Consider the following 240,696-nt stretch of genomic DNA (forward strand, 5'->3'; position numbering starts at 1 on the left):
TGTCCAACGAAAGGAGCGGGAGGAGTAATCCCTCATGCGTCTTGGCTACTGGTGAGAGAAGGGAGAACGGTCTATACGACTCCCCCTTGCTCGTGTCCCTTTCAGGTTTCACTAGCGGGATCACACTGCCCATTTTCCAAACATCGGGTACTACAATAGTTTTCAGATAGGCTGAGGACAGTTGTAAGCTAATCGACTCCAGGCAGATCCAGATTCTTCAGCAACAGTGTAGAGATTCTGTCTGGAACCAGCGCTTTGCTCGACTTGGCGCCACGGATGACATTCGTAGCTTCGTGCACGGTTGTTGCTGTTGTTGATGTAGAAGTGTTTTGTACACTGAAAGGCTCCATCGGGTCAATAAAAGACTTCATCGGCTAATGCGGTACGTACAACCGGCTGCCATGGGATTGCACGGTAATTTGTGATGGCTGTCCAGCAGCACTGATATCATGGATATAAAAATGGCTCCCCTTCTAGCCTTTTCACTCTCGGGTCAATAAATTGACGTTTATCAAAAAATTGTTTTCCAAGCAAGCAAATAAAAAACCAACCAAAACAAAAATCAGCTGTTTTTCTGCAAATTTTCACTGGAAGTCGTTCGTGTACTTTTGCCGGCCACTTTTAACGGTATTAAGATGTCACTGAAGGGCATCTCAGTGCACCCCTGAGCAAATCAAAGACTGAGCCACAGCCGGTGCTCCAAACGCGAACAGCCAGCACACGTCAGCACATTGTGCCCACCTACTGCGACGAGACAGAGACGCAAGTTGCTGCGGATAGAAAAGCACATAATACCATAACATAATTACCAGGTAGTGTACCGTAAACAGCAGAGTATAATTTTTTCTGTGAAATCTGTCAAGAGCTTTGGCGCGAACTAGTAACATACACAAAATCAGAAAATCAGGGCAACTGCCACTACCTGTAAATTACGATATCTTGCATAATACCAATGCATTTTGATTTACATAAAGTGGACGAATGAAACTATTGGGTTGCCCAAAAAGTAATTGCGGATTTTTTAAAAGAAAGTAAATGCATTTTTAATAAAACTTAGAATAAACTTTAATCAAATATACTTTTTTACACTTTTTTCTAAAGCAAGCTAAAAGTAACAGCTGATAACTGACAGAAGAAAGAATGCAATTACAGAGTCACAAGCTGTGAAAAAATTTGTCAACGCCGACTATATGAAAAATCCGCAATTACTTTTTGGGCAACACAATAATTGTAAATATTTCACCGATTATTTATATGGGAGCTATATCTCCATCTGATACACAAGGATTTCTTTAGTAATCAAAATGCGCCAATTATGATCTCTTATTTTTTATTTGGAGATCGATATATCATCTAATTATAGTTCTCGCCAAGATTTAAACCCAGTTTTCATCGTCAACTATTCGATTTTTTTTAGCTACTAAAAGTCGACTCCGATTTTTTTCACATAAAAATTCGATTAATCGATTAGTCGACTTTGGGATCCCAAAATTGTTTTGTCATTCTGCCATCGGAAAATAACAACTGCTGCTGCAAATAAAACTAGCAATTCATTGCAAAATTTAATTCCCAACTAATTAAGAAAATAAATTTTACTATGGCTTTCCTTGGAGTTGAACAATTCCCCGATTATAAAGTGCCTGGTGCCCAACATCAGGACTTTTCTCCTTATGAATCTAATGGAGGGTAAGGTTACAATGAGCTTTCTGCGGCATTTTAATTTACGGTATTAGTCTTCTCCAGATCCATTGTGGCCATTGCTGGAGATGATTATGTGGTAATTGCTGCCGATACGCGTCTGAGCAGTGGTTATTCCATACACACTCGCAAACAAAATAAACTTTTCCAGCTGAGTCAAAAAACTGTATTGGGCTCCACCGGTTGTTGGTGTGACACCTTGGCGTTGACAGCTTTGGTCAGGGCTCGTATGCAAATGTACGAACACACTCATTTGAAGACTATGTCCACGGATGCAATCGCTCAAATGCTGTCAATCATCATGTACAACAAACGTTTCTTCCCCTATTATGTGTCCAACGTCTTGGCCGGCTTGGACAATGAAGGCAAGGGTGTTGTCTACTCGTACGATCCCATTGGCCACTGTGAACGCACCACATATAGAGCAGGAGGTTCCGCTGGTGCTCTGTTGCAGCCTGTATTGGATAATCAAATTGGTTTTAAGAACATGGTTTTAGAGGGTGGTGAAATTCCCAAAGTATCTAAAGAGCGTGCTATTGCCATTGCTACAGACACATTCATTTCTGCGGCCGAACGTGATATTTACACCGGTGATGCAGTTATGATTAACATCATTACCAAAGATGGTACTGAAGTTAAGGAAGTTCCATTGAGAAAGGATTAGGCAAATGTAGCGATTTGTTTTAAGGAAAAATTTTCTGTAAACTTTAGCTTTTGGAAGGTTTATAAAATAAACGAAAATAAGTTTTGTAAATTACATTGGATCTAATGGCAGGCAATGCAATTGCTCTGGGTGCATATGCAATGAAAGGGATGGAAACTTACGTAAAAAAACAACGACGCGCATAAATGAAACAGATTTATTGCTTTTTTAAAATACTTTTCATAAATATTACATTTCCACCATAGGTCTGTCGTTACGATATAAAATAAAACGTATGGGGTTTAGTACTTTCGCAGGGAGTCTTAATACGAAGTTGAGGGAGGCCAGCGAAGCGAAGAGGTTAGCATGTTCGCTATATCACCAAATGCGTGGGTTTGAATCCTGGTGAGAACATTAGGAAAAATATTCATCGGTGATTATCCCTCCTGGACAATGGTGAGGAGATTTGTGAGGTACTATGTAAAAACTTCCTATAGGGGTGTCGCACCGCGGTACGCCGTTCGGACACGCCTATAAAAATGAAGTCTCGTATCTAAAACTTGAATCGGACAACACTCAGTGATATGTGAGAAGTTTGCCTATTGAAAATGCAAAGTTGGGACTTTGTCAGCTCACTCTCAGAAAATTAAAAATCGATATCCCTAGACCCCCTCAAACGTTTTAAGGAAGCAGAGGTGCAATGGAAGAACTACACGAAAAAAATCCAATATCGGATTGAAATTAACGCTGTTGGAGTAATAGCCACATTTGTTGTTGTTGTTGTAGCAGTATATTGTATTGTACACTGAGACGGAAGCCCTTGCCGATGAAGGACTTCATCGGGTCAATCCGGTACGTACAACCGGCTGTCATGGGATTGCAAGCCACATTTGTAAATGGAGATAGCGATGCTTGAAAGGCTTCGCTTTGTATGGTTGTCATTATCATCACGATAAGCTCAGCTGAGAGCTACCGGGCTCGTCCAATGTTTTCTGATAGTAGCATGCCTTGTATAGATGGTAATGCAACTGCAGTCGCGGACAATCAGCGGTATCGAGTGGAAACTCTTAGTGGGAGACCATACACCAACGGCTCTCGATTAAAGACTGAATCCTATGGTACTCCAAAGCGAATTATTGGCATCGACGACCTATGGATCAAAACCACCTTGCTCACCTATTGGAACTTGACGAGAATTTCTATCTTCATAAGAAACCCTCGAACACGTTTTTGGATCTCCACTATGGATAACATGGCTCACGAGCACATCCCTAACTTCAACCATTAGACACCATCCTATTTGAAACACACTATAACCATACCCGTGGTACTGCTGGACCACTGTGTATTTTATATGGAGTACAAAATGTAGTGGATTTTCATTGAAATTTTGTCTTTAGAGAAAATTTCATTGAAATTTTGTCTTTAAAAAAAAATCCATCGAAATTTTGACTTTAGAGAAAATTTCATTGAAATTTTGGCTTTAGAGAAAATTTCATTGAAATTTTGTCCTTAGAGAAAATTTCATTGAAATTTTGTCTTTAGAGAAAATTTCATTGAAATTTTGTCATTAGAGAAAATTTCATTGAAATTTTGTCTTTAGAGAAAATTTCATTGAAATTTTGTCTTTAGAGAAAATTTCATTGAAATTTTGTCTTTAGAGAAAATTTCATTGAAATTTTGTCTTTAGAGAAAATTTCATTGAAATTTTGTCTTTAGAGAAAATTTCATTGAAATTTTGTCTTTAGAGAAAATTTCATTGAAATTTTGTCTTTAGAGAAAATTTCATTGAAATTTTGTCTTTAGAGAAAATTTCATTGAAATTTTGTCTTTAGAGAAAATTTCATTGAAATTTTGTCTTTAGAGAAAATTTCATTGAAATTTTGTCTTTAGAGAAAATTTCATTGAAATTTTGTCTTTAGAGAAAATTTCATTGAAATTTTGTCTTTAGAGAAAATTTCATTGAAATTTTGTCTTTAGAGAAAATTTCATTGAAATTTTGTCTTTAGAGAAAATTTCATTGAAATTTTGTCTTTAGAGGAAATTTCTGGAAATATTTGGGAAAAATTCCACCCACACCTATGTCGCTGAAAAACCAATTAAAATGTACCTTTACAATTCGCAATCAGAAAATTTGGCAAAAACAAAAGCAAGTAAAAAGGCATAAAGTTCGGCCGGGCCGAACTTTGGATACCGACCACCTCGGTTATATATGGAAACCCCCTTTCGTCACAATCCTATGAAAATTGGATAACTTTTACACCCAAATTGGACACGGATATTGAGTGGTCTAATAAATATAAGTCACTGTTGAATTTTGTATTTCAAATTTCAACAAAATCGGGTAATAAATGAAGCTACAGACCCTTAATCGGCACATTGGTCTATATCACAGCTATATATAAATATAGTCCGATCCGAACCATATTTGGACCGGATGGTGAGTGCTCTAAAAATCCTTACTGTTTCAAATTTCAGCGAAATCAAAAAGCTTGTATTCGCTTCAGGCCCTTTATCGGGATATCGGTCTGTATGGCAGCTATATCTAAATATAGTCCAATCCGAACCATATTTAGGACGGATGTCGGGAGAACTAAGACTACCCACTGTTTCAAATTTCAGCGAAATCGGTCAAAAAATAAAGCTTTTATGGGCTTCAGACCCTCAATCGGGAGATCGGTCTATATGGCAGCTATATCTAAATATAGTCCGGTCTGAACCATATTTGGGTCCTATGTTAGGAGTCGTAAAAATACTCAATGTTTCGAATTTCAGCGAAATCGGTTAAAAAATATAGCTTTTATGGGCTTTAGACATGGCAGCTATGCCTAAATATAGTCCGATTTGATCCATATTTAAGTCAGGTATCAGGAGGCTTAAGATAACCCTCTGTTTCAAATTTCAGCGAAATCGGTTAAAAAATTAAACCTTTATTCGCTTCAGATCCTTTATCGGCAGATCGGCCTATATGGCAGCTATATCTAAATATATTTCGGTCTGTACCGTATTTGGGCCCTATGATAGGAGGCCTAATACTACTCATTGTTTTAAATTTCAACGAAATCGAATGAAAAATAAAGCATTTGTGGGCATTAGACCCTTTATTAGAAAATCGGTCTATATAGCAGCTTTATCCAAATATGGTCCGATTTGGCCCGTTCATGAACTTAACCTGTGTGCATCAAAAAAAAGTATCTGTGCCAAATTTCAGCTCAATATCTCAATTGTTGAAGGCTCTAGAGTGATTACAACAGACGGAAGGACAGACACACGGACATCGTTAAATCGTCTTAGAATTTTACGACGATCCGAAATATATATACTTTGTAGGCTCGGAAATTGACATTTCGATGTGTTGCAAACGGAATGACTAAATGAATATAGCCCCTGTCCTATGGTGGTGGGTATAATAATAGGTTATATTGCAATAGCGATCTCAATATTCTTTGCAATCTCAATCCAATTTTTCAATTGGCAATTTCTATGGACAATGATGTAGCTGTTGCGGAAAAACGGCTTTTGTTCGACGAAATGTATTGTCAGTCAGTGCAAATTAGGCGGGCGGTCGGTCGGTCGGTTAATGTCTAACTGAAAGTAGTAGAAATTTTGTGTTTTTCTTTTTAATGAATGAATGAGGTTTGTTGTTAAAAATAGACGCCCTATATCTAAGTTCATTGACAAATATATTTACGACGATGTGCGTGGGTAGTTGCTTGCTGCATTTTTTTGATAAGGAAACAAATACATAGACTTATATGTATAAGAATACCATTCAGTACTGGACAGCAGCAAGTTTTTCCAATGACTAATAGATATCTAATCGAAATTCCAGAAATAACCGATTTCGTGAAAATTGTGATGTTTTTTTTTGATGAATAAAGAGACAACTTCTGCTAGTCGTCTAAATAAACACCTGCCCGCACCGTACATCTACCTCCCCTACCAATTTGAAGATTACAGACAATGATAGTCGGCTGAGAGCGAGAGAATGGGAGATAGAGAGAGAGAGAGAGGGTACAGAGAGTACAACGATATATCAGCAGCAGTGGCAGAGCAAAAAAGAAAGCCTTCTTATTGTTGTTGGCCTGTTGGTTGTTGTTTGATTTGCTTGGTGAACAATATTTGATTGATGATTCTGAAATTGCATTTATAACTTTCTTTCTTGGTTCGCCTTAGCGACATGTGTCTTTTTTAGTGTGTTTTCTTTATTGTTGTTGGTTTTCGTTTTTCTTTCCTTTATTATATAATAATATAATTTATAATAATATATGCAGTAATGTTGTGGAGGTTGTTGATTTGTTGTTGGTTTTTCTTTTAAATATGCTGTGTGTGTGTGTGAGAGAGAGAGATTTTAGTTTAAAAAAGTTTTGCTTAATAAAAAGAATCGTTACATTTTCAGTTGAATATGAAAGAAAACAATGGTAACATTGTAATTGAGATACAAATAGCGCGGTTGGGAAACAAACAACATGGTTAGAGGCGTAGGAGGAGAATGTTAGGTGTCCAACAAAGATAAAGGAGAGGGCAATTTTGTTTTTTTTTTTTGCACTTAGCATATGAAACAGAAAACAATAACAAATAGAATAAGAGGACAGACAGAATGGATTTGGATTGGAGTGTTGTTTGAGATTGTGGTAAGGTCGGGTCTGGAATTGAAATGTTCAACAATGTTCTATGGTAGTGGGCATGTGAGCCTTTTTCTGTGTGTGTGTGTTTGTCTTTCGTGTAATTTTCGCCAGATATTTGTGTGTGACATGTTAATGTTGTGTAGATGTCGTTCTTGGCGGCAGCGGCGTCGGCGGCGGCGGCTTCCCTTTTGCTTTGTTTACTTTTACTGTTCTTGTTTGTTATAAAATATATTATTAATATTTGTTGTTGTTGTTGTAGTTGTTGGTTTTCATTTAGTGTATTAGTTTTAAATTCAGTTGCATGGTTGTTGTTGTTTTTAATTGGTTTTTCTTCTTAAAAATTTTTAATTTTTAATTATTATTTTTAAATTATTGTATTTTTAAGTGTTCATATGTTTTTCTTTATAAATTTTGTATTATAAGCTAAAAGTAGTGTCTCTTCATATCATATCATATATCTTTTTCTGTTTGTCGTTCGTTAAACGGTTTCGGTTGGCGCGTTATATTAACACGTTTGTTTTTGCTTGTTGTTTGTTAAACTACTAAATATAAACTATTACTATGTTCTTCTCTTCTTCCCTTCTTCTTCTTCTTCTTCTTCTTCATTTCATCATACATACTAAGTCCCATTAGAAACAGAAAAAAGAAACCATGCTGCCAAGCAGTCCCAATTGATTCCACACGCATCCATCCATCCATCAGCATCCAATTTCCAAACTTACACCCAAACTTTGCCTCAGTCGCAGAGTGGTCCTTGGTGGTGGTGGTGGTGGTGGCAATGGTGATTCATTCATTGGTTGGTTCGTTCGTTCGTTCAATATGTGTTGCGTGTTGTTTGTGTTAGTTTCAAAATAATCTTCTGTATCTTCTTCTGCTTCGTTAAGGTCTAATGGTTGTTGTTTTACATGCAGTTCTAACGTCTGGTTTTATTTATCTTTTTGTTTTTCTTATTCGTTTGTATGCATTTTGGCATTTTTTATAGGATTTCTTGTTGTTTCTGGTTTTGTGGTTGCATATTTGAGGGCTGGAGGCGGCGTTTGTCTTGCAACACCCACTAAGCTTCTTGCACAGGCTTCAACTCCCGGATTTGCTTGATCAAATACGCCTTCTCGTCATTGAATTGCTCATCTTCGGAACGATCTGTGTGAAAGTTTGTCAAGAAATCCACCAGTTTTGATTGATTGCGCAGCAGGATATCGAGAATTGGCTTGGGTTTGTTGGGATTGGCCACGAAAACTTTAAAAACATGGAAGGCCTCGAATTGTATGTTGCGTGATTTCTCTTTGAGCATGTTCATCATTAACTTTAGATTTTCCGGTTCAGAGATATACCGGGTCATCACGGTGAAGTTATGGCGGTCCAACAGCAGTTCGCCCAACAGCTTTAGCGACTGGCGTCGTGTTACATAGTTCTCCGAATTTAGAAGGTGCTGATAGTGCTGGGTGAAGAATTTGTCATAGTTGGCCTCCAAGAATTCGGCACAAAGCAATTTGTGGCGGGTTAATAGCTCTTTGAAGGTGGAGAATGCATCGCTTGCTATGTCAAACGTCGACACCTCGACATAACGGAAAAACTTGAAAAACTCCTCAGAGTGTATCATTATCTTGGCCAAGGCCTCGTAGCGTGCGCACTCTCTCAGCATAGTTCCAGAGTTGAGGGCTATTTCGGGATGCGCATCTTCATAACCGGCCATGAGGGTGAATAGTATTTCTGGTTTGGTGCAGATGTATTCTACCGTGGGGGATCTCGTGCCGATTTGCCTCCTCAGAACGTTGTTGAAAATTAACGCCACATGTTTCTTGCCCTCAAAATCAATGCGTTGGAGGTTTTGTATTAATAACAGCAAAAGATTACTATTGTACAATTCCTGAGACAGTTGGGCTACCACGTAGTCGGCCGGTGGTTCAGAGTCTGTGCTTCCGTACAACATATTCTTTATACTGACAAGGTTTTTACTAACATCTTCTTGGGCCTTTTCCGCTTTGCGATCGCCGCCGGTTTCCAGCGCATTGATGGCCTCCTTCAGTGACTTGACCAGCTCAGCTGGTGTCTTTTGTGATTTACCAAAGAGCGGCATATTCTCGTTCTCCCCACAAACGCACGCACGCACACACACAAAAACAAACTAAAAATTTATAAAGAAAAGAATACTTTTAAAAAAATCGCTTGTCTTTGGAATTTCTTCGAATATTTCTGTGTTTTATTATTTTGTGGTGGTATTTAAGGGTGTCTGCTTGCTTCCTCTTCGTCTACAGAGTGTCTGTCTGCCTTGCCTTTTTGTTGCTTCGTGTGTGACTGTTCAACCGGACTGTGTGTGACGGCTGTCTCGTTGGTGCAAATATAAATTTTCTCCTCTCTTTTTCTGTGTGTTTGTCGTCTTTCAGCAGAGTTTCGTTCGTTTCACTTTTTTGTTTTGCGATCTGACGTATTGTATAATGCACTTTGTTGCTTGCTGATTTAGTTATTTCACTTGTCGTTGCTAATTTTTCAGTTTATAAAGGTTTTCCCAATAAATATCTTAGTTTTCAGTTGTTGCGTGAATCGACGACGTTTGTTTGTGTGTGTGTATGAGTGACGGTCGATATTCTCAAAGACGAACAAATTTGGCAGTTGCCGGCGTTCAAATAAAGAATAGGCCGTTCCCGTTCCTTCATACGTTTGACTACTTCGTTGTGAATGTGCTTCATTTGTTCTAAAAAGTGTAGTAACTCAAAATTTGCAGTTTTGTTCTTTTTTTTTAAGACGAAGTCATTTAAATGATGTTTTATTTTTGTAGTAGATAGATTGGTCGTGAAATACAAAAATTAAACGCAAAAAACATTTCGATTGCAAGTCTATTTGTTTGCCATGTGGCGGTAAAGCCATTTGCCAGCCTATTGAAACTATTCGGGGAAAAAAGTGAGAATGAGTGTAAATTTTATTAATAAAATTTGCAAAATATGTGTGGACAAATGAAAAGAATTAAGATTTGTGGACGCAATTTTTTGGTTTTATACCATGTTCAGACCAAAGTTGTTTTGAGCAAACGACTCGTTTTCCCTTTACAATGCTCTGAAATATATTCGTTTTTCGTTTACAATCAAGGCGGATTTAAAAAGGCGGTCTCACGCGAACAGCCGTTAACAGCTGACCAGGTTTGACGGTATTAAGATGACAATTTGTTTGCTTTCACTTTGTTGTTATCTTCTTTCTCGCATATTCTCTGCTCATGTACGCACACGTATACACACAGGCATACTAATTACTTTGTGTGTGTTTTCAAAACGCTGATCAGCTTGATGACAGAATGGCAGATTGGATCCCAATGATTTTTGGTTGTTGTACAAAAGAGGCCACCTTTAATTGTTTCGCCATGCTTTACAATTTATAAAGGCATAACGACTCGTTTGCCACAAAAAACAGTCATTCAAAGCATGTGAACCCAAATAAATGCCTAAATTGTGCTAACTAAACACAGCCCTGAATGATGTCAAATGATAAAAATCAAATTTCTACCCAAAAATTTGTAAAATAAACCAAAATTTTACAGACATAGCAAGAAAAATAAATCTTTACAATAAGCCACCAAAAAGTTTAAATTGGAATGTGAAAGAATGAAATTTGCAAAACATCTGAACTGGTATGAGCGGTTAAGATGTTTCCCAAACCAGTGAAGCAAAACAAGTCAGTGGAGACATAACATTAATTTTATTTTGCCATTCACAATAGAGGATTACTGTTGGTGGCCACACTTGTTAAAACCATATCATGGCAATCCTGACGATGGATGTTCCAAAGAGAACTTAAATAACAGAAAATCCATGGTACAATTAAGAGGTATTGTCATTAGCACAATAACAAAAAACTACCCCCAACGCAACTACCTTGCGTGGCAAATATCGTAAACTGAAATGTCAAAGTAGATATAAAGGGTGATTTTTTTGAGGTTAGGATTTTCATGCATTAGTATTTGACAGATCACGTGGGATTTCAGACATGGTGTCAAAGAGAAAGATGCTCAGTATGCTTTGACATTTCATCATGAATAGACTTACTAACGAGCAACGCTTGCAAATCATTGAATTTTATTACCAAAATCAGTGTTCGGTTCGAAATGTGTTCATTCACCGTAACGTTGCGTCCAACAGCATCTTTGAAAAAATACGGTCCAATGATTCCACCAGCGTACAAACCACACCAAACAGTGCATTTTTCGGGATGCATGGGCAGTTCTTGAACGGCTTCTGGTTGCTCTTCACTCCAAATGCGGCAATTTTGCTTATTTACGTAGCCATTCAACCAGAAATGAGCCTCATCGCTGAACAAAATTTGTCAAAATTTGAACACATTTCGAACCGAACACTGATTTTGGTAATAAAATTCAATGATTTGCAAGCGTTGCTCGTTAGTAAGTCTATTCATGATGAAATGTCAAAGCATACTGAGCATCTTTCTCTTTGACACCATGTCTGAAATCCCACGTGATCTGTCAAATACTAATGCATGAAAATCCTAACCTCAAAAAAATCACCCTTTAGAAATAAACTTTGTTTTACAACTTGTATTCTTCAAATGCGTTTTTATTTGTATAATACTGCTTTGTTGCTTCAATGTAGAACATCAAATAGAACATCTTTTCAAGATTTTAGAAAAATAGCACAGCTGTGTTATCAAGCCTGACTTTTAGAGTTACTGCAAAATCAAAACAAATATACAAAAATTGTAATCAGCTGTTCGCATGACCTCACCTTATAAGCACATCTTGAGAGAAATTTATGTGCTCTCAAAATTTTACATGTGCTCTCAAATTTATCTATAAGTGTTGGGAATTTTTTTTATTTTTCTTTAAAGCTCCAGAGATAAATTATAAAGGGTGATTTTTTTGAGGTTAGGATTTTCATGCATTAGTATTTGACAGATCACGTGGGATTTCAGACATGGTTTCAAAGAGAAAGATGCTCAGTATGCTTTGACATTTCATCATGAATAGACTTACTAACGAGCAACGCTTGCAAATCATTGAATTTTATTACCAAAATCAGTGTTCGGTTCGAAATGTGTTAAAATTTTGACAAATTTTGTTCAGCGATGAGGCTCATTTCTGGTTGAATGGCTACGTAAATAAGCAAAATTGCCGCATTTGGAGTGAAGAGCAACCAGAAGCCGTTCAAGAACTGCCCATGCATCCCGAAAAATGCACTGTTTGGTGTGGTTTGTACGCTGGTGGAATCATTGGACCGTATTTTTTCAAAGATGCTGTTGGACGCAACGTTACGGTGAATGAACACATTTCGAACCGAACACTGATTTTGGTAATAAAATTCAATGATTTGCAAGCGTTGCTCGTTAGTAAGTCTATTCATGATGAAATGTCAAAGCATACTGAGCATCTTTCTCTTTGACACCATGTCTGAAATCCCACGTGATCTGTCAAATACTAATGCATGAAAATCCTAACCTCAAAAAAATCACCCTTTATATAGATAAAGAATTTTAATTTCGCCCATCGACTGGTTGGTGGCACTTGTGAATATAGATATCGGATCGCACCAAATCTTATGCTGAAATTAGCCATCTTGTCACCACCTTTAATGGTTTTGCCATGGGTCGGGACATGGCCAAACAATTAAAGGTGTTCTCATTTGTACAACAACCACAAATCGTATGGTGTAATCCGCCATCTTGTCATCAAGCTGATCGCCGTTTTGCCAACACACTCAATGAAATTTGTGTGCGTGTGTATATACGTACATGAGCAGAGAATATGTGACAAAGAAGATAACAACAACGAGAGTGCAAACAATAATCCGTAATCTTAATAGCGTTAAACCTGGGCGGCTGTTAACAGCTGTTTGCGTGAGACCACCTTTTTAAATCCGCCTTGGAGAACGTGCAAAAAACTGTGTTGGTTTGCTATGAATGTCAACGCAGAGCTGTTTCAGCTGTTTGCATGAGACCACCTTTATTAGTCCACCTTGCTAAAAACGTGTGAAATAAATAATTGCCCTTTTTACATTAAGAATTGGTATTCTATTCTGCATTCGAAATTGTGGCTGAAATGTTGGAAAGTTGGTTCGCGAGCGAAATTTGTCAGTAATCATGCAATGAGGATTGGTATTCTATTCTGCTTTCGGAATTGTCGCGGAAATTTTTAATTGTTCCGCAAGCGGAATGTGACAGCAATTAAATGTTTTTGTTTCCATACTTAGACACGTATTTTTATCTGCACTAATTGTTTTCTCTATTTAATTTTGTTTTTCGGAAATAACTAAGGAAAGACGAACCATTGAAAACAATAAAACATAAAAAATGATGCCGGCAATTGTTTTAGTGTAGCCACTTTGCTTCTTTTGTCATTTTCCTCACTATAAACAGAGTACTACTATTCCGCCTATTTGAGTCAACGTTTTGCCGACGTTTTTTATATGGAGTTTGACAGCATTCCGCTTCAAAAGCTGAGCAGAATACTAAAATACTCTAAACAAATTATGATATTTTGTTAAAGTTTTTCGTAAACATTCCGAAAGTTGAAAGAATACTCTGCTGAGGGCTTTGGACATTTAGAGACAAATCGTCAAATAAGTCGCTCAGGTAAAAGCTGCGTTGGGTAAACGCAGGGTTCATTCAAGAAGGTTTTCTCATTTGTATTGTAACAACATCCAAATCACTTGACAGATATCTATAGAATTCGCCACAACACACCACGTCATCACACATGACGAAACATTTAAAGGTGGTCCATGTACCTGGGGGCCGCCCCAGCCTCAAAACCCCTTAAAATAGGCTTATTTGACGGTCATGACAATATGGGACTCAAATGAAAAGTATTCGGGAGTAGATTACGAATATGATCAGGAAACAGGAAAAAGGCTTTATTGATAAGGGAAGGGGACGGACCCTCCACCGTCACCCCAAAAACACCACCCAAAATCAAATGTCGACCGATAAGGACAATATGGGTATCAAATGAAAAGTAAGTGGGAGTAGATAACGAATCTGACATACAAATTCATGTCGAAGTATAGGGGTCACCCCACCCCACAAAAACTCTTAAAATGGGCACATTAGTCAATCACGGATATATGGGACTCGGTTTGTTTGTTCCGTATAGACAGAAAAACGGCAGAACCGATTTTCTCGAAATTTTCGCATATTGCGTAGGATGGTCTGGCAGGAAACATAGGCCATATAATTTTTCGGTATCGGAAGGGGGGCGGGGGGCGGGCCCTCCCCCTTATGCCAAAAACACAACCGATCGGCACAAAATAGGTATCAAATGAAAGGTATTGGAGAGTAGAATACGAATACCCATCGGGCCGCCCCAACCCCAAAACTGCACCAAACAGACATATTGGATGTTCATTTCAATATGGGGCTCAAATAAAAGGTATTCGGGAGTAGATTTCGAATCTGGCATACAAAATCAGGTTGAACTATAAGGTGTCACGCCACCCCTCAAAAACGCCATTAGATCCATTATGACTATCAGCCCTATTCTGAATAACAATTCCCTAAGAGTTTATTCCCTACTCCCTTTTACCCTATTCTGAATAACAATTTACTGGGAGTTTTTCCCTAATCCCCTTATTCCAAACACACTTCTTAAAAGGGAAATCTCTCCCAGGGAAAAAAGTAGCTATTCTGAATCGATATAAAAGGGAGAATGAGGCGATAAAACTTGGGAAAAATTCCCCCAAACAAATAAAATAGAGTTAGGATAAAAAATTGTGAATTTTATGTTTTTATAAAAAAATGGTACCACTTCTTATTACTTACGAACAATTTGAAATGTATGAACATTATTTTTCACTTTTTCATCAAAATCAAGTACACATTTTGTTAGGTTCTCCCGGTTTAAATGTCATGTACCCATCATAGAAGATTTGCTTAAGTTTTTCAATTTTATTGGCACTCCGTTCAGAGTTGTATACTTAAAGGAGGTCCCTTATCATTGAGCTTAAAGTAGAATCGGGCGTCTCTCTATGATGTGCAAGAATTCTTCTGCCTGTTCCTTAATGGAATGTTCGTGGGAAATTATTCAAAGATACCTGGCGCCACATTTGGCAGCATTTACTCCACAGGAGAAAGAATAAATCCATAAGTCGCTTTTCGGCAGCACCATGTCCAGCAGCCGACCCAACCACCAAGAAAAGTGGCAGCCCGGAAATGTCGATTAGATCTTCAAGTTCTAGTTCCATAAAAGTACGCCTTTAGATAAAGCGGCGCATCAGGCAGACCACCACAGCATTCATACGATTCAGCCACCTTAACTCCTTTTGGCAAGGAAAAACGCCAACATGCAGGATGTGTGCCACGAATTCAACCAGGGACAACACGCCAGAATTAATCTGTCTACCAGACCACTCTGGAAGCATCTAATTTAGCCAACGATTGTTGGATGAAAACGGAAAGTTGTTATCACAACACAGAAATATGGTGCCAAGCTGTAGGCCATAATCGTGCACTATTAAAATGAAAAACTTAAAACAAACTTTACAAAAGCAACAGTAAACATGTTTGTAAGGTTTTTTTATCAACCTTTATAACTTCCTTTTGCTTATTTTTCCATTTTATGTTCTGTTTCCAAAAAAAAAAAAAAAATAGTAAAATGTTTAGCCAAAATAAAACAGCTGAAGCAAAACAGCTGTTTTCGAGAATTCGAAATTCCCTCTCCCAAAATTCCTCTTCCCATTCAATCAGAATAGCAGGATTTCATTCGAGGGGGAAGTTAAGTAAGTAAGTTAAGTATTAGGCAGTAGATTACAAATATGGCATAAAATATTAGGTCCAAGTAATGGCAGGTCGCCCACCCCCCATTACCCCAAATGGGCATATTAGCCGACCATGGCTATAAGGAACTAAAATGAAAGCTATTTGGCAGTAGATTACGACATTAAAATTTGTGTTCAAATCTAGGTGGCGCTTTTCCTCCCATAGATACGTCAAATGGGTTATTTGACCGAATATGACAATATGGGACTCAAATGAAAGGTATTTGAGAGTAGAAAACGAATTTGATATTCAATTTTGGAGCCAAGTCTTTTGGGGTAAGCTCTAAAGCACTCTCTAAACTGAACATCATTTCCGTTGGGAATAAAGAACGAATTTGCTGTATATTTTCAGTGCAAAGTGTCGATGGCCGCCCCAGCCCCAAATGACCCTCCACAGGGTTCATATTTAGCGGCCATGGCAATATGGGGCTTAAATTCAAGGGATTTGGAAGTGCAGCACGAATTTGATATCCATATTTGTGTCGGAATGGCCCTCCCCTAATGAGAACATTACCCTAAGGAAGAACATAACCTCCAGGAACCGAGAAGGGGCAAAATCTCACACATCAATGAGTGCTTTCCGATTCAAGTTCAAACTCAATGATAAGGGACCTTTTTTATAGCCGAGTCCGAACGGCACTGCCGACACCTCTTTGTGATACTTTTTTAAATGACCATGCATGGCATTGTATTGGGTTGCCCAAAAAGTAATTATCGCTAATATAGTAGTAATATAGTCGGCGTTGACAAATTTTTTCAACGGCTTGTGACTCTGTAATTGCATTCTTTCTTCTGTCAGTTATCAGCTGTTACTTTTAGCTTGCTTTAGAGAAAAAGTGCGCGAAATTTTGTTTACATTTGTTTGTTTGGCGTCAATTTTAATATGGGTACCACATGTATTGAAAGAAATTCATTTAACAAACCGAATCAACGCTTGTGATATGCACCTTAAACGCAATGAATTCGATCCGTTTTTAAAACGAATCATAACTGGAGATGAAAAATGGATTGTTTACAACAACGTTAGTCGCAAATCACTTCAGAGGCTGATATCCACCAAAAGAACGTTATGCTGTCTGTTATGCTGCTGACAGCAAAAACATCCGATTAATTCGGATGTTTTTGCTGTCAACAATTGGACAAATTGAATACAGCCATCAAGGAGAAGCGACCAGAATTGGTCAATCGTAAAGGTGTCATATTCCACCAGGTCAACGCCAGACCGCACACATCTTTGGTCACTCGCCAAAAACTGAGTGAGCTTGGCTGGGAACTTTTGATGCATCCATCATATAGCCCTGACCTTGCACCATCAGACTACCATTTATTTCGATCTTTGCAGAACTCCTTAAATGGTAAAACTTTCGGCAATGATGAGGCTATAAAATCGCACTTGGTTCAGTTTTTTGCAGATAAAGGCCAGAAGTTCTATGAGCGTGGAATACTAAATTTGCCAGGAAGATGGCAAAAGGTTATCGAACAAAATGGCAATTATATATTTGATTAAAGTTCATTTTAAGTTTTATTAAAAATGCATTTACTTTCTTTTAAAAAATCCGCTATTACTTTTTAGGCAACCCTATACCTTGCAAATGTCGCCAACATTAAGAGCGGTTAAACACCGCTTTGTTCGATGTTCTCGCCAGTGTTCGAACGCGTTCAGCGTCATAAGCTACAATGAAACGTAAAGGTACCTAAAAAGGTATTAGAGAGTTAAAGAAGGCGCAGCGGAACGGGCCCTATCCAGCTAGTGTATAAATAAAAGTCACCAATTTTACTTACAGTTTCTTTATTGTTACTTTTCTTTTGTGTGTGTGTGTGTGTTTGTTTTTTTAATAAAATACTTTTTTGTGGTATGACAAAACTAGTATTATTTATGCATATTTGTTTCGTTTGTTTTTGTTTTACTTTTAATATCGGTCTCTATTTATTTATCATATCGATTTCCCTTTGTTTTCGAACGGCATCTCCTTATCAGTTATGAGAAACAAAACTAATTTATAATTAATTGTCGACAAAAAAAAAGTTATTTAAAAATGTTTATTTAAAAACTAATGTTGATGATGATTTTTTGGTTTTTTTTTTATTTTTAAATAAGAAAGTCGTCTTTTTCTATTTCGAATAGAAAAAAATACAATTATTTTATGTAAAAGTAGTAAATGTATGGTAGTGTGATATTCCTATGAGTTGTTTGTGGTTGCTTTACTTGTAGTAAATATTAAAAATTAATCCAATGATTAAGTAAATAATTAATAATAAAAGTGACTAACATGACATCATAATAAAATGGCTAAAAACACTGGTCATCAACTTCCTTGCGCTTACACATCTATAGAGTTGAAAGGAAATGGTGTAGCAGATCAAATAGGTATGAGTAGAAAGTTATTACATTACAGAATCTTAGGACGATGGTGATGATGCTGGTGATGATGATTTTGTTTTCAACATTTCTATAAGTGATAGGTCATGTATACGTTAAAGTTTGTAATAAAGCCTAAATAATGGTTTGGTTTGGTTTTTTTTTGGTTTTAATTTGATTTAATATGTATGCATTATGTTTATATTTATAATGATTGAGTTTGGTTATAATATTTTTTTAATAATTCACACCGACACATACAAATATATTTTCTTTATATATTTTTTTTTTAGAAAAAATGCGTTGTTTTAGATTTCCTTATGATTTGTAGTTTGCAGGGATCTTGGATTTAACATAAATTATAAATCATTTTGTCATTTGACTGGTTCTTTATAAACTACGATTACTTAAAAGTTATACCGTATTTCCTATAAAAAAAAATATCGACTTTCTAATGGTTATTTCATAAATTACGGCGGAAACGGACATTGATATTTAAATATCAGATCTACATTGCTACTGCTGTATGTACGGTATTCTTTAAATGTCGTGTTTTACTTTAAGTTTTACGCTAATAAAAAAAAATAACAATAAACAAGTAAGATCATGCTAGGTTCGAACGGGCCTCCACCATGGCTCGCATTAGTTGAGCTCTATGCGCGGTGTCTCTTTTTAGGCAAACCAAGAATATGGAATAAGAACTGTTATGCTATTGGAGCTATATCAAGTTATACACATTGTAGAAGTCATTGTGTAATATTTCAAATCATTCGGATAAGAATTGCGCCTTGTAGGGGCTCAGAAAGCAAAATCGGGAGATCGGTTTATAAGGGAGCTGTATCAAGCTGTTGATCGATTCAAACCATATTAGACACGTATGTTGCAGGTCATGAGAGAAGCTGTTGTACAAAATTTCTGCCAAATCGGTTGAGAATTGCGCCCTCGAGAGGCTCAAGAAGTCAAAATCCCAGATCGGTTTATATGACAGCTATACCAGATTATGAACCGATTTAAATCATATTTAACGCAGTAGTTGGAAGTAATACCAAAACACTACGTGCAGAATTTCAGTCAAATCGGATGAGCATTGCGCCCTCTACAGGCTCAAGAAGTCAAGATCCCAGATAGGTTTATATGACAGCTATACCAGATTATGAACCGATTTGAATCATATTTAACGCAGTAGTTGGAAGTGATACCAAAACACTACGTGCAAAATTTTAGTCAAATCGGACGAAAATTGCGACCTCTAGAGGCTCAAGAAATCAAGACTCAAGATCGGTTTATATGGCAGCTATATCAAAACATCGACCGATTTGAGCCTTACTTAGCACGATTATTGGAAGACATAACAAAACACCTCCTGCAAAATTTCAGCCAAATCGGGTGAGAATTGCGCGCTCCTTGGGCTCATGAAATCAAGACCCAAGATCGGTTTATATGACAGCTATACCAGATTATGAACCGATTTGAATCATACTTAACGCAGTTGTTGGAAGTGATACCAAAACACCAAGTTCAAAATTTCAGTCAAATCGGACGAGAATTGCGCCCTCTACAGGCTCAAGAAGTCAAGACCCAAGATCGGTTTATATGGCAGTTATATCAAAACATAGACCGATTTGAGCCTTACTTAGCACGATTATTGGAAGACATAACAAAACACCTCTTGCAAAATTTCAGCCAAATCGGGTGAGAATTGCGCGCTCCTTGGGCTCATGAAATCAAGACCCAAGATCGGTTTATATGACAGCTATACCAGATTATGAACCGATTTGAATCATACTTAACGCAGTTGTTGGAAGTGATACCAAAACACCAAGTGCAAAATTTCAGTCAAATCGGACGAGAATTGCGCCCTCTACAGGCTCAAGAAGTCAAGACCCAAGATCGGTTTATATGGCAGTTATATCAAAATATGGACCGATTTGAGCCTTACTTAGCACGATTATTGGAAGACATAACAAAACACCTCTTGCAAAATTCAGCCAAATCGGGTGAGAATTGCGCGCTCCTTGGGCTCAAGAAGTCAAGATCCCAGATCGGTTTATATGACAGGTGATACAAACAGAATCACGAAATTAGTATACCCCCATCCTATGGTGGAGGATATAAAAATTGCGTTAAATTAATATATTTAATAATTTATTGGGGAAACAAATTGATCACATTGCGATAGATGAAAGGCATTCATCCTGCGTGTTAGATGTACAATCGATCCGCGGAGCGAATATAGATTCGGATCATTACCTTGTTGCAGCAAAGGTTCGCAGCCGTTTGAACATGGCGACGAAAGTTCGATCTGACATTGCATGGACGCTGGACATTGAAAAGCTGCAAACACCACAAATGACAACGGCATACTACACTCGACTGACCCAACTGCTTGATCCGCTTGAAATCCGATAAAAAATAAAGCTTTTATGGGCTTCAGACCCTTTAACGGTAGATCGCTCTGTATGACAGCTATATCTAAATATGAACCGATCTAATCCATATTTAGGCCAAATGGTTTATTTTTCATCCGATTTCGCTGAAATTTGAAACAGTGAGTAGTTTTAAGCCTTCCGACATCTGTCCCAAATATGGATCATATCGGACTATTTGCAACAGTGGGTTATTTTAAGCTTCCCGACATCTCCTATACTGACCTCCTTCTTGCTTCCTTTCAGTAATAGCCTCGTCTTCTCAGGATGTGAATCCCCCCCATAGGATTTTCGCCGTCCTACCGACCGTTTCGCTGTTCCACAATGTTGCATGCGCATTCGTCCGCCCACTCCATTAACTCGAAGTGCGTCGACCCGAAAGGCTTCGGGTTAACCAAGTTTATTGACAGCAGTCCTCTGGCCTTCACCGCCAATTTCCCCTTTCATTTCCCCTTACTCCGTTATGGCCCGGCACCCAAACGACGCGGATTTTGCCATTCTCAGAAAAGGCGTCAATCTCCTTCTTACACTGCAGGACTGTTTGTTATTGTCCTTATGGCAATTTTAATGTCGGTAAAGATGTTCACACTCGACGTCCTCACCACACCACTACACGCATTGCGTGATCGCCCGGATCTCGACCTGTAGGACCGTATTATGGTCAGGCAGTCTAAAACGGATCTCAGTCCCTGGGTTCTCAATGTAGACCCCCAGGCCCCACTCTGTCCTCTAGCTTTGATCCATACGTGTAACATGATCTTCCAGATGGCAATACTAGGGTTCCGTCAATCCAAGACTGTGCCGATGGCAGCAATGCTTCGCACTCGACTTCAAGGTTCATCTCAGGTATCCGATCGGAAACCTCTTCCCTTCCTTCCAGGTTTCCTATCGTCGCCTCGATTATACCGCGATGGTATGAGCAGCTCCCATCCTCAATCCATTCTCCCATCGCCTTAAATCTCATAGCCGCAGTGGGTGCCTCACACTTAATCTGTATGTCAATGGGTCGGATCTCTAGAATAGTCTCCAGTGTCCTCATCGCTCCGCCTATGCCAAGACAACATGTTCTCTGAACCTTTTGTATGGTCCTTATGTTGCACTTTTTCTCCATAGCAGTCCACCAAACTACTGAGGCGTAAGTAAGAATTGGTCTAATCACGCTCCTGTGGAGCCAGTGGACTGTCCATTTTTAGATATATTCAGGCCCCATTTTGCGCCTACGGCCCGTCTACATAGTGCCCAATATCTGCAAAACTCACCCAAACAGACATATTGGACGTTCATTTCAATATGGGGCTCAAATGAAAGGTATTTGGGAGTAGATTTCGAATGTGGCATACAAAATCAGATCGAAGTATAAGGGGTCACGCCACCCCATTAGGCATACGTAATGACTATATGATACTTGGCTGAACCGATTTTCTTAAAATGTTCATAGATTGTGTACGTTTGCCTGGAAGGAAACATACGCTATATAATTTTTAGATATATTTGGAGGCGGACCCTCCCCCTTACCGAAAAAATGCCACCCATATCCGAAAGTGGTCCGATGGGCACCATCCAGCGGTCATAAAAAATCCCGCGGATTTGCTTGTATTGGTCAACTTGGCTACCCCTTCATCTATTCCATATGCAAAAGGGCCAAAAGCTTTCACTCAAATGGATAAAGAGCCGCCATGTTGACCAAATTTCCAATTTGCCTTTTCCTAAATCCAGGATTCACTGAATAAGGTTAAGCCAAGCGATCAGCCGATATACTTTTTTTTTAATATTTGGCAGTACTTGGCATTGAGGATGTCAACTTGTTCTCTTTTTACATTCATTCTTTGTTTACGTTTTCTCCTATATGATGACATTTTCAATCGTCAGATTTGACATCCTTAATGATGTTTATGGGGCCTATCCACTTTGTGTTTTGCATGTGACCTAACCTTCTATTAGTGAATCCTGTCCTAAATCTAAGCACTTGTAACTTTCTTGCACCGCCATTAAATCACTTGTGCAGCATCATCTCAAGAAGGCGCCAAGGGTTTGCTGAAACTGAATAAACTGTAACTGTGAAATCTGATCTGTTGCCTTTTATTTCAACTGTTCTCTTTTTATACCCACCACCGAAGGATGGGGGTATTTTCATTTTGTCATTCCGTTTGCAACACATCGAAATATCCATTTCCGACCCTTTAAAGTATATATATTCTTGATCAGCGTAAAAATCTAAGACGATCTAGACATGTCCGCATGTCTGTCCGTTTGTCTGTTGAAATCACGCCACAATCATAAAAATAGAGATATTGAGCTTAAACTTTGTACAGATTCTTTTTTTTCTCCATAAGCAGGTTAAGTTCGAAGATGGGCTATATCGGACTATATCTTGATATAGCCCCCATATAGACCGATCCTCCGATTTAGGGTCTTAGGCCCACAAAAGCCACATTTATTATCCGATTTTGCTGACATTTGAGGCAGTGAGTTGTGTTAGGCTCTTCGACATCCTTTGTCAATTTGGCCCAGATCGGTCCAGATTTGGATATAGCTGCCATATAGAGCAATCCTCCGATTGAGGGTCTTAGGCCATTAAAGGCCAAATTTATCATCCGATTTTGCTGAAATTTGGGACAGTGAGTTGTGTTAGGCTCTTCCAAATCCGTTGTAAATTTGGTCCAGATCGGTCCAGATTTGGATATAGCTGCCATATAGACTGATCCTCCGATTTAGGGTCTTAGGCCCATAAAAGCCACATTTATTATCCGATTTTTCTGAAATTTCGAGAAGTGTGCTGTTTTAGGCCCTTCGACATCTTTTTTCAATTTGGTCTTGATCGGTTCAGATTTGGATATAACTGCCATATAGACCCATTTCTTTACTTAAGGTTTTGGGCCCATAAAAGGCACATTTATTGTCCCATGTCGCCGAAATTTGGGACAGTGAGTAAGGTTAAGCCCCTTGACATACTTCTGCAATATGGCACAGATAGACCGATCTCCCGGTTTTAGGTTTTGGGGCCATAAAAGGCGCATTTGTTGTTCGCTGTTTTTGAAATTTGAGACAATGAATTGAGTTAGGCTCATCGATGTCTTTCTTCAATTTGGCCCAGATCGGTCCAGATTTGAATATAGCTGTCATATAGACCAATCGTCCGATTTAAGGTTTTGGGCCCATAAAAGGCGCATTTATTGCCCGATTTCGCCGAAATTTGGGAAAGTGACTTGTGCTCTTCGACATTTTTCTGCAATTTGGCACAAATCGGTCCATGTAGACCGATATCTCGATTTAAAGTCTTTGCCCCATAAAAGGGGCATTTATAATCCGACTTCACTGAAATTTGACACAGTGACTTATGTTAGACTTTTCGACTTCCGTGTCGTATATGGTTCAGATCGGTTTATTTTTAGATACAGCTACGGTACTTATTTGTATTTGATCCAAATCGGTCCCATATTTCGATATGGGACATAAGGTATGTAAAATTCATCGGATTTTGATGAAAGGTGGTTTACATATATACCCGAAGGTGTGGGTATCCAAAGTTCGGCCCGGCCGAACTTAACGCCTTTTTACTTGTTCATATCTGACAATTTGGCAGCTTCAATAAAATCTACAGTCCACTTACAGTTATCCAAATTGTACAAAAAAAACTTCTCGATGACAACAGAGCAATCGAATAGGATTTCGAACAAACGATACTCGATATCGACTCTTGTGAATCGAAAAATTTACAATTCGATTGAAAAATTTCGACATCGAATGCCGGGATTAGGATCCATGGCACAATAAAGGTTGTTGTTGTTGTAGCAGTGTGTTACATACTGAGGCGGCAGCCTTTGCCGATGAAGAACTCTTTCGGGTCAATTCGGTACGTACATCCGGCTGCTATGGGATTGGCACAATATAGGTCCAGAATGAATGTTTTTTTTTTTTTTTGGGTAAAGTAAGAATCTGTTATCAAGATTTGGAAATGATCATGATTCACAAACGAAAGGGGTATTTGAGAGGGGATTATAGACAAGTCATATTTAACTATGAAGTCGGTGAGGACTTGGGATATTTCTCTCACTCATACATAGACCTTTACCTTGATGCAATATGGTACTTCAATGTGAACTGTTGGAATGTAAGAGAGCTTACCAACAATGCATTCTTCTCAAACAAATCTTTGGCTGTGGCGTCTGGCGTCTAAAACAAATAAAACATTGCAGAACATTTTTTTGTTTGTATTATTTGGAAGATAATGACTTAAATTTCTTTTTATTAAAGTCTTAGATAATTATCATTAATTTGTTGGGTGTGTTTATATAATTTTAGTAATAATAAAAACATAATTTCTATTTAAAAATTAATTTGGCTTGATAGGAAAAAAATAAAACAATCACTTTTAAAAATAATACAATATGCTAATGATTAACATTACAAATAAATAGTGGAGAAAATTCGCAACACAATATGAAAAATTAAGGGTTGCCCAAAAAGAGGATTCTTAAGAGAATGAAGGGAGAGAAAAACAAGTCTTGCATAGATTTATTGATATTGTGGTTTTTTGTTTTTGTAATTGAAAAACAATATGGAGAAGAAAAAACAAAATCCTGAAATTGTTTTTTGTTTTTGAAATAGTTAAATTAGTTTTTTTTTCAATGTATGAGTTATATGTATATGAATGATAAATATTATAAGTGAATCTTTATATGTATATATGTATGTATGTATATGATGAAATGCTACATTCTACAGCTTTTGTTATCTTTTTTTTTAAATTTTAATGAATTTTATTTCAATTGTTTTTTTTTTTGTTTTTGCGTTATTCATTTTCATAGTTGTTTGTTTGTTTTTTTCTTGTTTTTGTTTTTATTTTGCTTGTTTATTTTAGAATATGTTTACTTTCTGGTATTCTTCTTTTGTAGTTTTCCATTTATTTGTATAACTTTATGTAATTTCTTGTTATATGTTATATATGCATATGTGTATTAATTATCTTTAATTATTTGTTGTTGTTTGTTTTGTTTGTTATATGACTAGATTTTATAAATATATCATTTTTGTTGCTGTGTTTATATAGATGATCAAGAAAAATATATATTATATACGACGATATTTTAAGAGTATAAATTTATGTATAAAGTAGTTCTAAAGCTTAAAAATTATAATAATTTTAATATACCTTTATTAGTTAATTAAAAAAGAAAACTCAAAATCAAAAACAAACTAAAAAGAAAAAATTTTGAATTGTGGTTTTCGAGACATTAAAATTACGAAACAAAATTTTGTTAAATAAATGTAGCATTTCCTGTGTCTCAGATATAATAAATGGCCCACGTTCTTTTTATATGTATGCATGTATGTTTGTATATCATCCATTTCCAATTCATATAAGTACTTTGTTTTAAAAAATTAATTGAAAAATCAACTTTGTTAAGTGTTTATTGCTTTTGGGCATTTCACCTTAAACGACCAATACCAAATTTGAAAGCTCTTCTATATGGAAGCTATATCCAAATCTGAACCGATCAGGGTCAAATTGAAGAAGGATGTCGAAGGGCCTTAGACAACTTACTGTCCCAAATGTCGGCGAAATCGGACAATCAATTCGCCTTTTATGGCCCCAAAACCTTAAACCGAGAGATCGGTCTATAGGCAGCTATATCCAAATCTGGACCGATCTGAGCCAAATTGAAGAAACATGTCAAAGGGCCTAACACAACTCACTGTCCCAAATTTTGGCAAAATCGGACCATGAATGCGCCTTTTATGGGCCCAAAAAACGTCGGCGAAACGTTTGCTGAAAATAGGCGGAAAAGTAGTACTCTGTTTATAGTGAGGAAAATGAAAAAAAAAACTATTATATTGACAACACTTGAAACTATTGCTGTCATTTTAGCTTGTTTTCAATGGCTCATTTTTTCTTTATTTATTTGAGAAAAAATATGAGATGAGATTTGCGCTCTCTAGAGGCTCAAGAAGTTAAGATCCAAGATCGGTTTATATAACAGCTATATGAGGTTATGTACCGATTTGCGCCATACTTAGCACAGTTGTTGGAAGTGATACCAAAACGCCATGTGCAAAATTTCAGTCAAATCGGATGAGAATTGCGCCCTCTAGCAACTCAAGAAGTCAAGATCCAAGAGCGGTTTATATGACAGCTATGTAAGGTTTTGAACCTATTTGGACCATACTTAGCGCAGTTGTTGGAAGTGATACCAAAACACCTCATGCTAATTTTAAGCCAAATCGGATGAGAATTGCACCCTCTAGAGGCTCAAGAAGTCAAGACGGAAGATCGATTTATATGGCGGCTATATCAAAACATGGACCGATTTGGCCCATTTACAATACCAACCAACCTACACTAATAAAAAGTATTTGTGCAAAATTTTAAGCGACTTGCTTTACACCTTCGAAAGTTAGCGTGCGTTCGATCGACTTAAAATGTTATGACGATCAAGAATATATATACTTTATGGGGTCTTAGAGGCATATTTCGAGGTGTTACAAACAGAATGAAGAAATTAGTATACCCCCATCCTATGGTGGAGGGTATAAAAAACATCTACAATTTGGTCTCCACAAGATAGACAACAAGCAAGCCGCAGGCATTTCGAAATTTCCAAAAAATTTAAAAAAAAAATTACAAGTCCAAGGTTTTCTTCTTTGAGCGTGTGTCGAATGAAAGCAATCTCTTATGGCGAGATGTAAAAATGACGTAGGGGGTTGTTTTTTTCACTGGCGAGAAAAAAATTTCAATTTGCAATTTTGACGTTTGTCAAAAATCAAAAGTAAACAAGATGCACATCCGCTATGCGCCACATAATAATACAGGAAAAAGGGACAGGGACCACCTCCACCAGGAGACAAAGATCCTACCAGTGCGAAGACATAACTACATGCTGTCTAAGCAATACCTTTTGGGCTGTTATCGCAGAAATCATCCAAATCATCATCTTGTGGATAGATACCCACCGCCCAGAAGCCTTAAGGTAGATCTACATGATCTAGAGCGTGAGGTCCAGCGCTACAAGAGAGAACCTCTAGATCAAGCGACATATCAAGCGGGTCTGAACAACATTCATGCAGACACGGTAGCAGACGCGTTAACTGGCTACCGGGTGAATGTAGTCCTTGGAGTACGACCGCCACCCATTGCACCCGAAGAAATCGACCTCCCCCGGCAAACCAGAGTGATTCTGGCTCAATTACGTTCCGGCAGATGCAGCCGCCTCAATTCCCACAGAGCTAGGATTGATGCCGACGTGCAAGATGTATGTCCCGACTGTAACCAGGGACCGCACGATACACGTCACCTGTTTAACTGCCCGGCCAGACCCACTCGACTCAGACCCAGATCCCTGTGGACGCACCCCATCTTAGTCGCGGAGTTCCTGGGTCTTGACACTCAACAGAATCAAGCAGACGAAAGATAGTACACAATAAACTGCTACAACAACAACAACAACAACAGGAAAAAGTCAGCAAATAATAATTTTTTGCGTAATGGACTTTTTTCCAAGATATTTTCCATTACTGCCAAGACAAATTTATTCAGGTAGTGTACAGCAAACAGCTGAGTACAATTTTTTCGCGCGAAGTACACTATCTGTCAACGAGATTTCATAACGTTCGGTTGTGTGGGTGCTTTATAGTTAAGAACCACAGCACACACAAGCAAAGAAAAATGGCGCCAACTAGTAACATACTCAAAATCAGAGTCGCACTAATCACTGATTTTAACAGATAGTGCACTCAATTTTTTGTTGTTGGCCAACTGCTCCTACCTGTTAAATTTGTCTTGATTACTGCTAGCTAGCTAGTTATATTGCATATGCGAACGTTGCCCCATATTGAGATATTTTTGGTCTTGTTTTGGAAAAGAGGAAAACACGGCGAGTAAGATAAGTAATGTTATTTAAAAGACATCTGTATTAATTCTTTACCAATTTTAGGAAGTTTTGTGCATGGAACCTTCCTCAGGAACCATTACTTCACGAAAAATGAGTGCAAATAAAAATTTGCTTCTATTTTTTTTATTAATTTTTTGCATGAAACTCATGCCAGGTAAACAAACTATTGACGCCGTTATAGAAAAATCACTAATCGGCGGCGCCATCATTTCAATAAACTACAAGCACATTACTGTTAATATGTGTCCATTATTATTATTAAACAACCTTTTCGAATCCCGTTGCCAATGATAATAAACAATAAGTTTACTTATTTAATGTCAAATAAGTCGTTTGTGACGTCTGCCCACAATGTAGACGGCTAAGTTATACCGCACGCACGCAATTACTGACATGGGACTTTGCTCAATGAAACCATGACATAACTACCAGTTAGTGTACCGTAAACAGCGCAGTACAATCTTTTCTCGCGAAGTACACTATCTGCCAATGAGTTTTGGTTGTGTGTGTGTATTATAGTTAAGAACCATAGCACACAAAAACAACAAAAAATGGCGCGAACTAGTAACATACACAAAATCAGAGTCGCACCAAGCACTGATTTTGACAGATAGTGTACTCAATATTTTGTTGTTGGGCAACTGCCTTTACCTGTAAATGAATATATCTTGAATGAAACGTCAAAATTTGCTGTGCTGAGTCAAAAATCTTACTAGCCCCTGGGCTACTCAATGATTATTCACCACACGTAACGTCATATGTTTACTATCCCTTCAACTTTGCTACCATTCGACACACAGCCTTTCTAACTTTTGTTTACCTTTGTTTCTGCAAATTGTATGAATTTGCAGGCAAAACATGTGTTTTAATATTTCGAACTGTGAGTTCGAAAAAATTATTTCGTGTGAATTGGCGGTCACCTAAATATTTATTTGGTGAAACGAATGTGAAAAGGAAAAACTATTTTTGACGAAACCAAGGTCACACCGGAATATTTTGTTGACTTTTATAAAGAATTTGAATATTTTTTTAATTTTCAATATTTGTTTTTCTAATATAGACAAACTAAAAAAATATATGCAAATTCAAAAATTTCAATAATTTTTTGAAATTTTTTCAATTGCCGTTTTTAGAAACGGTGAACAATATTTTGTATAATATTTTTTTTTTTGATCAATTTGTTTGGTGATTGAAATCGATTTTTATTTTTTTCTGTGTACTCAGCTGTAGTAGCCTGCAATTGAAAGTCTAAATCGAATGACAGACTTGTATCGGAACCAGGGATGACTCTTGACTCATACTGAAGCCTGAATCTAACACTTCTTCCTTGTTAGCGTTGCAAACGAAAGCACAGGGGGTTGGAATCGCAATGATATGCAAACAATTTTTTTCAATTTAAGGGAAAAAGAGGGTACTGATACTACTGCTAAAGTCAGAATAAATGTCTGTGTTCTCACTCACTCAGACTCACTCTTTCTTCGAGCGGTTACTTCAAACATTGAGCTTTTCATACTTCTGGTCAACTTGGTGTAATCACATACATACATATTTTATGGGCCTTTTCATTATATCCTTGACAATGTGTTTTTCTTTTTTGTTATCTTCTTCTGATTTTCTTAAGATTTAGAAGGGAATTTCTATGGAACGCCTAAAGCAGCCTTAACATTAAAAATACATTTGTGTCTGTTTTTTTTGGGGATCTTTGGATATTGTTGCCACCCTTAAAAGCCAGTTGGACAGAGAATGAGCGCGAGGCCCGCATGGGTACTCCTTACTCATTTCTGTCGTTTTATGAAATTCCCTTCTGAATCTAACCACAATTCCCCGCCCACCCCATTTCTTAATATTTACCTATGCAATGCATTCGTTATCTGTTTTAGTGATTGGCCAACCTCACCCACCAAACGCTCATTGTCCTGGACATTTTTTGTGCCCGCTATTCGCAGACTCTGTGATTGTGTCTCGACGCGCGTAACCAATTCGCGAAAATGAAATTTCGAATGTGGCGGCATGCACTCGTTGTCGGCGAAAACGACACAGGAATTCTGTAAGATGTTCAGTTTATCACTTAACTGCAGCCATTGTGAGGCCGATATGGTATTCACAGGATGCTTGAGGGACCCCTCCAGCAGGCCGACCAACTCCAAAATGCTTTCGCGGGATATTTGGGTGGAGTTGGGTGTCGTCGTGTGGGCCGAGGTGGTCGAAATGTCGGTGTTGCCTCCGGCCGAAGCGATTTTCTGGCCCATGGGTGTGGCATAGATGGTGAGTTTGGTGGGTTTCAGTGGTACGGCCGGTTTGTTTATGGTCGATGTGGTGAGGAGCTTATTGTTGCCCGTCGTCGCACTGGTGTTCTCTACGAACATTGATTGTGTCATGAGATCATTATTGGGGTGAGTGGTGGCATTTTCTTGCTGCTGCTGCTGCTGCTGATCACTTGATGTGGTGTTGTTGCTGGCAATGCCGTTGTTGCTGTGAGTGGTGAGTTCTGTAAATTGTGTTGAAATGGAATTGGTTAAATGTGTAATTGCTGAGTTGGTGGAGGTGGAGGTGATGTTGGTGGCATGGGAACTATTGGACTGTTGGTAATTGTGATGATGCTGTATTTGATGTTGTTGTTGCTGTTGGGGAGGAGGTGGTGGTGGGGGTTGCATGGGTGGTGGTGGTAATTTATTATTGCTAGATCGTGGTGAAATTTGAGTGCGTTGATGCATATTGTTGCTAGTGGAGTTGGTGTTGTTGGTGGTGGTGGTGGTGGTGGAGATGGTGTTGGAGTTGGATAACGAATTATTGGCGCTGGCGGCAGCAGTGGGCGTCGTCAGTCCACCAGCAGAGGGTTTAAATGCAAATTTTGGTGACAATTGATTTGATGCGCTACTCGTGCTGGCATTTCCTTGCATATTCTGTGTGGATGCATAATCAGGCTGGCTTTGTCCCGGTTGCTCCCATAATTTTTTCAAACTATTTATACTACCTGTACTACGTCTCTTACCACCCTCCGCCGTTTCGCCTTGTGTCTGGAGGGGGGTTTCTGCAGCCCCTCCGCTGTTGTCTGCTGTCACATTGGCATTTGAGTTGTTGGCATTTTGGGATTGCAGTGTGGTTTGAGTTTGCAAATCAATTTTGATTTCAGTCTTTTGTGTTTGATGTCCCGCATTAGGGGCTCCCGCCGTTACCGTTGCTGTAGCTGTGGCTGTAGAATATTTCGCGTCTTCTTTGCGATTCAGGGTCGATTTGGAATTGGTTGTCGTTGGAATTGCTGTCGTCTTTGTTGCTTGATTGCTAACGTCTTTTTCAAAGTCTTTTTTGGGTTCTTTGTCTTTTGCATCGTTGGTTGACTTAGTCTCCACCTTGCGCAGATGCGCTTTGAAGTCGATAATATTTGACTGAGTCTCAGGCTTTTGGGTGGGCGTCGGTAGTTTCTTAGGTTCTACCTTTTTCAGTTGGGCCTTAAAGGTGTTTGAATTACTGGTGGCCGTGTTGTCCACTGCAGCCGGCGATTTGGGGGCTGGCATGTTTGGGGCATTTTTGGTTTGTTTATTGGGCAAATTCATGCTTTCAGCCAATTCGCTAACTAGAAGTGAAACGGGATCAACGCCGCTGGCATTGCCATTCTGTATGTTGGCAGAGGCTGTATTATTTTCCTTGACTTGCCTATCTTTGATTTCGGCCATGAGCTTCTCTTTCATGTTAGTTTCTTGAGTTTGATTGCCATTGTTATTGTCGGCAGCTAGAGGGGCGGCCGGATTGCCCAGCGAGCTGCAGGAGTCCGTGGAAGGTTCTCGCTTCCTTAAGGACACACCAAATCTGGAGCTGGCCTCCTCCACACTGGGTGCCGTGTTGGACACATCGTTACAGCTAGTCTTGGCCGACACATTTCCCAATGAATATTGTGGCTGCTGCTGTGTTGTGTGCATAGCGAAAGGAGGAACAATATCACATTCTGGCTGCGGTGGTGGCGGTGGAGGTAATGTTTCAAATTCCTCCGGAGGCGGTGGCAAGTCCAACGGCGGTGGAGGAAATTCCAAATTGGCCAATGCCGGTTGCTGACTTCTTTTGGGGGAACTATTCGAGCTGCTGCCCCGGAACGAGGAGAAGGTCATCATGCTGCTGCCATCGGCGGTAGTGCGATGTCTTTGCAATTTATTCAGGCTGGCCGAAGCACTATTTTGCATGGTAACGCCGCCCGACGAGTTGCTGCGAATCATTTGCTGTGGCAAGGGCGCAGCCAAAGGAGGCACAGCAGCATGGTTCTTGGATCCAACATTTAATACGCGGCCACTGTGTCCATTGGTTACACAATTATTATTCTGTTGTGGCGTGGGAATGCCCGATGTGACGTCATTGGAATCCTCCAGGCTATCTAAGAATTGTCCGATTCTCTGCACTTTGGGCAGTGTGCCGTAGCGATTGACCACCCGTTTAACATTCATAACCTCCAGAGCGCCCACCTGTATGGGTTGAGCAGCTCCGCTCATATTTTGATTCGTTGCTTCTGGCCTGGAGTGTTGAGATCGTTTACTCTGCCTTGTTTCCAGACCCCGATTGCCCATCACAGGTGTGGGTCTTTTGAACGAGGAATGTGTTTGGGCTCCCCGCGCCGCTATGTTATTCCCAGAATGCATGGAATGTTGCTGCTGCTGCTGTTGTTGTTGGTGATGAGTTGGCACATTGGGTTCCAAACTATCCGCAGTATTGTCCGTATCCGGATGGCCGGTGTTATCATTCTCGGAGTCATAGCGTTGATTGAGATTGTTAATATCACGAGTCAGACCTAATTTCGAAAACAAAGAGTCGAAAGCAAAAAGAAGAACACAACGATTAATGGCTTGTCAACACAAGGTGGCTGAAAAGGAAAGATAGTTAGGGATTTAGAAGATTGTGTCATGAGTTCTAAATCGTTGCGAGGTTAAGGCGGGCAATAAATGGTAAACCATTTTACACATTCCAAAGCGTAGCAAGTAAATGAATGTAAAAAAAAAACAAATTAACAAAATACAAATGATTAAAAATACAAGGGATATACATATGTAGATGATGTTGGTACATGTGGGCATTGGTTGACCAGGAACCATAGGCCTCATAGATATTGCCAAGATACTAAGGAAAAGAATTTAACAATGGCCAGGAGAACACAAATGAAACCAGCACATTATATGAGATACAAAATTTGATGAATTTTCTAGTCCACTAATGCGTGGAAGGGCGAGAGTTCCCATACCTTTAAATGAAATATCCTAATTGTTACACAATAACCACAAGGCGATAGTTAAGCATGGAAAATTTTATTAAAAACTAAATCCAATCGCTTGGTCTATTTTTTTCTTTACCATTTTCAAAAATTATTATATCCACCACCGAAGGATAGGGGTATATTCATATATATTCTTCATCGTCGTAAAAATCTAAGACGATCTAGCCATGTCCGTCCGTCCGTCTGTTTGTAGAAATACCGCTACAGTCTTTAAAAATAAATATAATAAGCAGAAACTTTGCACAGATTCTATTTCTGGCCATGGGCAGGTTAAGTTCGAAGATGTGCTGTATCGGACTATATCTTGATATAGCCCCCATATAGACCGATCAGCCGATTTAAGGTCTTAGTCCTAACACAACTCACTGTCCCAAATGTCGGCGAAATCGAATAATATATGTGGCTTTAATGGGCCTAAGACCCTAAAACGGCGGATCGGTCTATATGGAAGCTATATCCAAATCTGAACCGATCAGGGTCAAATTGAAGAAGGATGTCGAAGGGCCTTAGACAACTAACTGTCCCAAATGTCGGCGAAATCGGACAATAAATTCGCCTTTTATGGCCCCAAAACCTTAAACCGAGAGATCGGTCTATATGGCAGCTATATCCAAATCTGGACCGATCTGGGCAAAATTAAAGAAGAAGATGTAGAAGGTCCTAACACAACTCACTGTCCCAAATGTCGGCGAAATCGGGTAAAAAATGAGCCTTCTATGGGCTCAAAACATTAAATCGAGAGGTCGGTCTATATGGCAGCTACATCCAAATCTGAACCGATCTGGCCCAAATTGAAGAAATATGTCTAAGGACTAACACAACTTACTGTCCCAAATTTCAGTAAAATCGAATAAAATATGTGGCTTTTATGGGCCTAAGACCCTAAATCGGCGGATCGGTCTATATGGAAGCTATATCTAAATCTGGACCGATCTAGCCCAAATTGAAGAAATATGTCTAAGGGCCTAATACAACTTACTGTCCCAAATTTCAGCAAAATCGGGTGATAAATGTGGCTTTTATGGGAATAAGACCCTAAATCGGTGGAACGTTCTATATGGGGGCTATATTAAGATATAGCCCGATATAGCCCAAAAAACGAATCTGTGCAAAGTTTCATCTATTTTTAAAGACTGTAGCGTGATTTCAACAGACAGACGGAAGGACATGGTAAGATGGTCTTAGATTTTTACGCTGATCAAGAATATATATACTTTATAGGGTCGGAAATGGATATTTTGATGTGTTGCAAACGGAATGACAAATGAATATACTCCCATCCTTCGGTGGTGGGTATAAAAATTAAATAAGTCCCCGGAATTATAAAACTATTTCCAAAAATGTTGGATTTATTTCACTGAAGAATAAGTCCCAAAATGAATGGAATTTTTTGGGGGTTTACTTCGCTTTTCTTTGCGGGTTATTTCATTGGGGTTTATTTCATTGGGGTTCATTTCATTGGGGTTTATTTCATTGGAGTTTATTTCATTGGGGTTTATTTAATTGGGGTTTATTTCATTGGGGTTTATTTAATTGGGGTTTATTTCATTGGGGTTTATTTCATTGGGGTTTATTTAATTGGGGTTTATCTCATTGGGGTTTATTTTGTATAGCCAGCCATATATGTACTGGCTACTTTTTATACCCGCCACCATAGGATGGGGGTATACTAATCTAGACATTCTGTTTGTAACACCTCGAAATATTGATCTAGGACGCCATTAAGTATATATACATTCTTGATTGTCTCGAAATTCTGATTCGAACTAGCCTTGTCTGTCCGTCTGTCGAAATCATGATAGAGGTCGAACGCGTAAAGCTAGCCGCTTGAAATTTTGCACAGATACTTTATATTGATGTAGGTCGTTGGGGATTGCAAATGGACCATATCTGTTCAGATTTGGATATAGCTGCCATATAAACCGATCTCCCGATTTGACTTCTTGAGCCCCTGAAAGCCTCAAATTTCATCCGATTTGGCTGACATTTTGCATAAAGTGTCTTGTTATGACTCCCAACAACGGAGCCAAGTATGGCCAAAATTGGTCTATGGGTGGGAAAAAGTGGGTTTCATGCCCAAGGGAGCACAGCACTCTACTACAGTTCATAAGTGTTGTTGTTGTTTTTGTAGCAGTTTATAGCGTTCTATCTTTCGTCTGCTTGATTCTGTTGAGTGTCAAGACCAAGGAACTCTGCGACTAAGATGGGGTGTGTCCACAGGGATCTGGGTCTAAGTCGAGTGGGTCTGGCTGGGCAGTTAAACAGGTGACGTGTATCGTGCGGTCCCTGGTTACAATCGGGATATACATCTTGCACGTCGGCATCAATCCTTGCTCTGTAGGAGTTGAGGCGACTGCATCTGCCGGAACGCCACATAGTCCGATGACGAGGACGCAGAAGGCGACGACGATGACGCTTGTGAGTCACTGCTGGCTATGTTCGCACAGCACCTTGCGACATATCCATTATGACTATACTTCCGTAGTGAAATGAGGCAAGAACAGGATCGGAAATGTACCCACTCCATGCACCGGTTACATTTCACCGACACCGGCTAACCGAACAGAACCAGGGACCGGGGTTCTCTTCAGTCCCGGCACGGACCAGAAGCGTGCGGAGAAGGCACTCCGGGATGTGCCTCTCCCATGACGAAAAAAGACGAAAGAACACTGAGGCGGCAGCCCTTGCCGATGTGGTTCAACCGGCTGCCATTGTTGTTGTTTCCCTTGCCGATGAAGGACTCCATCGGGACAATCCGGTACGTACAACCGGCTGCCATTCGATTGAAAGCTCATAAGTTTACTTCATTACCATTTTTTCGATAGATGACAATCCACAGCTGTCAATAATGAGAGCCCATAATTGAGAGGCGTAGTAAATGCTCTCTCTAAAATGTTCTCTCTTTTACTCTCACTGCAGAATTTGTTAAGCATTGCTTGGAGGGAATTTTTGATTACTTGGATTTTGTCCCCCCAAAATCGTTGTTAGTACTCGAACTACGAAGGTAATAGCAATACAAAAAACCAAATCCAAATTTTAAGTAGTCGTTAGTAGGTATTATGGAGACTATGGCACCAAATGGAAAACAAGTATTGTACCTTAAACAAGAGAAAACCATACCAAATAGAGAAAAAAAAACAAGCGTTAGACAAAAATACTGTAAAGATTAGAATAGGAAACAGAACGAACGAACAAAACGAAACGAAATGGAACGAAACAAGAGTTGGTACATATAGACATAAAGGAAATTAAAATACATTTCATCTTACTGCGCTTCGGACAAATACCTCGAAATAATATATCAACTAGAAAACTACTGCATGAGGAGGACTTTTTAATAGCAAACCCCGTTCGTGGAGGATTGGAGGGAAGCGAATTTTGAATTTCGTTTTTCAGTAACTTTTGTGTACACAAAGAATTGGGGGGATTGACAACAAATGATTTGTTGTTGTTGTCGTTGTGATTGTTATTATGATTATTGCAATAGTTTTTGCTGATATTGTTGTTGTAGTTGTTGTTTGAAGCAGAATAATAGGTCGAATGTAGGGGTCTACAAGTAGTTCTACTTAGGGTAAACGATCTGTAAACAGTTTTACCATTTGTGTGCATTTCATCGATCAGTTGACGTGTGGATGCACTAGTGGGGTCTTCATCACGATAGGTGCTATCACGACTCGATGACAGGAGGCTGCATATGGGCGCAAAAAAGACATAGACAAAGAGATGATGAAATAAAGTCAACCACAAAGAGAGGAAAAAATTCACTTACCTTGTTCTTTTGGGTGGAGCTGGCGCCGGCTTGCCCTGCTTATTGGTGGTTCTGCGCATTTGAACATTTCCCTTGCCTTGACTAGAAAATGTGGACAATTTTGTTGATGTTGAACCAGTTTCTGAAAGATAAACAGCAAAGACTTTAGTAAAATTTTCATAGAATTTGTTTTTTTTTTTTTCAATATTTGTGATAACCGTTTATAGGCGCACTTGAAAGTATGTGACTATGAAAAAAAACAAATGCTCAGTTTGTATGTACCAAAGGAATTTTATAACAAGTTAAAAATCTCGTAAAATGCCTTTTAAGCAAAGGCAACGGCCTTTCCATACGGATGGATAGACTACGGATGGTTCCAAATTAAGCGACCAGGTGGGCTTTGGGGTGTACTCTAAAGATCTAGAGCTGGTCATATTGAAGAGGCTACTCGACCACTGCAGTGTGTATCAAGCAGAGATCCTTGCAATTAAGGAAGTGATGGAATGGCTAAGATATAATGTCATTACGACGATTGGCATAAATATCTTGTCAGACAGCCAGGCAGCCAGGCAGCCATTTAAAACCTAGAGAACGTATTTCTGAACCCAAAAACCGCCCTCGACTGTCGCAGATCTCTCAACGAGATGGCTGCACAGTTCAAAATTCACCTGCTCTGGGTGCCGGGCCACAGAGATATCCCAGGGCAGTATAAAGCGGATGAGCTAAGTTTTCAGGACCAGGCCCGAAGGGGAAACAAGTGATAGATGGTCACAAAGAGGGGGCTGTGAGCATTCCAAAACTATATGGCCTCATCTAGACTTGAAGAGGTCTACTGCTTTGCTGTCATTGGCTAGAACAGACGTCTCAGTCATTGTGTTTGTCATGACAGTTCATTGTCTAATCGGAAAACATGCTGACAGACTGAAGGTTGCCAGCAACGACTTTTGCAGAAGCTGTAGGGACATCGAGAAAGAAGAGACTATAGAACACCTTTTGTGTGTGTGTCCCGCACTAGCAGTTAGAAAGAGATCCACTTTAACCTTTGAGGTTAGAACATTCGCAAGGTACTGTGCTTTTTAAAGCGATCTGGATGGTTCAACGGTAGGAACTAGAAGGCATATTCCTTCTTCTGTTCTTGTGGTATCACAATAGACGAAAACGTCTTAATGAGTCTGATGGCAGACTGCCACTTAAACCCAACATAACCTAGCCATGTCCGTCTGTGAGTCCGTGTATTCTTGTAATCAAAGTGCAGGTCCTATTTGTTGTCCAATCATCACGCAATTTTGCACATATCACTTGTTTGGACCAAGGATGAACGCTATTTATTTTGGTAAAAATCGGATCAGATTTAGATATAGCTCCCATATATATGCATCGCTCGATTTGCACATAAATGGCTTTAGTAACTACAATTTTCAACCGATCTCCAGAAAATTTGGCACGGATTGCTTTCTTGCTGACCTTAACATACTACGGCCATTTAAGTGGAAATCGGGTGATACATATACATGAAGGCTATAACTAAATCTGAACCGATTTTTATGAAAACTTGTAGATATACTAAGAACAGCGACGAAAATCTCTGTGCCAAATTTCGTGCAGATCGGTTGAAATTTAAAGCTACTACGGTCATTTAAGTGCAAATCGGAGGAGCTATATCTAAATCTGAACCGATTTTTACCAAAATCTATAGCGTTTGTCCTTGGGCCAAAGAAGTATTATGTGCAAAATTTCGTGATGATTGGCTAACAAATACGACCTGCACTTTGATTACAAGAATACATGGACTCACAGACGGACGGGCGGACAGACTGACATGGCTAAATCAAATCGGAAAGTGATTCTGAGTCGATCGGTATACTTATCAATGGGTATAGCTCATCTCCTTCTTAGCGTTGCAAACAAATTCACAAACTTATAATACCCTGTACCACAGAGGTGGTGTAGGGTATAAAAATAGCTAAAGTTCGACCAGGCTCACCATCTCTTATGGAGAGGTTAAATTACAGCAAAATTTGGCAATCCCATGGCAGCTGGTTGTACGTACCGGATTGAACCGATGGATTTCTTCATCGGCAAGGGCTGCCCACTTCGTGTACAATACACTGTTACAACAACAACAACAGCAAAATTTGGCAATAAATGAGGCTTTAATAGGCCTAATACCTTAAGTCAGGAGATTGTTTTTTTTGGGGCTATATGGAGGCTATGACACGTTTACATTGAAATTTTAATGGCCTAGATTTAACTAAACCCAAAGACAAACCTAGTCTGTTTACACAGCGTTTGAGGTAATTTAAGTGACATACACAAGCGTACATGCGTACACATGTAAATGCATATCCCACACATCCATACACATTTCTTGACAACAGTTGCATTTTTTGGTACTTGTATCGATTATTCAGCCATGAAATAGGGTTTATTTAGGATTTAGAAATATTTCCAGCGAAAATTGAATTTATTTTTTATGATACAACATGCCAAAAAATACAGGATTTAACACTTACATGGCGGAAAGGCCATAAATTCGCATTAAGTGGAAAATGTTAACGCGCTTTAAGTTCGAAAACGAGATATTTTCAAACTTAACCTGCCTATGGACAAAAACAGAATCTGTGAAAATTTTCAGCTTACTATCATCATTTTAAAAGTTTGTAGCGTGATTTAAACAGAAAGACAGACGGACTTCGCTAGATCATCTTAGATTTTTACGACGACAAAGAATATATATAAGAGGCTACCGTTACGCAGAGGATAGCATGTGCGTCTATGACGCTGAACGCTTGGGTTCGAATCCTGGCGAGAACATCGGTGGTTATCCCCACCTGGCAGCATTTTTGGGGTACTTGTACTACGCTATGTAAAACAAATAAGAGCGTGTCAAGTTCGGCCGTGCCGAATCTTAAATACCCTCCACCATGGATCGCTTTTGTCGAGTTCTATGCGCGGTATCTCTTTTTAGGCAAACAAAGAATATTGAATATGAACTGTTATGCTATTGGAGTTATATCAAGTTATACTCGGATTCGGACCATAAATGAATGCTGAACATTGTAGAAGTCATTGTGTAATATTTCAGTTCATTCGGATAAGAATTGCGCCTTGTAGGGGCTCAAGAAGTCAAGACCCAAGATCGGTTTATATGGCAGCTATATCAGGTTATGTACTGATTTGCGTCATACTTAGCACAGTTTGTGGATGTCATAACAAAACACCTCATGCGAAATTTCAGCCAAATTGCATGAGAAGTGCGCCCTCTAGAGGCTCCAGAAGTCAAGACCCAAGATCGGTTTATATGACAGCTATATCAAAATATGGACCGATTTGAACCATACTTAGCGCAGTTGTTGGAAATGATGCCAAAACACTATGTGCAAAATTTCAGTCAAATCGGACTCGCCCTCTATTGGCTCAAGAAGTCAACACCCAAGATCGCTTTATATGACAGCTATACCAGATTATAAACCAATTTCAACCATACTTAGCGCAGTGGTTGGAAGTGAACCAAAACACCATGTGCAAAATTTCAGTCAAATCAGACGAGAAGTGCGCCTTCTAGAAGCTCACTCCTTCGAAAGTTGGCGTGCTTTCGACAGGCAGAAGGACGGACATGGCTACATCGACTTAAAATAACCTGACGATCAAGAATATATATACTTTATGGGGTTTCAGACGTATATTTCGAGGTGTTACAAAGAGAATGACGAAATTAGTATACCTCCATCCTATGGTAAGAACGACTCATTTGGGTAACTATTTTGTAACGAATGACATCCTTTTTTTGTTGTAGATATGTTTTTTAAACAGTACTTTAGACTGGAAATTATTTTTTTTTTCCTTCAAAAACTAGAGAAGACTCGTTGTTGTTGTTCTAGCCACATTTTCATTCCATAGAGGTGGCGATCCTTGTCAAACTCCTGTAGGTGAGTAAGCTCGGTCGGGTCCAAAGAACCTATCGCCTGGGGAACAGGGTGTCCATTGGTTATTTAAAAGAGCCAAATAAACTCTCCTTGTCATATTTAGCATCATAGGCACTCAGTATTTAAGCAGGAGCCGCAACTGCAGTTGCAGCTACTCCGTATGGAGCACTCCACTATCCGCAATCTGTGGACGCGCCCGGTAGCTCGCTGCTAGGCTTCTCGTGAAAGCATGAAGATAAGACTCGTTTAACAGACTGTGTAAAACCGCTTTGTAAAATCACAGTATTTTAGGTTTATCTTTGCGGGCATGAAAGAAATTACTCTTGGCTTCCCAAAAGGACGTGCATGTAAAATATAAGTTGACTTGCCGCATCTCTACATGTTAGTTTAGGTTAGGTTGGAAAGAGGGCGCTGACGTTAAAAAAAAACCTCGAACACAATAAAGAAAATCTAAGTCAGGGAGACCGTCCTACTTACAAAATCTCTAATTGTTTTCCATACTACACCCCTAAGTTGTTCATGTCTGGTATTGTGTCACTTCACAAGTGCCGGTGTCAGTTAGCCGAGATAGATTATGATTTATTATACCAATATAAAAGGTCTTATACGATTTTGTTCTTAATTGTACCCACCACCGCAGGATAGGGGGTATATTCATTTTGTCATTCCGTTTGCAACACATCGAAATATCCATTTCCGACCCTATAAAGTATACATATTCTTGATCAGCGTAAAAATCTAAGACCATCTAACCGTCTGTCTGTTGAAATCACGCCACAGTTTTTAAAAATAGAGATATTGAGCTGAAATTTTACACAGATTCTCTTTTAAGGTTAAGTTCAAAGATGGGCTATATCGGACAATAACTTGATTTAGCCCCAATATAGACCGATCCGCCGATTTAGGGTCTTAGAGCCCATAAAAGACACATTTATTATCCCATTTTGCTGAAATTTGGGACAATTATGTTAGGCCCTTTGACATCCTTCTTCAATTTGGTCCAGATCGATCTAGATTTGGATATAGCTGCTATATAGACCGATCCGCCGATTGAGGGTCTTAAACCCATAAAATGCGCATTCATTGTCCGATTAGGTTGAAATTTGGCACAGTGAGTTGTGTAAGGTCCTTCGACATCTTTCTTCAATTTTGCACAGATCGGTCCAGATTTGGATATAGCTGCCATATAGACCGATCTCTAGATTTGTGGTTTTGGGCCCATGAAAGGCGCAATTATTGTCCGAATTTGCCAAAATTTGAGACAGTGAGTTAGGTTAAGCCCCTCGACATACTTCTGCAATATGGCACAGATTAGTCCAAATTTGGATTTAGTTGCCATATTAACCGATCTCTCGATTTAAAGTTTTGGGGCCATAAAAAGCGCATTTATTGTCCGATGTCGCAGAAATTTGGGACAGTGAGTTAGGTTAAGCCCCTTGACATACTTCTGCAATATGGCACAGATCGGTCCAGATTTGGATATAGCTGCCATATTGACCGATCTCTCGATTTGAGGTTTTGGGCCCATAAAAGGCGCATTTATTGTCCGATTTTGTCAAAATTTGGGACAGTGAGCTGTGTTGGGCCCTTCAACATTCTTCTTCAATTAGGCCTAGATCAGCCCAGATTTGGATATAGCTGCCATATAGACCGATCTCTCGACTTGAGGTTTTGGGCCCATAAAAGCCGCATTTATTATCCGATTTTGCTGAAATTTGGAACAGTGAATTATGTAAGGCCCTTCGACATCCTCCTTCAATTTGGTCCAGGTCGGTCCAGATTTGGATATAGCTGCCATATAGATCGATCTCTCGATTTGAGGTCTTGGGCCCATTAAGGCGCATTTATTGTCTGATTTTGCCAAAATTTGGCACAGTGAGTTGTGTAAGGCAATTCAAGATCCTGCTTCAATTTTGCCCAGATCGGTCCAGATTTGGATATAGCTGCCATATAGACCGATCTCTCGATTTAGGGTCTTAAGCCTATTAAATGCCACATTTATTATCCGATTTGGTTGAAATTTGGCACAGTGAGTTGTGTAAGGCCCTTCGACACCCTTCTTCAATTTGGCCCATATCGGTCCAGATTTGGATATAGCTGCCATATGGATCGATCTCTCGATTTGAGGTTTTAGGCCCATAAAAGGCGCATTTATTGTCCGATTTTGCTAAAATTTGGGACAGTGAGTAAAGTTAAGCCCCTCGACATACTTCTGCAATATGGCACAGATCAGTCTAAATCTGGATATAGCTGCCATATAGACCGATCTCTCGATTTGAGGTTTTGGGCCCATAAAAGACGCATTTATTATCCGATGTCGCCGAAATGTGGGACAGTGAGTAAAGTTAAGTCCCTCGACATACTTCTGCAATATGGCTCAGATCGGTCCAAATTTGGATATAGCTGCCATATAGACCGATCTCTCGATTTAAAGTTTTGGGACCATAAAAGGCGCATTTATTGTCCGATGTCGCCGAAATGTGGGATAGTAAATTGTGGTGGGCCCTTCGATGTTCTTTTTCAATTTGGCCCAGATCGGTTCAGATTTGAATATAGCGGCCATATAGACCGATCTCTCGATTTAAAGTTTTGGGACCATAAAAGGCGAATTTATTGTCCGATGTCGCCGAAATGTGGGACAGTAAATTGTGGTGGGCCCTTCGATGTTCTTTTTCAACTTTGCTCAAATCGGTCCATATTTGGATATAGCTGCCATATAGACCGATATCTCGATTTTAAGTCTTGGCCCCATAAAAGGCGCATTTATAATCCGATTTCACTGAAATTTGAAACAATGACTAATGTTAGGCTTTTCGACATCCGTGTCGTATATGGATCAGATCGGTTTATTTTTAGATATAGCTGCTATGGGGCATAAGGTATGCATTTTTCACCGGATTTTCACGAAAGGTGCTTTACATATATACTCTAGGTGGTGGGTATCCAAAGTTCGGCCCGGCCGAACTTGACGTCTTTTTACTTGTTTTTATTTCCTATGCTGTTTTTCTCTTCATTAGACAATAATGCAGAACAACAACAGCACACACAGTTATCATATTTTCCTTAAAAATAGAGTAACAAAGAGTAAAAATTATATTTTTCTTACCCGACATTGGTGTACTGGCTTGCTGATCGTGATGACCACCTGGTGTAAGACCACCTCCACCACTGTTACCGCTGCCATTGCCGCCTCCTATCACGGTCGTTTGTGTATTGCCTTGTATACCCTTTTTGGCCATTTGTGGCGTTAAACTTTGAGCGATGTTTGTCGTTGTCGTCGTGGAATTCAATTGCTTTTCGACCGCTTCTGTTATAGATGATTCCTGCAGATCGAAGAAATTAAGATGTGCTTGTCCATTATTATTGTTATTTGCCTTATCTAAACAATTGATTTCTAGTCTTTTTTTATTAGTAATTTCTCTACAATGTTTTGGGGCATTGTTGTTATAGCCATGATTTGGTTGTTGTGCGCCCTCACGATCTTCCGTGAGTTGAAATCAAAGCTCAATGCCATCGTCTTCATATTCATCATCACCATCAACATCATGATCGTCATCATTGACAAGGTAACCAACACCAAGACCAACTCCTCCACCAACACCACCACCAAGACCAACACCAACACCAATAACACCACAACCACTTTCCCATATTTCACCCACCTGAAACATATGTTCCAGAGCATGATGTATGCTCTTAAATGTCGGTCTATCCGCCGCATTCCATTGCCAACACTGACGCATTAGATCATACACTTCGGGTGGACATCCTGGCGGTCTTTCCATGCGATAGCCTTTCTCCAGCTTATGGAAGACATCGGTTAGATCAATGCCCGGATATGGTGACATACCGTATGTGGCTATCTCCCACAGTAGAACACCGAATGCCCATACATCCGATTTCGTACTGAACTTATTGTAGGCCAATCCCTCGGGGGCGGTCCATTTGATGGGAAACTTGGCGCCCGCATGTGCTGTATAGGTGTCATCACGCATCAGACGAGCCAAACCAAAATCGGCCACCTTTACCAGTTTATTATCACCCACCAAACAATTACGGGCTGCCAAGTCACGATGTATGTAATTTCGAGATTCTAAATAGCTCATGCCCGACGCTATCTGTGTAGCCATATATAGTAGAGCAACAGCATCCAAAGTCTCACGACCGGCTGAGCGTAGGAAATCCAACAGATTTCCGTGAGACATAAATTCGGTGATTATATAGAATGGAGGTTCCCGGGTGCAGACGCCTAAAATGTGAACAAGGAAACAATACAAAAGAAAATTAATAAAAATAACCAAACTGCTGTAAGGATGGGGGGGAAATTGTGTTAATATAGCAATCGATTTATATAGTGACTCTAATAATAGGGGCTGCCTTTGGTAAGTTATGGTCCACAGCCCTGGAATTCCAGTGGATTGGTTTCTAAGAACTCAGTCACTTTTAAAGACGTAGCAGCGATCGATAGGAAGAGATGCCCCAGGTGGTCAATGACCAATTCATTGAGCAACCAGAGAGTGGCCGAGCGAGGAGAGCCATTAGTTTCAATATATGTTCCTCAAGCTCATCATTAACCATAACAATTTACCCTTAAAGAAGTTACTGATGTCATCCGTTGCGCCAAATTGTCCAAGGCGATGGGCTGTAACGAAATCTCTCCTTTAATGCTGAAGGTTTTTGATACACCGGGAGACGAGTTCCTGGCGAGGAATTTGACCTCTTTTTGTCCGAGGACAAATCGATTAAAGGAAAATCGTCGTGCAGTTCGATCTCGTTATACATTATGGAAGGTTCATTTATTCCGAAATCTAGACTTTGTCATCAATCCCATTTCTCTTACGATTCTCATCTACTTACCTATAAGCTGCACTAGATTTGGATGTTTCATTTCTTTCATAATGGCTGCCTCCTCAAGGAAATCCTTCAAGGCCATTGTGTCTTCTTTAAGAGTTTTGACTGCAACAGTATTGCCATAGCGCTTCCATATGGCTTCATACACTTCGCCATATTGGCCACCACCCAATTTGTGTTTCATAACAATATCAGTGCGACAAATTTCCCACTCATCCGGTTCAGGACTAAGAGGGAATACTGTTGGTTTATTTTGCTTTGGTGCTGGATACAAGAGGGGTGTAATCAGTCCATGGCCCTCATGGGGTACACTGTGATGGTGTACCAGTTCGGCTAGAGTATTGAATTTGGCTTCAGCTGTAACAAAGACTTTACCATCTGGATCCTCGGAGATGCGGTAATGATAAACACGTCCTTCATACCTATGGCCAGACACAAAACATATTTTTACAGCTTTCTAGGGGCAATTGGAAAAAGTAACCTACCTTAAACTAATACTTCTTTGGCCGGGCGAACTTTCACTTTCCCTTACCAAAAAGCTGCCATTAATACCGGAACTAAGCAGATATTCAGCAGCATTTCTTGATATGGGTCCATGGTACCAGGAATGTTTCTCCAAGGAATTCAAGGGTGTCACATAGTTTGATGGCACCCAGCCAACATTACCCGAATCGGAATGTGCTTCGCACCATTCACCCGATTTGTTGTATGACAAAATGCGAACTTGTTCTCCTTTCTTTAGACTGAGTTGATTTTCGCCGCCCGCCTGGAAATCGTAGAGAGCCACAAACAACTGAGGATCATCCTCCTCGGGACCGGGTGCTAGGAGATTTTCTTTGGAAGTCCATCTGTGGGCAGATTCAAAACCTGATGTTGTAGAACTATGTCCTTGACTATGTGATTGTGTTGTGTGTAGTGAGATGCCATCCTGACTTTGGCCCAACAAATCGGAAGAATCACTGACGCCACCCAATAATGTCGAACCGGGTGGTATGTGTGGCAGGGGACGTGATTGCAGGAGAGCTTCTGTAATGATGGAAATGAAAAAATAAAAGAGATTATTAGAAAAGTAATTGGGTTGGACGAAAGTTGGATTGTGAATAACTATTGGAAAGAAAACAAGTAAGAGCGTGCTAAGTACGGCCGAGTCGAATCTTACATACCCTCCACCATGAATGTCATTTGTCGTGCTCTATGCGCGGTATCTCTTTTAAGGCAAACAAAGAATATTGAATAAGAATCGCTATGCTATATCAAGTTATAGTCCGACTCGGACCATAAATGAATGCTGATCTTTGTACAAGTCATTGTGTAATATTTCAGTTCATTCGGATAAGAATTGCGCCTTGTAGGGGCTCAAGAAGCAATATCGGGAGATCGGTTTATAAGGGAGCTGTATTAAGCTATTGATCGATTCAGACCATATTAGATACGTATGTTGAAGGTCTTGAGGGAAGCCGTTGCATAAAATTTCTGCCAAATCGGATGAGAATTGCGCCCTCTAGAGGCTCAAGAAATCAAGATCCCAGATCGGTTTATATGGCAGCTATATCAGGTTCTATAACGATTTACGCCATATTTAGCACAGTTGTTGCAAGTCATAACAAAGCATCTCATGCAAAGTTTCAGCCAAATCGGATGAGAAGTGCGCCCTCTAGAGGCTCAAAAAGTCAAGACCCAAGATCGGTTTATATGGCAGCAATATCAAAACATGGACCGATTTAAATAATACTTAACGCAGTTGTTGGAAGTGGTACCAAAACATTACGTGCAAAATTTCAGTGAAATCGGATGAGAAGTGCGCCCTCTAGAGGCTCAAGAAATCAAGACCCAAGATCGGTTTATATGGCAGCTATATCAAAACATGGACCGATTTAAATAATACTTAGCGCAGTTGTTGGAAGTGGTACCAAAACATTACGTGCAAAATTTCAGTCAAATCGGACGAGAAGTGCGCCCTCTAGAGTCTCAAGAAGTCAAGACCCAAGATCGGTTTATATGGCAGCTATATCAAAACATTGACCGATTTAAATAATACTTAGCGCAGTTGTTGGAAGTGATAACAAAACATCTCATGCAAAATTTCTGCCAAATCGGATGAGAATTGCGCCCTCTAGAGGCTCAAGAAGTCAAGTCTCAAGATCGGTTTATATGGCAGCTACATCAAAACATGGACCGATTTAAATAATACTTAGCGCAGTTGTTGGAAGTGATACCAAAACACCTCATGCAAAATTTCTGCCAAATCGGATGAGAATTGCGCCCTCTAGAGGCTCAAGAAGTCAAGTCTCAAGATCGGTTTATATGGCAGCTACATCAAAACATGGACCGTTTTAAATAATACTTAGCGCAGTTGTTGGAAGTGGTACCAAAATACCACGTGCAAAATTTCGGTCAAATTGGATAAGAATTGCGCCCTCTAGAGGCTCAAGAAGTCAGTTGTTGCAAGTCATAACAAAACACCTCATGCAAAATTTCAGTCAAATCGGATGAGAATTGCGCCCTCTAGAGGCTAAAGAAATATGGCAGCTATATCAAAACATGGACCGTTTTAAATAATACTTAGCGCAGTTGTTGGAAGTATTATCAAAAAACCACGTGCAAAATTTCAGTCAAATCGGACGAGAAGTGCGCCCTCTACAGGTTCAAGAAGTCAAGATCCCAGATCGGTTTATATGGGAGCGCCATGAGTATTTCATATGGGATTTGCGCCATACTAAGTTATTGGAAGTCATAACAAACAACCTCATGCAAAATTTCAGCCAAATCGGATTAGAATTGCGCCCTCTAGAGGCTCAAGAAGTCAAGACCCAAGATCGGTTTATATGGCAGCTATATCAAAACATAGACCGATTTAAATAATACTTAGCTCATTTGTTGGAAGTGGCACCAAAACACCACGTGCAAAATTTCAGTCAAATCGGACGAGAAGTGCGCCCTCTAGAGGCTCAAGAAGTTATGATCCCAGATCGGTTTATATGGGAGCGCCATGGGCATTTCATATGGGATTTGCGCCATACTAAGCACAGTTATTGGTCAGTCATAACAAAACACCTCATGCAAAATTTCAGTCAAATCGGATGAGAATTGCGCCGTCCAGCGGCTCAAGAAGTCAAGATCCCAGATCGGTTTATATGGCAGCTATATCAAAACATGGACCGATTTCAACCATACTTAGCGCAGTTGTTGAAAGTGGTACCAAAACACCATGTGCAAAATTTCAATCAAATCGGACGAGAATTGAGGTAGCGCCATGGGGATTTCATATGGGATTTGCGCCATACTAAGCACAGTTATTGGTCAGTCATAACAAAACACCTCATGCAAAATTTCAGCCAATTCGGATGAGAATTGCGCCCTCTAGAGGCTCAAGAAGTCAAGATCCAAAATCGGTTTATATGACAGCTATACCAGATTATGAACCGATTTGAATCATACTTAACACAGTTGTTGGGAGTTATACCAAAACCCCACGTGCAAAATTTCAGTCAAATTGGACGAGAAGTGCGCCCTCTAGAGGCTCAAGAAGTCAAGTCCCAAGATTGGTTTATATGGCAGCTATATCAAAACATGGACCGATTTAGCCCATTTACAATCCCAATCGACCTACACTACTAAAAAGTATTCAATCCCAAGGCAGCCGGTTGCATGTACCGGATTGACCCGATGAAGTCCTTCATCGGCAAGGGCTGCCGTCTCAGTGTACAATACACTGCTGCAACAACAACTAAAAAGTATTTGTACAAAATTTCAAGCGCCTAGCTTTACTCCTTCGAAAGTAAGCGTGCTTTCGAGAGACAGACGGACGGATATGGCTAGATCGACTTAAAATGACATGACGATCAAGAATACATATACTTTATGGGGTCTCAGACGCATATTTCGAGGTGTTACAAACAGAATGACGAAATTAATGGTTGCCCAAAAAGTAATTGCGGATTTTTTAAAAGAAAGTAAATGCATTTTTAATAAGACTTAGAATGAACTTTAATCAAATATACTTTTTTTACACTTTTTTTCAAAAGCAAGCTAAAAGTAACAGCTGACAACTGACAGAAGAAAGAATGCAATTACAGAGTCAAAAGCTGTGAAAAAATTTGTCAACGCCGACTATATGAAAAATCCGCAATTACTTTTTGGGCAACCCAATAGTATACCCCCATCCTATGGTGGAGGGTATAATAAAAGCCATCGAGAATATACACGGCTAGTGTAAAAAGGTTTGACTCAGCATTAGTTCTTGGCAAATTTATATGAGCGCTAAGAACAAATTGCCAGATCCTCGATCACAAACGACCACTTTCGTTTGCTTTGCTGGGAAACACCCTTGCCAAATGTTTTTGGTTTTGTGGAAATTATGGTGTTTGCATACTTTTGCATTTTACCTTTCTATATGCTGTCAGCCCCTTTCTCTCTTTGGTTCAACAATTGCTCATGCTTACATGAATTCAGCGAAATGACCTTGATGATATATCCTTTTCCTAGCAACAACAACATTTGTCATATCCTCAAGGGATGTCTCTTCAAATGAATGTGAACATGCTGAACATCTTAGCAGACATATTTTAAGCAAACTAATGAATATTTCAGTAAGACCCTTCTAAGCTACTACAACAAAGATTCAAAGAATAAAAGCCGAGATAAATGAAGTGAAAAAACTAAACTAAACCAAGACAATCGCTGGAATTTACTGCCAATGCTGTAACACAGTAGAAAGAAACCAGTTTAGAATACATATTAAATCACATGGGGTGAGTGGTCGGTCACTTAGTGAGTGCCGGCTTTGGAAAAAGCCCAGGGGGGGCATGAGAAAAAGGAAAAGTAATAACAAAAGCAATCGACTTCTATGCTACAAAGCTTTCAGTATTCAAAGAACGGAAATTTCATGGACTCACTCGCACAAGTGTTTGTGCCTGTCAGTGTAATACGAGTAAAACATTTATCATTCAGAAAAATAGAAAAATAAATTAAACATTAAAACAAAACAAAGACAAAGATGATGTTTCTAAAAAAATCCAATTTCCTTTCCAAGAGTTATTTAAAACCCGTAAGGAAAGGCAAAAGTCGGGCGGTGCCGACTTTATAATACCCTACCCCTACCCTATCAATACAAAAGTGGGGCTATATCTAATTCTGAATCAATTTTAATGGACCTCGACGGATGTATTCAGATAGGTTATTAAAATTACTGTATCAAATTTCGAGCAAAAAATTACAAAAAACTATCCAAAATGTGACGAACATATAGATGGGAGCTATATCTAAATCAGAACTGATTTCGATCAAACTTTATGGCTATTGTGGAAGTCGTTGAGGAAAGCTTTATACAAAATTTTGGGAAGATTGGTCAATAAATGCGCTTGGAGTGGGTCTAGGAGTTAAAATCGGGCGGTATATATATAAAAGAGCTATATCTTAATCTGAACCGATTTCTATGAAATTCACCACTAATATCGAGAGTCCTGCCAAATTTCGAGAGAATCGGTTAACAAATAAGCATTTTATTGTTGTATTACTACAAATCGGGCGAACATATATATGGGAGCTTTATTCAAATCTGAACCGATTTCTATGAAATTCACCACTAATATCGAGAGTCATAAGAAAATCCTCCCTGCAAAATTTCGAGGGAATCGGTTAACAAATGACCATTTTATTACTGTATTACTGCAAATCGGACGAACATATATATGGGAGCTATATCCAAATCTGAATCGATTACTATGAAATTCACCTGCACTTTCGAGAGTTATAAGAAAATCCTCCCTGCCAAATTTCGAGAGAATCGGTTAACAAATGACCATTTTATTGCTGTATTACAGCAAATCGGACGAACATATATATAGGAGGTATATCCAAATCTGAACCGATTTCTATGAAATTCACCTGCACTTTCGAGAGTTATAAGAAAATCCTCCCTGCCAAATTTCGAGAGAATCGGTTAACAAATGACCATTTTATTACTGTATTACTGCAAATCGGACGAACATATATATGGGAGCTATATCCAAATATGAACCGATTTTTCCCAATTTCAATAGGCTTCATCTCTAGGCCGAAAAACATTCCCGTAACAAATTTGAAGACAATCGGATGAAAATTGCGACCTGTAGTTTGTACACAAATTAACATGGACAGACGGACAGACAGACACACATCACTAAATCGAATCAGAAAATGATTCTGAGTCGATCGGTATACTTATCAATGGGTCTATATCTCTTCCTAAGTTATAATACCCTGTACCACAGTAGTGGTGTAGGGTATAATAAAATTATGAACAAGTAAAGTTGGGGAGGGCGAATCTATTACTAGTTGATATGTAGACAATTTTTCGATGATATGGGTCTATATAAAGGGTGTTTTTATACCCTCTACCATAGGATGGGGGTATACTAATTTCGTCATTCTGTTTGTAACACCTCGAAATATGCATCTGAGACCCCACAATGTATATATATTCTTGATCGTCATGTCATTTTATGTCCATCTAGTGATGTCCGTCCGTCTTTCCATCCGTCCTTCCGTCTTTCCATCCGTCCGTCCGTCTGTCTGTCGAAAGCACGCTAACCTTCGAAGGAGTAAAGCTAGGCGCTTGAAATTTTGCCCAAATACTTTTTATTAGTATAGGTCGGTTGGGATTGTAAATGGGCCAAATCGGTCCACGTTTTGATATAGCTGCCATATAAACCGATCTGGGGTCTTGACTTCTTGAGCCTCTAGAGGGCGCAATTCTCTTCCGATTTGACTGAAATTGTGCACGTGGTGTTTTGGTATCACTTCCAACAACTGTGGTAAATATGGTTCAAATCGGTCCATGTTTTGATATAGCTGCCATATAAACCGATCTTGGATGTTGACTTCTTGAGCCGCTGGAGGGCGCAATTCTTATCCGATTTGGCTGAAATTTTGCATGAGGTGTTTTGTTAATATTCCCAACAACTGCTCTTAGTACGGTGCAATTCGGTAAATAACTTGGTATAGCTGCCATATAAACCGATCTGGGATATTGTTTTCTTGAGCCGCTAGAGGGCGCAATTCTCATCCGATTTGGCAGAAATTTTGTACAACGGCTTCTCTCATGACCTTCAACATACGTGTCTTGAATGGTCTGAACCGATCAATACCTTGATACAGCTCCCATATTAACCGAACTCCCGATTTTGCTTCTTAAGCCCCTACAAGGCGCAATTCGTATCCGAATGGATTGAAATATTACAATGGTTAGGATTCAATTCATTTATGGTCCGAATCAGATTATAACTTGACATAGCTCCACTAACATTACAGTTCTTATTCATTATTCTTAGTTTGCCTTCTTAGTGAACTCTCGACAAATGCGATCCATGGTGGAGGGTATATAAGATTCGACCCGGTTGAATTTAGCACGCTTTTACTTGTTAACATTAAAATTATTAACGCAGTTTAACACAACCTAAATGCACTCTCTTCCTCTTTTTCTCCCATTCACCCACTCTAAATTGCATTTCCAACCAATATTTTAGCAGAATTTTGGCGCTCGTGCCAAGAACACTTTGTTTGTTTGACAACACCAAATTGTGGTAATGCCAATATGCGACATTGTTTCAAGGTTTTTAAGAAGAGGAAAAATCGCTTTTCCATCGAACAGCATACATTCACACACACACACATGCACACACACATGTTTAAACTGATTTGATACTGGATGACATTCATTCTCGTTTCGAATAGTGTGGAAAATAATAGTTTCAAGGTAATTGCTGAACAAAAAAGCCAAGGTGAAATGAGGCATAGCCTATCTGTGGCATATCTCTGCTCCACACTACATGGATGGACTGGATTGGGTTGCGATGCCAAGCTGAGCTGAGCTGAGCTGTGCTGTGTGGTGATGTTTGAATAGCAACGACGACAACAAGTTATTGTGGCTTGTGGAGTAGTAATTCTACAGGAAGAATATGACAATAACAATGACAGTAGTAGCAGCAGCAGCAGCAGCAGCAGTCGTAGTAGCAACAACAACAACAAAATTAGCAACCAACAGTAACAACAAATTACCAAAGACAAAGAAAGTACACAAAAAACCATAAAATTATAAAAACTACTACGAAGAGTTAACATACCCACCACCGAAGAATGGGGGTATATACATTTTGTCATTCCGTTTGCAACACATCGAAATATTCATTTCCGAACCTAAAATTTATATATATTCTTGATCAGCGTAGAAATCTAAGACGATCCTAAACATGTCCGTCCGTCTGTCTGTTGAAATCACGTTACAGTCTTTAAAAATAGAGATATTGAGCTGAAACTTTGTACAGATTCTTTTTTTGTTCATAGGAAGGTTAAATTCGAAGATGGACTATATCTTGATATAGCCCCCATATAGACCAATCCGCCGATTTAGGGTCTTAGGCCCATAAAAGCCACATTTATTATCCGATTTTGCTGAAATTTTGGACAGTGAGTTGTGTTAGGCCCTTCGACATTCTTCTTCAATTTAGCTTAGATTGGTCCAAATTTGGATATAGCTGCCATATAGACCGATCCTCCGATTTAGGGTCTTAGGCCTATTAAAGGCGTTGTGTTAGGCTCTTCGACATCCTTCGTCAATTTGGCCCAGATCGGTCCAGATTTGGTTATAGCTGCCATATAGGCCGATCCGCCGATTTAGGGCCTTAGGCCTATAAAAGCCACATTTATTATCCGATTTTGCTGAAATTGGGGACAGTGACCCTGATCGGTCCAGATTTTGATATAGCTGCTATATAGACCGATTTCTCGATTTAAGGTTTTGGGCCCATAAAATGCGCATTTATTGTCCGATGTCGCCGAAATAGCTGCCATATAGACCGCTATCTCGGTTTAAGGTTTTGGGGCCATAAAAGGCTCATTTACTGTTCAATGTCGCTGAAATGTGAAACAGTGAGTTTAAATAGGCTCTTCGACATCCTTCGTCAATTTGGCCCAGATCGGTCCAGATTTTGATATAGCTGCCATATAGACCGATCCTCCGATTTAGGGTCTTAGGCCTATAAAAGCCACATTTATTATCCGATTTTGATGAAATTTGGGGCAGTGAGTTATGTTAGGTCCTTCGACATCCTTTCTAAATTTGACCAAGATCGGTCCAGATTTGGATATGGCTGCCATATAGACCGATCCGCCGATTTAGGGCCTTAGGCCTATAAAAGCCACATTTATTATACGATTTTGTTGAAATTGGGGACATTGAGTTGTCTTAGGACCTTCGACATCTTTTGTCAATTTGGCCCTGATCGGATTAGATTTGGATATAGCTGCCATATAGACCGATATCTCGGTTTAGGGTTTTGGGGCCATAAAAGGCCCATTTACTGTACGATTTTGATGAAATTTGGTGCAGTGAGTTTAATTAGGCCCTTCGACATCCTTCTTTAATTTGGCCCAGGTCGGTCCAAATCTGAATATTGCTGCCATATAGACCGATATCTCGGTTTAAGGTTTTGGGGCCATAAAAGGCGCAATTATTTTCCGATTTTGCTGACATTTGGGACAGTGAGTTGTGTTCGGCCCTTCGACATCTTTCTTCAATTTGGTCCTGATCGGTTCAGATTTGAATATAGCGGCCATATAGACCGATTTCTCGATTTAAGGTTTTGGGCCCGTAAAAGGCGCATTTATTGTCCGATTTTGCCGAAATCTGGGACTGTGCTTTGTGTTAGGCTCTTGGACATTTTTCATAATCCGATTTCGCTGAAATTTGACACAGTGACTTATGTTAGACTTTTTGACATCCGTGTCGTATATGGTTCAGATCGGTTTATTTTTTGATATAGCTACTGCACTTATTAATATTTGGTCCAAATCGGAACATATTTCGATACATTTGCTATGGTATGAACAACATAAGGTATGAAATTTTCACCGAATTTTGATGAAAGGTGGTTTACATATATACCCCAGGTGGTGGGTATCCAAAGTTCGACCCGGCCGAACTTAAAGCCTTTTTACTTGTTTTCCCCTTATTTTGTTGTTCTTTGGTAAATTATTCGAGAGAAAATCTCAACTAAACTTGTTTCTGTCAGTCCGTCCGTCTGCCTGTGTTGTTCTAAATTCATTAAAGAATTCTTTTCTTCTTTTGTGCTGTTCTGTTTTCTATTTCAGTTTTTGTTACATCTCCAGAATGAGAATGGCTTGAGTCTTGAATGTTTTCCTCCATGCTATGCTTGGCATTGAAGGTTCATATGGGAGAAGGAGGAGGAGAGTTCCTTCTATGTATAAATCTTCTTTTCTATGTAGGAAGGTTGTTTTGTGGAATGTTGTTGTCTATTTATGTGGGTTTAGTAGAAATGATGCAATGTACTTTTCCTAGTTGAAAGATGTTGGAGGTATGGATGGATGGCTGTGTGTGTCTTCTCAAGATGTGGCAAGAATTTTCTCTATAATAATGAAAATGTTGTGCTTTTTCCATTCAAATGAATGTCTGGGATTTAAAGTGCATATTTTTCATTTATTTATGAAGAAATATATTTTCATCATAAACAACTTTTAAATAGGAAGGCAAAATGCACTCGACTAGCTTAAGGCAAATCTACTTAGTTTGGAAAAAAAACGAATAACCCGAACAAATTTTGAATTTTCTTTTTTATATAACACAAAAAAGCAAGAGAAAATGCATGTTTTTACAAATGTCATTAATTTGAACTCTATGACCTATTACGGATGCTAGTTAGGTTAGGTTAGGTAAGAGTGGCAGTCCTTTACAGACTCACTTAGAAAATTTTAGGTCCATTGTGATAACACAGTAGCGACAGACTAAGACTTCTGGCGGGAATCGAACCCACGACCCCTGCACTGGTATTCCAAGCACGCTACCAACTCGGCTACCGGGGCGCCCATTACGGATACTGACTGAGGAGGGATTTGAATCCGTCTGCTACGCAGACAATGTTATAATACTTCTGAGGGGTAAGGATCCGAACGAGCTATGCAGAAGGGCCGAAAGGGTCGTGCACATGGCATATGACTGGGCTAGCCCCAGAGGTCTTAATGTTAACCCAGAGAAGACTGAAATATGCCTGTTCACGAGGAAGACGATGGCGGGCCAATTTAACGCACCACGTTTCCTCAATAAGACGATTTTGATATGTGAAAAGGTCAAATACTTAGGTGTGATCTTGGATAGGTTGCTGATTTGGAAGTGTCACATTCAGGAGCGTACTGAGAAGGCTCACAGATGTTGGGTACTATGTAGACGGGCCGTTGGCTCGAAATGGGGCCTGAATCAGAGGATAGTCCACTAGCTCTACAAGAGCGTGATTGGACCAATACTTAGTTACACCTCAGAAGTTTTGTGGACTGCTATGGAGAAAAATTGGCAACATACGGACCATACAACAGGTTCAGAGAACATGTTGTCTTGGCATAGGCGGAGCGATGAGGACAACGCCCACTAGGGCACTGGAGATTATACTAGATATCCTACCCATTGACATACAGACTAAGTGCGAGGCAGCCACTGCGGCTTTGAGACTTAAGGTGATGGGAGCAGCTCATACCATCGCGGTATAATCGAGGCGACGATAGGAAACCTGGAAGAAAGGGAAGAGGTTTCCGATCAGATACTTGAAATGAACCTTGAAGTCGAGTGCGAGGCACTGCTGCCAGCGGCACAGTCTTGGATCGATGGAACCCTAGTATTGCCATCTGGAAGATCATGTTACATGGATGGCGTCTAGGGGTCTACATTGAGAACTCAGGAACTGAAATCTGTTTTAGATTGCCTGACCATAATACGGACGGCGGAGATCCGGGTGATCACGGAATGCGTAAAGTGGTGTGGTTCTAACGCGAGGACGTCGAATGTGAACAACATTACCAACAGTAAAATTTCCATTAGCGCTGTAACAACCAGGTCGGTAAGGTCACGAACAGTCTTGCAGTGTAAGAAGGAGATGATCGCCTTCTCTGAGGATGGCAAAATCCACATCGTTTGGGTGCCGGGCCATAACGGAGTAAGGGGAAATGAAAGGGCAGACGAATTGGCGCTGAAGACCAGAGGACTGCCGTCAATAAACTTGGTTAACCCGAAGCTTTTCGGGTCGACGCAGTCCGAGTTAAGGGAGTGGGCGACGAATGCGCATGCAACAAATCCTATGGGGGGGATCCAGATCGTGATAAGATGAGATTATTACTGAAAGGAAGTAGGAAGGAGGTCAGTATAGCTATTGGTATCATAACGGGACACATAGGACTACGAGCTGACTTATGTAAAATCGGTGCAACAGGTGATAGCAAGATACATATATATGGGAGCTATATCTAAATCCGAAATCTTGGATATATGTTAGGATTAGCAAGAAAACAATCCATGGCAAATTTTTTGGAGATTGGTTGATAATTTTAGTTACTACGGCCATTTAAGTGTAAATCGGGCGATACATATATATGGGAGCCATATCTAAATCTGAACCGATTTTGATGAAATCTCGCAGATATGTTAAGATCAGTAACAGAATAACTCATGACAAATTATGTGAGAATCGGTTGAAAATTGTAGCTATTACGGCCATTTAAGTGCATTTCGGGCGATACATATATATGTGAGCTATATCTAAATATGAACCGATTTTGATAAAATTTTATAGTTATGTTAAGATCAGTAACAAAACATTCCGTTCCAAATTTTGTGCAGATCGATTGAAAATTGTAGCTACTACGGCCATTTAAGTGCAAATCGGTCGATACATATATATGAGAGCTATATCTAAATATGAAGCGATTTGGATGAAATTTGGCAGATATGTTAACATCAGTAACAGAATAACTCATGCCAAATTATGTGAGAATCGGTTGAAAATTGTAGCTACTACGGTCATTTAAGTGAAAATCGGGCGATACATATATATGGGAGCTATATCTAAATATGAACCGATTTTTATGAAATTTTGCAGTTATGTTAAGATCAGTAACAAAACAATCCGTGCCAAATTTTATGCAGATCGATTGAAAATTGTAGCTACTACAGCTATTTAAGTGCAAATCGGGCGATACATATATATGGGAGCTATATCTAAATCTCAACCGATTTCGATGAAATTTGGGAGTTATGTTAAGATCAGTAACAAAACAGTTCGTGCCAAATTTTGTGCAGATCGATTGAAAATTGTAGCCACTAGGGTCATTTAAGTGCAAATCCGGCGATACATATATATGGGAGCTATATCTAAATATGAAGCGATTTTGATGAAATTTGGCAGATATGTTAAGATCAGTAATAGAATAACTCATGCCAAATTATGTGAGAATCGGTTGAAAATTGTAGCTACTACGGTCATTTAAGTGAAAATCGGGCGATACATATATATGGGAGCTATATCTAAATATGAACCGATTTTTATGAAATTTTGCAGTTATGTTAAGATCAGTAACAAAACAATCCGTGCCAAATTTTATGCAGATCGATTGAAAATTGTAGCTACTACAGCTATTTAAGTGCAAATCGGGCGATACATATATATGGGAGCTATATCTAAATCTCAACCGATTTCGATGAAATTTGGGAGTTATGTTAAGATCAGTAACAGAAAAACTCAATCCAAATATTGTGAGAATCGATTGAAAATTGTAGCTACTACGGCCATTTAAGTGCAAATCGATCGATACATATATATGGGAGCTACATCTAAATCTGAACCGATTTCGATGAAATTTGGGAGTTATGTTAAGATCAGTAACAAAACAGTTCGTGCCAAATATTGTGAGAATCGGTTGACAATTGTAGCTACTAGGTCTATTTAAGTGCAAATCGGGCGATACATATATATGGGGGCTATATCTAAATCTGAACCGATTTCGATGAAATTTAGCAGTTATGTTAAGATCAGTAACAAAACAATCCGTGCCAAATTTTATGCAGATCGATTGAAAATTGTAGCTACTACAGCTATTTAAGTGCAAATCGGGCGATACATATATATGGGAGCTATATCTAAATCTCAACCGATTTCGATGAAATTTGGGAGTTATGTTAAGATCAGTAACAAAACAATCTGTGTCAAATTCTGTGCAGATCGGTTAAAAATTGTAGCTACTACGGCTATTTAAGTGCAAATCGGGCGATACATATATATGGGAGCTATATCTAAATCTGAACCGATTTGTATCAAAATCAATAGCGTTCGACCTTGAGCCAAAAAAGTGACATGTGCAAGATTTCGTGATGATTGGACAACAAATACGACCTGTACCTTGATTACAAGAATACCTGGACTCACAGACGGACAGATGGACGGACGGACAGACGAACATGACTACATCGAATCAGAAAGTGATTCTAAGTCGATCGGTATACTTATCAATGGGTCTAGCTCGTCTCCTTCTTAGCGTTGCAAACAAATGCACAAACTTATAATACCCTGTACCACACAGTGGTGGTGTAGGGTATAATAAACTGGTTCTCTGATTTCAATCTGTAGCACCTAAAAATCCCTCATTTTGCCCTATTTGGCTGCATTGCTTTTTGTTCAATCTCTTGTTCTGATAACTATTTTTCTTAAACAAAAGTCTCTTTCACATTAAGTTATTGGCTATGTGTAGAGATTTCTTCAAGTTGAAAAATAGAAAACTTCTGTTTTATGTTAGCCGGTAATAGTGGGAGGTAGGTCAGCACACAGTGTAAAAGAAACAAAAAATCACTGCATGTGGGTGAGTGGGTTTGCCCGGTCGTCATGTCAACAATGGTTACCATTTTTCTTTTACAGAAAGAATTGAGTAACAATGAAAAAGACACTTCAAATGGAGGAACTCGGTCTCACGTTCCATGGTTATGGAGTTGACAGAAGATAAAACGACATTTGTACACTTTCAAAATGCATTTATCACAGATTTGTGGGCCATCAAAGGAATTAAGAAGCATGGAAAAAAAATCTACAACAAAAGAATTGTGGCCCATTCACCAAAGTGATAGACAATCTTTGGGTAATCCTTTCCTATGGAGCTCGAGGGAGGAGTGGAGGAGCATTGTGAAAAGATATAAAACGCGGTGGGTGACACGGTAAAAAATGATTTGAAATTATGTGTGTAGCTGATATTGATATCGAAAGAGGGGCATGTTGGCCAAGGGAGCAATTCAATATGCATTTGTCTGATGCGGTTGGTTGTCAGCCACAGCTGTGGAGGAAAACACCACAAATGCAATACAGACCAAATGATACACCCAAATGAATTTGACTCCCTCAAGTTGTCATGGAGAGTGAATCCCCCAAGCTAGACCATTGAACTGTGAGCGCGCCGTAGTATCTGATGAAACCAATATTCGACTTTGTTTTTCTCTGTTTGCTATACTTCGAAGTAGTTTTGATTTCATCTTTGGCTTTCATATGGTTGAATGAACGCCTTTGGAGGGGGTGGTGGCGGCATGATTGCACCAGTTAGTACCATGGTATACAATCGTCTGGGGGTAAATTTTCATTCAATGACAAATGGAGCTCAAAATCTGTTGAAGTGGAAAAATTACAAATTGACAAGATTGGAGCAGAAGCCAAAAAATAATTAAAAATGCTTCGTGAAATAATCAATAAGACTTTACAAATGCTTTCTAGTTCGGCTTTAGCCTTATAATTAAATTGTGTGCCATTTCCCAACCTGCGAAAGATTGGGAACTGCAATCATAAGAAAAAGATTATGGCCGGCAATGACTGCAAATTGTTATGGGGGCAAAACAAGTTATCCTCTACTATCTGGCAAACATCTTCAGTTTGGTCTATAGTTTAACCATGAATCGTCTTACAAACGAACAACGCTTGCAAATTTTAGAATTTTATTATCAAAGGGCGTGCTCTGTTAAGAAAGTTCATAGCGCGCTTCTTCCATTCAGCGACGAAGCTCATTTTTGGCTCAAGGGGTACGTAAATAAACAGAATTGTCGATTTCGGAGTGAAGATCAGGCGGAAGCATCCAATGCATCCAGAAAATGTCACAGTTTGGTGCGGTTTATGGGCTGGTGGCATCATTGGACCGTACTTCTTCAAAGATGATGCGAATTGTAACGTAACTGTGAATGGTGCGCGCTATCGTGAGATGATATCCAACTTTTCTTCTTGCCCAAAATGCAGAAACTTGACTTGCATGACATGTGATTTCAACAAAACGGTGACACATGCCACACAGCACGGACTTATTGAAAGGCGAGTTCGATGAACATATTGGGTTGCCCAAAAAGTAATTGCGGATTTTTCATATAGTCGGCGTTGACAAATTTTTTCACAGCTTGTGACTCTGTAATTGCATTCTTTCTTCTGTCAGTTATCAGCTGTTACTTTTAGCTTGCTTTAGAAAAAAAGTGTAAAAAAAGTATATTTGATTAAAGTTCATTCTAAGTTTTATTAAAAATGCATTTACTTTCTTTTAAAAAATCCGCAATTACTTTTTGGGCAACCCAATATTTTTTCACATTCGGGACCGGTCAATTGGCCGCCTAGATAGTGCGATTTAACGCCTATAGACAACTATTGAGGAGCTTTGTTATTGCTTACATCTATACAGACAAGTCCGCCTTAATTGACGCATTGGCAGACAACATTGAAACATTTATTCGTGAGATACCGGCAAAATGTTGGAAAGAGTATGCCAAAATTGGACTAAAATACCTTCTATTTGAGCCCCATATTGCGATGGTCAGTAAATGTGTCCCGTTTGAGGGTGTTTTTAGGGAGGGGTCGCACATTATGATATCAGATTCGTATTCTACTCGTAAATACATTTCAGTTCAGTCCCCTAATGCCATGGTCGGTAAATATATCCGATTTAGAGGTGTTTTGGAGGTTGGGGTGGTCCCCCAAACACTTGGTCCCACATTTGGGTATCAGATTCGTATTCTACTCTTCAATACCTTTCATTTGAGTCCCATATTGTCGTGATTGGTCTAAATATATATTTGGTAGGTTTTGGGGTGGGGCGTGCCCCCTAGGCACCCATCCGAAATTTGAAAACCAAATTTTTATACCCACCACCGAAGGATGGGGGTATATTCATTTTGTCATTCCGTTTGCAACACATCGAAATATCCATTTCCGAGCTTATAAAGTATATATATACTTGATCAGCGTAAAAATCTAAGACGATCTAGCCATGTCCGTCCGTCTTTCTGTGGAAATCACGCAACAGTCTTCAAAAATAGAGATATTGAGCTGAAACTTTGCACAGATTCTTCTTTTGTCCATAAGCAGGTTAAGTTCGATGATGGGCTATATCGGACTGTATCTTGATATAGCCCCCGTATATACCGATCTGCCGATTTAGGGTCTTAGGCCCATAAAATCCACATTTACTATCCGATTTTGCTAAAATGTGTTAGTGAGTGAGTTGTGTTAGGCCACTCGACATCCTTTTTCAATTTGGCCCGATATAAGGTTTTGGGCCCATAAAAGGCGTATTTATTGTCCGATGTCGCCGAAATTCGGGACAGTGAGTTGTATTGGTACCTTTGACAATATGGCCCAGATCGGTCCAGATTTGGATATAGCTGCCATATAGTCCGATCCCGCGATTTAAGGTCTTGGGCGCATAAAAGGCGCATTTATTGTCCGATTTCGCCGAAATTTGGGACGGTGAGTTGTGTTAGGCCCTTTGACATTTTTCTTCAATTTAGCTCAGATCGGTTCAGATTTGGATATAGCTGTCATATAAACCGATCTCTCGATTTAAAGTCTTGGGCCCATAAAAGGCACATTTATAATCCGATTTCGCTGAAATTTGACACAGTGACTTATGTTAGGCTTTTCGACATCCGTGTCGTTTATGGTTCAGTGTCATTTATGGTTCAGATCGGTCTACATTTGGATATGGCTACCAAAAAGACCAATATATGGTTCTGCAAAATTGAACAATGACTTGTACGTAATAGACCACTCAATATCCGTGTCGAATTTAGTCAAAATAGGATCATATTTAAATAAAGGTGCCATGGGGGCATAAATTATGCATTTTTTTTTAAATCAAATTATGACGAAAAGTGTTTTACCCGAGGTGGTGGGTATCCAAAGTTCGGCCGGGCCGAATTTAATGCCATTTTACTTGTTGTTTTTAGGTTACTATACGAGAGCACACAAAATTTCGCTTTAATCGCAACACCCATCTCTGAGATCTGGAGTTTCGGAAAATAAGGTAAGGGGGAAGGTCCGCCCCCTTTCAGATATCAAAAAATGTAGTACCCTATTTTTACCACGGGATCATTATGCACCATCTGTGAACATTTCAAGAAAATCGGTTCAGCCCTTTTTGAGTCTATACGGAACAGACACAAATTGATTTTTATATGTAAGATTTCAGGGTCGTTCTGCCAAAATCTCTGGCAGGAATTGCAGCCACGACTCCTGTACCCCAATGTCAAGTTAGCTATCTAGCTGAGTTGTTAGCTAACTGGACATAGCAGTACAGGGGTCGTGGCTGCGATTCCTGCCAGATATTTTGGTCTGTTGTCTAATATGGTATCCCTATGAACTTAAAAAAGTGTCAGTTCGGATCCAAAAAAAAAAACAAAAAAATAAATAAATAAAATCCAAAAAAAACACATAGTCTGATGAAATGGATTGTTTTTCCATCATATGCTGACTTATCACAAAGTTAACTCCTAAACTTTGTTGTCTGAATATGACTTTAAAATTTATTGCAATACCATTCAACTTTGGTGGAAGAAACAAATGCCATTTAATAATAATGAAATTTTTAAATAGTTTCGCTAAGCTGTGCTTTGCTTGTGGTCTGTCTTGGTTATGTTCAGTCCCCTAAATTAGCCAACTATGGTCATTGCGTCTTTGTAAAAATCACTCAATAGTCATTAATAATTAATATTCCTTACAGAACATTTTCATAAATGTGTTGCTCAAGCAAAGCGTTAGCAATGGTTGAAATATCATTAACATATGAATGAATTTCCACTCACAATTCAGGAAATAGAACACTGCGATAAAAATATCAATTAAAAAATGTTGCAACATATGGGAATTTCTATAGCATGTAACAATTAAACAATTTTATCGTTTTAAATCTCAACATTTTACATGTTAATTTTTAATTCACTCTTTGATTTATTACCATAAACAAATAAACTTCGGAAACTGTTATATTGTATAAATCAATGATCTAAGATCCAATAAAATTTACAGACATAATAAGGGCACCAGGGTTAAGGCCTGGCCTCTCGTAAATGTATCGTAGCATTTGTCATTTCAAACAAAATGTTAATATTAACAATGAAGACATGGATGTGAAAGAGGGACTGGTGCCGTTGAACATCATTCATACCCTAAGGGCATAACATGCATCTCTCGAGCGCAGGACGGAGGAGTCGGCCCTCCACGAAGTAGTAGTACGAGAAGTCGAAGCGTCTCTCCAACTGAAGGAATAAGCGATAGCGGCCTTCCTAGATATTGAAGGGATATTTAACAACGTGGAAATAGAGTTGATAGTCATCGTCACGCCATCGCCATCAACGCGGATTTGGTTTTACCGGGAATGCATAAATGCTGTCAGATCAAAAGAGGATGCATTTAGAACTTTGCGTCTGAACAAAAATGCCAATACCGAAATGCTGCACAAAAAGGCAAGAACTTCGTATGCCAGAGTACTTGGATAAGAAAAATTTCTTTACGAACAGCGTCTTCGTGCCAAAGTTATTGCTTCTCCGATAGGAAGCAAGAGCATTTGGTCATTCGTAAAAAGAGCAAAAAGGGCAACCCATCGGCAATCCCAACTCTTGTTAAGGAGGATCAGATATTCACTGACCCGGTTGATTTGCAGGAAATTCTTCCATGCCGTTTAGCAATCAACCACTCCCCGTGATTGATAGTGTACCTACTTCGATGCCTCAGATATTCTTTCGAACACGTGGAATTAAAAGGGTCCTTGCGGATCTCGACGTTAATAAATCTTCGGGCCCGGACGGTATATCAACACTTGTCCTTCGAAAGTGTTCTTCGACGCTTGCTCGTCCACTACGCAATCTTTTAAACCTTGCTTACCGTGCGGGTATTTTCCCAGCGCGTTGGAAGGTTGCGAACGTTCACAGCCCATCCCCAAGAAAGGTGGGACGAACAACCCTGCGAATTACCGGCCAATTACGATATGCTCCGCGTTCTTAAAGGTTAAGGAGAGTATGGTTAACCATCATCTTGTCAGATACTTAGAGTCCAATGGTCTTCTTAGTGATAGACAGTATGGGTTCCGCAGAAATCGCTCTACGGAAGACCTAATGGCATTTTTGTCGGAACAATGGAGTAGCTCTATCCACCAGTTTGGTGAGAGTAAGGCCGTGGCTCTGGATATCTCCAAGGCATTTGATAGGGTCTGGCACGGCGAACTTTTATCAAAGCTTGTCGCTTTTGGTGTCGGTAATAACTTGGTTCGATTTATATCGAGCTTTCTCAGAGATCGCACTATACGAGTTGTTGTAGATGGATGGGTTCTCATCAGACGAGTATACATTGACCGCAGGTGTGCCACAAGGCTATGTTCTTTCCTCTTTACTTTTTCTTATTTTTTTTCACGATCTATTGGGTCAGACTTCGAATTCAGTCTAATCATTTGCCGATGACAGTAGTCTGTGTCATTCATATTTATTCGACCATAGGCCCAGTCCTTAAGAAATTGTGGACAGGAGGCGCATTATGGATGAGAAGCTTTCCCAGGATTTGTTGGCCATTTCCGAGTGGGGTAGAATGAGCAGAGTAGACTTTAACGCACAGAAGAGGCAGTGCTGTTTCTTGTATTGTCACAAGCGATTCACTGACAAACTACAATCGTCGATATCTATCGACGGTATAGATATTGAGCAGTTAGATGCTCTTGATGTTCTTGGCATGAAGATACAATGTGATGTCCGTTGGTCAAAACACGTATGCGAAGTGTCGAAAGAAGCATTCAAGTGTTTGGGCGGTGTCTTAAGCAGTGCAGGGGACATACCCTGCGTGTTGGTTACGTGAAAAAAAAAAATAATTTTTGAGTAATAAGCAAAAAAACAAAACAAATTTAAAAATGTTCAAAATTCCTAACGTTTCTTGGCTACGACGATGACGTTTTCATCTTGGTGTGTGGCCGTTCAGAGAGCATGCTTCTAAGATTGGCCAATCCCCGAAAGATAAAGTTGGTGCTATTCACCAATATGAAGTAATTTGGTGTGTTCAGGGGACCTCTCCTAGATGGTGGATGGAGCTATCGCTCTCACTACTGTTGAGCTTCTAACAAGCAATTGAAATGTCAAGACTTTGAAATGGAGCTGGTTGACGGTTGTGTACTTACTGTGGTACTGTCTAAAATGGTTCAGGATTGTGGCTAAATGAAATCCTTTTTATACCCTATACACCACTACTGTGGCACAGGGTATTATAACTTAGTGAATTAGTTTGTAACACCCAAAAGGAAGAGAGTAAGACCCATTGATAAGCATACCGATCGATCCAGAATCACTTTCTGATTCGAGTTAGCTATGTCAGTCGGTCTGTCTATCCGTCCGTCTGTCCGTCTATCCATGTTGATTTGTGTACAAACTACAGGTCGCAATTTTCATCCGATCGTCTTCAAATTTGGTACAGACATGTTTTTCGGCCTAGAGACGAAGCGTATTGAAATTGGAAAAAATCGGTTCAGATTTGGATATAGCTTCCATATATATGTTCGTCCGAATTGCAATAATTCAGCAATAAAATGGTCATTTGATAACCGATTCTCTCGAAATTTGGAAATTTGGCAGGAGGGATTTTCCTATGACTCTCGACATTACTGGTGAATTTCATAGAAAACGGTTCAGATTTAGATATAGCTCTCATATATATATATATATAGTCCGATTTTCACGCCTAGAGCCATTGCAAGCGCATTTATTGACCAATATTTCTAAAATTTTGTACAACGCCTTCCTCAACGACTACCACATTATCTGAGAAGTTTGCTCGAAATCGGTCCAGATTTAGATATAGCTTCCATATATATGTTCGTCCGATTTGCAGAAATAATACAATAAAATGGTCATTTGTTAACCCATTCCCTCGAAATTTGGTAGGAAGGATTTTCTTATGACTCTCGACATTACTGGTGAATTTCATAGAAATCGGATCAGATTTAGATATAGCTCTCATATATATATATAGCCCGTTTTTAACTCCTAGAGCCATTGCAAGCGCATTTATTGACCAATTTTCCCAAACTTTGTACAACGCCTTCCTCCACGACTACCACAATATCTGAGAAGTTTGCTTGAAATCGGTTCAGATTTAGATATAGCTCCCATATATATGTTTGCCAGATTTTGGGCAATTTCCAATAATTTTGTCATTTGTCAACCGTAGTTATTACAGTTAGAACATATTTGCTCGCCGAGGTCGATCAAAATTGGATATAGCTCCCACATTGTACTTAAAGGGTAGGTGTAGGGTATTATACACTCGGCACCGCCTGACTTTTGCCCTTCCTTACTGGTTTCCTGTCTAAATTATTTCCACGCACATAACCCTTTCGTCATTTTTGACTGCAATAAGGGCTTGCAATGGCAGATTGGAGGGTACTTCTTCAGCCCGCCTGGCCCCCGTTATTGTCATTCATGATGGCTCCTTATCTTCTTCATTCTAATATCGGGCATTGTACCGCCGTAAATTTTGTATTTTTTCTTTATTTACGTGATATGGATAAACATGTCAAGGCCAGGGAAAGCCCCATACTGCCACCAGAATTTAGTTAACAACAAATGGAACAGTGCAGAAGTATGTGCCTCTCAATGTACAGACGGCAAATAAACAAAGCCACAACGAAACCATAGTCCAATGTGTATGAGAAGCAAGGGGTGGGTAGTGCAATGGAGTGCCCGTTAAATAGATCCACAAAAAAGGCCAAAAACAAATTTTCAATAAACAATGAAATGAAAATAAACGTCTGGGGAAATGGAAACGGAAATTATAATAGTTCCGGTGTTTGAAACGGAGGTAGATACCTATGGTTGGTGTTGATGTGTGTGTGTGTGTGTTTATGACTTTTCACCACGATTTCACGCAGTTTGGATGCACTCAAAGAAACAAACCCCCCTATTGTATGAATGTTGACAGATAGTTATTAATGAAATGTCCAAATAATTGTGGCAAACAAAAGAGCTCCATAGTGTATAATTGGCGATAAAAAACAAGACAAGTAAGAGCGTGCTAAGTTCGGCCAGGCTGAATTTTATATACCCTCCACCAAGGATGGCATTAGTCGAGTTCGGTATCATTTTTTAGGCAAACAAAGCATAAAACATAAGAAATAGTATGCTATTGAAGCTATATTAAGTCATAGTCCGATACGGACCATTAATGAATTGAATGCATTGTGTAATATTTCAGTTCATTGGGATAAGAATTGCGCCTTGTAGGGGCTCAAGAAGCAAAATCGGGAGATCGGTTTATATGGGAGCTGTATCAAGCTATAGATCGATTCAGACCATATTGAACACGCATGTTGAAGGTCATGAGAGAAGCCGTTGTACAAAATTTTTGCCAAGTCGGATGAGAATAACGCCCTCTAGAGGCTAAGGGAGTCAATATCCCAGATCGGTTTATATGGCAGCTATATCAGCATATGTACCAATTTGCGCCATACTAAGCATAGTTATTGGAAGTCACAACAAAACACCTCATGCGAAATTTCAGCCACATCGGATGAGAATTGCGCCCTCTAGCGGTTTAAGAAGTCAAGATCCAAGATCGGTTTATATGGCAGCTATACCAGATTATAAACCGATTTGAATCATACTTAGCACAATTGTTGGAAGTGCTACCACACCACCACGTGGAAAATTACAGCCAAATTGGATGAGAATTACGCCCTCTAGAGGCTCAAGAAGTCAAGATCCAAGAACGGTTTATATGGCAGCTATATCAGGTTATGTACCGATTTGCGCCATACTAAGCACAGTTATTGCAAGTCATAACAAAACACCTCATGCAAAATTTCATCCAAATCGGATGAGAATTGCGCCCTCTAGCGGCTCAAGAAGTCAAGATCCCAGATCGGTTTATATGGCAGCTATATCAGGTTCTATAACGATTTACGCCATACTAAGCACAGTTATTGCAAGTCATAACAAAACACCACGTGCAAAATTTCAGTCAAATCAAATGATAATTGCGCCCTCTAGAGGCTCAAGAAGTCAAGATCCAAGATCGGTTTATATGGCAGCTATATCAAAACATGGACCGATTTAAATAATACTTAGCGCAGTTGTTGGAAGTGATACCAAAACACTACGTGCACAATTTCAGTAAAATCGGATAAGAATTGCGCCCTCTAGAGGCTCAAGAAGTCAAGATCCAAGATGGGTTTATATGGCAGCTATACCAGATTATGAACCGATTTGAATCATACTTAGCACATTTGTTGGAAGTGATACCACACCACCACGTGCAAAATTACAGCCAAATCGGATGAGAATTGCGCCCTCTAGAGGCTCAAGAAGTCAAGACCCAAGATCGGTTTATATGGCAGCTATATCAGGTTATGGACCGATTGAAACCATACTTGGCAAAGTTTTTGGATGTCCTAACGAAACACGTCGTGCAAAATTTCATTCCAATCGGATAAGAATTGCGCCCTCTAGAAGCTCAAGAAGTCAAGACCCAAGATCGGTTTATATGATAGCTATATCAAAACATGGACCGATTTGGCCCATTTACAATCCCAACCGACCTACACCAATAAGAAGTATTTGTGCAAAATTTCAAGCGGCTAGCTTTACTCCTTCGAAAGTTAGCGTGCGTTCGACAGACAGACGGACGGACGGACAAGGCTAGATCGACTTAAAATGTCATGACTTTATGGGGTCTTAGGTGAATATTTCGTGGAGTTACAAACAGAATGACGAATTTAGTATACCCCCATCCTATGGTGTAGGGTATAAAAACTTAATTGACACTTTTGTTACGGCAAATTTGGTAACTAAGATTCAGCTTTTTCGAGCTTTGAGATATTGCATGACTTTTTCTGGGTGTATTCAAATGTGGCATACAAACAAAAGTGGGTTTACAAAAGCCACGGTCATGAGTATTTTTAAGGTTTAAGCGTATTATTATTATTTTCCACAATAACAATTATCATACATTTGTTGGTATTAAACAAAAATAGTTAACAATTTTATATTGACCCACAAAACAAAAAAAAAGCAAAATGGGGCGCAACCATTTTTTTCATTTTCCCAATTAGGCCAGAAACGCATTCACTCCCCACTCTTTCAACATTTCATTCATGAAAATGTAAACAAATTTAGTACATTGAAGTAAACCATTGATGAAGAATCAGAAAATGAATGTGGATATGAAAAAGTTGTTGATAAGCGACTTGCTTATAGTTTATACACTAGGAAAAATAAAAGTATTACCCTTATAATCCTAGGCGCCCCGGTGCAGGGGTCGTGGGTTCGATTCCTGCCAGAAGCCTTGGTCTGTCGCTACTGTGGTATCACAATGGACTTAGAAAATTGTCAAAGTGAGTCTGTAAGGAACTGCCACTCTTACCTTACCTAACCTAAACCCATAACATCTGGCACAAAAACTCATCAATTTTGTTACTGTCTGCAGTTCTCTTTTCTCTGAGTGCATTTTGCATGGAAATGTAGATGAATCAAATTGCATTTCCCTATTTGCAATTGGAATACAATGCATCTCCTTTATATGCGAGCAGCAGTTCTAAGACTTTGGCTGTGGGAACTTTAAGGTCGTTTTTATTTTGTTTGCAAAAAATCATGGTGGTCAACTAAAGCCCATATCTCGTCTCGCGCATACATCATTCGAGTGTGTAAGCCAGCCATGGTGTCTTGTGACTGACTGACCTTATGTGGGAAAACTCTGATGGTGTGGTGACGTTTATATTTTTCTGTTTTTGTTGCTTTTTCCCCCCATTTCATGGTAAAAATAAGACATAAAAGAAAATACCCAGCCGAGAAGATTTATAGAATTCAGCAATGATTTATTGCGAGCCAAGGAAACCATATCTCATGAATATTGGCAAAAAAAAAAAAAAAAAAAAAAACAAAAAACACTGTGGTGGAGCCTATGCCAACATTAAAGGGAAATGAGAAATGATAATGGTAATTAAGAAACTATAGAAAAAAGAAACTCTACTAATGATGCCCAACACACCAACTAACTAACTAAGTTAGCATTGGGAACATTTTGATTCTACTCTCTGGTGTGAGAATTTCCGCAAACATTCTTGTGGGGGCTGTTAAAATGTAAGTCTCTGTTCTTTTTTTTAAACCCCCGGGGTTCATTAGAAACTCTTTTGGCAATTAAAATGTTAATACACAACCGCTGTTATAAGAACTATGAATTTAGGTAAGCACTACTTCCAAACCCTTCTGGGAGTTGAAAAAGGAAGTTATTTTTCTTGAAAAAATTAAAAAGGAGAAAAATAAACCAAAATATCTGGAGATTTGAAGTGTATGAGGCTGACTTAAAGAAATTTAAAGAAAAATAAGAACATAAGAATGTGCAAGGGTTAGGGCAACATTCAAACTAGGACAAAATCAGGAGTCCTAAACAAGTTAAAAGGCATAAAGTTCGGCCGGACCGAACTTAGGATACCCACCACCTCGGGTATCCCCCTTTCGTTACAATCCGGTGAAAATTAGACAACTAATGCTCCCAAATTCGGCACGGGTATTGAGTGGTCTAATAAATATGGAGGCCACCGTAGCGCAGAGGTTAGCAAGTCCGCCTATGACGCTGAAAGCCTGGGCTCGAATCCTGTCGAGACCATCAGAAAAAGTTTTCAGCGTTGGCTTTCCCCTCCTAATGCTGGCAACATTTGTGAGGTACTATGCCTTATAAAACTTCTCTCCAAAGAGGAGTCGCACTGCGGCACGCCGTTCGGACTCGGCTAGAAAAAGGATAAATAAAGCTTTTACGAGCTTCTGACTCGGCAGATGGGTCTATATGACAGCTAAAACTACTAACTGTTTCAAATTTCAGCGAAATCGGATAAAAACTAAAGCTTTTATGGACTTCAGACCCTTTATCTGGAGATCGGTCTATATGGCAGCTATATTTAAATATAGTCCGATCCAAACCATATTTGTGACGGATGTTGGAGGGTCTAAAACTACACACTGTTTTAAATTTTAGGGAAATTTAATAAAAAATAAAGCTTTTATGGGCTTCAGACCCTTTATCGGCAGATCAACCTATATGGCAGCTATATCCAAATATAGTCCGATCTGAACCATATATGGGTCCTATCTTGGGAGGCCTAAAACTATTCACCGTTTCAAATTTCAGTGAAATCGGATAAAAAATTAAACTTTTATGGGCTTCAGACCCTGTATCGGCAGATTGGTCTATATGACATCTATATCTAAATATAGTCCGATCTGAACCATATTCGGATCCTATGTTGGGAGATGTAAAACTACTCACCGTTTCAAAATTTTAGCGAAATCGGTTAAAAAATAAAACTTTTAAGGGCTTTAGACCCTTTATCGGCAGATCGGTCCATATGGGAGCTATATCCAAATATAAACCGATTTGAACCATATTTGGGTCCTATCTTGGGAGGCCTAAAACTACTCACCGTGTCAAATTTCAGTGAAATCGGATAAAAAATAAAACTTTTATGGGCTTCAGATACTTTATCGGCAGATCGGTCTGCATGGCAGCTATATGTATATAAAGTCCGACCTCAACCATATTAAGCTCGAATATCGGGAGGCTCAAAACTACTCACCGTTAAAAATTTCAGTGAAATCGGATAAAAAATAAAGCGTTTATGGGCTTCAGAACCTTTATTTGGAGATCGGTCTATATGGCAGCTATATCTAACTATGGTCCGATCTGAACCATATTTGGATCCTATGTTGGAAGGCCTAAAACCACTCACAGTTTCAAATTTCAGCGAAATCGGATAAAAAATAAAGCTTTTATGGGTTTCAGACCCTTTATCGGCAGATCGGTCTATATAGCAGCTATATCCAAATATGGTCCGATTTGGCCCGTTCAAGAACTTAAACAGCGTGCATCAAAAATACATATATGTGCCAAATTTCAGCTCAATATCTCAATTTTTGAAGGCTGTAGAGTGATTACAACAGACGGACGGACAGATACACGGACATCGTTAAATCGTAATAAATAACACCATGTTCTGTAAATGTTTTGGGGCCGCCTTTTCAGTAATTATACTTTGGAACTGGTGACATGGTGAGAATAAATTTTTTATATGGAAGTAGTGTGACTATCTGAAAGACGCCAATATTACTTCCGCAATGTGGTAATGAATCCAAATTCATTGGTCCAAAGTTTTGAAAAAAATGGGTGCAGTCCTAATGAAATTCTAGCTGAATGAATGCGAATGTCGTTCAATGGAGTGACAACTCTTGGTAGACGAGTTTTATAAAGAAGATGTGAACGTTTGAAAGTTGTTGGGATTTTTAAAGCGATCTGGATGGTTCAACGATGGTAGGAACTAGAAGGCATCTTCCTTCTTCTGTTCCTGTGGTATTACAATGGACGAAAACGTCTTTGAGAGTCTACCTAACCTAACCTAGTGAGGAGATGATAACTACTTAAAATTTTTTTCATATTTCGTTAGGATCCAAATCCAAACGTTTAGTATCGTGGTGGCATTCATGGTCATGCCCCCACACTGTGCTTGTTCGAATTTTGAGCTGAGTGCGAAAAGCGGCTTGGGGCGGCCCGATGGATGGGTACTTAGGCTCAAATTTTAATACCATATTCGTATTCTACTTTCCAATACCTTTCATTTGATACCTATATTGTCCCGATGGGTCCACTTTTGATTTTGGGTTGTGTCTTTGGCATAAGGGGGAGGGTCCGTCCCCCTTCCGATACCGAAAAATTATATAGCCTATGTTTGCTTCCAAACCAACCTACATAATATACGAAAATTTCGAGAAGATAGGTTCAGCCGTTTTTCAGTCTACACGGAGCAAATAAACCGTGTCCCATATGTACGTGATTGGCTAATGTGCCCATTTTGGGCGTTTTTGTGGGGGTGGGGTGACCCGCTATACTTAGACATGAATTTGTATTCCAGATTCGTTATCTACTCCCGCATACTTCTCATTTAATACCCATATTGTGCTTATCGGTCCACTTTTGATTTTGGGCGGTGTTTTGGGGGTAACGGTGGAGGGTCCGCGCTCCTTTTTGTTATCAATATATTATAAATTCTATTCCTACTTACTGACCATATTCGTAATCTGCTCCCGAATACCTTTCATTTGAGTCTGATATTGTCATGATCGTCAAATAAACCTATTTTAAGAGGGTTTTGAGGCTGGGGCGGCCCCCCAGGTACTTGGACCCAACTTTTATTATGAAATTGGTATTCTACTTTTGAATACCTTTCATTTGAATCCCATATTGTTCCGATCGGTCCACTTTTATTTTTGGGTAGTACTTTTGGGGTAAGGGGGAGGGTCCGCCCCCCTCCCGATATCAACAAATTATATAGCATATGTTTCCTTCCAGACCAACCTACACAATCTGTGAAAATTTCAAGGTAGTCGGTTCAGCCGCTTTTGAGTCTATACGGAACAAGCAAACAAACCGACAAACATACAAACTCCAATTAAATTTTCTATATAAGATTATATAAATAAATTTATCAAAATCCACCCACAATTCAAATTTTGTCTTAAAGATTTCTTTGTTTCAAACATGTACGATGGTTTGCGTAGCTCACTATCTTATCATTGCCAACTAAAAGAGATTTTTTTTCTTGCGAAATAAACTCTAATTAGCCAGTGAAATGTATATAAAAATAAAGTAAGTAAACCATTGCAGTTGCTTCAAAGCACTCCTCAGGGAAGGAGATTTGTATTTAATTAATAAACAAATGACGTTTGCTTGAGGACTGTCGTTTGTCCATTTGCCTATGGGGCTATTATTCTATTCTTCTTTGTTTTTTTGTTTCGTTCACAATCAATGAACTTAATTAGTTATGGGGTATAGAAAACCATCATGAGCGTTAGAGTGAGCGAGAGAGTGAGAGCAAGAGAGGGAACATTGTATGAGAGAGAGAGAGAGAGAGCATTACAAGAATGAAGAAAGAGTTTGTCTTGTTCATGACAATATGAATGACATTAAATTCTAGTTGTAATTTATCTTAATAAAAAATTTTAATAATATTTTACCTAAATTAATTTGATATTTTCCTGTATCACGGTGTGGAATTCTGTGTAGTGTACCTAAAATAGAAGTGGAATAGAGGATAAAAACAAAATTACTTTTTCATTGAAATAGTGAACAGCAAAATTTTAAACAACACTAAATGATAAGTCATAGATTAATGCAAATGGGCTTTTTCAAAACACTTTTTTGTTTTTGAAAAACCTTAAAGGAAAGACTTTGACATCGAGCGAGATTTATCATCTGAAAGGGCGATATGCTTTTAATCGTGAAAGTCTATAGTGACTATATTTTAAGGATTTAATGAATATTCACAGAGATGGGAGTGCATGTAGTATGACAATGTTTCCATAACAAAATATCCTCTACCAAATTAAACCAGTAAGGAAAGGCAAAAGTCGGGCGGAGATGACTATACTTTACTCAACACCAGATCGGTTGAAAATTTTAGCTTCTACGGCCATTTAAGTAAAAATCGGGAGACACATATATATATGAGCTATATCTAAATCTGAAGCGATTTTACTAAACTCAATAGCGTCCGTCCTTGGGCCAAAAAAGTGATATGTGCAAAATTTTGTGATGATTCGACAACAAATACGACCTGCACTTTGATTACAAGAATACATGGACCCACAGACGGACATGGCTAAATCGATTCAGAAAGTGATTCTGAGTCGATAGGTATATATATATCAATGGGTCTAGCTCTTCTCCTTCTTAGCGTTGCAAACAAATGCACAAACTTATAATACCTTGCACCACAGTGGTGGTGTAGGGTATAACAACTCCGCATCCATTAGGTTATTGTGTCACACCTGATCTTCATTAATAATAACAAGTAAGAGTGCTAAGTTCGGGCGGGCCGAATCTTATATACCCTCCACCATGGATCGCATTTGTCGAGTTATATGCGCGGTATCTATTTCTAGGCAAACAAAGAATATTGAATAAGAACTGTTATGCTATTGGAGCTATATCAAGTTATACTCCGATTCGGACCATATATGAATGCTGAACATTGTAGAAGTCATTGTGTAATATTTCAGTTCATTCGGATAAGAATTGCGCCTTGTAGGGGCTCAAGAAGCAAAATCGGGAGATCGGTTTATATGGGAGCTGTATCAAGCTATTGATTGATTCAGACCATATTACCCACGTAAATTGAAGGTCATTAGAGAAGTCGCTGTAGAAAATTTCTGCCAAATCGGATGAGAATTGCGCCCTCTAGAGGCTAAAGAAGTCAAGACCCCAGATCGGTTTATATGGCAGCTATATCAGGTTATGTACCGATTAGCTCAGTTATCGGAAGTGATAAAAAAACACCTCATGTGAAATTTCAGCCAAATCGCATGAGAATTGCGCCCTCTAGAGGCTCAAGAAGTCAAGACCCAAGATCGGTTTATATGTCAGCTATATCAGGTTATGTACCGATTTGCGCCATACTTAGAAAAGTTATTGTAAGTGATAAAAAAACACCTCATACGAAATTTCAGCCAAATCGCATGAGAATTGCGCTCTCTAGAGGCTCAAGAAGTCAAGACCTAAGATCGGTTTATATGGCAGCTATATCAGGTTATGTACCGATTTGCGCCATGCATAGCACAGTTGTTGGAAGTGATACCAAAACACCTGGTGCGAAGTTTCATCCAAATCGGATAGGAATTGCGCCCTCTAGAGGCTGAAGAAGTCAAAACCCAAGATCGATTTATATGATAGCTATACCAAATTATGAACCGATTTGAATCATATTAAACACAGTTGTTGGAAGTGATACCAAAACACCTGGTGCGAAATTTCAGCCAAATTGCATGAGAATCGCGACCTCTAGAGGCTCAAGAAGTCAAGGCCCAAGATCGGTTTATATGGCAGCTATATCAAAACATGGACCGATTTGGCCCATTTACAATCCCAACCGACCTACACTAATAAAAAGTAAATGCAAATGCAAATTTTGCGTATGATTCCACTAAGGAACAGGGGCAAACTTCTCACATATCAATGAGTGCAGTCCGGTTCAAGTTTAAGCTCAATGATAAGGGGCCTCCCCTTTATAGCCGAGTCCGAACGGCGTGCCACAGTGCGACATCTCTTTGGAGAGAAGTTTTATATGGCATAGTACCTCACAAATGTTGCCAGCATTAGGAGGGGAAAACCACCGCTGAAAATTTTCTCTGATGGTCTCGCCAGGATTCGAACCCAGGCGTTCAGCGTCATAGGCGCACATGCTAACCTCTGCGCTACGGTGACCTCCGCACCAATAAAAAGTATTTGTGCAAAATTTCAAACGACTAGTTCAACTCCTTCGAAAGTTTGCGTGCTTTCGACAGAAAGACGGACGGACATGGCTAGTTCGACTTAAAATGTCTTGACGATCAAGAATATGTACACTTCAGGGGTCTCACGCATATTTTGAGGTTTTACAAACAGAATGACGAAATTAGTATAACCCCATCCTATGGTGGAGGGTATAAAAAACATAGTGAAGTATTTCCTTTACTATTATTTACATAAAAGATTCCTTAATAACTAGTAAAAAATATTTTACCAAAGGAAAATTTTCCTTTGTCTCCAGAGAAAGCTTTATTTTCATAAAATAGCTAAAGTATGACAAACCATAATGCAGTGCTGTTAACGATGAAATCTCTGTTTTACAATTCCATTTAAAGAGGACACCTCTTTAAGGCAAAATTTCAAATGAAATGGAAAATGTCAGCCAGGAAATACTTTTTCCCTCTGAGTGCATTTGAAATGACTTCATTTTCATTGGTGGCTCTATAACAATGTGGCCCCTCAAACGACTGATCCGACCTTAAAGAGCCATTGTTCCAGTTTCTCGAGTCATTGTGGCAGTAGTAGTGCAGTGTGCGATTAAAGCACATCCCCCGCACAGACACTGGCACTTACCATCCTACGAGTGTAAACATCCGGATCTAGCGGATGAAAAACAATTGCCCGAGCAGACATGCCTGAATAAGACACAGAGGCACCATGGGAGGAGGTGGAGCAGGAGCAGCAGACTACACCTACCAACTATGCTCATCAAAATCAAACACTAGTGAATGAAATCTCAAACGATTAGAGATGGATGCACAAGTGTATAAATGATGCAGGAGTTCATTATTCCACAAAACCGAAAAGCGAGCAGGCAAGCGAGAAGGCAAACAATCGCCAGCCAAAACATATGTCATGGTGTATAATATCAAAATGTTTATGCCGCAAATGCTTTCGGATGAATGGAGGATGGTGTGAGAACTGAGGAGAGTAGATTTGTGTAACATGAACAACATGGCAGATGAGTGAATTAGTTTTGTGAATAAATGAATGATGATGTTACGTTTGAGAATACTTTATACAGCAATCCCAAAAGATATACAAAAGTGCACAACTCTTCTTCATACATGGTCTTATAATCATCATAAACAGACACGACATTTTGGCAGGTCATTGCTCTACAATTAAAAAATAAATAAAGTACTCTTCATTTATTACATTACTAAGGATTTTTGTTTGTAAAGGGTTTTCCAATAATCTTAATAATAATTTTTTGATATCGGAAGGGGGGGGGGGCGGACCCTCCCCCTTACCCAAACAGTACTACCCAAAAATAAAAGTGGACCGATCGGGACAATATGGGACTCAAATGAAAGGTATTTAGGTATAGAGTACGAATTTAATATTAAAAATTGGGTTCAAGTAACTTGAGGGCCCGCCCCAACCCCAAAACCAACTAAAATAGGGTTTTTTTGGACGATCATGGCAATATGGGAATCAAATGAAAGGTATTTGGGAGTAAATTGCGAATATGGTCAGGATTTCGGAAGGGGGCGGACCCTTCCCCTTACCCGAAAAGTACTCCCCACAAATAAAAGTGGACCGATCGGGACAATATGGAACTCAAAGGAAAGGTATTCAGGAGTAGAGTACGAATTTCATATTAAAAATTAGGTCCAAGTTACTGGGGGACCGCCCAAAACCACCTAAAATAGGTTTTTTTGGACGATCATGGCAACATGGGACTCAAATGAAAGGTATTCGGGAGTAGATTGCGAATATGGTCGGAAAGTAGAAATAGGCTTTATAATTTGTTGATTTCGGAGGGGGCGGACCCTCCCCCGTTACCCAAAAACGTCACCCAAAATCAAAAGTGGACCGATCGAGACAATATGTAACTGGGGGGCCGCCCAAAACCACCTAAAATAGGTTTTTTTGGACGATCATGGCAACATGGGACTCAAATGAAAGGTATTTGGGAGTAGATTGCGAATATGGTCAGAAAGTAGAAATAGGCTTTATAATTTGTTGATTTCGGAAGGGGAAGGACCCTCCCCCGTTACCCAAAAACACCACCCAAAATCAAAAGTGGACCGATCGGGACAATATGTAATTGGGGGGCCGCCCAAAACCACCTAAAATAGGTTTTTTTGGACGATCATGGCAACATGGGACTCAAATGAAAGATATTCGGGAGTAGATTGCGAATATGGTCAGAAAGGAGAAATAGGCTTTATAATTTGTTGATTTCGGAAGGGGGAGGACCCTCCCCCGTTACCCAAAAACACCACTCAAAATCAAAAGTTGACCGATCGGGACTATATGGGTATCAAATGAAAGGTATTGAAAAATAGAATACGAATAAGGTATTAAAATCAGGGTCTAAGCACCATATCGGGCCGCCCCAACCCCGAAATTCCCCCAAACAGACATATTGGACGTTCATGTCAATATGGGCCTCAAATGAAAGGTATTCGGGAGTAGATTACGAGTCTGGCATACAAAATCAGTTCGAAGTATAGGGGGCCACCCCACCTCCCAAAAATTCCTTAATTGGGCATATGACCCATCATGACTATATGGGACTCGGTTTTTTTGTTTGTTCCGTAGAATCAAACACGGCTGAACTGATTTTCTTAAAATTTTCACCGATTGTGTTAGTTTGTCTGGAAGGAAACTTAGGCTATATAATTTTTAGATATCGTATGAGGGCGGACCCTCTCCCTTACCCTAAAAACGCCACCTAAAACCAAAAGTGGACCGATGGGCACAATATGGTTATCAAATTAAAGGTATTGGAGACTAGAAAACGAATATGATATTAAAATGTTGATCCAAGTAGCATATGCGGCCCGACCCAACCCCAAAAATCCACTAAACCGATATATTCAGCATTCCTATCAATATGGGACTCAAATGTAAAGTATTTGGAGTTAGATTACAAATATGGCACAAAAAAATTAGATCCAAGTAAGGGAAGTTGCCCCATCCCAAATACCCCCAAATGAACATATTAGCCGACCATGGCTATATTAGACTCAAGTGAAAGGTATTTGGAAGTAGATTACGAATATGACATTAAAAATTTCGTTCAAGTTCAGGCGGAGCTTTTCCTCCTAAAAATACGTTAAATAGGTTAATTGACTCATTAAGACAATATGGGACTCAAATAAAAGGTATTTGAGAGTAGAAAACGAAAAAAAAAATTTTTTTTGGAGCCAAGTGTTTGGGGGGATCTCGGAGATCGTTGATGCGATTCGTTCAAAATTTTTATACCCTCCACTATAGGATGGGGTATACTAATTTCGTCACTCTGTAACTACTCGAAATATTCATCTGAGACCCCATAAAATATATATTCTTTATCGTCGTGACATTTTATTTTGATCTAGCAATGTCCGTCCGTCTATCTGTCCTTCGAAAGCACGTTTACTTTCGAAGAAGTAAAGATAGCTGCTTGACATTTTGCAGAAATACTTCTTATTAGTGTAGGTCGATTGGGATTGTAAATGGACCAAATCGGTCCATGTTTTGATATAGCTGCCATACAAACCCATCTTGGGTCTTGACTTCTTGAGCCTCTAGAGGGCGCAATTATTATCCGATTTGGCTAAAATTTTGCACGTGGTGTTTTGTTATGATGATTAACAACAAGTGTCTTAAGTATGGTTTAAATCGGTTCATAACCTGGTATAGCTGCCATATAAACCGATCTTGGGTCTTGACTTATTGAGCCTCTAGAGGGCGTTATTCTCGTCCGATTTGATTGAAATGTTGCACGTAGTGTTTTGGTATCACTTCCAACAACTGCGTTAAGTATTGTTCAAATCGGTCCATGTTTTGATATAGCTGCCATATAAACCGATCTTGGGTCTTGACTTCTTGAGCCTTTAGAGGGAGCAATTCTTTTCCGATTTGACTGAAATTTTGCATGAGGAGTTTTGTTATGACTTCCAACAACTGTGCTGAGTATGGTTGAAATCGGTATATAACCTGATATAGCTGCCATATAAACCGATCTGGGATCTTGACTTCTTAAGCCTCTAGAGGTCGCAATTATTATCTGATTTGGTTGAAATTTTGTACAACGACTTCTCTCATGACCTTCAATATACGTGTCAATTATGGTCTGAATCGGTCTATAGCCTGATATAGCCCCATATAAATCGATCTCCCGATTATGCTTCGTGAGTCCCTACAAGGCGCAATTCTTATTCGAATGGGCTGAAATATTACCCCATGACTTCTACTACAGTCTTTAACATTCAATTCATTAATGGTTCGAATCGGACTATGACTTGATATTATAGCTCCAATATCATAGCAATTCTTTTCTTTTATCATATGTTTGCCTAAAAAGAGATACCGGAAAAATAACTCGACAAATGCGATCCATGGTGGAGGGTATATAAGATTCGGCCCGGCCGAACTTAGCACGCTTTCATAATCGCGTAGTTTCTACTGGCCAAATGTCATAGAATAAGAGCTTTAAAAGTGAAAGCTAATGAAATACCAGTTGATTCATTTGGTTTATTGGGCAACCACTTTGAAGGTTCAACTACCTTGGGTTCACACATTAGATGAGGTTGAGGTAACTAAACATAAATCACAGTATATTCCCTTGAAGGGAATTTCCTATTCATTTGGCTTGTTAAAAAAGTTCTATTCGGCTAATAGTACCTAAACTCGAATTGAAAGAGTGGCTACAGATTTGGAAAACTGTATTTCCTCCCTTACTTCAAAGAAAGTTGCATGGCGAACATCCAGCGAAAATGCCCCCTTTCTAAAGAGATTTTTCCTAAGTTCTTAGATAACAGTTTTTAATCATTTTTATGACATCATTTCTGGTCCTCTTACTCAGAAGGTTGCTTCATTCTACGACAATGCACATGGTGATGTGGCACATTTGCTGATGATTGCTTGCACAAATTTCTCTTAGTAACGTCATACTATTATGTCCTTCTTCCTGATGGATAGACTTGGATAGAGCACTCGAAACTTTGACATTCTCCCCACACAGTGCACTGCAAATTGAAGTGCATTCACCAGTGGCTCCTTAGAAGCACATTAAGCGAGGAAGACTTACACAAACAAAACTCATATATTCTGCTGACAACAACAAAATGTTATCAGCGACATGACAATTTATCAGTCACGTCTTTAAGAAACACTTTAGACTTGGAAACACAGACTAATAGCGTGGGGGAAAGTTTTACCAATTTTCTTTTCATATCCTTGCATGCATGTTGTGGGTTACATTGGGGTGTGCGGACAAAGGAGAAAAAACCCATATTATGGAAAAAAAAAAAATTAAAAAAAAAAATCCCACTTTATAAGAATTTTCTAGAACATTAATCAAACTACGACTTTATCATTTAAAGGTACTTGTTGTAGCCTCAGAATTGAGAAGTGGGAGTATGTATGATCCTGCATAGATCCCGGTACATCAACTCGACTGGTATTTATAACTTGTTAACGAAATTTTCTACAAAAGACAATTTGTTCAAAATTTTTATGGAAATACATTTCAAACAAAGTGTTTTATAGGCAAAATAGTTAGTGGCGCCCGAGCAGGAACCAAGAAAAATAAGGCAAGTTATTGCAAAAGCAGATCTTAATCTGTTCATTGGAACACACATAAACATGCACAATGCGCATCGTGGGCCTACAGTTTGCACAAGTGACGTTGAGGAGTAAATAAATTATTCGGCCTATTAATGTCTATTGGAAGGAAAAAGAAGCCGTTAGAATTCATCGTGCGGATTAAAGACGAACATTCAGGAACAGGAGGTTACACTTCCCACATATCAATGAGTGCTGTCCGATTTAAGTTTAAATCTCCATGATAAGGGGCCACCTTTTTGATATATTCTCGATCGTCATGACATTTTATGTCGATCTAGCCATGTCCGTCCGTCCGTCTGTCTGTCGAAAGCACGCGAAGGAGTAAAGCTAGACGCTTGAAATTTTGCACAAATAATTTTTGTTAGTGTAAGTCGGTTGGGATTGTAAATGGGCCATATCGGTCCATGTTTTGATATAGCTGCCATATAAACCGATCTTGGGATTTGAATGTTTGAGCCTCTAGAGGGCGCAATTCTTATCCGATTAGAATGACATTTTGCACGACGTGTTTTTGTATCACTTCCAACAAGTGTGACAAGTATGGTTCAAATCGGCCCATGTTTTGATATAGCTGTCATATAAACCGATCTTGGGTCTTGACTTCTTGATCTTCTAGAGGGCGCAATTCTTATCCAATTTGACTAAAATTTTGCACGACGTGTTTTGGTATCACTTTCAACAACTGTACTTAGTATGATTCAAATCGGTTCATAATCTGGTATAGCTGTCATATAAACCGATCGTGGATCTTGGCTTCTTGAGCCAATAAAGCGCGCAATTCTCATACGATTAGGCTGAAATTTTGCATAAGGTGTTTTGTTATGACTTCCAATAACTGTGCTAAGTATGGTTCAAATCGGAATATAACCTGATATAGCTGCCACATAAACCGATGTGGGATCTTGACTTCTTGAGCCTCTAGAGGGCGCAATTCTCATCCGAAATTTCGTACAACGGCCTTTCTCATGGCCTTGAACATACATGTCTAATATGGTCTGAATCGATCAATAGCTTGATACAGTTCTCATATAAACCTATCTCCCGATTTTGCTTCTTTAATCCGCACACAAGTCACTGTCCCAAATTTCAGCAAAATCGGCTAATAAATGTGACTGTTATGGGCCTAAGACCCTAAATCGGCGCATCGGTCTATGTGACAGCTATATGCAAATCTAAACCGATCTAGGCCAAATTGAAGAAGAATGTCGAAGGGCCTCACTCAGTTCACTTTCCCAAATTTCGGCGACATCGAACAATAAATACGCCTTTTATGGGCCCAAAACCTTAAATCGAGAAATCGGTCTATATGACAGCTATATCCAAATCTGGACCGATCTGGGCCAAATTGAAGAAGGATGTCGAAGGGCCGAACACAACTCACTGTCCCAAATTTCGGCGACATCGGACAGTAAATGCGCCTTTTATGGGCCCAAAACCTTAAATCGAGAGATCGGTCTATATGACAGCTATATCCAAATCTGGACCGATCTGGGCCAAATTGACGAAGAATGTGGAAGGGCCTAACACAACTCACTTTCCCAAATTTCAGCAAAATCGGATAATAAATTTGGCTTTTATGGGCCTTAGACCCTAAATCGGCGGATCGGTCTATATGGGGGCTATATCAAGATATAGTTCGAAATATCCCATCTTCAAACTTTACCTGCTTATGAAAAAAAAAGAATCTGGGTAAAGTTTTAGCTCAATATCTCTATTTTTAAAGACTGTAGCGTGATTTCAACAGACAGACGGACATGTCTAGGTGGTCCTAGATTTTTACGCTGATCAATCATATATATATATGTACTTTATAGGGTCGGAAATGGATATTTCGATGTTGAACCATATTTGGTCCTAAGGTTCTATAAGGCCTAACACTACCCAATGTTTAAAATTTCAGTGAAATCGGATAAAAAATAAAGCATTTATGGGCATTAGACCCTTTATGGGTCTATATTCAAATATGGTCCAATTTGGCCCGATCAGGAACTTAACCAGCGTGCATCAAAAATACGTATCTGTGCCAAATGTAAGCTCAATATCTCAATTTTCATCGTTAAATCGTCTTAGAATTTTACGACTATCTGAAATGTATATACTTTGTAGGGTCGGAAATTGATATTTCAATGTGTTGCAAACGGAATGACTAAATGAATATACCCCCTATCGTACGGTGGTGGGTTTAAATATATAGAGACAGAGTCTCCAATGAAAAATCCTAAGACACCAGCTCAGAAGAAAAAAGCAAAACCCGTATAAATACTTTCCTTCTTATGTGATCGTTACTCACCTTTCGCAAAGGTCTACACTCATAAAAAAGTATGCTGAAAACAGCAAACACTGTCTGCTATATGTTATTAGTTAATTTTGCTGTTATTGTAGCAGTAGTTCTGCTATTTCAGCAGTAGTACAGCAATTTCAGAGTAGCAGGCTAACTGCTGCTACGTTTTTTGTTTGCTGAAAATGACTGCTGCTTAATTGTGAAGGGGATGTTAGAAGAAACAAGTAAGAGCGTGCTAAGTTCGGCCGGGCCGAAACTTCTCTAGCCTCCACCATGGATTGCATTTGTCTAGTTCTATGCGCGGTATCTCTTTTTAGGCAAACAAAGAATATTGAATGAGAACTGTTATGCTATTGGTGCTATAACAAGGGGCTTCGACATTCTTCTTCAATTCAGCCCAGATCGGTCCAGATTTGGATATAGCTGTCATATAGACCGATCTCTCGATTTAAGTTTGCATCCATAAAAGGCGTATTTATTTTCCGATTTTGGTAAAATTTGGTACAGCGAGTTGTTCTCGGCCCCTCGACATTCTACTTTAATTTGACTTAGATCGGTCCAGATTTGGATATAGCTGTCATATAGACCGATCTCTCGATTTAAGGTTTTGGGCCCATAAAAGGCGCATTTATTTTCCGATGTCACGGAACGGCCAAACTTAACGCCTTTTTGTTTGTTTTTATAAAACTTTCGGCACACTCCAGTGTTCTCGTACTTAAGTGCCTTATCTGGGAAAGTATACTCGTATGGAGCACATCATAACATTCAAAGTTGGCATGATATAACATATTAGAAACCTGACAACGACCAGGAAATCAAAGGAAGGAAGGGGAAATACCCTTTACCACAAATGAAAAGGTTATTTCGAATGTGTTTCACAGGAACATAACATTTGATTGATTTCTTGGTCGACGTTAGTTTGAACTACAATACAATTGTGTTGCGTAACAACATGGTACAACGACTGCTATTGGACAAATATGCACTGAGTTATGAGTTCTATAATATTTTGGTACCTAGATTTTATGTAAGTTGACCTTTTTATAGAGAGAAATTTCAATGGATGTTTCTTATGCGATACGACTTGGTATATCTACTTTATAAAGTAACACTCTTTAGTCGAAAATACTGTTTCATAAAACGGTGGGCATTTAATTCAAATTGGCTTTGAAAGTAAATGTTTAGGCGTTGCATGGGTATCCACTCATATTCACTAAAAATTGCAATCAGCATTCATTGTTCAGCTATTCATCATCGTTACTGCACATTGTTTTTGTTATTTATGAAGGTGGAGAGAAAAGAGGCCAAAGACTGTAAACCTTACAAGATCTATTATATAGCCTTGTATTTTCTTTATTTCCTCAAAAGCATAGCCTCCACCTTTCCTCTCCTATTCCAAAAGAAAAACGCCCACACTTGTGAAACTGTTCCAATTTGTCTTCGCTTTGGTGACACTGACTTTCATCCATAGGACAAGTAAGGCAACATCTTGGCTATGGCCATCACATCTGCATCTCAATGCTCTTGGTGCAGCAGCAGTCAGCCATTCAGTCAGTCAGTCAGCCACTCTTTTAAATGATGACGTTGATAAACAGCAAAATGTTGGCCCTTTGTCTGATGGTTGTCATCCAACCCCAACCATTGGATATGGGCACACAGCATAAGGCATTGTTGGTTGTGTTCTCAGTGTTTTGTTGGGGATTTACTCACGCATGCTTGTGCATGTCTTCTTGTTTATCCGTAAATACGACAGAGATAAAATATTTTCAAGGACTCGCATTCTTATTATGAAACTCTGTGTGTCTTGCTAAGTATCATGGGCTTAAGAAGGCTTTACAGCAGCAGGCAGCCAGCCAGCCAGCACACCACCACCACTAGCTGTCCCCTTAAAACACAAAAAGTAGCGGAAACCCCCCAAAGGCCCACAAAGATCTCTTTTTAGGGAATAAGTTCTTGATAAGTTATGTGCTGCACAACATGCCGTTTAGATGGACGTTTTTATTTTTGGGCAGATGTTATAGCAGTGGCCTTAAAGACATTTCTCATTAGGGGTTGCTGGGGCGAAGGGCGTATCGAAAAACCCAGTGGGCCGAGAAGACGAAAACAACAACAAAAACAATATTAAAAATTAAAGTTCTTAAATTAAAAATAAAATACTATAAGAATAACTTTTTGCTCTTAAAGCTCAGCGAGTAAGGTATGATAATTCAGGGAAAAGTTGTAGAACAAGGAAGGGGGAAAAAAAAACAAATTTGAAAAATGTAAACATTTTACTTTGATGCTGATTATAAGTAAAAAAAAAAATCATAAAAGGTAAAACTCTGAAAATTAACGGTTCTCATTAGATTTTACCCACGCCTATTATACACTCAACCAAATTTGTTAGTCAAAATAGCAAAAATGTTTGCTAAAACAGCAGTTTTTGCCTGTTGAAAATGAGAAAGCAGACATTACAGCTGTTTTAGCAAACAGAGAGCTGCTGTATTAGCAAACATTTCTTACTGCAATTGCAACTAAAAAAATTTGCTGTCTTGAGTACACAAGTCAGCTGAAAAAAAACTTTTTTTAGAAAATTTGTTGGAAGAGATTGTATTTAAATTTAAAGAAAAAAGGTTATGGCAAGTAGACCATCAGTGGTGATTATAAACATCCACTGAGACACACATTTACACATGTGTTCCATATTTTTCTGCTGTCATGAGTACACAAGTCAGATGAAAAAATTTTTTTTTAGAAATTTTGTTGGAAGAGATTGTATCTAAATTTAAAGAAAAAAGGTTATGGAAAGTATACCATCAGTGGTGATTATAAACATCCATTGAGACACAAATTTACACATGTGTTCCATTTTTTTCTTCTAACATCCCCTTCATAATTAAGCAGCAGTCATTTTCAGCAAACAAGAAACTTTGTAGCAGTAAGCCTGCTACTCTGAAATTGCAGTACTACTGCTGTTATAGCAGAACTACTGCTACAATAGCAACAAAATTTACTACTAATATTCAGCAGACAGTGTTTGCTATTTTCAACAAACTTTTTTCTATGAGTGTAGACCTTTGCGGAAAGTGAGTGACGGTCATCTAAGAGAGAAAGTTTTCATGCGGGTTTTGATTTTTATACCCTCCACCATAGGATGGGGGTATACTAATTTCGTCATTCTGTTTGAAACACCTTGAAATATGCTTCTCAGACCCCATAAAGTAAATATATTCTTGATCCTCATGTCAATTCTTATCCGAATGCGACTGAAATATTACACAATGACTTCTACAATGTTCACCATTCATTTAAGGTCCGAATCGGACTATAACTTGACATAGCTCCAATAGCATAACAGTTCTTATTCAATATTCTTTGTTTGTCTAAATACGAGATACTGCGCATAGAACTCGACAAATGCGATCCATGGTGGAGGTTGTATAAGATTCGACCCGGCCGAACTTAGCACGCTCTTGCTTGTCTAAGTTTAAAATTTCACCTGCCATTTTAACATTTATCTGTGGTTTACTCAACTTCAACTTCAACCCTCGTAAATCAACCTTTAAATGAATGAAATTTAATGACTACCACTGCTAAACGTGAAAAACAAAAGCGGCAACATCAGTATCAACAACAACAGAAGAAGAAGACGATGACAAAGAGGCAGAAGACGAAAAAGAAACTTGAGTATTTGCCTCGATGTCTAAAAGTGACACAGACAGTTGGTTGGTGAACTCATGCCAAAGCGAAGAATTCAGTTCAGACTTGGAAGACAGAAAAAAAAAACAAAGTAAGACTCTTTCTGCAATGTGACACAAAGACAAAAGACGATGTCGACGACATTACAACCATCAGCCATCAGTCAGTGACATTCAGACAGATTTTGCATGTATGCCCTCTCTCTTAATTTCCTCTCTCTCTCTCTCTCTCGCCCTGTCACTTGATTTCTTGTCGTTCACTTTTCTGTCAAGAACTTTAACATTTCTCTTTTATTTGGTTTTTGGCACATGAAAATACCAAAAAGTCAGAGCAGCAGAAGAGGGAAGTTACGCCTTGCAGCATTTAAAGTGGGGGGAAACACAGAAAACAATTTGGACTGTTTTCCTTGCATTTCAACTTGAATTATTTACAGTTTAATATTATGTCTTAAATCTCAAATACGTACATGCTGGTGAGCTTCTAGTTTTTGGTTTCCATTCTTCACTCTTTCCCAGTTTGGGGCAAAGAAAATATTTTCATTTTACAACTTGACGACGATGTTCATGACGATGGCGATTATGGGATGAGATGGGATGGCAAACGGAAGTGCAAACAATTGCAAAAGTACATTTGACTGAGTATTTACTATGAATTAAAAACAAACACAACCGCACTGAGCTGAGTTGGGTTGAGTTGAACGGAACGCAACAGAACTGAGCAGAACAGAAAGTAGTTGTCCAATTTAATTATTTGCATTTGTCTTCAATTGAGATGTCCGTGACATTTTTATTAACGAGGGTTTCCATGAAAGTGTTCTTGGCTTCAAAATGGGGTTTATCAGAAGGCATACAGGGTGGCATGGATGGATTTTCAAGTTCATTTCAAAGAGACAGTGGACAAGACCATCGGATTAATGGATGTCAACACTCACACAAAAATGTCTATTTCCCTTGCAAGATTGATAGGGGTTATCTTTGATTTGTAAGAAATGACAGATAAAGAGTTCAGGGAAAGGGTTTCATTTCAATGTTCTGCTTTAAACCAAGAAGTGGCAAAGAGTCATTTAGTTGAACCACTTTTAACCTTTAACTGGTGAGGTGCAATTATTTTGTATACTTTGTGATGTGGTAGTAAAATTTTACACCATTTTTTATGAATGAAAATCTTAAAAAAAATACTATTTTTGATACATCATTGTATTAGTTGATTAGATTACATTATATGGAACTAAAATAAAACAAAATTTGGAAGACTATGTTTTTCAAAAAATACCAGGGACTGTATTTAACAAGCCTTATTTTTAATGACATAAAAAAATAAAATTTTAAAGAAACAAGAGAACAACCAAATTCAATACATATTGTAGTTGCGACCTCTAGAGGCTCAAGAAGTCAAGATCCCAGATCGGTTTATATGGCAGCTATAGCAGGTTATGAGCCGATTTGAACTTTATTCGACACAGTGGTGTAAAGTCATAATAAAAAACTTCATTCAAAATTTCAGCCAAATCGAATAAGAATTGCGCCCTCTAGAAGCTCAAAAAGTCAAATCCCCAGATCGGTTTATATGACAGCTATAGCAGGTTATGGACCGATTTGAACCATACTTGTCACAGTTGTTGGATATCATAACGAAACACGTCGTTCAAAATTTCATTCTAATCGGATAAGAATTGCGCCCTCTAGAAGCTCAAGAAGTCAAGACCCAAGATCGGTTTATATGGCAGCTATATCAGGTTATGAACCGATTTGAATCATACTTAACACAGTTGTTGGAAGTGATAACAAAACACTACGTGCAAAATTTCAGTCAAATCGGATGAGAATTGCGCCCTCTAAGGGCTCAAGAAGCCAAGACCCAAGATCGGTTTATATGGCAGCTATATCAAAACATGGACTGATGGGGTCTCAGACGTATATTTCGGGGTGTTACAAACAGAATGACGAAATTAGTATACCCCCATCCTATGGTTGAGGGTATAAAAAAAAGACTACATTATGGCTATTTAATAGGTAGTCATATAGTCAGTTATAGACAACCATCACATGATGATCCACTCCAAGCGAGCAGCACTAACATTCAAATTAGCCCATCAATTTGATTAAGTTGATCCAATGGAAAACAGATGGAGCTAATTTGGAGAAACCAACATGAATAGAGAGAGGGCAGAGTAGTCAAAATTATCTCTGTTATGACAACCTATCGGTCCTTTGAATGAGGAAAAATAAAATATAGGAATTTCGTTGCGGTTGTTTGCGGTATTATTTTTTAACTTTCCCACCCAAGACGGTGTTTAAGGTAGTTTAAGTGTCAATCTTTGCAATAGAAAAAAATAGCTCGATAGAAAAAGGAATTTTTTGAGAGTATTAACCAATTTGATATCCAATTGTGGGACTAAGTGTTTCGTGGGTCAGCCCACAACACCTAAGAAGCCCCTCAAATCGGACATATTTACTGACCATGCCAATATGGATCTTAACTGAAAGGTCTTTGGGAGTAGAGCACGAAATTGGCTTTTATTTTTGGGATCAAGTCTCTGGGGGTCCAAAATTTACTGGCCATTGCAGGAAAATCCACAGCAAAATTGGAATACTTTACAACTGAAATTAGGCAGAAATGTCCAAATTTAGAGTACTCCTTTCCAACATAGCATTATCGGGCGCAGCGGAGCGGGCCGGACTCAGCTAGTCTTATATAAAATGTAAAATTTGTGTTTGTTTGTTTGATCCTTATAGACTCAAAAACGGCTTGACCGGCTGGTCTGAAAGAAAACATAGGCTATACAATTTTGTTGATATCGGCAGGGGGGAGGCGGACCCTCCCCCTTACCCCAAAAGTACTACCCAAAAATGAAAGTGGACCGATCGGGACAATATGGGATTCAAATGAAAGGTTTTCAAGAGTAGAGTACGAATATCATAATAAAGGTTGGGTCCAAGTACCTGGGGGCCGCCCCAGCCCCAAAACCCCTTAAAATAGGTTTAATTGACGATCATGACAATATGGGACTCAAATGAAAGGTATGCGGGAGTAGATTACGAATATGGTCAGGAAGTAGGAATAGGCTTTATAATTTATTGATAACGGAAGGGGGCGGACCCTCCACCGTTGTCCCACCCAAAATCAAAAGTGTATCGATAAAGACAATATGGGTATCAAATGAAAATTATGCGGGAGTAGATAACGAATCTGGCATACAAATCGAAGTATAGGGGGTCACCCCATCCACACAAAAAAGCCCAAAATGGGCGTATTACCCAATCACGGATATATGGGAATCGGTTTTTTTGTTTCGTATAGACTGAAAAACGGCAGAACCGATTTTCTCGCATACTGTGTAGGTTGGTCTGGAAGGAAACATAGGCTACATAATTTTTCGATGTCGGAAGGGGGACGGACCCTCCCCCTTATGCCAATAACACAACCCAAAATATTAAGTGGACCGATCGGAACAATATAGTTATCAAATGAAAGGTATTGGAGAGTAGTATACGAATAGGGTATTAAAATTTGGGTCCAAGTACCAAGCGCCCGCCCACTCCCCCTATATTATCGATTCAAATTCAAAGAAATAGGATGAAAAATACATTCACTTCGTCAAAACATCAGAAAGTTGAGGCGGTACTTGAACCCACACAAGCCAATCATGTATATATGGGTACTTGGACCCACACAAGCCAATTATGGATATATGGTACTCGGTTTTTTTTCCGTATAGACTGAAAAACGGCAGAATCGAATTTCTCGAAATTTTTGCATATTGTGTAGGTTGGTCTGGAAGGAAACATAGGCTATATAATTTTTTGATATCGGAAGGGGGACGGACCCTCTCCCTTATGCCAATAACACAACCAAAAATCAAAAGTGGACCGATCGGGACAATATAGGTATCAATGGAAAGGTATTGGAGAGTTGTAAACGAATATGGTATTAAAATTTGGGTCCAAGTAAGTACCCAGAATTAGATAAGAAAATTCTTCCTGAGATGCATGTACCTAACAGTTTTGGCGACGAATCGTCAATACAATTTCATTGACTTGATTCCATTCAAAATGAAAATCTTGATTGTTTTCACCAAATAACAATCGGGCCATGGCATAGAGCAGTTGTTGAAGGGTGGTTGAGGATCGCCCGTCTAAAACAAGCCAGCATGTAATATTTTTTGCACTTTGGTTCTTTATGAATTTATCATTCATTTTATGACCCACATTTCACCATCATCATCATCATCGCCACCATCATCATCATCATCGCCACCATCATCGCCATCATCATGAATGTAATAATTCTGCTGATGGAGCTGTAGCTGTAGCAGTAGATGAAGCTGTATATGCCCGGGCATGGCATATTATTGCGATAGCGTGAGATTTTCCATTGGAAATTGTTGGCCAAAGATAAACGAGTCAACTGTCGCTGCTACTGCCGTTGAATGAGTAGCGTTAATAGAGAACTACAAGTACAAAACTGATTTCTGATTTCAGATTTTGCCATGCGATACAAAGTGTAACGCAAATGAGAGCCATTGTTTGTTGCCTCATTCACTACTCTGCTGACAGTTTAAGTTTTATGTAAAGCAATGAACCAACTGAAAAAAAAAAATTCAGCCAACCAACCCAGAAAGCCCAAAAAGAAGAGGAAGAAGAAGTAGCAGTAAATTATTATTATGTGCCCTATGGCTTCTCTTTTGTACTTTGTGCTAAAATGGGCTTCATAAAAAAGGCTGCCAGATATGATATTTTATGGGTTTATTAAGAATTCTTTGAAAATGCAAAAAAAAAATGAAGCAGAAAAAAACTTTAAGGCAAGTTTAGGTTAATCTTAATTCCGTGTGGCTAAGGCACGGAAATGTATACACCGGATGCCAGTTTTTGGGACATACTATAAAAATCAATGAAAATCGTATTACACTTGAACACAAAAAAATACCTCAAATTCCTTAATCCAATGATTTTTACAACATTAAACATTTGCTTAATAAAGTTTAAATGATCAATAGACTCAATTCGTTTCGGCTAGTTGAGAAGCTTATTTGATCATGCTTAGTCCAAAGTATATCAAAACCAGTAAGAAAGGGCAAAAGTCGGGCGGTGCCGACTGTATAATACCCTACACCTACCCTATAAGTACAATGTGGGAGCTATATCCAATTCTGAACCAATTTTGATGGACCTCGGCGAGCAAATATGTTCAAACTGTAAAAACTACAGTTGACAAATGACAACATTATGGCAAATTACCCAAAATCTGACGAACACATATATGGGAGCTATATCTAATTCTGAACCGATTTTGAGCAAACTTCTTAGATAATGTGGTAGTCGTCGAGGAAAGCGTTGTACGAAGTTTTGGAACGTTTGGTCAATAAATGCGCTTGCAGTGTCTCTAGGAGTTAAAATCGGGCGATATATATATATGAGAGCTATATCTAAATCTGAACCGATTTGCATGAAATTCCTTGTAATGTCGAGAGTCAAGAGAAAATCCTTCCTGCCAAATTTCGAGAGAATCGGTTAACAAATGACCATTTTATGGCATTATTTTAGCAAATCGGACGAACGCATATATGGGAGATATATCCAAATTTGGACCGATTTCAAGCAAACTTGTCAGATATTGTGGTAGTCATCGAAGAAGGTGTTGTACAAAATTTTGGGAAGAGTGGTCAATACATGAGCTTGCAGTGATCGTAGAAGTGAAAATCGGGCTATATATATGTGAAAGCTATATCTAAATCTGAACCGATTTCAATGAAATTCACCAGTAACGCCGAGAGTCATAAGAAAATCCATCTTACCAAACTTCGAGAGAATCGTTTAACAAATGACCATTTTATTGCACTATTTTTGCAAATCGGACGAACGTATATATGGGAGCTATATCCAAATCTGAACCAATTTCTGTGAAATTAACCATTAATGTCGAGGTTCATATGAAAACCCTTCTTGCCAAATTTCGAGAGAATCGGTTATCAAATAAACAATTTATTGCATTATTACTGCAAATCGGACGAACATATATATGGGAGCTATATTTAAATTCGAACCGATTTCGAGGAAACTTTACAGACATTGGGGAAGTCGTTAAGAAAAGCGTTGTACGAAGTTTTAAGACGTTTAGTCAATAAATGCGCTTGCAGTGGCTCTAGGAGTGAAAGTCGGGCGATACATATAGATGAGAGCTATATTAAAATCTGAACCGATTTCTATGAAGTTAACCAGTAATATCGAGAGTCACGAGGAAATCCTCCCTGCCAAATTTCGAGAGAATCGGTTAACAAATGAACAATTCATTGCATTATTACTGCAAATCGGACGAACATATATATGGGAGCTATATTTAAATTCGAACCGATTTCGAGCAAACTTTACAGACATTGGGGAAGTCGTTAAGGAAAGAGTTGTACGAAGTTTTGAGACGTTTGGTCAATAAATGCGCTTGCAGTGGCTCTAGGAGTGAAAGTCGGGCGATATATATAGATGAGAGCTATATTAAAATCTGAATCGATTTCTATGAAGTTAACCAGTAATATCGAGAGTCAAGAGGAAATCCTCCCTGCCAAATTTCGAGAGAATCAGTTAACAAATGAACAATTCATTGCATTATTACTGCAAATCGGACGAACATATATATGGGAGCTATATTTGAATTCGAACCGATTTCGAGCAAACTCTACAGACATTGGGGAAGTCGTTAAGGAAAGCGTTGTACGAAGTTTTAAGACGTTTAGTCAATAAATGCGCTTGCAGTGGCTCTAGGAGTGAAAGTCGGGCGATACATATAGATGAGAGCTATATTAAAATCTGAACAGATTTTAATGAAGTTAACCAGTAATATCGAGAGTCAAGAGGAGATCCTCCCTGCCAAATTTCGAGAGAATCGGTTAACAAATGAACAATTCATTGCATTATTACTGCAAATCGGACAAACATATATATGGGAGCTATATTTAAATTCGAACCGATTTCGAGGAAACTTTACAGACATTGGGGAAGTCGTTAAGAAAAGCGTTGTACGAAGTTTTGAGACGTTTGGTCAATAAATGCGCTTGCAGTGGCTCTAGGAGTGAAAATCGGGCGATATATATAAGAGAGCTATATTTAAATCTGAACCGATTTGTATGAAATTCACCAGTAATATCGAGAGTCAAGAGGAAATCCTCCCTGCCAAATTTCGAGAGAATCAGTTAACAAATGAACAATTCATTGCATTATTACTGCAAATCGGACGAACATATATATGGGAGCTATATCCAAATCCGAACCGATTTCGAGCAAACTTTACAGACATTGGGGAAGTCGTTAAGGAAAGCGTTGTACGAAGTTTTGAGACGTTTGGTCAATAAATACGCTTGCAGTGGCTCTAGGAGTGAAAATCGGGCGATATATACATATGAGAGCTATATCGAAATCTGAATCGATTTCCCTGAAATTCACAAGTAATGTCGAGAGTCATAGGAAAATCCTCCCTGCCACATTTCGAGAGAATCGGTTAACAAATGACCATTTTATTGCATTATTACTGCAAATCGGACCAACATATATATGGGAGCTATATCCAAATCTGAAGCGATTTTTTCCAATTTCAACAGGCTTCGTCTCTAGACGGAAAAACATGCCTGTTCCAAATTTGAAGACGATCGCATGAAAACTGAGACCTGTACTTTGTACACAAATTAACATGGACAGACAGACGGACGGACAGATCAGAAAGTGATTCTGAATCGATCGGTATACTTATCAATGGGTCTATCTCTCTTCATTTCACTAAGTTATAATACCCTGTAGCACAGTAGTGGTGTAGGGTATTATAAGCCAAGCCAGGAACTTTTTCGCGGTATATTCCCATGTTCTTTATCATCGACCTGATGTCCTCGCTTAATGTGAAACACAGGTAAGTGAGGATTCTGATCTCCAGGATTTCCACATACCAGGGTATCACACTCTGTCTCTTTTCATCCCCCACAGGGGCCTTGTGATATATGTACATAATGATATAGGTGTTCCATAGGCAGCAACACTTGGGCTCACAAGATCCGGAATTTAATTCCATTTGGGTTAAATTTAGTATTGGAACACACGTACTTTATTTCGGATTTATATATAGAAGTCCAAAATCGGAAAGGGTGGTTTCCTTAAGCCGCTTTGACTCCCTTTCTGATTCAATTACTACAATCATAGAGGATGTTCCGGACAGAGAAATCGTTGTTGTTGGCGATTTCAATCTCCACAATTCCTGTTCGCTTTCCCATTCAGGACATACGACTCCGGAGGGGTCAATACGCCGCGCGGAATGGCCTGATGCAACTAGTGAATGAACCGACACACATTTCATGTGTCAAAGTGCACCAACATAACACTCTTGACCTATTCTTAACTTCGCACCCTGAGAAGTATGAAGTTAATGTCCTTGCGCCTCTTGTTAATTCCGATCACTGTACCATTTCAGGGTCCTTTTCGTTTTCTGCTCTTAGCGCCGCCTCAGCCCCGAAGTGGTAAATTTTTGTATACGAAGGATCACATTGGGCTGAGCTCAACGAATTTTTCCAGAATTTTTTATTGGAAACTTTATTTCAATGTCCTATGGCCTTCTTAGTATGGGTTCCGCAGAAATCGCTCCATGGGAGACCTAATGGCATCCTTGTGGAAACGATGGAGCCGCTCTATCCACCAGTTTGGTGAGAGTAAGGTCGTGGCTCTGGATATCTTCAAGGCATTTGATAGGGCCTGGCACGGTGCACTTTTATCAAAGCTTGTTGCTTTTGGAGTCGGTAATAAATTCGTTCGATTTATATCGAGATTACTCAGAAAGCGCAACATACGAGTTGTTGTAGATGGGTTCTCATCCGATGAGTCTGAGTTGAGTTTCAGAAATACCCAACATATAATGACAACGAATTTCCCATAAAAAATCGTTTAAGTCCAATAACTCATAAACCGTTAGAGCCTTCACTCGCCATGACAACGTGTGGCAAGGCTACCAGCATCATTACTGCGTTTTGTTCACTTTCAGGTGTTTGAATTGGCCAACAATAGCCGTTTGTGACTTTCCAACTCAATATAACACTTAAACTACATCAGGAATAAATTTCTTAAAAAAATAAAATGCTTTTGGTGGCTTGTAGACAGTACAATGAGCGGTCAACAAAACAAATATCATGTAGCTGTCATTTCTAGTTCGACAGATGAGAACGGGATAACACTTTGTGTCAGCTATCCTGTGTATGAAATTTGCATACATGCTATATCTTGAAAGAAGGATAAGGTGCTTCTTATACCGATAGTCGGGAAGCTAGCAAGAAGAGATAATGAGACTAAAAATTTCAGACAGATATTGAACACTATTCATCATGAGTTAGCTGGCGGTTTGCCATTTCATTAAAGTTTTAACTAGCGATCTTTAGATATTGGACGAATGCCTACACGTATATCAATTTTTAGACCCTCCACCATAGGATGGGGGTATACTAATTTCGTCATTCTATTCGTAACACCTCGAAATATGCGTCTGAGACACCATTAAGTATATATATTTTGATCGTCATGTCATTTTAAGTCGATCTAGCCATGTCCATCCGTCGGTCCGTCTGTCTGTTGAAAGCACGCTAACTCTCGAAGGAATAAAGCTAGGCGCTTAAAACTTTGCACACATACTTTCTATTAATGTAGGTCGGTTGGGATTGTAAATGGACTAAATCGGTCCATGTTTTGATATAGCTGCCATATATACCGATCTTGGGTCTTGACTTCTGGAGCCTCTAGAGGACGCACTTCTCGTCCGATTTGACTGAAATTTTGCATGAGGTGTTTCATCATGACTTTCAATAACTGCGCTAAGTATGGCGCCAATCAATCCATGTTTTGATATAGCTGCCATATAAATCGATCTTGGGTCTTGACTTCTTGAGCCTCTAGATGGCGCAATTCTCGTCCAATTTGACTGAAATTTTGCTTGAAATGTTTTGTTATGACCTCCAATAACTGCGCTAAGTATTATTTAAATCGGTCCATGTTTTGATATAGCTGCCATATAAACCGATCTTGGGTCTTAACTCCTTGAGCCTCTAGAGGGCGCAATTCTCGTCCAATTTGACTGAAATTTTGCATGAGGAGTTTTGTTATGACTTCCACTAACTGCGCTTAGTATGGTTCAAATTGGTCCATGTTTTGATATATGTAGCTGCCATATAAATCGATCTTGGTTCATGACTATTAGAGCCTCTAGAGAGCGCAATTCTCATCTGATTCGACTAAAATTTTGCACGTTGTGTTTTGGTATCACTTCCAATAACTGCGCTAAGTATGGTTCAAATCGGTCCATGTTTTGATATAGCTGCCATATAAACCGATCTTGAATCTGGACTTCTTTACCCACTAGAGGGCGCAATTCTTGTCCAATTTGACTGAAATTTTGCATGAGGTGTTTTGTTATGACTTCCAACAACTGCGCTAAGTATGTTTGAAATTTGTCAATGTTTTGATATAGCTGTCATATAAACCGATCTTGGGTCTTGACTTCTTTACCCACTAGAGGGCGCAATTCCTATCCGATTTGGCTGAAATTGTGCATGAGTTGTTTTGTTATGACTTCCAATAACTGTCCTAAGTATGGTTCAAATTTGTCAATGTTTTGATATGGCTGTCATATAAACCGATCTTGGGTCTTGACTTCTTGAGCTAATAGAGGGCGCAATTCCTAGCCGATTTGGCTGAAATTTAGCATGAGTTGTTTTGTTATGACTCCCAATAACTGCGCTAAGTATGGTTCAAATCGGCCCATGTTTTGATATAGCTGCCATATAAACCGATCTTGGGTCTAGACTTCTTGAGCCTCTAGAGGGCGCAATTCTCGTCCGATTTGACTGAAATTTCGCATGAAATGTTTTGTTATGACTTCCAATAACTGCGCTAAGTATGACGCAAATCGGTACATAATCTGATATAACTGCCATAAAAACCGATCTAGGGTCTTGATTTCTTTAGCCTCTAGAGGGCGCAATTCTCATCCGATTTGACTGAAATTTTGCATGAAGTGTTTTGTTAGAACTTCCAATAACTGTGCTAAGTATGTTTGAAATTTGTCAATGTTTTGATATAGCTGTCATATAAACCGATCTTGGGTCTTGATTTCTTTACCCTCTAGAGGGCGCAATTCTCATCCGACTTGGCAGAAATTTTGTACAACGGCTTCTCTCATGACCTTCAACATACGTGTCTAATATGGTCTGTATCGATCAATAGCTTGATACAGCTCCCATATAAACCTATCTCCCGATTTTGGTTCTTGAGCCCCTACAAGGCGCAATTCTTATCCGAATGAACTGAAATTTTACACAATGACTTCTGCAATGTTCAGCATTCATTTACCACCCGAATCGGACTATAACTTGATATAGCTCCAATAGCATAACAATATTAAATATTCTTTGTTTGCCTAAAAAGGGATACCGCGCATAGAACTCGACAAATGCGATCCTTGGTTCGGCCCGGCCGAACTTAGCACGCTCTTACTTGTTTTTTATTCAAATTCATACCAATTGTAGAACCCGGAAACGTGATACATTCCTTTTTTTCTTTAGACCATATGTACAAACAATGTCAATTGCTAGAAAACCTCACACCTTGAAATAAAAACCCATGCTCTTTCCTAACTTTTATCAAATTTTCTTCGCTTGTAAAAGATTTACCCCCCCTCCCCCGCACATGTACAATTTATTAAATGTACCCACATCAATGTGTCATATTTTTCACTTAGTTGTGTTGTTTTGCATATAAAAAATTCAAAAGGTCATATATGCACGTTTATTTGTCACAATATATGAGACAATGTCTCCTGTATTTGATATGCATTGTTGTATTGTAACCGAAAAACATATTTTATTTGCCATAAATCACTCGCTGAATATCAGAAAAAAAAAGAGAGCATCCGTATGTTAAAAGGGGAAAAAATCCCCAAATGAATTCATTTCACTTTAATACGCCTACACCCCATACACACAGGCACGCACACACACACACACACACACACACACCCGTTATGGGTAATTTGCACATGTAACATTTCACATAAAGGCCCAACACAGCTGAGGATGTGTCGCTAGTATCTGCGTTTGTGTTTTAAAGAAACGAAAGGACGGGGAGATTTGTATGTCTATGAGTGTTTGTGAGTGTATTTTTGTGTATTTCAATGGCAATCATTTTATTGATTTTTCCTTTCCATATGCCATTTTCCATAATTATCCTTTTTTTTTTCTTTATTTGCTTTATGCTCATTCATTAGTGGTCGTTTCCACCACTTCAGTTTGTAGCTACTCTTTTCAACTGCTTCCAACAGCCTTTGCTGGCAGAGGGCACTGAAAGCGAGACATATTCATTCATGTATTTTTGCCATGCAGACATCCGGATGTAATGCCACCAACTCCTGGCCAGTTTTCATAGCCATCGCCATCGCCATCAACATTAGAGTGGAATAATAGTAGTAGTCGTAGTAGTACTACTCAACACGTTATTAATCCAACCCATCACATTGTAATTATTATGGAACGAGGATACATACACTCAGAGGAATTAAAACAGTTGAGAAGGAGGTATTCAAGAGTAGGGGTCCCTAAGATAATCGCAAGCATAGCTTTGAAGTCAGGTGGTGGACATTTTGCCAGACTCACAAAGAATTAAAAAATTTAAGGGAATGTGGTGGATTTCAAGATTTTTAATAAACATTTCCTAAACACCTTTAGAAAAAAATGCTTAGAATTCAAAAAAAAGTTATCAAAGTTTTAGTTCCTTAGCAAATATCATGAAAAAAAAGATTTTCAAACAAATTTTTTTTACAAATTTTTAACAATTTCTCTGAAATTTGTTTTCAAGTTCGAATTTTACTATCCACAGGGTAGCTAACACCAAGTGTTACCAAAATTAACACTGGCATATCTGTCAAACCAGCAATAATGAAAATTATATAATACTAGCCGAATCGGGCCCGCTCCGCTGCGCCTTCTCTAACTCTCTAATATCTTTCAGGGTGGGGACACTTCGCCCTGAATACGGATATCGAATTCGTGCCATTGTAGCCTAAGACGCTGAACGAGTTGGAATACTGGCGAGAACATCGAATAAAGCGGCGGGGTATCCCCTCTTAATGACATTTGCGAGGCACAATGCCATGCATGGTCATTTAAAAAATTTTCCCCAAAGAGATGTCACACTGCGGGACGCCGTTCGAACTCGGCCATAAAAAAAGGTGCCTTTTCAATGAGTTTAAACTTGAATCGGAAAGCACTCATTAATGTGTGAGAAGATTATACCTGCTCGGTTCCTGGTGTTTTTAAAAATTAGGGTAATAAGAAGTGCTCTTTAGGGGAGAGATGGTACCTCAGACATTTCGACTCCAATATAGATATCAAATTCGTGCTGCACTTCCAAATCCCTTTAATTTGCGCCCCATATTACCATGCCCGGTAAACATGAACCGTTTGGAGGGTGTTTTGGGGCTGGGGCGGCCACCCACACTTTGGACTAAAAATAGATATGAAATTTCTTCTTTATTTCCAACGGAAATGAAGTTCAGTTTAGGGGGTGCTTTAGGGCGCATCCCAAAACCACTTGGCTTGGATATTAAATTCGTTTTCTACTCTCAAATATCTTTAATTTGAGTCCCATGGTGTCATAATGGGTCAAATAACCCATTTGAAGTATCTTTAGGAGAAAAAGCGCCACCTAGACTTGAACGCAAATTTTAATGTCATATTCGTAAACTACTCCCAAATACCTTTCATTTGAGTCCCATATCACCATGGTCGGCTAATATGGCCATTTGAGGGTATTTTGGGGGGTGGGCGACCTTCAATTACTTGGACCTAATGTTTTATGCCATACTTGTAATCTACTGTCTAATACTTTTCATTTGAGTGCCATATTGACATGAACTTCGAGTATATCTGATTAGAGGAGTTTTGGGGTTGGGGGGCCCGCCGGATACTTGAACCCAAATTTTAATACCATATTCGCTTTCTCTCTCCAATACCTTTCATTTGATACCCTTGTTGTGCCCATCGGACCACTTTTGGATATGGGTGGCGTTTTTGGGGTAAGGGGGAGGGTCCGCTTCCCCCATTTATTTAAAAATAATATAGGCTATGTTTCCTTCCAGAAAAACGTACACAATCTATGAAAATTTTAAGAAAATCGGTTAAGCCAAGAATCATAAAGTCATAATGGGTCTAATGGCGTTTTTGAGGGTTGGCGTGACTCCCTATACTTCGATCTGATTTTGTATGCCAGATTCGAAATCTACTCCCGAATACCTTTCATTTGAGCCCCATATTGAAATTAACGTCCAATATGTCTTTTTGGGGGAGTTTTGGGGTTGAGGCGGCCCGATGGGTACTTTGACCCAAATTTTAATACCATATTCGCATTCTACTCTCCAATACCTTTCATTTGATATCTATATTGTCTCGACCGGTTCACTTTTGATTTTGGGTTGTGTTTTTTGCATAGGGGGGAAGGTCCGTTCCCCCTAAGATATCCAGAAATTATATATTCTATGTTTCCTTCGAGACCACCCTACACAATATGCAAAAATTTCAAGAAAATCGGTTCTGCCGTTTTTCAATCTATACGGAACAAACCAACCGAGTCCCATATACCCGTGATTGGCTAATGTGCCCATTTTGGGCGTTTTTGTGGAGGTCCGCCTATGACGCTGTACGCATGGATTCGAAACCTGGCGAAAGCATCAGAAAAATTTTCAGCGGTGGTTTTCCCCTTCTAATTCTGGCAACATTTGTGAGGTACTATGCCATGTAAAACTTCTCTCCAAAGTGGTATCGCACTGTGGCACGCCGTTCGGACTCGGCTATAAAAAGGAGGTCCCTTATCACTGAGCTTAAAACTTGAAACGGACTGCATTCATTGATATGTGAGAAGTTTGCCCCTGTTCCTTAGTGCAATGTTCATGGGCAAAATTTGCAATTTGCATACACAATTTTTGGGGGATTTGTTGAGGACGAGGATTTTTTTTTCGAAATTTTATTTTTTACTACTTTCTGTCAAAATTATGGCAAAATTTTTTGTTGAGTGTAAAATAGAAAGCAAAACCAGCCTTCGTTTGTACAAGCCAAAGAGTTGTACTATGCCAGATTATTCAACTGAATAACATTTTGGTAAAATGTTAGCCAGTCCGTCACTCACTCATTCATACATTCACTCACTGTGTTTATCCTTTACAATGAAGCAAACAAAAAAAAAAAAACATGTGAAACGAAAATCCTTTTTATACCCACCACCGGATAGGGGGTATATTCATTTAGTCATTCTGTTTGCATCGTCGTTTCGGATCGTCGTAAAATTCTAAAACGATTTAACCATGTCCGTGTGTCTGTCCGTCCGTCTGTTGTAATCACTCTACAGCCTTCAAAAATTGAGATATTGAGCTTAAATTCTGCACAGATATCATTTTGATGCACGTCAGTTATGTTCTCGAACGGTCCAAATCGGACCATATTTGGATATAGCTGCTATATAGACCGATCTTTTGGGTAAAGGGTCTAATGCCCATAAAATATCTATTTTACATCCGATTTTGATGAAATTTCAAACAGTGAGTAGTAGTAAGGCTTCCCGATAACTGACCGAAATATGGTTCAGATCGGGCTATAAACGGGCAGATAAACTGTCTGAAGACCATGAAAGTTTTATTACCCGATTTCGCTGAAATTTTAAATAGTGAGTTATTTTAAGCCTTGCGACTTTTGACCCATATATGGTTCAGATTGGACTATATTTAGATAGAGCTGCCATATAGACCGATCTCCCGATAAAGGGTCTGAAGCCCATAAAAACTTTACATATTACCCGATTTCGCTGAAATTTTAAACAGTGGGTGATTTTAAGTCCCCCAACATCTGACCTAAATATGGATTAGATCGGTCCATATTTAGATATAGCTGCCATATAGACCCATCTCCCGATAAATGGTCTGAAGACCATTAAAGCTTTATTTATTACCCGATTTCGCTGAAATTTGCAACCGTGAGTTACTTTAAGCGTCCCGACATCTGACCTAAATATGGATTAGATCGGTTCATATTTAGATATAGCTGCCATATCGACCGGTCTCCCGATAAGGGGTCTGAAGTGCATAAAAGCTTTATTTATTAGACGATTTCGCTGAGATTTGGAATAGTGCGCAGTTTTAAGCTTCCTGACATCTGACCCAAATATGGTTCAGATCGGACTATATTTAGATATAGCTGCCATATAGACCGATCTGCCGATTAAGGGTCTGAAGCCCAAAAAAGCTTTATTTATTACCCGATTTCGCTGAAATTTGCAACCGTGAGTTATTTTAACCCTCCCGACATCTGACTTAAATATGAATTAGATCGGTCCATATTTAGATATAGCTACCATATAGACCGATATCCCGATAAGGGGTCTGAAGCCCATAAAAGCTTTATTTCTTAACAGACTTCGCTGAAATTTGAAACAGTGGGTGGTTTTAAGCCTCCCAACATCTGACCTAAATATGGATTAGATCGGTCCATATTTAGATATAGGTGCCATATAAACCGATCTCCCGATAAAGGGTCTGAAGCCCATAAAAGCTTTATTTTTTAACCGATTTTGCTGAAATTTGAAACAGTGGGTAGTTTTATGCCTCCCAGCATAGGACCCAAATATGGTTCAGATCGGACTATATTCAGATATAGCTGCCATATAGACCGATCTCCCGATAAAGGGTCTGAAGCCCATAAAAGCTTTATTTTTTATCCGATATAACAGTGACTTATATTTAATAGACCACTCAATGTCCGTGCCGAATTCGGGTGCATAAGTTATCCAATTTTCACCGGCGATTGTGGCGAAAGGGGGTTTACATATACACCCGTGGTGGTGGGTATCCAAAGTTCGCCCCGGCCGAACTTAATGCCTTTTTTACTTGTTTTGTACTTGAACATTGCAATATATTTTGTTTTAAATAAGTAACAACAAAAAAATACATTCTTGCATGGCGTAGAGAGTTCCTGATGAGTAAACCAATATACTGAAAGTTTCTGAGTATTTGTGCAGGTCTGTGTGCATTATGATATGGCAATGGGTAGTAGGAGTACTGGGAACAGGGTTGCCAAATTTATTTAATAGAAAATCAACGATTTTGAAGAAAAAAATTGGCATTTTCGGCACAGCCATTATAAAAATCGTCAACAAATCGGAACTATGACAATATTTAGCGCAGATGTTATGGGGTCCCATACAGCCCATATAGTCCAATATTCCATTTTTTTTGCGAAATCAGAAAAAAAATCCCTCTTTCATAACATCAAGCAGGAGATAGTTCTTTATGAGAGATATTTTGAGATATATGGTCTGAGTTAGCCCAGATTTGGCGTGGTTATTAGGAGTCTAACATCACTCTATATACCAAATTTTTCGCAAATTAAGGCACAATACCTGTCAGATGAACTCATCAAGTGTAAACGATCTACCTACTCTACCAGCTATGTCCAAATTATTTCCCTTTTGGCATGTAGCCAACACGATTATCAAACGGTATAATAAACTCATTGAAAAATCAGCACTTTGCTTATTTTGGAGCTAACAATGGGTAAAATGCTGAAAATCGGCAAATATGGCAACTCTGACTGTGACTGTGTGTGATACACAGCAGCGTAGTACGATGATGAGCATACCAAGCAGCAGAGCCCAACATGGATGGAATCCTTATAACAAAGGATTTGGATTTGCTCGTGTGCATATACTTTTTTTTCTCTATCCGTAATTGGGGGTGGTTTCATTGTTTCTCGTTTCTCTATGTGGATTGTTTTTCGTTGTTATGTCGTTCATTTTCTATTCTGTATCCGGTATTTTTACATCTTTGTTTTGTTTTTTCTAGTCCTCCTTTTTTCTCCGGCGACAACGTTGAGGACGACTAGGTCTTAGCATAGCATTATTTGAACATTGAGTGTTAATGCTTTTATGTCCTTATTAGGTTTGTGCCATTAGCAATCGTTTCGTCGGCAAAGACCGCAGCCGAAACCCGAGCCGAGTAGAGTTTTATAGAAAATAGTTTTTAGGGGTAGGACAAAGCCAACTACAACTCAATGTGGGGTAGGTAGTAGCAGTGGTGATGGTGGGTGGAGTGAACATGCCAATAGAATGTAATCGCAAAGTCATGTTACAAGTTATTGGCAGGATTTCGGGGCATGCCGCATGCACAACCACCGACATAAGGAAAATACATCTTTTTTGCCATTTGTATTTTAATTGTTATTGGATAGGACGTGTGTCGACATTTGTTTTTGCCTTTCTTTTCCTGGGTATAGCTCCTTTTGTTTTGTTGTTATAGCCAAAGGGAATTGATGGTCATCTGTTGTTTTCAGTTTCAATTTTGTTACATTTATCTAATCTACGAGACCATGACGAAGATTTTTGTCAAACGAATTGGTTATAGTGGCTGAAATAAGAAGAAAGGAATTGTGTGGAATGGCCAAATAGAATCAAGAATGTCAAGGCGACATTCTGTATGGGGTCTGTTTTCTCGGCTGGTTACCGGGTAGAGGTTTTTGTTGAATTTCCTAGGCAGTCATAGTGCGAGGCACTGTTGCCAGGCGGCACAGTCTTGGATTGACGGAACCCTAGTATAGTCATCTGGAAGATTATGTTACACGGAAGGATTAAAGCTAGTGGACAGAGTGGGCCTGGGGGTCTACATTAAGAACCCAGGGACTGAGATCTGTTTTAGACTGCCTGATCATATTTCGGTCCTGCAGTCGGAGATCTGGGCGACCACAGAATGCGTGAGGTGGTGTGGTGTTAACGCAAGGACGTCGAGTATGAACATCTTAACGGACAGTAAACAGGTCATAACAACCAGGACGGTAAGATCACAAATTTGTAAAAAAGTAAGAAAGGAAATTAACCCCAGCGAAACGGTCGGTAAGACGGCGAGTATCCTTTGGGGAGATCCAGATCGTGGGAAGACGAAGCTATTACTGAAAGGAAGTAAGAAGGTCAATATAACTTTCGGTATCATAATAGGACACATAGGGCAACGAGCTCACTTATGTAAAATCGGTGCTGCATATGATAGCATGTGCAGGGCATGCGGGGACGATGATGAGACGTTGCGGCATTTCCTATGTCATTACCCGGCTTTCGCGGCTAACGGATACCGGCACTTAGGTGGAAACACAATACCGGACCTGAACCAACATAGGGGCGAGGCATGGAAAACAATTAAGGATGTTGCAAGTAGCACGGAATTCCTTACTTAAAGTTTCTGTTTCGAGGAAACCTTTTCAGTATTTAAAGCGCACACTAAGCCGATTACTGGCTTAGGTGTATGTCCATAGTGGTATTGGGTGGATTAATATCCGCACCCTCTTTTCAACCTGATCTGACCTAGAATTCTATGAAAGGATATAGTGCTCATTGACATTTGTCTTAAATCTTTGAATGTCAAAGTGGTGGGGAAAAAACATTAGCCGGAAGTCGATTCCACATACGAGCGGTTCGGGCGAAATAAGAATTATCTCTATAATGCATTGTGCGGTCCTCTGGCCAATCAATTACAGACGGGGGTGAGTTCCTGGAATGTCTAGTATCCCTGACTGAAGCGGCAAACGGGCTGGTTTGAGTCACCGATGGCCTCTGGAAGTGCGACGTCGATGGTGGACACCCCCTGTGTTGGCTGTTTGTCATGGCGGATTCGTACTATGGCGAATGCTCGGACTCGGCGTAGGCTGCCGTTGTGGGCAGTAGGGTTTCCAAGTCCCTTTGGCCAACTTACTCCGTTGTTGGGAGTACTGACCGGCCACTGCAATGCCAGGTCGCTGACATGGCGATGGGCTCGGTATGATGAGGATTTCTGCAGGGATGGTGGGGATCAGGAGGAATTGTAGATGGTTGAGCATGCCCCGCGTTAGCGGGAGAAGGCGTAGAATTATGGGTGAACATCTCTTCACTGAGCCCCCTAAAGTCTTTCGGCCTGAGTCATTTTGGAATCTGTAAGGGCCGGGATTGGCTGATGGGGCGACCCTCTTGTCGGTGAGACTTCTTTCGGTCTTTTTGCCGGCTTCTCGGCTATTTTCGTATTTTCCTAATGGCTCTTCTCTCTCTCTCTCACTGTCTATCTCTCCCTCTTTCTCTCTCTCTCACTCTCACTCTCTCTCTCACTCTCTCTCTCTCTCACCCTTTCTCCCTCTTCTCTCTTATAATACCCTCCACCATAGAATGGGGGTATAATTATTTCGTTATTCTGTTTGTAACACCTCGAAATATGGGTCTAAGACCCCATCAAGTATATATATTCCTGATCGGCATGATATAAGTCGATCTAACCATGTCCGTCCGTCTGCCCGTCCGTCTGTCTGTCGAAAGCACGCTAACTGCGAAGGAGTAAAGCTTTGCACAAATACTTTTTATTAGTGAAGGTCGGTAAGGATTTTAAATGGACCAAATCGGTCCATGTTTTGATATAGCTGCCATAAAACCGACCTTGGGTCTTGACTTCTTGAGCCGCTAGAGGGCGCAATTCTCGTCCAATTTGGCTGTAATTTGTGGTGTTTTGTTATGACTTCCAATAACTGCGCTAAGTGTGGTTTAAATTGGTCAATGTTTTGATATAGCTGCCATATAAACCGATCTGGGATCTTGACTTCTTGAGCCTGTAGAGGGCGTAATTCTCGTCCGATTTGAATGAAATTTTGCAGGTGGTGTTTTGGTGTCACTTCCAATAACTGCGCTAAGTATGGTTCAAATCGGTACATAAACTGATATAGCTGCCATATAAACCGATCTTGGGTCTTGACTTCTAGAGGGCGCAATTCTCGTCCGATTTGACTGAAATTTTGCATGAGGCGTTTTGGTATCACTTTCAACAACTGTACTAAGTATGGTTAAAATCGGTGCATAAACTGATATAGCTGTCATATAAACCGATCTTGGGTCTTGTCTTCTTGAGCCTCTAGAGGGCGCAATTTTCATCCGTTTTGGCTGAAATTTTGCATGAGGTGTTTTGTTATGACTTCCAATAACTGTGCTAAGTATTATTTAAATCGGTCCATGGTTTGATATAGCTGCCATATAAACCGATCTTGGGTCTTGACTTCTTGAGCCTCTAGAGGGCGCAATTCTCATCCGATTTAACTGAAAATTTGCACGTGGTGTTTTTGTATCACTTTCAGCAACTGCATTAAGTATGGTTGAAATCGGTTCATAACCTCGTATAGCTGCCATATAAACCGATCTTGGATCTTGACTTGTTAAGCCGCTAGAGGGCGCAATTTTCATTCGATTTGTCTGAAATTTTGTTTTAGGTGTTTTGTTATGACTTCCAACAACTGTGCTACGTGTGGCGCAAATCGGTACAAATGCTGACTTTGCTGCCATATAAACCGATCTTAGATCTTGACTTCTTGAGCCATTAGAAGGCGCAATTTTTATCCGATTTGGGTGAACTTAGCAAGCTCTTATTTGTTTTATTTCCTTCTAGGACGAACACAATGGACCAGAGGTCTCCGACTGAAGCGGTTGGCAACTGCGTTTGACAGGGGCGTGTTATTTAACCTATGGTCTACTAGACCAGATTAGTATACCGATGTACTATGGTTCTGGGTACGAAAATATTTCTTGAACGCTAACAGATAATTTCTTTTTCTTTAGTTTTTTGCTTGTAAGACGAAGATTATTTTTCTCATAATTCTCATTTATTTCTCTTTCGAGATGAGCTAAATGATCGAAGTTTCTTTTCACACCTAAAAGTATCCAATGAGATATCCTTTACCGAGACTCCAAATGCACCCACCATAGTATGAGGTGTTGTAGTATCTTCTGGTTTAACTTTTCCATTGCAAAAAATTCTTCTTTTTTTCAATTCTTGGTCTTTTATTGAAAAATATGAAGTTTCATTAAAATGTTTTTCTTGATTTCCGTCTTAAAAGCACTCCCCATCTACTTTTCCAAGTTCTTACGCCTTTTTGCATTAGATTTTCAAAGGAAGTTTCATTGGATAATTGAATTCAAATCCAACCTCCTGTTAAGACCACACACATAATTTCATTGGATAACGATAGGGAGAAGTGATAAACACAAACAAGACGAATTGCTTTGGCTTTAGACATGCCCAGTGAAAAAGAATGCAAAATCAGAGGATAGTAAAGAAAAACACTCATCCTTCCCATGAAAACTCTGTAGACAAGTCGAAGCTATGTTGGCCATATATGTATGTGGCTATGTCTTATGTGATGGTTTTCCTGCCATCGAAACATTTCGATGGAATTGGAAGAGGTTCAAATGTTGAATGAATGAGTAAAAGGTAACCTTGGCCTCATACATCGCACATGCCAAACAATAGAGAACCCACAAAGACACAGAGAGAGCGAGAGGCGTTTATAGCCCAACCATGCTAACAAGCCAAATCCAGTCAAGCCAACAAATAGACAACGAAGCCATTGAGCTTCTTCTAGTTGGAGACACCATACGACGACCCATAGAGCAACCTTTCACTGCATTATAACTTTTCTCTTATTTTTTTGGAATTGCTCATGCTGTTTCTATTCTATTTAACCATTACAGCGGAAGTTATTGGTATTCTTGGTATCATCACAACATACGGTCATTACACTGCTGAGGTGGTACATGCAAATAGTCACTCAATTCAAATGCATAAACATCTGTATTGCTGGTGGTGGTTGGCATAGGGATCAATATCCGATACACCGCAAAAACAAAATGCATCAAAGAGTTTTAGTAAATTTGAGTTAAATTTGTTCAAACCGAGATTAAGCTTTACATGTTTACAAGTTAAGAAGATGTATGTGCAGTGTTTAAAAGTAAAAAGTCGTAAAGTTCGGTCGGGCCGAACTTTGGATACCCACCACCTCGGGTATATATATGTAAACCACCTTTTCGTTAAAATCCGGTAAGAAATGCATACCTTATGCCCCATAGCAGCTATATCGAAATATGTTCCGATTTGGACCAAATGATAATAAGTACAAGTCCTTATTCAATTGTGTATAGCAAAATATTGGTCTTTTTAGTAGCCATATCTAAAAATAAACCGATCTGAACCATATACGACACGGAGGTCGAAAAGCCTAACATAAGTCACTGTGTCAAATTTCAGTGAAATCGGATTATAAATGCGCCTCTTATAAACCTTAAATCGAGAGATCAGTCTATATGGCAGCTATATCCTAATCTGAACCGATTAGGGCCACATTGAAGAAGAATGTGAAAGAGCTTATAACAACTCACTGTCCCAAATTTCGGCGAAATCGGACAATAAATGCGCCTTTTATGGACCCAAAACCTTAAATTGAGGGATCGGCCTATATGGCAGCTATATCCAAATCTGATCCGATCAGAGCCAAATTGCGGCAACATTGGACAATAAATGCGCCTTTTATAGGCCGAAACCCTTAAATCGAGAGATCGGTCTATATGGCAGCTATATCCAAATCTGAACCGATCTGGGCCAACTTGAAGAATGATGTCGAAGGTCCCAACACAGCTCACTGTCCCAAATATCGGCAACATCTGACAATAAATGCGTCTCCTATGGGCCCAAAACCTTAAATCGAGAGATCGGTCTATATGGCAGCTATATACAAATCTGGACCGATCTGTGTCATATTGCAGAAAGATGTCGAGGGGCTTAACTTAACTCACTGTCCCAAATTTCGGCGACATCGGGCACTAAATGCGCCTTTTATGGGTCGAAAACCTTAAATCGATAGATCGGTCTATATGGCAGCTATATCCAAATCTGGACCGATCTGACGAAGAATGTCGATGGGCCTAACGCAGCTCACTGTCCCAAATTTCAGCAAAATCGGATAATAAATGTGGCTATGCTATGGTAGTAAATTTGTCTTCTTTAGGTGTTCTTGGGGCGGCCCCTCAAACACTTGGTCCCTCATCTGGATATCAGATTCGTATTCTACACTCATATACCTCTTATTTAAGCCCCATATTGCCATGGTCTGAAAATAAGTCCTGTTTGGGGAAGGGGTGGACCCCTAGAAACTTTGTCCCAAATTATAATATCAGATTCGTATTCAACTCGCAAATACCTTTCATTTGAGTCCCATATTAACATGGTCGGTAAATGTGTCCGATTTAGGGTTGTTTTGGGGGTTGGGGTGGTCCCCCAAACACTTGGTCCGACAATTTGATGTCAGATACGTTTTCTAATCTTAAATACCTTTCATTTGAGTCCCATATGGTCGTGATTGGTGTAAATATATATTTGGTAGGTTTTGGGGATGGGGCGCTCCCCCTAGGTACCCCATCCGAAATTTGGATACCAAATTTTTATTTTTAGGGTACTATATGGGAGCACACAAAATTTCGCTTAAATCGCACCACCCATCTCCGAAATCTGGCGTTTCTGAAAATTAGGGTAAGGGGGAGGGTCCGTTCCCCCTTCAAATATCAAAAAATGTAGTACCCCACTTTCACCACGGGAAAATTATCCACCATCAGTGAAAATGTCAAGAAAATCGGTTCAGCCGTTTCTGAGTCTATATGGAACACACAAATTGATTTTTATATATAAGATAGGGTCATAAAGGGATATTTCGATGTGTTGCAAATGGAATGACAAAATGAATATACCCCCATCCTTCGGTGGTGGGTATAAAAATATTTTCCTATACAATGCATTAGAATGAACCAGTCCTACATAGTTGAACTATGACTTGTTTTCGTGTAGTGTACGTAGCCGATGGCTGACTGGCCACTCATCTAAGGGGCTGAAATCATTCTTGCACACTATTTTCAGTTTCAATGGCTATTCAATTTATTGAAAAGGGAAAAGAGAAAGGCGAAAGAGGAAAAGTTTTCCCTTAATAGTATGACGTTGTCATCGTTATTATTCTACGACGACAGCATAAAAGGAGAATGTAAATATTTTACCAGACACAACGCTGTCTGCTAGGTTTTGTCGAAGGGCGTCGTTTTTGGCTGCATGCCAGAAAAACTCTCGTAACCAGCATAAACTCCAATTTGGTTGGAAAATTGATATATAAAAAGAAAAAAAAAAAACAGAAAACACGTTAAGCATACCTAACAACATTTTTTGCCATGGCCATTTGGAAAAGCCATAATGAAAAGTAAGAGTTAGTTTTTGTAGCCTTCAAGTACTCCAACGACCGACCTCCCCCACTTGCAATGAGTTTTTATTTTGGTGGCCCATAGTTTCAGTGGATGGTTGAAATTTTAAATTTTGTTTTTATTCCTGTCAAAACTATTGCAGCGATTCTCTTAGTGGTGTTTGCTAAAATTTCAATAGCGCAAATTGCTTTACATCAACATGGTATAACCTTCTCTCGTGATTTCATCCTTATTTGGTAAACACTTAAGAGCTGTCGAACTACAAGGATAATGCTGATGTTTTGTTTGGTTTTGGATGGAGAAAAACGATGGAATGGCATGATATAAGCATGATTAATGCTCAATGTCTGATTGATGATATCAACTGATGGGGGGGGGGGGGTTATCTTTACGGAAGAGTGATTTATCATAGACAGCAGAAAATATAAAGTTGACAAAAAAAAAACAAGTAAGAGCGTGCTAAGTTCGGCCGGGCCGAATCTTATATACCCTCCACCATTGATCGCATTTGTCGAGTTCTCTGAGCGGGATCTCTTTTTAGACAAACAAAGAACATTGAATAAGAACTGTTATGCTATTGGAGCTATATCAAGTTATAGTCCGATTCGGATCAAAAATGAATGCTGAACATTGTAGAAGTCATTGTGTAATATTTCAGTTCACTCGGATAAAAATTGCGCCCTCTATAGGCTCAAGAAGCAAAATCGGGAGATAGGTTTATATGGGAGCTGTATCAAGCTATAGAACGATTCAGACCATATTAGACACGTATGTTGGAGGTCATGAGAAGCCGTTGTACAAAATTTCAGCCAAATCAGATGAGAATTGCGCCCTCTAGAGGTTCAGGAAGTCAAGATCCCATATCGGATTATACAGGGTGGCTGATGAAAGCCGCTACCAAAAAAAAAATGTAATAACTTTTTTTCTATTTAATAATAATAATTTAATAATTAATTTAATTAATTAATTAATTAATTTAATTAATAATAATTTAATAATTAATTTAATAATTTAATTTAACATGAATAAAAGAAAAATGTATTCCATACACCGAAAAAAAAATGTAGCAATATTCATCATTGTAGCAATATTCATCAGCCACCCTGTATGACAGCTATATCAGGTTCTATAACGATTTACGCCATACTAAGCACAGTTATTGGAAGTCATAACAAAACACCTCATGCAAAATTTCGGCCAAATCGGATGAGAATTGCTCGCTCTATTGGCTCAAGAAGTCAAGATCCAAGATCGGTTTATATGACAGCTATACCAGATTATGAACCGATTTGCACCACACTTAGCACAGTTATTGGAAGTCATAACAAAACACCTCATGCAAAATTTCAGCCAAATCGGATGAGAATTGTGCCCTCTAGAGGCTCAAGAAGTCAAGATCCCAGATCGGTTTATATGGCAGCTATATCAAAACATGGACCGATTGAAACCATACTTAGCGTAGTTATTGGAGGTGCTACCAAAATACCTACGTGCAAAATTTCAATAAAATCGGACTAGAATTGCGCCCTCTAGAGGCTCGAGAAGTCAAGACCAAAGATCGGTTTATATGACAGCTATATCAAAACATGGACCGATTTGGCCCATTTACAATACCAACCGACCTACACTAATAAAAAGTATTTGTGCAAAATTTCAAGCGGCTAGCTTTACTCCTTCGAAAGTTAGCGGGCTTTCGACAGACAGACGGGCGGACGGACGGACGGACATAGATCGACTTAAAATGACATGACGATCAAGAATATATGTACTTTATGGGGTCTTAGACGCATATTTCGAGGTGTTACAAACAGAATGACGAAATTAGTATACTCCCATCCTATGGTGGAGGGTATAAAAATGGAAATTCCGTATCTTATAAAGTGTAAATGGTTTAAAAATTAATTCTTATTTATATACAAAATTCAATTTGTGTTTGTTTGTCGGTTTGTTTTTTATTTGTTCCGTATAGACTCAAAAACGGCTGAACCGATTACCTTGAAATTTACACAGATTGTGTAGGTGGTTCTGGAAGGAAACATAAGCTATATTATATTTTGATATCGGCAGGGGGACGGACCCTCCCCCTTACCCCAAAAGTACTACCCAAAAATAAAAGGGGACCGATCGGAACAATATGGCATTCAAATGAAAGGTAATCAAAAGTAGAGTACGAATTTCATAATAAAAGTTGAGTCCAAGTACCAGGGGGGCCGCCCCAGTCCCAAAACCGCTTAAAAAAAGTATATTTGACGATCATGACAATATGGGACTCAAATGAAAAGTAGTAATTTTGTGTGTATGACAGATTTTGTGCATCTTTTGGAAGTTGTATTGATGGCTTCGAACGCTAAAACAACGGCAATGGCTCTTGCTGTTGTTCCGTGTGCCCATATTCGAATGTTGGCCGGGCTCTGCCAAATTTTTCATTTTTCAAATTTTTTTGCCTGTTAAGGCGAGATGATTAAAGTTTACAATTTTTGTTTGTTTCTCTTTCGAGACAGCATTTATGGGCATTAGACTTTTACCCAAAAGATCGGTCTATATAGCAGCTATATCCAAATATGGTCCGATTTGGTCTGTTCAAGAACTTAAGCAGCGTGCATCAAAAAGACGTATCTGTGCCAAATTTCAACTCAATATCTCAATATTTGAAGTCTGTAGAGTGATTACAACAGACGGACGGACAGACCGATAGACGGACAGGCACACGGACATGGTTAAATCGTCTTAGAATTTTACGACGATCTAAAATATATATACATTGTAGAGTCGGAAATTGATATTTCGATGTGTTGCAAACGGAATGACTAAATGTATATACCCTCTTTCTTGGTGGGTATAAAAAAAATTATCCATTGCTAGTGAATAGTGGAGGCAAACACAGTAATACAAATAGTTTGATAGAACCATAAAACAACTTTGCGGCAAACATACTCTTTTTTTTAAGTATATCTGCATCAAATTAAGCAAGGACCAAATTAAGCAATGAGGATAAAAAGAAGAATTATGAATTTAAAGCAAATGGTGAAGAGACGTATTTGAAGTAGTTCATATTGTTGTAGTTCCCAGCAAAAAGAAAACTAAACAGAATACGATCATAGAATTGGCAGCTAGTAACAACAACAACAATGTTAAGAAATTAGTATGATGACAATATGAGTAATGATATATTATTTCAAGTTACTAACAACTGTATACAGGGTGGCTGATGAATATTGCTACAATGATGAATATTGCTACATTTTTTTTTCGGTGTATGGAATACATTTTTCTTTTATTCATGTTAAATTAAATTATTAAATTAATTATTAAATTATTATTAATTAAATTAATTAATTAATTAATTAAATTAATTATTAAATTATTATTATTAAATAGAAAAAAAGTTATTACATTTTTTTTTGGTAGCGGCTTTCATCAGCCACCCTGTATCGGTATTCACAAAACTTAAAGAAGCTTTAAAATATGCTTATTTGACAGATTTGTCTTAAAGAACTAAGAAGTAAATCCATTTTAAGGATTCATTAACTATTGTGAATACGGACGTTAGTTTATGCATAGGATTGTATTTAACATTTTACATTAAATTTGATTTAAAAAAATTAATTCCAAAAATTTAAAGTCTCCGAGTGAACTTCATGAAAATTTAATTAGGAAAGTTTATATTTTTTCTTAAAAAAGAAGGGGTTTTCCAAAAATAATATAACAAAAAAATAAAACAGGTTATTACTTACAAATTTCTTAAAGGTTTATTTTTTTTTTTTAATTTATTTACCTGTAAAGAAAAGTTGAAAAAATTGAAATTAGTTTAGGTTAAAATTTTTGGAGAACAAATTTCATATTCATAGAAGATTGATTGATTGTAATTTATATAAAACAAGCTGAGCCCGGCCCGCTCCGCTGCGCCCAATAATGGGGTCTATCCCTTTAAAAGGGATAGACCCCCAGAGAATTAGTTCCGAAAGTATTTATGGGTATCCCCTCCCCAACACCTTTCATTTGAGCCCTACACTAACATGGGAGGTAAATATGTCCGATTAAGGGGTGATTGGGGGCGGTCCCCAAGCACTTAGTCCTGAAAATATATCAGCATCGTGATCTACTCCCATATATCATTTATTTGAATCCTATATTGCCAGTGGCCTCAAAATTGGATATCAAATTCGATTTCAAATCTCAAATACCTTTCATTTAAAAGTCAGTATATATGCCCGATTGGGTTTGGGCTCTAAAAACAATCAATATCGAGCTCCACTCTCTTTAAGACCCAAATTGTCATGGTGAGCTAATACGTCCTATATGGGGGTTGTTATGGGGGTGGGACGTCCCCTAGACAGTTGGTGCCAATGTTAATGTCAGACTCCCAAATACCTTTCATTTGAGCCCCATATTTCCATAGTCGGGAAACATGTTCGCTTTGCAGATATGTTTTGGGGGATGGGGCCACTCAGTGACTTCGCCTTGAAAATATATATCAGATTCGTGTTGTACTATAAAATACCTCTTATTTCAACCCCATAATGCAATGATCAGCAAATACGTCCTATATGAGTAGTATTATGGGGGTGGGGTGGCCCCATAGACATTTTTTCCGGAATTTTGATATGAGATTCGTGCTTTACTTCCAAAGACCTTTCATTTGAGCCCCATATTGCTATGATCGTAAATTTGTCCCCTTTGGGTGATGTTTTTGGGGAGAGGCACTTGGTCCCATATTTGGATATCAGATTCGTATTCTACACTCAAATACCTTTTATTTAAGCCCCATATTCCCATGGTCAGTAAATAAGTCCTGTTTGGAGGTTATTTTGGGGAACGGATGGACCCCCAGAAACGTGGTCCCACATTTGGATATTATATTCGTATTCTACTCGCAAATACCTTTCATTTGAGTCCCATATTGCCACAGTCGGTAAATATGTCCGATTTAGGGGTGTTTTGGGGGTTGGGGTGGTCCCCTAAACACATCGTCCGACAATTAGATAGCAGATACGTTTTCTTATCCTAAATACCTTTCATTTGAGTCCCATATTGTCGTGATTGGTGTATATATATATTTGGTAGGAATTAGGGTGGGGCGGCCCCCCTACGTACCCTATCCGAAATTTGGTTATCAAATTTTTGTTTTTAGGTTACTGTAAAAACAAAATTTCGCTTAAATCGCCCTACCCATCTCGGAGATCTGGTGTTACTGAAAATTAGGGTAAGGGGAAGGGTGCGCCCCCTTTAAGATATCAACAAATGTAGTTCCCAATTTTCACCACGGGATCATTATGTACCATCTGTAAAAATTTCAAGAAAATCGGTTCAGCCGTCTTTGAGTCTATACGGAACAGACAAACAAACCAACAAACAAAAATTGATTTTTATATGGTGATTGGGGGACCACCCCACTCCCCAAAACACCCAATGGGGCTTAAATGAAACGAATTGGGGGGTAGAGCAAGAATTAATACCCACTTTTTGGACCAATTTTCTGGGGATCTACCCCTTTCCCACAATGTGGCTCAAATGAAAGGTATTTGAGATTAGAAAACGAATCAATTTTGGGACCATGTGTTTGGGGGACGCCTCATCCTGTAAACTCCCCCTCAAAACCAATGGCAATATTGGGTTTAAGGAAATGGTATTTTGTACTCCATTCTTAAAATACTTTATTTCATGCCAATATTCTCATGATGTCTGATTTAGGGGTGTTTTCGGGGGTGAGGTGGTCCCCCAGACACTTGGCCCTGAAAAAAATATCAGGATAGAAGAGCACGATGCTGGTATTTTTCAGGGCCAAGTGTCTGGGGGACCACTTCACCCCCGAAAACACCCCATGGGATGGGGGTATCGAAATATTCGTCTGAGACCCCATAAAGTATATATATTCTTGATCGTCGTGACATTTTATATCGATCTAGCCAAGTCCGTCCGTCCGTCTGTCTGTCTGTCGAAAGCACGCTAACTTTCGAAGGAGTAAAGCTAAACGCTTGAAATTTTTCACAAATACTTTTTATTAGTGTAGGTCGGTTGGGAATGTAAATGGGCCATATTGGTCCATGTTTTGATATAGCTGCCATATAAACCGATCTTGGGTCTTGATTTCTTGAGGCTCTAGAGGGCGCAATTCTTATCCGATTGGAATGAAATTTTGTACGACGTATTTCGTTATGACTTCCAACACTGTACTAAGTATAGTTCTAATCGGCGCATAACCTGATATAGCTGTCATATAAACCGATCTGGGGACTTGACTTCTTGAGCTTCTAGAGGGCGCAATTCCTATCCGATTTGGTTGAAATTTTGGACAAGTATTTTGTTATGATATTCAAAAACTGTGCCAAGTATGGCTCAAATCGGTCCATAACCTGATATAGCTGTCATATAAACCCATCTGGGGACTTGACTTCTTGAGCTTCTAGAGGGCGCAATTCTTATCCGATTTTGCTGAAATTTTGTGCGACGGATCCTCTCATGAACATCAACATGCGTGTTTATTATGGTCTGAATCGGTCTATAGCCTGATACAGTTCCCATATCAATCGATTTTTCTATTTTATTGGGTTGCCCAAAAAGTAATTGATTTTTTAAAAGAAAGTAAAAAGCATTTTTAATATTGGGTTGCCCAATAAGTAATTGCGGATTTTTCATATAGTCGGCGTTGACAAATTTTTTCACAGCTTGTGACTCTGTAATTGCATTCTTTCTTCTGTCAGGTATCAGCTGTTACTTTTAGCTTAAAAAAGTATATTTGATTAAAGTTCATTCTAAGTTTTACTAAAAATGCATTTACTTTCTTTTAAAAAATCCGCAATTACTTTTTGGGCAACCCAATAAAACTTAGAATGAACTTTAATCAAATATACTTTTTTTACACTTTTTTTCTAAAGCAGGCTAAAAGTAACAGCTGATAACTGACAGAAGAAAAAAATGCAATTACAGAGTCACAAGATGTAAAAAAATTTGTCAACGCCGACTATATGAAAAATCCGCAATTACTTTTTGGGCAACCCAATACTTCTTGAGCCCCCAAAGGGCGCAATTCTTATTCGAATTGGCTGACATTTTACACTGGTCCTCAATATGTAATTTAAATGTGGTCCGAATCGGCCCATATCTTTATATCGCTCTAATAGCAGAGCAAATCTTTTCTTTTATACTTTTTTTTGCCTAAGAAGAGATGCCGGGAAGAGAACTCGACAACTGCGATCCATGGTGGAGGGTATATAGGATTCGGCCTGGCCGAACTTAGCACGCTTTTACTGTTTTTTTTTTTTTTAATTTTGAAAATGATTCAAAACTTTTTTGGTTTCATAGAAAAAGTGACCATTTCAGCATAACATTATGAAATTACTATTTTCAGCAAAAAAAAGTTTCCTCTTTTAACTTTTTTTTTTAAATATAGCGCCGATTCTTTCCTTTGAATGCAAGTTATTTCTCTTTCTGTGTGGAATCAGCCATTTACTTTGTTCATTATGATTAAATTAATAGCCATTTTATATATGCCAATATATGTCTTTGGCAGCGTGCCAATCAATGTTTGAGCTGATGATAAAAACTGCATGAAGCCGATATGACAAAAACAATGCAAAGAAATCATATAAATTAAAATAGACATTTATAAGAAATATTACTCAATAATCTATATGGACATTCAAATGTCTAATGATAATAAAAATTATTTCCTTTTTATAGCAAAAACAATTATAGCAACACAAATCCGAGTCAACTGCAAGTGTTTGTTCCGCACCATTAAACGGCAGCCACCTATCGGGCAATGTAGGAGACCCATTAATCACAATTAAAAAAAAAAAAAATGAAAACCCCACCACTTGACGTGCACTTGCTCGTTAAATGAGTATTTATCGAAATGTTATTAAATTTTAGTAAATGTGAAAATCACAGCAAACACACACAGACACATAAATGTTTGCTGTTTCGCCTCTTTCTTTAGAGACTTGAATCGAAAATCGAACACAACAAAGAAACTCGACCATAATTTCACTTTTTTATCACGACAAAAATTGGTAAAATAAAACGCAGCCGAAAACAAATTGTCTGTGAATTTGAACAACTGCAACAAAAACCAAAGTAAAGCAAACATGCAACGCGAAATATTTTTACATTATTTTCCCAAAATGGGTAAAGGAAAATCAAAAGCAGGTCCATGTTTAGGCTGCTCACACAATGCATAAGCGGCAAAAGACCATAAAATCATGGCAGTCATTCACATGCACACACACACACACACACCCCCACTCATTCACAATGAAGAAGGTGGGGTCCATAAACTTATAAAAATGCCAAATACAAATTAGAAAACGAAATTGTTTGTCTTTCGTTCAAACGTGCGACTATATGGGAACATTGCCAAAAAATACAAAATATGGCAATTACCAAAACCAACAAAAAAACTAAAAAAAAAAATATAAAAAAATAAATTATATTAGGGGAATTCACTAAGGAAATTATGAGAGAGGGAGAATGTACATTGAAGAAAAAAAATTAGGGAACAAAACTTACATAGAAATGTAAAAAATACAACCGCCAGCTGACGATTTTCTAGTCACGTAGCCATATTCATTTGTTAGGAAGACGGAAATGTGAAACTAATAGCGCCAAAATCAGATCTATTACCCAAGGTGACATCTAAATTAGTCATACAAAGACTCCGTCCAAAAAAAAAAAAAAAAATTGTTACAAAAATTCCCACAAATGAACTTAGTTGAAGGGCACATGTTACTTTGCATACCAAATTTTTGCCTAATGAGCCAGCATTTGAAGCTTCCAGGGGCCGTATACTGAAAATCGGGAGATCGGTTTCTAAGGAAGCTTTATCAATTTATAAACCAATTTGGACCATATTTACTATGGGAAATCTTTTATGATCCTTTCAGGTTAATAATTAAGCAGAGACGTAATGAGAACTCAGACAACGGAATGGAAACAAGTGAAAAGGAATTAAGTTCGGCCGGCCCGAACTTTGGATACCCACCACCTCGGGTTTATATGTAAACACCCAAATTCGGCACGGACTATAATCGGGCTGGCCTCGATCATATTTTATTCAGGTCACGAGAACTCATATCTGAGTAACATTTTTAGACAATGCAATAGGAAAATCGACCTATAAGACAGCTATATCTATATGGTGTGATCTAATCCATATTTGGGGCGGATATTGAGAGGGTCGAAACAACTCACTGTTTCAAATTTCATCGAAATCGGGTAATAAACAAAGCTTTTATGGGCTTCAGAACCTTTATCGGCAGATCGGTTTATATGGCAGCTATATCTAAATATAGTCCGATCAGAACCATATTTAGGTCGGATGTGGAAAGTCTTAAAAAAGTACACTGTTTTAAATTTCAGCGAAATCGGGTAATATATAAAGCTTTTATGGGCTTCCGACCCTTTATCGGCAGATCGGTCTATATGGCAGCTATATCTAAATATAGTCCGATCAGAACCATATTTTGGTCGGATGTTGCGAGGTCTTAACCTACACACTGTTTCAAATTTCAGCGAAATCGGTTAAAAAATAAAGCTTTTATGGGCTTTAGACCCTTTATCTGGAGATCGGTCTATATAGCAGCTGTATCTAAATATAGTCCGATCTGAACCATATTCGGATCCTATATTGGGAGGTGTAAAACTACTCGCCGTTTCAAATTTCAGCGAAATCGGGTAATATATAAAGCTTTTATGGGCTTCCGACCCTTTATCGGCAGATCGGTCTATATGACAGCTATATCTAAATATAGTCCGATCTGAACCATATTCGGATCCTATATTGGGAGGTGTAAAACTACTCGCCGTTTCAAATTTCAGCGAAATCGGGTAATATATAAAGCTTTATCGGGAGATCGGTCTATAGCTATATCTAAATATAGTCCGATCTGAACCATATTTGGATCCTATGTGTGGAGGCCTAAAACTACTCGGCGTTTCAAATTTCAGCGAAATCGGATAAAAAATAAAGCGTTTATGGGCTTCAGACCCTTTTTCGGCAGATCGGTCTATATAGCAGCTATATCTAAATATAGTCCGATCTGAACCATATTCGGATCCTATATTGGGAGGTGTAAAACTACTCGCCGTTTCAAATTTCAGCGAAATCGGGTAATATATAAAGCTTTTATGGGCTTCCGACCCTTTATCAGCAGATCGGTCTATATGGCAGCTATATCAAAATATAGTCCGATCTGAAACATATTTGGGTCCTATATTGGGAGGCGTAAAACAACTCACTGTTCCAAATTTCAGCGAAACCGGGTAATAAATAAAGCTTTATCGGGAGATCGGTCTATAGCTATATCTAAATATAGTCCGATCTGAACCATATTTGGGTCCTATGTTGGGAGGCGTAAAACTACTTATTGTTTAAAATTTCAGCGAAATCGGATCAAAATAAAGCTTTTATGGGCTTCAGACCCTTTGTCGGCAGATAGGTCTATATGACGGCTACATCTATATATAGTCCGATCTGAACCATATTTGGGTCAGATGTCGGGTAGCCTAAAACTACTCGCCGTTTCAAGTTTTAGCGAAATCGGGTAAAAAATAAAGCATCGAATGCCTTCGATAGGTCCAGTTCTACGGGGACCGTTTATGTTAAAAAAAACTCGATTTTGATCTAAAGTTACTTTTTATGTGATTTTCAATTTTTAGGTAAAAAATTAAAAATTCTTTAAAATGTCAACACATGAAATTTCATCAAAAGTGGGCAAGGATTTCCGCTGGGAGTCAAGCATTAATAGGTTAATGTTATCAACATCTCAATATCTTAAATTACCATTTCACTTGAAAAAAGAAAAGATTACAAGAATGGCAAATTGTCAACAATTGGTTGACCTCTCCCCCCTATCAACTTGTTGGTATGCTATGCATGAGCTTACAAAAAAATATGCTCTTGGGAGAAGATTCAATTATAAAACCATTGCCTTAAAGGCAATTCAAAAATAAAAATAAAATAAAAATATTTTTAAAAATCCATAAAGACATTGTCACATAGTATACGGCGGTGGGGGTGAGGCTGAGGCTGATGGTGGTGGTGGTAATCTGGAAAATGCCAAATAACATTAAAGGCGCCTTTATGAGATTTACAGCGACAAATAGCACCGACAAGGCGTTGTTTATCGTCATAACTCTAGGAAGCAATAAACTTCATAATTTTATGGTCTTTCTTTGCCCCAATCGATGTAATAAAACGCATAAAAATGTTCACCCATTTCCCTTTTATTTTCACCACATTTTGTAAAATTCTTTGGGAGTTTCTATGCGACTATGATGATCTTGATGATGATGATGGCAATGGCGATGGTTTCTATTAAAATGGAAACTTTTTCATATTCCCTCTCCAACATTGTGGAAGTTTTGGTGGAGGCCTTTTTCGTTAGACATGCTTTTCGTCCCCAAAAAATGAGAGAAAAACAAGTAAGAGCGTGCTAAGTTCGGCCGGGCCGAATCTTATATACCCTGCACCATGGATTGCATTTGTCGAGTTCTATGCGCTGTTTCTCTCTTTAGGCAAACAAAGAATATTGAATAAGAACTGTTGTGCAATTGGAGCTATATTAAGTTATAGTCTGATTCGGACCATAAATGAATTGAATGCTGAACACTGTAGAAGCCATTGTGTAATATTTCAGTTCATTCGGATAAGAACTGCGTCTTGTAGGGGCTCAAGAAGCAAAATCGGGAGATCGGTTTATATGGGAGCTGTATTAAGCTATTAATCGATTCAGGCCATATTAGAAACGTATGATGAAGGTCATGAGGGAAGCCGTTGTACAAAATTTCTGCTAAATCGGATGAGAATTGCGGACTCTAGAGGCTTAAGAAGTCAAGATCCCCCATCGGTTTATATGACAGCTATATCAGGTTAAGTACCGATTTGCCCCATACTTAGCTCAGTTATTGAAAGTCATAACAAAACCACAAAAAAAAAAAATATACCAGATTATGAACCGATTTGTATCATACTTAACACAGTTGTTGGAAGTGAAGCAAAATTTCAGTCAAATCGGAAGAATTGCGCCCTCTAGAGGCTTCAGAAGTCCAGACCCAAGATCGGTTTATATGGCAGCTATATCAAAACATGGACCGATTTAACCCATACTCAGTGCCGTTGTTGGAAGTAATACCAGAACACCACGTGCAAAATTTCATTCAAATCGGATGAGAATTGCGCCCTCTAGAGGCTCAAGAAGTCAAGATCCCAGATCGGTATATATGCCAGCTATATCAAAACATTAACCGATTTAAACCATACATAGTCTAGTTATTGGAAGTAATACCAAAACGCTACGTGCAAAAATTCAGTCAAATCGGATGAGAATTGCGCCCTCTAGAGGCTCAAGAAGTCAAGACCCAAGATCGGTTTATACGGCAGCTATATAAGGTTATGTACCGATTTGAACCATACTTAGCACAGTTGTTGGAAGTGACAGCAAAACGCTACGTGCAAAAATTCAGTCAAATCGGATGAGAATTGCGCCCTCTAGAGGCTGAAGAAGTCCAGACCCAAGATCGGTTTATATGGCAGCTATATCAAAACATGGACCGATTTAAACCATACTTAGTGCAGTTGTTGGAAGTAATACCAAAACACCACGTGCAAAATTTCAGTCAAATCGGATGAGAATTGCGCCCTCTAGAGGCTCCAGAAGTCAAGACCCCAGATCGGGTTATATGGCAGCTATATAAAAACATGGACGGAGTTGTATCATACTTAACACAGTTGTTGGAAGTAATACCAGAACATCTAAATCCAAATTTCAGTCAAATCGGACGAGAATTGCGCCCTCTAGAGGCTCAAGAAGTCAAGATCCAAGATCGGTTTATATGGCAGCTATAAAAACATGGACCGATTTAACCCATACTCAGTGCCGCTGTTGGAAGTAATACCAAAACACCACGTGCAAAATTTCAGTCAAATCGGATGAGAATTGCGCCCTCTAGAGGCTCCAGAAGTCCAGACCCATGATCGGTTTATATGCCAGCTATATCAAAACATGGACTGATTCGTATCATACTAAACACAGTTGTTGGAAGTAACACCAAAATGCTACGTGCAAAATTTCAGTCAAATCGGATGAGAATTGAGCCCTCTAGAGGTTCCAGAAGTCAAGACCCCAGATCGGTTTATATGGCAGCTATATCAAAACATGGACCGGTTTGTATGATACTTAACACAGCTATAGGAAGTCATAACAAAACACCTCATGCAAAATTTCAGTCAAATCGGATGAGAATTGCGCCCTCTAGAGGCTCAAGAAGTCAAGACCCAAGATCGGTTTATATGGCAGCTATATCAAAACATGGACCGAGTTGTATCATACTTAACACAGTTGTTGGAAGTAATACCAAAACATCTAAATCCAAATTTCAGTCAAATCGGACGAGAATTGCGCCCTCTAGAGGCTGAAGAAGTCAAGACCCAAGATCGGTTTATATGGCAGCTATATCAAAACATAGACCGATTTGTATCATATTTAACACAGTTGTTGGAAGTGATACCAAAACACCACATGCAAAATTTCAGTCAAATCGGATGAGAATTTCGCCCTCTAGAGGCTCAAGAAGTCAAGACCCCAGATCGGTTTATATGGCAGCTATATCAAAACATGGACCGATTTAAACCATACTCAGTGCAGTTGTTGGAAGTGATACCAAAACACCACATGCAAATTTTCAGTCAAATCGGTTGAGAATTGCGCCCTCTAGAGGCTCAAGAAGTCCAGGTCCAGATAGGTTTATATGGCAGCTATATCAAAACATTGACCGATTTGTATCATACTTAACACAGTTGTTGGACCAAAACGCTACGTGCAAAAATTCAGTCAAATCGGATGAGAATTGCGCCCTCTAGAGGCTCAAGAAGTCAAGACCCAAGATCGGTTTATATGGCATCTATATCAAAACATGGACCAATTTGGCCCACTAATAAGAATTTGTGCATAATTTCAAGCAGCTAGCTTTACTCCTTCAAAAGTTAGCGTTCGTACGACAGACAGACGGACGGGCGGACATGGCTAGATCGACTTAAAATGTCATGCCGATCAAGAATATATATACTTTATGTGGTCCTAGACGAATATTTTGAGGTGTTACAAACAGAATGACGAAATTAGTATACCCCCATCCTATGGTGGTGGGTATAACAAAAGTTAATAAAAACAAAACAAAACTCAACAAAAGACAACAATGCCAGTGGGTGTGTGTAAGTATGATGTGCCCCAATCATGATGATGTATCCAAAATTTTATTGACTTTTCGTTCAGAATTTCTATAGCAGTGGCGGTGGCGGCACCCACTTTGGGAAAAATGGGGAATGAATGACTGGCACGGTGAATGGGACTGGATAACATGAAATGAACTGAACTGAACTGATCTGAGTTTGGCCATAGATTGCAGCAACACAACCATCATCATGGCTCCACCAACATGGGTTGTATGTTTAGATGGATGGATGAATGAATGGAAACATTTGGCGGCCCATCCTCCGCTTCTTAAAGTTGTCAATGCCGATGCCTTGAATGATGACGATCTTCATTATCATTATTCATTATTGCATTTCTCATGCAGTCACCAATAAATAACGTAATTTGAGACTATTGGACTATTGACGTAGTGGTATGCTATGCTACCCCATGAGTACAACTGGAATGACTCCATAACAGACAATCGCCACGGTTATTTATGACTTCAGCAATTTGGCTGTCATCTTTATGGAATGAAATGATTTGATTTTGTCTTTGTCGTCATCATTGTCCAACGGACCTTTCTTAAGGTCTTCCCCCCACCCTCTCTATTTGTGTTTATTTCATTGAGAAATAAATGAATGCCAATAGAAACCTGAAGAGATGGGTGAACCTTTGAAGTACTGCAGAAATATTTGAAATTCCCTGGCGCAAGGAAAGCATTCCGCTGCACTTTCATCAGTAGTTTTTTATCGCCATTTGGTTAATCACAGTCTGGCTGGCTGGCTGAGTCTTTTATGGATTCGTGATGCCCCCATCGTCTTACATGGTGCAATTCGAATTCAAACGGTTTCTGAGTTGAATTGAATTTCAAATACTGGCTTTGGCTTTGCGGGCATTTGTAGGGTTTCCATGACTTGCTCTCTCTCTCTCTCTCTCTCTCTCTCTCTCTTTCATGGCTGGATTTGCTGCTTTATGTGTCAAAAACCTTTTGGATACCCCTTAATTACATGAGTGGATCGTATTTCTTGGCTGTTTGCGTTGGCGTTGTGTGAAATTTCACTGCGAAACAGCCTTTCTTCTGTGTGGCTTTGTTTTGTGTTGCTTTAATTACACCTTTAAAGGCGTCTCTTATGCGAACTCTATAATTTTCGTCACTTTTACTGTCATCATTTCCTATGACACATTTCCATTTACGGAGGGGGGCTGAAGGGCTTTGTTGTAATTTAGTTTTCGTCTACTTAAGATAATCGCTTGGCATGTGAAGAGGAAGAAACTGTGGCGATATAATTACGTCGATAATTTGGCATATGAAAGGGGTCAATTAATTATGCTCCATAACCCATAAGGTGCGATGTAACCCCAAAAATATAGGAAACAACGAAGTAAACTAAAAACGTAGTCTATTATACAAAATTTGCAAGATTTTAGCAAACGCAAAGACAGGTAAAACCGACGTCAATCATGAAGCAGTTGGAGTTTCTAGGCATCAACTTTTCCCTAAGAAAGTTTCTTAACAACTTACTAAAATATGCATTTTAGATCCACAGATCCTGCCATATCTGTGGATCTAAAAAGATGGGTCAGTAGAGGAACCCTTCAAGGGCGTGTACTGTCTCCTCTACTTTGGAATATAGCTAAATGTAAATTTTGCCCATTGAAATTCTATTCTATTTGAAATTCTACCAAAGAATTAAACATAAAACCGATGGCTTTGGTGCAGGCACATCCTCCTGCAGAGACAAAGAAGGAAATCTGGTAACTGACACAGATAACATGCTGAGGTTATGGAAAGAACATTTTACCCAACTGCTAGTGTCCCATGTTGGCGGCGAAGAGGATACCCCAGAACCAATCCCTGATGATGGTAAAGAATGTTTACCTCCTAGCCAGAATGAGGTCCAAGTAGCAGTAACCCGACCAAAGAACAACAAGGCTGCAGGAGCCGACGGGTTACCGGCTGAACTATTTAAAAACGGAGGCCACACGCTGATAAGGCGTATGCATCAACTTATCTGCGCAATCTGGATAGAAGAACGCATACGCGATGATTGGAACCTCAGCATACTATGTTCCGTAGACAAGAAAGGAGACAAAACGGAATGTGCCAACTACAGAGGAATAAGTCTCCTCCCCATCGCATACAAGATACTCTCGAGCGTACTGTGTGAAAGATTAAAACCTAAAGTCAGATAATTGGACCCTATCAATGCTTCTTTAGACCTGGTAAATCCACCCTGAACCAGATATTCACACTGCGCCAAATCCTGGAAAAGACACGAGAAGGACAAATAAACACCTACCATCTCTTTGTTGACTACAAAGCCGCCTTCTATACTCCTTTACGTTCAAAGGTATTTCAAGCCATGTCTGAGTTTGGTATCCCTGCAAAATTAATAAGACTCTGCAGGATGACACTTGCTGATACGCGTTCCCCAGTAAGAATGGGAAAGAATCTCTCCGAACCATTTAATACCAAACGAGGTTTCAGACAAGGAGACATCCTATCGTGTGTTCTCTTTAATATCCTGCTGGAGAAGATTATACGAGTTGCAGATGTGAATAGATATGGCACACTAATCACAAGAGAACACATGCTACTATGTCGCCTATGCCGACGACATCGATATCATAGGTCGGTCACCGGAAGTAGAAACTGCAGCCTTTGAAAGAATCGAAAGAGAGTCAGTCAAAATGGATCTGGCAGTAAATGGAGATAAGACGAAATGGATGGTTTCAGCTCCCAAAAAGCCTTGTGCAACCGAGCAGATAAAGAATATGAAGAAAGTTGGGAACCACAACTTTGAGATAGTCAGTAACTTTATCTACCTCGGCACCGCCGTAACCGAAACGAATGACACCAGTTTTGAGATAAAGCGAAGAATAATACTGGCAAACAGATGCCACTTTGGACTAAGTAAGCAGTTTAGAAACAAGGCCACCTCTCGACAGACGACGAGTACACTTTACAAGACACTGATGCTGTTATATGGTTCTGGAGCATGGGTACTTGTGCAAGCAGATGAGGCGGTGCTTGGAGTATTTGAGAGAAAGATCCTTCGTAAAATATATGGACCAGTTTGCGTTAACGGAGAATATAGGCGACGTATGAACCACGAGCTGTATGAGCTGTAGGACGACAATAGCATAGTTACACGCATCAAAATACAACGGCTGCGTTGGCTAGGTCATGTTGTCAGAATGGGTGAAGAAGCTCCAGCAAAGAAGTCTTTTGAAGGCAAACACGGTGGTACACGCAAACCGGGAAGACCAAAAGCCCGATGGAAAGATCAAGTGGTGGGAGACACCTCGAAACTTGGTGTCAGAGATTTTAGAATGAGCGCAGAAGATCGAGGCGCTTGGAACGCTATTCTACGTTCGGCTAGTGGAACAAATATTCTGTCATAGCCAATTAAAGTAAAGTAAGTAGATTTTGCCCATGAACACTAATCTAAGTAACAGGGGCAAACTTCCACATATCAACGAGTGCAGTCCGATTCAAGTTTAAGCTCAATAATAAGGGACCTCTCTTTTATAGCCGAGTCCGAACGGCGTGCCGCAGTGCGACACCTCTTTGGAGAGAAGTTTTACATGGCATAGTACCTCACAAATGTTGCCAGCATTAGGAGGGGGAAACCACCGCTGAAAAATTGGAACCCAGGCGTTCAGCGTCATAGGCTGACATGCTAACCCCTGTGCTACGGTGGCCTCCAATTTCTAATATAGCCATTAACAATATATTATTGTCTATGGAAGAAAAAGGCTTAAAAGTGGTCGCGTATGCTGATGAAGTGGTAATTATGGTTAGGGGAAAGTTTCCCAGCACTCTAAGAGATATACTTTAGGAAGCCCAACGTGCAACAGCAAAGTGGGCTACCGAAAGTGGTCTGGGTATAAAGACGTGCAAGACAGAAGTAATTCTTTTCAGCAGGAGATAAAATTGCCTATAGTGGAACCTGTCTTTTTGGGTGCAGAGAATGTTCCATTTACAGAAAACGCAAAATACCTGGGTGTTTTGCTGGACAGGAAATTAAACTTCAAATCCAACATTATGGAAAGTGCATGAAAGGCCACTTTTGCCCTATACAACTGCAAGAGAGCCATTAGCAATTAGCTTAGGGCTTAGTCCGCGTGTCAAGCATTGGGTATATACTGCAGTTGTCAGACCTATTATGCTATATGGTGTTGTGGTCTGGTGGACGGCGCTTCAAAAATCCAACTACTGCTCAATACTTAACCGGATCCAAAGGATGGATGGATTTGGAATATAGCCCTTAACAATATATTATTGTCTCTGGAAGAAAAAGGCGTAAAAGTTGCCGCGTATGCTGAGGACAAGGCAATTGCGGTAAGGGGAAAGTTTCCCAGCCCTCTAAAAGATATACTTCAGGAAGCCCAACGTGCAATAGCACAGTGCGGTAGCCCACCCAGACCAAAGTGGTCTGGGTATAAAGACGTGCAAGACACAAGTAGTTCTTTTCAGCAGGAGATAAAAGTTGCCTAAAGTGGAACCTGTCTCCTTGGATGGACAGAATGTTCCATTTACAGAAAGCGCAATACCTGGGTGTTTTGCTGGACAGGAAATTGAACTTCAAATCCAACATTTTTAGAAAGGGCAAGAAAGACCACTCTTGCCCTATAAAACTGCAAGAGACCCATTAGCAATTAGCTTAGGGCTTAGTCCGCGTGTCATGCATTGGGTATATAATGCAGTTGTCAGACCTATTATCCTATATGGTGTTGTGGTCTGGTGGACGGCGCTTCAAAAATCCAACTACTGTTCTATACTTAACCGTTTCCAAAAGATGGCTGCTTTGTGCATCACAGCCGCACTAAGGACGAAACCATGCCTCTGGACATTGTGGCTACCCAAATTGCAGCGAACATTGCCTTGAGGTTAAGGGATCTTTCTCTTTGGTCATGTGGCGGCTACGGACATCCTTGTTATCCTTGATACAATATCCGATGTTCCAGGCAGTGTGGATTACACCCTACCTGTGCCGCCAAATCGGATGACAATTGCGCCCTCTAGAGAGTGATACCAAAACACTACGTGCAAAATTTCAGTCAAATCGGACGAGAAGTGCGCCCTCTAGAGGCTTAAGGAATCAAGAGCCAAGATCGGTTTATATGGTAGCAATATCAAAACCTGGACCGATTTAGCGCAGTTGTTGGAAGTGACACCAAAACGCTCCGTACAAAATTTTAGTCAAATCGGATGAGAATTGCGCCCTCTAGAGGCTCCAGAAGTCCAGACCCAAGATCGGTTTATATGATAGCAATATCAAAACATGGACCGATTTCAACCATACTTAGCGCAGTTATTGGAAGTGATACCAAAACACTACGTGCAAAATTTCAGTCAAATCGGACGAGAAGTGCGCCCTCTAGAGGCTTAAGAAATCAAGAGCCAAGACCGGTTTATATGGTAGCAATATCAAAACCTGGACCGATTTGTATCATACTTAACACAGTTATTGGAAGTCATAACAAAACACCTCATGCAAAATTTCAGTCAAATCGAATGAGAATTGCGCCCTCTAGAAGCTCAAGAAGTCAAGACCCAAGATCGGTTTATATGACAGCTATATCAATACATGGACCGATTTGCACCACACTTAGCACAGTTATTGGAAGTCATAACAAAACACCTCATGCAAAATTTCAGCCAAATCGGACGACAATTGCGACCTCTAGCGGCTCCAGAAGGCAAAAATCCAAGATCGGTTTATATGGCAGCTGTATCACGTTATGTACCGCTTTGCACCATACTTAGCACAGTTATTGCAAGTCATAACAAAACACATCATGCAAAATTTCAGCCAAATCGGACGAGAATTGCGCCCTCCAGAGGCTCAAGAAGTCAAGATCCAAGATCGATTTATATGACAGCTATATCAAAACATGGACCGATTTGGCCCATTTACAATACCAACTGACCTACACTAATAAAAAGTATTTGTGCAAGGTTTCAAGTGGCTAGCTTTACTCCTTCGAAAGTTGGCGTGCTTCGACAGACAGACAGACGGACGGACTTGGCGAGTTGGACTTAAAATGACATGACATGGGGTCTCAGATGCATATTTTGAGGTGTTACAAACAGAATGACGAAATTAGTATACCCTTATCCTATGGTGGAGGGTATAAAAACCGTAAAACCACATAACTGAAAAAAAACAAAAAAATCACTTAAACCCAATTTTGTTCTCAATTTAATCGCCATATGCTTGGAATTGTTCTTATTGGCTGCCAGTACATGGGACTATGGCATTTGCATTTCAAAAGAATAACAAATAACCAGATTTTCATATGTATGAATTATTCATAAATACAGCAAAATGAAAACAACACCACAAAATTGTTAAATCTCGTGCCTGACAACTAGAACTCGTGATGTTGATACTAATTTAGAAAAATCTTCCAAAAAAAAAAAACACAGTTCTCCATATTTGACTTATCATTTGGATAACAAAATGTTTTCGCAATAGCGCCACTAATAAATAAGTTAATATATTGTAGTAGTAGTAGTAGTAGGGGAAAAAAATACAGCAACAACAACAATAATTGTGTTTATAATCTGGCCTGAACGTGCCGTGTTTATGAATCATACAAAAAAAAACATAGACAATAAAAAAAAAAATCAAAAAGAAAAAAAACTTCATAAAAAAAAGGCAAAACATAAAACAACAAGAAACACAAGCTGAAACCACAAGTGAATAAAAAACAAAAACATGTATAAACATGCAGAATAATGGAATTGTAAACAAAGAATCGATCATCAACGAACAGCATGATACTTTACTGCATCAAGGTATCATCAAATGCTCATAAAATTGTTGGTCAAACTCCATGTTCTATGAAAGACAACATTTTTTAAATCTTTATTCCCGTTCCTTTACCGCCAAAATGCCCACCCAGCGGATATTGCTTCGCCCCGGAGTGTAGATAGTAGTTAGACGCCTAGAGATTTATATTTTTAAACTCATAAAATTGAGCCGCTGCTGTTGTTGGCTATTGTTTTATTTTTTCATTTTTACTTTTATTTTTTCGTTTGCTTTTTTCTCAAATTGTATGCCATAATACTTTTCACCCAGGCGTATAATTACATTGGCTTTATAACAAAAACCTGATAAATACTTACAAACAAACAAAAACACATAAATGAGTTAAACAAAAAAAATGGTAATGAAAAATTTGCTATTGACTTTACGTAGGCATAACCCAATAGCAAAAAATTCATGTGCTGCAAAAGAGTCAAAGTTTCGTAGACATTATGGTGGTTTTATTTGAAGAACAACTTCATTTCTGTTCGTATGCCATAACACCTGTCAAAATTGTATATTTGCCAAATATGGTTCACCCAATTTTAAATGAGAATTAGCCAAGATTTTGATACAAATTTTTTCACTTTCACTTGGCTCTCACGTGAATTTGATATCTACCCACTGTAAGCTACGAAACGAAAATTAAGCCAAGCCAAATCAACCAACCAACCAACAGAAGTTGGAAAGAAATCAAATAAAACCGGTAAGGAAAGGCAAAAGTCGAGTGGAGCCGACTACGTAATACCCTACACCACCTGGAGTACGTAGTACTTTTTATATGTAAAACTTATCTAGAAATCTAGTCAGACTTTAAAGATCAGACCAAAATTGAGGCTTCTACAGCCTTAAAAGGCCATATCGGATGAAAGTTATATATGGGAGCTATATGTAAATCTGAACCGATTTTGGCGAAATTTTACACACATATGAGGACGTTGAATAAAACTCCCCATGCCAAATTTTGTAAAGATCAGACCAAAATGGAGGCTTCTACAGCCTTAAAAGGCCATATCAGATGAATGATATATATGGGAGCTATATCTAAATCTGAACCGATTTTGGCGAAATTTTGCACACATATGAGGACGTTGAATAAAACTCCCCATGCCAAATTTTGTAAAGATCAGACCAAAATGGAGGCTTCTACAGCCTTAAAAGGCCATATCAGATGAATGATATATATGGGAGCTATATCTAAATCTGAACCGATTTTGGCGAAATTTTGCACACATATGAGGATGTTGAATAAAACGCTCCATGACAAATTTTGTAAATATCGGACCAAAATGGAGGCTTTTACAGCCTTAGAAGGCCATATCGGATGAAAGTAATATATGGGAACTATATCTAAATCTGAACCGATTTTGGCGAAATTTTGCACACATATGAGGACGTTGAATAGAACGCTCCATGACAAATTTTGTAAAGATCGGACCAAAATGGAGGCTTTTACAGCCATAAAATTCCATATCGGATGAAAGTTATATATGGGAGCTATATGTAAATCTGAACCGATTTTTATGAAATTTTGCACACATGTGAAGACGTTCAATAAAACGCACCGTGCCAAATTTTGTATTGTCACATCAAAATTGTGACCTCTACAGCCATAAAAGGTCATATCGGATGAAAGTTATATATGAGAGCTATATGTAAATCTGAACCGATTTTAATGAAATTTTGTGCACATATGAGGACGTTGAATTAAACACCCCGTGCCAAATTTTGTAAAGATCGGACCAAAATTGTGGCTGCTACAGCCATAAAATTCCATATCGGATGAAAGTTATATATGGGAGCTATATCTAAATCTAAACCGATTTTGGCGAAATTTTGCGCACATATAAAGAAGTCAAAAAAAAAACACTTTGTGCCAAATTTTGTAAAGATTCGACCAAAATTGAGGCTTCTACAGCCTTAAAAGGCCATATCGGATGAAAGTTCTATATGGGAGCTATATCTAAATCTAAACCGATCTTGGCGAAATTTTGCACACATATGAGGACGTTGAATAAAACACCCCGCGCCGAATTTTATAAAGATCGGACCAAAATGGAGGCTTTTTCAGCCTTAAAAGGCCATATCGGATGAAAGTTATATATGGCAGCTATGTTTAAATCTGAACCGATTTTGGCGAAATTTTGCACACATGTAAGGAGGTTGAAAAAAACGCTCCATGACAAGTTTTGTAAAGATCGGACCAAAATGGCAGATTCTACAGCCGTAAAAGGCCATATCGGATGAATGATATATATGGGAGCTACATCTAAATCTGAACCGATTTTGGCGACATTTTGAACACATATGAGGATGTTGAATAAAACACCGCGTGCCAAATTTTGTAAACATCGGACCAAAATTGAGGCTTCTACAGCTATAAAAGGCCATATCGGATGAAAGCTATATATGGGAGCTATATCTAAATTTAAACCAATCTTGGCGAAATTTTGCACACATATGAGGACGTTGAATAAAACACCCCGTGGCAAATTTTGTAAAGATCGGACCAAAATGGAGGCTGCTATAGCCATAAAATTCCATATCGGATGAAAATTATATATGGGAGCTATATCGAAATCTGAACCGATTTTAATGAAATTTTACCCATATATAAAGACATCAAATAAAGCACTTCGTGCCAAATTTTGTAAAGATCGCACCAACATAGTGGCTTCTACAGCTTTAAAAGGGCACATCGGATGAAAGATATATATGGGAGATATATTTAAATCTGGACCGATTTTTTTCAAAATCAATAGCGTTCGTCCTTGGACCAAAAAAGAGACTTACGCTAAACTTTGTGCAAATTGGACAACAAAAGCGACCTGTACCTTGATTACAAGAATACATGGACAGACAGATAGACGGACATGGCTAAATCGAATCAGAAATTGATTCTGAGTCGATCGGTATACTTATCAGTGGGTCTAGCTCTTCTCCTTCTTATCGTTGCAAACAAATGCACAAATCTATAATACCCTGTACCACAGTGGTGGTGCAGGGTATTATATTCTTAAGAGACCTTATTTGAATCCAATATTCTCACGGGGATTTTGGCAGTAAGAAGGCTCCCAGGGTGGCGGTAAGTGGGTTTAGGGGGTGATGTGGACCCTCAGAAACGTAGTCCCGAAAGTGGAAATGAATTTCATGATCTACTTCCAAATACCTTTCATTGCCTTGAACCGTAAATATGTTTGACCGATTTATGGGTGTTTTCGGAGTGAGTTGGTCCCCAGACACTTGGCCCTGAAAAAAAAAATATCCGCCTCGTGCTCTTCTCTCAAATGCCATTTATTTTAACCCCATATTACCATGGGTTACAAGAAAGTTTATGCGATGAGGCGTACCCCAAACACTTGGCCCCAAAATTAGTTATCATATTCGTTTTCTAATCTCAAATACCTTTCATTTGGTCGGTAAATTTGTACTCTTGAGAAAGGGGCGGTGCCCCAAATACATGGTCCCACATTTGTATATCAGATTCGTATTCTACTCCCAAATACCTTTACTTGAGCCCCATATTGCGATGGTCAATAAATAATTGCCGTTTGTGAGGAGTTTTTGGGAAGCGGTGCCACCCGGGGAAACTTGGTCCCGAATATGGGTATCAATTTCGTGCTCTACCCCCTAATACTTTTCATTTGAGCCGCACATTGACCTCGTCGGTAAATATGTCCGATTTAGGGGTGTTTTGGGGAGTGGGCGGGGGACAACCCCCCAACACTTAGCCCTGAAAATAAATCAGCATCATGCTCTATTCTCAAATATCATTTATTTGAACCCCATATTGCCATTGGACTCAAAGTTGGATATCAAATTCGTTTTCTAATCTCAAATAGATTTCATTTAAACCCCTAATTGCAAAAGTCAACAAATATGTCCGCTTTGTGGAGAGCTCCACTTTTTGCCATGGTGAGCATCATCCTATTTGGGGGGTTGTTATGGGTGTGGGACGTTCCCTAGACAGTTGGTCTCGAATGTTGATATCAGATTCGTGGTCTACTCCAAAATACATTTCATTTGCGCCCCATATAGTGCATAGTCGGTCAACATGTCAGGTTTGGGGGGTGTATTGGGGGATGGGGCGGCCTTTCAGTGACTTTCTCTGATGGTATATATCAGCTTCGTATTCTACTCTAGAGTACCTCTTATTTGAGCCCCGAATATTGATATCAAATTCGTGTGTTTCTTCCAAAGACCTTTCATTTCAAAGACTTTTCATAGACTTTTCATAGCCCCATATTGCTATGCTCGTAAATTTGTCCTCTTTGGGGGGTGTTTTTGGTGAGGGGCGGCCCCCAAAACACTTGGATCTACATGTAGATATCATATTCGTATTCTACACTCAAATACCTTCTATTTGAGCCCCATATTGCGATGGCCAGTAAATCAGTCCTGTTTGGGGGTGTTTTTAGGGAGGGGCGGCCCGCCAACATTTGGTCGCACATTATGATATCGGATTCGTATTCCACTCGTAAATACCTTTCACTTCAGTTCCATATTGCCATGGTCGGTAAATATGTCCGATTTAGGGGTTAGGGTGCTCCCCCAAACACTGGGTATCAGATTCGTATTCTACTTTTAAATACCTTTCATTTGAGTCCCATATTGTCGTGACTGGTCTATATATATACATATTTGGTAGATTTTGGAGTGGGGCGTCCCCGCCCAAATTTTTTTTTTAGGGTAATATAAGAGAGCACTCAAAATTTCTTTTAAATCGCACCACCCATCTCTGAGATCGGGAGTTTCTGAAAAAAAGGGTAAGGGGGAGGGTCCGCCCCCTCAGATATCAAAGATATGGGAGCTTTATCAGATTATAAACCGATTTGGACCGTACTTGGCACAGTTGTTGGAAGTCATAACGGAACACTACGTGCAAAATTTCAGCCAAATCAGAGAAAAATTGCGGCTTCTAGGGACTCAAGAAGTCAAACTGGGAGATCGGTTTATATGGGAGCTATATCTAAATCTGAACCGATATGACCCATTTGCAGTCCCCAACGATCTACATCGATATTAAGTATCTGGGTAGAATTTCAAGCGGCTATCTTTACGCGTTCGTCCTATATCATGATTTCGACAGACGGACGGACGGACGGGACGGACAGACAGGGCTAGATCGATTCAGAACGACGAGACGGTCAGAAATATATACACTTAGACGAATATTCCGAGGTGTTACAAACGGAATGACTAGATTAGTATACCCCCATCCTATGGTGGTGGATATAATAAAGAAGACCTAATTGGTTTGAAAAAAAATACAAAAGCGATAAGATAACTTTTTTTGTACGCAACAAAAAAAAAATAAATAAAATAATTAATTTAAATGAAAAAGTAAATATGCCAACATAAGCAAATATATAAACAATTTTCAATAACAATAGCTTAAGGTATCAGAAACTTGTCATTTGAAAAATCAGCACGTTAAGGTGAGAGTAGACTAAATGCTGAAATTTTATTATAATTTTATAAAAGGGCCGTAGGCTTCAAATTACAAAATTAAGCAAATAAGTATAGGAAAAACAAATCTTAAACAAGTAAAAGCGTGCTAAGTTCGGCCGGGCCGAATCTTATATACCCTTCACCATGGATCGCATTTGTCGAGTTCTTTTCCCGGCATCTCTTCTTAGGCAAAAAAAGGATATAAGTAAAGATTTGCTCTGCTATTAGAGCGATATAAAGATATGGTCCGGTTTGGACCACAATTAAATTATATGTTGGAGACCTGTGTAAAATGTCAGCCAATTCGAATAAGAATTGCGCCTTTTGGGGGCTCAAGAAGTAAAAAAGAGAGATCGATTTATATGGGAGCTGTATCAGGCTATAGACCGATTCAGACCATAGTAAACACGCATGTTAATGGCCATGAGAGAATCCGTCGTACAAGATTTCAGGCAAATCGTATAATAATTGCGACCTCTAGAGGCTCAAGAAGTCAAGATCCCAGATCGGTTTATATGGCGCTATATCAGGTTATAAACCGACTTGTACTTTATTTGACATAGTTGTTGAAAGTAACAATAAAAAACGCCTTGCGAAATTTCAGCCAAATCGGATAGAAATTGAGCCCTCTAGAAGCTCAAGAAGTCAAGTCCCCAGATCTGTTTATATGACAGCTATATCAGGTTATGAACCGATTTGAACCATATTTGGCACAGTTGTTGGATATCATAACAAAATACTACGTGCCAAAATTCATTCAAATTGGATAAGAATTGCGCCCTCTAGAGGCTCAAGAACTCAAGACCCAAGATCGGTTTATATGACAGCTATAAAAGGTTATGGACCGATTTTAACCATACTTGGCACAGTTGTTGGATATCGTAATAAAACACGTCGTGCAAAATTTCATTCCAATCGGATAAAAATTGCGCACTCTAGAGGCTCAAGAAGTCAAGACCCCAGATCGGTTTATATGGCAGCTATATCAGGTTATGAACCGATTTGAACCTTATGCGGCACAGTTATTGGCTATCATAACAAAACACGTCGTGTGAAATTTCATTCCAATCGGATAGGAATTGCGCCCTCTAGAAGCTCAAGAAGTCAAGACCCAAGATCGGTTTATATAACAGCTATGTCAGGTTATGGACCGATTGGAACCATACTTGACACAGTTGTTGGCTATCATAACAAAAGACGTCGTGTGAAATTTCATTCCAATCGGATGAGAATTGCGCCCTCTAGAGGCTCAAGAAGTCAAGACCCAAGATCGGTTTATATGGCAGCTATATCAAAACATGGACCGATATGGCCCATTTACAATCCCAACCGACCTACACTAATAAGAAGTATTTGTGCTAAATTTCATGCGGCTAGCTTTACTTCCTCGAAAGTTAGGGTGCTTTCGGCAGACAGGCGGACGGTCATGGCTCGATCGACATAAAATGTCACGACGATATATTTCGAATATTCTGTCTGTCTGTCGAAGGCACGCCAACTTTTGAAGGAGTAAAGCTAGGCGCTTGAAATTTTTGCACGAATACTTCTAATAAGTGTAAGCCGGTTGGAATTGTAAATGGGCCAAATCGGTCCATGTTTTGATATAGTTGCGATATAAACCGATCTTGGGTCTTGACTTCTTGAGCCTCTAGAGGGCGCAATTCTTGCCCGATATGACTGAAATTTTCTACGTAGTGTTCTGATATCACTTCCAACAACTGTGGTGAGTATGATTCAAATCGGTTCAAAACCTGATATAACTGCCATATAAACCGATCTTGGGTTTTGACTTTTTGAGCCGCTAGAGGGCGCAATTCTCATCCGATTTGGTTGTAAATTTGTACATTGTGTTTTGGTATCACTTTCAACATTTGTGTGAAGCATGGTCCAAATCGGTTAATAACCTGGCATAGGTGCCATATAAACTGACCTGGATCTTGACTTCTTGAGCCGCTAGAGGGCGCAATTCTCATCCGATTTGCCTGTAAATTTGCACGTTATGTTTTGGTATCACTTTCAACATTTGTGCGAAATAAGGTCCAAACCGGTCCATAACCTGGTATAGGTGCCAAATAAACCGATCTTGGATCTTGACTTTTTGAGCCGCTAGAGGGCGCAATTCTCATCCGATTTGGCTGTAATTTGCACTTTTGTTTCGATATCACTTCCAACAACTGTGAGTATGAGTATGGTTCAAATCGGTTCAAAACCTGATATAGCTGCCATATAAACCGATCTTGGGTCTTGACTTTTTGAGCCGCTAGAGGGCGCAATTCTCATCCGATTCGGTTGTAAATTTGTACATTGTGTTTTGGTATCACCTCCAACATTTGGTGAAGTACGGTCCATATCGGTCCATAACCAGGTATAGGTGACATATAAACCGATCTTGGATCTTGACTTCTTGAGCCTCTAGAGGGCGCAATTCTCGTCCGATTTGACTGAAATTTTGCACGTAGTGTTTTGATATCACTTTCAACAACTATGCTCAGTATGGCGCAAACCGGTGCATAACCTGATATAGCTGCTATATAAACCGATCTGGGATTTTGATTTCTTGAGCCGCTAGAGGGCTCAATTCTCATCCGATTTAGCTAAAATTTTGCATGAGATTTTTTGTCATGACTTCCAACAACTATGCTTAGTATGGCGCAAATCAATACATAACCTGATATAGCTGTCATACAAACCGATCTGGGATCCTGACTTCTTGAGCCTTAGAGGTCGCAATTCTTATCCCATTTGGCTGTAATTTTGCACGTTGTGTTTTGGCATCATTTTCAACTTATGTGCGAAGTATGGTCCAAATCGGTTAATAACCTGATATAGATATATAAACCGATCTGGGATCTTGACTTCTTGAGCCACTAGATGGCGCAAATCTCATTCGATTTGGCTTAAGTTTTGCTCGGCAAATGCTATACACGGTGGAGGGTATATAAGATTCGTCCCGGCCGAACTTAGCACGCTCTTACTTGTTTTTAATATATTGGGTTGCCCAAAAAGTATTTGCGGATTTTTCATATAGTCGGCGTTGACAAATTTTTTTACAGCTTGTGACTCTGTAATTGCATTCTTTCTTCTGTCAGTTATCAGCTGTTACTTTTAGCTTGCTTTAGAAAAAAAAGTGTAAAAAAAGTATATTTGATTAAAGTTTATTCTAAGTTTTATTAAAAATGCATTTACTTTCTTTTAAAAAATCCGCAATTACTTTTTGGGCAACCCAATAGTAAGCAGTATTAGTTGTCACATTGTTTGCTGGGCTCTTTTCAAAATAAAACAAGTGTGCATGCAATACGAGTGCAAACGTAGCCAAGATATCAAACACACCCTACTACAAAGCTAACTGATGGTCAATGTCATATGGTTTGGTAGAAAAAAAAAAAAAGATATTCCAGCGGAAAGGCGAGATACTTGTTTTGAATGAAAGAAATGCGAATTGTTTTGTGATCATAGCAAATTTTTAAAACTAGTTTGGTTTTTTTTCGCGTTATTTAGCCAATTATTTATGGTTTCGAATAAAATATACCTTTGTTGATTGCTTCGCTCTCTCTCTCTCTCTCTCTCTCTCTCCCTCTTTCTCTCTGACGATGGTGTGGCCATAGAAACAAATCTTTTTCAATTGTTTTGGGAGGCGTATCAAAACTCTTAACGAATTCAACTGATAATGCCAAATGTGATTGAAAGTTTGAACTTTTTGTCTTCTCCTGCAAGCAAACATTTCAATTTAATTCGAATAGAGTTTTTCTTTTTGAGCAATTAATGTCTTTGTGTTTTTTTTTTTTTGTATACTTATATGGATTCCTCTTTGGTAAGGAAGGAAGTATTCATCTTGAAGATGTAAAGAAATGTATACAAAATCCCATTCATATGAAGACCTGTGAAAACCAATGGACGCTGACACAAACCAGACGGATAGACACACAGTCAGATAGACCAACGGCATAAGATGACGTGAAATTCATTTCCGTTTTAGATTTGAAGTGATCTTCCACCGCGCGAGTTTGAGTCGAGCCGTTATATATGCCACTATAACAACACTACAATTGCCGGTATTTGTTTACTGTTGTCGCTGCCATTGTTGCTGGTGATGTTGATGGCAGCTAATGTTGTGTAAATGAGGCTACAACAAACAAATTGATGTACTCTCGTTGGCATAGATCTCGAGATACCCATTTGAATGAGTGAATAATTTATTTCATTTTCTTGGTCTTGCTCACTCGAGAAAAAAAATCAATGCTATACAAAAAATTTATTCAAAATTGCAAATTTTGCCCATGAACATTCCACTTAGGAACAGGGGCAAACTTCTCACATATCAATGAGTGCAGTCCCATTAAAGTTTAACCTCAATGATAAGGGTCCTACTTTTTATAGCCGAGTCTGAACGGCGTGCCGCAGTGCGACACCTCTTTGGAGAGAAGTTTTTACATGGCGTAGTACCTCACAAATGTTGCCAGCATTAGGAGGTGAAAAACCACCGCTGAAAATTTTCTCTGATGGTCTCGCCAGGATTTGAACCCAGGCGTTCGGCGTCATAGGGGGACATGCGAACCCCTGCGCTACGGTGGCCTCCAAAGTTATTCAAAGTTTTCAAAAAAAAATGAGAAATATTTTTTTTTTAATATTTCTTACCATATTTTAGTATTAAAGTATTGTCAATATGCATACCTGTAAGAAGAACAGAAAATTAATTTAATTAACATTTCAAATATTTGATTTTTGTGAATCAAATATTGATTTTTGTGAAAATATTTATTTTCACAAAAATCAAAAATTAGTAAAGTAAGAAGTTATTAAAATTAAAAAAAAAAATATTAAACCGGTTTATTTTAAAGAAAATGTTTATAAAACAAGTAAGAGCGTGCTAAGTTCGGCCGAGCCGAATCTTATATACCCTCCACCATGGATCGCATTTGTCCAGTTCTATGAGCGGTATCTCTTTTTCGGCAAACAAAGAATATTGAATAAGAACTGTTATGCTATTGGAGCTATATCAAGTTATACTCCGATTCGAATCATAAATGAATGCTGAACATTGTAGAAGTCATTGTGTAATATTTCAGTCACATTCGGATAAGAGTTGTACCTTGAAGGGGCTCAAGAAGCAAAATCGGGAGATAGGTTTATGTGGGAGCTGTATCAAGCTATTGATCGATTCAACCTATTAGATACGTATGTTGAAGGTGATGAGAGAAGCCGTCGTACAAAATTTCTGCCAAAGCGGATGAGAACTGCGCCCTCTAGAGGCTCAAAAGTTAAGATCGCTGATCTGTTTATATGGAAGCTATATCAGATAATGTACCGATTTGCGCCATGCATAGCACAGTTATTGGAAGTCATAAAAAAATACCTCATGCAAAATTTCAGCCAAATCGGATGAGAATTGCGCGCTCCATTGGCTCAAGAAGTCAAGATCCAAGATCGGTTTAACTGACAGCTATACAAGATTATGAACCGATTTGAACCATACTTAGCACAGTAGTTGGAAGTTATAATAAAACATGTCGTGCAAAATTTCAGTAAAATCGGACGAGAATTGTGCCCTCTAGAGGCTTAAGAAGTCAAGACCCAAGATCGGTTTATACGGCAGCTATATCAGGTTATAAACCGATTTGCGCCATACTTTGCACAGTAGTTGGAAGTTATAATAAAACACTACGTGCAAAATTTCAGTTAAATCGGCCGAGAATTGTGCCCTCTAGAGGCATAAGAAGTCAAGACCCAAGATCGGTTTATATGACAGCTATACCAGATTATGAACCGATTTGAACCATACTTAGCACAGTAGTTGGAAGTTATAATAAAACATGTCGTGCAAAATTTCAGTAAAATCGGACGAGAATTGTGCCCTCTAGAGGCTTAAGAAGTCAAGACCCAAGATCGGTTTATATGGCAGCTATATCAGGTTATAAACCGATTTGCGCCATACTTTGCACAGTAGTTGGAAGTTATAATAAAACACTACGTGCAAAATTTCAGTTAAATCGGCCGAGAATTGTGCCCTCTAGAGGCATAAGAAGTCAAGACCCAAGATCGGTTTATATGGCAGCTATATCAAAACATGGACCGATTTGAACCATACTTAGCGCAGTTATTGGAAGTCATAACAGAACACCTCATGCAATATTTCAGTCAAATCGGACTAGAATTGCGCCCTCTGGAGGCTCCAGAAGTCCAGACCCAAGATCTGTTTACATGGAAGCTATATAAGGTTATGTACCGATTTGCGCCATACTCAGCACAGTTATTGGAAGTCATAACAGAACACCTCATGCAAAATTTCAGTCAAATCGGATGAGAATTGCGCCCCCTAGAGGCTCAAGAAGTCAAGACCCAAGATCGGTTTATATGGCAACTATATCAAAACATGGACCGATTTAAACCATACTCTGTTAAGTTGTTGTAAGTGACACCAAAACGCTACGTGCAAAATTTTAGTCGAAACAGATGAGAATTGCGCCGTCTAGTGGCTCAAGAAGTCAAGACCCAAGATCGGTTTATATGGCAGCTATATCAAAACATGGACCGATTTAAACCATACATATTGCAGTTGTTGGAAGTGATACCAAAACACCACGTGCAAAATTTCAGCCAAATCGGATGAGAATTGCGCCCTCTTAGTGTGTCAAGAAGTCAAAAAACCAAGATCGGTTTATACGGCAGTTATACCAGATTATGTACCGATTTGCACCATACTAAGCACAGTGGTTGGAAGTCATAACAAAACACCTCATGCAAAATTATAGCCAAATCCTATAAGAAGTGCACCCTCTAAAAGCTCAAAAAGAGTTAAGCCCCAGATCGGTTTATATGGCAGCTATAACAGGTTATGAACCGATTTGAACCATATTTAGTTGGAAGTGATACCAAAACACCATGTGCAAAATTTCAGTCAAATCGGACGGCAATTGCGTCCTCTAAAGACTCAAGAAGTCAAGACCCAAGAGCGGTTTATATGGCAGCTTTATCAAAACACGGACCGATTTCGTCCATTTACATTCCCAACCGATCTACACTAATAGGAAGTATTTGTGCAAAAATTCAAGCGGCTAGCTTTACTCCTTCGAAAGTTAGCGTGCTTTCGACAGACAGTCGGACGGGCGGTCGGATGGACATGGGTAGATGGACTTAAAATGACATGACGATCAAGAATAGACATTGTGGGGTCTCAGACGCATATTTCGAGGTGTTACAAACAGAATGACGAAATTAGTATACCCCCAAACTATGGTGGAGGGTACAAAAAGGTTTCTCCAAGACAACACTTAGAAGAACATTTTCTCTAAAGACAAATTTTCAGTTAAGTTTTGTTTACAGACAAAATGTCCATTTAGTTTTTTTTTCTGAGTGTATTACATCATGTGCATGGGGAGAATGACAATTGTAAACATGTCATGTTGAATTAAAATGTATTTCAGGCTTTATATGCTCGATCTTGAAAAGAATTCTTTTTAATGTCTTGGATAAGCTAATGGGCGGATTTTTACATCACAGCATTTGATTGGAAGAGACAGATGAAAAACAGAACAAACTATGATTGAAATCAAAAAAAAAAAAATAAATCTATGTAAATACATAGTGCAGTTAATGAAATACACTGGCGGACAAAATAATAATTGCCCATCATTCACTTTGAATTTTTTGCTAAAATGTTTGAACATTAGATTTGGATTCCATAGGGATTTTATCATCTAGGATAGCCCAAAGACGATCTATGGGGTTTAGATCAGTGGACCGATCGGGACAATATGGGATTCAAATGAAAGGTATTCAAGAGTAGAGTACGAATTCGGGAGCAGATTACGAATACGGCCAGGAACAAGAAATAGGCTTTTTATAGGGGCGGACTCTCCCCCTTTACCCAAAAACAACACCCAAAATCCAAAGTGGACCGACTGGGACAATATGGGTATCAAATGAAAGGTATTGGAAAATAGAATACGAATATAGTATTAAAATTTGGGTCTAAGTACCCATCGGACCGCCCCAACCCTAAAATTCCTCCAAACAGACATATTGGGCGTTCATGTCAATATGGGCCTCAAATGAAAGGTATTCGGGAGTACATTACGAATATGGTCAGGAACGAGAAATAGGCTTTATATAGGGGCGGACCCTCCCCCTTTACCCAAAATCAAAAGTGGACCGATCGGGACCATATGGGTATCAAATGAAAGGTATTCGAGAGTAGATTACGAATCGGATCATCCTACCCCCTAAAAACGCCTTAAATGGGCATTGGACCCATCATGACTTAATGGGACTCGGTTTGTTCCGTAGAATCAAAAACGGCTAAACCGATTTTCTTAAAATTTTCACAGATTGTGTAAGTTTGTCTGGAAGGAATCATAGGCTATATAATTTGTAGATATCAGATGGGGGCGGTCCCTCCCCCTTACCCCAAAAACGCCACCCAAAACCAAAAGTGAATCGATAGGCACAATATGGGTATCAAATTAAAGGTATTGGAGACTAGAAAACGAATTTGATACTAAAATTTTGATGCAAGTACCATGCGGGCCGCCCCAACCCCAAAACTCCTCTAAACCGATATATTCTGCATTCCTATCAATATGGGACTCAAATGAAAAGTATTTGGAGTTAGATTACAAATATGGCATACTAAATTAGATCCAGGTAAGGGAAGTCGCCCACCCCCAAATACGCCCAAATGAGCATATTAGCCGACCATGGCTATATGAGACTCAGATGAAAGTTATTTGGCAGTAGATTACAATATGAGACTCAAATGAAATGTATTAGGCAGTAGATTACAAATATGGCATAAAACATTAGGTCCAAGTAATGAGAGGGACGTCGCCCACCCCCAAATGGGCATATTAGCCGACCATAAGGAACTCAAATGAAAGTCATTTGGCAGTAGATTACGAATATGACATTAAAATTTTCGTTCAAGTCCAGGCGGCGCTTTTCTTCCTAAAAATACGTCAAATAGTTTAATTGACCCATTATGACAATATGGGACTCAAATAAAAGGTATTTGAGAGTAGAAAACGAATTTGATATCCAATTTTGGAGCCAAGTGTTTGGGGGGATATGAAGTTCGGTTTAGGCGGTTACCCCTAAACTGAACTTCATATCCGACTATGGCAAATTGGAGCTCAAATCAACGGTATTTGGGGGTAAAGCACGAATTTGATATCTATTTTCAGTCAGTTCAGTTTCAGCCCCAAAAAACACCCTCCAAACGGTTCATAATTACCGACCATGGCAATATGGGGCTCAAATTAAAGGGATTTGGGAGTGTTGCACGAATTTGATATCCACAGTTGAATCGAAATGTCTGAGCTGCCATCGCTCCCCTAAAAAGAACTTCTCATTATCCTAAATTTTAACAAGTAAAAGCGTGCTAAGTTCGGCCGGGCCGAATCTTATATACCCTCCACCATGGATCGCATTTGTCGAGTTCTTTTCCCAGCATCTCTTCTTAGGCAAAAAAGGATAAAAGAAAAGATTTGCTCTGCTATTAGAGCGTTATCAAGATATGGTACGCTTCGGACTACAATTAAATTATTTGTTGGAGACCTGTGTAAATTTGTCAGCCAATTCGAATAAGAATTGCGCCCTTTGGGGTCTCAACAAGTAAAATAGAGAGACCGATTTATATGGGAGCTGTATCAGGCTATAGACTGATTCAGACCATAATAAACAAGTATATTGATGGTCATGAGAGGATCCGTCGTACAAAATTTCAGGCAAATCGGATAATACTTGTGACCTCTAGAGGCTCAAGAGGTCAAGATCCCAGCTCGGTTTATATGGCAGATATACCAGGTTATGGACCGATTTGAATCATACCTAGCACAGTTGTTGGAAGTGATACCAAAACGCTACGTGCAAAATTTCAGGCAAATCGGATAATAATTGTGACCTCTAGAGGCTGAAGAGGTCAAGATCCCAGATCGGTTTATATGGCAGCTATATCAGGCTATGAACCGATTTGAACCTTATATGGCACAGTTGTTGAAAGTCAGGATAAAATACGTCATGCAAAATTTCAGCCGAATCGGATAAGAATTGCGCCCTCTAGAAGCTCAAGAAGTCAAGTCCCCAGACCGGTTTATATGACAGCTATATCAGGTTGTGAACCGATTTGGACGGTACTTGGCACAGTTATTGGAAGTCATAACAAAACACGTCGTGCAAAATTTCATTCCAATCGGATAAGAATTGCGCCCTTTAGAGGTTCAAAAAGTCAAAACCCAAGATCGGTTTATATGGCAGCTATATCAGGTTATGGACCGATTTGAACCATACTTGGCACAGTTATTGGATATCACAACAAAACACGTTGTGCAAAATTTTATTGCAATCGGATAAGAATTGCGCCCTCTAGCGGCTCAAGAAGTCAAGACCCAAGATCGGTTTATATGACAGCTATATCAGGTTATGAACCGATTTGGACCTGATAAGAATTGCGCCCTTTAGAGGCTCAAGAAGTCAAGACCCAAGATCGGTTTACGACAATTCAGATAAAAATTATTGAGGATTAATAAAGAAGGCTACACAACCGCACTTTGTTTTGTCCGACAGTGTATATATGAGACAGAAATTTGATTAATGCATGGCAAAGTGGGAACTGTCAATTTCAATTACAAGATAATAAACGTTACGGTTACGGTTGCTGCAACAGAAAATGTTTAAAAAAAATGCTTTCATTAACCGACATACATACATATTTCAAAAATTTGCCCATTACTCTTATCTTTTCCAATAATAATTGTTATTAATGTAATTTTTTTGCCTTTGCTTGCCTTGTTTGCAACAATCTCACCCAAAACTGAGGAAAGTGTTTATGTCTATTAATTATCCATTTAATGATTATTTTGAGAAAACTTTTTCTCATCACCAACAACGCAACGATGTTCGCCAAATGGAAATGTTCATTAAAGAGAAAAGCCTTCAGTGTCCAATAGAATACCTTGCATGGATAGACCTTTGAATTTCGAAAAACCAAAATCTAAATGGAGTTTTAATTAGCCTTCTGTTGTGAGAGGTCATTTACGTTATTTTGTTAAAACTATTAAAGAAAGCCAAAATTAGTTAAAACAGTGATTTTTGCGAAGGTTTTCAATATAATATGGCGAAAAAACAATGCATATTGGTGCTGATTTCAAATTAGTTTCGTGTGGAAGTAAATGGTGGCAAAATCCATTTCAAATGTAAGTCATAGTCAAAAAATTTACATAGGAATTGTAAAATGCATCAGTAAAGGTTAGGTTAGGATCACTGAAGGTTAGGTTAGGTTTCTGTGGCAGTCAGACTCACTTGGACGTTTTCGTCCATTGTGATACCACAGCAACGAAAGAAGGAAGATGCCTCCTACAGTTGAACCATCCAGATCGCTTTTCAGAAGGAAGATGCCTTCTAGTTCCTACCATTGAACTATCCAGATCACTTTAAAAAGCCCAATAACTAGCAAATGTTCACATCCGCTAAATCAGACAGGTTCTCAAAGAAATGAGGACCTAAAGTGGAACTCCTTCTAACTGCTAGTGCGGGACACACACACACACAGAAGGTGTTCTATAGTCTCTTCTTCTTCGATGTCCTCACAACTTCTGCAAAAGTCGTTGCTGACAACCTTTAGTCTGTCAGCATGTTTTCCGATTAGACAGTGACCTATCATGAGGGACACAATGACTGAGACGTCTGTTCTTGCCAATGACAGCAAAGCAGTAGACCTCTTCAAGTCTAGATGAGGCCACATAGCATTGGAATGCTCACAGCCCCCTCCTTGTGACCATCTATCATTCGTTGTCCTTCGGGCCTGGTACTGAAAACTTAGCTTACATGTCGCTAGAGGCATACCCATAGATTCCAGTGTCCCTGGGCGGTTTTTGTGTTCAGAAATACGTTCTCCAGGGATTTAATGGCTGCCTGGCTGTCTGAGAAGATATTTATGCCAATCGTCGTAATGATATTATATATATTATATATATATCCCGATTTGACTTCTTGAGCCCTTACAAGCCTTAGTGTTGTCCGATTTTGCTGAAATTTTTCATGTAATATTCTGTTATGACTTCTGCAAAAATTGCAAATTTTGCCCATGAGCATTCCACTAAGGAACAGCAGCAAACTTCTCACATATCAATGAGTACAGCCCGATTAAAATTTAAGCTCAATGATAAGGGGCCTCCTTTTTATAGCCGAGTCCGAACGGCGTGCCGCAGTGCGACACCTCTTTGGAGAGAAGTTTTACATGGCACAGTACCTCACAAATGTTGCCAGCATTAAGAGGGGAAAAACCACCGCTGAAAATTTTTTCTGATGGTCTCGCCAGGATTCGAACCCAGGCGTTCAGCGTCATAGCCGGACGTGCTAACCTCTGCGCTACGGCGGCCTCCATTACGACTTCAACCAACCTTAATTCCTTGATTGCAAGGATCTCTGCTTAATACACACTGCAGTGGTCAGGTAACCTCTTCGATATGACCAGTTCGAGATCTTTAGAGTACACCCCAAAGCCTAACTGATCGTTTAGTTTGGAACCATCCGTATGGAAGTCTATGTAACTTCTGTTACCAGGGATATCGTAGTTCCATTCGGTTCTATGAGGAATAGTGGTACAGTAATTTTTATCAAAAAGCGGCTCAGGTAGGGTGTAATTCCTGATGCCTGAAACAACGGATTTTGTATCAAGGGTAACATAATGTCCGTAGCGCCCAAATGACCTTGACCTCACGGCAGTGGTCGCTGCAATTTGGGTAGCCACAATGTCCAGAAGCATAAGATGTAGCATTAAACTCAGTGCATCTGATGGTGTCATCCTCAGTGCGGCTGTGATGCACAAAGCAGCCATCCTTTGGATCCGGTTAAGTACTGAGCAGTAGTTGGACTTTTGAAGCGCCGTCCACCAGACCACAACACCATATAGCATTATAGGTCTGACAACTGCAGTACATACCCAATACATGACACGCGGTCTAAGCCCTAAGCTAATTGCCAATGGCAGTTGTATAGGGCAAGAGTGGCCTTTCTTGCCCTTTCCAAAATGTTGGACTTGAAATTCAATTTCCTGTCGAGGCAAAACACTCGGGTATTTTGCGCTTTCTGTAAATAGAACATTCTCTCCATCCAAGGAGACAGGTTCCACTGTAGGCAACTTGTATCTCCTGCTGGAAAGAACTACTTCTGTCTTGCACGGATTTATACTCAGACCACTTACGGTTGCCCACTTTGCTGTTACACGTAGAACTTCCTGAAGTATATCTCTTAGCATACGCGACCACTTTTACGCCTTTTTCTTCCAGAGACAATAATATATCTCAGCCGATACGGGATAACTATGAGCACCACACAGGCTGGAACTTTGAGCTCCGACTTGTGTGGTGCCCATCGTTATCACGGGAAGCTTAGCTGAAAGCTACCGGTCGCGTCCACAGGTTGCGGATGGTGGAAATCTCCCTTTTTATGCGGGCAGTCAGCGATTTTCGAGAGCAGAGTCTCTGTGAGGAGTCAGGTAGCACTGGCTCTTAATTAAATACTGAGTGCCAATGATACTCGAGATGACAAGGCGAGTTATTGGCGCCTTCAAATAACCAATGGCCAACATCAGGGTCTGTTCTCAGATTAGGGGGGGCTGGCAGCGAGCGTCGGATCTTGGAGCTAGCGGCTCGCCACAATGAGGGATACGTGTCCAATCCCACAAAACCCATGCGGTGGGGGCGCTAGGCCAGTAACCCGCCCCCAGAAAATTGAGAACTACTATGAGAAACAAAGAAATAGTAAAAACGGACCCCTCCAACGTTGACGACCCACGCAAATGAAAAAAGGACCATGATTTGGGGATCTGAACCTGGAATATCCGCACTCTTTATAGAGAAGGTGCAGTATACGTGCTGGCGGATGTATTAGAGAAGTACAAGGCAGATATTACCGCCATACAGGAAGTACGATGGACCTAAGACCCTCAATCGGAGGATCGGTCTATATGGCAGCTATATCCAAATCTGGACCAATCTGGGCCAAATTGACGAAGGATATCGAAGGGCCTAACACAACTCACTGTCCCAAATTTCAGCAAAATCGGATAATAAATGTGGCTTTTATGGGCCTAAGACCCTAAATCGGCGGATCGGTCTATATGGCAGCTATAACCAAATCTGAACCGATCTGGGCCAAATTGCAGAAAGATGTCGAAGGGCCTAACACAACTCACTGTCCCAAATTTCATCAAAATCGGATAATAAATGTGGCTTTTACGGGCCTAAGACCCTAAATCGGCGGATCGGTCTATATGGGGGCTATATCAAGATATAGTCCGAAATAGCCCATCTTCGAAATTAACCTGCTTATGGACAAAAAAAAGAATGTGTGCAAAGTTTCAGCTCAATATCTCTATTTTGAAAGAGTGTAGCGTGATTTCAACAGACAGACGGACGGATATGTCTAGATCGTCTTAGATTCTTGCGCTGATCGAAAATATATATACTTTATAGAGTCGGAAATGGATATTTTGATGTGTCGCAAACGGAATGACAAAATGAATATACCCCCACCCTTCAGTGGTGGGTAAAATAGCTTGGTATCGCCTTTGTGTCAAACCAACAGCTTTAATTTTCGTAGTAGCAGAACAAGAAGAGCACAAATAAAGCTTCGATCATACATAAGACATTGCAATGGTACAAACATTTATTGATTTGCATGAGTACTGCAATAAATTGTCAAGCCATTTGCTTAGTTATATGTGTTAAATGTCTATTTAAGATAAATTTTAACTACGGAGATTATTCAATTGATATACTAAATGTTTTTGTTTTCAAAAGTGATTAGGGCAATAATAACAATTACACCGTAATGGCAACAATAACAATTACACCTAACGGCAAAAATAGAAGAGCCCCCAAGCAGCAAGAGAGACTGGAAGAAGGTGAGAAAGAGAGAGAGAGAGAACGATAAACGATAACAATTACAGGAACAGTAACTAAATATTAGTGTCAAAAGTGGAGCAATTTACAGTTGACTAAACCTGTTCAAAGTTACGTTAGCCAAGCATTAACCAATAAAACAACCAACAGCAGCAACACAACAACCAACTTTGACTGGTAGTGACTTTAACGGCTACGTTTAACTGATGTTCATTGTTCGTGTAATGAAGACCACATTGTGGACAGAGTTGCCATTTCTTTTTTTTTTTAATAATTATACCAATGGATTTCAGCGTATAATGACATAAATACCCAGAAAAAGCTGTCATTACCAAAGAACCTAGTTGGTAAACCACGCTACAGTCTTTAAAACTAGAGATATTGAGCTGAAACTTTGCACAGATTTTTTTTTGGCCATAAGCAAGTTACGTTTGAAGATGGGCTATATCGGACTATATCTTGATATAGCCCCCATATAGACCGATCAGCCGATTTAGGGTCTTAGGCCCATAAGAGCCAAATTTATTATCCGATTTTGCTGAAATTTGGGACAGTAAGTTGTGTTAGACTCTTACACATCTTTCTGCAATATGGCCCAGATCGGTAAAGATTTGGATATAGCTGCCATATAGACCGATCTATCGATGTAAGGTATTGGGCTCATAAAAGGCGCATTTAATGTCCGATTTTGCCAAACTTTGGGACAGTGAGTTGTGTTACGCCTTCCAACATCCTTATTCAATTTGGCCCAGATCAGTCCAGATTTGCATATAGCTGGCATATAGACCGATCCTCCGATTTAGGGTCTTAGGCCCATAAAAGCCACATTTATTATCCGATTTTAATAAAATATGGGGCAGTGAGTTACGTTAGGCCCTTCGACATCCTTTCTCAATTTGGCCCAAATTGGACCAGATTTGGATATAGCTGCCATATAGATCGATCCTCCGATTTAGGGTCTTAGGCCCATAAAAGCCACATTTATTGTCCGATTTCGCCGCAATTTGGGACAGCGCGTTGTGTTAGGCTCATCGAAATTTGTCTGCAATTTTGCCCAGATCGGTTCAGATTTGGGTATAGCTGCTATATAGACCGATCTCTCGATTTAAAGTCTTGGCTCCATAAAAGGCATCCAATTTCACTCAAATTTGGCAGTGACTTATGTTAGGCTTTTCGACATTCGTGTTGTATATGGTTCGGATCGGTCTGTATTTGGATATGGCTACTTGTTCTGCGAAATTGAACAATGACTTGTACTTATTAGACCACTTAATATTCATGTCGAATTTGGTCCAAATCGGACCATATTTCGATATAGCTGCTATGGGGGTATAAATTATGAATTTTTCACCGGATTTTGACGAAAGGTTGTTTATTTATATACCTGAGGTGGTGGGTATTCAAAGTTCGGCCCGGTCGAACTTAACGCCTTTTTACTTGTTTTATCGGGATATATTCTAAGGTCCGATTTTTCAATCAAAAGTTATGCGAGTTACATTTATATTATAGTTATATTGCATTTATATTACAGTTATATTGAAATTTTTTAACAAAAAAAAAAAATGGAAATTGAAAAAAACCCTTCGAGTTCTTAAAACTCAAAGCTGAGATGCCCAACTTTATAACATATTTTCATTGCCTCAAACAATTATTAATTGCATGCAAAAAATTTTTTGCGCCATCCAAGGATTGAGGTCCTTACGGACATTTTACTAAAAAATTCCAATTTTGCAAACATCTTTCCCCAGTGTGGGGATTTTGGTTGTTTTCATCAAGAAATGTGGCCAAAATTTTTACTAATTTTTTTAAAAAGATATTCATCTACAAAGTTTTGAAAAATTAGAACGATATCTTTAGTAGTTTTGGTTTTATGGTATTTTTAATTTGAATTTTATTTTTCACAAAAGTGTGACCATAAATGCGCTTTTGACAGCGCGAACAAAATTTTGTAGGGCCGAGGTGACCAACTTTGAAGGACCCTGAAATTTTGCATAAAAACTGGATAACACCTCACCTATAACCATCTTCTGTATTTCATGAAGATGTCTCTGTCCGTTCCAAAATGGCAGACTTATTCCCACTTATTTTTTTTCCATCCCACTGTGCGCTGCTACGTTTGTATTTGTCAATAAGTTGGACCCAATTTTCGATGACTTGGTCACACATTTCTGCAGAAATGGTCGCTATTTCCTGTTCAATGTTGGCTCTGGGCTCTTCCACCGTCCTCGGATTGTTGGCATAGACCATATGATGTAGCCCCAAAGAAAATAATCTATAGGGGTCAAATCGCACGAACGAACGATGCGACCAATCGACTGGGTCATTTCTTGACACGCTCATCAAACTTACTCTTCCATAAATGGATTGTAACTTACGCTGTGTGGTTGTTTGTTGAAACCACATGACGTCCATGTGGTTTCACTTAAATGGCCGTGGTAGCTACAATTTTTAACCGATCTGCACAAAATTTGGCATGGATTGCTTTGTTACTGATATTAACATAAATTTCATCAAAATCGGTTCAGATTTAGATATAGCTCCCATATATATGAATCGCCCGGTTTACACTTAAATGGCAGTAGGGTATTTTATAGTGGGCTCCGCCCGACTTTTGCCTTTTCTTATTGCTTTTGTACAGCATTCCTTATGCTTGGGCACCCATGATTCGGCCCGGCTTAAATTAGCACATTTTTACTTGTTAGAAATTAACGCCATTACCAATGAATCAGCGAAAATTTCGTCATTAAAAATCGTAACAAAACAACAAAATAACTGCTTGAGGCAATCCTAATGGTTGACGATGCCAACAACAGCTGTAGCACAACAAAGAACTCAATCAGCAGCATAAGTCTGCATCGAAGAAGCGGTCAATTGTACTCTACACTTGCGAAGACATGTTTGTGAAGTTTTCCGTTGAAAAGCTTAAAGTTATCATTGTTACTACAGATACTATAATAAAAGAGAAAATCAACCGTTGGCTGTTGTTTTGTTTCCTTTTTGCTAAATATCATTATCAGTCAGCCAGTTAGTGGGCAGTCACTCAGTCTATTCTAAACTTCTTGTTTTGCCGTTTATTTTAAAAGCATCTTAAGATTTTTTCCTATTTCTTTGCTAATAATAAAAATAAGTGAAGAAAATTTAGAGTGTTTGTTTCCGTAACGGCAGCTTCCGCTTGCCTCTCCTCTCTCTTTTCTTTCTCCCCCAAATGCTCCCCTTTTCAAATTTGCGATGGGATTTTGTGAATGCTCTCACCGGCATTTCAACGTGTACATACACATTGTATGTATGAGTGAGTGTGGGGCATTTGTTCTTTTCTCTCTTCTTCTCTGCGTGCCATTATTTTCGGTCAAATATTTGAAGTTGATGTTGCCGTACTGGTTTGTTTGTTTGCTGCTTGTTTGCCTACATACTTGTAGAGTATGGGGAAGTTTGAAGAGCCGTCGCTGGCTTGTGTTTCACTGGGAATCGATTTGATTGCGTGTAAATCACGTAGTTTATTGTTTTACGTTCGCTTTGTGTATTCGCACATATCACGTAATTAGAGTATAATAAGCCTTGACCTCCAATGGGCTTGTTTGAGTGTGTAAAAAAAAACACAATATACGAATTCGGTCATTGTGATAACATTTTGTTATCGAAAAATAAACATAAATGCCTTTGGAGTGTCCCTTAAGGCCGCTGGTAAACAGCAAAACAGTATGTAAATAACGTTTGTAGTTGGGAAAAACAAATTCTTTATAATAAATAAATAAATAAATATTGATATCGAAAATTGACATATATTATATCATATTTTTCTTCTTCTTATCTCCTGCAAGCCTACCATTCAGTTTCATACTTTTGTATTGAAAGCATAAGACTTAGAAGTTATAGGGACAAGGAATTCGAAAAGCGGAAAATGGAAAATGGAAAATAATAAAAAATCGATCACCGTAGCGCAGTGGTTAGCATGTCCGCCTATGACACCGAATGCCTGGGTTCAAATCCCGGCGAGAATATCAGAAATTTTTCAGCAGTGGCATACCATGCTTAAACTTCTCTCGGCATAAAAAAAGGAGCTTAAACTTTAATCAGACTGCGACCATTGATATGAGAGAATTATACCCGGTTCCTTAATGGAATGTTCATGGGAATCTTATTTTGTTATTTATAATAAAAAATCGAGTTAAATGTAAATCAAGAAAAACTAAAAAATTATGTTCCTCATTTCATTTTGTTAACTCAGTGGCTGTCCAATTCGCCAGATGCCTATCCGATGACCATCTCTATTTGGGTAAGGACTACAAAATTTGCCAGTATGGATACGTTGAAGAAAGTCATAGTACGGCAATGGATAGAGATGGGCGGTAGACAAATACCCAAAAGGTATTTACACGGTAAATTGGGTAAATACCCGGGCATTTACCCATTTAAATAAACCCAAAAGCTGGCTATTTATAATTTTGCAGATATGTTGGGTATTAAAACATTTTTCAAACAATTTTTGATAATGTCGTATTCTTTGCATACAAACCTGATCTTCTGATCTCATAAAATCGGATTTTAGTTATATATAGTTGCTATATAGACCGATCTCCAGACTTTAAGTCTTGAGGCAATAAATTGGTAATTTTTCATCCGATTTCGAAGAAATTTGGCACAATGAGTTCATTTCTTTGAAGGGCGGTTCTGATCGAAATTTATTTCGATGTAGCTGCCCCAAGACCTACCACTTGATCTCCCATATACCGATCTTCCGATATTGTGTAATGGGCCTATAAAAGTAGCATATTTCATCCTATTTCGAATATCGTCCAGATCGGACCATATTTGGATATAGCTGCCATATAGACCGATCTCCCAAAATAGAGCATTGAGCCCATAAAACGAGCATTTTTCATCCGATTTTCATGAAACAGTGCGTTTTGGAACACCTCTAAACCTTTTTGTTGAATATAGTCCAGATTGGGCCATATAGGGAATGTGGACCAGATACTCTCTACACAATATTCTATACGATTACTCTATATTGGGAGATCGGTCTATATGACAGCTATATCCAAATTTGGTCCGATCTGGACGATATTCAATAAACAAGTGAAGAGGTCTATCAAATCGCACTGTTTCGAATTTCATCCAAATCGAATGAAAAATGCTCCTTTTATGGGGTCAATACTCTAGATCGGGAGATCGGTCGAACCAAATATGGTTCGATCTGGACGATGTTCAACAAAAATATTTAGAGGGGAACCGGAACTCGCTGAGCCAAATTTCATTGATTGGGTATTTACCCTATAAATAACCAAGCGTTGGTTATTTACCCGGTAGAAACCCATCTCTAGGAATGGGTCAAAATACCGCCAGATTACGTTCGTGTAGCCTGATTTTGAAATTTAGATTACTTCCACACATATGAATATCATACGAATCAATGAAAAATTATTTTGCACCTCTATTCATCGCCAGAACAACCATAAAAGTCCAACAACAATACACAATAAAGGTAACATTTATATAAGTTACCTTTATTGTGTATTAAGATGATTGCAGCTTCGCTTCGTGTTATTATTTAAAGCGAAATTTATAAGGATGCAGCGACATGTCGCTGCCATTTTGGCTTATAAAACTCAATACCACATTAGCGGTATGTTTCTGCATTCTCTTCGCCACCACTTTTTCATATTGCTGAACATTTGTTTCTGATACTTTGGCAGGATTCGAACTCGGAGGTTGGCCGTCTCAGGCGGACATTGTAAGGAAAAAAGCTAAACATAAATCGATGACAAATTAAATTCGATAAGAAACAAAATTTTATAACAAATATAAAAGGATCATAAACAAAAATCAATACCAAACCAAAATAAATAACAAGAAATCGATAACAAGAAAAAGATTATAAACAACTATTTATAATGAAAAAAAACGATGATAAAAACCAAAAAAGAACAAATAGAATAAACAAAGAAATCTAAATAAACAAAAATTAAAAATAAAAAAATCAAGAAAAAACACAAAAACCAAAATAAACAAAATTCAATAATAAGCAAAAATCGATAATTAACAAAAAAAAAAGATAACTATTCAATATCGATAACTAATAAAAATTGATAATACACAAACACGAGGTAAAATTTTATTAACAATTTGTAAGAATTAAAATTTTCATCAACTTGTTTCAAGCACATCAGGGGCTTTAAGGTGTATCGTTTAATAAAATAGAAAACAAGAAAAACAGATATGTTTTTTTATCATGCATTTAAAGTTTTGAATCGATCAATGTCTTCAAATATTGGAATGCAATTTTGCCCATGATCATTCTATTAAAGAACATTGAGGGCAAACTTATCACATATCAAAGATTAGCTCGAAAATTTTTATCAAATAATAGGTCTAATCGGCTGTAATCCCATGTAACCAAAAACTATCCTTTATAACTTTGCAATTGATGGTCTTATCTAGCACATATTGCTTACACTGAACACTGTTGAAATATTATCTTTATCCCTTCATTGAATCATGGCAATTTAATTCAACTATAACCAAAGTCCAAGGAATAGTGAGTGAGATCTAAAATTACGAATTGTCCTCATTCATATCCCCTTCTTCTATGGTTGCGTGAATGAGTGGTTATGCGTTAATAAAGCATTTCCTTGAAAAGAAATACCAGTAGTCACCGCAACCATAACGAATAAAATATCACATAAATCATATTGGTTTGAGTTTATGGATGGACTCATTGCTGTACAGTGTTTTCAGCTGAGGAAATAAATAAAGCTGTTTTTTTCTCGCCAACAATAATGGCAAGTATGCAAACAGTCAATAGGATGTTTAGCGAAAAGTGACAACATTTTATGCCGAGTTTACATGGCACATCCGATGTATGGTCATTGTAGTAGTATTGGTGAAAACAAAGGTGCATTCGTCACATGTTTACATAACCATCAGTCAGGGCTGAAAAATCAAAATCATTTGATTTTTTCGATGAATGACGTCTATCGATTGTCGTTTACAAAGAAATGTGTATTGATTAATTGACAGATATTCAAAAACATGTTCTGTGACAAATAAGGTTAAGAAATGAGAAGTAAAGTATGCAACATTAAATAAAATCAAAAAAAAGAAAAAATGGATGTACCGTTTTAGGCATAAGCTGTAATCAACACGTAGACACGATGAGTACGATCATGATGTGCCATGTAAGAAAAGAAAAAAATGATGTACCGTTTTAGGCATAAGCTGTAATCAACAAGTAGACACGGCACATCATGATGTGCCATGTAAACTTTGCTTTATATTTATTTACTTTTATCGATTTTGCGCTTATAGAACATTTAGGGGAAACAAATTAAATAATCGTCAACATGTGTCAAAAAAGTATGCAAATACCCATATCGATAAAAAAGGAACAACACCAAAAATAAAATTTAAGAATCCTAATCCCCACTTAAAGGCCAACTTTATTATTCACCAACTATCGTTATGCATTAAGTTCACTCGCCAACACATCACTTAACGCTCAATATTTTGTGTGATGGAACTGAGACTAACTCCTCTCTAGTTGGCTTATACAGGGCGTAGATACTATATCATTAAATCATTGTATGTACATTGTACATACTTTTACGAAGATGATACATACAATGATGGCCCTATAAGGCTAAGCTGGCAAACACCAATGTTTTGGGTTTTATTTCATTACGAAATATTCCCCAAACATAAAAAGTTATGAAATAATAACCAAAAAATTAAACAATGTCCAATTTTGCATTCAATTCATTTTATATTGGGTTGCCCAAAAAGTAATTGCCAATTTTTTTAAAAGAAAGTAAATGCATTTTTAATAAAACTTAGAATGAACTTTAGTCAATTATACTTTTTTTACACTTTTTTTTAAAGCAAGGTAAAATTAACAGCTGATAACTGACAGAAGAATGAATGCAATTACAGAGTCACAAGCAGTGAAAAAATTTGTCAACGCCGACTATATCCGCAATTACTTTTTGGGCAACCCAATATATAAAATTCAATTTGTGTTTGTTTAACGGTTAGTTTGTTTGTTCCGTATAGACTCAAAAACGGCTGAACCGAATACCTTGAAATTTTCACAGAGTGTATAGGTTGGTCTGGAAGGAAAAATAGGTTATATAATTTTTGATATCGAGAGGGGAGCGGACCCTCCCCCTTAACCCAAAAGTTCTAACCAAAAAATAAAACCAGACCGATCGGGACAATAAAGGATTCAAATGAAAGGTATTCAAGAGTAGAATACGAATTTCATAATAAAAGTTGCGTCCAAGTACCTGGAGGGCCGCCCCAGACCCAAAAACCCTTAAAATAGGTTTACTTGACGATCATGACAATATGGGACTCAAATGAAAGGTATTCAGGAGTAGATTACGGTTATGGGCAGGAATTAGGAATAGGCTTTATAATTTATTGATAACGGAAGGGGCGGACCCTCCACCGTTACCCCAAAAACACCACCCAAAATCTAAAGTGGTCCGATAAGGACAATATGGGTATCAAATGAAAATTAACGAATCTGGCATACAAATTCAGGTCGAAGTATAAGTGGTCACCCAACCCCCACAAAAACGACCAAAATGGGCAAATTAGCCAATCACGGATATATGGGACTCGGTTTGTTTTTATCCGTATAGATTGAAAACGACTGAACCGATTTTTTCGAAATTTCCGCATATTGTGTAGGTTGGAATGAAACATAGGCTACATCATTTTTCGGTATCGGAAGGGGAACGGACCCTCCCCCTTATGCCAAAAACACAAACCCAAAATCAAAAGTGGACCGATCGGGACAATATAGGTATCAAATGAAAAGTATTGGAGAGTAGAATACGAATATGGTTTTAAAATTTGAGTCGAAGTACCCATCGGGCCGCCCCAACCCCAAAACTCCCCCAAACAGACATATTGGACGTTAATTTCAATATGGGGCTCAAATGAAAGGTTTTCGGGAGTAGATTTTGAATATGGCATACAAAATCAGATCGCCACCCCTCAAAAACGACATTAGACCCATTGTGACTATATGATTTTTGTGGATGAACCGATTTTCTTAAAATTTTCATAGATTGTGTACGTTTGTCTGGAATGAAACATAAGCTATATAATTTTTAGATATGGGGTGGAGGCGGATCCACCGCCCTACCCCAAAAATGCCACCCATATCCGAATTCTTCTGTATTGTTAGCTAATGCGCGCTCGTGCAACTTTAGTGGTGACTGGTCATAAAGCCCAATTGAAAAAGTTTAACTTGATGATCATTTATTATAGGTTTTCACCTTCACAATTCATTCTTATGCCAAACAAATGCCATAAGAACTTGTGTATATTTCATTTGTTAAGTTCATAAATCTTAGAATCGAAAGCCAAATTATTTGTTACAGAGGTCCTATGATACAATACACGAAATATTGGGTTGCCCAAAAAGTAATTGCGGATTTTTCATATAGTCGGCGTTGACAAATTTTTGCACAGCTTGTGACTCTGTAATTGCATTCTTTCTTCCGTCAGTTATCAGCTGTAACTTTTAGCTTGCTTTAGAAAAAAAGTGTAAAAAAAGTATATTTGATTAAAGTTCATTCTAATTTTTATTAAAAATGCATTTACTTTCTTTTAAAAAATCCGCAATTACTTTTTGGGCAACCCAATAGAAAGCGATTTTAAGAGTTTCATACGCAAAAGTCGAGAGACTATTTGCTCTTCATTAGGACTTCAAGAGATCTCTCAGGTCCAGGGTGGATTTACCAGGTCTAAAGCCGCATTGATAGGGCCCAATTATCTCATTGACTTTAGGTTTTAATCTTTCACACAGTATGCTCGAGAGTATTTTGTATGCGATGGGGAGGAGAATTATTCCTCCGTCTTGTCTCCCTTCTTGTGTACGGGACATAGTATGCTGAGGTTCCAATTATCGGATATGAGTTATTCTAGCCAGATTGCGCAGATAAGCTGATGCATATGCCTTATCAGCGTGTCGCCTCCGGTCTTAATTAGTTCAGCGGGTAATCCGTCGGCTCCTGCTGCCTTGTTGTTCTTTAGTCGGGTCACTGCTACTTGGACCTCATTGTGACTTGGAGGTAAACATTCTATACCATCATCAGGGATTGATTCTGCGGTATCCTCTTCGCCACCAACGTTGGACACTAGCATTTGGGTAAAATGTTCTTTTACATATCCTCAGCATGTTATCTGTTTCAGTTACCACATTTCCTTCTTTGTCTCTGCAGGAGGATGTGCCTGCACCAAAGCCATCGGTTTGATGTTTAATTCTTTGGTAGAATTTCCAGACTTTCTGACATTCTGCCTCCTGAACATCTCAATTCGCCCACACTCACGTCTTTCCATTTCCTTTTCCTTTCTGCGGAATAAACGTTTCTGCTCTTTCCTTTTCTGCCGATACCTCTCTACTGATTGCAGGATTGTCTATATGCCACATTCTTGGCTTCAGTAGCATCTCGACACTCTTGGCCATGGGTTTCTTGGAGCAGGCTTCCGGTACCCAAGTACAGATTTCGCGGCATTTTCCATGGAGTGGGCAATAGTTTGCCACTGCGCCATTATATCATCGGAACAAGGAGGCGGCTTCGCATTAAGAGATAAAGGCTTTCAATATCCAGGCATGAATTTTGCTACGTTTTTCATAAAGCGAAAAATGGTGTGCCATATTTTGGTAATATAACCGGCACAAGGAGTGACTTCTTCAAATGAAAGGATTAACCGAGACGACTACTGTCTGTTGTCTCTAAAGATGTTGAAAGTTTTTATTACAATTTAATGAAACTCAATTATTTTCCCAAAACCACTGTGCACATAATCATCTCACACTGACTCTAAACTCTTCTGTGTCATTCATTTTATCACATAATTTCTATAAAACTGCTGGCTGGTAGCAAATTTGTATTTATAGTCCGCCTTAGCTTCAGATATACTAGCAAATTTGTTGATTTTGTTTTGCTTCTCAACTCAACTCGACTCAACGATGCAAGTACTTGCTCGTACTTATATGGGACTGGTGGCTGGTGGCTGATGACTGGTGGCTGGTGGCTGGTGGCTGATGACTGGTGAATGTTTCAGTTCAGTTCCAAAAGCTATTTATAGATTTTTTGCGATGCACGACGTGTACTTTATGTTGTACGTTTGTGTTGTGCGGATACGCACTCCTCCAACACACATGGTATGCCATTTTAGCACTGGCAGTGCGAGTGCCACTGCCTCCACCGTATAATCACGGGCCAACAAAACCATACTTCAAAAATTATTTTTCCAATGAAATGTTTAAATAAATGTGCTTCAAATGGATAGACAGACAGACAGACGGACGGACGGACAGGAGCAAAGAAAAAACACAACTAAAAGCGGGAGGAGTAGAACAAAGGACATGTTGGTAAAAAGAAAAAAAAAAACAGGAATGTCTCATACCATTGTCGCCACCCCTCCGATGGGCACACGCAAATGCACCAATGCACATGTGCAGTCAGGCGAGCAAGTAAGGCAAAAATTAGTCACATCCATAAAGACTTGACTGGCTATTTGTAAAAGGAAACGTTGGCGACACATACTTTTTTTTCCCAAAGAGCATTTAAAATTAATTCATACGAGTATATGGTGATCTGTGGCTGTTCATCCTTGTCGTTTTGTAAAAATATCGTCACTTTAATAGACGATAAACAATACATCGGAGAGAAATAATCGTAAGGCGCATTAGGCGAAAGAAAACTACCTTAGTATTAACAGCTTAAAAAAAAACAGTGAGAAATTATATATAAACGACATGGTATTGAAATGGTGCGCGTCTAAACTTACCATAAACAAGTTATAGTCCGATTCGGACCATAAATGAATGCTGAACATTGTAGAAGTCATTGTGTAATATTTTAGTTCATTCGGATAAGAATTGCGTCTTGTAGGGGCTCAAGAAGCAAAATCGGGAGATCGGTTTATATGGGAGCTGTATCAAGCTATTGATCGATTCAGACCATATTAGACACGTATGTTGAAGGTCATGAGAGAAGACGTTGTATAAAATTTCAGCAAAATCGGATGAGAATTGCGCCCTCTAGAGGCTCAAGAAGTCAAGATCCCAGATCGGTTTATATGGCAGATATATCAAAACATGGACCGATTTGCACCATACTTAGCATAGTTGTTGCAAGTCATAACAAAACAACTCATGCAAAATTTCAGCAAAATCGGATGAGAATTGCGCCCTCTAGAGGCTCAAGAAGTCAAGATCCCAGATCGGCTTATATGGCAGCTATACCAGATTATGAACCGATTTGAATCATACTTAACACAGTTGTTGGAAGTGATGCCAAAATACTACGTGCAAAATTTCAGTCAAATCGGACGAGAATTGCGCCCTCTAGAGGCTCAAGAAGTCAAGACCCAAGATCGGTTTATATGGCACCATGCTTAGCACAGTTGTTGGAAGTCATAACAAGTAAAAAGGCGTTAAGTTCGGCCGGGCCGAACTTTGGATACCATGTAAACCATCTTTCATCAAAATTCGGTGAAAATTTCATACCTTATGTCCCATATCAGTTATATCAAAATAATTTCCGATTTGGACCATATATTGAAAGGTACACTAGCTATATCTAAAAATAAACCGATCTGAACTATATACGACACCGATGTCGAAAAACCTAACATAAGTTACTGTCTCAAATTTCAGTGAAATCGGATTATAAATGCGCCTTTTATGGGGCCAAGACTTTAAATCGAGATATCGGTCTACATGGCAGCTATATCCAAATCTGGACCGATTTGGGCCAAGTTGCACAAAAGTATCGAAGAGCCTAACACAAAGCACTGTTCCAAATTTCGGCGAAATCGGACAATAAATGCCTCTTTTATGGTCCCAAAACGTTAAATCGAGAGGTCGGTCTATATGGCAGCTATATTCAAATCTGGACCGATCTGGGCAAAATTGAAGAAGGACGTCGAAGAGCCTAACCAAACTCACTGTCTCAAATTTCAGCGACATCGGACAATAAATGCGACTTTTATGGCCCCAAAACCTAAAACCTAGATATCGGTCTATATGGCAGATATATCCACATCTTGACCGATCTGAGCCAAATTGACAAAGGATGTCGATGGGCCCTACACAATTCACTGCCCCGAATTTCATCAAAATCGGATAATAAATGTGGCTTTTGTGGGCCCAAGGCCCTAAACCGGAGGATCGGTCTATATGGCAGCTATATTCAAATCTGAACCGATCTGGGCCAAATTAACGAGGAAAGTCGAAAGGCCTAACACAACTGTGCCAAATTTCAACGAAATCGGATAATAAATGTGGCTTTTATGGGCCTTAGACCCTAAATTGGGATCGGTCTATATGGCAGCTACATTCAAATCTGGACCGATCTGAGCCAAAGGCCTAACACAACTCACTGCCCCAAATTTCAGCAAAATCGGATAATAAATGTGGCTTTTATGGGCCAAAGACCCTAAATCGGCGGATCGGGGTCTATATCAAGATACAGTCCGATATGGCCTATCTTCGAACTTAACCTGCTTATGGACAAAAAAAGAATCTGTGCAAAATTTCAGCTCTATATCTCTATTTTTAAAGACTGTAGCGTGATTTCAACAGACAGACGGACAGACGGACGGACATGTCTAGATCGTCTTAGATTTTTACGCTGATCAAGAATATATATACTTTATAGGGTCGGTAATGGATATTTCGATGTGTTGCAAACGGAATGACAAAATTAATATACCCCCATCCTTCGGTGGTAGGTATAACAAAACACCTCATGCAAAATTTCAGTCAAATCGAACGAGAATTGCGCCCTCTAGAGGCTAAAGAAGTCAAGATCCCAGATCGGTTTATATGGCAGCTATATAAAAACATGGACCGATTTGGACAGTTTACAATCCCCCAAATTTCAAGCGGCTTGCAAAATCGTTAGATAGGTTTATATGAGAGCTGTATCAAGCTATTGATCGATTCAGACCATATTGAACACGCACGTAGAAGGTCATAAGAGAAACCGTTCTACAAAATTTCTGCCAAATCAGACGAGAATAGCGCCCTCTAGAGGCTCAGGAAGTCAAGATGCCAGATCGGCTTATATGGCAGCTATATAAAAATATGGACCGATTTAAATCATACTTAACACAGTTGTTGGAAGCGATACCGAAGGACTACATGCAAAATGTCAGTCAAATCGGACGAGAATTGCGCCCTCTAGAGGCTTAAGAAGTCAAGATCCCAGATCGGTTTATATGGCAGCTATATCAGGTTATGTACCGATTTGAATCATACTTAACACAGTTGTTGGAAGTGATACCAAACCACCAAGTGCAAAATTCCAGTCAAATCGGACGAGAATTGCGCCCTCTAGAGGCTGAAGAAGTCAAGACCCAAGATCGGTTTATATGGCAGCAATATCAAAATATAGGCCGATTTGAACCATGCTTAGCGCAGTTATTGGAAGTGATACCAAAACACCACGTGCAAAATTTCAACCAAATCGGACGAGAATTGTGCCCTCTAGAGGCTCAAGAAGTCAAGATCCAAGATCGGTTTATATGGCAGCTATATCAGGTTACGAACCGATTTGAATCATACTTAGCACAGTTATTGGAAGTCATAACAAAACACCATAGACAAAATTTCAGTCAAAACGGACGAGAATTGCGCCCTCTAGAGGCTGAAGAAGTCAAGACCCAAGATCGGTTTATGTGGCAGCTATATCAAACCATGGACCGATTTGCCCCATTTACAATCCCAACCGACCTACACTAATAAAAAGTATTTGTGCGAAATTTCAAGCGCCCAGCTTTACTCCTTCGAAAGTTAGCGTGCTTTCGACAGACAGACGGATGGACATGGCTAGATCGACGTAAAATGACATGACGATCAAGATTATATATACTTTATAAGGTCTCAGACGCATATTTCGAGGTGTTACAAACAGAATGATGAAATTAGTATACCCCATACCATGTTGGAGGGTATAAAAAGATCGATAACACTATCGATAACATTACGATTACAATTCAGTATTATAAAGTGCAAAGCACGTTATATTTATGGAGACAATATTGGACTAAAAATTAAAAAAAAAAATCTTCTGCTACGGTTATGGCGGATCTTCTAGTTTGTTAGAGCAGTGGCCCATTACAGAATAATAAGGCAACAGACACTGATGGTTTGCCAACTAAGCTACCTAACTGCAGGGTAACGTACTGATCCTCATCATACTGAGGAAGAGACCCATGCATTATGTGCCCAACTACAGAGGAACATAAGTCTTCTTCTTATTAAGAAGGTATCTTCTTCTTCTTAAGAAGGCATCTTCTTCTTCTTAAGAAGATACCCATGCAGTATGTACCCAACTACAAAGGAATATAAGTCTTCTTCCCATCGGATATGATTGGGATCTAAAATCAATGAGACAATTAAACCTTATTGTAGTGATTTTTATTAAAGTTTAACATCTAGCATGAATCTAGGGCTCCCAGATACCAAATCCGAACATCGAATTTGGAATTTACTTTCAAAGTCCCATTCCTTGAAGACCTATACAGTCCCGGTCGATCTTTTTGTGCAGTTTGAAGGTTTTTATTTCATTTGAGGGTGGGTCCCCGGTTTTAGAAACAAATTTGTAACTCTACACCTTTCACCTAATACCTTTAAAACTAAACTAAAAAAATTATCCGTAACGAGGAATAATATGGGTGAGGGCAATTTTTAGGTATTAGTAATTGACAGATCACGTGGGATTTCAGACATGGTGTCAAAGAGAAAGATGCTCAGTATGCTTTGACATTTCATCATGAATAGACTTACTAACGAGCAACGCTTGCAAATCATTGAATTTTATTACCAAAATCAGTGTTCGGTTCGAAATGTGTTCATTCACCGTAACGTTGCGTCCAACAGCATCTTTGAAAAAATACGGTCCAATGATTCCACCAGCGTACAAACCACACCAAACAGTGCATTTTTCGGGATGCATGGGCAGTTCTTGAACGGCTTCTGGTTGCTCTTCACTCCAAATGCGGCAATTTTGCTTATTTACGTAGCCATTCAACCAGAAATGAGCCTCATCGCTGAACAAAATTTGTCGATAAAATAAAATTTGTCGATAGGGCCCATTCACTGAAAATGATTTGCAAGCGTTGCTCGTTAGTAAGTCTATTCATGATGAAATGTCAAAGCATACTGAGCATCTTTCTCTTTGACACCATGTCTGAAATCCCACGTGATCTGTCAAATACTAATGCATGAAAATCCTAACCTGTGTTGAAGGTTTTTCTAAGAGGGGAGTGTGACACAAAATTTCGACATCGATTTGTACTCTATACTCAATTTGAGTCCCATATTGTCCCAATCCGTCTATATGTCCGTTTGAGAGAGTTGCAAGTGATTTTTTTTTTCTTGAGGTGGTGCCGCTCACCTTCACCTTAGCTTCATATTTTATTAAAAATTTCATCTACCTTTCATTTTAATCCTAGTGCTCGATCGTTCCGTCCGATATGAAAAAATTGTACAGTCCGTTATTCCTTCCAGACCATTATAAACAATCTGTTAAAAGTTCAAAATCGGCCCAGCCGTTCTATACGGAACAAACAAACAAGCTTTGACTTTCATGTAGTAGAAAAGCCTGGCTTCTTGGTAGAGCTGGCAAACTATCGGTATTCCCAATATTCGATATTTTAGATATTTTTCAAAAAAAATGTCGATAACTATCGATGCTATCGTTAATTTCAGTAACTTTAAAACAAACAAGTAAAAGGGCATTAAGTTCGGCCGGGCCGAACTTTGGATACCCACCACCTGGGGTGTATATGTAAACCCCCTTTCGCCACAATGGGGCTTATGGGCTTAAGACCCTTTATCGGCAGATCGCTCTATATGGAAGCTATATGTAAATATTGTGCAATATAACCATATTTGGGATGAGCGTCGGGAGACCTAAAACTACCCACTGTTTCAAATTTCAGCGAAATCGGAAAAAATAAAGCTTTTATGGGCTTCAGACCCCTTATCTGGAGATCGGTCTATATCGCAGCTATATCTAAATATAGTCCGATCTGTACCATATTTTTGTCAGATGTAGAGAGACTTAAAACTGCGTACTATTCCAAATTTCAGCGAAATCGGTTAAAAAATAAAGCTTTTATGGCCTTCAGACCCCTTATCGGGAGATCGGTCTATATGACAGCTATATCTAAATATAATCCGATCTGATCCATATTTCGGTTAGATGTCGGGAGACTTAAAATAACCCACTGTCTCAAATTTCAGCGAAATCGGGTAATAAATAAAGCTTTTATGGGCTTCAGACCCTTTATTAGGGAGATCGGTCTATATGGCAGCTATATCTAAATATGGACCGATGTAATTCATATTTATGTCCGATGCCAGGAGGCTTAAAATAACTCACTGTAGCAAATTTCAGCGAAAAAATAACAATCGGTTGTACCATCGATATTTTGCCAGCTCTTGCACTTGGAGTATTAACCCATTTGCCCTATCGTAGACTATGGCCTTAAACCACGAGCTATATGAGCAATAAGGCGTTATTGACATCTTATATATAAAAATCAATTTGTGTTTGTATGTTTGTTTGTGTGTTCCTTATAGACTCAAAAACGGCTGAATCAATTTCAATGAAATAATGATAATGCATAATGATCCCGTGGTGAAAATAGTGTACTACATTTTTCGATATCTGAAGGGGGAACGGGCCCTCCCCCTTACCCTAATTTTCAGAAACTCCAGATCTAAGAGATGGATGGTGCGATTTAAGCGAAAATTTGTGTGCTCTCTTATAGTAACCCACAAAAAAATTTGGTATCCAAATTTCGGATGGGATACCTAGGAGGGACGCCCCACCCCAAAACCTACCAAATATATATTTAGACCAATCACGACAATATGGGACTCAAATAAAAGGCATTTAAGAGTAGAAAATATATCTGCTATCCTATTGTCGGACTAAGTGTTTGGGGGACCACCCCGACCCCCAAAACACCCCTAAATCGGACATATTTACCGACCATGGCAATATGGGACTCAAATGAAAGGTATTTGCGAGTAAAATACGAATCTGATATCTAAATTTGGAACAAAGTTTCTGGGGGTGCACCCCTTCCCCAAACAGGACTTATTTACTGACCATGGCAATATGGGGCTTAAATAAAGGGCATTTAAGTGTAGAATACGAATCTGATATCCAAATGTGGGTCCAGAGTTTGAGGGGCCGCCCCGAGAACATCCCCCAAAGAAGGAAAATTTACGACCATAGCAATATGGGGCTCAAATGAAAGGTCTTTGGAAGTAAAGCAGGAATTTGATATCAATATTCGGGAAAAGTGTCTATGGGGAAACCCCAGCCCCCTAACACCATCCAAATAGGAAGTATTTGCTGACCATTGCAATATGGGGCTTAATTAAGAGGTATTTTACAGTAGAACAGTAATCTGATAGATATTTTCAGAGCCAAGTCATTGAGTGCCGCCCCATCCCCCAAATGTTGTCAATCTGTTTTAATGTTATTTTTTACTGTTTTTACCGATTTGTTTTTCTTGTTTTCACTCTGATGTTGTTGCAAGTTGACTGCAGTTGCTGTAGCAATAACAAATGGTGAATAAATCTATGAGGCTTTTTCCCCAACTCCATGAGCAAATGGAGCTTAGACACACCCAGCTTATCGACTTCTTCTCCTATCCCATTGTCCGTGGTAATGGCTTATTCTCATGGAAACAGCCAATCTATACATGCACTGTCAGCTTCTGTTAATGCTGCTGTTGCGGCTGGTACTTGCACTTGAACGTGCGAGAAGCTTGTCCATGGATTGCCACACAGTGAATGACGCATCATTAGCTACATCTGTACATGGGAAGGCATTAACATGACTTGTGCATTGTTTCTTGCCGTAGAAAATTAATTTGTTGCCAGTAATGAAAAACGGGAGCATAGATTGTGTGCATTTGTAATTAGGAAAAGTGAAAGGAAATTTGAAATTTTTTTTTGTAAAATGTGCAATAACTACCGACATATACTCGCATAGGTATTCCTTTATGCTAATACTATTCCTTTAAGACAAAGCTTTAATCTTTTTTCGTTATTTGAAATCAAGAGAGGCCTGTTCAGTGAACCTTAACAAATCTTTTCTGTTATATTTGAAAGTCATTTATGCTTTGCATTGGGTTCTGTCACATTTTAATTAATCGAAATAAAAATTTACTTGAAGTTATCGGAAATTTCACTTGAAGTTATCGGAAATTAAAATTTATCGATATCGATTATTTGAAATATACATTTAGCGAAAAATTAAACATCGCTTCGATAAATATACCGAAGCGATGCTTAATTTTTGGGCTTACAATTTTCATATTCGGAACTGTGCCGCCGAAATGATGTTAAGGAAAGGAAGAACTCAATAAGCTGAAGCAAGCAACCCAATACGTTGAAGATGACTACATATTCATTACTGTGCCGAATATGTCGTTTAAGCAGAAAAAACTCAATTTGTTGAAGGAACTCAGAGGGCCACGCGTACATTTTGATGCCAGACCACGGCTTAATTTTGAATACGACAAGATACGCAATTCGCAGTAGAGAGATTGTAATTGGGCGGCAGATGCTGAGGAACGAGATCCGAAGAACTTAAAGTTTGCTTGTCGTTGACACATTCGGGCCAATGTTGTGTCTTTATGGTTTTCAAGAGGTCTTTGGCATTACGATAGCTGGAATCATGGAAAGAGCAATTTTGCACATGAGACTCTGAAGTTAAATATTCTAATATAGGCTCACGATGGTGTCTGGAAAGGAAGACATTCCTTGTGATAGTCCAATGAATCGTTTCTCTACTGAATCATGTCCAATGAATCGTTTCTCTACTGAATCATGTCCAATGAATCGTTTCTCTACTGAATCTAATAGAAAGTATGATCAGGTTACCAAAACTCTCAGGTTTGACATTGATCGGAAAGAACGAACGAACAACTTGTTACTGTAAAAGCTGTCTTGATGTGATGATCGAGCACTTGCTCCGTACTTATCGAGATCTTCAAGGACCAGAGGTTCTCCATCATGAAGAGATAAACCTTTTTCAGAAGATCTTTGCTATTCAGAAAGAGATATTTTGAACATGCGACTCAGAAGTTAAATAAGCTAATAGAAGCTCACGAAGGTGTCTAGAAAGGACGACATCCTTTGTCCTAGTCCAACAAACCGTCTCTCTACAGAATCTAGTGGAAAGTATAATCAGATAACCAAAACTGTCAGGTTTGACATCGATCGGAAAAAACGAATGAACAGCTTGTTACTGTAGAAGCTGTCTTGATGTGATGATCGAGCACTTGCTACATACTTATCGAGGTCTCTTCAAAGACCAGAGTTTCTTAATCATGAAGAGATGAACGTCTCTTATCCGAAAAATCTCCTTAAATCCATGAACAGGACAAGATAGTTCAGACAATTAGTTCCTCCAAGCGGACAATTATGTGAGCTTGCGCAGGCTTACTGGATTGCATAGACTCAGAACGGACGATTAGGTGGGTGCGGATCATTGTTCCTCTGTGGAATACATGCTATACATCAACATAGTTTGGATCCAAAAATGTTAGAATACATTTGATAGACGGATATTTGAAATTTTTCTACTATGGGAATAAAAATTACTTCCATAAATATCTCCTAAATTCTTGCTTTAGGAATTGTAATATTACAATATTTAGAATGAAAATTACAAATGTGCCTCTGAACATTTCATTGAGGAACAGGGCAAACATCTCGCATATTCATGAATGCTGTCTGATTCAAGTATAGACTCAATGGTAAGAGACTTCCTTTTTATAACCATGTTCGAACGGAGTGCCGCAATACCACACTTCTTTGGAGAGAAGTTTTTACATGACTGCCATACTAAATGGTATGGTATGGTCATAAATGTCGCCAACATTAGGAGGGGATAATTACGGCTGAACATGTTTCTGATGTTCTCGCCAGGATTTAAACCCAGGCGTTCAGCATCATAGGCGGACATACTACAATAACTTCTGCGCTACGTAGGCTTTCATAATTTAGAATGAAAGAGCTTAGTGTCAGTAGTCGGCTGCTATAGTTTGGTTTTCGATAATGCATAGGTAATACAGGCTAAAAGCACTAATTCATCTTATACAATGAATTCAAAGCTACGGAAATTCTATTTGATTTGAATACTCATTTTTTATTTTTTTTTTTTTATTGTTCAATTTTGTAATTTTAGTTTTAAAAATACAAATCTTGGTAAATTAATAATGTGATGATGGCAGCTGAGTTTTTTTGATATAAGCACTATCTGTGCACATCATCACCATTTCCAATAATGAATGATTCACAAGAATCGCCCAATTATCACCTTCCCTTGTAAACATAAGCCGAAGAGAAATCTTCAAATCCTTGATTTCGGACAACATTGACAATCGTATTATTCATATTTTATGATACTTCGGCTGGTTGACCCATCAGTTGAGCAGCTGCCACTTTATATTTTTGAAATATCAAATTTATCTAAATTTTTCTGTTTCCTTTTTTTTGTTCTGCTCTTCTGGTTCGAATAGGAAAATAGAACAATAAACTCGCCGCACTGGGGACGGTTGAACAAATTATTGGAGGCCAATACAGAAAGCGACAAAAAGCTAAAATTCAACCAAAATATACATAAATTACGAAGGCAAATTCAAATAAAAATAAAAACTAATGAGTGATGAGTACGAAATGAAATCCCCAAAAGTCATTTATTCCCATGCCCATGTGTGCCCTGTGGATGGAGGCTTCTTTTCAATGGAAATACAAAAAATGTCCAGCACAATGAACAGTGGGTGAAGACTGAAAAAAGTAGTTCAAACATTTGAATAATCAAATTTGAAATGTTTGATTGAACCCTGGCGTTCTACAATAGATGTATTGGGTTGCCCAAAAAGTAATTGCGGATTTTTCATATAGTCGGCGTTGACAAATTTTTTCACAGCTTGTGACTCTGTAATTGCATTCTTTCTTCTGTCAGTTATCAGCTGTTACTTTTAGCTTGCTTTAGAAAAAAACTGTAAAAAAAGTATATATGATTAAAGTTCATTCTAAGTTTTATTAAAAATGCATCTACTTTCTTTTAAAAAATCCGCAATTACTTTTTGGGCAACAAACTTTCTAAACTATGCACCATGAAGGTTGAAACAAAAGCTTTACAAATGAAAGTTTTTGTACCCTCCACCATAGGATGGGGGGTATACCGATTTCATCATTCAGTTTGTAATACCTCGAAATATGTGTCTAAGACCCCAAGTCGTTCGTTTAAGTCGTTCTAGCCATGTCCGTCCGTCTGTCCGTCCCTCCGTCTGCCCGTCCGTCTGTCGAAAGCACGCTAACTTTCGAAGGAGTAAAGCTAGGTGCTTGAAATTTTGCACAAATACTTCTTATTAGTGTAGGTCAGTTGGGATTGTAAAAGGGCCAAATTGGTCCTTGTTTTGATATGGCTGCCATATAAACCTATCTTGGGTCTTGACTTCTTGAGCCTCTGGAGGGCGCAATTCTTATCCGATTTGGTTGAAAGTTGGCACGTGGTGTTCTGATATCACTTCTGACAACTGTACCAAGTTTGGTCTAAATCGGTTGACAACCTGATATAGCTGCCATAGAAACCGACCTTGGATCTTGAAACCGACCTTGGGTCTTGAAACCGACCTTGGGTCTTGAAACCGACCTTGGGTCTTGAAACCGACCTTGGGTCTCGACTAGAGCTTCTTGATGGCGCAATTCTTATCCGATTTGGCTGAAATTTTGTACAAAGTGTTCTGACATGGCTCCCAACAACTGTGCTAGGAATAGTCTAAATCAGTCCATAACCTGATATAGTCGCCATATAAACCCATCTCCCGATTAGACTTCTTGAGCCTCTAGAGGGCGCAATTCTTATGCGATTTTGCATGACGTGTTTCTTTATGACTTCCAACAACTGTGCTAAATATGGTAGTAATCGGTCTATAACCGGATATAGCTGCCATATAAACCGGTCTTGGCTCTTGATATAGTCGCCATATAAACCCATCTCCCGATTAGACTCTTGAGCCTCTAGAGGGCACAATTCCTTTCCGATTTGGCTGAAATCTAGCATGACGTATTTCGTTATGACTTCCAACAACGGTGCTAAGTATGGTTCAAATCGGTTCATAACCTGGTATAGCCGCCACATAAACCGATCTTCGGTCTTAACTTCTTAAAATTCTAGGGGGCGCAATTCTTATCCGATTTGGCTGAAATTTGGCATGACGTGTTTTATTATGACTTTCAATAACTATGCTAAGTATGGTGGAAATCGGTACATAACCTGATATAGCCGTCATATAAACCGATCAGGGATCTTGACTTCTTGAGCCTCTAGAGGGCGCAATTATAATCCGATTTGGCTGAAATTTGGCATGACGTGTTTTAATATGACTTCCAACAACTGTGCCAAGTATGGTCTAAATCGGTACATAACCTGATATAGCTGCCATATAAACCGATCTTGGGTCTTGACTACTTGAGCCTCTAGAGGCCGCAATTCATATCCGAATTGGCTGAAATTTTGCATGACGTGTTTCGTTATGACTTCTAACAACTGTGTCAAGTATGGTCTTGATCAGTCCATATCCTGATATAGCTGCCATATAAACCGATCTTGGGTCTTGACTTCTTGAGTCGCTAGGGGGCGCAATTCTCATCCGATTTGGCCGAAATTTAGCATGAAGTGTTTCGTTATGACTTCCACTAACTGTGTCAAGTATGGTCTAAATCAGTCCATATCCTGATATAGCCGCCATATAAACCGATCTCCAGATTGGACTTCTTGGCCTTCTACAGTGCGCAATTGTTATTCAATATGGATAAAATTTTGCATATGTCGCTTTGGTATGATTTCGAACAACTGTTCCAAGTATAGTCTAAATCGGAATATAACCTTATATAGCTGCCATATAAACCGATCTCCCAGTTTGAATTTTTGAGCCTCTGGAGGGCGTAATTATTACTCGATTTGTATGAATTTTTTGGGGTGGTGTTTTTTTATTTGACAAAGTCATTCAAAGAACTTGACAACTGCGATCCATGGTGGAGGGTATATAAGATTCGGCCCGACCCAATGTTTTTTTAGTTTCTTAAGATTTTTCTTTGACAACAAAAAAAGCAAAGAAATTTACCTTAAACAAAACCACTCAAATTTTGGAATGAGACTCACTGTGCAAAGTTCATTCAAACATAAAAAAAGACATACTCCCCCTATCAAAACTACAAAGACAAAGAGGAAAAGAACTAAAAAATGTATAAAAAATGTCTTTTTCAGAGTTTTGTATTTCATTGACTCTGCGCCATTGCCTTCAGTCCGGTTCTTATTCTTGGGTTGCTGCGAGCCACCTCATGCACACGAATGGGATATGAAATTCCCCCCTCAGAAAAAAGAACCATGAATATCACATGAGAAGCGAAATGTAAAGAAACTCCAAATGTAAAGAATACTTCTTCAACACACAAAGGAGGGGATATGACCAAATACCAAATAGTATTCGTATTCTATGAAAAGAAAATGAGACAAAATAATTATTTTTAAGTTTGTTTAACATTTCGATGGTTTCCAAAAAGCCCTCAATATGTGTATGTCTAATATTTGTACTTACAAAAGTTCTTTTTGAATAAGAAATGATTGGGTGTAGTTACCTGAAAGGAAATAGAGATATGAAAAGTTAATATTGAATGGCTTCTTAATAATTGCTTCCTAATAATACTTAAAAGTAATAGGACTTAATATAGAGGATTAATATACGACCTTAAACGTAGTGTTCACCTTTTGCCACATCTCAAAACAAATTCAATCATTGTAGTTAAAAACAAGTAAGAGCGTGCTAAGTTCGGCTGGGCCGAATCTTATATACCCTACACCATGGATCGCATTTGTCGAGTTCTATGCGCGGTATCTCTTTCTAGGCAAACAACGAATATTGAATAAGAACTGTTATACTATTGGAGCTAAATCAAGTTATAGTCCGATTCGGACCATAAATGAATTGAATCCTAACCATTGCAGAAGTCACTGTGTAATATTTCAGTCCATTCGGATAAGAATTGCGCCTTGTAGGGGCTCATAAAGCAAAATCGGGAGATCGTTTTATATGGGAGCTGTATCAAGCTATTGATCGATTCAGACCATATTAGACACGCATGTTGAAGTTCTTGAGAGAAGCCGTTGTACAAAATATCTGCCAAATCGGATGAGAATTGCGCCCTCTAAAGGCTCAAGAAGTCAAGGTCCCAGATCAGTTTATATGGCAACTATATCAGGTTATGTGCTGATTTAGTCCATACTTGACACAGTTGTTGGAAGTCAAAATAAAACTCCTCATGCCAAATCGGATAAGAATTGCGCTCTCCAGAAGCTTAAGAATTCAAGATCCGATTTGAACCATACATAGCGCAGTTGTTGGAAGTTATACCAAAACACCACATGCAAAATTTCAGTCAAATCGGACGAGAATTGCGTCCTATAGAGGCTCAAGAAGTCAAGACCCAAGATCGGTTTATATGGCAGCTATATCAAAATATGGACCGATTTGGCTCATTTACAATCCCAACCGACCTACATAAAACCATATAAACCGATCTCCCGATAAAGTGTCTGAAGCCCATCAAAGCTTTATTTATTACCCGATTTCGCGGAAATGAGGAACAAGGCGTAGTTTTAGGCCTCCCAACATCCGACACAAATATGGTACAGATCGGATCGGACTTAGATAAAGCTGTCATATTGACCGATCTGCCGATAAGGGGTCTGAAGCCCATAAAAGCTTTATTTATTTCCCGATTTCGCTGAAATTTGGATTAGATCGATCTATTTTTGGATATAGCTGCCATATAGACCGATCTCTCAATAAAGTGTCTGAAGACCATTAAAGCTTTATTTTTTATCCAATTTCGCTGAAATTTAGAAGAGTGCGTAGTTTTAGTCCTCCCAACATCCGACCCAAATATGGTACAGACCGGTCTTATCCATATTTAGGTCAGATGTTGTGTTAGGCCACTCGACATTTTTCTGCAATTTGACCCAGATCGGTCGAGATTTGGATATAGCTGCCATATAGGCCGATCTCTTGATTTAAGGGTTTTGGCCAATAAGAGGCGCATTTATTGTCCGGTGTCGACAAAATTTGGGACAGTAAGTTAAGTTAAGACCCTCGACATACTTCTGCAATATGACACAGATCGGTCCAGATTTGGATACAGCTGTCATATAGACCGATCCGCCGATTTAGTGTCTTAGGCCCATAAAAGCCTCATTTATTATGCGATTTTGCTGAAATTTGGGACAAAGAGTTGTGTTAGGCCACTCGACATCTTTCTGCAATTTGACCCAGATCGGTCCAGATTTGGATATAGCTGTCATCTAAACCGATCTGGGGTCTTGACTTCTTGAGCCTCTAGAGGTCGCAATTTTCATCCGATTTACCAGAAATTTTGCGGGCAGTGTTTTGGTGTCGCTTTCAACAACTGTGTTAAGAATGATTCAAATCGGTTAATAATCTGGTATAGCTGTCATATAAACCGATCTTGGATCTTGACTTTTTGAGCCAATAGATAGCGCAATTCTCATCCGATTTGGCTGAAATTTTGCACGAGGAGTTTTGTTATGACTTCCAATTACTGTGTTAAGTATGATTCAAATCGGTTAATAATCTGGTATAGCTGTCATATAAACCGATCTTGGATCTTGACTTTTTGAGCCAATAGGGAGCACAATTCTGATCCGAATTGTCTGAAATTTTGCATGAGGTGTTTTGTTATGACTTCCAACAACTGTGCTAAGTATGGTGCAAATCGGTACATAACCTGGTATAGCTATCATACAAACCGATCTGGGATCTTGACTTCTTGAGCCTCTAGAGGGCACAATTCTCATCCGATTTGAGAGAAATTTTGTACAACGGCTTCCTTCATGACCTTCAACATACATGTCTAATATGGTCTGAATCAATCAATAGCTTGATGCAGCTCCCATATAAACCTATCTGCCGATTTTACTTCTTGAGTCCCTACAAGGCGAAATTCTTATCCGAATGAACTGAAATATTACACAATGACTTCTTCAATGTTCAGCATTCATTTGTGGTCTGAATCGGACTATAACTTGATATAGCTCCAATAGCATAACAGTTTTTATTCAATATTCTTTGTTTGCCTAAAAAGAGATACTGCGCATAGAACTCGACAAATGCGATTCAGGGTGGAGGGTATATAAGATTCGGCCCGGACGAACTTAGCACGCTCTTACTTGTTTTCAAGTCATTTTTTCAGTTCTTTGAATTGCTACAACTTTTCTAGTGTCCGTCCCCTCCATTGATATTTTCACATATTTAATAGAGATCTCAACAAGTGTAGGGCATGTAGTGCATGACAAATCCAAATGGGAAACATTTTCATTAATTGCATTGCATTCGGCGGCATTTAGTTTACGAAGCATGAACATTTGTAGGGGAGTAAAGGGAAGTTTAGAACAACACAAAGTTTTTTTTTTGTCTGAAAAGAAAACAAAATTAAAATAAAGGAAAACTTTGAACTGAACTGTTTTGTGGATGACTAATTTTAGTTGCTCTAAAGAAAAACACCGACAAAAACACCAACATTAATTTTGTGTTAAATAAAACCAAAAGATGTGAGCAGAGTGGCAGACTGCCACACACCAGCGACACCATGCCGCCTTTAAAAGTCAATACGATCAAAATACTCTTTTTCAGCATGATTGGTATCATCCGAACAGGCAGGGGAATCACTTGGATGCATTCAGAAAAACAAGGCAGGATGAAGATTAACGAGAGTTCATTTACAAGTTTTTGAAGTTTTAAGTTCAAAATTTAAATTTAAAACCTAAGCCGTCTAGTTTATAAAAATCAAAAAATATAGCAAACTCATTAAGTGAAACTTTTTTATAATTTTCTATGCCCAACATTTATTTTTAACGACCCTCGTACATGGAGGAAAACAAATGCAATTCATTTCATCTCAACCCCAGAGAACATATGCTTTTGTACGCCACATATCCATCAATACCTTCTTGAAATGAATTTCAAAAAAAAGAAAAAACAACACGAAAAAACAAACCAACAACACTTAAACACTTTTCAAAAATAAACTTCAATATATTGCTGCAGCATTATTAAGTGATTTGTGTTAACAATGACTACACAGATTTGGGGGGATTATTAACAGATTCGTTTTATTTTTTTGAAGCTTCGGCGATAAACCAAAACACATTTTTGGGTGCATTAAACTTGAACTTGAATGATTGAAATGAAAGTGCTGGCCAGCCGAGAGTGTAAATAAAGCTCCTCAAAATTTAATTCAACAACCAAAAGGGACCTTAGTATGATAATCTAAACCATTTTTATTAATCTGAGCCGATTTTCTATAAGGTCTATACCCCCAAAAAAACTTTTAGTTTTTAGATGCACTCATCTAGGTTATATATTTTGATAATAGCAAATTTGACAGATTGATACCATTTTACTTGCCTATACAGAACCCCACTAACCTCTGTTAGGTTCTATGCCATAAGCTTAGAGTTTACGTATTCATAGTTTTTATTCAGTCTACTACACATTTTGACCCTACCGTCCCCGAATTCCTGGCCCTTAGCAACTCCATACTGTCAACATATGAACACAGATAAAAATAATTTTGAAAAACAACAACTTTGGTCGAAAAAACAGTTACGAAATTTGTTAATTTTCCTGCAACAATTTATTTTGAATCTCAACGACCCAAAGTACAAATTTGTTGTTGAAAGGCACTCTTTGCAAGCCATGTTATATCAACAACAATATATCCATAAGCAAGACAAAAAACCATCTACCAGCCCGCCGCAAGTGCTTTGTTTCGGGTGGTGCTGTTGTTATTTTCTTTGTTCGGCTCGCGCTGATTTGTCTAGTTTGTATTAATGCAGCTCTCTCGTTCGTTTTAATGCAGCTTTGTTCGGCTCGCTCTGCTTTGTCTCGTTCGTTTTAATGCAGCTCTCAGGTTTTTCTTTGTCACTCTCTCTCTACTATTACCCTCAAAAATGTTAATAATTTTGGAGCCGCAGAGTTTTGAACTCATGATCTCATGTTTGGTAGTCTTACACGCATTCTCTAGCCTACCGACATCATCTTCTTTATGATGAAATAAATCAATAAGTACTGCTGCACAGTAATAAGTGTCTCAATTTAAAATTTGCTAAAAGTCATCAAAATTTCAATAATTTTGTCTGTCAAGTCTCCTGCAGAGACTTACTTACGTATCTTCAACAAATAATGCCTTCGAGTCAATGCTAAAATTCGTTGAGAATTCAAAGTTTGGTAGTTAGTCTTTTCTAAGTGTTATTTTTTTTCTGTGTACCGTCGGTATCAATATTTAGTTTGGTGCATATATTCTGGAGATTGTCATACATGTAAAAGATCTAAACAAATTACCCTTTCTTTTAGATTATCCATCTGCAGCGAGTGATTTATGCAAATAATAAATTCCCATAGTGAAACCGCAAAAATTCCCTGGATTAAAGTGGATGACGAGACAAAATGTTTACGGTATAAGAACTATGTAAATATGCGTACTTCATATCAACATAAAAACATACACAAATACAAGTATACAAATGTAAACCTATCTAATTACAGCCGAGTATAAAATGATGTAACAAACCAATGATACACAACAAATAGCAACAACATATATAAGAGAGTGGGTGCCTTCAGTAGTGGCAACTACTTTGCGTACTTCTTGTTTGCATACAGGCAAACACACACACACACGCACCGGTAGGAATTTAAGTACAAATGTAAACATTTAGAAATGGGTCTACGTGTGTGGGGCTGGCTGTCAGCGGCTTTTGCGAAATTCGTCTCTTTTTCGCACAAAGCTCCCCATGCAAATGTTGACAAATTACAAACTGTTGAAAACAAGTCTTATTATACCTCAAAAAAAAATGATACATTTTAAAGAGCGAAACGAGAGAGAGAGAGAGCTAAAGACACTAAAATTATACGCATGTACTATGGTTTCTACACGAATCTTCAACATAGGGAAATATCTATAAAAGGCAATTTTGTTAACAACAACTCAAGAGCACCGACAAACATTCCATGAAGTCTGTCAAGAAAGTCATTGAGTCTGTCCAACTGTCTGTCATTTCGTATGCCTGCTTATTTGCATTTCAGCTACGCCGACTTGCGTTACTGTGTGCGTGCGTGCGTGCCAGCTTCATTTCGACAAAGTGCATTTGCATTTTGGTTTCAAACGGCATAGGAAGGCTTCAAAAGACATTGCATCATAAAGTAATTTAAATAAATAATTAAAGGAACACGCCAACAACAGCAAACATCAGATTAGATATTTGGCTCATTAATGCTCAAAAGATTTGCAGCACAACACAAAGTCAAAACAGAAAGCAATTTTTAAGGATTGCATTTTTTTTAGTCTTTGATGTGCTTAAAATAAACACAAAGTTTGAAAAAACTAATTAGCCTCTTCTACCTACCACCAAAAAAATTAGGAAATTGAGCACATTTTCCTTTCAAGAGTAAAATAAATTTGGTACAATATAAAGCCACAAACAAATCGGAATACACCCTGCGAACATTTTCTTTGCTCGAGTCACAAAATTGAAAACAATCACAAGGAAGTTGAAAACAATCTCAGTCGCTATCTTTCTTTAGAGACACTAAGTCTCACTTGGTGTGAGATAAATGTTATGACTTTTTTGATAAGTTTGGCATTCGCGAAATAAAATAAATTAATTGATAAAATAAACATAACATAATATAACATAACATAACATAACATAACATAACATAACATAACATAACATAACATAACATAATATAACATAACATAACATAACATAACATAACATAACATAACATAACATAACATAACATAACATAACATAACATAACATAACATAACATAACATAAAATAACATAACATAACATAACATAACATAACATAACATAACATAACATAACATAACATAACATAACATAACATAACATAACATAACATAACATAACATAACATAACATAACATAACATAACATAACATAACATAACATAACATAACATAACATAACATAACATAACATAACATAACATAACATAACATAACATAACATAACATAACATAACATAACATAACATAACATAACATAACATAACATAACATAACATAACATAACATAACATAACATAACATAACATAACATAACATAACATAACATAACATAACATAACATAACATAACATAACATAACATAACATAACATAACATAACATAACATAACATAACATAACATAACATAACATAACATAACATAACATAACATAACATAACATAACATAACATAACATAACATAACATAACATAACATAACATAACATAACATAACATAACATAACATAACATAACATAACATAACATAACATAACATAACATAACATAACATAACATAACATAACATAACATAACATAACATAACATAACATAACATAACATAACATAACATAACATAACATAACATAACATAACATAACATAACATAACATAACATAACATAACATAACATAACATAACATAACATAACATAACATAACATAACATAACATAACATAACATAACATAACATAACATAACATAACATAACATAACATAACATAACATAACATAACATAACATAACATAACATAACATAACATAACATAACATAACATAACATAACATAACATAACATAACATAACATAACATAACATAACATAACATAACATAACATAACATAACATAACATAACATAACATAACATAACATAACATAACATAACATAACATAACATAACATAACATAACATAACATAACATAACATAACATAACATAACATAACATAACATAACATAACATAACATAACATAACATAACATAACATAACATAACATAACATAACATAACATAACATAACATAACATAACATAACATAACATAACATAACATAACATAACATAACATAACATAACATAACATAACATAACATAACATAACATAACATAACATAACATAACATAACATAACATAACATAACATAACATAACATAACATAACATAACATAACATAACATAACATAACATAACATAACATAACATAACATAACATAACATAACATAACATAACATAACATAACATAACATAACATAACATAACATAACATAACATAACATAACATAACATAACATAACATAACATAACATAACATAACATAACATAACATAACATAACATAACATAACATAACATAACATAACATAACATAACATAACATAACATAACATAACATAACATAACATAACATAACATAACATAACATAACATAACATAACATAAAAAAAAATAACATTACATACATCAAACAGATGTTCGATAAGGACAACATTTTGTTCATTTTATGTACAAACTTTCATTTGTTTGATTGCTAAGCGAATGATTACTGACAACCAACGTTTACTATGGATCGCTTAAATTAAATTTTTTAGTTGATTTTTCAACAAAACTTACCACCTCGGGTATATATGTAAACCCCCTTTTGTCGCAATCCGGCGAATATTGGATAACTCATGCATCCAAATTCGGCACGAATACTGAGTAATCCAATAAATATAAGTCACTGTTGAATTTTGTATTTCAAATTTCAAAATCGAGTAATAAATAATGCTTTTATGAGCTTCAGACCCTTAACCGGCATATCGGTCTATATGTCAGCTATATCATAATATAGTCCGATCAGAGCCATATTTGGTTCAGATGTCGGGAAGCCATAAACTACTCACTGTTTAAAATTTCAGCGAAATCGGTTAAAAAATAAAAATATCTCAATTTTTGAAGGCTGTAGAGTGATTACAAGGGACGGACGGACAGACATACGGACATCGTTAAATCGCCTTAGAATTTTACGACGATCCGCAATATATATTCTTTGTAGGGTCGGAAATTGATATTTCGACGTGTTGCAAACGGAATGTCCCCTATCCTAAGGTGGTGGGTATAAAAAATGTCCTTAAGATTAATCTATTTAGAAGTTTAATTTGTAAAAAAATCTACTTTGTAAGCATCGCCTCGATTTTAATCATAAAAATATTTTACAAAAATCACGTTAGAACAATTTTTTATGACTAATAATCAATGAAACTCGTACTTATTTCAATGCATTAAAAATTTCATTGAAATAAGCCATGGAAATTGTTCTATTTAAATATTGCCTTCCATCCCCCTACCATTTGAGTAGTTTTTTTTTCTGTGTATTGTACATAATTTAATATTGCCGCCATAATGGCAGACAGCGGTTCCATACAAAATTGTCCGCAGGCACCAAGTAAAAAAGCAGTAAAGACCAGGAGTAACATTTACCGACACTTTTACACGACACGCATGCCAATGCATGCAAAAAAATGTGTCACATAAACATACAAAGCACTGTCAAAATAGCCCCCAAAGAATGACTCTGTCATGCGCCTTATCCTTTGGGCACAGTATGAACAGCCGACGAACACCTTTGAGAGAAGCATCGAAACAACTCTCATTGCTTTACCACACCATGCAGATGAAATTGAAGCATACAGGCACAGTAGGATGCTAAAGTATACATATAGCAATAGCTTTCAACAAAGCTAAAGAATTTAATAAGCATCTCACATGAGCATTTCAGGTATATTTGACAAAAATAAGAAATTTTTTCAACTCAAAATTCTTTGGAAAGAAGAATTTCAGCTAAAGTTGAATTATATACAAATTTGTATCCTTGAGTGTAGGAATGCGCCACCATCGTTATTCTGCTTATAATAAAAATAAGTTAAAGCGTTGATGGAGCCAGGCATTTCATTGACTCCTCATAATTTACGCCACTATGCAAATATGGAGACGATAGTTTGTCGTTAGTGCGCCAGCAAAACAAAGACAAAAGCAAAGGAAAACTCACAACTCACTTTGGCTAATGTAATCTATGGAGTCTTGCTACGGCACCAGCCCCAACACCGGCACCAGCACCAGCACCAGCCCCATCAGCGACAACAAATTGCACAAGTAGAAAAATAATAATAATAATGCCATAAGGAGGAAACAGTACTTAACGACATGAAACATGTTTTTTATAATGACGAACGAACGAACGAGGAACTATAGTAGCAAAAAAAAAACGAATACCGTAGAGGTGAATGATTAGCATACAGTGCTGATAGAATGTCTGAATACATACTCGTAGGGTACTAACTTTAGTTAAATAGATATAAATTCTCAAGCACGAACAAGGCATACAGAAACTGTCCGTTCAAGTTTTTTGACCAATGACAACGTACCGCAGAGCGACATCTCTTCATAGATGAGATGATGATGGAGAATAGAGATGAAAATGATGGATAGATAGATGATAGAATGATAGATTATTAACAAATGTTATGGAAATATTGAAAACGTAAAATCAAATATATGCAAATTTGTTGTACGCCAATGAATTTTACTTATCAACTATCCATCGTGACAGCACAAAACTTATCTCAATTTGATTAAATTTACCATAGTTTTGTTTGTGAAAATTAAGATATTTTATAAGGTCAGGATAAATTGATATGTACTGATATATTTAAGTATAGAACCAGAACACATAAAACTTATCAATTTGGCGATTTCATATTAGATCGATTAGATTAGGTTTTAAAAAAAGGGGCACGGCATATAAACTGTCCCATGCCATAATCGGTTTGTTGTGCACACTAAATACCAAAAAGTAACACCGAAAAAATCTAAGATCACACAATCCAAATCAAATATTTTCATAAGATGACTAACTAAACTATTTTTTCATATATTTAAACATAATTATACCCTACACTACAGGATGGGGGTATAGTAATTTCGTCATTCTGTTTGTAACACCTCGAAATATGCGTCTAAGACCATATCAAGTATATATATTCTCGATCATGTCCGTGAAGATAAAGTTAACTTTAACTAGCAGAGACACAAACCCATTCAATTAGCAGCACACTGTTATTTGCTTAGCAGAGCTATGCTAACAATTTAACAGAAAAGATCTAAAAATAAAATCAAGAAAAATAATGAAAAAATTCATAAGAATCGACAACGAGAGCACTAAAAGGACCACAAACATTGCGAATTTTGTAAAAAATTATCTAACAAAGTAATAAATGAAAAAGGAACAAATCTACAACACCAAAAAGTCCAAAGCGAAAAGTAGAAAAACTAAAAGGGGTGCCGGGTACCCACTTATAGTGAAGGAAGCTGTTGATGCCTAGGATCTAAATCAAAAAGCAAAATATGCAACAATTTGCCAGAATTTGAGATAATTGGCATTTAAAGTTAAAGTTAGAATTAACAGAATGGCCCACTGTGCAAAAACTAAAAGGGGTGCCGGCTACCCACTTATAGTGAAGGAAGCTGTTGATGCCTAGGATCTAAATCAAAAAGCAGAATATGCAAAAAGTCGCCAGTATTTGAGATAATTGGCATTTAAAGTTAAAGTTAGAATTAACAGAATGGCCCACTGTGCAAAAACTAAAAGGGGTGCCGGGTACCCACTTATAGTGAAGGAAGCTGTTGATGCCTAGGATCTAAATCAAAAAGCAAAATATGCAAAAAGTCGCCAGTATTTGAGATAATTGGCATTTAAAGTTAAAGTTAGAATTAACAGAATGACCCACTGTGCAAAAACTAAGAGGGGTGCCGCATACCCACTTATAGTGAAGGAAGCTCTTCCTCTGTTAATTATTTCTGGTCCTTTTAGTGCTCTTGTTGTCGATTCTTATGAATTTTTTCATTATTTTTCTTGATTTTATTTTTAGATCTTTTCTGTTAAATTGTTAGCATAGCTCTGCTTAGCTCATAACAGTGTGCTGTTAATTGAATGGGTTTGTGTCTCTGCTAGTTAAAGTTAACTTTATCTTTACGGACATTTCTTCATCGTCATGACATTTTAAGTCGATCTAGCCATGTCCGTCCGTCTGTCTGCCGAAAGCACGCTTACTTTCGAAGGAGTAAAGCCAGATGCTTGAAATTTTGCACAAATACTTCCTATTAGTGTAGGTCGTTTAGGATTGTAAATGGGCCAAATCGGTCCATGTTTTAATAAAGCTGCCATATAAACACATCTTGGGTCTTGAATTCCAGAGCCTCTAGAGGGCGCAATACTCGTCCGACATGAGTGAAATTTTGCACGTGGTGTTTTGGTATTACTTCCAACAACTGTGCTAAGTATGGTTCAAATCGATCCATGTTTTGATATAGGCCATATAAACCGATCTTGGGTCTTGACTTCGTGAGCCTCTAGAGGGCGCAATTCTCAAACGATTTGGCTGAAATTTTGCATGAGGTGTTTTGTTATGACTTCCAATAACTGTGCTAAGTATGTCGCAAATCGGTACATAACCTGATATAGCTGCCATTTAAACCGATCTGGGATCTTGACTTCTTGAGCCTCCAGAGGGAGTAATTATTATCCGATTTGGCTGAAATTTTGTACAACTGTTTCTCCCATGACCTTCAACATTCGTGTCAAATATGGTCCGAATCGGTCTATAGCCTGTTACAGCTCCCATATAAACCGATTTCTCTATACTACTTCTTGAGACCCTAAAGGGCGCAATTCTTGCTCGAATTGACTGAAATTTTACACAATGACTTCTACTATGGTCTCCAACATTGAATTCAATTATGATCCGAATCGGACCATAACTTGTTATAGCCACCACCGTAGGATAGGGGGGTATATTCATTTAGTCATTCCGTTTGCAACACCACGAAATATGAATTTCCGACCCTACAAAGTATATATATTTCGGATCGTCGTAAAATTCTAAGGCGATTGAACGATGTCCGTGTGTCTGTCCATCCGTCCGTCCGCCTGTTGTAATCACTCCACAGCCTTCAAAAATTGAGATATTGAGCGGAGATTTGGCACAGACACGTATTTTTGATGCACGCTGGGTAAATTTTTGAACGGGCCAAATCGGACCATATTTGGATATAGCTGTTATATAGACTGATCTGCCGGTAATGGGGTAATGCCCATAAATGCTTTATTTTTTATCCGATTTCGCTGAAATTTAAAACAGTGAGTTGTTTTAGGCCTCCCGACATCCGACTTAAATATGGTTTAGATCGAACAATATTTAGATATACAGCGGTCAAAAAAAGTATTCATCATTCAATGTTTTTTTTTTAATAAGTCTACAAAAGACAGTTGGAATAAAAACATATTAAACTAATGATGCAGTAGTGCTTGTGTGATATATATGTACACAATTTCATTGTTTTTAAAGAAAAAAATAGTATTTATTGGAACAAAAAGGGCCATTTTACAGCTGAACACAAAAAATTAAACAAAAAAAGTATTCATCATTGCAAAAAAACAAAAAAATAAATAACATAATTTAAAAAAATTAATACTTTGTTATTCGACCACCGCGTCTTATAACTTCTTTTAAACGGTTTGACATCGATTGGACTAATTTAGCGGTTATATTTTGGTCTATATTAGTCCATTCCTCCATTATCACCTGTTGCATTTGACTCTTGCTCGAAAAATTGCGCGTTCTCAATTTGCGTTCGAGATGTTCCCAAAGATGTTCAATTGGGTTCAAGTCGGGACTTTGAGGAGGAGTTTTAATGACTTTGGGGCAGTTATACAGCATCCACATCTTGGTATTTAAAGCAGAATGTTTGGGGTCATTATCTTGATAATATTGAAAGTTATTACCAAGCCCAAGTTTTACAGCACTATCTTTTAAATTCCTCTTTAAAATGTCAATGTAATACTTATGATCCATTACTCCATTAATAATTTCAAGATTTCCCGCTCCTGAAGCCGCCATACACCCCCAAACCATTAAACCACCTCCACCATGTTTTACAGTAGCAACTGTGTTTCGTTCTTCAAGCTCTGTATTTGGTTTTCTGTACACTATGACCTTTCCATCGCACCCAAAAAGATTAAACTTGCTCTCGTCTGCAAAAATGACTGTTTTCCAAAATGATTCGGGCTGTTTTACATACATTTTTGCGAAGTTTAGCCTTTTCACTCGGTTTATTTTATTTATAAAGGGCTTCTTACGTGCAGTTCTTCCTCTGTAACTATGCCTTTTGAGTGTATTTCGAATTGTTTGTGTAGTAACTTCCTTCCCTAAATATTCCATAGTGTTTTTACGAAGAATGGTCGCATTTGTCTTCGGAGTTTTCTGAACTTGCCGCACTAGCCAACGCACATCTCCAACTGAAAGTGCTTTTGGTCGACCAGATCTTGGTTTATTGTCAACAGTTTTCGTTTCTGTCCACTTTCTGATGATGGATTGTATAGTAGATCGTGGTCTATTTAATATTTCACTGATAGTTTTTTGAGTTAAACCATTCCTGTGGTGTTTTATTATCAAAACTTTTACCTCATCAGAAACCTCGTTTTGCTTACGACCCATTTTGACAAAAACTATATTTTCAATGAAATTAAATATTTGCTGTCAAGGGCAAAGCCTCCTTTACTAAATAAAACAGAAAAGGGGGATTCCCAAATAATATTTGAATTTGACTTTGATGATAGCACATCAATGATGACTACTTTTTTTGTTCTGTTTTTGGTGTTATTATATAAAATTGCATTTTTTGAGCTAATTAAATTTATTTTTTGAATTTATTTTAAAACATATTACGAAAAATAAACTATTGCATAAAACTGCATTATTTGTTTACTTTAAATTTTCTTCAATTACCCAAAATAAGTGAATTTATTATCAATTTTGCTAATGATGAATACTTTTTTTGACCGCTGTAGCTGTCATATAGACCGATATGGCGGTAAAGGATCCGAAGCTCATAAAAACTTTATTTTTAACCCGATTTCTCTGAAATATGAAATAGTGGGTTATTTTAAGCCTCCCGACATCTGACCCAAATATGGTTCAAATCGGACCATATTTAGATATAGCTGTCATATAGACCGATCTCCTGATAAAGGGTCTAAAGCCCATAAAAGCTTTAATTTTTAAACGATTTCGCTGAAATTTTAAACATTGAGTAGTTTTAGGCCTCCTAACATAGGACCCAAATGTGATTTAGATCGGACTATATTCAGATATAGACCGATCTGCCGATAATGGGTCTGAAGCCCATAAAATCTGTATTTATTACCCGATTTCGCTGAAATTTGAAACAGTTGGTAGTCTTAGTTCTCCCAACATTAGTTCTAAATATGCTTCGGATCGGACTATATTTAGATATAGCTGCCATACAGACCGATATCGCGATAAAAAGTCTGAAGCGAATAAAAGCTTTATTTTTTATCTGATTTCGGTGAAATTTGAAACATTAAGTAGTTTTAGGCCACCCGCCATACGACCCATATATGGTAAAAATCGGAGTGTATTTAAATATAGCTGTCGTATAGACCGATATGCCTATTAAGACCCTTAATTGGCACATAAAAGCGTTATTTATTACCCGATTTTGTTGAACTTTAAAATAAAAAAATTATACTTATTAGACCACTCAAAATCCGTGTCGAATTTCGGTGCATAAATTATCCAGTATTCACCGGATTGTGACGAAAGGGGGTTTTCATATATACCCGAGGTGGTGGGTATCCAAAGTTCGGCCCGGCCGAACTTAATGCCTTTTTACTTGTTTTCATTTGTATTTGTTCCACATGGGTTTAAAGTTAACCTAGAATTTAAAAACGGTAATACATGCGTAATTAAGTCATTCTGGCTGACTTTAGTGTAAACAAATGTTATTTGTCCATGGAAAGAGTGAAGTAATCCATCATCGTAATGACAATTCATTATTCCTTATCTAACATCGGACCAGTCGTCAACAAATATTGACTTATGCGCCACCAACACCACCACCGACCAATCATTATCAACAACTAATTAACTTTTATTCGCAATAAAATTAAATGCCACCAAGGATGCAATTTAGAGTGGCAAGCTCCGTTGTCTGCTATTAAAATGTAATGATGCCGCACACTCCCATCTATCTATCCACCCATCCATTCATTGTCATCGTTGACCTTAGTTTGCATTCATCAGTAAAAGTAAACCAACACACAAAGCTAAACTGGCTTTTGACTTGCCAGCGACCATGGGTGATTGGAAGCCACCACCAACCAACATCAATACATCCAGAAGGGCATTAACATGATACTCAAACAAATGTCAGTCACACTTGGGTACGTTCTTTTTTTTTTTTTCTTTTGTTTTTGTTCCTTCTTTAGAAAATTAAATTGACTTAAGGATCAAAAATGTTTACTTTGCACTTATTGTCAGTGGAGAGATGAGAAACGAAAGAGCACACGCACGCACCATACGAAACAAATGGGTATGTATGTATCGTGTCGTCCTTACAAATGGGCTTAACAAACAAACTAACACAAAGGTTGTACTTCTACAGCTGCTGATACTTCTGTTGCTTCCATCACTACTGAGATAAACATTGTGCGTAGGCGTACAACTATGTAAGTGTGAGTGTAAATTAATATTGGAAGAGGGTACATGAAAAACATCATTAAATCGGCAACATAACAGTACCGATGTGAAGTGAAATCGCTAGTAATGAGATACAGTGAACAACTCTTAGGTATTACTCTGAGTAGAGCAGGGTGGCCCTAAACAAAAAAAAATGGTTAGAAAAGTGGGAAATAAAACATAAAATCTCAAACAAATATAAAAAAAAATAAATCAAATGAAAATTAAATGATGTAAAGAAAAAATAAAAAAAGACATTAATAACAAAAATTTTAAAATAAAATAACATGAAATAAAATAAAACAACAAACAAACAATAAAATAAAATAAAATTAAATAAAATAAATTAAAATAAAATAAAGTAAAATAAAATAAAATAAAAATAAAGTAAAAGAAAATAAAATAAAAATAAAGTCAAATAAAATAAAATAAAATAAAAATAAAGTAAAATAAAAGAAAATAAAATAAAAATAAAGTAAAATAAAATAAAATAAAATAAAATAAAATAAAATAAAATAAAATAAAATAAAATAAAATAAAATAAAATAAAATAAAATAAAATAAAATAAAATAAAATAAAATAAAATGGAATGGAATGGAATGAAATGAAATGAAATGAAATGAAATGAAATGAAATGAAATGAAATGAAATGAAATGAAATGAAATGAAATGAAATGAAATGAAATGAAATGAAATGAAATGAAATGAAATGAAATGAAATGAAATGAAATGAAATGAAATGAAATGAAATGAAATTAAATTAAATTAAATTAAATTAAATTAAATTAAATTAAATTAAATTAAATTAAATTAAATTAAATTAAATTAAATTAAATTAAATTAAATTAAATTAAATTAAATTAAATTAAATTAAATTAAATTAAATTAAATTAAATTAAATTAAATTAAATTAAATTAAATTAAATTAAATTAAATTAAATTAAATGGAATGGAATGGAATGGAATGGAATGAAATGAAATGAAAAGAAATGGAATGAAATGAAATGAAATGAAATGAAATGGAATGAAATGAAATGGAACGAAATGGAATGAAATGTAATGAAATGAAATAAAAGGAAATGAAAAAAAAAATAAAACAAACAAAAGCAAAAAACGCATTATTTTCGGCAAGACCGAACTTTGGATACCCACCACCTCAAATATCGCTTCATTACGTTAAGTTCAGGATATATATGATAGCTATATCGAAATAAAAACCGATCTGGACCATATAGGGAACGGAAATATCAGCTCAATATCTCTATTTTTAAAGACAATAGCGTGATTTCAACAAACAGACGGACGGACATGGCTCGATCGTCAAGATTTTTACGCTGATCAAGAATATATATACTTTATTGGGGTGGAATTGGATATTTCGATGTGTTGAAAACGAAATGAAACAAATAAAAAGGCGTTAATTTCGGCCAGGCCGAACTTTGGATACCCACCAACTCGGGAATATATGTCAACCAACTGTCGTCAAAATCCGGTGAAAAATGCATACCCTATGCCCCAAAGCAGCAATATCGAAATATGTTCCGATTTGGACCAAATACTAAGAAGTACAAGTCATTGTTCAATTGTGTATAACAAAATATTGGTATTTTTAGTAACTATATCCAAAAATAAATCGACTGAACCATATACGACACGGATGTCGAAAAGCCTAACATAAGTCATTGTGTCAAATTTCAGTGAAATCGGATTAGAAATGCGCCTTTTAAGAGGCCAAGACTTTAAATCGAGATATCGGTCTATATGGCAGCTATAGGCAAATCTGGACCGATTTGGGCCAAGTTGCAGTAAAATTTCTGATTTCGGCGACATCAGACAATAAATGCGCCTTTTATGGCCCTAAAACCTTAAAACGAGAGATCGGTCTATATGGCTGCTATATCCAAATCTGGACCAAATTGAAAAAGAATGTTGAGGGGCTTAACATAACCCACTGTCCCAAATTTCGGCGACATTGGATAATAAATACGCCTTTTATGAGCCTAAAGCCTAAAATCGAGAGATCGATATATATGGCACCTCTGGACCCATTCTGGCCAAGTTGCAGAAAAATTTTGAAGAGCCTAACACAACACAGAGACCCAAATTTCGGCGAAATCGGACAATAATTGCGCCTTTTATAGCCGAGACCTTTAATCGAGAGATCGTCCTATATGGCAGCTATATCCAAAACTGGACCGATCTGGACCAAATTGAAGAAAGATGTCGAACGGCCTAACACAACTCACTGTCGAAAAATAATAATATAATAAATGCGCATTTTATGGCCCTAAAACCTTAAATCGAGAGATCGGTCTATATGGCAGCTATATCCAAATCTGGACCAAACTGGGCCAAATTGAAGAATAATGTCGAGGGGCTTAACTTAACCCAGTTTCAGATCAATATCTCTATTTTTAAAGACTGTAGCGTGATTTCAACAGACAGACGGACAGACGAACGGACATGGCTAGATCGTCTTAAATTTTTACGCTGATCACAGTGGCTGTACAATTCGTCTCAGGTACCTTACAATATATCCGCAAAAATGCTTGATAATGGCAACTCTGAAGTTTATACATCCAACTTTGGACCATTTTTTGTAACCTGATGTTGTGTGTTAATGCAAAGATTGGTTTCCTAGCATATGCGTATGTTCCACACACACACACACACTCACACAGATACGAGTTCTAACAATAAAGATATTTCTGGGATAAATGCGCACGCATACGTCAGTCCTTTCGTCCGTCAGCCTGTCTGTCTCTCTATTTATCCAGCAAAACGTGTTAGTGTTGATTCAGGAGTTCCATGGCTGAGTATGTGTCTGCACTCATGTAAGTAAAGGCATACGGAGCCTGTTTTCATTTCTGGCGAGTGAGTGGGAGTCGAGTTTGGGGGGTGAAGTTGTTTTATTTCCCTTTGTTGTTGTCAAGAATGCACAAAACCAATGTCACAGGAAAAGCGAACCAAAAAAAAAAAAATTTAAAGGAATAAAATAAATTGTAAATGAAAACGAATGCAGGATAGGATGGCAAAAATTAAATGGAATTGAGTTAAAATATTTCATCACTTGCGGGACACTTCATATGAGGGCTGCACGTACAAACACATAAACGCTATGTGTCATCTAAGGTAAGGCCAGGCCGGCTTCCCCATGGATCCATGGTGCAAAGTGAAGCCCCTATAATTGTTTTTACGGTGGCGTTGACGTTGACATTGACGTTGAAGCTAGCACTGAGCTGATGGTGGTGTTTTGTCACCATCCCATACCAGGAGATGTTACGGTCCTTTTGTCTGCTGTGTTGGATTTTTATGTTTCCTTGATTAATGGGGGTTGAAAAAAGCAAAAAAAAAACACATTGAGTAACCCAAACCATAGCAAAAACCCATTACCATGTAGGCTGTTGACTACGTGCGCATTATAGCCGGAAGGAATTTTACGCTTTTAATATATTTTGGCTTTAATTTTTGATTGCTGGCATTTGGAAATCCAGCTATTCTTGAGGATAGTTCGTCAATGAAAAAAAAAAGAGACAATAGCCTGCCATAAAAAAACCTGTACACGTATAAAAATTTTTTGTGTGAAAACATACGCAAAAAATCTTAATACGAGGGCTGCTTTATAAGTTTCTGGCCCAGGCAACACTAATTGTTGCAATCTGTCATTCATATTGGAAAATTTGACATTTTCTAGCCTTATGGTACACAAAACGTTTTGGCGTACTACCATCATTTGTGTTGTTTACAGTGACTTACGCTGACTTACTCGCTAAAAGACAAATTCCGTAAAGGTCGACCAAAAACGGCCATATTATCGGATAACATTGATACTGTGCGTGAACTTATAATGCAAGATCTTCATGTGACATACCGCGAGATAGAGGCACCCTTGGACACTTCACCTTGACGTAAAAAGGTATGTTTTCAATGGATTCCGTACAATTTGGCAATCGCTCGAAAAAAGGCCCATGTCGATTGGTGCAAAGAGTTGCTTCCAAAAACGTGTATAAGATCGTCACAGATGACGTATCGTGAATTTATGCGTATGAGCACGAAACAAAACAGCAACCGACGGTGTGGGTCTTCAAAGACGAGCCAAATCCAACGAAAGTTGTTCGTGGAAGAAGCACTTTGGTAAAACTGGCCAAAAACTGGCGTCTGTTCCGCTTAAGCTACGCAGGAGGTCAATTCTGAGTGGTACATCACAATTTGTTTGCCTGAAGTCTTCCGAGAAATTCGAAAAACGAGGAAGAGAAGACGAATCAGTGTTCACCAAAACAATGCGAGCTCTCACACATCGGCTCAAACCAGCGCCTTTTTGACCGGACAAAACGAGGAACTGATGGGTCATCCGCCGTACAGTATTCAATGACTTATTTATATTTCCCCACATTAAGAAAAAATTCATAGCCAACAATTTTCGTCCCCAGAAGATGCTGTTGAAGCGTGCAATAACCATGTTTTGGAGGTGTCTTAATCGGTTATAAAAGTGTATAAATCGTGCTGGAGAATACTTTGTTTTTCAAAAAAAAACAAAAACTTTTTTGATGATATTTGGATTTTAATTATAAGGCCAGAAACTTATAGAGCAACCCTCGTATACACTTAAAAAAAATCGTCCAAGACAAGAAATGACCAAATGTTTTCATATACGGAAGATTGCACTGAGGTTCGGCATGATGAAGAAGGATAGGTACGGCTACAATTCCATAGATAATGGAGGAGAAGGAGCCTACAACGCTAAACGCCTGGCAAGGCAACATTTGCGGCGCCTTCAGCTGTCTAAAACTTTTGTTGAACGACTCGCCGTTCGGACTCGGTTATAAAAAGTTCTCGCCTATATCATCCAGTGGATATTAATCTACCCTTAGTGGCATGGGGCGGATTAATGCCCGCACCCTCTTTTCAACCTAATCTGACCTATATTATCCAGTCAAAAATGAAGTCGGATAACACTCATTGATGTTAGAAAAGCAACGGAGAGGTTCTTATTGGGATGTTTGAGGAAAAATATAAGTTTACAGTTTAATAGAAAATGCTGACGAAGGTTTAAACCACCGAACATCGAGACCAATACATGAATCCCATGGCCGCCGGTTGTACGTACCGGATTGACCCGATGCAATTGTCCATCGGCAAGGGCTGCCGCCTCAGTGTACAACACACTGCTACAACAACAACAACAACAACCAATTCGTGAAAGAATCTACAGGAGCGCATTCCAAAGGAGAAGGGGTTAATGTGTTGGATGTGTTGTGCGGAATGAACGAAAGTGGATGTAGACATCCGTTACACTTAATCCCATATACAAGGCCTTTCAGGCAAAAGTCTGTTTCAATGGGTGAAGTGTGTAATAATAATACAGGATATCAGAAACTCTAAGCTCCGGCTCTGACAACATGTCAGGGAAGAAGAAACGAACAAATATGGTAGGAAAGGCTCGGCCTTGACAAGGAACCCAATGTCGACATTTACTTGCGAGCTATTTGTAGATCTATTGAAACTCAAAGACGAAATGTTTAGTGGGGAAACGTGGTGAAGGGAAATCTTTACATAACTTTTGGATATCTCTTTGAATAGGCATTGAGCAGGAGAGGTGTTATATGGCGGATCGTTACATATTTTCCTTTCCGTTTCCGCATTTAATGTTCAGTTCTTCTTCGATTTGGTAGTAATTGTAGGGTTGCCCAAAAAGTAATTGCGGATTTTTTAAAAGAAATGAAATGCATTTTTAATAAAGCTTAGAATGAACTTTAATCAAATATACTTTTTTACACTTTTTTTCTAAAGCAAGCTAAAAGTAACAGCTGATAACTGGCAGAAGAAAGAATGCAATTACAGAGTCACAAGCTGTGAAAAAATTTGTCAACGCCAACTATATGAAAAATCCGCAATTACTTTTTGGGCAACCCAATAGATATACCTCCTAGAGGTCCTTCAAATGCATTGACAAGACACAACACAGATCCTCCATTTGTTCAATCCAAGTGACGTGCAGGTATTTTGGCAAGCGCATATACGGAATTGCAACTCTAGGGCGCGCGGATCAATGCTTCTCCAGGATGCAAATACATTCCCGTGAATTAAGATATGTGTGCACTAAGGTGGGGCGATTAGTATAGAAGGAAAATAATATTAATAGACCCTTCGTGTTTCCGATTTTTGGGATTGTACTGAGCAAAAAAAAGTCCACTACGGTGAAAATCGAGACTCCCGATTTTGACTTGCAGTTTTTCTTAGACTTTTGTCAAGTTTTTTATACCCACCACCGAAGGATGGGGGTATATTCATTTTGTCATTCCGTTTGCAACACATCGAAATATCCATTTCCGACCCTATAAAGTATATATATTCTTGATCAGCTTAAAAATCTAAGACGATCTAGCCATGTCCGTCCGTCTGTCTGTTGAAATCACGCTACAGTCTTTAAAAATAGAGATATTGAGCTGAAACTTTGCACAGATTCTTTTTTTGTTTATAAGCAGGTTAAGTTCGAAGATGGGCTATATCGGGCTATATATAGATCGGTCCAGATTTTGATATAGCTGCCATATAGACAGATCCTCCGATTTAGGGTCTTAGGTCCATAAAAGATTTATTTATTACCCGATTTCGCTGAAATTTGCAACAGTGAGTTTTTTTAAAGCCTCCCGACATCTGACCTAAATATGGATTAGATCGGTCTATATTTAGATATAGCTAGCATATAGACCGATCTCCCGATAAAGGGTCTGAAGCCCATAAAGGCTTTATTTTTTACCTGATGTAGCTGAAATTTGAAACAGACGATTATCTTAAGCCTCCTGATATCTGACCTAAAAATGGATGAAATCGGACTATATTTAGGTATAGCTGCCATATAGACCGATCCCCCGATAAAGGGTCTGAAGCCCATAAAAGCTTTATTTATTACCCGATTTCGCTGAAATTTGCAACAGTGCGCAGTTTTAAGCCTCCCTATATCCGACCTAAATATGGTTCAGATCGGTCCATATTTAGATATAGCTGCCATATAGACCGATCTCCCGATAAAGGGTCTGAAGCCCATAAAAGCTTTATTTATTACCCGATTTCACTGAAATTTGCAATAGCGAGTTTTTTTAAGCCTCCTTACATCTGGCCTAAATATAGGTTAGATCGGTCCATATTTAGATATAGCTGCCATATAGACCGATCTCCCGATAAAGGGCCTGAAGCCCATAAAAGCTTTATTTATTACCCGATGTCGCTGAAATTTGAATTAGACCACTCAATATCCTCGCCAATTTTCACTAGATTGTGGCGAAAGGGGGTTTACATATACACCCGAGGTGGTGGATATCCATTAAGTTCGGTCCGACCGAACTTAATGCCTTTTTACTTGTTTAGCCCTCAAATATATTCTCATCTTAATTTTTTAATGATCTTGGATCTTCGGATCATGACTTCTTGACTTCTTGAGCCGCTAGAGGGCGCAGTTATTATGCAATTTGTCTGAAATTTTGCAGGAAGTGTTTTGTTTTGGCTCGATCGATTTACAACATGATATAGCCGCTATAGGGCGCAGTTACTATCCAATTTGGCTAAAAGTTTGCACCACGTATTTCGTTATGACTTCCAACAACTGTGCCAAGTGTTTGTCTAAATCGCTTCATAATGATAGCTGATATAGCTCCCATATAAACCGATCACTCGGTTTATATGGGATAAGAATTCTTATCCGATTTTGCTGAAACTTTGCACATTGACTTCCACTTTGGTCTCCAATAGCCAAAAGAATTATGGCTTATAACTTGGCACCAATAACATAGCAATTTTTATCCATTATCATAACGACCGTACTTCTTCACAGTACGTTACGAAACGTTACGTTACAGTAAATGGTGAGCCCTATCGTGAGATGATATTCGACTTTTCTTTTTGGCCAAAATGCAAGAGCTTGATTTGCATGACATGTGGTTTCAACAAGACGGTGCCACATGACACACAGCACGCGTAACAATGGACTTATTGAGAGGCGAGTTTGTTTTTAATAATAAGTCGCATAGTTGAGAATGTATTAAACTAACATTTAAGACAACAATTCTGTTATCAAGTATAAAATCCTACACCTAAGGCATTGTTTCCTTAAACAATTGTAATATTGGGCTGTGTAGGGTATCACAATGGGCCAAAAAATATCAACAACAGGTTTCCTCTTCATTTATCATTTTCGATCTTTTATTAGCGCTTGAAAACAGTCCCTTATAAATGTTCAGTCATAAAATCTGGCCACTTTAATTACCAGCACAATTAGCAAATTTTATGATTGGTTACAATATGAAACCAAGCGCTTGATCACATTTCCAGACCACCGAATTTGCCATGGGTCTCATAAAATCCGCTAAGTAAACACAAGGTAATCACCACCACTGACACCATGGAGGACATGAAATAAAAATGTCATTTGGACTGTTACACACTAAGTAAGTGGAAGTAATAAATCACACAGAACAACAGGGCCGGCCACCCACTACAAATAAGTGTCGCTTGCATTGGGTCGCTCTCTCCCTTACAAGCTGGCAGTTAATGAGGAGATGACCATGATGAATTGCTGAAGGGTGCAATGACGAATGGTGGTTTGGTGCAACATCAAACCATTGACATTTATTCGAATTTGGGTTTCATATGGTATTTGCTAAAAAAAAATAAAACAAAAATGTCTACCAATCTTCTTCTTCTTCTCGTTTCCAATTATATGCCGGCCGGCTAGTCTATGTAGACTTTCTTAGGGTCGTTTTAAGTGTTGATGAAATTGATGATTTGTTATGTGGTGTTGCTGTGCTCTAGTTTCCGTTGTCTCCATCCGTTTATTCGTTCAATGCTCGCCCGCCATTCCTCTGTCTGTGTCATAACATGCGTGACTAAGTCTCATCGTCGTATTGTGTGTGAGTTCTACCGCCGCTTGCGAGCTCTATACCTTTTTTTCTTCGAACCTTGAGCACAATTTAGTTTTATTTACGCCTCAAAACGTCGCTTTTAATAAACGAATGATGGAAATACGGCGTAAATCAGAGAATGAAAACCACAGCTTATGTTTAACAAAAATAGCATAGTGCTTTAGTAGATGTATACGACGAGTGGGTCTAGCAAACTATGGCAGGCAGACACGTTTATGTCCGTTCGCATTGGAGCTAGAAATCTTAGATGATGATTTGTCATCAGCATTTGTTAATTTCTGTATTTCTCACATAAATTCACATATGAGGGGGCTAGCAGCTGACTACTGACTACTGTTTATCTCCTGAGATGTATTTCCTACTAAATTGAAAAAAAAAAACACTTAAATACATAAAAAAGGGTTGAAATTGGGTTGCCCAAAAAGTAATTGCGGATTTTTTAAAAGAAAGTAAATGCATTTTTAATAAAACCTAGAATGAACTTTAATCAAATATACTTTTTTTACACTTTTTTTCTAAAGCAAGCTTAAAGTAACAGCTGATAACTGACAGAAGAATGCAATTACAGAGTCACAAGCTGTGAAAAAATTTGTCAACGCCGACTATATGAAAAAGCCGCAATTACTTTTCGGGCAACCCAATATATAAAGTTAACATTCCTAAGAAGAAACAAGTAAATAGGCGTTAACTTCGGCCAGACCGAACTTTGCATATCCACCACCTCGGGTATATAGGTAAACCACCTTTCATCAAAATCCGGTTAAAATTGCATTCCCTTCGTCCCATAGCAGTTATATCGAAATTTGATCCGATTTGGACCAAATTCTAAAAAATACAGTAGCTGTATCTAAAAATAAAACGATCTGAACCATATACAACATGGATGTCGGAAAGCTTAAAATAAGTCAATTTGTCAAATTTCAGTTAAATCGGATTATAAATGCGGCTTATTTGGGGCCAAGACTTTAAATCGAAATATCGGTCTATATGGCAGCTATATCCAAATCTGAACCGATCTGGACCAAATTGTAGAAAGATGTCGAAGGGCCTAACACAACTCTCTGTCCTGAATTTCATAAAAATCGGATAATAAATGTGGCTTTTATGGGCCTAAGACCCTAAATCGAAAAATCGGTCTATATGGCAGCTATATCCAAATCTGGACCGATCTGGGCCAAATTGTAGAAAGATGTCGAAGGGCCTAACACAACTCTTTGTCCCGAATTTCATCAAAATCGGATAATAAATGAGGCTTTTATGGGCCTAAGACCCTAAATCGAAAAATCGGTCTATATGGCAGCTATATCCAAATCTGAACCGATCTGGGCCAAATTGACGAAGGATGTCAAAGGGCTCAACACAACTCACTGTCCCAAATTTCAGCAAAATCGGATAATAAAAGTGGCTTTTATGGGCCTGAGACCCTAAATCGGAGGATCGGTCTATATGGCAGCTATATCCAAATCTGGACCGATCTGGGCCAAATTGACGAAGAATGTCAAAGGGCCTAACAAAACTCGCTGTCCCGAATTCCATCAAAATCGGATAATAAATGAGGCTTTTATGGCCCCAAAACCTTAAAACGAGAGAACAGTCTATATGGCAGTTATATCCAAATCTGGACCGATCGGGGCCAAATTGGAGAAAGTTGTGGAAGGGCTCAACACAACTCACTGTCCCAAATTTCAGCTAAATCGGATAATAAATGTAGCTTTTAATGTCCTAAGACCCTAAATCGGCGGATCGGTCTATATGGCAGCTATATCCAAATCTGAACCGATCTGGACTAAATTGTAGAAAGATGTCGAAGGGCCTAAGACAACTCACTGTCCCAAATTTCAGCAAAATCGTATAATAAATGTAGCTTTTATGGGCCTAAGACCCTAAATCGGAGGATCGGTCCATATGGCAGCTATATCCAAATCTCAACCGATCTGGGCCAAATTGACGAAGAATGTCGAAGGGCCTAACAAAACTCACTGTCCCAAATTGCAGCAAAATCGGATAAGAAATTTGGCTTTTATGCGCCTAAGACCCTAAATCGGCGGATCGTTCTATATGGCAGCTATATCAAAATCTGGACCGATCTGGGCCAAATTGGAGAAAGATGTCGAAGGGCCTAAGACAGCTCACTTTTCAAAATTTCACAAGAATCTGATAATAAATGTGTCTTTTATGGGCCTAAGACCCTAAATCGGAGGATCGGTCCATATGGCAGCTATATCCAAATCTGGACCGATCGGGGCCAAATTGGAGAAAGTTGTCGAAGGGCTCAACACAACTCACTGTCTGAAATTTCAGCTAAATCGGAAAATAAATGTAGCTTTTATGGGCCTAAGACCCTAAATCGGAGGATCGGTCTATATGGCAGCTATATCCAAATCTGGACCGATCTGGACCAAATTGACGAAGGATGTCGAAGGGCCTAACACAACTCACAGTCACAAATTTTAGCAAAATCGGATAATAAATGTGGCTTTTATGGGCCTAAGACCCTAAATCGGAGGATCGGTCCATATGGCAGCTATATCCAAATCTAGACCGATCTGAGCCAAATTGGAGAAAGTTGTCGAAGGGCTCAACACAACTCACTGTCTGAAATTTCAGCTAAACCGGAAAATAAATGTAGCTTTTATGGGCCTAAGACCCTAAATCGGAGGATCGGTCTATATGGCAGCTATATCCAAATCTGGACCGATCTGGACCAAATTGACGAAGGATGTCGAAGGGCCTAAGACAACTCTCTGCCACAATTTTCAGCAAAATCGCATAATAAATGCGCCTTTTATGGGCCTAAGACCCTAAATCGGAGGATCGGTCCATATAGCAGCTATATCCAAATCTGGACCGATCTGGACCAAATTGTAGAAAGATGTCGAAGGGCCTAAGACAACTCACTGTCCCAAATTTTAGCAAAATCGCATAATATATGTGGCTTTTATGGGCCTAAGACCCTAAATCGGCGGATCGGTCTATATGGGGGCTATATCAAGTTATAGTCCGATATAGCCCACCTTCGAACTTAACCTGCTTATGAACAAAAAAAGAATCAGTGCAAAGATTCAAGCTTTGAAATGTTGGACGCTTTCTATTCTGCATTTTCTTAAATAAACCAAGCACAGAATTTAGGGGATCGAAAGTATCCAAAGCTCTGTTAAATATATCTAGAATATTGTTTGTCCTATGAATTTTCCGAGCATGATCAACGACGAGCAAAACGGTTACTGGCAGTATTGAGGCTGACATTCCCATGCTGCACGATACGTGGACCTACGTTATCGTTGAGAAGGGGTTTGTTGAAATGGGGTGGCAACAAGAGGTAAGCGTTCAAAAAAATTGTGAACTTACCCCCCAAACCATTCCCAAGAAATACATAGAGCCAATGTAGGGAGGCCACCGTAGCGCAGAGGTTATCATGTCCACTTATGACGCTGAACGCATGGGTTTCGAATCGTGGCGAAACATCAGAAAAAATGTTTTGTCAGCGGTTGTTATCCTCTGCTAATGCTAATGGGGTACTATGCCATGTTAAAACTTCTCCCCAAAGAGGTGTCAGAATATACTAGAGTAGGTGTAGGGTATTATACAGTCGGCACCGCCCGACTTTCGCCCTTCCTTACTGGTTAGTTCTCGTTTTTCGGAAAATCATCTCAAAATTTTCAACAAAAATCGTACACAAATTGCGCCACCCAAGTAACAATATTTTTGACATCAAAACTACTCCTCTAGAGCTGGGAGTGACATCTTTAAATTTCCTATGTGAAAGTTTGCGATTTTTTTTATCTCTTTGCACCAGCAATTACAATTATTTATCAGCTAGTGCCCCCTACAAAGCAATAATTTCGCCGTTGTTGTTTTTTTTGTTTCTCTCATACAATTTCTTGGATTCCCAAAAGCCGCCTTGTCGTTTTGTCGTTCTACATCTCTCCCTAGGTTTAGTTCATGCTTTTGACAAAATCTACATAATTTGCATTTTTATGATTTGTTTTTAACCGAAGTGAGTGAGTGAGTACGAATAAGTATGTGATTGTGTGCGTTTGGCTTTGTCAGAGTTTATTCGTTACGCTGTTCTTTGCTTCTGGAATTTGTTGGGTGAGAGCGGATTGTAAGACAAGATGGGTGGATATACATAAGAGGGGGGAGTAAATTATTATCGAGCGTAGAGTGTATGGCGACTGCAACGAGTTGCTCGTTTAGATCTCAATCCCTCCTTCCGTCCGTCAGTCAGCCGTTTATGTTTTTTTTTTCTTTGTAACGAAACGAAATAAATCGCACAGATTGTTTGAAATTCTGATTTGTGATTTCCATTTGGGTTTTTTTTTTTCTCTTCATTCATCGTGTAATTGTTTTGTTAAACGTTTCTAACGCTAATCTTGTTTATGTATTTTCCGTCGTTGCTTATTTGAGGGCTTTTGAGAACATTATTCGTATAAGGCCGTCGCCGCCACCGCCATCATCATCAGCATTATAGTTGTAAAGTTCTGTTTTCTTCAAGTTGTAGGTAGCAGACGAGAGCAAGCGGCATTGTTTGGAGTCGAAAGTGAACTAAATTTCCTTTTTTCCATTGGCTGTTGTGAATGAATTGTTGTGGGAAATATGGAAAATGTTTGCTGTTGTTAATTTTTTATGATGCTAAGCGGCTTTACGTTTGTAAATAGCTATATTGTTCCTCCATTCTCTCTAATATTAAGTGAAATTTATGTATGTATAACTTTAGGAAAACTCTCCAGCGTATGAAGTCATTGAAGTTATGATGGGAACTACTGACGAAGTTGTTATTAACAGGAAACGCTTGAAGAGATTATTTACTGGCTAAAGGAGATTAGGGTTTGTATATAAAAGCTTTGGAACATATAGGTCGCTCATTCTATACGATTAACTTCAGGTAACATTTTGAATTTATGACAGCATATGCTTTGGTAAAAAACAAGAATGCTACGTACAGATTTTCATAATACAATATTTGAGGGTTTCAGGTTATTCTAGAAGTGAAATAAGAAGAACGGGGTATATGAGAGCTGTATCAGATTTTGCGCCGGTATAAACCCGTGTCTGGAAATCCATAACGGACCAAATGCATAATTTAAGATTATACCCTGTATGGAGACGAGAATGCTAATCGAGAGGTTTGACCTAGAGCTGGAAAACTATCGATATTCGCCACATTCGATATTTTGGATATTTCTAATAATGAATTAACGATGCTATCGTTGTTGTTGTAGCAGTGTGTTATACACAGAGGCGGCAGCCTTTGCCAATGAAGAACTCAATCGGGTCAATCCTGTACGTACAACCGGCTGCCATGGGATTGCTGCTATCGTTAATTTTCTATCGCCTATATTAAAAACGAAACTGAGGAGATCAATTTACATAGAAGCAATATCAATCCATAGACCGTTGGAAACCAAATTTAATGAAGTCAGTTGAAAACAAATCATTGTGCAAAATTTAAGGATGATCATTACGCCCTCTATAAGCTCGAGAAGTAAACACTGGAGATTAAATAAGGAAGCAATATCAGGTTATCGACCAATTAGAACGATACTTGCATACTCAACAGGAAGGACGATTGAAGAATTTAAGATTGGTATACATTCGGGATTGGATCGCTGATTTTTTGTTCAAATTTGCAGATAGTGGAACTTTGTCGATAGGAAATACATATATCAATCGATATTCCGCCAAATCTAATGGTGATTTCGATTGTGAAAAAAATGTAGCATTTTTTCGACATGTTGCACTGAAATCGAAATATTGTATTCATTTGTCCAAAAAAAAAGTAACCCCACCACCAGGTGTGGTGTTTATTTGTAATGATGTTGCCTTCATAGAGTGGAAGAATGTTGCATTTCTTACACCGTTCAAAGTTTACGGTGGAGAATGTCGCACTTAAAATCAGAGGCTAACAATCAAGCAAATATTGTTTTAACAGAAGAAGAAGAAGAGATAATTTTGTTATATGTTTTGGAAAAAGTGGCATATTATTAAGAAGAAATATATAAAAATGGAAAAAGGGAACGCGTATTATTTACTTAACGGCATATTAGACGCATAGCTAGAAAGTTTTTCAAGGATGCGATTTTTACCGTATTATTTGGTCAAATTATAACATATGGACAAATTAACATGTTCGATTGATAATGCAAAAAGAGTAACACTATGAGAGGGTTGGGGCAAAATGTTGTACTCAAAAAATCATACCTGAGATTAGTTATGGCGGAGTAAAACTTAACATTCCAACTTGCTTGGAGGTAAAGGCATTTTTTTTTTATTGGCAACACTGATTTTATCAAATCAGCTGTTTGTGCTTTACTGTTACACATTTTAAGTTTGGTTCATAATTTAGCCATGGATAGACTTCGATCACTTTATCAATCACTGGATATGTATCATGGCGAAACAATCAAAGGTGGTCTCATTTGTGCAACAACCACAAATCATATGTGCAACAACCACAATCATCTTGCCATCAAGCTGATCGAAGTTTTCGATATTTTGGATATTTTTCAACATACCAACTTGCGTGGAGGTAAAGGCAACTTCTTTTTATTGGCAACACTGATTTTATCAAATCAGCTGCTTGTGCTTTACTGTTACACATTTTAAGTTTGGTTCATAATTTAGCCATGGATAGACTTCGATCACTTTATCAATCACTGGATATGTATCATGGCGAAACAATCAAAGGTGGTCTCATTTGTGCAACAACCACAAATCATATGTGCAACAACCACAATCATCTTGCATCAAGCTGATCGAAGTTTTCGATATTTTGGATATTTTTCAACACACGCGTGTTTATACGTGTGCGTACATGAGCAGAGACTATGCGAGAAAGAAGATAACAACGAAAAGAATACAAACAAAAATCTGTCATCTTAATACCGTCAAACCTGGCTTGCTGTTAACAGCTGTTCGCGTGAGACCACCTTTTTACATCCGCCTTGGATATGTAAGTTAAAAAGGAAATGTTTACTTAATTTTACTTATTCTTACCTTCTTTCTTTTCGTTTATTTGCTCAAATATTAGCCAAGCCCTAAAACCCCATTTGACTAATGGAATACATTTAAATTTAACATTTTATAAAAAAATTTCATAAGTATAAACATTTAATAATGGATGAATAACTACTCAGTTGAGACAGCTTAAATGATTAACAATCCAACAAAAATTTTTTAGGCTTATCAAGCAAATGCCGCCATCGTTTCCATTTTTAAATGAATAGGAAATATTTGGCATTTAAGTAAATAAAATATGGACCATTTGTTACACTAAAAATCATTGGTATACTCTCCAAGTTGGTAATTATGATTTTCGGTTTCTCTCCCTTGGTTCACTTCAGTAAAAATATGTTCTTTTTTTACACTGAATATGAGGATGTCCCGACCAGAACAATAAGACATTGTACAAATTTGCCATACATCTCCATTCCGTCTCCTGCGTAAAGTGACGTATCATTGATTTGATGATGCTTTAATTTCAGACTGATATTAATGAAAATAAATTCGATTGGAATGACTTTAGGTAAACTACCAACTTCTCCAGTTGTACGTGGTGTTGAGGGTAAATTCCGAGATATCATTAACACATCATCCGCTTGCTTTATGCTAGCTGTAGGAAAGTAGGACTCCTTTTTCTGACGCATGCTACGGAACTCACAGTGATGGAATTCGTGGTTCCAATCCTAGTGATATATATCAAAAAACTGAATCTGAGAACCAAAAGGGTGATCAATAAACTCAAGCAAACACGGTTAAAGCACCCAAACTAACAAAAATGCGGGTGTTGTTGAAACCACATTTTTAAATAGAGGTGGCGATCCTCGTCAAGCTCCTGTAGATGAGCAAGATCGTTCCGGTCCAAAAGACCGATCGCCGCGGAACAGTGTAGCCATTGGTTATTAAAGGCGTGTGTGTGTTACTCACAGCTATCCCGTGCTGGGCATTGGTAAGTTGTGGTATACTATCAAGTCAACTCTCGAATCCCGGTCGAAGAATTGATGGGTCCTACACAACACTTTGGTAACATTGCAAAGAGTAATACGAAAATATGCTTTAGATTGTTGAAACGTTAATTTTTTCAGTTTTCCGGGAGTTATGGGGCGAAGAGATTTTTTGCATCCGTGCTCTCTAAGCTTATGAACAACTATTACATTTTAAAACCGACATAGTTACAAACGTCGTCCCTACCACCTGCGCTGGGTCTTGACACAATCCCCTATAATGATGCCAGAGAATTGGGATGTGCCGGAAGTCTGTCTACGTCCCTCAACATGTCTCCGGTCTTCTAGTTCTTAGTGTTTCACAAATGGGCATGGCGAACTCGCTACCGAAGCCCGGAAAGGATTTTCCCTTGTTAGAATCCTGACTTCCTTCTCTTCCTAATAGATAAATAATACTACATTTTCCGAGCCTTGTTGGAAAAATTTAGCTAATAACATAAAATAACTGCTTTGCACACCTTCGAGGTCTCAACCAGGACAAGCGTGCCAAAGGACAATCCTTGTAACTCTTGGCTTTTCTAAGGCTTTTGATACCATCAGTAATGTCTCCTTTTGTGGGTAGGTCACCAACACATACCTCCAAATGCAAATTGCAAATTTGCCATCAACATTCCACTGAGGAATAATGGTACCTTCCAATTCAAGTTTAAGCTCAATGATAAGGGACCTCCTTTTATCAATCCCATGGCAGTCGGTTATGCGTATTAGATTGACCCGATGGAGTTCTTCAACCTCCTTTTTATAGCCGAGTCCGAACGGCGTGCCGCAGTGCGACACCTCTTTAGGGAGAAGTTTTTTATATGGCTACGATGCATAGCATAATACCTCACGAATGTCGTCAGCATTAGGAGAATATAACAACCACTGAAAATTTGTTTGAAAATTTAGAATGCCAATTATTTGTGTGGTGACGAGGAATCGGAGTCGAGTTGGGTACCCGGAGTACAAGTCAAATTCGCATATTTAAGCCGGAGCTGGATCACAGATCTAAGTTGAATAAGCTTGCTACAACTCCTAACAGGACTCCGGCTAAATACTCCTACGCCTCACCTCAACTTATTTTCCATTTTACTCCCTCCAGATGGCATCGATATCGACAGGCTTTTCCTCACTTCTCATGTTTATCATATCAATCTGTAGACAAATTGATATGGTCAAGCAGCGTAACGAGGATGCGCTAGCGGTAAAAAGCAACGCGTGATGCTAAAATTTGCAAAATCTGCCAATTGCGAATGTCAACAAACGTCTGTACTCGGAACAATTTATTTCTCATATAAAATGTCATCATCATTAAATTTGCGTGTCTACATTAGATTAATAGTTATTCGATTATTGTTGACGTTTCAAATAAACAAAAAATTGAACACGTTGCATTTTCAAATATATTTATAAATTGAATAATTTTCGACGGTTAAAACGACATCCAAACGACATGTATTGTATGATAAAATTTTATTCGATTGGGTTACAATTTTCTAGCAGAATATCAAATAAACCGTTACCATAAGGTCTAGAGCTGGTAAAATATCGATGGCAACATCGATATTTGATTTTTTGTCTGAATATCGATTGATATTTTTTCTATCGATACTATTTTCAAAGTCCAATTTGTTGCAAAATTTAACAAAAAAGCGATCCTATCCTGAATGTATCTCATAAGATACATTGCGCCTATAGAGGGCGCACATTACTTTTATATAAATCAAACTCTTGATTCTTGCTTCTCATTTTCGTTTAAAATATAGGTGATGGGAAATAAACGTTGTTATCGATACTACGACATTTATTATTAATATCGAATGTTGCTACTATCGATACTTTGCCAGCTCTAATATGGTCCCGTTTTGTTTCATTAAACAATCAATTAATCGCTGAAACTGAATTTTCGAATAAATATCAATCGAATAATCCAAAATTCAAATAAATTTACATAATAATGGACAAGCACAAAAAATTTAAAAATGTTGACAAAATACAAAGATTAAAAAATTAGCCAACGACATTGTAGGTATGTCAGCTGTTTGCTTTCCGTTGTTGTTGTAGCAGTGTGTTGTACACCGAGGCGGCAGCCCTTGCCGATGAAGCACTTAATCGGGTTAATCCGGTACGTACAACGGACTGCCTAGGGATTGAATTTTGCTTTCCGAATTCCGTGGTACTTTAAAATCCCTGATTGTTTTCCATACCACGCACCTTAGTTGATTTATGTCCGGTATTGTGTCCCTTCACATAAATTATCTTTGATTATTTAAACCCATTTTTTGTCTTGTGGTCTGTAATAAATGTACCCAACACAGGCGCAATTCATATTCCCAATTCATCATCCCACGGGATGAAAATTTTCTTCGACATTTTCTAAGGTGGGCTACCGAAAAGTTGCGGTGGGCCAATATGTACAAAATAATTTGTACACACCAATTAGAAAATGAGCGGGAATTTTAGTTATTGGGTTGCCCAAAAAGTAATTGCGGATTTTTCACATAGTCGGCGTTGACAAATTTTTTCACAGCTTGTGACTCTGTAATTGCATTCTTTCTTCTGTCAGTTATCAGCTATTAATTTTAGCTTGCTTTAGAAAAAAAGTGTAAAAAAAGTATATGTATTTGATTAAATTCCATTCTAAGTTTTATTAAAAATGCATTTACTTTCTTTTAAAAAAATCCGCAATTACTTTTTGGGCAACCCAATACATATCCTGAATCCGCTCAACCCACAACCTTATTATGTTTATTACATGTCCAAATATAGATTAAGAAGCCATATGTACTTGCTCTTTGATATTCTAATTCAATGCTGTGAAATCCATTTATTAGTCTGAAGGGAAGCTAAATTTTAAACAAAAAACTCCAGTCGCTCGAATTTTGCACATATAATTCTTTGTTTTTTAGCCTAATAATACCCTACACATATCCTATAGGTACAAAGTGGGAGCTATGTCTAATTCTGAAACAATTTTGATGGACTTCGGCGAATGTTTTCAGATAGGCTATTAAACAATCCGTATCAAATTAACATGGACACATGGACAGACAGAGGAACATAGATAAATTGAATCCGAAAGCGATTCGGCGTCGATCGGTATACTTATCAATGGGTCTATCTCTCTAAGTTATAATACCCTGTACCACAGTAGTGGTGTATAAAAATTGGCATGTCGATGGCCCTGCTGTGACCTCCATTTGTAAAATTACCGGTTGTTTATAGTTTTAAAGAAAACTTCATTACAAATGCGGTCAATAGCGTACGCTACATAAGATTTGGTCTGGTCGCTCTTTATACGATCATCATTGTTACAGCAAATATAGTTTTATATTTAAGTCTATTTCCATAAAAGGAAATTTAAAACAATCAACTAACTCAGCAATGGATTCGTAATGTCAAACCAATGTCACGTTCACACTTGTATTTTTTTGTGGAGCTTTTTCTGGTTGGTTTCGATTCGTCAGTCCAATTAGAAAGCAGGAGTAAACATCACTTTACTTACCATTATGTTCTGTAAAGATATTCATTCCAATTGGCGCACATCGATTATCTTTTGGATTATGACACGATGATGAAGCAGAGACACCACCTCCTACCGAACGGTGCAAGCCACCAGCAACAGCTGCTGGAGGTGCCGAAGATTTGATGCGCGATCCTCGCAACGTCGAGCCAGCACCCAAAGCATTAACAGGCAGGCCATGGGAGCCAACGGGACTGCTACTGGATACGCCAATACAGCTGGCGGTACCGCCATGGCTGCCACTTGAATGCGAGCCACGTTCTTTGCCTTGCTGAGCACCCATAGTGGCGACGAGTGGCGAGTGGAATCCAAGGGTTTGTCCCAAGGCAAAGAATGGAACGGTGAAAGAATGTTTTTACTTCAATCTGCTGCCTCTGCCGCACAAAAAATGTGTATAATTCTTCTATCTGTTGTGTTGTCGAACGTGTCGTCGCTGTCGTCTCTACTCCCCATTCAGGAGAGGTAGAAGAAGAAGAAAAAAACAACAACTGGTAGACACACGCGGCGTACGGTGCGGCAAAACAAGGGGAGAGCGAGAGGATTACACGAAGGATGAAGTACACATACAAAAGGCTGGCTGCTAGACTGCGCCGCGCTGCTGGCTGTCACTTGTAAAAGTAATTACGATGTTATACGCGAAGCGAAAGAGAGCAAGAAACACCGCACCGAAAGAGATATAGAGAGCGCAACAATGAAGAGGCGTATAAAACGCAACTACAAAATGCTGGTGGTGGTGGTGGGTGGGTGGTTGCAAGGTAAAAGGTGGTGTTCTAGATTTTTTCAATGTTTCCCAATGAAAAGCCAAGTATTTTTCGCACTCATCCATTAATTAGGGAAATAATTAAATATTTTCTCACTGTCTCTACAGTTGGCGATATCATTTCCCTTGTTATGGATGTTTTAACTTTTTTTCAAACTCTATCTCTCTTTTATATTCTTTCTTAAAGAACGTCGTTGCCGTCGTCGTCGTCGTCGCGTTTTATGCTTTTCTCGAATTTCCTTTTATGTCATTCGCACTGGTTGTAGACACCGAAACAAGAATTTAACCACAAAAAGGAAGTTGTAATCAATTGTTACTAATTCTTCTTAATAATTTTAGATTTTTTCTACCAACGAAAACACGGATTTTCGTTTAAAAAAATTTATTGGTTTTCATTAACAACAAATGTATTGTGAATTTTATGTCGAGATGAATTTACAAATACAACGCCCAGCCCCATACATGAAAGCGGGGTTTGAATAGTTGTCGTCGTCGTCGTCGCTGGAGCAACTCGTCTTTCTTCCGCTTGCACCTTTAAATACACATTCTTTGATACGGCACTTATTCTTGGAGCCTCCCAACCATATATTCATTTATTTTCAGGCATTTCTTTTTTTCTTTCCATTTGAGCTTTCAATTTTCATTTTTGGGATTACTTCAAAAACTTCTTTATTTCTTATTTTATTATCTGATTTTTCGATATTTTCCAAAAATATTCGTTGCTTGCCACTTCACTTTTACTTCGGCCCCGTCGTTATTTATTCCGACTCATTTATTTTTTTTCCAATTGTCTCTCGACAATTTTACAATTTTTTATACAACTTTAATTTTTTCACATTTTTTCTCCTTTAAATTTGTGTTCAATTGCTGTTGCTACGACTGCTATTGCTGCATTGGGGCCCCCACTAAAACACCAACACTTTGACACTCGCGACACAACAATATTGTTTTTTCTTTTTCATAAAACAAAAAGCAAAATATTGTTTTGCCGAATACAACAAAAGGTACATAATACTTTTAAATTCTTCAATTCATTTAATAAATTATTTTTTTATTTATTTGGTTGCTTTATTGTTGTTGTTATTCAGTTATCCATTGCACTCTGTTGTTGTTGCAACAGCAAAGCAATCCGCTACCGTACCGACCTCAGTTGCGCTAAATCAATGAATGAATAAATTGAGAGGACACTTTAACTTAATGCCAAGAGAGAACATGAGAGACACGAAGTGTGGAATGAAGGAATTTGCAAAAACTTTATCCATTCACTGGAATTGGGTGTTTTTTGTTATTAAACCCAGTGAATGTTCTACGCCTCATAATCATGGTTCGTTCACACGAATTACTGGACCATTGTTTGATATTAGCTGTATTTTATTTTAGTACTATATATTTGTATGCAAATGCCATCTATTCAGGACAACAAAGTTCTGGATAAATAACCGTTGCAGGCTTATGTAGAAACATCTGTCGCCAGAGTTGCCACCAAATGTTTTTCACAAATAAGTGTGGCCATCTACAAGAATACTCTTAACTCAAATGTGAATGGCATATAAAAATTAAAACCCGTTATTTATAAAATTGCGTGAACAAATCCCAATACTGTCATCCATTTTTGGATGATGGCTACCCTTATGAATTACACATGACGGTAACTCTGGAGAGCTGTTAAAATAAATATACGGAGTTAAGGCTGAGTGCATCCTTAAGGTGAGGTCATGCGAACAGCTGAGTACAATTTTTGATTTGATTTTGCAGTAAATTGAAATGTCAAAGGCTTGATATCACAGCTGTGATATTTTTCTAAAATCGTAAAAGGATGTTTTGTTTGATCTGATTTTCTACACATATGCAAAAAACAATGTTATAATTATGAAAATTCAAATATATTGGGTTTGCCCAAAAAGTAATTGCGGATTTTTCATATAGTCAGCGTTGACAAATTTTTTCACAGCTTCTGACTCTGTAGTTGCATTCTTTCTTCTGTCAGTTATCAGTTGCTACTTTTAGCTTGCTTGCTGATTAAAGTTCATTCTAAGTATTATTAAAAATGCATTTACTTTCTTTAAAAAAAATCCGCAATTACTTTTTGGGCAACCCAATAAAACACATTTGTAAGAGATAAGTTATAAAACAAAATTTATTTTTAAAACCACTTGACATTTCAATTAACGGCATTTGCCACTCAAGGTAGTTTCGTTGGGGGTAGATTTTTGTTGTTGTGCTAATGACGCTACAGTCCATGTACCATGGAATGAATGTAAAATGAAAACAAGTTGACGTCGTCAATGCCAAGTACTGGCAAAAATTACAAAAATTGTATGTGGGCTGATTCATTTTTCAGTAAATCCTGAGTGTTAGAGCGAAAAATATTTTGCGAATTTTGTAAATTAAAGGATTCATATTTCTTCTGGTTGTTTTTCCCCGCAGACAGAAGGGAAAATGTGGAATATCGGATCAAACGCAACATATTTTTGAGATTTTAGACAAAAATTACAGCTGTGTTATCAAGCCGATGACATTAAGATTTACTGCAGAATCAAAATTAAAACAATTGTACTCAGCTGTTCGCATGTCCTCACCTTATAAGTGTATCCTGTATTTATTCTTTGTTTACGTTTTCTACTTAATGACATTTTCAATCGGCAGATTTGACATCTTTAATGATGTTCATGGAGCCTACCCACTTTATGTTTTCGCAAGTGACCTAACCTTCTATTTGTGAATCCTGGTTTGATTGAATATGTCATCAAATAGGAGAAAACATAAACAAAGAGTGAATGTAAAAAGAGAACAAGTCGACATCCTCAAGGCCAAGTACTTTCAAAAATTAAAAAAAAATTAAGTCGGCTGATCGCTTGGCTTAACCTTATTGAGTGAATCCTGCAAAAAACGAACAACATTCCGTAAAAGTTTTTGTAAAAATTTTTGAGTACGCAAACACTCTTATTGCTGATTGCTGCGTATTACTGCCATATCTTCTAAATTACTTTAAAAGTGTCGGAGAAAACCAAATTTCTTAACAGGAGGTTTAACCAAGATAAGATTATGGTAGGAGCAGTTGCCCAACAACTATCAGTCAAAATTAGTGTCTAGTGCAACTCTGAATTTGTGTGTGTTACTAGTTCGCGCATTTTTTCGTTGGCTGTGTGTTATGGTTTCTAACTATAATACACACACTGTGTACTTCGCGAGTACCTGAGTTAATATGTCTTGTAAATAAATGTTCAGGTCATGGTACAACTAAGAGGTAGTGTCATTAGCACAACAAAAAAAACTACCCCCAAACGAATTTACCTTGTATCTGCCGGAACGTAATTGAGCCAGAACTACTCTCGTTTGCCAGGGGAGGTCAATTTATTCAGGTGCAGTGGGAGGCGGTCGTTCTCCAAGGACTACATTCACCCGGTAGCCAATTACCGCATTTGCAACCGTGTCTGCATTAATGTTGTTTAGACCTGCTTTATATGCCGCGAAAACTTGGTCAGAAATTTGCTGTACGCTCAAATTCGAAAATTCACTAGCAAATGTCACGAACAATCGATTATTCGATTTATTTTATCCACTATAAATCGACTTCCACTATTAAAAAAAAGAAAATAAAAAATAGAGGAAATTTAATGGTGATACTGGCATATTAAAATCTCTTTTTTTAACTTAAACGGTGTATTTTTGCAAATTCAAGTGGAACTTAAAAGAATAAAATGCTATCGATTGTATTCTTATTGGTAAAAATTGAAAATTAATGGTGTTTCTGGAAATTTACCAAATAAAAAAGGTATGCAAGAGTTGGAAATGCAGTTTATGTGCATTTATATTCAGTTTCTGGAGGTTTTTTTTGCATATCCAAATTACTTTTGGTCATTAGAGCAAAAAAGTTAATAATAACTGTTTGGTACGTTTGATGTACATCTATTTCTAGATAAGTATGACCAGAAAATAAAAAAAACTGTGAAAAATGTGCATTGTCTATATTAGATCCTATTGGGGTTGAATCCTAATTGGTTTCCTCAAACCAAATCCTATTTTCAGCAGCAATTATATATTTGCACATCTTTTTTTTTATTAAATGTCTACATCTCCAATTGGCTTGGTTATCTATTGTTTATGTTTGTGTTATCTTTCGCGAATTGTTTATTTAAATTTGTTGTTGTAAATGTTCATTGCAATCTTTTATGTGGCATTTAGTTACAATACTTCTCGATAGGGAAGGAAGCCCTCGCAAGAAATTCTGAGCGCAGATATAATGTCAAGAGGCAAATAGTAACAAGAAAAGTTCATTGTTTTAGTACATCACCAATGTGGAAAGTTCCTCCAATCTAATTTAAAGGCAACCAGAAGCTACATCAGTTTAGTTGGAAACATATTATCATTCCAGCTTCATGTGTGAATGAGAGATGGCTCTTCCGAAAATCAAGTCTACTAATGAATTATTCTTATTATCTGGCAGAATTGCTGTTCCAATCTTGCCAGCAGACCTTTTTCAAGGGTACGTTTGTTTTGTGGTTTAAGTACTCTTAGAGTCATGTGTGGATGATAATGTGCCAATATTAATTGTAATTCGAATGTTCATGTTCTCTTCCGTCGTTTTGGACTATTTCTGTAAGATGTAAGAATTTTGAATATTCCCAAAATCCATCATTCCAATTATGTTGTGGTTTCCTGATGGCTTTTTAGTTTGCACCTTTGACAGAAGATTTTATATTTTAGCTCCTAGCGCGGACCATATTCTAAAATTGTTTAGAGTTGTTATTGTTGTAGTGGTTTATTGTGTTTTATATTTCGTCTGCTTTATTCTGTTGAGTGTCAAGACCCAGGAACTCTGCGACTTTGATGGGGTTCGTCCATATGGATCTGAGTCGAGTGGGTCTGGCCGGGCAGTTAAAGAGGTGACGTGTATCGTGCGGTCCCTGGTTACAATCGGGACATACATTTTGCACGTCGGCATCAATCATTGCTCTGTAGGAGTTGAGGCGGCTACATCTGCCGGAACGTATTGAGCCAGAACTACTCTGGTTTGTCGGGGGAGGTCAATTTCTTCAGGTGCAATGGGCGGAGGTCGTTCTCTAAGGACTACATTGACCCGGTAGCCATTTACCGCATCTGCTACCGTGTCTGCATAAATGTTGTCTAGACCTGCTTGATATGCCGCTTGATTTAGAGGTTCTCTCTTGTAGCGCTGAACCCCACGCTCTAGATCATGTAGATCTACCTTAAGGCTTTTGGGCGGTGGATATCTATCTACAAGATGATGATTTGGATGGTCTCTGCGATAACAGCCCAAAAGGTATTGCTGAGACAGCATGAAGTTATGTCTTCGGACTGGTAGGATCTTTGTCTCCTGATGGAGGTGGTCCACATGAGAACTGAGGAGACAGCCCGTCGCAGTTCGGAGGGCGGCATTCTGACAGATCTGAATATTATTCCAATGCGAGTCACAAAGTTGACGAGACCACACTAGCGCTGCATAACTTACCATAGACCGTCCAATTGCTTTCTATGTGGTCAACAAGGTTTCTTTGCCATGATCGTACAATCATCCGCATAGAGATCGCTCTATGCCGTCTGGAGGGGGGTGGAATGGAGGATAGGTAGAGGTTGAACAGTGCCGGAGATATCACCCTACCTTGGGGAAATCCCTGTTTCACTTTACGATGCTTCGAATTCTTATCCCTAAATTCCACAATTGACTGGCGACCACACGGATAATTCGGGAGCCAGCGTTTCAAGTCTGGCTGGAGGATGTCCTCAAATAATTTGGCATGGCTGACCGCATCGAACGCCTTCGATAGGTCCAGTACCACGAGGACCGTCCTATCACGTGGCCTGGGCTGATTGAAGCCACGGCAAATGTGTGCGGTGATGGCATGCAAAGCTGTTGTTGTGCTATGCAGTCTTCGAAATGCATGTTGATGCTCGGCGAATGAAAATTCTCATACGAGGCTCGGGAGGAGTAATGCCTCAAGCATCTTTGCCACTGGTGAGAGAGGGAGATTGGTCTGTACGACTTCCCCAAACTGGGGTCCTTTCCAGGCTTCAGTAGCGGGATCACTCTGCCCATTTTCCAGACATCGCGAACTATGAAAGTGTTCAAAGACAGGTTGAGGACAGTAGTAAGATACTCAACTGCATGTGAATCCAGATTCTTCAACATCAATGTAGAGATTCCGTCATTTTCTCATAATAAGCTGATTTTCTGAAGTTTCTTCTACTTAAACAAAATTTTTTGGCATCTTAAGAATGTTTTTAAAATTTGGTGGTTTCCTTTTTATGTCTGTCGTTTTATCTTTCCTTATTCCCTACATGTATATTGATAACAGCTTGCACAATAAAACAAATCGGCATAAAACCACATTTGTTGTTAGCCTATACTTCTCTTGACATGTGGTTTTATTTGTTTTACTTCCCATTTTGAGAAGTATTCTCGCTGAATGAATATTTCACACATAAAATGTCGTTGCTTGTCTTTGCATTTGGAAAACTAATCGTTTCTATATGATTAAATGTGGTTCCAGTTGCCCCGCTGTACGCCCCCCGTTCTCTGATTTGTAAGCCAGCAGTTTGTTTTGCTTTGTGCCCATTGCATATGTGTAGCCTTCTCGCTGAAAAGAGAAATTTTTGCCTACATATATGTAGACATTTCTTTGGTGATTGCATTTACAATGGAAATGTGTTAAGTTTGTTGTGTGGCGCGCGGAGGGCAGCATGTCCATGAGCGGTATTGGTGCACTGAATTTAATTGAGAATGCAAAAAAAAATAAATAAATTCTAAAAAAAATCAAAATAAGAGACTGTAATCAAATGCAAAGATATTAGACATTGCACCGCCTAATGCATGCATGTGATGGTGTACTTTTTGACATTAAACCAAAGTTTTAAAAGGCTGATTTTCTTTTGCAGGCAGATGAATATCCAAAAGGAAATCTAAATTGCAGAGGCTGAGGGGAACAATGGCAGACAGCATGAGTGTCCTCAATATAAAACAGGAGATTCAAGAAACCAACTCCAATACAAATAACATCGGTTGCTACAGCCCCACCACTACGACTACGCCGGTAGCAAGTAATGGCAGTACAAATAACAGACGAAATAGTGGTGCATCCAGCACCAATGGCAACGGCATGAAATCCTCACCATCCGTTTCACCTGAACGTCAGATGTGCAGTTCCACTACTACATTGAGTCTCAACAGCAATGGATCCTATACGGCCACCGATAATGAAGGCAATGCATCTAATGCCGGTTCTGGATCGGCAGGAAACAGTGCTCAATCGGCGGCATCATCTGGTAATTCGATACGTGATGAACTGAGACGTTTGTGTCTGGTTTGTGGCGATGTTGCTTCAGGTTTCCACTACGGTGTGGCCAGCTGTGAGGCGTGTAAGGCATTTTTCAAACGTACCATCCAAGGCAACATTGAGTACACTTGTCCCGCCAACAATGAGTGTGAGATCAACAAGAGGAGGCGTAAAGCATGCCAGGCATGTCGATTTCAGAAGTGTCTTCTCATGGGAATGTTGAAGGTAATCATTTAGCAACTATTTAAGTATTTCCATTTGAAATCGATCCCCAAAATTGTTGCCATGCAACCTAAAGATAAAATGTCAAAAACGAGACACCGACTGTAGTGTGTATGTAAATGGAATTTTTGTAGTCTGATAGCATTTTAAAGCTGGCAAAATGTTTGGTCATCTGATAAGTGTAATTGGATTTAATTGCCATTAGAAAAGTTTTTATAGATAAGACTTGTCATTAACCTTCTCTCTTAGTATACGTTAAATAGATAGATCTTCCAATTAGATAGTGTGAGAAACGTTTTATTAGCCATATAATTGAGACTGATGTTGTTGTTGCCGTTTATTGCATTTTGTGATACAGAAAATCATCATGAAAAGCGCACTGAGGAAACTCTGGACTTGAACAACTTATGAAGGCGACAGTAACTCGCCTTGAGGAATTCCACTTTATGCACCCAGGGCGCAGCTCTGCTGAGCTGTGCTTTTTATGATAATGGTGAACACCAAACAGGTCAGAGCTCAAAGTTGCAATCAGTGTGGTGCTCATAGTTATCAAGTGTCTTTTGTTTAAAATACGATCTTTCAGACACAGTTCTGTGGCATAGGTTAGGTGCAGGTATTAATACGCCCCATGTCACTATGGACATACACCCAAGTCAGTAATCGGATAGTTGTGCGCTCTAAATATAAAAAAGTAACCTCTAAAAAGAAAATCTAAGTTAGGAATTCCGTGCTACTTGTCTCGTATAGTGGTCCCACCATAGCTCTGGTATCTGTTAGACGCGAAAGCCGGACAATGACAAAGAAAATACTCAAATGTCTTCTCCATCATCTTCCCCGCATGCCCTACTCATGCTATCTCTTGCCGCACCGATTTTACATAAGTGAGCTCATAGTCCTATGTGTCCCGTCATTATACCAATAGCTATACTGACCTCCTTACTTCCTTTCAGTAATAGCCTCGTTTTCTCACGATCTGGATCGCCCATAGGATTTTCGCCGTCCTACCCACCGTTTCTGTGGCATAACAATTACCACAATCGAAATCGAGGAAAGGAATCTCCAAAACTTGAAACTCAAAATTTGCACGGGCTGTAGAGCGATTATTCTAGACATTGAATTGAGGGACGGTTAGGTCGAAATGCTTAGTCATATGTTTTAAATCCCTGAATACATGGAGTCGAAATTGCATAACTGTTGTTCTTGTTGTAGCAGTGGGGGCGCCGCGGTAGCCGAGTTGGTAGCGTGCGTTGATTACCAGTGCAGGGGTCGTGGGTTCGATTCCCGCCAGAAGCCTTGGTCTGTCGCTACTGTGGTATCACAATGGACCTAAAATTGACTAAGGGAGTCTGTAAAGGACTGCCACTCTTACCTAACCTAATGTAACCTAACAGTGTGAAGTACACTTAGGCGACAGCCCTTATCAACAAAGAACTCAATCGGGGCAATCCGTTATGTACAACCAGCTGCCAAGGGGCTGACCACATAACTGTTGCTGTTGTAGCCACATTTTCATGTGAAGGTGGCTATCCTCGTGAAAGTTCTGTAGATGAACAAGCTCGTTCCGGTCCAAAGGACCGATCACCGCGGGAACAGGGTGGTCATTTAAAACCGCCAATAACTCGCCCTGTCATATCTAGCAACATAAGCCCACAGTATTTGTGCAAGAGCCGGTGCCACCCGGCCTCTCACTGAGATCCACTGATATGAATAGATCTCAAAAAGACTTCACTTACACCCACATAAAGTGTAAATAGAGGGCTATTACATTGTCGGCAGTCCCGGCACGAGATTGCTTTGAGCACCACACTGGCTGGAACATTGGAGTCCGATCTGTGTGGTGTTCATTGCTGTCACGCAAAGCTTAGCTGCGAGCTACACGTTGCGGATAGTGGAATGCTCCATACGGAGTAGCTGGAATGGCAGCCGCGGACAATCAGCGGTATCGATCGGAGAGTATCAGTGAGAGGCAGGTGGTACCGGCTCTTGCAAAAATACGGAGCGCCTATGATGTCCGATATGACAAGGCATGTTATTGGCGCCTTTAAATAACCAATAGCTACTCTGTTCCCGTGGCGATCGGATCGCCACCTCCGCTTGAAAACGTGGCTAAAACAACAACAACATTGACAGCGGTAACAATCGTCGACGTGTACGTGGAAAAAACGTAAATTCACATACGCCATTCACATAAACGAAATGAGCAATATTGGTTGGGGGATCAAGGTGGGAATTCATACATAATTGTTGGATAAGGAAAACTTGGCCTTTAAGGGTAATTGTCCCACATACTTACTACTGTACAGGATGTCTTGATGAGAAAAAAAAGAATCTAACACATGAATCTGAATTTCTTCGAACAAAGCCATCCCCCATGAGATATACGATTCTTCTCTATTCTGTTAGTCCTTGAAAATGCAGCTTTAGGAGTCTCCTTAATTACAACCTCGACAGAAAACACGAAAAAATTATCCGTAATTGCAAGCCAATGCTTCTCCTAGGATGCAAATACAAAATGTACTTTGTTGCTCGATGTATAAACAAGAGAAGACACATGTTTCTTCTATTCTTTCATCTCCCTAACTAGGGTATTCGATGAACAAAACCCACCCTTTTAAGCTCATATATCCTATTAAGGGTAAAAGTGACACCATTGCAGTTAGGGCCATTGGTGAGTATATGTATCAGGAAAGTAGATTTTTTTTTTTTAATTTTCTCTATTGAAGCCCGTACTTTGTGTTATCGTTGAGATGTCTCATATCCTTTCATATCTTGCCTTCATTTCAGGAGGGTGTGCGATTGGATCGTGTACGTGGTGGTAGACAAAAGTACCGTCGCAATCCAGTTTCGAATTCATATCAGACCATGCAATTACTCTACCAATCCAGTATCACATCTTTGGGTGATGTTAAAATACTCGATGCCCTTAGTAATTATGAGCCTGACATACTTTCGGTGCAATCGTCAACATTACAATCCAATCAAATGAACAGTGCCAATTCGACATCATCTCTGATTGACGAGGAGTCAGCAAATGCCTCAACACCTTCAACTACATCGTCGGTGACGAATATAAAGTGTGAGAACAGTAACATTGTCGCAAATCCTGATGCCGCCGAGGCTACGCCACCGTCAACGCCCACCTCTTCTACGCCCGGAGGGGCAACACCCACCTCAGCCAGCACTACATGCATTTTCCAAATGAATTCGTTGACCAACAATAATTCGGACGCCCATGATATTTTGTGTGTTCTAAGCGACCTCTACGACAAGGAATTGGTCTATGTGATTGGCTGGGCCAAGCAGATTCCAGGTTTTACCGATTTACCTTTGAACGACCAAATGAAGTTGTTGCAAGTCTCATGGGCCGAAATTCTGACGCTACAATTGATATTTCGCTCACTGCCGTTTAATGGCAAACTCTGTTTTGCCACAGATGTTTGGATGGATGAACTATTGGCCAAGGAGTGTGGCTACACTGAATTCTATTATCATTGTGTACAGGTTGCTCAAAGGCTGGAACGTGTATCACCACGGCGAGAAGAATACTATTTGCTAAAAGCCTTACTTTTAGCCAATTGTGATATTCTTTTGGACGATCAGAGTTCTCTGCGGGCTTTTCGTGATTCCATATTGAATTCGCTCAATGACGTTGTCTACCTTTTGCGTCACAGCTCAGCGGTATCGCATCAGCAACAACTGCTGCTCTTACTGCCCTCCTTGAGACAGGCCGATAACATTTTGCGACGCTTTTGGCGTAACGTGAATACCGAAGGCTTGGTAACCCTTAAGAAGCTTTTCATGGAAATGCTGGAGACTGTGGCGCGGTGAGGTTCAAAGGATAACTGCAACATCACAGCATTTGTTTCTTTACACTAATTTAGGATTAAATGTAACCGGAGTTCAGTTTGTGTTCATGTCTACACACAACACAATGTTCCCCCATTTCGAAGGGAGGCTTACTTATTTAGTTTTATTTTTTTATTAGTCATTGTATGGCAGTGGTTAGATTACCTCGTTCAAGCATCGTGTATAGAATTTTTATTTTTGATTTGTTTTTGTTATTACCTTAAGATTTGTTTTCTCTAATATTAAACCCCAAAGATTTTTAGTAATAATCGCAGAAACAAAAACCCCAAAAGTCGCCATTTTGTCCAAAAACCCAGGGCGGCTCAGCACAAGTTCTAAGCTAAGACTTTGAAATTAAGTGAATTTTCTATACATATATTATGTATAAAAAAATCAACATTGTAAATATTAACAAATACAATTAAGAAATTAAATATTACCAAATACGATATATTGAATTGGGAAAATATGAAAGAAGTTTGTTTTTGGATTGTGTAACCAAATTGGGTCCTCTTATTTAATATGAACACTCCATTAAGAAACTGAGTTGCGACTGCAATTTGTGCTGTGTGATTCAAGTTAGAGTTTAATGGCAAGGGACTTAGATTTTGTGGTCGAATTATAACTGTTTATCTTTGTCTGGGGTCACCATCTGTTTTTTGACGTGGTCAACAAGGTTTCTTTATCAGCACCTCAAGTGCTGCCTAAGAGGAAACAATGTGGGACCCAAATTAAAGTAATCTGTAATTAGAGTGTAAGACGATGGCGGCGAAGAGGAGAACCAATCCCCGATGATGGTATAGAATGATTACCTCCTTGTCAAAATGAGGTTCAAGTAGCAGTGACCGACTGAAGGACCACAACAGCAGGAGCCGATGGGTTGCCAGCTGAACTATTTAAGACCGTAGGCGACTAACTAGAGCGTTCTAACTAGAAGAACGCATACACGATAATGGGAAACTCTGCATTCTATGTTGCCTAAACAAGAAAGGCGACAAGATAGAATGTGCCAACTACAGAGGAATAAGCCTCTTCCCCCCAACGCATACAAGATATTCTCGAGCGTACTGTATAAAAGATTAAAATCTAAAGTCAATTAGATAATTCGGGTCTATCAATGCGGTTTTAGACCAGATAAATCCTTAATAGACCAAATATTCACACTGCACCAAATCCTGGAAAAGACCCAAGAAGGGTCTTCGTTGACTACAAACCCACTTTCGACAGCCCTAAACTTCCATAGGTATTTCGAGCCATGCTGAATTTGGTACCCTTGCAAAATTAATAAGACTGCTGGACGACACTTGCTAAACCACGTTCTTCGCTAAGAATAGGAATATCGTGTGATCTCTTTAATATTCAGCAGGAAAAGATTATACCAGATGCAGATGTGAATAAGTATGACACACTACTCACAAGAGAACACATGCTACTCGCCTATGCCGACGTAATTGATATCATGGGTCGGCAGCTTTGAAAAAATCGAAAGAGGATCAGTGAAAGTGGGTCTGGCAGTAAATAACCGAGTAGATAATGGAGAAAGTTGGGAACCACAAATTTGAGACAGCCAGCAACTTTATCTACAACGGCACGATCGTAACTGAAACCAATAACGCCAGTTTGGAAATAAAGCGAAAAATAACACTGGCAAACAGATGCTACTTTGGATTAAGCAAGCAGTTTAGAAACAAGCCAACCTCTCGACAGACGAAAATTACACTATACAAGGCAATGATACTACTTGCGTTATTATATGTTTTCGAGGGATGGGTACTTGTGAACCCCAACGAAGCAGTGCTTAGACTTTTTGAGAGAGATTTCGTATATACGTATGAACGGTTGCGTTGGCTACGTCATGTTGTCAGAGTGAATGAAGAAGCTCCAGCGAAAAGTCTTTTTTAAAGACAAGCACTGTGGTACACGCAAACAGGGACGACAGAAAATCAAGTGGTTAAAGACATCTCGAAATTAGGTGCCAGAGATTGGAGTAGGAGCGCAGAAGATCGACGCGTTTGGAAATCTATTCTAAGTTCGCCTAATGAGACGAATGTTCTATCAAAGCCAATTAATAAAAGATTTAGTAAAAATCTAATTTAGTTGAAATACAAGCTGGACAAAATATTTGAAACAACAAAAATTTTTGACAACATATTTATAGAAATCTAATTGAGACTTAAATCTCCAGAACATAATGACCTTATTCACTAAACTTTATGAAGCCTTAAAAAAGGTTTATTTGACAGTTCGTTAAAGGAAATCTGTCAAATAAACCTATTCTTAATATTAATACATAAGCCTTCTTAATAGTAATACATAAGCCTTCTCGGCCAAAAAAGCCGTATTCCAACGATAGATACTCCTAAATAAACATTAAAAAATTAACAACTTCACAGTTACAAAAACATGTAAGATTCTTATGCTGAGTTTATATGGCACATCTGATGTATGGCCATTGTAATAGTATTGGTGAAAACAAAGGTTTATTCGTCACATGTACACGTAACCATCAGTCATGGTTTCTCAGCCATTACTGATGGTTATGTGTACATGTGACGCATACACCCTTATTTTCACTAATACTATTACAATGACCACGCATCATGATGTGCCATGTAAAGTCCCTATACAGTTATAAAAATGGAAGAAAAGTGGAGAAAATTAAATAATATCAAAGAAAAGAAAAAAATCGATGTATTGTTTTTAACAAAAGCTGTAATTATCACGTACACACGATGAGTACCAAGATATATTCATTTACAGGTAGTAGCAGTTGCCCAGCAACAGAATATTGAATTCACTATCTGTCGAAATAAGTGATTAGTGCAACTTTGATTTTGAATAAGTTATTATTGTAGTTTGCGCCATTTTTCGTTGTTTGTGTGTGTATAGCTCTTAACTATAATACACACACATAAACAAAACTCGTTGAGAGATGGTGCACTTGGCGAGAAAAATTGTACTCAGTTGTTTACGGTGCACTAACTGGTACTTATGTCATGATGAGTACGAACATGATGTTCCGTATAAACTGCCTATTAAAATATTGTGCCGTTATGATTTTACAACAAAAACAATTTTAATGTGTCATTTTAATTTTGACACGTAAATTCTGTAACAGCGAGGGCACTTATATTATTTTCACCAGACACAAGTAGCCCAAACAAATTAGGCAACCACTACAAAAAAATATGTAAGTTATCATAATAAAAAGTTTTATATTTGGAAGTAGAGTACGAATTCGGATGTTTAAAAGTAGGGCTTAGCACGTTAAGCAAACCGCCAAAGCGATATATTGACCGACCGGTACAATATTGGACTCAAATTTAAGGTCTTTGGAAGTACAGTGCGAGGCTTATTTTAAAATGTGGGTCATCGATAAACCTATATTGGTCATCCGAGACAATATGGGTTGGAAATAAAAGGCGTTTGGAAGTAAAGTACGAAGGGACAACCAAAGAAACTCCCCAAGACGGAAATATGGGTCGGTTGGTAAAAAGGGTTTTAAATTAAACGACTTTGGAAGAAGATTACACTCAACTAAATTGTTATTCAAAATAGCAAGGTTTTGCCTGCTGAAAATGGGAAAGCAGACATTACTGCTGCATCAGCAAACATAGGGCTGCTCAATCCTATGGCAGCCGGTTTTACGTACCGGATTGACCCGATGGAATCCTTCATCGGCAAGGGCTGTCGCCTCGGTGTACAACACACTGCAACAACAACAACATAGAGCTGCTGTATTAGCAAACATTTCGGTCATATAAATCAGTAAAACAAATCTACTGCCTTAAGTACAAAAATCTGCTGAAAAAATGTTATGCTATTTTTTTCTTTGTCTGTTACTGGTTTTCATTTCATTTAATTAATATAATAAAGAAGCCAAAAAGGTCCATTATTAAATGTTACAAACATCATACAATATATAATAACGGCAAGTTAAATTAAAAATTAAAAATCGAATTGTAAACAAAAAAGGCTCCCACGCCAGGTTACTCAGAAAAGTAATAGCATAACAAATCCCTTGCCAGCATGCAATATTTGAATTAATGCATCAGTAAAATGTATAAAACCAAACGTTAAATTTAAGTTTTCTTGTCGTTAATATAGGGCGCCAAGGTAGCCGAGTTGGTAGCGTGCTTGGATTACCAGTGCAGGGGTCTTGGGTTCGATTCACAATGGACTTAAAATTGTCTAAGTGAGTCTGTAAAGGACTGTCACTTTAAGCTAACCTAACCTATCTCCAATATAGGATCAGTAAGCTTAATTTTAAAAGCAAGTAAAAGATTTCGTAATTCAAAAGGCAATGTATTTCAAATCCTTGCAACCCAAACTACAAAACGTTGTTCTGCAACACTTGCAGTTATCCGGAGTAATCATATTTGTGGATTTCTATTTGACCTTGAACATGGTTGTTGGAAGAGATGATTTTAATTTGTGGAATATTACTGTAAATAAGCTAGCTAATTAATTCATTATACTTATTGCTCAAATATTGTGCATATGACTGGCATGGCCTTTTGTATCAAAATTTAAAGAAAAAAAGATTATGGAATGTATGCTTTCAGCGGTGATTACAAGCATCCACTGAGACATACATTTACATTTGTATTTTATTTTTCCTCTAACATCCCCTTTATAACTAAGCAGCAGTCATTTTCAGCAAAAACTGATTTTTCAGCAGTCATCCTGCTGCTCTGTAGTTGCAGAATTATTGCTGTAATAGCAGAACTAATGCCATAAAAGCAGCGAAATTAACTACTAATATTAGCAGACAGTTGTTGTTGTACACTAAAGCTGCAGCCCTTGCCGATGAAAGAATCCATCGGGTCAATCGTACGGGTACGTACAACCGGCTGCCATGGGATTGTTTAGCAGGCAGTGTTTGATATTTTCAGCAATCTTTTTTATATGAGTGTACGGATTTGATATGTTTGGGACGAAGGGAGCGGAGTGCCCCGGTTTTGGTCACTTCAGTCCGCGCCAAATCCCCTATCATAAGCTCTATTAAAGCAAATAAAGTAATTAAAAACCCGTTAAGTTCGTCCGGGCCGAAACCCGATATGAAATGCAAGAATTTATGAAAATGTTGCAGGTATCGAAAAGAAGTTAATAAAAACAACCCCTTATTAAACCGCGCGCCCTGAATCACTTAGTTTGGGTTGGTTTTAAGTGGCAGTCTGCCAACAGACTCACGTCCAGACGTTTTCGTCCATTGTGATGCCACAGGAATCACTTACAAGTGCTAAAAAGTCAACCGAAGTGTCTTCATTGGATTTGTTCATTAATTTTATTTCGATTACATTCGTGTGTTTTTTTGTTCTTTCACTTAAAGTTAATCTTATACAAAAATATATTCCATAATGGCTTTAAACAAAGCAAATTATCTTATAATACAGCTAAAAAAATGTAAACAAAAAAACGAAAACCTAGTAAAGAGTGAGATGGTGTAAAATCGTATAACTAACATTTGCACAAAGTTGGTTTTCTTTGTGGGCGTAAAAAAATTTTAAAACTAAAGGGAGGAGCTCTACTACAAATTACATCTATAACAGCTATATTTGCGGTGTACTTCTTGTTGTTGTTATTTACATTACAGACTAGATTCAAAGATTTTGATGTGTTTTTAATCTATGGGAGACCTAAGGAAACATTCTAAACTAAGTACTCCCTCATTTCCGAATGGTTCATCTATTGAGCATTAGCCATTGCCGGGATCGAACTGAAATCGCTGCGGACTTCTTTGCAGGTCATGCGAGTCGAAATATTTCTTTGAATTGGCGGCAAAACGATCGGATCTCTCCAGTTCTTTGCGAAAGTAATCAATGGTTTTGAGGAGACCCATCTTCAGGGGTACCTTTGGTTCCCAGTTGAGATATTTCTTTGCCCGACTAATGTCGGGCTTTCTTCTTTGGGGATCATCTTCCATGGCATCGGTGCGCCCCACTTTGCTACTGCCCCCAACCAGCTCCTTGATCATAAATGCAAATTCTTCGATGGTATGTTCGACAGGATTGCCCAGATTAACCGGCTGTGTGTAATTGGATTCCATGAGTGCCATAAGACCATCTACCAGATCATCTACATATTGAAAGGAACGCGTCTGCTTGCCATTGCCATAAACTGTTATAGTTTCATTTCTAAGTGCTTGTAGTATGAAATTTGAGACGACGCGACCATCGTTCATGTGCATGCGTGGACCATAAGTATTAAATATTCTAGCCACTCGAACTTGCACTTTTTCCTGAAACAGTACAAATAGGGTTTGAATTATTTGATATTGAAAGCTGTAGATAAAAATAAAATTGACAATACTATAGAAAACAATCCCATGGCAGCCGGATTGCCCGATGGAGTCTTTTATCGGCAAGGGCTGCCGCTTGAGTGTACAACACACTGCTACAACAACAACAACAACAACAAAAGAATCTTAATTTCAAGTGTTTTGCCAGTGCATTTGGTTTTTGTCTGTCACAGAACTGAGATAGTCAAAAATTTTTATCTCTTATGAATGGGGGGAGAGGGAGTGCTTATCAATTCATTTTTATATTTAGATGATTTGGTGGCAGTATATTGAACGATAATGGCCAATTTAGCAAATTAATGAGATATTCAATCAACAGACGGCCGGAAGATCTTTGTTGGAAAAATCATTAATTCAATTAGAAGTATTGATATTTCCCGGGGATTTAAAATTGACGTGTCAATTCATGTTGAAAAAACTCACCTGCTTAGCATAGGCATAACTCAAAGTTTCCGAAACTCGTTTGCCTTCATCATAGCAAGCACGCGGTCCTATTGGATTTACATGTCCCCAATATGACTCTGGCTGTGGATGCACTGTGGGATCTCCATAAACCTCCGATGTGCTGGCAATTAATACCTTGGCCATTACACGCTTGGCCAAGCCCAAGACATTAATCGTACCCATGGTATTGGTCTTTATTGTCTTTACAGGATTCAACATATAGTGCGGTGGGGAAGCGGGCGAGGCTAAATGATAAATTTCATCAACCTCAATGAACAGAGGATTCACAATATCATGATGTATCAACTCGAAATTTTCATGACCCAACCAGTGGGCCACATTACGCTTGCGTCCCGTGAAAAAATTATCGACCACAATAATTTCATGGCCGTCCAGCATCAAATTATCAACCAAATGGGAGCCCACAAAACCGGCTCCGCCAGTTATAAGGATACGTTTGCGATTCTTGTAGTTTAGGTATTTCACTTTCGGATATTTGCGTGGTGTATTTGACTGCAGGGCACGCAGATCATCCTGCAGGCGTGCCAATTCCTCTTTGGTCTTTTGTAATTCCAACTGTTGCTCCTCAATTAGTTTTTGCTGTTGTTCATAAATGGCTATCAATTCATGTTGGCTCTGTGGTGCCGCAGAGAGACTTTCCTTGTTGTCGGAGATGTCAAGTATCTTTACTAGGACTATGAGAAAAACACCAATGGTTCCGGTTGCAATGGCAACCTGTTTCCAGCGTTTCTTTGTTATGGTGATTGTCCACATTACAGATCGTATGCCTACATCTGCTGCAAAAACGAAACGAAATAACTTTGAGTTATTCTAACTTTCTGGAGAGATATTAACTAATACGTGGAAACGTGTCTCTATCGTTTATGCTAATGTAATATTCGTATTTGTTGATTGGTGAGGAACAAGTTTACCCTTCCGTATTTTTTGATTTTGAAAACAACAAACAGCTGTTACAATTATGGTTGCCAAGTATCGTTTTTGTGTCAAACTGCAACAAGTACGACCTATGGCAAAACGCGTAGCCATTGAATGGTTACATGGGGCTCGTCACACGATGAAATTTTAATTTCAACAATAAGCTATTCACTAGTTAGTTCGCACGAAAATTGTCTATAAATAGATGGCGACATATGTTGCATCCTATGCAAAATTATGATTTTCTTTTGTATCATGCAAATAATTGGCAAACAAGGCATACGTTGAACATATTTTTAATTGTACGAATTAAATTGTTATTTAATTGTATAAATTGTGCATTGATAAATATTATATTGGGTTTCAATCTCACTCATATATATTGCAAAAATCTGTCTTAATACGTCCAAACCTGGGCGGCTGTTAACAGCAGTTCGCGTGAGACCACCTTTATAAATTCGCCTTGACTTGACAAATGGTCCATATCGGTTCAGATTTAGATATAGCTCCCATATTAACCGATCTCTCGATTAGCTGCAATTCTTCCTGAAAGCCGCAATTCTTGTCCGATTTGGCTGAAATTTTGCATGTAATGTTCTGTTTTGACTTTCAACAACTGTGCCAAATACGGTTCAAATCGGTCTATGTCCGATTTGGCTGAGATTTTGTATGCGGCGTTCTGTTACCACTTCCAACCACTGTGCCAAATACGGTTCAAATAGGTCTATAACCTGATACACCTCCGATATAAACCGATCTCCCGATTAGACTTCTTGAGCCCCTGAAAGCCGTAATTTTTGTCCGATTTGGCTGAAATTTTGTATGCGGTGTTCTGTGACTTCCAACAACTGTGCCAAATACGGTCCGAATCAACCTTTAACCTGATATAGCGCCCATGTAAACCGGTCTCTCGATCATCCTTGTTCCGTTCCTAGAAGCTTTAGTATTTGCAGGTTCGCCAGAAGTTGGATATGTAGAATAAAATTATGCCCTTTAACTAAACTTGTTCTCACTTCACTTTTGCACTTAACTCATGTCTGAAACCAAGTCCCTATTTTGCTACTATTCGTTAAGAGTACCGTTAGAATCAGCCGATCCTAATGCAAATCTGCAAACAAATGTTACAAAAGCAGCTCGGAAGTTAAACAATTTTTAACTTTGACGACTAAAAACACTACTTGAAGTGGGGCAACACAAAATGACGCTCGCTTTCAAGCAGATAGAGCACCGTAAACAGCTGAGTACAATTTTTTTTCTCGCCAAGTGCACTATCTGTCAACGAGTTTTGGTTGTGAGTGTGTATTATATTTAAGAACCATAACACACACAAACAACGAAAAATGTCGCGAACTCGTTATGTACACAAAATCAGAGTTGCACTAATCACTGATTTTGACAAATAGTGCACTCAATATTTTGTTGTTGGGCAACTGCCACTACCTGTAAATGAATATATCTTGCTTTGAAGCGATGCTTTTGTGCAATTTGTGCGCAGAGTTGCATTTTGCAACGCAACGTTCAAAAACAAAGCTCAACGCGCTCAATCTGTTTTAGCCTCAAGGTTTGAGCGAAGAATCTAGCAAATGAGGTTGGATTTATCAGGTCTAAGGCCGCTTTGATAGGGCCCGATTATATCTGCTGTGTTTTATTTACCAATCTAGCGGATTCGCTAGCTTATTGATTAAAAAACGTTCTTCCCGCTAAATGCTTTATGTTACTTTAACGTTGACAGCCCTGATACCATATTTGCAATAATTAAATATCAACAAAAGAAACAAAATAAGTCATTTTAATTTTAAAAAAAAGTTTCCCGGAACTCATAAATGTGATGTTATTAAAACCCTAAGCAAATTAGCCACTTCAGAACGTTTTATCAGCGAACAAATATGTTGCGTTCTTCCTCTTTTAGTTTTGTCATTAAAATTAAATGATGACACCATATCTTTTAATCTTTAGCCGCTTATGGCGCTATTCACGGTATGTTGATGTCTTATGATATGTCCCTTTTTGTATTCACATGTAAATGAAAATGTTTGTCAAAATGATCAAATTAACATACGATTCATCATTTTTGCTATCACACCTGTATGTTATTTTCGTATGACATAACCTAAAAATTTGAAGTTTTTTTATGAGTAATAATTGTTAAAGTTGCGAGAAAGCTGTTTAAATCATAAATTTGTGGAAACAGTTTAATTTGGGATTGATTTCATTTGACGGTCCATGTTTTGATATAGTTGTCATATAAATCGATCTGGGGTCTTGGCTTCTTGAGCCTCTAGAGGGCGCAATTCCTATCCGATTTGGTTGCAATTTTACATGACGTGTTTCGTTATGAAGTCCAACAACTATGCCAAGTACGGGTTAAATTTGTTCATAAACTGATATAGCTACCATATAAACCGATCTTGTATTTTGTTTTGTTATGACTTCCAACAACTGTGTCAAATATGGTTCAAATCGGTCCATAACCTGATATAGCTGCCATATAAACCGATCTGGGATCTTGACTTCTTGGGCCTCAAGAGGGCGTATTATCTGATTGGGCTGTAATTTTGTACAACGGCTTCTCCCATGACCTTCAATATACGTGTCAAATATGATCTGAATCGGTTTTAAGCCCGATATAGCTCTCCTATAAACCGATCTCCCTATTTTACTTCTTGAGCCCCTTAAAGGCCCAATTCTTATTCGATTTGGCTGAAATTGTACACATAAACCTTTACTGTGGTCTTCAACACTCAATTCAATTAGCATAGCAATTCTTTTCTTTTATCCTTTGTTTGTCTAAAAAGAAATGCCGGGAAAGAACTCGACAAATGCGATCAATGGTGGAGGGTATATAATATTCGGCCCGGCCGAATATAGCACGTTTATACCTGTTTTTGTTTAATTTTGCAAAAAAATTGAACTTTTGCGATAGTTCGGAAAAATATCAATCGATATTTAGTCAAAAAATTAAATATCGATAGCATCGTTAGTGCCATCGATATTTTGCCAGCTCTAGTTGGGTCTATACATCGAAACACAAGCATTTGGCTGCAACAACAATAACTACGCTTGTCTATGCGGGAAAATAGGGCCTCATCTGGCCTGTTATAGCCATTATATGTAAGAATAACAAATCCATTTTTTTAGGTTTTCTTATTTACCAATTCGATTCGATTTGGCTGAAATTGTACACATAAACCTTTACTGTGGTCTTCAACACTCAATTCAATTAGCATAGCAATTCTTTTCTTTTATCCTTTGTTTGTGTAAA

The 240,696-nt window shown here is 38.5% G+C and overlaps 5 protein-coding genes across 7 annotated transcripts; 2 read left to right on the forward strand and 3 right to left on the reverse strand.

Moving 5' to 3' along the window:
- The first annotated feature begins 1,477 nt into the window (after positions 1-1,477).
- LOC106085246 (proteasome subunit beta type-1) lies at positions 1,478-2,452 on the forward strand. Its single transcript, XM_013249391.2, has 2 exons — positions 1,478-1,686; positions 1,744-2,452. Exons 1-2 carry the CDS (start codon positions 1,598-1,600, stop codon positions 2,360-2,362), a joined length of 708 nt encoding a protein of 235 aa, XP_013104845.1. The 5' UTR covers positions 1,478-1,597; the 3' UTR covers positions 2,363-2,452.
- Positions 2,453-6,482: 4,030 nt separating this feature from the next.
- Positions 6,483-9,552, reverse strand: LOC106085253 (protein Mo25). The gene is made up of 2 exons (XM_013249407.2): positions 9,243-9,552; positions 6,483-9,094 (listed from the first exon to the last, which is right to left on the reverse strand). The coding sequence occupies exon 2, from the start codon at positions 9,044-9,046 to the stop codon at positions 8,024-8,026; it is 1,023 nt and encodes a 340-aa protein (XP_013104861.1). The 5' UTR covers positions 9,047-9,094; positions 9,243-9,552; the 3' UTR covers positions 6,483-8,023.
- Positions 9,553-25,475: 15,923 nt separating this feature from the next.
- On the reverse strand, positions 25,476-219,543 carry LOC106093759 (tyrosine-protein kinase Abl). Its single transcript, XM_059366813.1, has 9 exons — positions 217,613-219,543; positions 76,306-76,359; positions 46,658-47,198; positions 46,179-46,594; positions 44,984-45,570; positions 44,428-44,644; positions 37,417-37,537; positions 36,905-37,335; positions 25,476-33,167 (listed from the first exon to the last, which is right to left on the reverse strand). Exons 1-9 carry the CDS (start codon positions 217,911-217,913, stop codon positions 30,241-30,243), a joined length of 5,595 nt encoding a protein of 1,864 aa, XP_059222796.1. The 5' UTR covers positions 217,914-219,543; the 3' UTR covers positions 25,476-30,240.
- Positions 219,544-221,991: 2,448 nt separating this feature from the next.
- Positions 221,992-230,219, forward strand: LOC106092753 (steroid hormone receptor ERR2). Of its 2 annotated transcripts, none has more exons than XM_059360507.1 (3): positions 221,992-222,165; positions 225,288-225,910; positions 228,692-230,219. In XM_059360507.1, exons 2-3 carry the CDS (start codon positions 225,338-225,340, stop codon positions 229,733-229,735), a joined length of 1,617 nt encoding a protein of 538 aa, XP_059216490.1. In that variant the 5' UTR covers positions 221,992-222,165; positions 225,288-225,337; the 3' UTR covers positions 229,736-230,219. The 2 variants fall into 2 exon arrangements, with proteins under 2 accessions (XP_059216490.1, XP_059216491.1); XM_059360508.1 differs by lacking the exon at positions 221,992-222,165 and adding an exon at positions 225,036-225,105.
- A 5,137-nt stretch (positions 230,220-235,356) lies between these two features.
- On the reverse strand, positions 235,357-237,472 carry LOC106092755 (UDP-glucuronic acid decarboxylase 1). 2 transcript variants are annotated; one of them, XM_013259676.2, is made up of 3 exons: positions 237,431-237,472; positions 236,478-237,295; positions 235,357-235,994 (listed from the first exon to the last, which is right to left on the reverse strand). In XM_013259676.2, exons 2-3 carry the CDS (start codon positions 237,270-237,272, stop codon positions 235,452-235,454), a joined length of 1,338 nt encoding a protein of 445 aa, XP_013115130.2. In that variant the 5' UTR covers positions 237,273-237,295; positions 237,431-237,472; the 3' UTR covers positions 235,357-235,451. The 2 variants fall into 2 exon arrangements, with proteins under 2 accessions (XP_013115130.2, XP_013115131.1); XM_013259677.2 differs by lacking the exon at positions 237,431-237,472 and adding an exon at positions 237,354-237,399.
- Positions 237,473-240,696: the final 3,224 nt, after the last annotated feature.

Source organism: Stomoxys calcitrans, chromosome 1, assembly GCF_963082655.1.
Source record: "Stomoxys calcitrans chromosome 1, idStoCalc2.1, whole genome shotgun sequence".
Classification (NCBI taxonomy): Eukaryota; Metazoa; Arthropoda; class Insecta; order Diptera; family Muscidae; genus Stomoxys; species Stomoxys calcitrans.

Coding starts and splice junctions, on each gene's coding strand:
- LOC106092753 (XM_059360507.1), top strand. CDS start 225,338: ATGGCAGACAGCATGAGTGTCCTCAATATAAAACAGGAGATTCAAGAA. Junction 225,911..228,691: donor TTCTCATGGGAATGTTGAAG/GTAATCATTTAG, acceptor CCTTCATTTCAG/GAGGGTGTGCGATTGGATCG.
- LOC106085246 (XM_013249391.2), top strand. CDS start 1,598: ATGGCTTTCCTTGGAGTTGAACAATTCCCCGATTATAAAGTGCCTGGT. Junction 1,687..1,743: donor CCTTATGAATCTAATGGAGG/GTAAGGTTACAA, acceptor AGTCTTCTCCAG/ATCCATTGTGGCCATTGCTG.
- LOC106093759 (XM_059366813.1), bottom strand. CDS start 217,913: ATGGGTGCTCAGCAAGGCAAAGAACGTGGCTCGCATTCAAGTGGCAGC. Junction 47,199..76,305: donor AAAATATCAAATTAATTTAG/GTAAAATATTAT, acceptor CCATCATTACAG/AAGCTCTCCTGCAATCACGT. Junction 44,645..44,983: donor CTCTGGAACATATGTTTCAG/GTGGGTGAAATA, acceptor TTCGATCTGCAG/GAATCATCTATAACAGAAGC.
- LOC106092755 (XM_013259676.2), bottom strand. CDS start 237,272: ATGTGGACAATCACCATAACAAAGAAACGCTGGAAACAGGTTGCCATT. Junction 235,995..236,477: donor GTTATGCCTATGCTAAGCAG/GTGAGTTTTTTC, acceptor GTACTGTTTCAG/GAAAAAGTGCAAGTTCGAGT.
- LOC106085253 (XM_013249407.2), bottom strand. CDS start 9,046: ATGCCGCTCTTTGGTAAATCACAAAAGACACCAGCTGAGCTGGTCAAG.